The 288358-nt window shown below is 44.1% G+C and overlaps 1 protein-coding gene and 1 long non-coding RNA gene across 2 annotated transcripts; one reads left to right on the forward strand and one right to left on the reverse strand.

The window, feature by feature from the left end:
• The first annotated feature begins 383 nt into the window (after positions 1-383).
• mib1 (MIB E3 ubiquitin protein ligase 1) lies at positions 384-176449 on the forward strand. Its single transcript, XM_038809723.1, is given in 22 exon segments — positions 384-761; positions 25593-25764; positions 30657-30786; positions 38468-38537; positions 38540-38571; positions 45670-45736; positions 51100-51304; positions 51426-51609; positions 53192-53336; positions 56749-56882; positions 63839-63946; positions 67971-68168; positions 69206-69357; positions 135943-136075; positions 137691-137777; positions 138177-138338; positions 159541-159722; positions 161631-161823; positions 162491-162569; positions 164845-164958; positions 168919-169019; positions 172636-176449. Coding segments are annotated over 22 exon segments (3018 nt in total). The 5' UTR covers positions 384-532; the 3' UTR covers positions 172777-176449.
• LOC119972657 lies at positions 89365-97632 on the reverse strand. The gene is made up of 2 exons (XR_005462130.1): positions 96680-97632; positions 89365-91549 (listed from the first exon to the last, which is right to left on the reverse strand). It is a non-coding gene; the product is annotated as an uncharacterized LOC119972657 (long non-coding RNA).
• Positions 176450-288358: the final 111909 nt, after the last annotated feature.

The raw sequence follows: 288358 nt of genomic DNA on the forward strand, positions 1-288358 counted from the left end.
TTCCAAGAGCCGGTGTAGACTTGATGGGCCGAATGGCCCCCCTCCGCACTGTAAATTCTATAAGGAGGCCAGGTATCCATTGAAAAATAAATAAGAACAGATGAATGGAGAGATCTGAGGGGCATTGATACACTGATCACTAAAAGGAGCAATGCAGGTTAATAAGGTCATAAAAAAGCAAAGAAGGTACTGGAATTTATTTATAGAGGGATAGATTTGAAAAGCAGATGCATTATGTTAAACCTGTACAAAATATCGATTGGACAATGCTTGGTGCATTGTGAATGGTTCTGTCTGGTCTGTGACCAAGTGAACAGCTGCGTTTGCCCATATCAAAGATGGCGGCGTTGCACACTCAATGGGGCTCCGATTGCACATGCGCTGTACCGGTCCCTCCCCCGTTTCCTTCTGCTGAGTTCCCGGATTCCTCAACAACACACAAAAAAAACCCCGATTCCGCCAAATCATAGTGGCGCCCGGGGGCCTCCCTTCCCTGTGAACCGGCACCCGACTCGGGGTTGCGGGGGCCGATATGAGCGGCTCCAGGAATAACCGGGTGATGATGGAGGGGGTCGGGGCCCGAGTGGTGCGGGGCCCCGACTGGAAATGGGGCAAACAGGACGGGGGAGAGGGGCATGTGGGCACCGTGCGGAGCTTCGAGAGCCCCGAGGAGGTGGTGGTCGTGTGGGACAACGGCACGGCCGCCAACTACCGCTGCTCCGGGGCCTACGATCTGCGGATCCTGGACAGCGCACCGACAGGTGAGAGTAAAGTAACGGCGGGCGGGCGAAGGGTGGCCGGGCAGCTGCTTCATTGTGTTCAGCCTGTCTGCTGGTGCTGAGCTCCAGGCCCCACCCGCCGCCGGGGGGGAGGAGGAAACTAACTGATCAGAAATAAATCCTCAATTCAAATGCTCAGCAAATATATCCAAAATCATAATTCAAATCTGCATCACTTAAAACGAAAATGATTAGTTGAAGTAGTTGTTGGAGTAGAATTTGAGCTGAATAATTGACATTGAAGTGATTGCTATTGGGGAAAAAAATACTCGCACAACGACATTGTCCTGAATACTATGGTTAGTGGAATTGATTTCTTGAACGCAACTTCGTTATTAGTTTTGGAGATTAATGAATGACAAGTTTGTGACAAATTCCGTTCTTTGTGCAGCGACCCTCCCCCTCCCATCTCACGTCATTTCGATTCTAAGTTTTCATGACATTTTTGTTTTGTGTTGGGGCAGGGGTTCATTCAGCTGTGTAAATATATATGGCATGCTGCGGTTGGAGCTGACCTGTCCCCGACTGTTTCAGAATTAACCACAAGCTGTGATGGAGCAATCTTATTTATTGATAGAAAATTACATGAGTGGCTCCCCCCCCCCCCCCCCCCCCCCCCCCCCCCCCACTATTGCTATAGCTTGATAATTTTTTGAATGTAAAGCATGCATGATTTGCACATCTTGGGCATCTTTTAAGCTGCCATTCTGTTTTCTGGACCCAGCAATACTAAATGTTCATTCAGGCACATCATTTGATTAATATTTACTGGAATCTAACCTTTACTGAACTACTTTGATCAATTATGCAGTTCAATTTTAAATTGCCAGAAGGGGTTTATATGTTCTTTGGACTCTTTTGTGAATGGATGAGCAAGGATGGGTGAATAATTTTCCATATCTGTATCTGCTTTGTGATCCCCTAACACTGCTAGGTTATCTTAGATCAGATATGATGACTGTCCTGTGCAGAATGTAGTTGCTGAATCATGATCTTGACATAAATGCAATCTTGCAGATCCAGAAATTTAAAAGTCTATGTTTAGTCAATGTTACGAGTAGAATCTGATCCGGTAGAACTCTGTAACTAACTCATGATCATGTTTATGTTTGCTTCCTTACTTAATTGAAAATAACACCAGCTAGGTAATAAAATGTAGTCTATGCACAAATGCGTGTCTCGTGGCTGACTTTGTAAATTAATATTTCATTCTTGGATTGCAATTAAGACATCCCATTCCTCTGTGACGGCAACAATGTATTTTGGTCAATTCCTTAAATTTCTCTCAATGTAATTTGAAGTTTGGAAAAATATTAGCAGTTGATTTATTTTTAGTATTTATGCCTAAATAGAGACTTGTGTTTGAAAGTCACAGTTTTCTGCAGTGACCTTTGTACCATAATGACACCTTGTTTTAAATACGTAGGACAGGGGCTTTGCACATCATACTTTAAGGAAATGTCACCTCAAACCTATAATTTCCCAAATAAAATTGAATTTATCCTTTAATTCAAACATGAGAGACTCATGCTTGTGTGAGCTTAATTAGATAAATACATTTCAGTAAGAGGGTTAGCTAATAGCAGAATTCATGCTCAGGTAGTTGATGTCTTCTGAAAGTTTTGACATTAAGTTAAAATTAAACTGTCATCTGTGTACTGCTGCATACTGTTAACTTTGTTGCCTTGAATTTTGTTGCCACTGAAACAAGGAGTTGTCAAACTTTTAAAGCTGAACTTCAATTCAAGAAATTGGATACATCCAAGGTGTGTGCATAGCTTTTTATGTTCACATTTGGCTTTGCCAGTGATCTTAAGGTTTCGAAATGCAACTTGCATTATGAACAGTTCAGAATGAGCTGAGCACAGAAAGCATTCAGCTGAGTTTGGCACCATCAACAAGTAGCATTTATGCCACTAGGCATTGACTGTTTTTGAACAAAGAAAGCCCAGCCAATTTCACCTGCCCTTCAGCTTCACAATCGACCAGTCTACCCACTAGCAACATCCAGAAAGTTAAATGCCCCAACGATTTCAACATCAGCTGCAAGGCAAGGGCAGAGGAAAGGCTGGGTAGTCTCTCCCCCACCCTGAAGTCAAAAGCTGATGGCACTCGTGCCAGTTGCTTATATAGGTGCAGCTGGAACAGCACTCAACTGCTATTATGGATGCAGTTGAAATTTTCATGAGTGCCACTTATGTCATTGGACTTTATCCATTGCTGATGCACATTGGTTTACAATATATACAATCTATGGTTTTTGTAATAGCACCTTTCCCTCCAACAACCTTTTCAACTGACTAGAACAAGAACCATAAAGTCAGGGCAGCACCAAGTGGCATGTTGTCCTTCCCTGCGAAAGTATGATTCCATTGTTAGTGGACCAACATCCTCGAAGATTCTACCTCACATCTTTGTGGGAGTTCTAAAACCATAAGAACTGACAGCTCGAGGCTTATTAGAGAAATAAGGGCTGGGTGAAAGTTAGGCATTGCCAGTGTCACCTATCTTCTGAGAAAAAAGCGTGGAGGTGATGAATGGCAATGTGAATGGGAATAGTTCATGCAGTTAATACAAGGTGTCCTTGTTGTAACATTACAAATTATGTTGTGTTATTCTGGATTGGAGTGATACATAATTCAATGAAAATATGAGGTGTACAGAATGTGCAATAAACAAGGCATGTTGTCCATGACAAAATTCAAGGACACTTTTTTGAACATTTTTTTGGCCATGTTTTTCTGTGTCAGTGTTGCTTACACCATGTGATTCTTGCCATCCTTTATGAGCTAACTTTTCTCCCTTAAAGACTGGCAGTCTGGCTCCATAGAATCTCTGCAGTGCAGAAGGAGGCCATTTGGCCCATCTAGTCTGCACTGCAGCACCCTACCTAGGCCCACTCTTCCGCCTCAACCCCATAATCTCCACATTGATCGTGGATAATCCACCTCACCTGCACGTCTTTGGACTGTGAGAGAAAACTGGAGCCCCAGGAGGAAACCCACACTGACACAAGGGGAACGTGCCTACTCCACACAGACAGCCACCCAAAGCTGGAATCGAACAGTCCTTGATGTTTTAAGGCAGTAGTGCTAACCACTGTGCCAACGTGCAGCACAATTGGTATAAATTTTGCCACTCAGTTGGTGAGATCAACAGTGATATTTTAGTGTGGCACTGAGTGCTCCATTGTCAGAGCTAGTGGGCTGGATTCTCTGCTCCCTGACGGCAAAATTGCATTCGGTGACTGGGAGGAAAATCCGTTTTGTTGCTAAAAATCGGGAGCGGCGCCGGTTTATGAATTCTCTGGCTGCGCTGATTATCCACAGCTTCAGGCCATTGCCTGAGGCCTGCCCTGTGATGCTCCATCTCTGACTGGCAGAGTTCCTGACGGCGTGGGTTACGTGTGCTCACACCATTCGTGAACTCGGCATGGTGACTGCGGACTCAGTCCGCGGCTGCCACAGTCGGGGGAGAGCTGATCCGCGGGCAGGGGGGGCTTCATTTGGGGCTGGGAGCACTGTGGACGGGCGGTCCTGGCCGAAGTGGGGCACTACTTTGGCGGTCCAGGTCCATGGGCTGAGTCCACCATGGAGCACGGAGCGGCTGTTGCAGGCCGCCGATTTGGAACCGGAAGTGCTGAGGGCCATATTGGCAGCTGGAGCTGTGAGCTTTACGCTGCCTCCCTGCTAGCTCCCAGCAAAATGGTGCATCGGTGGCCGTTTTACGCCAGTTTTCCTGGCATAAAAGACCACCGTTTTCACGCCGGTGTGGGGACTTAGTCTCCAAAATGGAGAATCCAGCTCGGTTTCTTTTAGATGTGATGTTAAACTGATGTCCTGTCTGCAGTGGAATGTTTGAAGTTCCCATAATGCTTCTTGATGAGGGATTGTGGCAGAGTATCCTGGTCAAAATTCATCCCTTAACGACTCTACCAAAAATACATCAGTTGGATATTTAAGTTGTTTGCTGTTCCTGGTACAGTGGTGCTTGTAAATTGGCTGCTCTGTTTGTGTGGAAACAATAGCTACATTTCAAGAGTTATTAATTACATACAAGGGTGTGAAAGGCTTCATCTAAATGCAATTTTCTCACCTCTTACCGCACCCCCACAACAGTATACATCTCATCCAATTTCTAGTTCTCCACAGCTGTGACAAAGAGTCATCCAGATTTGAAGCTTGAGCTCCGTTCTCTCTCCACAGATGCTGTCAGACCTGCTGAGATTGTCCAGCATTTTCTGTTTTTTTTTTCTTCCCTCTTGTTCAGTTGTGATCCTTTGAGTTGACCCGATTAATAGTGATTTACTCACTACATGTTTGCACGTATAATTAAATTAATTGACTCCGGCCTGCCTTTAGGACTTCTTTTGGCTCATTTTATTTTGCGAAACTAAACATTAATACCTCGGAATAGTAAAACTGCTAATTGTGTGAACAGTTGTTCAGCATGAGCTAAAAATATTCAAATACTAATTTATTTTTGAAAGAAGTTGCTGGCATTAGTTTTGGTGCATATTTTCAATAATAATCTTTATTAGTGTCACGAGTAGGCTTACATTTACACTGTAATGAAGTTACTGTGAAAATCCCCTAGTTGCCACACTATGGCGCCTGTTCTGGTACACTGAGGGAGAATTCAGAATATCAAATTTACCTAACAGCACGTCTTTCAGGACTTGTGTGAGGAAACCAGAGCACCCGGAGAAAACCCTCGCAGACACGGGGAGAACGTGCAGACACCGCACAGACAATAACCCAAGCCAGGAATCAAACCCAGGTCCCTGGTGCTGTGAAGCAACAGTGCTAACCACTGGTTCCCAGCTTTGTGATCAACCGCAAAGCAATAGCTGTTACCAAGGTAAGACTGATCTCTGCGGCGTGGACTTCCCTTTCCTGATAATTTAAATCTGGCACCAAGCCCAGAGGATCGCCAGGTATGCCAGCACCAGTGGTGTCAGCAAATCACATGAATGATGTATATCTGGGTTTTTAAATGGCTTATGAAGCTCATAATTACTATTAAACACTTTCACTGATGCAGAGTTGCTCATGTTAAATGTCAAATTTGTCCACTATGATAAAAAAAAATCCATTATTTTTAAATTTTTATCTTAATGCAATGATTTATTTTTCTATCTAAAGTTTAAAATTAAAAAAATAATAGTGGTGTCAGTAGCCAATCACATTAACATGTTCTCACAGACGGAAAACCAGGAGGTTAAAATAAATAAAAACATAAAATGTTCTTACGTATTCAACAATTAAGACAGCAGCTGTGGAAAGAGTTCGCATTTTGGGTCGCTAAGACGTCATCAACCTGAAACATTAACTCTGTTCAATCTCCAAAGCTGCTGCCTGACCTGCTCAATGTTTCCAGCATTTTCAGTCTTTATTTTAAATGAAAATGGTGGGTTGCGAAGGTCGGCCGGCGTGGGTCCTGAAGGATGGCCGGTTGGTAAAAATGGGTCTCGGGCAAAAAAGTTTGAAAAATACTGACTATGCTTTCACCTAATTTTGCATATTTGTACAGGCCTAAAGTGTATCATTCTTGAGCCCATCTCTTGACATCTGGAGCATTCAGACATTTATCTCTGGTGTCAACACTCATCACGTGGTTATAATTTTAAAACTGAAAAGAAGAGGGTTGTGAGATGTAGGCCACCAAATAGTATAAAACAGGGAGTCATGAACAAGCCTTTTTTAAAAAATAAATGTTTTAATTGGTTTTCACATTTTATGTTCATACGTTAAATTACAAGTGTAATAACCGCCCATGATATCAAACAAAAGCCACCAGACGGAATTCAAATTATAAAGGGAGAGACAGGCAGCACGGTACACAAGTGGATAGCAGTGTGGCTTCACAGCGCCAGGGTCCCAGGTTCGATTCCCCGCTGGGTCACTGTCTGTGTGGAGTTTGCACGTTCTCCCCGTGTCTGCGTGGGTTTCCTCCGGGTGCTCCGGTTTCCTCCCATAGTCCAAAGACGTGCAAGTTAGGTGGATTGGCCATGCTAAATTGCCCTTTATGTCCAAAAAGGTTAGGAGGGGTTATTGGGTTATAGGGATAGGGTGGAAGTGAGGGCTTAATGTGGGTTGGTGCAGACTTGATGGGCCGAATGGCCTCCTTCTGCACTGTATGTTCTATGTAATTCTATGTCTATGTAATATACCAAAGAGTGAGGAAACAAACCCCCCCCCCCCCCCAAATCTGTGGCTGTGGGCCCCGTTTGGCCGATCTGCTTCGGTTGCCCTGCATAGTGTTGGCCCTAGTGTGTATTTCCCCATGTATTACTACTACCTTTGGTTCTTCGTTTGCTCTTGGGCTCTGCGACTGTGCCCCTTGTGTCCCGTGGTCTTTCTTATGGGCTTTTCTACCCCCAGCACCACCTCGCTCCCCTTCCCTCCACCCCCCCTTTCCTTTACGATCTGTGACTCGTCTGTGGCCCCCCCCCCCCCAACTACTCTATTGGCTACAAATAGATCCTGTAGCAAGTTGGTGAATGGCTTCCAACCCCCAGGTGGTGAATTTGATTTTCTCCAGTTGGAGAAATTTCAACAGGTTGGACAACCAGTTTGCAGATTTGGATGGTGCTGCTGATCACCGGCTGAGCAGGATTCTTTGACGGGCCATTAGGGAGGCAGAGGCAAGGGAGTTGGGGGCCCCCCTGCCCATGAAGAGTTCTGGCTGGTCTGATACTCTGAAGACAGCCACTTTCGGGCTTGGCTCCACCCTCATCCCCACAAACTTGGACATTACCTCAAAGAGAGCTGTCTAGAACATGTGGGTGTGGTTGGCCGGGCCACCCTGGCGCCGTTCACATTTGTCCTCCACCTTCGAGAAGAACCTGCCCATTTGGGTTCTGGTTCGGTGTGCTCTGTGCACCACTTTCAGCTGCATTAGGCTTAGCCTTGCGCATGCGGAGGTGGAGTTTGCTCTATTCAGCGCTTCCTCCAGAGTCCTCGCCCTATTTCTATCCCGAATTATTCCTCCCTGAACAAACCTTTTAACTATTATCTGGTAGTTGAATGAACTCAAACTTCTTCATCAAAAGTACCAAATGTCATATTAACTTGATAGATTCTGCTAATCACATTAGAAGAATGCTAGAGAAGATATGGCATTACTTATACACGCACCTAGTTGTGCCCTCAAATTCAAATTTGTGCAAAGAAACATTGTGCTACAATAGCCTTGAGTTGCATTGATATTTTAGGTTCATTCCTCAGCGTGCGAGATGAGGTGAGCAAGATTAGCATAACTACCATTCTAGAAGCTTTCATCCTCTTGCTATGATGACTCTTTGCCAGTCTTGCGACAAACGTTTGGATCAGACAATCGTGGGGCATATGGCAGTCAGAGCTTGAGATTTTCATATTTCCTCCAGAAATGGGAAATTTCTGGGTACCTACACCTGCGGTGAACGTCCAGAAAAGAATCCCTACACTGCATCTTGGAGAGAATAGATTAATGTTGATGGGAACACGTGCTACCATTGATTTTTCTAATTCAGTAGAAATTGATGCAAACTAAATTGGGTTTTCAAGAGGGACAGCTGCAGTAGAACAGAATTCAGCATTTCGCCTTGTGTGGCAGTCCCATTAAGACTAGCGAATACCATGTTTTCTCGCGACTGAAATTAGTACCTTTGTATTTGGAGGGGCAGAAATTACACTTGTTGGGATGGAGTTTCTGCAGAAGGTAATCTGTAATCTGGGTGAGAATTGCATCCAAAAATGCATGAGTTTCAAAACGTTTTTCTTCTCTAAATTTCCATTCAAATTCATTTGCATGAGCAAGTGTAGTTGAGCATTGTTTTAAATGTTCTTCTTTGGTGGAGAAGAATTTGTTTTTAATTTGTAATTAATGGCTAAAGTACCAAACTCATTCAACTAATGATGAGTGTTCAGAAGTACAACATTTTCGCCATCAACCTTCTACTTCTGTGTTTTTCAAACTTTTTCTCCTGGGACACGGTTTTACCAACTGGCCGACCTTCACGACCCCTGCCGACTGACCTTCGCAACATATGTCACGTTTGCTTACCTTTAATGTGAAAGGGGGAAGCCTGCTTGGTCTTCAGGATCTCACTTGAATTAGGTGAAAAGGGGTTGAAGACAAGGCGCATATCAGGTGCAGACGTCAGCCCTCTTCAGTCTTTATGCCGTCTTCATCTTTATGAAAACGAAAAATCCAACCGTGCACATGTAGGTCCTCATGAAGGACAAAACCATATCCCAGGAAATCATCTTTATACTATTTTGTTTCCGATTTAATTTTCTTCTTTGTAGGCTGTTAACCAGAGGCTCTGGAGTTGTGTGCAGATGAACAGTAGCACTGTTCTGACCTGCCCAGGACTCTTCTGCGCAGCTCTAACGAGCAGATTCTGTTGTGATATACTGTCCAATAGGTAAACTGCCTATACGTCTCTGGCCATCTCTTACTTTTAAGAAAACCATTCATCACAGTTCACTTGCCTCGCTTGCCAGCAGCTGGAAAATGGAAGCAAACACTGCTCCATGATTTGGCACCAAATTCACATACCTTGAGGGCGCTTAATGGCAAGTGTGTGTGCAGGGCGCGTGACCTGTTCTCAGCTGCTGCTTTTTTCTGGAAAATTTCACACAGCCTAATTTATTTTCATTTAAAAGGTGGCAGCGGCTGCCATTCTCTTTTTTCTTGTTTGTAATAACTATTTCAGTTTGGACTTGTAGTCACCAGAGATCACAACATAACAATAGTAAAGAGCATTATTTCTAGTAAGAGCATTATTTCAACTGATATCGCAATCTAGCTTTAAAAATCCATTATTTTTCCAGAATGCAATTTCAGAATAATTTACGTCAAAATGCAGAAATTTCTTCAAGATAGCTATTTCAAGTTGTGACACAGAAGTTTAATGATTGAGAAGGTACAACACTGAAGATTGCATTCTCTAAACATTATGCCATCCTACGCGAATACCAAAATAAGCTATACACTTTTCAGGGTTCATATCAGGGATGGAGCGGCCTCACCTCATCAGCAAGTGCCGGGTCTCACTCACCTCAAACGTCTCACAAAACCTCCCGGGGCCTTGGACACAAGCAGCTCCACACAGATTGGGGTGAGCCCCGAGCTGCGGACATTTAAGGTTCTCTCTCCACCCTGCTAACCATCCCCCCTTACTGACTGGCCCTCTCCACCAGAGCTGGGGACATTTTCAACCAGGCCACCATTCTCAAAGTACAAGATGGTCGTTCGCCCCGGGATGGGGACAGTGCAGGAACAGTGCATCCAATCATTCCACGACCCAGCCGCAGGTCATGACCCTAACTTTGAAAAAACCCTGTTCTACTTTATTTGAAGTCCTGAACCATATTAGCTTTAGTCCCATAGAGACCTGCTATTCTCAAGTAGTTTTCACAAATCAGTGTTCTTCATGTGCAGATCAAGACAATGAATGATGCGAGACATCCCAACCCTGTACTCCTCATTCTTTACATTCTAGCCAGACAATGCTGGAGCAGGAATCCTGGCTGATTTGAAAACAATCTTTCCCTCACAATGCCGTGACACTGGACGGCCAGTTGTATTGTTTCCACTGCCTTTCCAGCCAACGTGGCGCATAAAAGGGAATGAATGTGGGACCTCCTGCTTGGTAGAACTCAACGGGAATGCAGTGATGTTGGAGGATTTATTTAAGTATTGTAACTTCAAACAAAAAATTTTGCCAGTAAACCTGTTGGGGATTACTTAATGAAACTTTTGGGTTGTACTTTAGTGCTTATTTAAACATGGAATTGTATGCACTTTCCGAGCAGGATATATTTTTGATTGTAGCTGAGTGGAAACATAGAAATACAGTCTGACGTTTAACCCCTCAAAGCCTATTCCAGCGTTCTGATGGATCATGGCTGATCTGTATCATCTGTTCACCCATCTCCCTGCCATTGGGACCTCTCTTTCAAGGAGAGCATTTTCTCTCTCAGTAGACAAACTGGTTTGGTGTATGGTGGTATTTTTCCACACAACAGATACTTAACCAATCAAATGAAAAAGTGGTGCTTTCAGTACTGGTTACGCCTGCCAGTTAAGTGAGCCTAATAAATAACTTCAGCATAGAATAATAAATCTAGATGTAACACTGGTAAAAACATCAGAGTTAAATGGTTCTGTTATATAGCTGTGAAACCCTTCATGTTTCTACCATCTTTGTAAACTTCTGCAGTTTAGTTAGGGACAAACTGGAACTTTGTTTTGCAAAACATCTGCTGCACCTAAGTGCATGTCACTTGTGTTTGAAATATCTTTTCTTAGAAGCATGCAAGCTGCAAATGCAGTCTGCTTGCACAGGTTCCAACAAGATTTCTTCTTTTGTGGTATTTTAAATTATTAATCATACAACTTGAAAGACATCCGAATCCAGCAGCCCTTTATCCACGTAAATTTGAAGTCCACTTTGGAATTTGGCACCCTTTAAATATTTATAGGAAGACATTCAAATGCAATGATGTATACTTGACCAGCATCTGATATTCACCGCAGTTTTTTCATCTATATTCTTTGTACGTTTGTACAGAAAAAAACCTTGCATAGTTTCTTGCTGGTCTAAGTAAAAGACAAAACTGATAATTCATTGCTTATGTAAAAATTGTATTATTCAATTTATTAAATCATAGCAAAGTCCGAATTTAGTGCAAATGTAAAAAAGTAATCAGAAAATTTAAGTTGAACAACTTCAGATCAAGAGTAAACTATTTTCCATAACTATCTTTTAATATCTAGCATGGTTACAGTATGCAATGCACAGCTGTTGAAAACCAGTCTGATGTTGCACAAAGGATGTGATTATCAATAAATTTGATGACAACACAGTGTAAATGGGGAGATCATGGATAACTGGCTACCACAGTTTCAATTGGAGACGATTTTGCAGTATAGAGCAGCTTTGGAGAGAATTTCAGCGTGCCGATTTTCAAACCTAGATGGGAAGTACATTGGAGGCCCCATAGGTGCAGCACCAGAAGGTGGATGCTATTTATGTTAACTTTGGTGAATAGCTGATGTCCGCAATGATCCTGTGCAAAGCTACTGTACGGAGACCAATTGGTGTCTTGCAGGAAAGGAAATTGAAAGTGTGGTCGTGGGTTATTGTTCCACATCTCCCAGCAATCGGTCAGAAAATCAAATTATCATAGGCTAGAGAGCTTCTTATTTGTTTTATGTTTTTATATCCGTGGCTGGTCTGTGGTTCTACGGGGGGGGGGGGGGGGGGGGGGGGGATTGTTATTCTTGTGTAACTAATTTAAAAAGAATTTGATGGGGGCACTGGGGAGCTGGAGAAGTATTTGAGTCCAAAATCTTACTTAACACTCATTAGATTCCATTGTGGTCATTAACTACAGCTGCCCTAATGATGCAACTTCAATGTTAATTAGCTTTTGTTGAACTCGGCAATTGTCATACCCCTCACATTTCATCTCTTTCAAGTGCTGGAAAATGGGATTAGAATAGATAGGTGCTTGATGGCTGGCGCAGACATGATGGGCCGACAGGACCTCTTTCCGTGCTGTAAAACTCTATGACTCATTAAATGAGATATTTGGGAGGAACAAATCAAAATAGAAGATAGGCCACAAATGATTGAAGTTTGCAATTCTTCTGAAATTGCAGTTTCTTCCAGTTCAGATATATGGAGCTTTTTCTTGTTCAAATGTACTGTGATGGTCTTTTTGCTCTTGTACGTTCCCAGTATCTCTATATGTCATGCGTCAAGGTAACCTGTGCTGCAGCATGGTTCAGTAGTAGCCAATGACTGTGATTTTCCATGATGCTATTCAGCAATGGGGGAAAAGACATGGATCCTGCTTGTAACTGAAGCTAACATGTTTCTAACATTGGATATGGTATAGTTCTTTTTATTTCTTCCTCAGAACATCTGGATCTCTTTAATTTGGCACACATGTATTCAATTGCATGTCTGGCTTATGATCTGAAGAAATTAAGGCAAAGGCTTGCTAAGTCAGAGTTTTCAGTCAGTTCAGAGTTTCAATTGGTCAATCTGTCATAAGACTCAAAGTTAAACATTGAATGGGATCAGGCAAGTATAGAACCTTCTTCCTCAAAATGATAAGTTTAGTTTGCATTGTCATATACTATTTATTGATTCTTCAGCACAAGTCAATAACGTTGATTAAATTTGTAAGGTAACAATGTTGAAATTTCTCTACCATTTGATCCCCACAGGTAATTAATTGAAAAGTTCAGATCATTGAGCTAACATCACATTCTCCATTACTAAATCTTATTATATTTTCCCAAACTACAACATGTTCCACTTTTAACTATAGCTACTGATTATGACTTTCAATTCTGTAGATATTCATTAAGGGCCTTTTGTAAAGCAGTTCATTGTTGTGACATTAGGTGAGACATCAGTGTCTCCTGGAACAGTGTTCTTGCAGGTCAGGGTCGCAGAGAAACGGTCTGGGAACAGTGGTCCTGCCGTCAGTGTCACAGAGAAACAGTTTAGTAATGGTGTGTTCACAGTCAAGATTGCAGTGAAACCATCTGGGGAACGGTTGTCATCGCAGGTCAGCGTCCCAGTGAAGTAGGTTTGGGAACGGTTGTCCTTGCAGTCAGTGTGCAGTGAAGCAGTCATGATTTAAAAAAAAAAAAAAAATTCTTTGAGAAGAACGACAAATAAGTGAAAGTCAGGGTCAGTAAGTAATATACGTATGGGAAGTAAAGGTAGCATAAGAGAGGTCCGTTTAATCGCATTCTTGTATAAGCATAGTATTGGTTTAAACAAGGGAGTAAGCGGGGAGATCACATGTCATGGCAGGAGACCTGGAACCCGGGATATGCTCCTCCTGTGCAATGTGGCAACTCATGGAAGCTTCAGTTGTCCCTGGTGACCACGTGTGCAGGAAATGTGTTCACTGCAACTACTGGCCACATTTCAGAGCTGGGGCTGAGGGTGGATTCACTCTGAAGCAATTTTTGATGCTGAGCAGGTCATGGATAGCATGTTCAGTGAGGTGGTCACACCGCAGGTGAAGATTGAACAGATAGAAACCGCATGGGTAACCACCAAGCAGAGTAGAGGAAGGTGGGTAGTGCAGGAGTTTTCTGCACAAGAGGGGGGGAGGAAGAACAGCAGTGCTATAATTGTTGGGGGATTCAATTGTAAAAGGAACAAAGAGACATTTTGGTGGCCTCAAAAGATGTCATGTTGCCTCCCTAGTGCCAGGGTTAAGGTTGTCACTGAATGATTGCAGGACATCCTGAAGGAGGAGGGCAAACAGACAGATATTGTGGTACATATTGGTATCAATGATACAAGTAGAAAAAGGAATGTGGTCCTGTAAGCAGAATTTAGCGAGCTAAGAAGTAGATTAAAAAACAGGACCAAGAAGGTAGCAATCTCTGAATTACTTCCAGTGCCACGTGCTCATGAATATAGAAATGGGGGTTAGTTCAGATGAATGCGTGACAGGAGAGATGGTGCTGGAGGGAGGGCTTTAGATTTTTGAATTGGGAATGTTCTGTAGACTCCCTCACAGTCCGAGAGAAGAAGGAGAGCAGGTATGTAGGCAGATTTTAGAGAAGTATGATGGTAATAGGGTAGTGATAGTGGGGGATTTCCTCAACATTAACTGGCGAACTCATAGTGTGAAAGGTTTAGAGGGAGCGGAATTCTTAATGCATCCAGGCGAACGTTGTGAGCCAGTACAAGGAAAGTCTTCCAAGAGCGGGGGCGGTGCTGGACTTTTAGGTAACAAAGCCGAACCAGTGGTTGGAAGTATTTTGCAGATAGCGATCATAACTCTGTTAAATTCAAGATTGTTATGGAAAATGACAGGGATGGCTGGATATCAAAAGTTCGAAACTGGGGGAAGACCAAATATATATCAGATATGATTTGACCAGAGTGGACTGGGAGCAGACACTTTTAGGTAAATCTGTTATAGAACAGTGGGAAGCATTCAAGAAGGAAATAGGGAGAGTACAGGGCCAACATGTTACAATCAAAATCCGATCTATAGTTCTACAATTATAATTTAGCTTAAATAACTTTATGTTGACTTTATGTGACATTATAAAAATTTGGACCATTTTCTGTTTCTGATGTTTGGAACAACTGGGCTATCTTTGTGTGCATTGGCAACAAGCCCAGTTCACTGTCACCACATTTTAAAATTAATCAGATTGCGCAATTGACTTGTGCCTAGTTTGGTGTAATGGTAAAATTATTTTACTTAAATTTCTGCTTTTTCTACTTTGAATGATTTTTTGTCTGCTAAATCTCTGATGTGGAAGATAGTCTGGACCAAGCATCTGCTGGCATACATGACTTGCCATTCAGTTCTGACTCGCCAGTGGAGCAACTTGGATGAGAAATCCTGAGGGCTGATAGTCCCCACAGTCCCTTCTGTTTAATCCCAATTTAGACTGAGAAAGCAAAGGTGACAGTAAGTGACATCTCTTTCAGTCCAGACACCGCTTTTTAAAAAAGGTAAGAGAAATAAACTAGTCAATTTATAGGCCTATTTGACTGGAACCAGTTATGGGGAAGTTACTAAGATCTTTTTATTAGGGACAGGTGACTGAGCATTGGACAAATATGAGCTGATCAGAAAAAATCTACACTGATTTGTAAGGGCCAAGTTGTGTCCAACAGTCCTGGTTGAATTTTCTTTTTGAGCATGTTACATTTTAAAATAAATTTAGAGTATCCAATTCTTTTTTTTCCAATTAAAGGGTAATTTAGCGTGGAAAATCTACCTACCAGGCACATCTTTGGGTTGTGGGGTGAGACCCACGCAGACCAGGCAGAATAAGCAAACAGGGGCTTCCGGTGGCGGCGATGTTCGAGTGAGCCGCACATTCGGCGGGCTCTCACTCTGGCGGGACTTTAGGGGCTGATTCCCTGCGGATAGCGGGACCACGGAGCGGCAAAAAGGCAGCTGCGAAAGTGCTGGAGAGCGGGCTTCAACCTATGGAACCGCGGGAGTCCAGGAAGCAGAGGAAGAGAGAGAGAAAGGGACAGAAGCAAGGAGCAGGAGAAACTGACCTGGAAATTAAGATGGCGGACGCACGGACCTCGGACTCAGCAATCCAGCAGGCGCTGGATAACATGCTCCAGGTGATAGAACATAGAACATAGAACAGTACAGCACAGAACAGGCCCTTCGGCCCTCGATGTTGTGCTGAGCCATGATCACCCTGCTTAAACCCCGTAACCCGTATACCCGTAACCCAACAATCCCCCCATTAACCTTACACTACGGGCAATTTAGCATGGCCAATCCACCTAACCCGCACATCTTTGGACTGTGGGAGGAAACCGGAGCACCCGGAGGAAACCCATGCACACACGGGGAGGACGTGCAGACTCCACACAGACAGTGACCCAGCCGGGAATCGAACCTGGGACCCTGGAGCTGTGAAGCATTGATGCTAACCACCATGCTACCATGAGGCCCAAATGATGAAAAGCAGTTTTGAGTCGCTGAAGCGGGACAGCTTGGATCCACTCCAGAAAGCGGTGGATCAGCTGAACCAGAGGCTGGATGCTCAAGATGCAAAAGTTAAGGAGCTGGGAGAGGCGGTGGAGGAGCAGGCGGATGCGCAGACGGTTGCGGCGCTAGAAGTTGACGGGCTGAAGGAGCGGCAAAGAAGATTTTTGGACAGAGTGGAGGAGTTAGAGAATAGAGCCCGCAGGAACAATCTGAGGATAATCGGCCTCCCGGAGGGGCTGAGGGAATTGATGCTGCAGCGGGGCAGCAGGGTAGCATGGTGGTTAGCATAAATGCTTCACAGCTCCAGGGTCCCAGGTTCGATTCCCGGCTGGGTCTGTGTGGAGTCTGCACGTCCTCCCCCTGTGTGCGTGGGTTTCCTCCGGGTGCTCCGGTTTCCTCCCACAGTCCAAAGATGTGCGGGTTAGGTGGATTGGCCATGCTAAATTGCCCGTAGTGTCCTAATAAAAGTAAGGTTGGGGGGGGGGGTTGTTGGGTTACGGGTATAGGGTGGATATGTGGGTTTGAGTAGGGTGATCATGGCTCAGCACAACATTGAGGGCCGAAGGGCCTGTTCTGTGCTGTACTGTTCTATGTTCTATGTTTGTAGCAGACCTGTTGATGCAGCTGATGGGGGCTGAAGCCTTTCCGCGACCGCCGGAGCTGGAGGGGGCATACAGAGTGCAGGGGCGGCCGGGGGGACCCCCCGTGCGATGGTGATCAGGTTCCACAGGTTCGTGGACAAGGAGCGGGTGCTGCGGTGGGCGAAGGCGCCAGGAGCAGCACGTGGAACAACAGTGTTTCTCCGCATATACCAGGACCTAAGCCAGGAGGTGGCTCGGCGGCGAGCAGCCTTTAAACAAGTCAAGGAGTTCACGAAGCACGTGAAGTTTGGTCTGCTGTTCCCGGCCCGTCTTTGGGTCACGCATCAGGGTCAACACCACTACTTCTCCGAGCCTGAAGAAGCGATGGACCCTGCGAGGGATCAGGGGCTGGTCCCGAAAAGAGGTCCCATGGACGGGAATTGGGACCCGAGAACTACTGTGTGAAGGGACGCCGAATGTGCCTGGACCGCTGTTCAACGGTTTGCTGGTGCCAAGCGGGACATTTGGGACTCTTCCCTTTGTTTTTTGGTCTGGTTTTTTTCTTTCTTTGGTTTTGGTTTTCTTCCTCTTTTTTTCTGTTTTTTCCTTTTCGTGTGGGGTTTTTACTTTTTGTTGGGCTCGCTGAGCCCACCGGAGCTGGTATTGTAACTAAGGGTGGCCGGTCAGCAAGGGGGGGGTTAAGGATGTGGATTGGGGGTTTTTGTTTTACGGATGTTTATGCCTTCCTGTGCCAGTGAGCTTGCTCCAGTGGGTTGGAGAGGGGGATGGAGCGCCGGTGAGTGCGGAGGAGGACGGGGAAACAATGGAAATGAGACGGGGGGCGCCGGAGTGATGAGTCACCGAGCTAGCAGATTGGCTAGTCAAGGGAGTTAGGTGGGGGGAGAAGACAGCCAGTGGAGGGCAGGGGTGGGGTTACCGGGGGATGTTGGGAGGGGGGGTTGTTCTGCTGACGTGGGAGGGATTTGAAGTAGACAGTGGGAAGGAGGTCGAGGGTGGAGGCAGCCAAGAGGCGGGCCAATGGCGCGATGCGCGGGCCGGGGGCCGGCCCGAGAAAGGCTATGGCTGACCAGCCGTGGGGGGTTGTGCCCCCCCAGGCTGATCACCTGGAATGTCAGGGGACTGAATGGACCGGTTAAGAGGGTGCGGGTGTTTGCGGGCTTTAAGGGCGGAATTATGTTGCAGGAGACACATTTGAAAGTGTCTGACCAGACTAGGCTAAGGAAGGGCTGGATTAGCCAGGTCTTCCCCTCGGACTTGGACTCGAAGTCCAGGGGGTGGCAATCATGATCAACAAGCGGGTGCAATTTGAGGTGGAGGGCATAGCCGCAGACAGGGGGGGCAGATACCTGATGGGGGGGGGGGGGGGGGGAAGGGGAGGAGAAGAGGAGAGGAGAGGAGGAGGAGGGACTTTAACATGGTCCTTGATCCGGCGCTGGGTCTGTCGTGTCCCAGAACGGGTAGACTCCCGGCAATGGCAAGGGAGCTGAAAGGGTTTATGGAGCAAATGGGGGTAGTGGACCCCTGGAGAGCCAGACAGCCGACGGGAAGGGCTACTCGTTTTACTCGCACGTCCATAAAGTATATTTAGGATAGACTTCTTTATCCTAAGCAGGGACTGTATAGTGGAGGTAAAGAACACGGATATTCGGCAAACTATCTCGGACCGTGCCCCGCACTGGGTAGACCTGCAGGTCGGAGGGGCGAAGCACCAACGCCCACAATGGAGGCTAGACGTGGGACTGCTGTCGGAGGAGGGGATCTGTGAGAGGCTTCGGAGGTGTATGCAAAATTATTTGCAGGGGAATGATACGGGGGAGGTCTCAGCGGCGACCCTGTGGGAGGCGCTAAAGGCAGTAGTGCGGGGAGAGTTGATCTCAATTGGGGCCCACAGGGCCAAGGTGGACAGGGCAGAGATGGACAGATTGGTTAGGGAAATGTGTCGGATAGATGAGGAACACGCGGAGTCCCCGGGGGAGGTTGTACTTAGGGAGAGGCAGAGACTACAGGCGGACCTGGGGCGCTATCCACGAGTAGGGCAGTGGAACAGCTTAGGAAGGCGAGGGGCGTGGTGTACGATCATGGGAAAAGGCTAGCAGATTGTTAGCGCAGCAACTCGGGAAGAGGGAGGCGGCCAGGGAAATAAGTAGAGTGGGATGGGGGAGGGGTGCAGAGTGGAGGACCCGGCAGGATTGAATAAGGTATTCCGGGACTTCTATAGCAAGCTGTACACTTCGGAGCCTCTGGAAGAACAGGAGGAGACGAAAAGGTTTCTGGACGGGTTAACATTCCCAACAGTAGGTGGGGGGCGAGTGGATGAGCTGAGCTGGGGGCCCTGATTAGAGTAGAGGAGGTATTGGGGGGCCTAAAGGTCATGCAGTCGGGGAAAGCTCCGGGGCCGGATGGATACCCAGTAGAGTTTTATAGGAAGTTCTGAGTTAGTGGGCCCGGTCTTGGCGAGGGTTTTTAATGAGGCAAGGGCAGAGGGACCCTGCCGCCGACGATGTCGCAAGCCACTGTATCACTGATATTGAAGCGGGATAAAGACCCGAGGCGTGCGGGTCCTATAGGCCAATCTCCCTGATTAATGTTGACGCCAAGCTCCTGGCAAAGGTACTGGCGATCAGAATTGAGGACTGCGTACCGGTGGTGATTGGGGATGACCAAACTGGGTTCGTGAAAGGTAGGCAGCTGGCGGCCAACCTGAGAAGATTACTTAACGTGATAATGATGCCCCGACGGGCAGGGAGGTGGAGGAAGTGGCGGCGATGGATGCCGAGAAGGCCTTTGACCGGGTGGAGTGGGGCGATCTATGGGAGGTGCTTGGACGGTTTTGGGTTCGGGGAGGGATTGGTGAATTGGATCAGACTATTGTATCAGGCCCCAAAGGCCAGCGTCAGGACGAACAGTAGTGTCAGAGTATTTTGGACTATACCGCGGGACCAGACAGGGCTGTCCACTCTCCCTGCTGCTGTTTGCGCTGGCCTAGAGCCGCTGGCGATTGCGCTGAGAGCCGCAAAGGGATCGAAGGGGATGGTTAGGGGCGGGTGGAACATAGGGTCTCTCTTTATGCGGACGACCTGCTCCTGTACGTGTCGGACCCAGTGGCTGGGATGGGATGTATACTGGAAATGTTGAGGAAGTTCGGCAGGTTCTCAGGATACAAATTAAATATGGCCAAGAGTGAAATGTTTGTGGTACAGGCAAGGGGCCAGGAAACAGATTGAGAGGGGTACCATTTAGGCTGGTTGAGGAAAATTTCCGGTACTTGGGGATCCAGGTGGCGCGAGACTGGGCAGGCTGCACAAGTTAAATTTGGCCAGGGTGGTGGAGCAAATGAAGGGAGAGTTTCGGAGATGGGATGCACTCCCGCTGTCGCTGGCAGGGAGGGTGCAGACTGGAAAGATGACAATCCTCCCTAGATTCCTGTTTATTTTCAGTGCCTCCCGATCTTTATCCCACAGTCCTTCTTCAAAAGGTTAACAAGATGATCATGAGCTTTGTCTGGGCGGGAAAATCCCCGTGGGTGAAGAAGGTGATGCTGAGAGGAGCCGCAGCGAGGGAGGGCTGGCTTTGCCGAGTCTGATTAACTATTACTGGGCGGCTAATATCGCTATGATAAGGAAGTGGATGGTGGGTACGGGATCATTCTGGGAGCGGGTGGAGCGGCTTCGTGCAGGGGCTCCAGCTTGGCAGCCCTGGTCACGGCTCCTCTACCGCTGCTGCCGGCCAGGTACTCCACCAGCCCGGTAGTGGTGCGACCCTGCGGATATGGGGCCAGTAGAGGAGACATGTAGGGGAGATGGGGGCATCTGTCTGGACGCCAATCTGCGACAACCATCGGTTTTGCCGCCGGGAGTATGGATGGGGGGTTTCGGGCATGGCGGCGGGCGGGGGTGGGGAGGTGGGCGATATGTTCCTGAAGGGAGCTTTGCGAGTTTGAGGAGCTTGGAGGAGAAATTTGGTCTGGTAAGGGGAAATGATTTCAGGTACCTACAGTTGCGGGACTTTGTCCACAGACAGGTCCCATCCTTCCCACGCCTCCCGCCATTGGGGATCCAAGACAGAATAGTCTCTAGGGCGGAAGGAGGGAGGGTAGAGTCTCTGATATTTATAAGGTGCTCATGAAGGAGGAAGGGTCCCAGACGGAGGAACTGAAACTTGAATGGGAGGAGGAGCTAGGCGGGGAAATGGAGGACGGGATGTGGGTAGAAGCCCTGAGTAGGGTGAATTTGACCGCAACATGTGCCAGGCTCGGCCTGATTCAATTTCAGGTAGTTCACCGGGCCCACATGACAGTGGCTCAGATGAGCAAATTCTTTGGGGTAGTGGACAAATGCGCTAGGTGCGCAGGAGGACCAGCGAACCACGTACACATGTTTTGGGCATGCCCGATGCTTAGGCGGTACTGGGAGGGATTTGTGGGGATCATGTCCCGGGTGCTAAAAATAAGGGTGGCGATGGGTCCAGGGGTGGCAATTTGTGGTGTTTCGGAAGACCCGGGAGTCCAGGGTGAGAAAGAGGCCGATGTTTTGGCCTTTGCTTCCCTGATAGCCCGGCGACGAATATTATTGGCATGGAGGGACTCAAAGCCCCCGAAGACTGAGTTGTGGCTTACGGACATGTCGAGTTTCCTGGGTATGGAAAAAAAGTTCGCCCTGAGGGGATCTGTACAGGGGATCGCCCGAAGGTGGCAACCATTCAGCCGGTGGGAGAGGAGTGGGCTTGTGCAGTATGTTACGATTGAAGTATTGAATGTACGCGGATGTTTGCACATTTTTGCCTTTTTTGCTTGCTTTCGGTTGATGTCTGTAACTGTTTACAATGCCAAAAAACTACCTCAATAAAATTGTTTGTTTAAAAAAAAAGAATAAGCAAACAGGGCCGTGATCGAACCCGGGTCCTCAGTGCCGTGAGGCAGCAGTGCTAAATTTGAGCATGAAACTAACGTAAATAAGGAATTAGATAGATAGATGGATAGATAGAACATACAGTGCAGAAGAAGGCCATTTGGCCCATCAAGTCTGCACCGACCCACTTAAGCCCTCACTTCCACCCTATCCCCATAACCCAATAACCCCATCTAACCTTTTTGGACACTAAGAGCAATTTAGAATGGCCAATCCACCTCACCTGCACGTTTTTGGACTGTAGGAGGAAACTGGAGAACCCGGAGGAAACCCACGCAGACACTGGGAGAATGTGCAGACTCCGCACAGACAGTGACCCAGCAGGGAATTGAACCTGGGACCCTGGCGCTGTGAAGCCACAGTGCTTGCCACGTGTGCTACCGTGCTGCTACCAATTGTTGGTGGATACTATTTATCTGATTTTCCGGATGATGTTTGGCAATGTTCTGGCTGTTCACAAGAATCAGAGCACGTAGAATTGTTCTTGAGCCACAGATTTTCACTCTATTTGTAAATGACTTGGATGACTGAATAGAGAACCGCATGTTTAAGCTTGTTGACAACACTAAGTTAGATGGCACAGTTAATAGTGTACAAGAGTCAGAAAATTGCACAGGTTAAACTAATGGATACAACTGTGGCAGATAGAGTTCAGTGGAAAAGTGTATAAGCATCTACTTTGGACCCAAGATACATTGGTATTTTCTAGTGTGTATCATGGAGATTTAGGGGTTCAAATATGAAAGTAGTTAAAAGCTACCGGACTTCCGATAGCGGCCATGGGGTGAGTCGTACCCATTTGGCAGCTCCCGCTCAAGGCGGACTTTTGGACCTTTTCTCCATTCCTGGGGTGGAGGTTTGGATGAAAAAGGCTGCAGGAGTGATTGGAGAAGGCGAGACTCCACTGGTGTGGTTGGTGGATGGGTCCACGGACCAGAAGTGGGTGGAAAAGAAGGGAGCTATTGGAGCAGGAGAATCTTTGTGCGCCACAGGTCAAATGGCGGAGGGTAAAGGGCCTTAACTGCCCGCCCAGTGGTCGACTGAGCAACTGGTGGACTTCTTGAATGAGACATTCAGCCAGCATAAGAGGGAAGCCCATGAGGACTAGCCAGGGTGGTAGAGCCGCTGAAAGTGTGGATTGACCTCGTGGAGCAGAGGCTGGAGTCCCAGGGCCAGGTGATTTAGAAAGTGGAGGACGTGGTGGGGGAGCACCAGGAGCGGCTTGCCTTGTTGGTGGCCGAGATGGAGGTGATGGGAGAGATCCAAAAGCGGTTGAAGGAGAAGATGGAGGACCTGGAGAACCGCTCCAGAAGACCAAAACTACGGATCGTGGGGATGCCCGAAGGCATCGAAAGAGCAAACACCGTCAAGTATGTGGCCAAGATGCTGGAACGGTTGATGGGGGCATTCAATCTCCCCTGGAGGTTGACCGAGCGCACAGGGCGCTGATGAGGAGGCCGCAAGCAGGTGAGCCGCTGAGGACGATGCTGGTGCGGCTGCACAGTTTCCTGGACAACGAAAAGATTTTGCGATGGGCGAGGCAGACGAGGCGGTGCACCTGGGAAGGGAACAAGATGTGGGTCTACCAGGACCTGGGCGCAGAACTGGTGAAGAAGAGGGCCGGATTTAACCGGGTCAAGGCTGCCCTCTTAAGAAGGGGGTGAAGTTAGGAATGTTCCACCCTGTCCGCCTCTGGGTGACCTTCTAGAACCGGGAACATTATTTGGAACAACAGAGGAGCAACGGAATTTCTGAGGGACAATGGAGTGGCAGAAGAAGGGCATTGAACTTTGGAGGAGATGCGAGGAGGTGTTTGTTTTTTCTCTTGATGGTTGTTGGAGAACTTTTCCCCTTTTAAGATGTTTTGTGGGGCTTGACGGCGGGGTGTCAGGAGGCGAGTTATTCACTGCAGAATTTCCAACCTCTGACATGCTCTTGTAGCCATTGTATTTTTATACGGCTGGTCCAGTTCAGTTTTTTTAACAATAAGAACCTCTAGGATGTTGATAGTGGATGATTCAGCGATGGTAATGTTATTGATTTCAAAGGGAGATGGTTGGATTTTCTTTTACCCGGAACTTGTATGGCGCAAATGTTACTTTCCACTTATGAAATGAAAATCGCTTATTGTCACGAGTAGGCTTCAATGAAGTTACTGTGAAAAGCCCCTAGTCGCCACATTCCGGCGCCTGTCCGGGGAAGCTGTTACGGGAATTGAACCGTGCTGCTGGCCTGCCTTGGTCTGCTTTCAAAGCCAGCGATTTAGCCCAGTGTGCTAAACAGCCCAAGCCTGACTATTGTCAATATCTGGCTGCTTATGGACAAGAACTGCTTCAGTATCTGTGGAGTCACGAATGGTACTGAACATTGTGTAGTCATTAGTGAACATCCCCACATCTAATCTTATGATGGAGAGAAGGTCATTGATGAAGCAGCTGAGATGAATGGGCCTGAGTAACTCCTGCAGCAATATCCCAGGTTGATTGATCTTCAACCACAACCATTTTCCTTTGTACTCAGTATGACTCCAACCAGTGGCATATTCTCCCCCATTCTCATTTACTTCAATTTTGCTAGTGCCCCTTGATGGCACAGCCAGCCAAATGCTGTTTTGATGTACTTGGCGAGAAATTATTTCCTCTTTTTGGGAATTCTAGAACAAGGGAATATAACCTTACAATTGGGGCTAGGCTGTTTGGTGGTGATGTCTGGAAACACTTCTTCATACAGAATGTAGTGGAAATGTGGAACACTCATCTCACCTCCTATCCCCACTGAGAAAAGCTGCTCGGTTTAGATCAAATCAAAATTTCAAGACTGAGTGATAGATTTGAGTTATGGAGTAATAGATATAAGAACATAAGAATTAGGAGCAGGAGTAGGCCATCTGGCCCCTTGAGCTTGCTCCACCATTCAATGAGATCATGGCTGATCTTTTGTGGACTCAGCTCCACTTTCCGGCCCGAACACCATAACCCTTAATCCCTTTATTCTTCAAAAAAACTATCTATCTTTATCTTTAAAAACATTTAATGAAGGAGCCTCTACTGCTTCACTGGGCAAGGAATTCCATAGATTCACAACCCTTTGGGTGAAGACGTTCCTCCTAAACTCAGTCCTAAATCTATTTCCCCTTATTTTGAGGCTATGCCCCCTAGTTCTGCTTTCACCCACCAGTGGAAACAACCTGCCCGCATCTATCCTATCTATTCCCTTCATAATTTATATGTTTCTATAAGAATCCCCCTCATCCTTCTAAATTCCAAGAAGTACAGTCCCAGTCTACTCGACCTCTCCTCGTAATCCAACCCCTTCAGCTCTGGGATTAACCTAGTGAATCTCCTCTGCACACCCTCCAGTGCCAGTACGTCCTTTCTCAAGTAAGGAGACCAAAACTGAACACAATACTCCAGGTGTGGCCGCACTAACACCTTATACAATTGCAACATAACCTCCCTAGTCTTAAACTCCATCCCTCTAGCAATGAAGGACAAAATTCCATTCGCCTTCTTAATCACCTGTTGCACCTGTGAACCAACTTTTTGCGACTCATATTGATGGTTACAAAATCAAGGTCGATATCTGCTGTCGGGATCTGACCTGTCATGATTTAAATGAATGGTGTAACAGGCTTGAGGACTGAATGGCTTACTCCTATTCCCACCTTTCTATTCATGAGGAAAACCATCAAGGTTACCAAAGTAAGTCTAGATCTCTGGGTACATAAGTCAAAACTGTCTTAGTTTTAAACTTAGACCAGATCTTTGCTAATTTACTTATATTAATCTTTTCTTAAAGGAATCAAGCATGATGGGACAATGTGTGATACATGTCGTCAGCAACCGATTATTGGTATTCGTTGGAAGTGTGCGGAGTGTACTAATTATGATCTTTGCACAGTCTGCTACCATGGCGATAAGCACCATCTGAGGCACAGGTTCTACAGAATCACCATTCCTGGTAGTGAAAGGTAAGTGAAAGGAACCCTTATTTGGTCATCTTGTTTACTTGATCTTTATCTTTGATGCAACATTGCAGCATTCAAAAGCATACTTTAATTGGTTATATCATTTCATTATTTTCACATTAAAATGGGAGGGAATGGCTTCCGGATGGCTTGATTAGTTTATTCAAATGAGTAGCTGGGCTATATTGATCAGCAGGGTCCGAGGTTGACTTTGTTGAGTTGGCTGACCATAACCAGGTGGTGATGGGATCACGGCAATGTGTTTGTGATCTTTAATTGAGGAGAGGAAAATTAACCAAGAATTACTGCATGGCGTCATGATTTAGCTACTTTTGGTATGTCGGTGTTGCACAAAGATTGAGGTCAGCTGTGGTGCCATCTTCTATTTCAAGTCAAATAATCTGACAAACTCATGAATTATGCTTGCATGTAGATAATGTCTACTTTATTACCTGTGCAACTGTATCCCAGCAGGCCTGGTTTAGAGATGAAAGCTATGTATATAATTGGTCAGAACTAATTGGTTGTGCAGAAATTAACTTTTCACCCATGTGATAAATCAGATAACCTGAAATGGTGGCTGAAATTAATTTTTTTTAGTTTGTCCTAATCCAAATTTTTTTATTATAGAATCTATTGTAGAGCTTGGAATGCTACCATCCCATTGTGTGACACATCATAAACACATTGAGAAACTAGACTACATTTCATTCCTTCACTGAGACGTATTCATTCAGCAGTCTGTGGATTATTCAACTTAATCCTCGACCATCCATTCCACTATGGTTAGATTATTGGGCACAGTACACGGTGTTGCAAATCAATTCCATGTAATTTTCACAGATAACCTAACCATAGTGGAACTGGACCGTGGCTATGTGGAAATTCTAACTTTTCTTAAACCAAGTGGGAATCTGCTTTTTGTCACTTGGAAAAGATTAAAATTAACCTGTCTACCTGTTCTCTGCGCAACAGAATGGTGTACGGTCTGGGATTAAGTTGCCCAATCCGTAGTATATTGAATGAATATGCCCTAATTGAGAATGTTATAATTCAGGGTATCAGAGCCAGTCCATGTTTTTAAACAATTTTCAAGTTCTGAAATTATTCAAAGTGATAACTTTTTGGTGCCAGTAGTTATATTTATTTGCTATCATTAACACTTTACACAAACTAGTGTCAGAGCAGAAAAATGGCATTCATGTTGCACCCTGAGATTACGATCCCAGACCAGACCCCAACAGTGACTAGGATACTGGTCCGAAACTCCAACTTTTGAATTATTTTGTAAGACTGTGCGGAAAGACTACTTTGCTCCAGGAGGGATTGCACAAAGAAATAGGGATTTGATATTTTAAAACAAAACTATTATTAACAATAAATTAAATATTCAACTCTTTAACAACGCACCCAAAAATAGCTTACAATTATCCCTTAAACAGTACAACTCAATGCAGTGAATACCATAGCCTTAAGTACTATCTCTATTCCCAATTAAACCACAAGAAAAAAAAAACATACAGCTCTCAATCTATCCCAATGACACAGGGTAATACTTGCTTTCCCAAACAGATTTGGTTCCTCTTAGAGCCCCTGCAGACTCAGGCTGGATGAAGCTGTTTCGGTTGGTTTGTTTCAGCTTCTGCCTTGTCCTCACACAAGCCTGCTCTGCTTTACATAGTATTACTTTTTAAAAACTATCCTACTTGAGAGCAAAAGGACCTTGTGGTCGAAAAGGATAGCCAGATTCAAACTCAATTCAAAAAGCTTTCTCAAAATGTCTGAACACTTTAGCTCCACCCAGCAATTACATCATCTCCCCAAGCTGAAAAACAAATTAATTCTCCTGGCAAATTAGCTCCCATGGGATTTCCCCCATATTCAAACAACACTATATTATCCCAGGCTCTTTTTACTCCAGTCAATTTCACCTCTAGCTCCTAAAAGCATTTTGGTCTTGCAAAACAAGATTCTTTTAAAAACATGACTACTGCAGTGAAACACACACTCACCCCAGGCTTTGAACCCTTAAATTGCCAAATGTTTATAATCCAATATATCTAAAATTCTGCATTTGTGACACTGGGTAGAAGTAACTACTTCCAGGTCATACCCCAGGTGCAGTCTAGTCAGTCAGTACGATAGGGAATACAATTATTGTGTTCAGTACGATATGAAATACAATTATTGTGTTTGAGCAGTCTTCTCTCAACCTTTGTCGCGTGAGTAAAGTATATGAAAACTGATTTGACCCAGCTATTAACTTGCTATTAATTGAAAGGCCCAATTACAAATATATGATTGAACAATCTTCTTGCCCAAGCGAAGTCAAATTCTCAAAATCTCTGGTTTCTCATGCTCTTTCATCAGTTCATAAACATTTCAATGCTAGTGCCTGGCCAGATCAAGGAAACCATGGTGGCCTTGGCACCCAGTTATTTTGTCTCAACTCTAACTTACATCTGGGGTCCTGCAGAAATTTTTATCTCCTAGTTTCCACACAGCTGGCTGTTTTGACACTCTGCAAAATATTTGCTGAAGTTTACCTTTTTATGATTTGCATATCTTTCCAAACCTTTGGGGTTAAAAAAAACCCATCCAGTTAGTGAAAGTCCAAACCATAATTACCCATCACGTCATCTCTCAGCAACTGCTTTTATCCAGGATGCCTCCCCAGCAAGAATAACATAGTTCAGTATAAGATTAGGAACGCTGATGAAATTAAATAAAAGTACAACCACCCATCGTATTCAAGTTAGTTTTCATTAATTAGCAACAAAACACAATGGAGGATTTTGAAAGATTTTTGCAATTGGACCATTGTGGCTTTTGAAAGAGTTGCTGAGTTCCGACTTTGTTTCACATGAGAAGTTATCGGCGATTTGCCAGAAAGTAGAGAATTTGGACTGAAAATGAAGAGTGTTGTTAATTTTGTATTTTAATAATAATCTTTATTGTCACAAGTAGGCTTACATTAACATTGCAATGAAGTTACTGTGAAAAGGCCCTATTCGCCACAGTCCAGTGCCTGTTCGGGTACACTGAGGGAGAATTCAGAATGTCCAAATTATCTAACGGCATGTCTTGGTTTGCTGAGCCACAGCAAATCACATACTGCTGTCAAAGAGAAGGGTGTCTTTCTATATTAGTAGCCAAAATATCCAATGTGAGGACATTGGTTGTTGGGTGACTTTGGCATTGCTCAAGATGCCACAAAAACCTAAAATCAAGAGTTGGAGATGTAGATTAGTCTTGACTCTGCCTGACTGAAAAACAACTTGGCTTTCTTATCAGCTTATTAGTTGTGGCCCATTATCTCTGACTTTGGGAGACCAAGAGAAGATACTTGATTGACAATGAGTGGGGTTCATAAGATATAGGAGCAGAATTAGGCTATCAGGTATGCTGCACCATTCTATCATGTCTGATGTGTTCCTCTCCTGCCACCTACAATACTACAGACCAAGAGCTGGATTGGGAAATCAGCCAGAGCATCTCCTCCTTAGAACACATGACCTGGGAGCAGGAGTAGGCAATTTAACCTCCCAAACCTAAGCACCCTCAATTTAATCATGGCTGATCCCATCCTGGCCCCAACTCCACCGTCCTGCCCGTTCTCCATAACCCTTCACTCTATTATCAATTAAAAATCCTCCGAACGCCTTCAATTTACTCATTGTCCCTTCACCCACCGCACACTGGTGGTAAATTCCACAGATTCACAACCCTTTGGGAGAAGCCGTTTTTCATGAAATCTGTGTTAAATTTGCTACCTCTTATTCTAAGATTATGACCTCTCGTTTTAGAATGCCCCACAAAAGGAGCCATCAGCTCCACCTCTACTTTATCCATACCTTTTAGCATCTTGTACACGTCAATTAGATCTTCCCTCATTCTTCTAAACTCTAGAGAATATAGGCCCAAACTGTTCAATCTCTCCTCATACACATCTCTGGAATCAACCTAGTGAACCTCCTCTGAACTGCCACCAATGACACTACATCTTTCCTCAAATAAGGGGACCACAACAGTGCATAATACTTCAGGCGTGGTCTTGCCAATGCCTTGTATAGTTGCAAAAACACTTTGTTCAATTCCTTTTGCTATAAATGCCACATTCCATTTGCTTTCCTTATTATCTGCTGCACCTGCATGCTCGCTTTCTGTGACTCATGCACGAGGACACGCAAGATCCCTCTATATCGGAGCACCCCAAAGTCTCTCATTAGGATAATAAGTTGCCGTTCCATTTTTTTGACCAAAATGCATGACCTCACACTTACCCATGTTAAACTCCATCTGCCACGTTTTGGCCCACTCTCCTAACATATATCCATTTTTAAGTTTCTTATTTCCTCGTTGCAACTTACTGCCCCACCTATTTTTGTGTCATGTGCAAATTTGGCTATAGAACCTTATATACCTGTATCCAAGTCGTTAATATAGATTGTAACAAGCAAGGGCCAAGGACCGAACCTAGTGGCACCCCACTAGTTACATATTGTCATCCAGAAAATGACCCATTTCTTCCGACTCTGGTCTTCTGTCTGTCGCCAGTCTTCTATCCAAGTTAATAAATTACTCCAAATCCCATGTGATCTCATCTTGTGAATTAACCTTTGGTCCGGCACCTTATCAAACGCTTTCCGGAAATCCAGATATACTACAACTACAGGATCCCCATTATCCACTTTGCTTGTTACATCTTCGAACACCTCAATAAAATTAGTCAAACATCATTTGCCCTGCATAAAACCATGCTGACTCTGATGGATAGTGTTTGGTTTTACAAGTGATTAGGAGAAGGGAGGATGATGAGAATATGCCATTTTGGGTTGTCTTGAAGTCCAGATTTTGTTTCCTCAAGAGTCCAATTTTTCTTTTTCTTTGATTAGAGTTTTGCTGGAGTCTCGGCGGAAGTCAAAGAAGATAACTGCAAGAGGGATTTTTGCTGGTGCACGAGTGGTACGTGGAGTAGACTGGCAGTGGGAGGACCAAGATGGGGGCAATGGACGTAGGGGAAAGGTGAGCAGTCTGTTTATCTACTGTTGGAATTTAGTCAGTAGTCCAAGTATTGCTTGCTTATTTCAGCACTTTTGAAGGGCTGTTGTCAAAAAGTGGGCACAGCATGTTAGTGGATACAATGCAGTGGTGTGCTTTCTATTTTATGCAATTTAAAAAAATGTAAGAGTGTCCAATCTTTATTCTCCAATTAAGAGTCAATTAGCGTGGGTTGTGGGGATGAGACCCACGCAGACACTGGGAAACTCCACATGGACAGTGACCTGGGGCCAGGATCGAACTCGGGTCCTCGGCGCCATGAGGCAGCAGTGCTAACTACTGTGCTGCCTCTGTTTAATACATATTAAGTGCACTTTGCAGTCAGCTGCTATGTTACTGATGAAAGGCTGTTGAGACTGAAGAAAAAAACAAATCAATTTGACGACATGTTTCTTTGGAATTGATTCCACTTGTACTTGAAAACAGAAGATAAGATGTATTTCATGGTTTGTTGTGTACCTTTATTGTTTGAATTCCGGGAGGTGGAGATGGACTTTGTGAAGTTGAGAATTTCAAGAATTTATATTGGAAACTTTTCTTTACATTTTAAAGGAAAACCATCTTCTTAAAATTTGGCCAGAATATCTGTCATATGCCAATGAAAAGCAGTAGTTGAAAGCATCACACTCCAGGATGTTACAAGTCTAGGGCTGAAATGTTAACTGTTAAGGGATATCCATTTAATTAAATACACGTAAATCAAAATCATCCTTCAGATGATAAGAATCAATAAGCAGTGGAAATTGGAACAATGAAGTAGCTGATTGGTTGCTGGTTACAATTTGGCGGGGAGCATGAAGGCACCAATAAGGTGCTGCAAATGTATCAAATCACCAGAAATATTTTCAGTAGTTTGTGTTCTAGCCAGCTGCAAAATTATTGGAAATCTATTTAAATGAACCTGTATAAAATGTTCCTGTTACTCCTTTGTACCTACATATATGGTTTGTAAGTTTCTAAAAATTATTTCTCAGAAGCCGAATCTTGCTTCAGGGTGCCAGGCAATTAACTAGTGTATATGCTGAAGCTTTATCCTGCTGTATTGGCCTTTTCTCAAATTATTTTTCACTCTTCATTGCAGTTCAAGCCAGTTAAGATAATAGGATCTACTATTCCTTTGGCTGCAGCTGTCACCTCTGCTGGGTGACCTGACTTGACTCGGTTCCCATACTCTTGTCCTCAGCTGTTCTAGAGTTCTTTAGATGTGGCTAACCATGGTACCTCCCTGTGCTAACCTTCTGGTTGTGGTTTTGTCACCAGATATAGCAGAATACGTGAACCTGGAGTATTTGTGGTGGGGCTGAATGTGTAACGGCTGATGGCGATATTCTAGGTTTACAAAAGAAAAGACTTGGTTCGGAGCCAGTCACAAGATGGTTAGAGCACCCGGAGGAAATATGGGTACGGGCAGCACGGTAGCATTGTGGATAGCACAATCGCTTCACAGCTCCAGGGTCCCAGGTTCGATTCCGGCTTGGGTCACTGTCTGTGTGGAGTCTGCACATCCTCCCCGTGTGTGCGTGGGTTTCCTCCGGGTGCTCCGGTTTCCTCCACAGTCCAAAGATGTGCAGGTTAGGTGGATTGGCCATGATAAATTGCCCTTATTGTCCAAAATTGCTCTTAGTGTTGGGTGGGGTTACTGGGTTATGGGGATACGGTGGAGGTGTTAACCTTGGGTAGGGTGCTCTTTCCAGGAGCCGGTGCAGACTCGATGGGCTGAATGGCCTCCTTCTGTACTGTAAATTCTATGAAACCCACGCACACAAATGGAGGATGTGCAGACTCTGCACAGACAGTGACCCAAGCCGGAATTGAACTTGGGGCCCTGGAGCTGTGAAGCGATTGTGCTATCCACAATGCTACCATGCTGCCCATGGTATTAGTACCGGGGCTATTCCATGATACATAAGCTGAAGGGGTACGATAATGCAAACTTAGATTGCAAATAGACTGAAACAGCCTCGTCATGACCTGGGTGGGGGGTGGGGGCAAATTTGCATATTTTTCTCACTGAAGGGACCAATGAGCAAATTTCAGAAATATCAGGTTTGGCACATCAGTAAAGAAAGTTTTAAATAGAGAAACAATTGCTAAGCAAAAGTAATAATGTGATGGCAAGTAAGTAATAAAAATAGCCAGCGTGTGAGGTGGTCAGTGTATGTGGGCGAGTGAGTGAGTGGGCGTGGGAGTATGTTTTAGTATGTGATGGTAAGATTGAGTAAAAAACCTGAGCGTAAGGCAGACTCCCACTCACCCCCACACACGTACTTGTTCTCTAGCACCCACCAACCAACTCACGCACCCATCCCGCTCACACTCACTCGCGGACACAGTCTCAAATATTTTCTAAGTCATTGTAAAAGCGTTCCTTGGTCCCTGTGCTCCATCTTGTGCCAGGAAGATTGTGCTGATTAGCTGTGCGTTGCTACTTTATAACTGATTATATAAATGGCTAACTCCAAAACAGAATGGTCAATGGACCAATCTTCATTTCTAAGTGGTTTCTCACTCACTGGCTCTCGCTCACTTGCTTGCACCCATACAAACCTTTACTTGCTCGCTCGCTCCCACGCACCCTCACCCACTCGCTCCCATACACGCTCACTCATTTGTTCCCACCTGCACTCACCCACTTGCTCCCACACACCCTCACTCGCACGCTCCCACCTTCACGCACCCTCACTTGCTCCCACACACCTTCATCCACTCAGTTCTACTTGTATGTGCTCTCACTTACTCACTCGCTCCCACCCGTGCATGCCCTCACTCACTCGCTCCCACCCGCAATCACCCTCACTCACTCGCTCCCACCGCACACACCCTCACTCACTCGCTCCCACCGCACACACCCTCACTCACTCGCTCACACCCACACATACCCTCACTCACACGTTTCCACCTGCGCACACCCTCGCTCGCTGGCTCCCACCCGCCAGCGCATCCTCGCTTTCTTGCTCCCACCTGCCTATACGCTCGCTTGCTTCACCTGCATACACCCTCGCTCACTCGCTTCCACCCTCGCTCGCTTCCACCCTCGCTCGCTTCCATCCGCATCCACCCTCGCTCGCTTCCATCCACATACACCCTCGCTCACTCGCTTCCACCCTCGCTCGCTTCCACCCTCGCTCGCTTCCATCCGCATCCACCCTCGCTCGCTTCCATCTGCATACACCCTCGCTCGCTTCCATCCGCATTCACCCTCGCTCGCTTCCATCCGCATACACCCTCGCTCACTCGCTTCCACCCTCGCTTCCATCCACTTCCACCCTCGCTCGCTTCCATCCGCATACACCCTCGCTCACTCGCTTCCACCCTCGCTCGCTTCCATCCGCTTCCACCATCGCTTGCTTCCATCCGCATTCACCCTCGCTCGCTTCCATCAGCATACACCCTTGCTCGCTTCCATCCGCATACACCCTCGCTCCTCGCTTCCATCCACATACACCCTCGCTCGCTTCCATCCGCATACACCCTCGCTCCTCGCTTCCATCCACATACACCCTCGCTCGCTTCCATCCGCATACACCCTCGCTCGCTTCCATCCGCATACACCCTCGCATCCATCCACATACACCCTCGCTTCCATCGGCATACACCCTCGCTCGCTTCCATCGGCATACACCCTCGCTCGCTTCCATCGGCATACACCCTCGCTCGCTTCCATCCACATACACCCTCGCTTCCATCCGCATACACCCCCGCTCGCTTCCATCCGCATACACCCTCGCTCGCTTCCATCCGCATACACCCTCACTTCCATCCGCATACACCCTCGCTAGCTTCCATCCACATACACCCTCGCTTCCATCCACATACACCCTCGCTCGCTTCCATCCGCATACACCCTCGCTCGCTTCCATCCGCATACACCCTCACTTCCATCCGCATACACCCTCGCTCGCTTCCATCTGCATACACCCTCACTTCCATCCGCATACACCCTCGCTCGCTTCCATCCACATACACCCTCGCTCGCTTCCATCTGCATACACCATCGCTCGCATCCATCCACATACACCCTCGCTCGCTTCCATCCGCATACACCCTCGCTTCCATCCGCATACACCCTCGCTCGCTTCCATCCACATACACCCTCGCTCGCTTCCATCCACATACACCCTCGCTCGCTTCCATCCGCATACACCATCGCTCGCATCCATCCACATACACCCTCGCTCGCTTCCATCCGCATACACCCTCGCTTCCATCCGCATACACCCTCGCTCGCTTCCATCCACATACACCCTCGCTCGCTTCCATCCGCATACTCCCTCGCTTCCATCCGCATACACCCTCGCTCGCTTCCATCCGCATACACCCTCGCTTCCATCCGCATACACCCTCGCTCGCTTCCATTCGCATACACCCTCACTTCCATCCGCATACACCCTCGCTCGCTTCCATCCGCATACACCCTCACTTCCATCCGCATACACCCTCGCTCGCTTCCATCCGCATACACCCTCGCTTCCATCCGCATACACCCTCGCTCGCTTCCATTCGCATACACCCTCACTTCCATCCGCATACACCCTCGCTCGCTTCCATTCGCATACACCCTCACTTCCATCCGCATACACCCTCGCTCGCTTCCATCCACATACACCCTTGCTCGCTTCCATCCGCATACACCCTCGCTTCCATCCGCATACACCCTCGCTCGCTTCCATCCGCATACACCCTCGCTCGCTTCCATCCACATACACCCTCGCTCGCTTCCATCCGCATACACCCTCGCTCGCTTCCATCCGCATACACCCTCGCTCGCTTCCATCCGCATACACCCTCGCTCGCTTCCATCCGCATACACGCTCGCTCGCTTCACCCGCGTACACCCCCGCTCGCTTCCACCCTCGCTCACTCGCTTCCAACGCACACACATTCATTCGCTCACTTCCACCCGCGGATCCTGCGCCCACTCGCTGGCTTCCATCCACCTGCGCCTGCTGGCTCACTCTCCCACATATTCAACATTGCACTGTCTGTTCTCCAGACCTGCAACAACTTTGGCCTCACAGGCCCTGGCTTGGGTCCCAGCCTTCCTGCACCCCGGGCTCTGGCTTCGTTTTTGCCTTGCTTCCCTCGGCCTGGAAGCCCTCAGCCTACTCACCAATGCTGTGTTTGCTGCTCCTGCAGTCAGACATTTTCTCTCCCTCATTTGCTGCTGATAGGCTTATTGGACCAGCTATCAAAGGCGAAAGTGGGAGATAAATGACCCGAGATGGAAGCATTTTCCGTTGAAACTGACCTCTTTGATTGGGAATTTGAAACTGGGTGACAGTGGCTGTATAGAGGGACTTTGCAGTCACACCTTTGGGCAAACATGGACTAAAAGATATAATTGTGTTTGAAGCAGTTTAGAGAATGTTCACTCGACTCATTCCTGGGATGAGGAGCATATTTCATTAAGAAAGGTTGGGGCCTATACCCAATTGGAGCTCAGAAGAATGAGAGGTGATCTTACTGAAACATGTGGGATCCTGAGGGTACTTGATAGAGTGAATACCGGGAGGATGCTCCGCACTTGTGGGAGCAAGTAGAACCAGGTGGGCATAATTTCAGAGGCAGAGGTCTACTGTTTAAAACTGAGATGTGGAGAGAAATTTTCTCTGAGGTTCATTTGTATATGGAATTCTCTTCTCCAAGAAAGTAGGGTCTTGAATTTATTCTCAGCAGTGTAAACAGATTTGTGATAGTTAATGGAATCAAGGGATTATGAGGACAGATGGCAAGTGGAGTTGAACAATCAGCCATGATCTTATTGAATGGTGGAGCCGGCTCAAAGAACTGAATGGCCAACCCTTGCTCTTATGTCCCTTTGCCTCTAATATGAGAATGGAAGTTACAAAGCACAGTACATGTTCAGTAACTCTCTGGGCAATGTTTGACTACTACTCCACCTGAGCCCAACTAACACACCAGTATGGAGTACTGAGAGAGCTGGAAAGAATTGCATAAAAATCAAAGCTACTTTTAGCAATGTACACAGCAAGTGAACTCTTCACAGCTGACAGTAAGTGAGATGAGATATATTAATCTTCACTTGATACAGACAGTTTATGCAAGTATTGTAAATATTGAGGGTTTAGACAAATTATTTTGCCCAATGCTTAAACCAGTAGAAACAAAAGTTGGAAGTAAAAGCCACCTCACTTTCCGACAGGCCAGAACACCAACAAATGTGCAAAATGTAGTTTCAGTTTCTGGACGAGTGCAGGGATGGATTAAGAAATGAGGATTCTCAAATTTCACAAACAAAAACACTTGGACTGTTATCTGTTTTGTTTCTAACATTCTCAAACTGTTGTAAATTTTCCAGCACAATTCCCAAGAAAAGCCTGCTCAGTAAATGGAATGATTTTGTGATTTTCTGGTTTAAAAGATCATTCTGTTTATAAATGAAATTGCAGACTCCTCAACATCTCTGTGCAATTCGGCAGAGTAATCGAGATGGTGACCAGATCTGTGTGTGTCAGCCAAGGCTCAGTTGGTAGCACGCTCTCCTCTGAGTTAAAAGGTTGTGGGTTCAGGTCCCAACTCCAGAGACATGAGCATATGTTTCAAGGCTGACAGTCCAATGCAGTACTGAGGGAGAGCTGGTTCAGAGGTGCTTTGAGATGAATTATTCAGCTGAGGTTCTGTCTGCTGAAGTGGGTGTAAAATACGGCACTATTTTGAAAAAGCAGGAACAAATTAACCTTGGTGTCTTGGGCATTGCTTTCCCCTCCATGAACATCACAAAAACAGGTTGCCTGGTCATTATCACATTGCTGTTTGTTATATCTTGCGGTACACAAATTGGCTACTGCATTTCCGACATTGCATCAGTGACTATTTCGTAAGTACTTAATTTGCTATAAAGTGCTTTTGGTGTCCTCTGGTCATGGAATGCATTGTTTAAATGCAAACCTTTCTACAAGATAAACTTGCAGCTTCTCTGTTCGTGAACACCCCATTCGAAATACAACATAGCCATGGCTATTTCAAAACTAGAAGTGAAAGAACAATTGATTTTTGTCAAGTAAAGAACTGTTTTTAGGATGTTCTTGCACATTTTGAACTCCTCCTTCTCTCTGGCAGCCTTCAGTTAGGGTGTCTTGATGGTCATCCCCATTCCTCCTCCACAGCGTCAGTCTTCAATAGCAGACATTTGTGCTTCTGGAGTACTAGGTTTATTGTACTGTAAGCATGAATTTGACAACTCACCTGAGTTTGCATGACATTTACGTATTGAGCCAATAGAAAATGACATTTAAGGCTGTAAATCAGAGTTTGAGTGCTCTGCTATTGGAAACAAAAGGGCCTGAATGGCTTGTGACATATTAGCACACTCAATTCTGGCCTATGTTTTTCATTTGACACAAGGGCATAAATCATCCTATATTTTTATGGATAAACAGTGAGTGCAGCTAACACCTTCCCAGAGTGATTACAGCCCACTAACCCACTCAGTCACGTATCATGACTTTTCCCCACATTGACATGACATTGCTCTGGAAGGTGGTTCTCCTGTCCTTCATACTTCATTTGTCTTTGTTCTTGTAAACCCCTAATGCTGCCTGTACCCTTCCTTCCTCTCATTTATTTGTTGAACCTTCTTAATTATTTAAGCTCTCTGTATTGATGTGAATGTCTTATTATCTAGGTGACTGAAATCCAAGATTGGAGTGCCTCTAGCCCTCACAGTGCAGCATACGTTTTGTGGGACAATGGAGCCAAAACCTATATAGAGTGGGGTTTGAAGGCATGGTGAGTGGCATCAGCAAAATAATTATGTAGTATCTGGATGAAGGAATTGAATATAACAAAGAACAATACAGCACAGGAACAGGCCTTTCATCCCTCCAAGCCTGCGCCAATCACGTGTCCTATCTAGACCAAACTCTTGTATCCTTCTATACCTCGTTCGTTCATGTGTCTTTCCAGATAAGTTTTAAAGGTCGCTAATGTATCTCCCTCAACCACCTCACTTGGCAGTGCATTCCAGGCCACCATCACTCTGCAAACAAAAAAACTCCCCCCGCACATCTCCACTGAACCTATCCCCCCTCACCTTGAATTTGTGCCCCTTTGTAATTGTCATTTCTGCCCTGGGAAACGCCTCCAACTGTTCACCTTATCTCTACCCCTCATAATTTTATAAACTTCTATCAGGTCGCCCCTCAGCCTTCTTCTTTCTAAGGTGAACAATCCCAGTTTATTTAATTTCTCCTCATAGCTAATACCCTCCATACCTGACAACATCCTGGTAAACCTTTTCTGTACTCTCTCCAAAGCTTCCACGTCCTTCTGGTAGTGTGATGACCAGAATTGGACACAGTATTCCAAGTGTGGCCTAACCAACATTCTATATAACTGTAACATAATTTGCGAGCTTTTATACTCGATGAAGGCAAGCATGCCATATGCTGTCTTTACCATCATTCCCACCTGTGCTCTTTTTCAAAGTGCTGGACAAACTAATCATGACGTTCGTATGGGGGGGGGGAAATGTTAGGATCCCAAAGAAGGTCCTACAAAAAACAAAATCCAGGGGGGTGCTAACCCTCCCAAACCTACAATTCTACCACTGGGTGGCGACAGCCGAACGAATAAGGGGATGGATCAAGGAGCCAGAGGCCGAGTGGGTGCGCGCGGAGGAGGCCTCCTGCGTGGGGACCTCCCTCCGGGCCTTCGCCACGGCAGCACTCCCATCCCCACCCAAAAAACACTCCAGCAGCCCAGTGGTGATAGCCACCCTCCAATCCTGGAACCAACTGCGGCAGCAATTTGTCCTGACCAAAATGTCGGACAAAGCTCCCATCTGTAACAACCATAGGTTCACACCAGCACTGACTGATGCCACCTTCAAAAGGTGGGGGCAGGACGTAGGGACACTGACAGTCAGGGACCTATACACGGACGGCAGGACGTGTCCAGTTCGCAACACTGGACGAACTGACAGAGAAATTTCAGCTAGCCAGGGGGAACGAGCTAAGGTATCTGCAGCTTAAAAACATCCTACGAAAGGAGACAAGGAAGTACCCACAACAGTCACAACAGACACTACTGGAAGAACTACTGGACGCAAGCATACTAGACAAGGGAAACTGTAGTGACATGTATGACCGACTGACAGAAAGGGCCGACACCGTACTGGACGCAACAAGAATGAAATGGGTGGAGGACCTGGGGATTGAGATAGGGTCAACTCCACCACCCTGTGCGCAAGGCTCAGCCTGACGCAGCTAAACGTGGTACATAGAGCCCACTTAACAAGAACCCGTATGAGTAGATTCTTCCCGGAGGTGGAGGATAGATGTGAACGGTGCCAAAGAGGCCCGGCCAACCACGCCCACATGTTCTGGTCTTGCCCCAGACTTGTGGAGTACTGGACAGCCTTCTTTGAGGCAGTGTCCAAAGTGGTGGGGGTGAGGGTGGAGCCATCCCCGAAAGTGGCGGTCTTCGGGGTCTCTGACCAGCCAGATCTATTCCTGGGGAGGAGGGCAGACGCCCTTGCCTTTGCCGCCTCCTTGATCACCCGCCGTAGAATCCTGTTTGGTGGCAGTCAGCAGCACCACCCAGAGCTGCAGACTGGCTGTCCGACCTCTTGGAATCTCTCCAAATGGAGAAAATCAAATTCGCTATCCGAGGGTCAGACGACGGTTTCCACAGAACGTGGGAGCCATTCACGCAACTGTTCCGGGACCTGTTTGTGGCCAACGAACAAGAGGAAGAATAGCCAGGTAGCCAAGAATCAGGGGAAATTAGTCAAGAATCAGGGAAGGTAGCCAAGGCATGAAAGGGAGAGATAGGGAGGGAGGGAGGGGGGGGGGGGGGGGGGGGGGGGGGGGAAGACGTCAAAACCTGAGGAAAGAAAGGTGAACTACGGGGGGGTACCAGATTGTGCGTGACATCTCCAGGAGCGGGGAACGAGGAAAATAAAGATGGAGGATGGGTGGAGCAGCAGAAGTGGAGGCGAGCGCGGGACGGCAGCAAGATCCGTCCGGGGGAAGCAGGTGACAACAACACGGAACACAGCCAAGTACTGCACACTGTAAATATCCCCCCCCCCCCCCCCTGCAAACAGGCGCCAACTCACGTGATGTAAAACAATTTGCCAGGTGTACAGAGCTGCCGCTGTCGAGCTGGTGCGCAATACCAGTTATTCTATTTCATATTTTATTGTGTTTTTTTTTACTATGTACCATTTCCTTCCCCTTGGTTTGTTGGGGTGTGCCTTTCTCTTCTAGATATGTGTATATATAATATATTATATATGTTTCTTAATCTGTGTACATAACGGTAATTATACCATGTTCAAAAACCCAATAAAAAACATTTATAAAAAAAAAATTCCACCTGTGCTACCACTTTTAAGGATCTGTGTGTATATGCTCCTGATGGTTCTGCCATTTATTTTATAGCTCCCACCTGAATTGGATCTGCCAAAATGCATCACCTCGCATTTGTCCATGTTAAATTCCCTCTGCCATTTCTCCGCCCAATTTTGTATCTAATCTATATCCTGATGTATTTTCTGACAATCCTCATCACTATCCGCAACTCCTGCAATCTTAGTATCATCCACAAACCTGCTAATCAGACCAGCTACGTTTTCTTCTAAGTCATTCCTATACATTACAAACAGCAGAGGTCCCAGTACTGATCCCTGCAGAACACCACTAGTTACAGACCTCCATTTGGAAAAACACCCTTCCACTGCTACCCTCTGTCTTCTATGCCAAGTCAGTTCTGAATCCATCTAGCCCAGGGGTGGGCAAACTTTTCCGTGCAAGGGCCACATTCAGAAATTCACAATTTTAAAGGGCCGCATAGTATATTAAGTAAAATAATTACTTCACCCGGTTATGATTCTGGGCGCCTCATATAGAACATAGAACAGTACAGCACAGAACAGGCCCTTCGGCCCTCGACGTTGTGCCGAGCAATGATCACCCTACTCAAGTCAACGTATCCACCCTATACCAGTAAGTAACCCAACAGCCCCCCCCATTAACCTTAAAAAAATAATTAAAAATTTAAAAAAAAAATTAAAAATTTTTTTTTTTTTAATGACTTGGTGGGCCACATAAAGACCTTTGGCGGGCCGCATGCGGCCCGCGGGCCGTAGTTTGCCCACCCCTGATCTAGCCAGTTCACCCCTGACCCTGTGTGATTTAATCTTTTGCACCAGCCTGCCATGAGGGACCTTGTCAAACCATTTTTGTTATCTCCTCAAAAAACTCAATCAAATTGGTGAAACATGACCTCCCTCGTACAAAACCATGCTGTCTGTCACTAATAAGAAAGACCATTCACTTTCAAATATGCATAGATCCTATCTCTGAGTATCTTTTTCAAGGCCTTTCAGAATATTTTGCTATGAAATGGTTCATAAATGTGGGAATGGTATGAAATATACTCCTGAATAAATCTGCATTGGAAAACATAATGGTTGGACTCATAGTGAATGTAACAGTGCTCACCATTATAATAGAGAAAATATGACATTTGGAGTGTGCATGCACGCAGCTAAATGTGGAAATGCAGAAGTTGCTATTCAAGATGGTCCACTGCTCAATAGGATGCACTTTGGAGTACTTACTGATGGACTCAGCACTAAAATGACTGCAATGGCACAAATCTAGGGTATTAACCACCTGTTTGGCACTTAAACATGGCGTAAAATGTTAAGGCTGGTGAATTGGAAGGAAGTGAGTTTTGAACAGTTTTGTTAAATAGCAATTATTTCTGAACAACCTCTCTGACCTTAAACTTAAATTTAGAAGTGTGGAGTCTTGTTTCCCCAAAGGAAAAAGAGTGTCCAATTTTGAAGAATTTTTGCTTTACGTTTCCTCCCACAGTCCAAAGACGTGCACATTAGGTGGATTGGCCATGCTAAATTGCCCCTTAGTAGAGTTATTGCGTTACGGGTATAGGGTGGAGGCGTGGGCTTAAGTAGAGTGCTTTCCAAGGGCCAATGCAGACTCAATGGGCCAAATAGCCGCCTCCTGCACTGTATGATTCTACCATCAGTAGGTCAAATCCCAAGAACTCCCTGACAGTACCGTGGGTGTACGTACCTACACCATATGGACTGCAGCATTTCAAGAGGGCGGCTCATCACCAGCTGTTTGAAGGAAATTAGGGATGCTCACATCCCATGAATGAATAATAAAAAAAATTCTGCTTGTCTCACTGAGAATTGGAAAATTGCACATGTCGCTCCAATTTCTAAGAAGGGTGAAAGAGGGAAACCAGGGAATTACAGACAAGTTAGCCTGACATCTATGGTGGGGAAATTGCTGGAGTCTATAATTAGGGATGGGGTAAATGAATACCGTGAAAAATCAGGGAGAGCCAGTATGGATTCATGAAGGGGAGGTCATGTCTGACTAATCTAATTGAATTTTTTGAAGAGGTGACTAAGGTATTGGACAGGGGAATGTCTATGGATGTCGTGGACTTCCAGAAGGCATTTAATAAAGTCCCACACAAGTTACTGTTAACGAAGGTAGAAGCCCATGCAGTTGAGAGCAAATTATAGACATAGTTAGGAAATTGGGCCGGCAACAGAGAGTCAGGATAATGGGTCAGTACTCTAATTAGCAGGAGGTGACGAATCGTATACCACAGGATCTGTTTTGGGGCCACAGTTGTTCACATTATTCATTCATGACTTGGATGATGGCATAGAAAGTCACATATCCAAATTTGCTGATGATAGAAAGTTAAGTAGCATTGTAGACAGCCCAGATGATGGCATACGATTGCAAGGGGATACTGACAGACTAGGTGAATATGTAAAATTGTTGCAGATTGAATTTAATGTAAGCAAGTATGAGGTTATCTATTTCGGACCAAAAAAGTATAGCGCTGAGTACTTTCTAAATGGAATGAGGCTAGGTACAGTAGATGTCCAAGGAGACTTGGGGGTTCAGCTGCACAGATCCTTAAAATGCCAGGAGCAAGTGTAGAAGGTAATGTAAAAGGCTAATGGAATGCTCGCCTTTAGATCTCAAGGGTTGGAATATAAAGACACACGTTGTGCTGCAGCTATACAAAACCCTGTTAGTACTTGGAGTACTGTGAGCAGTTCTGGGCACCAAACCTTAGGAAGGATATTTTGGATTGGGGGGAGTGCAACATCGGTTTACAAAAATGATACCTGGATTACAGGGTTGAGTTGCAAGGAGAGATCACTCAAATTAGACCTGTTTTCGCTAAGGTTAAGGGATGATTTGAGTGATTTATTCAAGACATTAACAGGGAAAGACGGTAGATAAATATACACTATTTCCACTAGTTGGAGATTCTAAAACTAAGGGACAGTCTAAAAATTAGGGTCGACTGTTCAGGAGGGGTAGGAGGAAGAATACTTCACTCAAAGGGTGGGAGAGGTTTGGCACTCCCTTCCACAAACAGCAGTTGAAGCAAGAACAGTTCATTTTAAATCTGAGATAGGTAGGTTTTTGTTAAGCAAAGATATTATTGGATCTAGGTCAAATGCAGGTATATGGAGTTAGGTCACAGATCAGCCATGATCTCATTGAATGGAAGGACAGACTCGACGGGCTGAATGGCCTACTCCTGTTCCTATGTTCCTAGAATTCTTTTTTGAGAGCAGAACCAAAGCAAAATGATTTTTTTTTTTAAAGAGCAACAGCATTGAGAGTTTTAAAGCTGTTTGCAACACAACTTCAAGTTGAAGTGACATTCAGACCATTGCTTCACAAATCCTGGCTCTCATTCTGAAGAAATTTATTATGCTACATGAGATGAGGAATATTACATATTCTACACATTATTTTGGCTCTGGATTAATGTATTTCTGATTAATTATGCATGCGCTGTCAAAATTCATCTGTTTTATTTTGGTTACTGTATTTTGGGTCTCATTCCTTAGTTGTAGTTGCAAATTGTTGAACTCCGATATTGTTTACTTTCCCGTCTCCTTAGGCAAGAAGAAAGCTAAGCATCTGAATTTTTCTTATCACTTGCGTGTTTTGGTAGATTAGTGCATCAAAGAAGTCTGCAAGTGGTATTGAATTGTGGGTTTGTGCCAGTCTAGATTTTACATTTTTTCTGGTGATCAGCCCTTCACGACCTCCACCTCTGGGAGTTTGATGCAATAGGAAACCCTGAGTGATAATAATTCTAGATAGCATTATTGGAAATTGATGCTAAACTGGTGTCAAAATGTAAAAGACTGAGCTGATTTGCGCTTAGCAGGATTCAGAAGGGTTTTTTGTTGTTCCATTGTCCATGTTAGACCCATGGAAAAGTGGTTTTCCATTGTTGTCGCCTGTGTTGTTTGGTCCATTTATGATATAAATGTGAAGTCAGCCTGCACAATCTATAACAAATCCAGCCTACTAAATAAAGTGCCAAATAAAAAATATAATTCTTTTCAAAATTTCAAAGTAATATTGTGGGAATTACTTTTATTTCATATTTGGTTTTAAGTGAATTTGGGCTGCATTTTGCACTCTTGGCTACAAATTGGCTCGGTGGATATTTTGTATTTCCATAATCTTCCATGGAAACTGTGTGATCTTTGTCTGTTAAAATCATTGACCATGTTGAGAAAATTTGGCGATTACTTGTTTAGATGAGAAGTTTTTGTGTAGTCTGAGTCCATTTGCTACAGTGCCTGAGGTTAACTAAGTCAGCATTGAGCAGTGATCGGACGTGTGCCTTTATGCCGCATGGTAGTCAGTTCCAGAACCATCTTGAAAGTTCTGCCTCTTGCCTAGTAATGAGGATGAAAAAGTGAAACCTTTATACTTGACTGTTTATATGTGTCTGTGTGATATGGGTGTAGTTCAAGAGCATTAATATTATATTTTTCCCCCTTTTAACTAGTCTGACTTGAAATGCGTCCAGGATGCAAAGGGAGGTTCCTTTTACAGAGATCATTGTCCTGTGTTGGGTAGGTAACTACAGAAATGTTATTAAGGATTCAAAAACTGAAGTGAATTAGGTGAATATATATGTAGTTTAGCATACAAGCATTATCTTCTGCAAATAATTTGATTTCCTATGAATGCTCCACACCTCTTTCATCATGGATGATGACAAAGCTTGGCGTTAAGTTTCAGACTCTGGGTTTTTTTTCGTTGATGTTATGTACCACAGTTGTATCAAGGCTTGCAGGCTGTGGATGATGTTGGCTAATTCAAAGATTACCGTTTGATATTGAAATCGCCACCATCTTTCTAGACATTTCTCCACTTGGAGCCATTGTCCCTTTCTGGAGGCCAGGTATTCAACATGATATTGTGGTAATAATGGGCAGTATTGCCTGTGGCTGGTCACTGTTGATTGTCAGGCAGCAGTCAAGTAATTAATTATACTTCCTGAAAGTTAAAGCAGGTTTATTTCCAATGCAGATGAATTGGATGAAAACCTTGAATGATAATTTTCCCTACTTGACCTTGTCCTTCGCAAACTACTTGTCACTGATGCATCTCCCAGTAGCACAACTTGTCGGAGCAATCTTGATATTGTCTTTCTGGGGAACATATCCTGTCTTGACACTGAAAACATCTTCCAATGTGTTGTGTCACTACAACATTTAAAACAGGTAGTTGTTCACACATGAAGAACTGAAAACTACTAACTACATGAATGGAAAATTCCAAGTTATAATGTTTTAAAGTGCTCCTTTTATTGTTGGCAGAAACTGCTATGTTTACTGGTGCAATGAATGAAGAACATAAATAAATAACTTGCAATGAAACGATAATGCTGCAAATTTTGTAGAGAGAAAAACATATTTCTGGTCTGTGCCTTTCAACAGACTGGGAAAAGTTAGAAACGTAAGGGATTTTGAATAAGTGAGGGGGAGAGGATGAGAAGAAGAACAAAAGGGAAGGTCTGTGATTATCTGGAGGGGAGGTGAGATTAAATGAGAAATGGCAATCGTAATGGAACAATTAAAGATGTGTAGAGGAAGTGTGAATGACATGATCATGAATAGCTGCCAAAAGAATAACCAAAAGAAAAAGATAGAAACAAGAGGGGGGAAAAAATAAACAAGTAACAAAAATAGAAACCAAATGGGACATGGGTTAAGGTATAAAATTGTTCAATTCAGTGTGGAGTTCAGATGGCTGTAAAGTGCTCAGTTGAAAGATGATGTGCTGCCCATCAAGCTTGCGTTGAGTTTCATCGGAACATTATGGCAGGCCGAGGACAAAGGTCAGAGTTGGCAGCAAGGTAGAGAATGAATTGACAGGTGAATGAAAGCTTGGGACTGTGCTTGCGGACAGCAGAGGTATGTCTCAAAACGGTCACCCAGTTTGCATTTGGTCTCACCACTGTAGAGGAGACCATATCATTCAAAGAGAATGCAGTGCACTATATTGGAAGAAGTACAAGTAACTTGCTACTTCACCAACAAGGAATTTTTTGGGCCTAGCATAGTCAGAAGGGAAGAGATAAACAGGTATTTTATCCTTGCATGGAAAATTGTTGTGCGAAGAGGAGGATGTGTTACTGGGATGATTAAAGAATGGACCATGGTATTGCGGAGGGAATAGTCAGAATGGTGAAAGGAAAGGGCGAGGGAAGATGGGTTTAATGGTGGCATCTGCTAGAGGTAGCCAAAATGGTGAAGGATAATCTGTTGAAGAGGGAGACTGGTGGGATGGAAGGTGAGGACATAGAACATAGAACGATACAGCGCAGTACAGGCCCTTCGGCCCTCGATGTTGCACCGACATGGAAAAAAAACTAAAGGCCATCTAACCTACACTATGCCCTTATCATCCATATGCTTATCCAATAAACTTTTAAATGCCCTCAATGTTGGCGAGTTCACTACGGTTGCAGGTAGGGCATTCCACGGCCTCACCACTCTTTGTGTAAAAAACCTACCTCTGACGTCTGTCCTATATCTATTACCCCTCAATTTAAGGCTATGTCCCCTCGTGCCAGCCACCTCCATCCGCGGGAGAAGGCTCTCGCTGTCCACCCTATCTAACCCTCTGATCATTTTGTATGCCTCTATTAAGTCACCTCTTAACCTTCTTCTCTCTAACGAAAACAACTTCAAGTCCATCAGCCTTTCCTCATAAGATTTTCCCTCCATACCAGGCAACATCCTGGTAAATCTCCTCTGCACCCGTTCCAAAGCTTCCACGTCCTTCCTATAATGAGGCGACCAGAACTGTATGCAATACTCCAAATGCGGCTGTACTAGAGTTTTGTACAACTGCAACATGACCTCATGGCTCCGGAACTCAATCCCTCTACCAATAAAGGCCAACACACCATAGGCCTTCTTCACAACCCTATCAACCTGGGTGGTAACTTTCAGGGATCTATGTACATGGACACCGAGATCCCTCTGCTCATCCACACTACCAAGAATTTTACCATTAGCCAAATATTCCGCATTCCTGTTATTCTTTCCAAAGTGAATCACCTCACACTTCTCCACATTAAACTCCATTTGCCACCTCTCATCCCAGCTCTGCAGCTTATCTATGTCCCTCTGTAACCTGCAACATCCTTCCGCACTGTCTACAACTCCACCGACTTTAGTGTCGTCTGCAAATTTACTCACCCATCCTTCTGCGCCCTCCTCTAGGTCATTTATAAAAATGACAAACAGCAACGGCCCCAGAACAGATCCTTGTGGTACGCCACTCGTAACTGAATTCCATTCTGAACATTTCCCATCAACTACCACTCTCTGTCTTCTTTCAACTAGCCAATTTCTGATCCACATCTCTAAATCACAAGAGGACTATATTGTGGTTCTAGGAAGGAGGGGAGAATATAAATGCGTAAAGTGGCATGGACACTGTCGAGGTTCCTGGCAATCAAGGTGGGGGGAAATCCTCTTTTGAGAAAAGATGGCATCTTGGAAACACGCACTAGTATGCAAGATTGCATTGTCAGAACAGATGTGACAGGTATTGAGAAACTGGAAGAATTGCTTAAGTTTCCTCCCATAGTCCAAAGATGTGCAGGTTAGAATTGGCCATGTTAAATTTCCCCTTCGTGTCCAAAGTTTGGATGGGGTTGCTGGGATGGGGCGGGGATTGAGCCTAGGTTGGGTGCTCTGTTGGAGCAGGGCTGGTACAGACTCCATGGGGCGAATGGCCTCCTTCTGCACTGTAGGAATTCTTTGACTCTTTGAATTAAATAGAGTCCTTGAGGAAGTGAAATGTGAGAAAGTGTGGTTCTGCGAGGCAGTGGCTGTATCGTTGGTTGGTTGGTCACCTATCTCCAGAATTGGAGACCAATAAATCAAGGAAGGGAAATGAAGAGTCTGAGATAGACCATGTGAAGGCAAGAGAAGAGTGGAAATCAAATGCAAAATTGTTGAAATTTTCCAGTTCGGGGCAAGAGCAGAAAATTGCATTATACTGTCACTGGTATGCTGGAATAAAGAAGTGAGGGAGGGCCCTGAGTAAGTTTGGAACAGTGTTCCACATATCACACAAGTCAGATATAGCTGGGACGTATGTGGAAATCATTAGCAATATATTTTATTTGGAGTGGAATTGAAAGAAATTGCTTAAAGTCATAATAGCAGACAAGGAGTCCATTCCACCCATCTAGTCTGCCAGCCCACCGAAGAGCACTCCAGTCAGGTCTGTCCTCTGTTCTATTCTCATAGTCTTGCAAGTTTATTTTTCTTACATCTCATTTACTTTTTTGTTTGAAATAATTGATCTTCCTCAGATCCACCACCCGCTGTAGGCAGTGAGTTCCAATTTTAAAAAGTTATTTCTCCCAACCAATTGTCAGAAATCACTCAGAATATTTTACTAATGTATTTTGTCCACAATCTATTTAAGCAACTTTAGGAATGTTATTTTAATGTCAGATTGACATTTTGTGCAGCCGCATGTTCCTTTTGCCTTCAGGGAGCTATTACAGTGGGAAAGGATATTAATTGGCTTTTTTTTAAAAACAAACCGAACTCTCTGAAAAAATAACAAGTTACTTAATCTGTATTCAATAAGATATTCATCCTTTTAAAAAAATATTTAAAGAAAACTTTTTCTGAATGTGTTTTTAAAGTACCCAATTTTTTTCCAATTAAGGAGCAATTTAGCGTGGCCAATCCTGCACATGTTGGGGCTGTGGGGGTGAGACCCACTTAGACACGGGGAGAATGTGCAAACTCCACATGGATAGTGACCCGAGGCCAGGATCGCACCCGGGTCCTCGGTGCCGTGAGGCAGCAGTGCTAACCACTGCACCACCGTGCTGCCCGAACAAGATATTCACTTCTGATATTCATTCTGGTGGTGCATTTTCAGTTTGTTTTTCAAATGGGAGATGGTTTTAGACAAAAACCAAGAATCAAGGTACTGCGGCCCCAGGGAAAGCGGAGAATAGTTCTATATTTAGTGGGTAGAATTTCCTTTCTAGGTTTGAGTACCTGGTGGTCCAAAGCATTCGTTTCTATTTAAAATTAATGGAGCAGCTTTGAAATGAAATGAAATGAAATGAAAATCGCTTATTGTCACGAGTGGGCTTCAATGAAGTTACTGTGAAAAGCCCCTAGTCGCCACATTCCGGCGCCTGTCCGGGGAGGCTGGTACGGAGATGTGTATATAGCCAGTGTTAATAGACCAGTTTGGGAGATAGGAAATCTTAATGAGGTCTTTGAGACTGACAGGATGAGGATCTCTCTTTGTGGTAACCTTGACATCTTTGAAAAAATTGGGGAGCAAATTGAACGGTGAGCAGCTATTTTTCATGTTACTATTTTGTTGCATTGGGTTTTGGCACCTTGTAACAGTGTGCCACAACTGCAGCTTTTTCCATCAGTTTAAACCCTGTTATTAAATACTTGGGGAAAGAAAGCTATCCAAAATGTGTTATAGTTACTGATCTTTTCAACTCAATTTGAACTCAGTTTAGATCTACGTTTTGAGTTTGGCTTGATAAGATCACACTGTAAATTGTATGGGAGAGTCTCAGAAATAGGAGAGTAAAAACTAAGCTTGTCAACTGCTTAACCATGTTGCTCATGCTCCAGTTTTCTTTGTGCTTAATTAATGTAGTGCTTCCACATGAACTCCTAAGGTTGAGCAAATCTTTTACTAAAAACACATTAACTTGTGTGCAACTCTCTTCAGGACCATTTTGTACTATAAAATCTCTGTTACTTATGACCACTAGTTAACAACATTTTACACTTCATTGTTGAGACTATTTTCTATCACAATACAAGATTGAGTTTTATTTTGGGACATTTTCTGAATATATCTCCTTCAAGGCATTGGTATGCATTTTGATCAGTTTATTCTTTTAACATGATACTAGGTGAACAAAATGGGAGTCGGAATCCTGGTGGCCTACAGATTAGTGATCTTGTCAACATTGATCTGGATCTAGAGATTGTTCAGTCGTTGCAACATGGGCATGGTGGTTGGACTGATGGTATGTTTGAGACATTGACAACCACTGGCACAGTCTGTGGCATTGATGAAGATCATGACATTGTAGTACAGTATCCAAGTGGCAACAGGTATGTAGAGAAGAACAGAAGACAAAATTACACCATGATGAAATATGTCAAAAACAAGTCTATTTGGCTTGTGGCATTTTAATTCTTGAAGTCGAGCTTCTAAATGACTTTATGCCTACAGGTGGACATTCAATCCTGCAGTTCTTACTAAGGCTAATGTGGTTAGGAGTGGGGATGCAGTTCAAGGAGCAGAAGGTGGATCTTCGCAGTTCAGTGTTGGTGACCTGGTTCAAATTTGTTATGACTTGGAGAGAATCAAGCTTCTTCAACGAGGTCATGGAGAATGGGCTGAAGCAATGCTCCCTGTAAGTAGAAGTTAATTTTCATAGCTATGTTTGAAGAATACATTTACATTGAAATTTTGGTGTCTGTGGAGCAATTGCTATTTTGCACAAGTGCTAAACTGGGACTGTAAACCTGAAGTTAAGGCCTAACCTGGATTTGGAATGAAAAGGGGCTTCTTACAAGGAACACACTTGCAGAACTGCAGTTTGATACTACGTGGAGCGTAAATCTATTACGTTGTCAAGTAATAGGGACTGCTGACGTATTTGTGAATCCAGTGTGCTCCGCAGCTTTTTTTTTTATTCCTTTCAGTTTTTTGTCTTTTTTTCTATCACAAATGTTTTTTTTATTTGCACTCGGGACTCAGATTGCTGATCCAGAATGATGGATGCTCTGTTACATCTGAGAAATATGTGGCTGCAGCAGAAAAAGTTGAATTTCAGTTGAGCTTTTGAAATCAACCAAAATGTTGCAAGAAATTTATTGTTGCTGTCATCAGAATTGTAAGAAATGAGAGATATAACTGTTACATCTATAACTTCATGTTGAGATTTTAAAAATTGGGTTTCAGGATCTAGGTGCATCTGGCTAGGCCAGAATTCCTAATTTCCCTTTAGAAGGTGGTGGTGAGTCACCTTATTCAATCGTTGTAGTCCATGTGGTATAGTTAAACTCACAGTGCGGTAGGGAGTTCCAGGATTTTGACCCAGGGAATTCCCTAGGGAGTTCCAGGATTTTGGCCCTAGGCAGTTCCAGGATTTTGAATTGTGCCTTAAGTCCAAGTCAGGATTCTGTGTGACTTGGAGGGGGCCTTGCATGGTGATGTTTCTCATGCTGCCCTGTCGTAGGTGATGGAGGTTACAGGTTTGGAGGGTGCTGTCAAAGGAGACTGGGTGAATCCTTGTAGTGCTTCTTGCAGATAGTACACAACAGTGGTGCAGGGCATGAATGTTTGAGGTGATGGATGCAATGCTGATCAAGTGGGCAGCTTTGTCATGGGTGGTGTTGGAGCTGCACTCATTCAAGCAAGGGGGAGTATTGCATCACACTCCTGACCATGTGCCTTGTAGATTGTGGACAGGCTTTGGGGAGTCGAGAGATGAATTACTCGCTGCAGGATTCCCAGCCTCTGACGTACTCTTGCAACCACAGTATTTATTTGGCTGGTCGAGTTCAGTTTCTGGTCAATGGTAACCTCCCCAGAATGTTGATAGTGGGGATTCAGCGATGGTAATGCCATTGAATGTCAAGATGAACATCCATCAAACTGAAACATGAATTATTTTGCTCTCTTTATGGATGCTGCCTCTTCTATTCCTTTTATGTTGTGAATTTGTTACAAAATACAGCACAGAAATAACATGTGTACAACCTTATTGCTGCCTAAGCCAGTGGTAGTTTTAAAATATTGCCAAATGATTGGAAAATTTGGGTGAGAGAGCCAGAAAAGCAACAATCTGACCAGGGTACTTTGAAATTTAGCTACTACATGGTATAGGTGCAAATTGAAATATTGAATATAGTGAAATCTTTCCACAACACAATAATACTGAGAGTGCGACCATATTGTCCAAACTGTGAAATGTTTTTGTTTTAATACAGACTTTGGGGAAAGTTGGGCGTGTCCAACAGATTTACTCTGACAGTGACTTAAAAGTAGAGGTTTGTGGGACTTCTTGGACTTACAACCCTGCAGCTGTTACTAAAGTGGCATCAGCTGGATCTGCAGTGAGCAATGCATCTGGTGGTACGTATCAGCCTCTCTAACAAGTTTCTCTTTTTATTTTCTTCCTGTATACCATAGTTATATTAGGTGCTGTTGAAATGGCAGTATGTTCTGTCCATGCAGTTCAGCATCAGTGAAAAATAGGAACACTTTTGAGAATAGCTTTGCTTTAATTTTGTTGATGGTCACTGAAAATTTGACCAGTTGTTAAATGTTCGTCGGCAATTTTCCACCCATGCATTTCTATATGCACACGTAGAACTGATTCTACTGCTTTACTCCACAGCATTGAGGATGCATTAAAATTGCAGATCATAATTCACATAGCTCAAAATATTGTTGCAACATGACTCATGTTTTCTGTATTACACTGACAATCCCTTTTCTGCTGCAACACTTCCCTAATGTTTGACTTTGTTCCTTTTAGCTGCTCTTGTGTTATTGCCAACTTAAAATTCCACTCTATCCTTAATGTTGCCAGCCAACTAACAACCTCTTAATCTTCACTGTATGTAAATGATCGTGCATGTAGAATTACTAAAAGGTAGAAATTACTCGAGCTATGAAATGTAAGCCGTGGCCAAGTAAAAAAATAAAATAGTGGGACAGCAAAATGAGGGGCTCTACGTCTACTGTTGCTGACCTGTGTGGAGCAAGCTGATGACTACAAATGGCTAGTGAGCGACCAACTAGTTGGGTTGGCTATTGAGAATGCTCGAATGCTTTTGATAGTGGCAAAGAGTCATGCGATGCTGAGCAACCAGTAAGAACAAAGAATGGGTGAGAGGAACCTGGTGGAAAAATAAGAAAGATGCTAAAAGTTGGTAGGTTTGACTTGAGAACAGTCATGCGTTGGAACCTTGCTCCCCATATATCTAACCATGGAGGATACTGGCAAAATGTACATGGTAATTGCCAAATTCATTCGGCTGCTGAAAAATATTTCAATTAAGGGGTCTCCCCATAATATGTTTGGAGTTGAGTCTGTGTCTGTTGCATCAATTTTGTAATTTTCTTTGCCCTTTCAGACCAAACGTATTGAGCCAGTCACATAATGGGGAATAGAAATTGAGCTTTCCTTGCTGATTGATTTGATTCATTGCTTTCTAGGCAAATAAGATGATGAGTTCCCTTTCAGCTCGCAATACAAATTGTGCACATTCTGAAAATGAACAGGAAGTCTTAATTCATCTTTTAAGATATGCTCATGTCCCGAAGGCTACCAGTACTGCTTTCTACCTTTGCTTCTCAGTTTCTGGGGCACCGCTATAGAGTCATAGAGGTTTACAGCATGAAAACAGGTTCTTCGGCCTAACTTGCCACCCAGTTTTTGCCACTAAGCTTAGTCTTTCAATTCCGCAGTTTCTTTTAACTTTAGTCCCAATTGCCGGCATTTGGCCCATAATCCTGTATACCCAGCTTTCCCATAAAACTGTCAAAATGCTTTTTAAAAGACAAAATTGTACCCGACTCTACTTACTACTGATTCTGGCAGCTCGTTCCAGACACTCGCCACCCTCTGTGTGAAACATTTGCCCCTCTGGACCCTTTTGTATTTCTCCCCCCTCACCTTAAATCTATGCCCTCTAGTTTTAGACTCCCCTATCTTTTGGAAAAGATGTTGACTATCTACTTTATCTATGCACCTCATTATTTTATAGACCTCTATAAGATCACCCCAAAGCCTCCTATGCTCCAGGGAAAAAAGTCCCAGTCTATCCAGCCTCTCCTTATAACTCAAACCATCAAGTCCCAGTAGCATCCTTGTAAATCTTTTCTGCACTCTTTCTAGTTTAATAATATCCTTTCTATAACAGCGTGACAAGAACTTTACACAATATTCCAAGTGTGGCCGTACTAATGCCTTGTACTAATGCCTTCAGCAAGACGTCCCAACTCCTGTATTCAATGTTCTGACCAATGAAACCAAGTATGCCGAATGCTTTCTTCACCACCCTGTCCACCTGTGACTCCACTTTCAAGGAGCTATGAACCCTTACCCCATGATCTCTTTGTTCTATAACTATCCCCAACTCCCTGCCATTAACTGAGTAGGTTCTGCCCTGATTCAATCTACCATAATGCATCACCTCACATTTATCTAAATAAAACTCCTGCCATTCATAGGCCCACTGGCCCAATTGATCAAGATGGATGTTGCATGTTGCCACTTTATTTCCATCCAATGTTTGTCTTTGCTCCTCGTGGTTTCTTATTAGTCCAGGCAGGGGTCAACAACCTTATTAACAAGGACAACTAAGAAAAAATAGTGAAAACTGTCAAGTTACTGTAAGGTAACCACAATGCTGTTATACAAATGACAATAATAAGGAGCAAGATACATCTCTCCAACATTTTAAAGGTTTTTACAAAAACGTTAACTGAACGATACTTTATCGTAAGCACAGATTAATGAGAGTTTTTTTAAAACCCTGAAATATGCCATTTAATTACTATCAAAATGGGTTTGATCGATCAAGATCTGGAACCGCACGAGTCCTTAATGAGTCAGATGTGCCTCTAAAGCAGGGGTGGGCAAACTACGGCCCGCGGGCCGCATGCGGCCCGACAAAGGTTTTTATGCGGCCCGCCAATGAGGTGCCCGGAATCATAACCGGCATTTTTGAAAAGCCGCCGGGGAAAAGCCGCTGCTTTTCAGCGGCTTTTCAAAAATGCCGGTTATGATTCCGGGCACCTCGTTGGCGGGCCGCATAAAAACGCGCGTAGTGGGGTGGATGAGTGGGGCTGTCTCATTGGTCGGTTTAGTTGGGTGTGCGACCAACAGGAGTCCAGGTTACAAACAATAAGCCTTATTATTGTTTGTAACCTGGACTCCTATTGGTCGCACACCCAACTAAACCGACCAATAAGGCAGCCCCACTCATCCACCCCACTACGCGCGTTTTTATCGTTGACTCGGCTAGGCTGTGCTTCTCTCAGTGTTAAGGATCAGCACAAGCAACTTGACACCTGATTTCAACAAACTGGTAAATGACTGCAGTCAGATGCACCATTCTCATTGACATTGTTCTGTTACTTACTGAGTTACTTTGTTTTTCAAATAAATGTGCTTTTTTTTCTTTAAAGACCTTTTATTTTGGCTATTTAAAATATTAATTATTTTACTTAATATACTATGCGGCCCTTTAAAATTGTGAATTTCTGAATGTGGCCCTTGCATGGAAAAGTTTGCCCACCCCTGCTCTAAAGCCACAGGTTGTGGACCCCCTGGCATCGGCCCTTGGTTAAACATTCAAATCCTGCTCTGTCCTGATGTTACAGTCTCATCCTCACATGAGACTCTGCTGCTCAACTCGAGCAATATCATGGGGAAGTGAACAAGTAAGAATTAACAAAGTTACTTTTTTTTTGGAGGATTGAAGGCCTTGCACTGTAATCTTTTCTATTCTGTTTACAAATCTTTGTTTTGCAGAGCGTTTGTCCCAATTGTTGAAAAAATTATTTGAAACACAGGAATCTGGAGACATTAATGAAGAACTTGTTAAAGCTGCAGCCAATGGTGATGTTGCAAAAGTGGAAGAAATAATGGCACGACCAGATGTTGATGTGAGTCTTTCAAATGCACATATTATTCCTTTATTGCCAATGAATTAATAGACTTCAGTACAAACTGGAACATGGGGGGAGAAAAGTATGAGGCAAATTAATATAGCTTTAAAAAAGTCTGAAAGATAGCCATGGGAATTTTCAATTGGTATTTATCCGTTTGATTTTTTTCATAATAGTTTTCATAAGAAACATGTTGCCAATGATCTCGAGGATAATTAGTCTTTAGTGGGGTCACTTGACCAAGCCAACAGAAGACATTTGAGCAGCTTTGGTATTTACTATGACTTTGCAAGGCCACAGTCTACTGGTATGGAGAGGTGTCAGAGGGGTTAATTATCCTTCCCACGTATCGGAAAAGCGAGGGGATTTTAAATAAGTGCAGGTTGCTTCAAATTGCATTTCACTACAATAGGGCAGAGATTGTCAGATATCACATTGCTTTTGATGATATATCAATTTTCTATTATCACTTGAAAAGAGTAGAATGCATTAATATCGCTCTGTTTAAATGGAGGATGTGGATGTTGTCTTATTTCGATTTTTAAAAAAAAATTGAAGTTTCTACATTATGAAACTTAACATTATCATCTGCCATCAGTTTGACCTGTTTTCTCAGCTATTAACCATTCAGTCATTATAAATGCTTGGCTTTCACTTTTGTCAGCTTCAACAAAACACGCTTAAAAACTTTATAGTTTACAGTAGGTATTGGGTGCAATTCTGTCACCTTGTGGCACATTAAAGCCATTACAACTGTAGAATATTTTAATTTTTTTCAACTATAGCCTTTAACTTCACTTTAAATTATTCTGAAATAACTTTGTGTAAACATTTGCATGGTCCCTAGCATGGAATTCCTTTCTGCCACCCACAACTTTACTTAAATGACATTGCAATATGCCACTTATAATTTGAAGCTACTAGGCATAAATTTGTTTTGAAATTATTTCAAGGAGCAAAATGGATCCTGTGTTTTATTTTAAATTTTAAATAATTAAATTCAAAGAATCTACTTTGAATTAGCAATATGCATCACAAATGGCTCTGTTAAACCAATGCTGTTTTTAATTAGTATAAGATGCTTAGTTTTGTTTGTCAACTGATGTAGAATACACCACTCAAAAGTATGGTAATTTGCTTTGAATGAGTTGTGCAAGAATGTGATGAGAGACAGCACATCTATTTTAAGCGTAAGAATTTACAATCACTTCTTTAGAATTATGAATTATTTTTGTACTCATCAAGGTGAGAGATATCGGGCGGGATTCTCCCCTGCCTGGCGTGATAGGGGGTCCCGGCGTAGGGGAGTGGCGCCAACCACTCCGGGGTCGGGCCTCCCCAAAGGTGGGGAATTCTCCGCACCTTTGGGGGCCAGCCCCGCGCTGGAGCGGTTGGCACCAGAAGACTGGCGCAAAAAACCGGCGCCCCCGGCCCGAAAGGCTTTCGCCGGTCAGCGCATGCGCCGGCGGTGACGTCAGCTGCAGCTGACGTCACCACCGGCGCATGCGTGATGTGGGTTTCTCTTCCGCTTCCGCCATGGCGGAGGCCGTGGTGCCGCGGAAGAGAAAGAGTGCACCCAGGGCACTGGCCCGGAGTCTGAGCGGGGGGCCCCGATCGCGGGCCTGGCCCCCAGGACCCCGTGGGCCCGCTCGTGCCGCCATGAGAGGTGGTTCAAACCTCAGCGGCGGGAGAGGCCTCCCAGCGGCGGGACTTCGGCCCATCGCAGGCTGGAGAATCGCCGCAGGGGCCTTGCCGATCGGAGTGGCATGATTCCCACCGCCGCCACTTCCCGGGTGGCGGAGAATCTCTGCCACGGCAGGGGCCGGATTTACGGTGGCCCCAGGCGATTCTCTGACCCTGCTGGGGGTCGGAGAATTTCGCCCATTATTTGCAAAGAATGGACCACCTTCATTTTCACCAAGTGTCAAGATACAGTGTTTTGCCAGCTGTAGTTCAATTGAATGCAGAATAAAGTTGCTCTTCTCTGCCCTATTGGCATGACTTAGAACCATGACTTGCGCCATTGTTCCAGTTTCCATTTCCAACATCAGCCACTTGAGTGGTGTTGGCAGTGAATCTCATGTTCGTGCAATCTCTGTGGGACCCATGTACAATAAGTAATGGAGTAAGACTGTTGAAACCAATGTCATGTGGGGTTCTTGCAGCCAAAAAAGCAAACAGACTTCAACTGTCAGTTTCCCCCTCCTCCTTCCTTTTAAAGTTTCTTTTGTCTGTTTTAGATCCCTTATGCACCCTATTAATTATAGAATTTACAGTGCTGAAAGAAGCCATTTGGCCCATCGAGTATGCACCAGTCCTTGGAAAGAGCACCCAACATAGGCCCACACCTCCAGCCTATCCCTGTAACGCAACCTAACCTTTTGGACACTAAGGGGCAATATAGTATGACCAATCCACCTAACTAGCACAACCGTGGACTGTGGGAAGTGAGGTGAGCGGGCAAAAACTTGGCAGATGGAATATAATGTAGGAAAATATGAAATTATGCACTTTGGTAGGAAGACTAAAGGAGCAGGATATTATTTAAATGGAGAGAAACTACAAAATATTTGCAGCACAGAAAGATTTGAGGGTCCTCATGCATAAATCACAAAAGGCAAGCATGCAAGTTCAAATAACTGGGAAGGTAATGGAATATTTGGCCTTTATTTTAAAGGGAATGGAGTATACAAATAAGGAAGTCTTACTAAAACTATATTGAGTACTAGTTAGACCACACCTGGAATACTGTGAACAGTTTAGGTACCTTTACACAAGGAAAGATATACTGGCATTGGAGGCAATCCAGACAACTGTTACGGTACCGAACCAGACCCCAATTTATATTGAGAAACTGGATGAGAAACCCCAACAATTTTTTTCAATTTGTAAAACTATGCAGTGGTGGCACAGTGGTTATCACTGCTGCCTCACGATGCCGAGGACTTGGGTTAGATCCCGGTCCCCCTGGTCACTGTCCGTGTGGAGGTTGTGCACTCTTGTCCCAGTCTGCGTGGTTCTCACGCCCACAACCCAGGGTAGATGGATTGGCCACGCCAAATTGCCCCTTAATAAAATATATATTAAATGAGGAGCAGACTTGACAGGCTGTATGACCTTCGTCTGCTCCAAAAAACCCACTAATTTGTAAAACTGTGCAGAAAGGATACTTCATGCCAGTAGTGATCCACCGACAAATCTTTTTATATTAAACTAGTCTTTATTATTAACACCGGAGTAGCCACATTAACATGAACCAGTGGCAGCATGTAGGAGAAGGCCGTATACTAGGTAGCTCCCGCCAGGGTACTTGTGTTTTTGGTCCTTTTTGCCCAATTCCTGGGGTATTTGGGTGAACAAACTCCTCCTAGCTAAAGGTTTAGTGAACCCGTCGTCAAAATAATGTTGAAAATTTCCAAAAGGCTGGTGGAAAGGAAATTCCAAGTGGAAACCCTTCGATAGATTTGGGGAGTCCAGTAGGGAAGATGGCAGACTTGTCTCTACCCGGGTGCAGCCGTTCCTATCGCGGCGGATATGTTGGCGAGGGCACTTGCCTGGGAGCTTGAGAAGTAGTTTGGGAACCACTTCGACAAACAAGGGCAGGTGATAATGGAAAACCTCAAAAAATCGTTTGAGGAGATGCTTGGTCCGATTCGGAGCAAGGTGGGGAAAATCTCGGGGGCTGTGGAAAAAGCAAGGTAAAGTGGTGAAGGAAGTGGAGGAAATCTTGTCGAGGCACAGCGAGCAAATCACCTTGTTGGAGGCTGAGACCTCGGTGGGGGCAAGAAACAAGATCCTGAAGGCGGAAGGGGGTGACCTGGAGACCAGGTCAAGAAGACAAAACCTTAGAATCGTGGGGTTGCCGGAGAGGATGAAGGGCCTGAATCCCACTGAGTATTTTTCCTCAGATGTTCGAAGAGCTGGTAGGGATAGACGGACAGGTGACCCCTCCAGAGTTGGATAGGGCCACCGAACTCTCGGACAGAAGCTCTGGGCGGACGAGCCACTGGGGGCAATGGTGGTAAGATTCCACAGCTTCCGAGAGGGCTCGGATGGGAGGGGTGTATCATTTGGATTTATCAGGACATCAGAGCTGAGCTGGTGAAGAGGCAGGCAGCCTTCAAGGCGAAAGCAGCGTTGTACCAGAGTGGAGCGAGTTTGGGGTCGTGTACCCAGCGAGGCTTTGGATCATGTATGGGCCGAAGGCCCACTATTTTGATAGGTTGGAGGAGGTGGTGGTCTTTGTTAAAGAACATGGTCATGGATTCAGTTAAAAGGGTCCTTGGGAAACTGTTATGGTTATTGATAGGATGGATTTGTTTGGGATTTTGTGTATACTGTATATATTTATTGTTATTCAGAGGGGGGTTGATGGGACATCCATAGTGGTAGGGGGTAACTGTTAAGGTAATAGCAATAGAAATACATGGTCCCTGGTGGGAATTTGATTTTGGATTTTGTTTTTATATGTGTAACGGGGACAACTGTGGGAGTTTTTTTTCTCTTTATTCCTTAATATGTACCCTGAGTGGGGCTACCTAGCAGCAAGGTTTTTTAGCTGGTGAACGGGAGTGTGGTGGTGGGGGGATTGGGATGGTGAGGAGAGAACATTGTTCTCTGAAGGGTGGTCAGCAGAGTCGAGGGGATGGAGGATGGTTGGGGAGATGAGAGTGGAAGGGCATTTCTCTGACTGTGGCTAGTGGTTGTTTCTTTGTTTTGGATGGGTTTGACGACCGTCTTGGGTGGTCCTTGGGCCTAGATATTTTGTGTGGGATAATCCTTCATGGTGTGAATGGTTGATTACGGGTCAAGAGGGGAGGGTGAGACCCCCGGTAAGGTTGGTCACAGTGGAAAGTGCGGGGGTTAGGGAATCTAGTGAAGAGGTTGAGAGTTTTCTTTCACCTGAAGAATTTATAGGCCGATGTGGTGCTTCTGCAGGAGACTCGCTTGCGGGAGAGGGACCAGACCCGACTCTGGAAGGGGTGGAAGAGCCAGGTATTTCACTCTAGCTTTGATAGAAGGGACGGAGGTGGGGGGGAGGCAATTTTAATCAACAAGCGGATCTCTTATCAGTGGATAAGGTAGTAACAGATGTGGTTGGTAGGATTGTGATTGTTACTAGGGCATTGGTGGGTAAGTTGATAGTATTGGTGAACGTATATGCCCTAAACTAGGATGGTGTGACATTTATAAGGAAGCTGTTGGTCTCCATCCTGGATTTGGACACATGCAGCACCCGAGTTACTGTCAGCCAGCTACCCCCTTACCAGAAATCTCTCAGCCACTTTCTCTTGAAACCACTTCTCTGCATACTCCACATTCCTCCCCTCTCTCTTCTCCCCCCCCCCAATACACACACACACATTCACACCTCCCATGTCTATCAAAATCTGTCCACAGGTCTTTCTTGAAACCACTTCTACATACCCACTCTCTTCCTTCCCCACCCCCCACCTTGCTCCTGATCACTAGCCAACTTGCGTTTGCTCGCGAGATGGCCCCTGCCGGAGCCCCCTCCCCTCACATGCCCAATACAAAAGAAAAACAACATAAAGGCCCCGCAATACCCAGTCCTTCCAAACAACCCAACAAAATAGACCCCAAACAAAGGGAAATAAATCCCAACGTATTACCCCAAATGTCCCAAAACGCACCATGAAGAAAAGCAAAGTCCAAACTCAGTTCAGTCCCATTCCTTCAGCCTTCACGATCGCCTCCGCCATCTCAAAGTAATAGTAATAATTCTTAACAGGTAAACCACCCCAAACTGCACATTGCTCCAGAACAATGCTGCCTTCCTACCAAAGGCCACCCGCTCTCTTGCCAGCTCTGCCGTGAGATGAAGAAGTTGTTTTTTGAGGAAACGTTTATTGGACATAAACTCATTGGAGTTTAAAAGAATGAGAGGTGATCTTACTTAAACAGATAAGATTCTGAGGAGACGCAAAAGGTTGGATGTTATAAGGATGTATCCTCTCGTAAGGAATCTAGAATTGGGTTGCACAGTTTAAAAATAAGATTTCTCCCATTTAAGACTGAGATGTCGAGGAATTTCTACTGAAGATCCTTCGTCTTTGAAATTCTCTTCCCCATGGGGGATAGTGATGACTGGGCCATTGAATATATTCAAGGCCGCTTCGACAGTTTTTTGATCTCTACAAGGAATTTGGACCTTATGGGGGCAGGCATGAAAATTGAGTTAAGGCTACTACCATTGGGCATGATCTTATTGAATGCCGGCGCACGCTCAAGCGGCCAAATGGCCCACTCCTATTTCATATGATATGAATTTCAGGCCTTAGATTTGGGATTTTTTGTTGGAAATCATAGAAATTTTCATGTCCTATGTTAAAATTTCTTATTAGAGAAGACATGGTGACGTTTTCTGTTGATGCCAGCTTGGCTTAGTTCTTTGTACTCTCTCCTCTGGAACATACATTTGTGTGCTTTGTTGCCTCGATCAGGGTCTGATTTCATAAACTAGACCTGACAGTGCAGCGCAGTACTGAAGACAGATTATCTGCATTGTTGGACATGCCATTACTTGGGTGAGATATTGATTCAAATTCAGACCATCCAGTGATGTTGAAGATCCCATGGCACTACTTGACGAGTAACAGGTCTTCAATGGTCAATATAAATCTGTCAAGCAAGAGCACAAAACAAAATAACTGGCCATTTGCTTCATTGCAGTTTGTATAAAACTGCTTTTTAACATGATTCTGCACCAAAAGGAACTGCTTTCAAGTATTTGTTTTATAGCTTGTTCCTGATTTCAAGGTAACAAATATGACACTCCAAAAATGACTTTAAGGCAGTTATTATTGCTCTTCATTCCACTGTTTCAAGTTCTTTCAAATTGGAAGTGTTATTTTTGAGTTTGTGATGGAATTGTATTTATGGACTTTAATGATGACGATTGATGATTTGTTTTTATTGTGTTTAACCTGCAGGTGAATGGTCAGTGTGCAGGACACACTGCAATGCAGGCAGCCAGCCAGAATGGACATGTGGATGTTCTGAAGCTGCTTCTCAAGCACAGTGTTGACTTAGAAGCTGAGGTAGGTTCTTTAGATTCTTGACATTTATATAAAACAGCTTCTGGGACCATTTTGATAGTAATTAAATGGCTTATTTTGTTTTTTACACATTTTTTTTCTCACAAATGCGGTGTTAATACATCATTAATTAACAATTTTGTAAAAATGTTAAGTATTATTAAAATGCATCTTGTTTTTCATTATTATTGGCATTTGAGTTGTGGCAATGCAACACTTCAATTGCATTTTTGACTAAATTTAAAAAAAAATGGTTTTTACTGTTAGCAGTATCGACCCTGGGTTAGTGTCTCCTGCCCAAAGTTGTATATGCTAATGCATGAAGTATAAGAATGAAATGCTATTGCATGGAATATAGGAAATAAATTTGATTGGATGGAATGCAAGAAATAAACTAAATAACTTTGAGGTCCAAATACATCTTGGCGGGAATGACATGGTCGTCATTGTTGAGACATGGCTGCAAACTGCCCATGATTGTGAGCTGGGGGCAGTATGTGGCGCAGTGGATAGCACTGCTGCCTCATGGCGTCGAGGTCCCAGGTTCGATCCCAGCTCTGGGTCATTGTCCGTGCAGAGTTTGCACATTCTTCCCGTGTTTGCGTGGGTTTTGCCCCCACAACCCAAAGATGTGCAGGGTAGATGGATTGGCCACACTAAATTGCCCCTTAATTGGAAAAAATGAATTGGGCACTCTAAATTTATAAAAAACAAAACAAAAAAAAATGATTGCTAGCTGAATATTCCAGATGTATCGGTCCAGATTTTGTGGTCAGTGTTGAATGGTACTTACCATTGATAATGCTTCCAGCTGCCTGTAGAGTTTTTGTGGACTGTTTGGCAACGTAGGGTCATCGGGTGTCTGAAGCAATGTGGTTCTCTTTATAGAGTTCAGGGATCTGTGTGAACAAAGGAAGGAACGCCGTCTTTCTCCTCAACCAATCAGATTGAAGAATCCCCATTGGAGAATTTATAAGTTGGAATATTTAACGCAACGCAAAATCAGCGATATAAGTTAAATTGGGGGGGGGGGGGTGAAGGAATGAGATTTGCACATTTATAAAAGTTAATTTTGACTCGTATGGAGGTTGTTTGGCAGGAATCAAGACTTATCTAGCCATTCAAAATTCACTTGTACTTAAATGAACAAGCCCTAAATTATTCTGGCATGTCTGGTGGCTCTCTAGTAGGCAGGGAAAAGAACCTGGGCGCAATTCTCCTAACGGGAGACTATGTGCCGACGCCGGAGTGGAAACTGGAGTGTTTCACTCCGGCGCCGGAGGCCGCTCCTCGCCCCCTATTCTCCCACCCCCAGGGGGCTAGGAGCGGCGCCTCGTCAATTAAGCGCGCATGGGCCTTGGTGCCCACGTCAAAGCGGCGCCGCGTAGATGACGCGGCCGACGGCGCTTAAATTACGTCACCTGCGCATGCGCAGGTTGGCCGGCGCCAACCCGCGCATGCGAGGTTACCGTCCTCCCCGCGGGTGCCCCGCAAGACATGGAGGATTGATCTTGCGGGGCGGCGGAGGGGAAAGAGTGCGTCCTTTAGAGATGCCGGCCCGCTGATTGGTGGGCACTGATCGCGGGCCAGACCCCACTGAGCACCCCCCCTGGTGCTCGATTCCCCCCCCCTCCCCAAACCATCACCACCACTACCACAGGCCGCACACGTAGCGTTCGCAGGCTGTTCACGCCGGCAGCGACCAGGTCTGGTTGGCGCTGGAGTGAACCGGTCGTATTGGGCAGGCCGCTAGGCCCATGCGGGCCGGGGAATCGACGCTCGGCCGTTAGAAGCGGCGATTCTCCGAGCGGCCTGTCGTAAAACACGGCACGCCGTTTTGGGGGCGGTGGGAGAATCTATTTTAATTCATCTGTAGTTTGTTCTTTTCTAAGCAATCTGCTATTTTTCCATTTTCTATTTTGCTTTATTTTTACTTTAAAGCTGCTTAAAAGCTCAAGTTAATCACTCGTCCTTATGTAGTCTTCTAATTCATGTTATTGACAGATTTTTTTTCAGTTAATTACTCGGAGACAATTCGTGTTTTTGTTTCATGCTGATTCAGAAAAGATTTTTTAATGCATTCCATAAATTCCTCATTTTATCTCCCTGTCAATCTATCTTATAGAGTTGGTAATGGATTTTATGGTTACTTGGGCTGGTTTAGCTCAGTGGGCTTGGCAGCTGGTTTGTGATGCAGACCAAGGCCAGCAGCGTAGGTTTAATTCACGTACCAGCTGAGAATTCTGAATTCTCCCTCTGTGTACCGGAACAGGTGCCAGAATATGCCGACTAGGGACTTTTTGCAGTAACTTCATTGCAGTGTTAATGTAAGCCTACTTGTGACAATAAAGATTATTTTTTTTTTACTAGTGAAGTGGTGCAGGAATCAGTGCAAGGGCTTCAGCTATCCATCTATATTTATGATTTCGAGGAAGGGATCGAGTGTAATCTATCTAGGTTGCTCATGGTACAAAGCTAGGTGGGAAATTAAACTATGAGGAGGATACAGGGTGTGTAAAATAATATCAATAGGTTAGGTGATGGGCAGAAAGGTAGCAGATGGAGTACATTATTGGGAAATGTGAAGTTAATCACTTCGGTAGTTAGGATAGAAAAATAGAATACCTTGTAAGTAGTGAGAAATTAATACATGTTGGTGTTTGGATGGATTTGGGTGTCCTTGTCCAAAATGCAAACATAATAATGTTTATTGGTGTCACAAGTAGGCTTACATTAACACTGCAATGAAGTTACTGTGAAAATCTCCTCGACGCCACACTCAGACGGGTACACTGGGGGAGGATTCAGAATGTCCAATTCACCTAACAAGCACTTATTTCGGGACTTGTGGGAGGAAACCCATGCAGACATGGGGAGAACGTGCAGACTGCACAGACAATGACCTGAATAGCAAGAAATTAGTAAGGCAAATTGTTGGCCTTTATTGCAAGGAGGTTGGAGTATAAGAGTAGGAAGTCTTACTGCATTTACACAGAAGCATACCTGGAGAACCTTGGAAAAGGTTATTCTTGCCATAGAGAGTTTATCATAGTTTCAATGGATTTGTTCCTGGGGTGAGAACGTTGTCCTCTGAAGAGAGATTGAATAGAATGGCTGTGTACACTCAGGAATTTAGAAAAATGAGAGGTGACCTCATAGGAATGTTCAAGATTCTGAGTGGGCTTGATGAGGTAGATGCCAAAAGGCTGTTTCTCCTGCTGGAGAATGTGGAACTCGGGCACAGTTTTGGGATAAGAGGATAGCCATTTAGGACTGGGATGAGGACAAATTTTTTTAGAGGTTTGTGTATCTCTGACATTCTCTATCCCAGATGCCTATGGATGGTCAGTTGAGCTGGGCAAAAAGGGAATCAGGAGGTGTGAGGTATCAGCAGGAAAGTGGAGTTAATCTTATTAAATGGCAGAACAGCCTTGAGGGTTGGTATGATCTACTCCTGCTCCCGTTTCTTCCTGTACTCTTCCAACAAGGCCTACTTGCTTTTGAAATATTGTTTGATCCGTTTCTGTAATTACATTCCTCATTTCTGTTTGGTTGTACTGAACTAATTGGAGTGTGAGAAAGATACATGCTTTAGTGTTCCACTTATTTCGAAGAATAAAGGGATTAAGGGTTATGGTGTTCGGGCCGGAAAGTGGAGCTGAGTCCACAAAAGATCAGCCATGATCTCACTGAATGGTGGAGCAGGCTTGAGGGGCCAGATGGCCTACTCTTGCTCCTAGTTCTTATGTTCTTAACTTCAGTTGACCATAAAAACATCAATAGGAGCAGGATTTGAATTTATTAAGGAAAATCTTGAGTAAATTTTCATTTTGGTCACAGTGAAAATATGAGTTTGTTACTGTGGCAAACATTGAAAGGTCACTGAGTAGATGAAGCTAATTTAAGATATAATGTGCAATGGTTGAAGCAGATGAAATACTGATTTCCAATGTGTTAAAAGCAATTTTGCAGTATTGTACATGTTTTTTTTTGTCATTTTCCTGTTACTGAACTTCTTTCATTAAAGGATAAAGATGGCGATCGGGCTGTTCACCATGCTTCATTTGGGGATGAAGGTGCTGTTATTGATGTTTTACACCGAGGAGGTGCAGATTTAAATGCTCGGAATAAGCGAAGGCAGACACCGTTGCACATTGCTGTCAACAAAGGTCATTTGCAAGTTGTTAAGACTTTGCTTGATCTTGGATGTCATCCCAGTCTCCAGGTAAGAAATGGATCATTTAACCGTTGTTCAAATTGAAGTGTAAAAGATTAGAATTTATTAATTTATCCTTTTTGGGTTACTCCTCTTGGCATTTATAAATTTAATTTTTAATAATTCTCAATCTTAGTGCATTTTTATGTAATAAAGTGAAGTAAAATTCATTTTTGATGGCTTTTTTTTGCTGAAAAGTGTTGAATTGAGACTGATTAAATGAATATAAAAAAAACAAAAATGCTTAAAAGCGCAAGTGTAATGTTGACATGAAAAATGTAATGAAAGTAAAAAATAACGGTAATGATAAAATAATATTTATTTAAACCTCAGCTGCACTTTTATTAATCCTAATTTATGCACGAACAATTGTAGATATATTTCTATAATTAGTTTCACTTTATGACACCAACAATAATTAAAATATATTTTCTGAAGCTTATGCTACATTATTCACTTTAGTAATCTCAGCATAAATTTTTTTTAAATGTTAGAGAAAATCTCAGCCAGTTTTGACAGCTTTTCTTTTTGAGAAAATAAACCTTTTGGCCTAATGAGCCTACCTTTGGACATAGAATAGTCTTCATAATATTCTGAAAGAAATGTTCTATGATTTGTTAAATCTAAACTTTATTCATAACTGTCAATTATGAATGATAATGTAATTTAGCATTAGAATCAGAGAATTGGTGTTCACTTCATTATCCAAATCAAACTAAAAGCTCATTCATTGGTAACATTCTGCTGCCATGTGAAATGACATAAATCCCAAAGAGATCAGTTTCGTGAACAATTTTGTGTTGAGCTTTCATTCATATCATTTTCTTAAAGTAACCTATATTTTTCGATAAATGTAAATATTGTTTAATGTCTAGATTATTATTTGACGAGCCTACTGTAGCTTGACGATGTAGTTTTTGACGGAGCTTAAATCTTTAAAGAGAATGAAACTTATTTGAATATTTTTCTTCAAGCTTGTAAGCTGCTTAGTCATCAGAGCACGTCCTCCCCTCTAAGCAGGAACATGTGTTTTGTTATCGCTGCAGGACTCTGAAGGTGACACTCCCCTTCATGATGCAATAAGCAAAAAACGTGATGATATGCTCTCTGTGCTGCTAGAAGCTGGTGCAGATGTAACAATCACTAACAACAATGGTTTCAATGCTCTTCACCATGCTGCACTGCGAGGAAATCCCAGGTATTATTGGGTATCTATTAATGTGGAAATTCTGTTAAAGATAATCAGTGGTCGTAACTTTTCATGACTTGATATTTTAACTCTTTATGACTTGATGCTTTAGTAATGTTTTAAAATCTATAAGAATTATAGATACTTTTGTAGAACTCCATTCAGCAACATACAGTGGAATTATTTTATAGCTGTTTCGACAAACTAATTGCATGTAGATCAAATTATATCTGTCTGTACAACTATGTCATTCAACTTCTCCATTGCACTGTTGCATATATTTGAATGTTGCTAAGAATTTTTCAAGATTTTATATAAGGATTGCATGTGCCGCAGTGAATAGCACTGGGACTGCGGCGCTGAGGACCTGGTTTTGAATCCCGGCCCTGGGTCACTGTCCGTGTGGAGTTTGCACATCCTCCCCATGTCTGCGTGGTTTCACCCCCACAACCCAAAGATGTTCAGGTTAGATGGATGAGCCATCCTAAATTGCCCCTTAATTGGAAAAAAGTAATAATTGGGTACTCTAAATTTATTTTTAAAAAGATTTACAATGTTGATGAGATCCACACCGGTTGGTGAAACCAAAACCAAGTTCAGAGCTTTTCCTTACTGAGAGAGTTTATTGACCTTTTCAGTGTCAACACTCCTCAAATGCACCCAGTGTCCCAGCTATTTCATATTTGTGTTCAAATACCTATCACCCGTTTCCCTTAATCATGTAATTGACATTAACAAATATAATTGACTATTATCAAACCATAACAATATAATTTTTTTCTTTTATATAAATTTAGAGTACCCAATTCATTTTTTCCATTTAAAGGGCAATTTAGCATGTTCAATTCCACCTACCTTGCACATCTTTGTGTTGCGGGGGCGAAACCCACGCTAACACGGGGAGAATGTGCAAACTCCACACGGACAGTGACCCAGAGCCGGGAATGAACCTGGGACCTCGGCGCTGTGAGACTGTAGTGCTAACCCCTGCGCCACCGTGCTGCCCTGGAACAATGTAATTGATAAAACATTGACATTACACTGTTCAGAATCAGTTGATAAGTTGGCAGTGCCTGACGTGGGTTCAAACTGTGATCTTAGTACAATGTAAGATATGAGTTCAGTGCAATTCTGAGGCAATGCTGCATTTTTCAAGCTGACTTTGAAGTAAGATGTTAATCCGACACTAGATCCCTGATACTGTCTTTAGCCTCAAAGTTGTAGCTTAAAGTTTATCAGTGTAGTGCACTATCCGGGCCTGCAGACGGTAGTTCAGACTCTGTGGAAGTAATTATGAATAATTATTCCCCTGAAACTGATGGCAGTTTCTGGAGTCCACACATGAACAAGTAAATCTGGAAATCCAGAAGTTGTGTTTCTGAGTCCGTTTCTCCAGCGGATACACTGCTGAGGTTTCCTCAGATTACAGTCAAGTGGAAATCATTGAACTGATGAGAGCTTTTACTTTTATCTCACTAATTTTAATATGTTTGTGTGATATTTTAGCTTCTCTTTTAATCTAAGATGTATGCCTCAATCAGTTATTAGCAGTAAAGGCATTCAGCTTCTTTTATTTAAACTTCCTGGCTTTTACTCTGTGAGAATACCTTGGTGTGGGCGGCAGGGTGGCACAGTGCCTTGCGCTGCAACCTACGGAGCTGAGGACCCAGGTTCGATCCCGGCCCTGGGTCACTGTGTGGAGTTTGTGCATGTTCTCCGTGTCTGCGAGGATCTCACCCCAACAACCCAAAGATGTGCAGGTTAGGTGGATTGTCCATGCTAAATTATCCCTTAATTAGAAAAAAATAATTGGGTACTCTAAATTTATTTTTAAAAAAAAAGAATGCCTCAGTATGATTGGCTGCGTGATGATTTTGATGTTGCCGACTTGACTTGGCGGTATTGGAAAATATGAAATCGACATGTTGCTCGTTCTGGGTGAGTGTGCTTAGCACTCAATTGGCTCTGTTTTATTCCTTAGCTCTAGAGTCGCCAGGTATCTTTATGATACCACCACGAGGTTCAAGTTCAAGTTCAGATCAATGACCCAATATACCAGTTAGTAAGGTTCAATCAAACACATTTATTAATACACAGTAAATCGATACTCATGCAACTAATACTAATGGACTAAACTATTCCTACCACTGTAAGCCAATACTTATCTTCGATAAGTAGGCTTCCCAGTTGGTACGGGCTAAGGGGTCAGGAGTGTCTATTCTCATAGTGTGCGTTGGTTGACACTTACTTGTCGGTGTAGCTGTTCGTCAGGCCTCTCCTTCTCATGTTCAAGTTCTTAGAGAGCTGCTGCAAAGGTGTTCTGCTGGGAGGGCCGGCTAAGAGAGAGAGCTGGACTTGGGATCTGTCCTTTATAGGTCACAGGGGCTTCGCGCCCATCTGGGCGGACCCTATACCTGCTTGCAATCGATTGGACCTCATACCAATCGATTGGTTTGAATTCCCCAATACTGGGGCTGTTTCCCGATCGCTGGGCGGTTCTTGGGGCTGTTTGTAACTTATTGTCCGGGACTCCTGCTGGCGCCTAAGAGTCTAGCTTGACCTTTGTTATTCGCGATTGTGTCCATTGTGCCTGGGAATCACCGGGAATCGCTCAATTAATATGCGCAACTGTTAGTTTCAGTGCAGTCTGGTTTCTCTGCAGACAGAATACACAGAGAGATTCTGCAGCCTGCTTGTCTTTCTGACATTGTCCAATTTTCCCTGCATGCATTTTAATTCTCCATTTTATGTCGGCAAGTGGCCAATTTCGGTGGCTACAGACACCACAGAGATCTCTGGCTCCTGTGGACAACTGTGTTTCACTGACTGTAATATAAGGACCTGTGACTTAGTTTCAGGACTGCATGTGGAGATGTAAATTACTTTAGTTTCCAAAGAGAGTATTCCATGGCGTTGCTCACCGTCAATTGGATGATATGTTTTATAACAACAGGAGCACTAAATAATGCAGTTGAATAAGTACTATTGTGCTGTGCTCAGATTGAGAAAAATCTAATTGCAGTAAACAAAACACGCACCGAAGAATAGAGATTAGTTGCTGTTGGAAGGTTTAACAATTGTAGTTCCACTTTAGAGGGAAATAATGAGAATCAACTGTCTTTTCATGTACCATAAACGTGAACTTAACTAACTCAACTGCCCATGTCATAACTCATCCTGTTCATCTGTTCATCCAGGACAAAGCAGCCCACTTGATTGCTCCCCCTTCCATAAACATTTAACCCCTTCACACTGACTAACAGTGGCGGCCGTGTGTACCATCTACAAGATGCACTGCAGTAACTCGCCATAGTTTCTTAGACAACGCTTTCCAAACCCACGCCTGCTACCATCTAGAAGGACAAGAGCAGCAGATACCTGGGAACCCCATCACCTGGAGGTTCCCTTCCAAGTCACTCAACACTCTGATTTGGAAATATATCGCTGTTCCTTCACTGACACTGGGGCGAAATCCTGGAGCTCTCTTCCTCGTGGGTGTACCTACACCTCCGGGAATGCAGTGGATCAACAAGGTGACTCACCATCACCTTCTGAAGGGAAACTAGGGATGGACAATAAATGCTGGCCTGACCAGTGACGCAAACGTCCCATAAATGATTTTTTTTAAAATCTGTCACTCCTGTGCTTGGCACACATAGGAGGTGTTAAGCCACTGCAAGCCATTTTAAAAACTATCATTCTTGTGTTTACAATTTATTGCTTTTATCCTTTGCTTCTTCTCAATTCTCCAGGCCTGCTCTCTGACAAAGAGTAAAGAGAACAAAGAAAAGTACAGCACAGGGACAGGCCCTTCAACCCTCCAAGCCTGTGCCGATCATTATGCCCTAACAGAAAATAAAACATCCGCACTTACTCGGTCCATACTCCTCTATTTCCCCCATATACATGGATCCATCCAGATGCCTCTTAAATGGTGCTCATGTGCCTGTTTCCACAACATCCTCTGGTAGCGCATTCCAGGCACCCACTACTCTCTGCATTTATAAACGCACCCTGCACATCTCCCTTAAATCTTCCCCCTCTCACCTTGAAACTGTGCCCCCTTGTAATTGACACTTCTATCCTTGGAAAAAGCCTCTGACTATCCACCCTGCCTGTGTCTCTCATAATTTTGTAGACCTCTATCAGGTCTCTCTCCAAAGCTTCCATGTCCTTCTGATAATGTGGTGACCAGAACTGCACGCAATACTCCAAATGTGGCCTAAGCAATGTTTTATATATCTGCAACATGATTTCCCAACTCTTGTACTCAATGCCCTGGCTGACGAAGGCCTTCTTAATTACCGTGGCCACCTTGGTTGCCACATTTAGGGAACTGTGGACCTGCATGCCCAGATCCCTCTGTATGTTAAGAATTGACATTTACAGTATAATTCATGCCTAGATTTGATCCTCTAAAATGCATCATCTCGCATTTGTCCGGATGAAACTCCATCTGCCATTTCTGCGCCCAAGTCTCCAATCTATCTATATCCTGTTGTATCCTCAGCACTATCAGCAACTCTCCCAAACTTCGTGTCACCCCCAAACTTACTAACCAGACCACCCACATTTTCCTCCAGATCATTTCTATATACTAACAACACCAGAGGTCCCAGCACTGATTCCTGCGGAACACCACTAGCTACATATCTCCATTCAGAAAAGCGCCCGTCCACCACTACTCTGTCTTCTGCAACCAACTCATATGTTCCTCCAAATCTGGCGTGTGCATCCCAATATCCTTCACCCCATCCTGGGTATCTGTACCTTCAGCTGTCCAGACCTGTTATGCAGTTTGTCTTTAAACCTGGGCACTCACTGCTCCTCTCAGACGCTCCTTAAAACCTTGTTGACCAAGCTTTTGGTGATCTGTCATAATGTGATTCTTTTGGCTTAATGTTGATTTTTAAAAAAAAGTCTGTTGGCACTCCTGTGAAGCCATTTTTGATACATTTTATTTATTTCATTTTATTTATGCATCAGGAGGGACCTTTTGCTCATGAGTACTGTGCACAATTTTGACTTCTATACCTCAGCTAGTCCCTCTACACAGCTGCTTGTTTTGGGAAATGACTATATGGCACATTGAGTGCAATAAGAGGTGTTATGACCCCATCGATATTGATAACTTGTAAAAAGAGATAAGAATTTTCAAATGACGGAAAGAATCACACAAGATTTCACGTTTTAAGGCTTGCTGTAACAAACAAATTAAAATCAACCGATTAAACATTATTTAGTAAGCAAATGATGTACTAAACCACAGAAAAGGTACTTCCCCAGTAACTGTAAACCTTATACTACACTCAACAGCTCTGTAACCTTGTAGATAAAGTCCCAAACTCCTCCCAACTTTTCAACAGGTTCGCTTCTCTCTTCCACATCAGAGCGAGTTTTCCTGCATCCCCTTGGAAAGTCTCCTCACTCAATCTCCTGAGCATCATCACACTGACTTCCAGCAAAAAGGTACTTTCTGTAAATCCTTAATCATTGAAGAGATGGAACTTAAAAGTTTAATGCCACATAATTGGAGCCAAAACAGGCTGGGGCTGGGGCAGGTGGGTCAACCGAGGCATCACCCGTCACTTGCATAGGTGGTTAGGTGGCGGGAAAGCCATCAGCAAAATTTTACAGGCCATCTTTGCCTGCAAATCCACCCGGACTTGTTAAAGGTGCCAGATAAATGCAAGTTGTTATTTATATATTAATTTCACAGTGGGTTTCCACTTTAACTAAAACTTCCATGTCCAGGTTGGGCAGCACGGTAGCATTGTGGATAGCACAACTGCTTCACAGCTCCAGGGTCCCAGGTTCGATTCTGGCTTGGGTCACTGTCTGTGCGGAGTCTGCACATCCTCCCCGTGTGTGCGTGGGTTTCCTCCGGGTGCTCCGGTTTCCTCCCACAGTCCAAAGATGTGCAGGTTAGGTGGATTGGCCATGGTAAATTGCCCTAAGTGTCCAAAATTGCCCTTCGTGTTGGGTGGGGTTACTGGGTTATGGGGATGGGGTGGAGGTGTTGACCTTGGGTAGGGTGCTCTTTCTAAGAGCTGGTGCAGACTCGATGGGCCGAATGGCCTCCTTCTGCACTGTAAATTCTATGAAACTGCATCTCATGAGAAATTCCATGATAAAAATGTCCCGATTTACATGATATGGTGGTGCTCTGGAAGTTATTTTCAAATGTGTAACATCCTAGCTGTCACTTGCTGTATTTTGTCCTGTGTCACACAAATACCTGCTATTTAATGACCAGGATGGTAGAAAAAGTGAGTGCACGCAGCCTCTTTGTAGAACTGTACTTTCTGAAGCTTCCTCTAGCTAAGCCAACAGCTGTGAGTTACAGTATTTAACATTGTAATCAATTTTGTTTTGGTACCAAGAGCTTTTTCTCATCCAACAGGTGTTCTTTCCTCATTCTTCGACAGTTCTTATCTTGATTTATGTTTTCTGACTTTGTGAATCTTTGATCCCGTAGAGTCCCAGTTTTCAACACTTTATGTCTGATATGTTTGTGTAATTTCTGAGCATTTAATGTTAAATTGGTGGGGATGGGCCTTTAGTTACCAGGTTTATCTCTTCCCTCCCTTTTTACATTTGGAAGCAGCAGTGCAATTTTCTAAATCTGTAGGCACAATTCCTGATTCTAGCAAACTATGTATCTCTATTGTATTGTATGTCTACAAGGTGGGATGCAGTATTGGATTTGGCTTTAAGTAAGAAGAAATGGCAAAATAAATTACATGGACACAGGACTATATTTGGGAAATAGTGACCGTGCTGTGAAAATGCAGCAAAGGTTGCAGCAAATTGCTGGAAACATAGAAAATAGAAGCCGCATTTTTTAAATAGAAAACAGGAGCAGCAGAGACCTTCGATTGATGATATGTCGGGGGTGGCCGCAAATTTGGTGGCTCCCGTCGACGTCCTCAATCCTCACTCTTCTTTCTCCCTTTTTAAAAAAAAAATTGCTGGAAATTGGTCTCCTCCCCTTTAGGGCAAGAAATCTGCCATCCTTACCTGGTCTGGCCTACATGTGACTCCAGACCCGCAGCACTGTAGTTGACTCTTAACTGCCCCCTCAGAGGTAATTGGGGATGGGCAGCCTGTGATGGCCACATCCCATGAACAAAACAAAAATCTTGAACTCATGCTCTTCTTTCTCCTTTTTTTTGAGAGAAAAAAAATTTGCCAGAGATTGTTCCCATCGACGTTTTCGATTCTCGTGCTTCCTTGGTTTTAAAAAAAATAAAAGAATTTGTTGAAGATTGGTCCCGGTGACACTCAAATTTAAAAGATGTGTCGAGCCCAGCGAAAACTGTCCAATCAAAATAAATAAGTATTTCTTCACCAATGGTGACGAATGAAGGCCTGAACCCCGAGGGAGGTAGGATGGGGTGATAATGCTGTCAGAAAGTGTGGTCAAAATGGTGGGAGTAAGTTTATCAGGTGCTGCTGTTGATATTACTACTGGTGCAATTGCAACGATTATAACAAGGAATCCTTCAAATACTGCTACTGAAATTACTAATGTAGTTAAAAGGACCCCCTCCCCTAAAACTGCTGCTGCATTTACCACAGTAGTTAAAAGGAAACCCCAAGTGCTGCTGTTGCACTTCCCACAGTAGTACAACATAAAGGGACAAGTACAATCAAAGTGGCAGAAATAAAATTGGCGGATGGTGCTGCTATACTTATCACAGTAGATATCCTCTTTGAAGCCATGGATGCTGAACTTGAAAAAGTATTCACTAAACACTTTGAAAGGTAAAGAAATTATGAAAAACCTGAAACAATCGGTGGAAGATACGTTGGCTCCAATATAGGAGGCTTTGAGCAAGACACCAATGACAGTGCAAGAACATGGAAGTTTTGAAAGGGATGGAAGAAGCACTATAAATATATAACGACCACCTAGAATTGCTGAAAATAGAGGTAGCAAAAGTTCATGCCGTCAACAAAGACATGAAGACAAAGATGGAAGATTTAGAGAACCGGTCAAGATGGAATCTTTTTTATTTATCTATTTTGGACAGTCGGTCTGCCAGAGGGGCTAGAAGGCCAGAGACCAACAGAATACTTTGGCAGAATGTTTACGAAGCTGTTAGGTGAAGAAGAGGAGGTTACCCCTTTCGAGCTAGACAGGACCTACCGATCACTTCACCTGAAACCATAGGCGAACCAATCACTACGAGCAGTGATCATTTGCTTCAGCAGATATCAATCTAAGGAACGAGTATTGCGATGGGCGAAGCTGAAACGTGAGGTGAGATGGGAAGATAATGCCATTCACATCCATCAAGATGTGACAAATGAGGTAGTGAAAAAAAGGTATTTTGTTCAACAGGGCGAAAGCAGCACTTTATAAGAAGGTTATATAATTCGGAATGTTTTTTCCGGTGAGGTTACGAGTGACATACAACTCCAAGGTACTTTCTTTTTTGATTCTGCAGACAGAAGAGGCTTTAATAAGGGCAGAACACCTAGGTCTGGATTAAGTCTTGCATTGAGGCTTTGATATTATTGATAGGTTGGATTGGTTTGATGTGATGTTCTGTTGTAGTTACCTCCATTTTATATGGTTTTGATGTTTATTGTTAATATATTTGGCTGTTTGTATTATATTAGGATTGTGTAATAAACGTTTCGGAAAGAACCGGAAGTAAATAATTTGTATGTTTAAGGAGGGGGGGGGGGGGGGGGGTGGGGAGAAGGAAAAAGGAAAATCATGTATAATATTTGGGGGGGGAAATAGATAAATAAAAAATATTTTGAAAAAGAAAGAAGTAGAGGAGAAGGGCAACTTGAAGTCCCTTATATTTGAGCCATTAATGTAAAGGGCTTCAACAAGAACTACCTCACTGGTAAGCTGGAGCTAGCTAGGGGACGGAAGCGTGGTGAGGGAGTAGCTGTGGCAGATTGAACCTGCTAAAACAGGATTTGGTTAGCCTTGGAGGTGTAAATGAATCGGGAATAGGGGTAAAGATAAAGAAAGTAGTTTGAGGAGTAAATATTTGGGGGATTTATGAGATAGGGTGGGGGAAGCTGGCTGACAGGAGTTATGGAATAATGGTCGGGCCCACCTGGTGGTGAGGCCAAAGGTTAGAAACATGAGGTGAGTAATTGAAAATACAGGTGAGTGGTCAGACATACACCTTGGAAGAGCAATGGTTGAACAGGTAGAAAGGAGAGGTGAGAAACCTCCAGTCCAATTTGTGACTTGGAACGTAGGGAGACTGGGAGGTCCGGTGAAGAGAACAAGAGTCCTCTCGTATCTGAAGAGTTTGAAAGCTGACAGGATGCTGCTACAGGAGACTCATTTGCGGGTAAAACATCCGTTATGGCTCCAAAAGGGATGGGTGAGGCAGATGTTCCACTTTTATTGGCAGGGCCCGAGGGGTGACAATATTGGTAAGCAAAAGATAAATTTCTGATGGTGCAAGTAATAATTGATCAAGGGGGCAGTTATGTCATCATCAAAGGTATATTGGAGGGAAGATTAGTGGTCAGTGTATATGCCCTGAACTGGGACGATCTAGGATTTATGAGAAGGCTGGTGGCAGCCATTCGAAGTCTAGATTAGATATAAATCAGTTGGTTTTAGGTGGAGATTTGAACACTTGTACTGAACCCGAAGTTATATCGTACAATTACTCCTTCAGGTGGGGCGAAAGTATTAACAGCATTTATGAAGGAGATGAAGTAGACCCATGGTGCTCTTTGCACCTCTCCAGTTCACGATGTATATTCAAGGATTGATTTTTCCACCATAGGGAGGGCGCTTTACTGGGGATGAGGAAAGCGGATTATTCGGCCATTGTTATTTCAGACCATACCGCACACTTGGTAGACGTAATCGTGGAGAAGGGGCCGATTCAAAGACCGCCATGGCGGATGGATGTGGGATTGTTGGCAGATTCGGGCTTTTGTGAAAGGATGAGTGGAGTTATTGATTAAAATATTATGCATGATAATGGGGATAGTTTGGGAAGCTCTAAAGGCAATAGTGCGGGGGAAATTATTTCATACAAGGCACAGATGGATAAAGAACTAAGGGAGGAACACCAGTGACCAGTGGATGAAATTTTGAAGGTGGATGGGAAGTGTGCGGAGAAACCCACAGTAGAGTTATTGATCAGCAGGAAGGAACTTCAAATTAACGCCTAGCCCTGCTGAACCTTAGGCACTATTACTGGGCAGCGAATGGTGAGAAGGTTTGGTGCTGGGGTGGGGAACCAGATACCTTATGGGTGAAAATGGTGGAAGGGGCATATGAAGGTTCAGGGCTGTGGGCACTGGCTACAGTGCTACTCCCATTGATGCCACAGAAATACCCAAAGAGCCCGGTTGTAGCGTCAACACTGAAGATATGGAAGCTGTTTCACAAACAATTTAAATTAGGGGTACAAAGAACAAAGAAAATTACAGCACAGGAACAGGCCCTTCGGCCCTCCCAGCCTGCGCCGATCCAGATCCTTTATCTAAACCTGTCTCCTATTTTCCAAGGTCTACTTCCCTCTGTTGCCACCCGTTCATATACCTGTCTAGATGCCTCTTAAATGATGCTATCGTGCCCGCCTCTACCACCTTCGCTGGTAAAGCGTTCCAGGCACCCACCTTCCACGCACATCTCCCTTAAACTTTCCCCCTCTCACCTTGAAATCGTGACCCCTTGTAACTGACATCCCCACTCTTGGAAAAAGCTTGTTGCTATCCACCCTGTCCATACCTCTCATAATTTTGTATACCTCAATCAGGTCCCCCCTCAACCTCCGTCTTTCCAAAGAAAACAATCCTAATTTACTCAACCTTTCTTCATAGCTAGCACCCTCCATACCAGGCAACATCTTGGTGAACCTCCTCTGCACCCTCTCCAAAGCATCCACATCCTTCTGGTAATGTGGCGACCAGAACTGCACGCAGTATTCCAAATGTGGTAGGGTCGAAACTAATGGCAGTCCCAAGAAAACCATCTATTTAAACTTGCAAGAATGGACACTGGGTTTCAAGACTGGGAACAAAAAGATGTGATTACGTTGAAAGACTTGTTTCTTGAGGGTCATTTTGCAAGTTGAAGAATTGAGGGAGGAATATGATCTCCTAAGGAGGGAGGCCTTTAAATATATTCAGATACGTGCTTTCATAAAGGAGATCTTCCTTGTGTTCCCAATGTTACCTCCATTTTTGCTGGAGGAGGTGTTGATGATGTGGGGAATAGAAGGAGAGTTACCTCTGCTATTTATAGAAAATTTATGGGAGCAGGATCAGAATCCCTGGATATGGTTAAGGCCAGATGGGAGGAGGAATTTGGGAGACATTGGAAGAAGGGCTTTGATGCAAAATTTTACGGAGGATAAATGCATTGATCTTGTGCCCGAGGTTGACACTAATACAATTGAAGATGGTTCACAGAACACATTTGACGAGGTCGAGAATGAGCCGCATATTTGAAGGGAGTTGAGGACATTTTTGACAGATGTGGGAGAGGGCCGGCCAATCATGTACACATGTTTTGGTTGTGTCTGAAACTGAGGCAATTCCGCAACACCTTCATTAGCACCACGTTGACAGTTAGACCTTGAACCCAGTTCCCTGGGAGCCATATTCGGGTTGTTGGACTTAGCGGAGCTCCAGGCAGGAGCAGGGGCAGATGTCTTAGCCTTTGACTTGATGGTGGCGAGGAGGCTTATTGGGTTGGAGATCATTTTCTCCACCCTGTGCCTCAATATGGCTGGGAGATTTAGTGGAGTTTCTTAGCCTAGAGAAGGTTAAATTTAGTTTAAGAGGGAATGAAGCGGGATTTCATAAAAAATGGCGGCCGTTCATATCTCACTTTAAGGAATTGAGCTCAGTCAGCAGCTAAAAGTGAGGGGGAGTAGTTAGTTAATTAATTGTTCTTGGGTTAAGGAAGGGATTGTTAAATGTTAGTTAAATATGTGCAATGTAATTTATGTATAAGAAAAATTTTGAAAAAGCTAATAAAATATTTATTAAAAAAAATAGGAGCAGCAACAGGTCATTTGGCCCTTCCAGCCTGCTCCGCTATTCAATATGATCATGGCAGATCCACTATCTCAAAGCAATATTCCAGTGTTCTCCCTGTACCCCTTGATTCCTTTAAACTCTAGAAATCCCTCTATTTCTTCCTTCAATATATTCACTGACTTGACCTCCACAGCTTTCTGTGGTAGAGAATTCTGCAGGTTAACCACTCTCTGAGTGAAGGTTAACCACCCTCTACTCATCTCAGTACTAAATGGCCTACCCTATACCCTGAGATTGTGACACCTTGTTTTAGACCCCCCCCCCCCCCCCCCCCCCCCCCCACAGAGGAAACATGCCTGCATGCAATCTGTTCATCCTTGTCAGAATGTTATACTTTTCAATGGGATTCCCCTCTCATTTATCTAAACTCCAGCGAATACAGGCCAAGTCGACCCAATTTCCTTTCGAACAACAATCCCGTCATTTCCGGAATCAGTCTGGTGAACCTTCGCTGCACTTCTTTGCCAAGTATATCCCTTCTTAGATAAGGAGACAATATTCCACAATACTCCAGGTGTGGTCTCACCAAGGCTATATACAGGTGCAGTCAGACATTCTTGCTCCTGTACTGAGGTTCTCTTGCAATGAAGGCCAACAGACCATTTTCTTCTTAACTCCTTGCTGTACTTACATGCTTGCTTTCAGTGACTGTTGTGCAAGGACACCCAGGCAGGCCCCTTGTCTGTCAACGATTCCTAATCTATCGCTATTTAAATGATACTCTGCCATTGTGTTTTTTCTACTGAAGTGGATAACTTCACACTTATCCAAGTTATACTGCATTTGTCATGTATTTGCTCCCTCATTCAACTTGTTTAAATCACCTTGAAACTTCTTAACATCCTCTTCACTACTCACATTTTCACCATGTTTCATGTTGTTAGCAAACTTGGAAATATTACATTTGATTTCCCCCCCCCCCCCCCCCCCCCCAAATAATTGAAATGTATTTTGAATAGCTGGAGCCCAAGCATTAATTCCTGTGATACCTCACTAGTCACCCACTGCCTACCACATCAAAAAAATACTCATGTACTCCTAGTCTCTGTTTCCTGTCTACTAACCAATTCTAAATCTATGCCAATATGTTGCCTCCAATTCAATGTGCTTTAATTTTGTACACTCATCTCTTGTGTGGCACTTCAGCAAAAGCTTTCTGAATATCCAAGTAAGCCGTGACCACTGGTTCTCCCTTATCTATTCTGCTAGTTACATCATTGAATTCCAGTAGTTTGTCAAACACTATTTCCCTTTCGGAAATCCATCTTGACTTTATCTAATTCTGTTGATGTTTTTTAAGTGTTCTGTTATCACATCCTTCACAATAGACAATGGCATTTTCCACACTACTGATGTTAGATTAACTGTAATTCACTATTTTCTTCCTCCCTCCTTTTTCAAATAGTGGGTTACATTTTCCCCCTCCAATCTTCTGAGATTATTGCAGAATTTACAGAATTTTGGAAGATGACAATCAACACTTCCATTATTTCCGAGGCCAACTCCTTTAGCACCCTGAGATATAAGACCCTGGAATTTATCGGCTTTCAGTCCCATTGATTCCTCCAGCACTTGTTTTTCTAATACTAATTTTTTTCAATTCCCTCTTCTCACTTGACCCTTGGTTCCCTAGCATTTCTGGGAAGTAATTTGTGTCTTCCTCTGTTAGGTGGATTGGCCATGCTAAATTGCCCTTCAGTATCCCAAGGTTAGGTGGGGTTACAGGGATCGGGCAGGGGAATGGGCCCAGGTAAAGTGCTTTTTCGGAAGGTCTGTGCAGACTCGATGGGCCAAATGGCTTCCTTCTGCACTCTAGGGATTCAATGATCAGGGAGTAAAGTCCAGAATAACAGCTGAGAAACAAGGCAGTTACGAGGATAAAGACTGCTCCATTGGTGCAGGAAGAAAGTAGACATCCAGGATAAAGGACAATCCGAAACAGAGAGCACTGTTCAAGATCTTCCAAAGGTTCCAACGATTGGAGTACGAATCTCATTAGTTTTAACATGTGCTCCATCGAATCCAAGCTGCCCGACATTCTGATTGAGACTCCCAAGACATGGCAGCCAGTATCCAAACTCAGCTGGAAACATCTCTGGACATGACTGAGCTCATGCTGGCTCCCCCTCGTCCTTACCCAAATTCCTCAGTAAGAATGATCGACCATGCAGCAGGAACTCAACCATCAGGAGGTGGACTGCCAGCAGAGATGGTGCTCTCTCTGCAAGCAGAATCTTCTTGTGCACCACCACCATAAAGATACCTCACAACTCTTAAAATTGGGCTCTTAACGTCCTGCACTTCAGAGCCAAGACAACCAGCCAGATCACCTTAATTGCAAACAGCCAGCATCTGTCAGTGTGCACCATGTCATCAGGGTGGGAAACCTCTCAAAGGCAGCTGCGTCACCAAAAGCTAGGCCACACCCCAACTCCCTCCAGCCACCAAGAAACAACAAAGATATAAAGCATATTATCTTGACTCAAAGGTACTGAAACATTGACCAGCAAATCACGGTACATAGTAAAAGCCATGTAAATTGAAAAAATACATAAAAGATATGTGCACGAGGATAAAAAGAAAGATTGAAAGATGAGCAGATCCAGAGCTCGTGAAATGGCTGCTGCTTTCGCGCTCACATCCAGTGATAGCCCGTTCCTTGCAAGTTTACTTGTGTACTCTATTTTCCCCCCTTTAATCAATCTCTTGGTCATCCTTTGATTTCTAAATTACTCGCAGTCCTCAGGCCTGCTGCTTTTTCCAGCAACCTTTAGATCTATTACTTTTGTGTTGTTAGCCATGATTGGGCTGTATTTCATGTTCTTTTACACCAGAAAGGATATATAATTATTGTAATGCACATATTTGATTATTAAATATTAGCCAAATTCATGAAGCCTACTCGTGACAATAAGCGATTTTCATTTTTCATATTCACATGTTTCAGCAGTGTATAAATTGATTTTGGGGGGGGGGGGGGGAAATGGCAATTCAAACCATTATCCAGCAGTAGAAGATATTTTAAATTAGGTTAAATGCAGCCCAATCAGGAGTAGAAGGGGGTATAGTATCAAGCAGGGGCTGCAACAAAAAATCGAGATTACAGCAAAAATTTGATTCCTCAAAGAAATAGTGATCGCAAAATACTTGAGAAAGGAAGTGTAAGAAGATTGCCTGAAAAAAAATGTGAACGTGAGGTGATGGAAGAGCATTCTTCATTTGAGTGAAGGAGCAAGAGGAAAGCTGAATGAACTTTATGCCCCAATGCTATAGCATGTGTTACCTTCATATTAGTTTGCCAAGCTGGTTGAAATCCATTTTTTAACTTGAACTAGCTGTCCATTAGCTGCGACTTTGTTGTCGATTTGATGTTGAGAGAAAATGGAGTTCAAGATAAGTTATGGGAGTGTATTTTTTTTTGTGTCCCCTCGCCCGATCCCCTGCCCTCCGCCCGCCTTCTGCATGGTCTATCTTTTTTGGCGCCTGTCTCGATTCATAACCAAAAACGTTCCTTTTGATTTGAGAGAAAGTGATATTTTTGTTTCTTTTGTAATGTCGTCCATCATTTCTCCTCTGCACTAGTTGAAAGGCTGTCATTGGTTATCATTCTTGTCCAACCGAGTTATTCATTATTCAAGATTCAGTTTCTTGGTCTGTGCAGTGTTGTTAATTTCCCAGGATAATCATGAGTGTGAGAGGCCATTCAGTCCATCTGGGCGTGTCCATCTAGAAAATTACTAAATTCTCTTTATTGTAACATTCAATTGTTTCTTGAATGGTAATTGAGTGTCTTGTCATTCTTCTACCCCAGGGGAGGACATTCCAGGTGTTCATCACTTTTTCTTGATACAGTTCTTAGATTTGTCATTTATTAGTTTAAACCGATGATCCCCTTAATGTACACCATTGAAAAAATGCTGGAAAATCTCAGCAGGTCTGGCAGCATCTATAGGGAGAGAAAAGAGCTAACGTTTTGAATCCAGATGACCCTTTGTCAAAGCTAAAAGACAGAGAAAGTGGGAAATATTTCTCTCTCTTTCTCTGTCTTTTAGCTTTGACAGTCATCTGGACTCGAAATGTCAGCTCTTTGCTCTCCCTTCAGGTGCTGCCAGACCTGCTGAGATTTTCCAGCATTTTCTCTTTGGTTTCAGATTCCAGCATCCGCAGTAATTTGCTTTTACCCTTAATATACACACTCTGTCATTCCTAAAATGTAAATTATGCGACAGTTTATCTGCACGACTTTCTGTACCACTTTACTCTGTTAGTTACAATTAGAACTTAATACTGAACATAACATTGGTATTATTTATTTGAAACCGATTGTGCACCGATGCTGGTATTGACGGGTTCATACCACAATCTTGAGGATTCGTTTTGCTGCCTGCACCCTCTATTCCTGCTGTTTGTGGTATTCCAATTCCAGTGATCATAGGGTAATGGATTGAGATGAATGTTGTGTAATTCCAACAAATGGCTCTTGAATTGTACGAAGGAAACCAAATCAATTGAAAGAACATAGTAAAAGTTCACAATGAGGAAAGACTATTTGATTTATTTATAGTCTACCTCCTGAGTGCCATTATAGTATCCAGGATTGCAGCTAGCAGTTAGACGTTTTAAACACATCAGCTGCTGTCCTATGCTTGACTTAAGTTCTTTTTATTGTTCAATATTCTCCTTGATTTTGATGATTACTGTTTTATATTGGTTGGACATATTCAGCCCTGCATCTTGTGAAGCTTAACTTTGATCTTGACTATTTCAACATCGTTCATGCTATTTTTCATCATTCTTCATGCCATCAGGATCTCTCCAGTCAAAGCCAATCCCATTTTTTTGGGGATGTTCTGTCTTGCATGTGCATATCCCCAACGTTCCCATTAAAATTTATCTGTCGTGCACATCCCGCTTTTTTCAGTGCACAGTTCCTTTGAATTTTTTGCCAGCTCTGGGCACATGTAATTTATCACAGAGCAAGGCCTGTGTAGTTCCTTGCAGGCTGTTGCATTGCTATGGGAACATGTGTATGAATTTCTGTTATGCTGTTAGTGCTCTTTTATAGAAGTTATCCGTTGCTCAGTGATACCTCTATATAGTCAGAAGGTCAAAGGTTTAAGCCCCACTCCAGAGATGAGCTCCGCGTTTAGGTCCATACTTCAGTCCACCTTTCAGATCTGATGTTAAACAGAACCCCAGTCTGCCTTCTCTGGTCGACCGATAAAAGATTGCATGGCACTATTTGAAGAACGGGGCAATTCTCTGTGTCTTGTTCAACATTTATCTTCCGATGAATATCAGTAATACAGTTTATTTGGTTGTAAATCTGTGCAAGCTGACTGCTGTTTGCCTACATTATAACTGTGACTACACATAAAAAATACTAGTTGACTATGATGTGCTTTTGGACATCCTGAATTTGTGAAAAGCACTACACAAATGTAATTTCCTTTTTTTTTCTGTTTAGTCTTTTACATATTGTGGTTTGATGTTATTTGCCATTGGACTGTTCATTTTATTTTGATGGACTCATTCTGTAATTTTTGAACTTCCTTCTTCAATTCCACTGGTCCTCCTAGGTTGGCATTGTTCTCAAAATTAACCAATGTGCATTGACCTTCTGAAACTAAAACACTTGAAGCAAAAATGATCCTAACACTGATTCCTGGGGAACCGTACTTTACTGCCAAACAAATATGCAAGTTCAAATGTCTGTTGTTTTCTATCTTGTGCCAATTTCTTAATAACCTGAATTCCCAAAATTGAGAGATTCACTCTTGTCTGCACCTGTGTCAGACACCTTTAGGAAATCTTGCTGTACCAGATCATAGAACTTGCCGCAGTTGACTCATTTTATCTAGGAGATTGGTAGGCATGATCTTCCCCTTCAAAATCCATATTGGTTGCTGTTTAATTGAGTTAGTATTATATGGTGATCTTCAGATGCATACCTGATAATGATTCCATTATTTTACATAGGATTGACTAATAGTGTATCGTTGGTACATATCACACCTTTTGAATATCTATAATGCTATTAAAATTCTTCATCAAATTGATCTTATAGTTAATTGTACAGAAACTTTATTATATTGCTAAATGTTTTCTTTTTAATTGCTATCATCTGTTTAGCTTGTCACTTCATCCTTTGCATGTATATTATGTACATGTGGAATGTACTAATTGAGCCAGTCAGTCAATTTAATGATGACTGGAATAGGTTGTACAAACCTTATAAACACTTTATTGGTGTACTATGAAAATGCAATGCCTTCAAAGCAGAATAAGTCTCCCCATATATGTAAGCTTTAAAATTGTATATAACTATTGTAGCTACTTAATGGATGAAATTATGCTGGAAGGAGGCATCTTACAGTTTATGAATTTGTTACACTCTTTCCAGCACCAATCGGCACAAACACATTTTTGTCCTTTTTTAGTTATTGGAAGTGTGAGCTAATAATGGCATGGTGAGGGCATGGGGGCATCTGGGACCTTAGTGAAAGATTGGAAAAATTGCCTTTCTTTTGTCAATGAGATTTATAGATTGAAAGAAATAGAGGGATGACCGAAGAAGGTGCATTAGAGAAGCAAACCAAGTGCAGAAAGATAGAGACAGAAAAAAGTAATGATTGAAAACCAGCTCTCAAAAAACCAGCACAAATTGCTTTTCTGGGCCTTAGAAGTTCATTAATATTTAATGAATAATTGAATCATTAATATGGTAACTATGCTATTTTATGCCAGCCGTAACTTTCTGCGGTGATAATTTGAGTTTAATGTACAAATCCAGAAAATTTGCAAAAGTTAAGGGGAGGTTGAGGGCTAGTGGTTGCTTGTGAGATGCAAAGAGCTGAGCGTCATAAATTGACCAGCAAGTTTATGTGATTTATAGCTCAGTGTATTTCTTCTTCGCCTGAACTTGCAGACTAATTTGTGCAATAATGAGCTCAACGTTATTTTTCCTTTTTAGTTGAAATCTTGGATAACATTAATTCTCAAACCCACTATTTTCCCTCCTACCTACTTGCAATTGCTACTTATCTAATTCTCTGATGTGCTGAATTTAGTTCCTATCCTGAGTAATGACTGCACTGTTCAACTCGTGTCAGTCAGTAGCTGTAACTGCATTGCAGATATGAGAGTACCTCTATGAAGGTGACAAAAGGATGTTCAAGGGTACTGCTGTAGAATCACTAATAAATTTGCCAGAGTACATTTGAGCTACCATCTCCGATTCCAGACTTGTGAACTAAACAATTTGTCTTTGTTTTTTTTTACTCTGCCTGAATACACTGTTTCAAGATTTGAAATCTGGAGAAAAGAGTAGCATTTTAAATTTAATGCATTGTATATTTTTGGGAAGAGGAGATTACAGGACGATTGAATATGACAATAATGGGACCATGATTTCAAATTGATTTTGAAGCTCTATAACATTTATGTACGTCATATGTATAATTTTTAAAATGAAAGGCAAATTTTCTAAATCAGAATCTGTAGTTAGTCCTGAATGCCGTCTTAAATGCATGAATATTTTAGTGCTGATATTTAAATATACTTGGAATCAAATATGTTATCAACGGATTTTTTTCCTGAATCCAGTCAGATGTTTTTTGCAAACTGTGTGGCTATATTCATAAAGCCGAAGAGCTATTGGAGCAATCAAAAGGTTATATGCCCGATGCATTGTTTCCAAGTTACTGTGCCAGCAGTTTTCTTTTGATCTAAAATGTGGCATACTGCATAAAAGATGTTTCAGCTCCCCTGTGTTCTTGAATTTGTCTGTTATTTTGTTGCACACCCTCTCAGCATGTGTTAATTCTCAGTCACTCACCACGTCAAACAGCCATTATAGCCTTCTCTCTTGGGTTTAATCTTTCAGAAGCAGTGTCATGATTTACATAGTGCTCAATAACAGCGATAAATATCCCAGTGCCTTTTTAATTGTGCATTCTAAACACCTAAAGATGAGGTTTTAGTTTCCTTTTTTATTTAATGGAATGCAGCAAAAATGGTTGAATTGTTCACACAATAGCATTTCATGAAATCATTTTACATCATTAACTTTTAACTCCATTGTTCATTTCAGTTAAAATACAATGCTGCTGTAGTGTGTTTTCAGGATAACAGATATATATATATACAGGTACCAATTCCAGTGAAATTCATGGACATAGCATTGGATTTGGAGTTATCTGTTGTACAAGTGGTTTGATTTGTATCTTTCTTTGAAAATGATGTCCATGATATAATGCATTAGCTAACCAAGGCATTTCGGTTGATGAACTGGTATTGTACCAATGGTAATGGCAGTGAACGGATATTGCTTTCTCTCCTCCTCCTAGTTGTGATCAATGCATAGCTACAGCTGGTTGAAGGGGACCAAATCCATTGAAAAGTTGATTTGGTTCCATTTTACCAGCTTTAGCAAAGCATTGGCTAGTGAGATGTTGGCCGAGAAAAGCATAAAATCTCTCCTGAAAAGCAACAGTTCTATTCAGCTTTTTTCTATTTGATGTTTCTTGCATTTCCACCCATTTCACTAAAAATGTGAAATCTTTTCACAGCAGCTTGGTAATAATGAACACTGCTGAATCTTCTAATTTTCTTACTTTTGAATGTTGGTTTCTCTGGATTTGTTTTCAAATATTTTAATTTGTCTTTTAAAGGAGTTTGTTTTTCTGAAAATGCACATTATTTGTTTCCCTAATTCTACGTAGGATGGAAATTGAAACATAAAAGCAACAAGCATCACTGTTTTAACATTTTAGCCTCCAAATGTGCTCTAAAAGAGATAAAAGTTACACAGAAGAAAAAATCTTGAGCTCCATTGTTTTTAACATTCTTGCAGCATTCAAAATTTATGTTTGAAAAAGCTAGATGACACATATTGTGAAAAATAATTAAAATCAAATGTTCAAAATTGTGTCTAACGAATTTGAAATATAAGATGGGTAGGCAGAGGAAACTCTGAAGTCTTCTAATAGGTAAAGTCTTCTGCAGTGCAAGAATTTAGACATTCTTAAACTTTGTGGTGCAGTTACGACAACTTCATTGGAATACAAGATGGTAATGGGGACCACCAACAGTGAAAGGAGAAATTTTAAGACTTGTTTGGAGGGACAGGAGTAACAAGACAGTGGTTTTGAAGAATTGGCAAAATGCCTGAAACATTTCCAATGTAGGAGCAGAGGTGGCAGTGGTTTTAATGGTCCATTTCCAATAATGAACACTGCTGAATCTTCTAATTTTCTTACTTTTGATTGCTGGTTTCTCGGGATTTGTTTTCAAATATTTTAATTTGCCTTTTAAAGAAGTTTTTTTTCTGAAAATGCACATTATTTATTTCCCTTTCAATTCCATTTCAATGTCCATATAATCCAGTTCCACATTTTGTGTTCATGTAATTAATGGATGTTCCTGAAAATTATAATAACTATTTCAACTATTGTACATGATTAACACTACTGCAGTCTAAAGGCGAATATTCCATTTGAAGAACATAAGACATAGAAGTAGAAGTAGACCATGCAGTTGATTGAAGCTGCTCTGCCATTCAACACAGTCATGGCTGAACTTTGGCTTCAACTCCACTTTCTGTTTTCAATTGTTTTTCCTGTTCCCTTCTGACCCTACTCCCTTTAGTGGAACTGTTTGTGGGGCTAAACATAACCGTATCCTCAAATTCCGTCTTCCTTGAGCAGTCTTATTCTTGGTGGTACTTTGGCTCACTTTAGCAGGTGTTTTAAAGGATAAATAAAGATGTCACATCCTTTGTGGATCATACTATCTGATATATTTTGGAGTGTTTTTCTGTTCTGATGAAATGAACATATTTTAAAATTCAGTCTTTGGCATGCTATCATTGCCAGTTGATACAGGTGCATTATAGTTGGAACAGCAGTGACACAGTCAGCTGTAAATTGGTGCTATTAATATCCACTGTGGTAGTGTTCTTGGGCAGCTTAGACTGCTGTGGATGCCTGTTTGAAGAGCAGAGCACTTTAATGCAATGGCCATATCTGGGCATGAAGAGACATTGGAACATGCAATATAATACTTCAATGTCAACATCTGTTCACCATGTCAGTCAGACGTCTGAAAATCCTTTGAGTAGCAAAACCGTCAGCAAATGTTCAGACTGCTGCTGTATCTGTTGAATGAATCAAGCTGGTCAGGTTGAGAGATGTTACATTTTGGATTCTTGATTGAAACAATGCTATTAAAGAAGTAATTGTCCCCAAAATAGGCATGTTCAGTCGTTCAAAAATCGTTGACTTTGAAACTTTTGTAATTCAGTGGTCTTTCAAATTCTATTCTGTAGTTATAACTATGTTTGGGATTATATATCTTAAAAAAGGATATTTGTAGGCCATTTTGAGTTGAATTCTGCCACAGGTCACTTTGTGCACTAGAAAGCACTTTGGAGATACTGAAAATATTTTTCAACCAAAGTGGTCAAAGGCACTCCACATAGAAGAATATCAGTTTCTCGTACACTGGCAAAAAAGGAAATCCAATTTTGCACTGTTTTCTGATGCAATGTGGAAACTGTTGCATATTTCTTCATCAAATATAAACAGTTTTTTGGTCAACATCAGACTAGCGGTATTCCTAGTTATTTTGCATTGATAGATTAAATAAGCTCCTCCAAATAATACTTTTATTTATTAAATCTGTGAAGCTCTACAGTATGTCAAACTTGCCATTAAGTAGAAGGATCTGAACAGATGTAGAAAGATGAACGATAAATATCTTAGCACAAAATTCTGTCGCGTTTAATGTTTTGGAACTAGTTTGCAAAAATATTATTTTGCTTTATATTTGGTATACATATTTTATCCAGTATGCACATCATCTTGCACAATTAAGCAACTGTTAGGGAAACTTTTGGGATAAATCTCTTACTTTAAATGTTCTTAAAATTTGTGTTTTAGAGACTTTAAATTTTACTGAATTTTTCTTACAGTACTTGCATAGATATGTTGAATAGTATCGTGCCCTTGTTTATTCCATTTTACCCAGTGTGCTTAGGTTTTCACACCTGTAGTGGCTAAACTATTTGAGAGAAGTTGGCTTGTGACACTGCTCTGTTTATTCTTGACATATTTTTGCAGTGTTATGTTATGCAGGTTGATCTGACAAACTTAAAGTAATACTTAATGTGGATATGTTAGTGAAGAGCCTGCGTAAATGAATGTACAGTTGGATTATGAAATATCTACCATGTTGACAGCCTAGTGTTTTCTGTTCACCGTTGATTGTACTGTAACAGTGGTATTTAGACATTTGGTTCAAATGGTGTCAATTGCAGCAGTTGGTGTCCAAATAGAGGTTCATTCTCTTTTTGGTAATCTGTGAAGCTATGAACAATCAAATTAGTTGGCAGGCAGACCTGGCCTGGAAAAGTCCACATTGTCCGTTCAAAAAAGGTGGTGGGGGAGGGAGGTAGGACAAAAAGCTAGATGTGCAGTTCTTTTTTGTTAATGGAGCTTAACCATTGAAACATTCAGTGAGGATTAGCAAAAGTTGGTGAATAACAGCTTTGAAAACCATGAATAGGAACAATATAATGTTCAAAGAATTTGGAGAATCTTCTGCAGCTGAACTAAATTGCTACTAAAATGAAATTAAATATAATTTGGTTTATTGCAAAATTTACCATTTTTAAAACTTTTGGTTTAAAGACTGTATAGCACTTAGGATTTTAATGGATTTGGCATTAACGCTCAACAATTCCAAATGTTTCTTGTGAAAATGCAAAACTGCATTTTCAGCTTCAGGAAAGGACAAAATGTGACCTTGGCAGGGCAGTGAAGGCTTGTGGAATTACATATATTTGAATCCCCTAAATTGTTAACAGTAGTAAACTCATTCGTAAGTTATAAACTTCTTCAGAGAAGCATGGATAGTGATTTTAATTTGTTAAATTGGGAAATATTGACTATATATACATACATACTGTCAATCTTTTGCAACATTTAACCAACCTTCAAAAAATTAGGATTGCAGATATTCTAAATCTTAATTGCAGTGTAAAAGTTGAGAAAAAGTGCTGTGTTATCTATGTTATATTAAGGCTATGACTTTCCTCGCAGCTTAAATATTGTTTTGCATTTTGGAATTTTTTGGGCTCGTCCTTTTTTGATAAATTCATGAGCTCTGGAAAACGAAATATTAGTAATTAATCTTTTAAAATGCTGAATGTTATCTGCAGATGCTATGATGAGCATTTGAGAAACCTTCCATTTTAGTTTGAAACATTTACCAGGCTTGTAGAATATTACACAACAGTATGTGTTTTTAAGAACTATCAATCTTTCATGACTTTTAACTTGAGCACAAGCATTGTTAAATCTACTATACCAATGGAATACTAATCTTTGACATATCATAGTATATTAGAAGTAAATTGAAAGTTAAACCGATTTCTATAGTCCTTGATTGTAATTTAACTTGAAAATAATTAAATTTTATCCACTGAGGATTATTGGTCACCTTTTTGTGATTATATTCTACATCCTTTGAAATTATGCTTTTCCGTGTGGACTGGAAGTGAATGGACAGAATCCTTGGTTGTACTGAACAAACAAGAAATAAACCAATTTAAGAGGCTCAGAGGACTAATGAGTACTGAGTCCATACATTCAAGGTGCTCAAGTTAATGTGAATGCCCAATATGTGTGTTTGTCAGCTGGCTAATAGTACAAGCTCTGTTTTACCCTCTTTCTCATTGCATTGAATATTCTACGGAAGTCTGGTGATGGTACTGAAACTGCATATTTTGTTTCGGCTCAATTCCTGCTCGAATTAAAAGTTCATGGCTCTTTTGTTTCACATGCAGTAGCTAAATCAACTTTAAATGAGACTGCACATTGCACTCAATGTTTTCTGTTTGGTATTACTGCTTTTCATGCTGAAACATTTAATTTTTAATATTTTTGGATATTTCATTTTGTATGATTTTATGCAATAAAATACATTTTTATATCTTGTAATTTTAGCTCGTCTTAATTATTTGTCCAATTTGTACTTTTTGTACTGGGTACAAAATAATGGACAGCCGGTTTAAAGCGTGGTGCTTAGATGCACATTTTCCGATTGTGCTTTGGATGAGTGATGTTGGATAAAACCAAAGGTAGTGAGTGATCTGTGGCTTTTATTCCTTTTCAACCAAGTTTGTTTACATGTAAATTGTGTTTTGAATTTGGAAGAAAAACAAACATTGGAGTAGATCTTTACACAATAGCCATGCAAGTGCCTTGTATGTTTTCCATTGAATGTTTTGGTCCACTTTAAATGCCTTTGTGTTCTTCATAGTTGTTCATTGCCCACCAGAAATACATACTTCTTTACATTCCATAGTTGTTTAGGTTCATATGGGCATATAAAGAAGTATGTGTTCCAGGCAGGGAAGACACTTGCAGGTCATCTGTCTTGAGTACTGATGCTTAAAAGCAATGCACCTTGTTATGAGATTCACCTGTTTGCTGAAGCACAATTAAGTCACTTGTTTAATATTATTGATCGATCTTGAGGAATAAAGAGCTACACTTAACATGGCAGAAATAGCACAGAAAGGATGGTTTAAAAGATATAACTTGCCCCAAAGGAATTTTATAAATTACCTGAAACATTTGCAGGTGTAGGAGTTAGACTTTCAGAACTCAAAATCAAATGTCAGCAGCCAAAGTTCATTTTCAGTCGTTTATCCAAACTTTGAGTGCCATTTGCTGCAGAAATTAGGTTGTTCCTTTGTAATACACTTCAAAATACCATTTATGACATGTGGCCTGTGTTTGTGGACACAGAAGCTTCTTTTGATCATTATTGTTGACTTGTTTTTCTTCTTTCGGTTTATTTTTGCCATATTTTTGTTTGAATGCAGAACTTAAATTCTAAAAGGAAATAATTTTTTAAATCTTCAGGTACCTGACTTTGAACTTTTGGTGCTGATATGAGTAACTGAATTAGTCAGTTCCTGATTTATCTTTCTGCTTACCATAGTCTTGATGCTATGCTTTAGACACTAGCTGGTGATATTTGAAGCAATAACATGGAATAAGAAGTTAATTATATTTGGGACTTATGCTACAAGCAAGATATGTGGAGATTTGATGCTTACTCTGAATTTCTTTAATATTGCACTTTTTTTCTCCATTCACTTCTTTGGGACTGGAGAGAGACCTAAATCTATTCGAGGCTGTCCATGTCAATGCATAAAAATGTGAAGTGAACAGATTGTTCCTAAAGATTTTTTTCCCTTTCTCCGATTCCACAACCAAATTCTCCCTCCGAGGTAAAGCTCTTCTTTTAAATAATCATGTGAAAAGCATAAAAATGTAAGTTGAAGCTGGATTTCAAATGTGCAGCACAGGCATACTTGACATTTATCAACCATGAAACTGTTAAGAGTGCTTTTCCTGTAGCTGTACTTTCAGCTGGATTTTTCCCCTAAATGTCTTCAACTTGTCTGGACAATGCCATCGTATTCAAGATATTTTACAAAAGGCAGGGTAAGCATTGAAACTAAATTCATGCAGCATGGTGGGTTTTTTTAAAGTTGAGGTTGAGCAAATCCAAATTGTAGTTAGCAGGGAAGTCAAAACCACTGCAGCATTGGGAAAAAAAATCCAGTAGGCAGTCTGCGTATTTAAAATAGCTTGTTCTTGTCATAGCCATATCTGTTTGTTTCATGCAGTTAAACTCCGATATTTTAAAACTACAACAAATTATTGCTCAAAACCTAAAGGCAGGCATGAACCCATAATCTTCTGTTGAAAGTAAAAATTTGTTTAAGATTACAATTACAGTGGACGTTGAAACTCATTTTTAAAAGTGTCTTAAACGGACTTCATCTGGTACAATTAAATTTACAGTTTTACATTTGTACTTAAACAGGGAGAACATTTGCAGGGCACATGCATATAGCGAACTGCCACTGACAGCACCATATCAACTTCCTCCCCATATAACGACTTTATGACCCTAAATTGCAAAATAAGTTTGTTAGAAACATGCAGCATTTTGTAGCTGATCAAATTAACAAGGAGGGACGCACGCATTCATCCAAAACTAGTTGCTGCTGTCAAATCACCCATCTTTTGCTGGGGAAAGGTAGAAATCAGTTAGACACTGATGTAAAAAAAATACAGAATGATTCCATTATTAATGCACCTAGAAAAAAGTAAATGGACAATTTGCACAAGCTTTAACAGCTTTCCTTTTTTTTTTAAAAAAAAAGAACTACACAGCTCTGCCTGCATTATTGGGAAACAAATACCTTTTGCTTGCCCTGTCAGAAGTTGAACACTGCAGGGTGGTTGTTCAGGTGATTAGCAGAGGCTGAGAAGTAGATATAAAGACAGGGAGAGAGAAAGAGATGCTGAGAAGGGTTCGGCACATTAGTTGGAAAGATGGATCTTCTGTCTGCTTCGACGCTGCACTGCGTCACTTCTCACTTCTGGCTTTACGTATGGATTGAACATCTGTTCAAGACTACTGTGGTCCTTCAGAGGTCAGGTCTGCTGCTGAGGTCAGAGCTTCCATACACGCAATGCTGCTGGACACATTTTACACTCGGAAAAAAAAATGAAACTGCTCTTGCTTTATAGCCAGCTAAGCATTTGAAACATGCACTGCCAGGCAACCAAGCTCTCCAGTATCGCTCCCTCCCTGACCATATTTAGTCAACCATAGCAAAAAATAGCCTTTCAGCTGTCGATTGTCGATCCAAGAACTGGGGTAGTTCTATCGTGTGTTCAGCCTCTCGATTGCTTATCCTGCAGATCCCTGGCAAGGCTGTGCCATTTGGTTCTATTTTTAGTTGAGCCAAATAAAGCAGTCTCTCATGTTTCTACTAATAATTTCCTTGCTTTTCAGTGTTCCTCTGCTGCACATGGTAGAGTCTGATGCAATCTGCACTATAGTTAGAAGCACTGCAGAGGATATGAATGCTAGAACTGAGGGAAAGTGTCAACTGGGAGAAAGTGGGAAAAAAATCTATCACCAAAAGAACAGATTGTGTAACTTTATTTTTTTTTAAAATAAAAAAAATATTTTGATGTAATAAAGAACTGTGGAAAAATGTACTTGGTGCAGAGGTACTATTGCAGGGATTGTAAAAAAAAATGTATTGTCATTTGTTTGCTATGGCGAGTTTTTAAAAAAAAAATTGGTAATTGTAGCATGCATTTATTATTGTTTAAAAATTTCATGCAGCTTGCTAGTTTCAAAATGCTGAAAATCTTCTAAGAGAAACATGTTTCATAAACCATTTAGTCTCATTATTTTACATTTAAATCATAACAATGTCTCATTATTTTGAATCAGTTACAGATTTTATCATATCTTTATCAGAGATTTGATGCTCCTGAAGATATGTGCAATATGTTACTGTAGACGGAAAAAAAAAATCTGTGCTGAAGGTCATATTTACCCTGAGTGCCAATGTATCTATCGACTGCTGTCTCCCTGATAGAATCAAGTCAAGCCCAATATTATAAAGGGTCCTTCAGACTAAATTTGAACACTGGAGATACCATAGGACTAATTTAATTTTACCCAGACCAGTCCAAAATATCTTATCCCTTCGTATTTTGAAGAATTTAAAAAATCTAGCTGAAGGAAGACACTAAGCAGGAGGGACGTTTTTCTGGATTTGCATTATAGCCAATCTAATTTTAGGGTAAGGAAGATAAACTAACTATGCCAATCTTGAACTAAATGAAGGCATGATGTAATTGTACAGCACAAGTCTGTTGCCGTAAACGTTAGTTTTTGTTTTACTTTTGAACAAAAGGTTCATCATTAGGGACATGGACAATATCCCTGAAATGTAGAATAAATTATTATTTGCAGTGACAATGTTGAGTGATGTTCTGTCTCAGGATTTGGACCAAATTATCTATTTTTAAATAAAATTCTATTTCACAGGGGCAGAACTTTGTCTGTTGAGAGGTTTGCAGGCAGGAGGAGGGTGAGGGTGTGAATTCCATGAGTGGCCTTGCATGTCTTCACCCTGTTGAGGAAAAGAACCTTGCGCAGTCTCAATTTTGCATTGTTCTCAAGGGCCCCCTTTCCACATTGAACGCCCCTTGGAAACCCTACTATTCGCAAAGTTTCGCACAAAGATGAGAATTAAACAAAGCTCCGACATCTGGCTTTCTTTTTGCTTCTATTCTTATTCAATTCATTCTGGTTTATTTTCCCATAGACCTCTTCATCCCACCAATGGTGTAGTCCCTTCAAGTGTCTCTATTTTACTCGACACAACCCTTTGTCTAGACCTCTGCTTTTCCTTTCTCATTTCTTCCATATATAAAAATTCTCAAAATTTATCCGCAGATCTGTTTTTCATCTTTCATCCAGTTCAGTGCCAATCTGGATCCCAGTTAGAAAGTGACTAAACATTTTAGAACGGTTAAAAAAAAGAATGACTTGCATTTATATAGCACCTTCATGCCCTCAGGACATCCCAAAGCCGTTTACAGGTTTTATTGTAATGCAGTGCAACCAATCTGTGCACAGCAAAATCCCAAAAGAATGACAAATGATCAAAAAATCTGTTTAATGTGCTGACTGAAGGATAAGTATTGGTCAGAACAACTCTCATTCTATTCTTCAAATAGCACTAGGGGATCTTTTACATCCACTTGAAGGCATGCAGTGTCAGTTTAATGTCTCATCTTAAGATACCACCTCCAGCAGTGCAGCACACTCTATGCACTGAGGTGTCAGCCTAGATTTTGTGATCAAGTCTCTGATGTAGCACTTGAACCCACAAACTTATGTTTCAGAGAAAAATTCTGAGCTATGGCTGAGACTTGTATATTTAAGATGCAGGTGAAATTCAAGTAATCGTGCAAAAATCAAGTACAACCGTTGGTATTTTAAAACAGAACATAGAAACTGAATGAGTATTTATTCATGTTGATTACTTCTGTGTCAAGTACAGATGGGAAGTGTCACTCTAGAGGGTAACAACTGAATTATTCCTGATTATAACACAAAAGCAGGAGTCATCTGGTCCATCAAGCCTGCTCCACTATTTAATATGATTGTGGATGAACTGTTACACTGACTCTACTTTTCCATTCTGTCCCCATATCCCTTGATAGTGTCCAAAAATCTATTGATCTCGATCTTGAATTTACTTAGAAACTGATTATATACCGTTCTCTGGAATTCTCCCAAAGATTCCCAGCTCTCTGAATTAAGAAATTACTCTTCCTAAATGTTGGCTCCTTATTCTGAGTGTTTTATTTACTTGTTCATGCGATGTGTGCATCGCTGGCAGTGCCAGCATTTGTTGCCCATCCCTTGAGAACTTAGTGGCGAGTTGCCCTCTTGAACCGCCACAGTCCACATGATGTACACTCACAGTGCTGCAGGGAAGGAATCCCAGGATTTTGATCCAGTGACAGTGCAGGAATAGCAACATATGATGATGGGAGTGAATGTTTGTGGATGGGCGCCCATCAAGTGGGCTGTTTTATCCTGGATGATGGCAAGCTGCTACTGGAGCTTCACTCATCCAGGCAAGTGGAGAGTATTCCATCATACTCCTAACTTACACCTTGTAGATGGTGGACAGACTTTGGGGAATCAGGTGGAGTTACTCGCTGTATGATTCCTACCTCTAACCTACTCATGTTGCCACAGTATATGGCTAGTCCAGTTCAGTTTTTGGTCAATGGTTAAACCCCCGGGATGTTGATAATGGGGGATTCATGGCTGGTTAAGACATTGAAAGTCAAGGGGTGATGGTTAGATTCTCTCTTGTAGGTCATTGTCTGGCGCTTGTGTGGTGCGAATGTTGCTTGCCACTTGTCAGCCCAAGCCTAGGTATTGTCCAGGTCTTGCTGCATTTGGTCATGAATTGCTTCAGTATGAGGAGTAGCAAATGGTGCTGAACATGTGCAAACATCCCTACTTTTATAATGGAAGGAATATCGTTGATGTCGCAGCTGAAGATGGTTAGATCTAGGACACTACCCTGAGAACTTGTGCAATGATGTGCTGGAATTGAGATGATTAACCTCGAACAACTACATCCATCTTGCTTTGTACTAAGTGTGACTCCAACCAGTGGAGAGTTGTGCTCCTGATTCCCATTGACTCCAGTTTTGCAAAAGCTCCTTGATATTATAATTGCTCGAATGCAACCTTGATATTATAATTGCTCGAATACAACCTTGATATTATAATTGCTTGAATGCAACCTTGATATTATAATTGCTCGAATGCGACCTTGATATTATAATTGCTCGAATGCAACCTTGATATTATAATTGCTCGAATACAACCTTGATATTATAATTGCTCGAATGCAACCTTGATATTATAATTGCTCGAATGCAACCTTGATATAAAGGTCAATCACTCCCTTCGCCTCTGCACTATGGTCCCATGTTGGAACCAAGGCTGTAATGAGGTCATGACCTGAGTGACCCTGGCAGAACTTGAGCTGATTGTGAGCAGGTTATTGCCAACCAAATGCCACTCTAGTTCTGTTGATGACCCCTTCCATCACTTGGCTGATGATCGAGAGTAGGCTGATGAGACGGAAATTAGCTGAATGGGATTTGTTCTGTTTTTGTGTGGGCAATTTTCCAAATTGCTGAGGTAGATTACTGTAGTTGTACTTGAACAGCTTTGCTAGGGACACGGCACGATCTGAAGCACAAGTCTTCAGTCCTGTTGCCGGAATATTGTCAGGGCTCATAGCTTTTGCACTGTCCAGTGCCTTCAGCCGTTTCTTGATATCGTGTGGAGTGAATCGAATTGGCTGAATACTGGCATTGTGATGCTGAGGACCTCTGTAGGAGACCTCGATGGATCATCCACTGGGCACTTCTGGCTGAAGATTGGTGCAAATGCTTCCGTCTGAACTTTTGCACTGATGTGCTGGACTTCCCATTAATTGAGGATGGGATGTTTGCAGAACTGTCATAGCTCTACAGAGCTCAGATCTGATAATATGGTTGTGGAATTTCTTATCTCTGCCGTTACTTGCTGCTTCTGATGCTTGGGCACAAGTAGTCATGTATCGTAGCTTCACCAGATTGACGCCTCATTTTTAGATATGCTTGGACTGCTCCTGGCATGTCCTCCTGAACTCTTCATTGCACTAGGGTTGATACACTGCATTGGTGACAATGGTAGGGATGGGTATATTGCCAGCAATGAAGATACAGATTGTGGTTGAGTATGATTCTGCTGCTTTTGATGGCCTGCAGTTTCTCATGATGCCCAATCTCGGAGTTGCTATACCTGTCTGAAATCTAGCCCATTTAGCATGGTGGCAGTGCCACCCAACATGATGGAGGGTATTCTCAATGTGAAGATGAGACTTCATCTCCACCTCCAGGACTCTACAGTGGTCATACCTACCAATGCATCTGCGGCAGGCATGTTAGTGAGGATAAGGCCAAGCATAATCTACCCTCTTGTTGGTGTTCTCATCATCTGCTGCAGACTAGTCTTGCAGCTATGTCCTTTAGGACTCTGCCATCTTACTCTGTAGTAGTGCGACTGAGTCTCTCTTGGTGATGGGCATTGATGTCCCCCACCCAGAATACATTTTTCATCCTTGCAGTCCTCATACTTCCGCCAAATGTGTTCAACATGGAGAGGTACTAATCCATCAACTATGAGAAGAGGCAGTAGGAGGTACGTGGTAATAACACCAGGTTTCCGTGCCCATGTTTGATCACCGGACTCCCAAGGCAACTCGCTCCTGATTGTATACCATTGTGCTGCCACCTCTGCTGGGGTTTTCCTATTGATGGGACAGGATGTATCCAAGGATGGTGACGGTGATGTCTGGGATTGTGTCGCAGATATGATTCCCTGAATATGACTATGTCGGGCTGTTACTTGACTAGTCTGTGAGACAGCTCTCAATTTTGGCACAATCCCCCAGATGTTAGTAAGGAGGACTTTTTCAGGGTCGATAGGATTGGGTTTTCTGTTATCGTTTCCAGTGCCTAGGACAATGTGAGGTGGACCGTCCGGTTTCTTTCCTTTTAGACTTTGTAGACTCCTGAGTGTGACCCTGTGTTCTAGATTCCCCAGTTGAGGGAAACAGCCTTGCTAAATGTACGCTGTCAAGCCTTCGAAGAATTTTAAACATTTCAATTAGATCGCCTCTTATTCTAAACTGCAGAGAACATAGATCCTTTCTAATCAGAGGCCCAGCTTTTCCTGCTCTAAGATCAGTAAAGACCCTGTAAATCTAAGGGGCTGGTTTAGCACAGTGGGCTAAACAGCTGGCTTGTAATGCAGAAGAAGGCCAGCAGCGCGGGTTCAATTCCCATATCGGCCTCCCCAAACCAGTCGCTGGAATGTGGCAACTAGGGGCTTTTCACAGTAACTTCATTGAAGTCTACTTGTGACAATAAACATTTATTACTGTTATTATTATCCAGCATGCTGTGCAATTTCCTCCATATTTTCCTACATTTCTGATTTGTTTCCACCATTTTGAGGATGGTGGTGAATCAGAAATGGTATGGCCATTGTTTCTCAGCAATTCAACAAATATATAAAGTGGGTTGCAAAGTAAACTCTTAAAACCAGCTTTTGTGCGAAACTGAAGAGTGACACTTGTCAAGCGCGCTGTTCCCATTGCACCACTCTGTTCGGTGCAATTGGTTGGTCTGTGTCGGTTGAGACCACAATGTTAATGTGAGAATAGATGGCCCGACCTCTGTCCTCATGATTAATCATTGCAAGTAATTAGTTGTAAATAATGCAGCAGGCTGCAACAGGCTGCAAGCACCATTATGTTTGTCTGTCTCCACTGTCTGTGTGGAGTCTGCACGCTCTCACTGTGTCTGCGTGGGTTTCCTCCGGGTGCTCCGGTTTCCTCCCACATGTCCTGAAAGACGTGCATTTAGGTAATTTGGTCATTCTGAATTCTCCCTCCGTGTGCCCGACCAGGCACCGGAATGTGGCGATTAGGGGCTTTTCACAGTAACTTCATGCAATATGAGCCTACTTGTGACAATAAAGATTATTATTATTATAAGTCTTAACTGGCAGGAATCCAGCAAAACCATGATTACCATTATTTTTCAGTGTGGAGGTGGGGCTATGAAAATTAACTTCCAACTTTTTTCAGCAAGGATTAACTGGCACAAAAGGCCAAGAAAAACATTTGACTGCCCACTTGTCCAATAATCTCCTGTTTCTTTTGTACCACTGATGTAGGATGCATCATTAAAACGGTGTTAGTACCCAGGAAAATCTGAGCCATTGTTTACTGCAGTGTTTTTCAAACCTTTTTGCCCGGGACCCATTTTTACCAATTGGCCATCCTCCAGGACCAATGCTGGCCGACCTTCGCGACCCACACCGCCCACGTTTCGCAACCCGCGCCAGCTGAACTTCACAACCTTCCATTTTCGCTTAGCTTGAATGTGACAGGTGAGCCTGCTTAGTCCTATGATCTCACTTGCTTTGTCATTCAATATTGCATTTCTGCTAAGGTCTTCAGCTGATGATGTAAGATCTTACTACATCAGTTGAAAAAAATCAAGAGGTTGTCCTCGAACTCACCATGCTTAGTCTTCAAATGCCTTTCCGGTTTTGAGCGTTTTAATCTTTCATTTGCTAGTAATGCCCTGCATAAAACACACATGAACTTTGCGTCCTGTTTTGCAGTGGCACAATTAATAAGCCTATGCCTCAAGAAATCGTCTTTATACTGCTTTGTTCCTGTTTTCAACTTCTTCATGGGTTGTTCACCAGAGGCCATGGGGTCGCGACCCTGAGTTTGAAAATTACTGGTTTACTGTATAGTTACTGGCAGCATATCTCCTGATCAATTTTTTGTCTTCCCAGCCTAGGAACACTGGCTAGTTGCAGTCCACCCAATGCTGTCTTCATTTGTTATTTTGTTTGCTATTTTAATAAGCATAATTAGAATGATAACAAAAATTGTTCGGTTTTTAGTTGATAGCATTTTCATCTTCACGATGTTTGTGGGTTGGGGCCTCTAGGATTTGAGTATATAATGTAGGTTAATAATTCAGTGCAGTTATAGAATGAGGACTGGATTGTGAAAGCAAGGTCTCATCTGCTTGTTCAAGTGGATCCAAAGGGTCTTATGCTATTTGAAGAGCCAAAAGGTTCTTTCTCAATCAAGACCACCAGAAACCAGATTAATTGAGTCATGTTGTTTGCTATTTGTGGATCCTTGCTGTGTACAGTTGGCTGTCTTATTTGCGTACGGAAGTGATCATACTTGAGGCATCAATCAAATCACAACCAGTGAATTAAAACATCCTGAACACATGAAAGGTGCTGTGTAAAGTGCAGGTTCAAGCTTTTCTGCCCAGCGTCTGATTGTGCACTACATTTAATCTTGAGTCAAAGTTTCATTACTAAAGAAGCACTCTATTAATGGCATGGGCAGTTTCATTATGGGTTGCAAAATTCAACTTTTATTAATTAAAAAGGCACTTTCCAGTTTTGCTGATTTAACAGCAGAAAATATATAAACATTAAGTCAAAAGTTGTACTTCAGTCTTATTTCTTTGCTTGGACATCATGCATGCTTTCCAATGTGATGAGGTGGTCACTGAGCTGAGGTGATAAAAGTGAGCGTTATTGGTGCATAAGCAAGACATAAAGATCTTTTAGAGACTTTTAAAATGAGAAAGGCTGAATAAAACAGTTGGAGCAAGGAGCACAAGGTATGCTGGTGTCGAACGAACTGAAAGCAAGCATTGGAGAAGTATGACTGATCAGATTTAGGCATGAAACTTGGCACTTTAGCTTTCAGTTCAGGTCATGGATTTAAGTCCAATCCAGGAAGCTCCAAACACAACCTGGGATGGAACTTCACTCTTGTACAAAGCAAGTGCTTACTTTTGAATGTGATGTTGAGCTAAGGCCCACTACTCTCCCAGGTGAATTGAAAGATTTCATTGCACATTTGAAGATGAGCAGGGGAATTCTCTCCCATGGCCTTGCCATTATTATACCTTGGCCAGCATTACGAAGACACATTATCTGATTATTATATCTTTACTGTTTGTGGGACCTGGAAGTACACAAATTGGTTGCTGCATCTCTCCAACACTAACTTTAAAAAAAAAGTGTACTTAATTGTCAAATGCTTTGGGACATCTTTGAAAGGATGTTTTATAAATGCAAATTCTTTTTATGGGGTTAATTTATTAAAAGTGTAACTTAAGCTAACAGCTGAATTGTGCAACTTAAGTCAGTACAGCCAGGAATGACAGCAGATGCAATCTGAAAGATGATAAGCTCCAATAGTATTATCCAGTGTAAGGCTTTTGTATTTTTTTACTCTGCAGTTGCTGGGGGTTTAATTCTTGGAGGAGTAAATGAAAAGTGCTGAGGCACACTACATGCTTTGCATTATCTTATTTTTCATTCTGCCATAATGTAGCTTCCACCTGGCATATGGGCCCCATATGTCTCTCTCAAAGCATAAGCACAAATTGCTGCCTTAACTTGAGTTGGTTGCATTATCCTCTCTGTAGCCTGCTCATCAAAATCTATAAACGGAGGTAACGGCAACAGTTAATCTTGATTTCTTATTTTCATACATCCACATTAATTATATGGTGACTTGTGGCTTCATGCTGTTCAGAATTCTCATAAAAGCATGATTTAGCAAATGATTTTTTAAAAATATGCAATTACTTTTAAGGGGAGGGGGAGGAGGGGAAAAAGATTATCCTTCCATCCAAGTCTAGCTCTTGAAACTATCTCCTTTCCTGGATACCTGTTCCGGTTCAATCCAACTGCAAGCAGCTTTGGTGTCATTCCAAATCCTGAGCTGGGTTTCAAACACCACATTTGATTCATCAAGTTGGCCGCATCTACATGGACTTCACTTCCACTGCAATCCTCCTCCACTACTTTGTTACCATTGGACTCTTATGATCTCCTGCACTTGCAGATATACACTGGTGACACTTTATTGCTCTGTCAGTGTTCTCTATCACTGTCTCTGTGCTATCAGATTGTCCATTTGACATTATGCTGAATAAGATATAGTGTCCTGCAATTGAACAGCTGAATGTCTTAAGACCATAGTAAGTTTTTCCTTTTAACAGAAGTTCTACCTCCTTGCCACCCAGTCACCACCTGCTTCCATTACTAACCTCTGCTGCAACCTGTTCCTAATGTCGATAAAACTCAGATATGCCCTGACTCTCTCGACCCAATTTCACCAGTGCTCATCCTTTCTGACTTCCTCATTCCATAAACTTCTTATTGTCCAAAACTCCAACGCACATATCCTGTCCTGAGCTCCATTTGAATGTTACTGTTCTTATCGGTTAATTTTGAATCCCTGTTTATTAGATTAAATTTAAACAGAAGCTTTCGTCTACAAATCTTTATTTGGACCTACCTACTCTACAACTGTTACCTGCATCCCCAGTTGCGTCCTCTGAATCTGACCACCAGTACACCTCACCTCTTCTGCTCCATCTTTGGTGATTTCAACTGCAATCAAATCCACGCTTTGGAACTTCCTGCATAAACACTTCTCTTTCAGCCATTAGAGCCCTTCTGGAAACACATCATCTTCACTGATCTACTCGGTCATCTCTCCTAATGTTCAGTACCTGTTCCTTTTACTTTGTGATGTGCCGTGGAGCATTTTCCTATATTAATTGCACTGTATAAAATTGTTCTTAGAATATAATTTCTAACATTCTGGAAGGGGACATGCTGTAACCTTACTTTTTATTTATTTATTTATTCATTCAAAAGATGAGAGTTCACTGGCTAGGCCAGCATTTATTGCTTATTCCTAAAAGCCCTTATGGATTCTCTGAATTTATGACCTTAACTTTGAGAAATAATAGGTACTATATGAATGTTATTTGTACTTGTGAATTAGGTTCCATGTTTGATTTAACTGTTTGTACTGTGGATTGCAGAATAGAGCTTGCTTTGTGATTATAACTTTTCCACGATTTCAAGGAAAGGACTAATTAAGCCTGATTAGTTAACTTCAAATGGATAAATTCTCATTAGTGAGCAAAAATAATGTTCAACAAACTAAGTGGGGCGGCATGGTAGCACAGTGGTCAGCACTGTTGCTTCACAGCTCCAAGGTCCAGGTTCAATTCCCGGCTTGGGTCATTGTGCGGAGTCTGCATGTTCTCCCCGTGTCTGCGTGGATTTCTTCCGGGGGCTCCGGTTTCCTCCCACAGTCCAAAGATGTGCAGGTTAGGTGGATTGGCCTTGCTAGATTGCCCTTCGGTAGGTGGGGTTACTAGGTTACGGGGATTGGGTGGAGGTATAGCCTTAAGTGGGATGCTCTTTCCAAGGGCTGGTGCAGACTCAATGGGCCGAATGGCTTCCTTCTGCACTGTAAATTCAATGATTCTATGATAAGTAGTAGTGCCATTGGGATGAATTGGATGTCATACTCCCAAGGTATGAGACTTTGTTCCATTTTTAAAATGAAACCTGCTTCTGTTGGGACGTGTACTAAGAGTTGATAGTATTTTTGCCATCATTTATAGCATGATGAAATATCAGTCTTTTTATTTAACTTGTGCTAAGTCTTCACAGGCCAGGCGACAGACTTGCTATTTGTGGTGAAAGAATAATTGGAGCCATTTTAAAATAATGATGTAGTTATGTGCAACATTAGGTCCCTGGGCACTTTAGTGAACTCTTACAGAAATGTTTAAACTCTTGTGAAAATGAAATCAACAGAACTCTGCATATACATGAAAGAATGCATATTTTAGGTTTTCTGGGCTAAGTGAAATTAACAGAGTCACACACGTAGGAATACAGGCACTGTGGCTAGCACTGCTGCTTTTGGAGCATGAGCTATTTTATTAGTTGCCAAGAACTTTATAATTTTCTCTTAAAGTTAAATAAAGATGCACTGGAGGAATGTTCTCCGTTCTCAATCTTAAGTATTTTGCTGAAAAACTACATTGTTAATTGTTCAGAATTTTAATTTTGAAACAGGGTGAAGAGTCACCTAACAGTTATGGATAAAGTGCTGTTAGAAGTTGGGTGCTTATCAATGACTTGAAGGTAGCAATTAATCTGAGATTCTGAATCTGAATACTTGGGATTTAGGAAGACCATGCTGTGATGGTCAACTTTGGGCAACATCTATCATTATGCTTGACCAAAATCCTGATAACCCTACTATGCTACTCTCTTTGTAGCACCAGTGGCAGTTCAGATTACTTTGATTTTCATTGTGCGAGCTCTAGAATTGTAACCTCCCTTACCTGAAATCAGATCTTGACCCCTTAAATCAATGGATGACTTTGACCTGTTTTATCTCTTTTCAATTAATTCTATGTATTTTTACGAAGAGAAGTTTACTAAATGTAAATGTTACAGAGAGAGAGCTAGAGTGTAGATTGCATGTGTAGCACCATTAATGGAAAACAGCACGTCAAGGTGTTTGACTCCTTTAGTGGGGAAAATGGTATGTTGATTCAGAAATGGATTTTAAGGAGGCTCTTGAAGGAGGAGAGGCAAGTGAAGTGGTTCATGTATGGATTGTGTTTGGTCAAAGCAATTTAAGACCTAGCTGACAACAGTGGGTAAAGTGTGCATCAGGAGCCAGTGTCGGAATTGGACTGTTTGGTTTTGGGTGAATTTGTAGAGCTGGAGAAGGTTATGGATAAGGAGAGGAAAGGCTATGAAGGTACATCAAGTTGAGAATTTTAGATGCAAGTTATTGGGAGTTCAGGAACAAAAGTAATAGGTGGTGGATAGGAGGCCAGCCAGGAGCTTTTTAAAAAATTAATTTACGAGATGTGGGCGTCACTCGTTAGGCCAGCATTTATTGGCCATCCTTAGTTGTCCTTCAGAAGATGGTGGTGAGTTGCTTTCTTGAACTGCTGCAGTCCTTGAGGTGTAGGTACACCCACTGTGCAGTTAGGGAGGGAGTTCCAGGATGTTGCCCCAGTGACAGTAAAGGAACGGCGATATATTTCCAAGACTGGATGGTGAGTGACTTGGAGGGGAAGTGGTGGGGTTCACAGGTATCTGCTGCTCTTGTCCTTCTAGAATCTAGATGGTAGTGGTCATGGGTTTGGATGGTGTTATCTAAGGAACTTTGGTGAGTTACTGCAGTGCATCTTGTAGATGGTATACATGGCTGCCACTGTTCGCAGGTGGTGGAGGGTTTGAATGTTTGTGGAAGGCGAGCAATCAAGCGGGCTGCTTTGTCCTGGATGGTGTCGAGCTTCTTGAGTGGTGTTGGCGCTGCACTCATCCAGGTGAGTGGAGACTATTCCATTACACTCCTGACTTGTGCCTTGTAGATGGTGCACATGCTTTGAAGTGTTTGGAGGTGAATTACTTGCCGTAGGATTCCTAGCCTTTGACCAGCCCTGGTAGCCAGAGTATTAATGTGGCTAGTCCAGTTCAGGTTCTGATCAGTGATAACCCCCAGGATGTTGATTGTGGAGGATTCAGCGATGGTAATGCCATTGAATGTCAAGGGGCGCTGGTTAGATCCTCTCTTGTAGGAGGTGGTCATTGGCTGGCACTTGTGTGGCTTCAAATATAACTTGCCACTTGTCAGCCCAAGCCTGGATATCGTCCAGGTCTTGCTGCATTTGGACATGGACTGCTTCATTATCTGAGGAGTCATGAATGGTGCTGAACTTTGTGCAGTCATCTGCAAACATCCCCATTTCTGACCTTGTGATGGAAAGGAGGTCATTGATGAAGCAGCTGAAGACAGTTCGGCTTAGGACACTAAACTGAGGAACTCCTGCAGTGATACTCTGGAGTTGAGATGACTGACCTCCAACCCCCACAACCATCTTTCTTTGAGCCAGGTATGACTCCAACCAGCGGAGAATTTTCCCCGATTCCCATCGACTCAATTTAGAAGGCTCCATGATGCCATACTCAGTCAAATGCTGCCTTGATGTCAAGGGCAGTCACTCTCACCTCACCTCTGGCATTCCGCTCTTTTGTCCATATTTGAACTAAGGCTGTAATGAGGTCAGGAGCTGAGTGACCCTGACGGAACCCAAACTCAGCGTCCGTTAGTAGGCTATTGCTGAGTAAGTGCCGTTTGATAGCACTGTTGATGACTCCTTTCATCACTTTGCCGATGATGGAGAGTAGGCTGATAGGGCGGTAATTGGCTGGGTTGGATTTGTACAGGACACACCTGGGCAATTTTCCACATTGTGGGCAGATGCCAGTGTTGTAGCTGTGCTGGAACAACTTGGTTAGGGGTGCAACAAGTTCTGGACCACACGTTGTCAGGGCCCATAGTCTTTTCAGTATCCAGTGCCTTCAGCTGTTTCTTGATATCACATGGAGTGAATTGAATTGGCTGAAGTCTGACATCCGTGATGCTAGGACGTTCGGTGGAGACTCAGATGGATCATCCACTTGGCACTTCTGGCTGAAGATTGTTGCGAATGCCTCAACCTTGTCTTTTGCCCATTTCAGCTGGGCTCCTCCATCATTGAGGATGGGGATGTTTGTGGAGCCTCTTCTCCAGTAAGTTTGTTTAATTGTCCACTACCATTCACGGCTGGATGTGACAGGACTACAGAGCTTGGATCTGATGCGCCCATTGCGGAATTGCTTAGCTCTATCTATTACTTGCTGCTTTTACTGTTTGGCACACAAGTAGTCCTGTGTTGTCGCTTCAACAGGTCGACACTTCATTTTTCGGTATGCCTGATGTTGCTCCTGGTATGTACTCCTGCACTCTTCATTGAACCAGGGTTGACTCCCTGACTTGGTGGTAATGGTAGAGTGGTGGATATGCCGGGCCATGAGGTTGCAGATTGTGGTTGAATACAATTCTGCTGCAGCTGATGGTCCACAAATGAAACCGGAGCACCCGGAGGAAACCCACACAGACACTGGGAGATCATGCAGACTCCACACAGACAGTGACCGATGCCAGGGATCAAACCTGGGAACCTGGAGCTGTGAAGCAACAGTGCTAACCACTGTGCTACCGTGCCGCCACACAACACGATGGAAGGTATCCTCAGTGTGAAGACGGGACTTTGTCTCCACAAGGACTGTGTGGTGGTCACTTCTATTGATTCTGTCATGAACAGATATATCTGCAGCAGGCATGTTGGTGAAGATGAGGTCAAGTATGTTTTTCCTTCTTGCTGATTCCCCCATCATCTGCTACAGTCCCAGTGTAGCAGCTATGTCCTTTAGGAACCGGCCAGCTCAGTATGTGGCGGTACTACCGAGCCGTTCTTGGGTGATGGACATTGAGGACCCCACATAGAGCATATTCAGCACCCTTGCCACCCTTCTGCTTCCTCCAAGTGGTGTTCAACATGGAGGAGTACTGATTCCTGAGCTTATGGTGGTCGGTATGTGGTAATCAGTAGGAGGTTTCCTTGCCCATGTTTAACCTGAAGCCATGAGACTCATGGGGTCCAGAGTCAATGTTGAGGACTCCCAGGGCAACTCCCTCCCAACTGTTTACCACTGTGCCACCACCTCTGCTGGGACTGTCCTGGCGGTGAGACAGGACATACCCAGAAATTGTGATAGCGGTGTCTGTGATATTGTCTGTCAGGTATGATTCTGTGAGTCTGTCTATGTCAGGCTGTTGCTTAACTAGTATATGAGACAGCAACTTGTGGCACAAGCCCCCAGATGTTAGTAAGGAGGACTTTGTAGGGTCGGCAGGGTTGGATTTGCCATTGTCGATTCCGGTGCCTGGTTCAATGCTGGGTGGTTTGCTAGGCCATTTCAGAGGGCATTTAAGAGTCAACCACTAGGTCTGGGGCCACATGTAAGCCAGACCAGGATGGCAGATTTCCTTCCCTCAAGGACATTAGTGAACCAGATGGGTTTTTACAACAATCGACAATGGCTTCATGGTCATCTTTAGACTTTTAATTCCAGATATTTTATTGAGTTTAAATTCCATCACCTGCCGTGGTGGGATTCGAACCTGGGTCCCCAGATCATTATCCTGGGTCTCTGGATTACTAGTCCAGCGACAGTACCACTATGCCACCGCCTCCATCACAAAGATTTCCTGCTTCCCCCTCTGTATCACCGCCTGACTCAGCTATCAGGTGAGATCCTCATCCATACCTTGCTTGGTTCTGGATCTGACTATTCCAGTGCAATCTTGGTCGGCCTGCCGTCTTCCCCCTTCCATAAGCTTTAGCTGTCCAAACTCTGCTGCCTGTTCACCCATCACCCCATATCATCCAGGCCTATATTGGCTCTCAGTTTGACACTACTTCAATATTAACACTTTTTCTCCTTGTTTTCAAATCACTCCATACTTTGTGGCTCTCTAACTCTATAAACTCTGAAAGCTCTGTGTTCCTCCACTTCAAGGCTCTTGGGCATTCTTGCCTCTTCACTGGTAGCTGAGCCTTCAGCTCAGGAACTCCCTCACTTATTCCCTCTCTTTTCTGCTCTGACATACGATTTAAAACCAACCTTTTTCATCAAGCTTTTCACCGTGTGACTCCTATGACTCATGGCAGGTTTTCTTTGGTTACTATCCTGTGAACTCTTTTATTGTGTCTTTGGTTGTACAGGTAAACAGCTGAAATAATCGACATCAAGTGACAGATAAACGCCCTCCTTTTTTTCCCTCCAATAAGATTTCCCTAAGATAATTTTATCATTTGTTCGAAATTAAATTTAATAGCCAATGGCTCATAACCTCCTGGCTCCCCAGTGTCAAATTTGGGGGGTATCCTGAAGAAGGGCTAGGGAATCCCTCCCAGAGACTCCCGGGTAAGCATTTGCACTGCAATTGTGCAGAAACTCCAACGTCCCCTGGACAATTGCGCTGGCTGGGAACCATCCGACAAAGCAATTTAAATCACTAACTTTGGATCCTTTTGTCAGTGTGTTAAGCTGATAGTTACTCTGAAAGAGTCAGAAGAAAGGTGTCGTCTCGTCTTCTTCCCCCCCCCCCCACCCCCCCCCCCCCCCCCCCCCCCCGGGCTATACTGGATTCCCCAAGAACCTCCCTCACTGTTGTGAACCAATCCAGTTAAGACCCCCCCCTCCCTCAACGAGCTGACACCCACCCACCTCCCAAATGCCATCCAATTACCGTATGCCCTTAGCTTCTCCCTGGTCTGATATTTTCAATGGGCCCTTTAAACCGCCCTGCTCTACTGCAGATAGTGCCGTAAAAAAGGGAGCGTATCCTTCTTCGCTCCAATTCTTTTAGACTCTGGTGTGAGACCCGGGGACGCACTGAGCTGCCTGGACCTCGTCCGTCCTGAGCCCGAAAAGCCAGAGAAGACATCCACAGACAACATTTGCCACAAGTGGATTCACGGTGGCAATTATTTTTACTGAATTTCCCTTCCATTGAATTGGTTTAATGGTGGCTTATTTGTTTGTCAGTCAACTCTGAGTAGGAATTGAGGATTAGCCAGCTTGCTTGACTTATGGTAAATTTTGCCAAGTATGCAAGGCAGCTGTCAAGAGGATCCTTGCGTGCTGTGCAACTGAAGCCTTAACTGGAATAATAACCGTAGGCATTTTCAGTTGTGTAAGGTAAGTGTCCTGGAGTATCTAGGATCCATCATCTGCCACCACAAATGATACTGGTATGTATTTCATTCAAGCAGCTGTGACAACCATGCACATTACTCCAGGGATTGACAAATGGGTGGTAGACAACCCCATTGCTGTTCATTTTTGCCACTAAAAGGTTTCAGCTGTAGCAAAGAGCTCCATCTGTTGGATTATCTGGGAACTACTTGAGTCTGAATGTCTGGTGGGAAATCCGACTCTAAATGCTCTCCAAATGTCGTGCCCAACTGCTGACTTGTCAAATGAGCCTTGAGGTAATGCAAACCTTTTATTCAGGATACAGTCATAATACGACATAATCAGTTCACTCATAAGATTACTAAGGTGGAAATGTTGTCATGTGATTTGCAGTAGGTACATGCACGGACTGCTTTTTAATAAAATTGGAAAGAATGTTTAATTGTACTGTAATATTTGTTTCTTTTGTACAAGTATTGTACAAGTCATGAACAACATGGTAGGTAGGAAATAATATCCAATATGAGAATGTTCTCTGGCAGAATGTCTTTGCCAGGGAATCTGCACTAGGATCTCGGCTTTTTGCCATGAACAATATGGACGAGAGACTTGTAAGTTGTATGTTCAAGTTTGCAGATGGCATTAATTTAAGGGGAAGAGCTGTGTGGATGGGCAGAGGAAGTTGCCAGGTGATATAGTTCGAGGTCATTCACTTCAGATCCAAGAAAGGCAAATTAGAATATTTTCTTAACGGTGAGAGCTGCAAAGAAACCGAAGGATTTTAGATCCAAGTATACCTCACGAAAGGTTTATGTTCAGGTACACAGAGTTATCAAGAGACCACATAACCACAAGCACTCCAATCCTCTTTGCATTTTTTTTCTAGCACCCACTGTTCTTCCTCATCTTCTGTTGCTGTCAGTGGTCTTCTAGTATTTTGCCATTTTTCGTCTTTGTTTTTGTTTAGAATCAGATCTGTCCTTATCTGTCTTGGAAAAGACAGTATTGTACCTCCTGTACTATTGCCTTTTGAATATAAATCCACTGGGCTGTATGCTTCAAAAAGGTACAATATTTTGATAGTTGTGTTGATAGGGTTCTCCGATTATTTAGCATTGGTCGTTAAAGTGTGTACTTCTCTGACATTGAAATAACCTGTTTCCATGAGTTGGCTTCTGTTTATTATACCCAGATCCCTAGCTGACTCGGCAGACAGCCGATTCCTATTTTAATGTGTGACAATGACTTCTGCACTTATCTTGTGTGGCTCACATGAGATGTGCTGAAGATTCATGGTCTACTCAGTGTCAAATTATTTCCTGCCGTTCTGAAGTATCTTTATAATGTGGATGCTTGTTGTATTGCTATTAATTTAAGTACTCTAGTTGTGCAATTTTGTTTTATGCTACAAATATATATTTCAAGAAGAAAGCAGCTGTGACCATGCACTATTAAAAAAATATTCTTGAAGTTAGTTGTTAGATGTAACCATACAATACCACTGCAGGAGTTTTAAGTATTTTGGTGTACTCTGTCAAATACTGCAGTTTCACTTCACAATCAAGACTGCTATAAAAGAGCTGAGTTTACTCTTTGCTGATGTTCAGTGTATTCATATTGGAACAATTATTAGGTGAGTGACTGCTACTTAGTTCTGAAGAAACTGACCTTGATCGGTACATATATTGTTTTCTACTTATTTTTCCAGTCAAAGAAACGATGATAGATAGATACAGGATTAAATGCATTTAGCTGAGAGAGCAGGAGAAATGTTTCTTACATACACAGTTGATAGGGCTATGGAATTTGTGATTGAATAGAAATAATATCAGCATTTGAAAACAGGTTAGAGGGGTGAAGGAAAATAAATGAACAATTGTATGAACAGTGCGGGCACATGGAATTGGAATTCTGGCACATGTATCCTGATTGGGCTGAGTAACCTGTTATAATGCATAATGTAATTTTGCAAACATTTTCAAATGTTAAATGTTTAATACAGAATGCTCCTAGTGGAATTTTAATTTTTGATTGATTTGAGGAATATCAATTTGAGAAGAACGTCTGGATCCAAGTTTGACAGCTTTTTAGATCCGAATTCTCTTGTTTTTAATTGGTTAGTTTTGTGGAGAAGGAATAAGACACAAACTTTGGTGAATTTGGTCATTTTTCTAAGGATTCTACTCTTTTGTTTTAAAAACGTATTTTATTACAAACTTGTATCAAAGCAGGTTACAGCAAGTAAACACCCTGCGAAACATACTTCCCAATAATCAACTATAGTCTGTACAGATTTTCCCTCTTTTCACCCCCCCCCCCCCACCCATCTCCCCATCACTCACAACCCCCTGCGACGAATAGCTCCTCAAACATCCCCCACCTTTTCTCAAACTCCCCTGCTGAGCCCCTTACTCACACTTTTTTTTAAAAAATAATTTTTATTGAGAAATTTTGATTTTATACAACAATAACGCACCTTAGTAAAATACCGAAAATAACAATATTAACAATCATATACATTTGCCCCATCCCCATGAACAACCCAGCATTTTAACAACAACGCAAATTAACACACTATAAAGTTACAGAATAAACACTACAATAATGCACCCCCCCCCCCCCCCCCCCCCCCCGGGTTGCTGCTGCTATTGACCAAGTTACCTATCTCTGAGCCAGGAAGTCCAGAAAAGGCTGCCACCGTCTATAGAACCCTTGTGTTGATCCTCTCAGGGCAAATTTGACCTTTTCCAATTTTATAAATCCCGCCATGTCACTGATCCAGGTCTCCACGCTTGGGGGCCTCGCATCCTTCCACTGTAGCAGAATCCTTCGACGGGCTACTAGGGACGCAAAGGCCAGGACCCTGGCCTCTTTCGCCTCCTGCACTCCCGGCTCCACCCCAACCCCAAAAATCGCGAGTCCCCACCCTGGCTTGACCCTGGATCCAACCACCCTCGACACCGTCCCCGCCACCCCTTTCCAGAATTCTTCCAGTGCTGGGCATGCCCAGAACATATGGGCGTGGTTCGCAGGACTCCCCGAACATCTGGTGCACCTGTCCTCACCCCCGAAGAACCTACTCATCCTAGTCCCGGACATGTGGGCCCGGTGCAGCACCTTAAATTGGATGAGACTAAGCCTCGCACATGAGGAGGAAGAGTTGACTCTCTCCAAGGCCTCCGCCCAAGTCCCGTCCTCTATCTGCTCCCCGAGTTCCTCCTCCCATTTAGCCTTCAGCTCCTCCACTGACGACTCCTCCACCTCCTGCATTACCTTATAGATGTCAGACACCTTCCCCTCTCCTACCCACACCCCCGAAAGCACTCTGTCCATCGTCCCCTGCGAGGGCAGCAAAGGGAATCCCTCTACCTGTCGCCTAGCAAACGCCTTTACCTGCAGGTATCTGAACATGTTCCCCTGGGGAAGGCCAAATTTATCTTCCAGTTCCCCCAGGCCCGCAAACCTCCCGCCAATAAACAGGTCCCTCAATTTGCTGATGCCCGCCCTTTGCCATCCCCTGAATCCCCCATCCGTGTTCCCCGGGATGAACCGATGGTTGCCACCCAGTGGAGCCTCCATCGAGCCCCCTGTTTCCCCCCGATGCCGTCTCCACTGTCCCCAGATTCTTAGGGTCGCCGCCACCACCGGGCTCGTGGTAACCCTCTTGGGGGAGAGCGGCAACGGTGCCGTTACCATGGCACCCAGGCTCGTACCTCTACATGACGCCATCTCCATTCTTTTCCACGCCGCCCCTCCCCCCCTCCATCACCCATTTACGCACCATTGACACATTGGCTGCCCAATAGTACCCCAGAAGGTTGGGCAGCGCCAGCCCGCCTCTATCCCTTCCTCGCTCCAGGAACACCCTCCTCACTCTCGGAGTCCCATGTGCCCACACAAAGCTCAGAATACTGCCGGTCACTCTCCTAAAGAAGGCCCTGGGGATAAATATGGGCAGGCACTGAAAAAGGAACAAGAACCTCGGAAGCACTGTCATTTTGACGGACTGCACCCTCCCCGCCAACGACAATGGCAGCATGTCCCACCTCCTGAACTCCTCCTCCATCTGATCTACCAGTCTGGTAAAGTTATGCTTGTGGAGAGTCCCCCAGTCCCTGGCCACTTGCACCCCCAGGTACCTAAAGCTCTCCCCTGCCCTCCTAAGCGGGAGCCTACCAATTCCTTCCTCCTGGTCTCCAGGGTGCACCACAAACACCTCGCTCTTGCCTAAGTTTAATTTATAACCTGAGAAGGTCCCAAACTCGGCTAGTAACTCCATCACTCCCGGCATCCCTCCCACCGGGTCCGCCACATACAGTAACAGGTCGTCGGCATACAACGACACCCTATGTTCCTCTCCACCTCGCACCAAGCCTCTCCACCTCTCTGAATCTCTCAATGCCATCGCCAGCGGCTCGATTGCCAGTGCAAACAACAAGGGGGACAAGGGGCAACCCTGCCTGGTCCCTCGGTAAAGCCGGAAGTACTCCGACCTCCTCCTATTTGTGGCCACGCATGCCATCGGGGCCTCATATAGCAGCCTTACCCATCTAATGAACCCTTCACCAAATCCAAACCTCCCCAACACCTCCCATAGGTACCCCCACTCCACTCTATCGAAGGCCTTCTCCACATCCAGCGCCACCACTATCTCTGCCTCCCCCTCAATCGCCGGCATCATAATGACATTCAGCAATCTCCGCACATTCGTGTTCAGCTGCCTTCCCTTCACAAAACCTGTCTGGTCCTCATGCACAACCCCTGGCACACAGTCCTCTATCCTGGTGGCCAGGATTTTTGCCAGCACCTTAGCATCCACGTTGAGGAGAGATATGGGCCTGTATGAACCACACTGCTGGGGGTCCTTGTCCTTCTTTAAAATTAACGAGATCAGTGCCCGTGACATAGTCGGGGGCAAAGTCCCCCCTTCCCACGCTTCGTTGAGTGTCCGCACCAGCAAGGGGCCCACTAGGTCCACGAATTTTTTATAAAATTCCACCGGGAACCCATCCGGCCCCGGTACCTTCCCTGACTGCATCTGCCCGATCCCCTTAACTAGCTCCTCCAGCTCAATCGGCGCACCCAGCCCCTCCACCTTCTCCTCCTGCACCTTCGGGAAAGAAAGCCCGTCGAGGAACCTCTTCATTCCCCTCCTCTCCCCCGTTGGCTCCGACCGGTACAGTTCCCCGTAAAAGTCCTTGAAGACCTCATTCACCTCTACCTCCTTCCGCACCACATTCCCACTCTTGTCTCTCACTCCAGCAATCTCCTTAGCCGCATCCCGCTTACGGAGTTGATGAGCCAGCATCCTACTTGCCTTTTCACCATGTTCGTACACTGCCCCTTGTGCCTTCCTCCACTGTGCCTCCGCCTTTCTAGTGGTCAGCAAATCAAATTTAGCCTGCAGGCTGCGCCTCTCCCCCAACAGTCCCTCCTCTGGTGCCTCTGCATACCTCCTGTCCACCTTCAGCATCTTTCCCACCAGTCTATCCCTCTCACTCCTCTCGCTCCTCTCCCTGTGTGCCCGGATGGATATCAGCTCCCCACGAATTACTGCCTTCAGGGCTTCCCAGACCATCCCCACCTGAACCTCCCCCGTATCATTCACCTCAAGGTACCCCTCAATACTTGCCCGGACCCTCCTACACACCACCTCCTCCGCCAACAACCCCACATCCAACCGCCACAACGGACGTTGGTCTCGCACCTCTCCCATCTCCAACTCTATCCAATGCGGAGCGTGGTCGGAGATTGCAATGGCCGAATACTCGGCCTCCTCCACTCTCGGAATCAGTCCCCTACTCACCACGAAGAAATCTATCCGAGAGTAGACCCTATGTACGTGGGAGAAGAAAGAGTACTCACGTGCCCTCGGCCTTTCAAACCTCCATGGATTCACCCCACCCATCTGGTCCATAAACCCTCTCAGTACCTTGGCAGCCGCCGGCCTCCTACCCGTCCTAGAGCTGGACCGATCCAGTGAAGGATCCAACACCGTATTAAAGTCCCCCCCTATGATCAGACCTCTTGCCTCCAGATCCGGGATCCGTCCCAACATACGCCTCATAAAGCCCGCATCGTCCCAATTTGGGGCATACACACTAGCCAGTATCACCTTCTCTCCTTGTAGCCTGCCCCTAACCATCACATACCTACCCCCCTTATCCGCCACCACCTCCGATGCCTCAAACAACACGTTTTTCCCCACCAGAATCGCCACTCCCCGGTTCCTCACATCCAACCCCGAGTGGAAAACCTGCCCCACCCATCCCTTCCTCAGGCGGACCTGGTCCGCCACCCTCAGGTGGGTCTCCTGAAGCATTGCCACATCCGCCTTTAGCCCCTTCAGGTGAGCCAGTACCCTCGACTGCTTCACCGGCCCATTCAACCCTCTCACATTCCAGGTGACCAACCGGATTAGAGGGCGTCCCGCCCCCCTCCCCCGTCGGCTAGCCATAGCCCGTTGACTGCCCGCCCCAGGCCAGCACCCCCTGCTCGACCCCGTCCCCATAGCGACAACCCCTCACCTCTGTCCCCCCAGCCCCCACCAGCTCCTTCTTGACCCTACCAGCAGCAACCCGGTATTCCCCTTTCCCCCCTCCCTTCCCCCCCAGGCTAGGAACCCTCCCAGCCGCGAACCGTCCTCCATTGTACTTCCGTGGGTCAGCTAACTTCTGCTGACCCCGGAAACTCCCGCCAATAGCCCGACCCCTCCCGAAGTGGGATCATCCCCCAATCTATCCCCCCTCCTGGCACCGCTCCAGCGCGGGGAAGAACCAGTTAAGGCCCCGCCTCCCCCGTCACCATCTCCACCCCCCAGCCCCGCAGCACGGGAAACCAGAGGAAAGCCCGCGCTTTTGCACTGCCCCACCACACCCTTCTGACGCAGCTCCCAAATATCAGCCCCACTCCATACCCCCACTCCGGCATAGAATACAACATACCCCCCCCCGACCCTCCCCTCAAGATACACAGCCCAGACAATGTCCCACAGCACAAAAACATAGCAGAACAACCCCTCCGTAAATAACCATATCAAAATTGCAAAAGTACTAAAACAAGAAGAAAACAACAGAAGAAAAAGAGAACACAGCAACAGCAGAATCCAGCACTAATATCTTACAGCCGACCTCGCAACCCCCAACCCCTAGTTCAAGTCCAGTTTCTCCGTCCGCACGAAGGCCCACGCCTCCTCCGGGGAATCGAAATAATAATGCCGGTCCGAATAAGTTACCCACAGGCGCGCGGGCGGCAACATTCCGAACTTTATCTTTTTTCTATAAAGCACGTCTTTCGTCCGATTAAATCCGGACCGCCGCTTAGCCACCCCCGCACTCCAGTCCTGGTAGATCCGCACTACCCCATTCTCCCAATTGCTGCTCTTCACCTTCTTGGCCCAGCGCAGCACGCACTCCCGATCACTGAACCGGTGGAACCTCACCAGCACCGCACGCGGGGGTTCATCTTCCTTGGGCCTCCTGGCCAGCACCCTGTGCGCTCCCTCCAGCTCCAAGGGCAGATGGAGAGATCCGGCCCCCACTAGCGAATTCAGCATTACAGCCACATAGGCTGTCAGGTCCGATACCTCCAGCCCCTCTGCAAGGCCCAAGATCCGCAGGTTTTTCCGCCTCATGCGGTGATCCAGCTCCTCAAAGCGTTCCTGCCACTTCTTGTGCTTCGTGCCCCTCCACCTTACTCACGAGGACCACGGCCTCCTCCTCTCGTTCAATGGCTTGCGTCTGCCACTCCTTGATGGCAGCACCCTGGGTGGACTGAATCTCTGACAGCCTTCTGTTTGTTTCCTGCAGAGAGCTCAGTACTTCATCCTTGAATTCTTTAAAGCAGCGCAGGAGATCAGTTTGTTGTTTCTGGGCCCAGAGTCTCCACTCCTCTGGAGCTTTGTCGGTGGCCATCTTGGATCCCTTCCCCCGTTTTTTCTGAGGAGCTGCTGCTGTTTTTTCCACCTTTCCACTCCGAGTTCGAGTCATGGACTGCAGGGAAAGTCGTTCAGCACACCTTCCCCCACCGGGAGACGTCGAAAAATTTCCGTTTTGGGCTCTCAAAAGAGCCGAAAAATCTCTTTAAAACGGGAGCTCCCACATGTGTGGCTTACTGCTGCATAACTGCCACTGGAAGTGGCCCTTTACTCACGCTTTATCATCTCTAACTGCAGGAAGCCGTACAGGTCACCCAACCATGCTGCTACCCCCGATGGCGATGCTGACTGCCACTCCAGCAAAATTCGTCGGCGTGCAATCAGAGAGGCGAAGGCCACGACATCGGCCTTCCTCCTATCCATGAGCTCCGGCTTCTCTGAAACCCCAAAGAGTCCAGATCCACCTCCTCCTCCCCTATCCTTCCTAAGACCGCAAACACTCCCGCCCAGAATCTTCCCAATTTTTCGCAACCCCAAAACATGCACGCGTGATTCACTGGCCTCCGCCCACACCTCACACTCATCTGCTATCCCCTGAAAGAACCCACTCATTCTCGCCCGAGTCATAGGCACCCTGTGCAGCACCTTAAACTGTATCAGGCTCATCCTTGCACAAGAGGAGGTCCCGTTTACCCTTCGCAGTGCCTCACTCCGTACTCCCCAATTGATCTCCATTCCCAACTCCGCTTTCCATTTCTTCTTCATCTTCGCCACCCGCTCACTTCCCTGCTCCCCTAGCCATTTATATATATCCCCAATTTTTCCCTCCCCTTCCACATCCGGAAGCAGCAGTTGCTGCAGCAGGATGTATCCCGGAAACGTAAGGAACCCCCTCCAGATCTTTAGTGCAAAGCCCCTAACCTGCATATACCTGAACTCACTATCCCTCGGCAGCTCTACCCTTTCCCTTAGCTCCTCCAGACTGGCGAACTCTTCCTCCAAATACATATCCCTCACCTTGACCAGTTCCACTTCCCTCTACCTCCTATATACACTATCCACCTCCCCCTGGCTCAAACCCATGATTCTCGCACAGCGGCGTTAGCACTGACATCCCTTCCATCCTAAAATGCCTCCTCAGCTGATTCCATATCTTCACCATAGACTGCACCACTGGGTTCCTTGAATACCTACTCCGAGCCATTGGCAATGCTGACGTCACCATAGCCCTCAAACTGGACCACTTACAAGATTCCTCCTCCACCCTAACCCACTCTATCCCTTCTCCTTCCCACCACCGCCGCACATTGTCCACATTCATCGCCCAATAATAATGAAGCAAGTTCGGCAATACCAACCCCCCTGCTGCCTCTGCCTCTGTAGCAGGGTCCTCCCCATCCTCGGCACCTTCCCTGCCCATACAAAGTCTGAGATGATCGTGTCCACTTTCCGAAAAAAGGCCGTTGGTATAAAGATCAGGGGAGGCTGATAAACAAGAACCTCAGCAGAATATTCATTTTCACCACTTGGACACTTCCGCCTATGCTTAGTGCAGTGTATCCCACCTCCTAAGATATGACTAACAAATGACTAAAAAGAAAATTGACTAATTCAGGTCGTAGACAACATACTCTTTAAACAACAGTAAAGAGATTCCTCTTTAACTTTGGCACATCGGGAAATCTCCCTTTACAGTTATATATAGTGTCCCTAAAATGGACACGTCATTCTCCAAGAACCAGGCACAAACTATTCTCCATTTCCAATACCTTGCTTCCCTTTTATTTTCCGAACCAGATAACATCTAATCCAAGAACTGCTTTCACTGTGAGTGTTATGCTGCAGATTCCTTTCTCTAGCTCCAAGCTAGATGAATCTTCCAGCCTCCTTTAAATTGTCATGAACACAGTCATTCAATCCGAGTGTCAGCGTTTTCTCTGCTTAGGGTGCAGACCTGGCTCCTTCTAACCCTTGTCCTCTACCTCACATAAGCCAAAATGTCTGTCTGTGATATGGTGTTATTGGGAACTTGATTTCAAAATAGTTTCCTCTATCTTTCGCCCCATGACAACAAGAAGCACATTAGCTAAGCAGGAACACTAATTAATTACTCTTGATCCCAATTCCCATTCATCTTAGAAATAATGGAAAGTTTACAGTACACTGTTTACAGCCCTACCTTAACACCTTTCTGGGACTTGGGGAGACTCAGGGTCTAGTCATGGTACACTCAGAGATTATAGTCATTGCAGTTTTCACCTTTGTCTCAGTAAAACAATTTGAATCTTTCTTTGATCTGTAACAGTCAACTACCCACGCTCACTGTCGGGCAGAATGCAGAATAAGTCACATGAACCTCTTCGTTTACACTGAATTTAAGGCAGTCATAATGATCTTGAACCTCATTGTGTTGCCTCCCCCAAGAAAATGAAAACTCATCACAATTATAATGAGTTTTCATAGATATTAGGCAAAAAATAACAACGTATAACATTCTGTATAATATTGAGCAGCTAATGTACAATTAACTTACTACATGGATCAGTTGAACCAGGAGCACTCCTCGTCACAATGGACATCTCGGCACTCTACACCAGTATCCCCACGATGACAGTGTTGCTGTAATAGCTTCAGTATTTAACCCTGACAACTGCCAATCTCCAGATCAGTCTTACAACTCATCCGCTTTTTCTGGACCACAACGTCTTCACCTTCAACAAACAGTTCTTCATCCAGACCCCCGGAACAGCCATGGGGACCAAGTTCGCACCTCAATATGCCAACATCTTCATGCACAAGGTCAAGCAAGACCTCTTCGCCGCATGGGACCTTCAACCGATGCTATACACTAGATACATCAACAACATTTTCTTCCTTTGGATTCACGGCGAAGAATCACTGAAACTACTACATGATGACATCAACAAGTTCCATCCCATCATCAGACTCACCGTGAACTACTCTCCAGAATCGGTTGCATTCTTGGACAAGCATCTCTATCAAGGACGGACACCATAGCACTTCACTCTACCGCAAGCCCACGGATAACCTCACGATGCTACACTTCTCCAGCTTCCACCCTAACACATTGAAGAAGCCATCCCCTATGGTCAAGCCCTCCATATACACAGGATCTGCTTGGACAAGGAAGAAAATGACAGACACCTACAGATGCTGAAAGACATCCTCGTAAGAATGGGATATGGCCCTCGACTCATCGATCGACAGTTCCGATGCGCCACAGTGAAAAACCGCATTGACTTCCTAAGACAACCATAGGACCCAACCGACAGAGTACCCTCCGTCGTCCAGTACTTCACCAGTGCAGAGAGACTACAACATCTTCTTCGGAGCCTTCAACATGTCATCGATAACGCCGAACATCTCGCCAAGGCCATCCCCACGCCTCCACTACTTGCCTTCAAACAACCACCTAACCTCAAACAGAGCATTATTCGCAGCACACTACCTATCTTCAGGAGAACAGCGACCACGCCACCGTACAACCCTGTCACACCAGCCTCTGCAAGACATGCCGGATCATCAACATGGAAACTACCATCACACGTGAGTACGCCACCCACCAGGTACACGGTACATACTCTTGCAACTCTGTCAGCGTTGTCTACCTCATAGGCTGCAGGAAAGGGTGTCATGAAACGTGGTACATCGACAAAATCAGGCAGACGCAACAGCAACGGATGAATGGACACCGCACAACAATCGCCAGGCAGGAGTGTTCTCTTCCAGGCGGGGAACACTTCAGCAGTCAAGGTCATTCAGCCTTCGATCCTCAGGCCAACATTCTCCAAGACGGTTTTCATTACACATGGCGAAACAAAATTGCCGAGGAGAAACTGGTTGCCAGGTTTCACACACATGAGGACGGCCTCAGCCGGGATCTCTGGTTCATGTCACATTACATGTAACCCCCACCATACTGTCGGCTTTGCAGAATCCGACGAACTGTCCTGGCTTGAGATAATTCACACCTCGATTACCTGTGATTATCACTCACTCCCTCACACAGTCTGTTCCTGTAAAGACTTCCATTCCAACCATTCTTCACATTCTAATCTGTAATTATCTTGCAATTGTGCCTCTCCTCTCTCTGCTGTGTTTGTGGACCTGCCTCCACTTCACCTGACGAAGGAGCAGAGCTCCGAAAGCTTGTGATTTCAAATAAACCTGTTGGACTTTAACCTGGTGTTGTGAGACTTTTTCTGTACATCTGATAGAAGTAATATTCTCCTCCCATGTTATTCCATTGTCCAATAAATAGTCCATCGAGGCAGCATCACAAAGTATCAAATGTATCAATGAAATACGTGTAACAGCTGAAATGTGAAGTATTCTTCCTTTCAAATGACATAGAAGTGGTTTTGTTGCTCTTTCCTCATGACTATCAAAGTCCACTTTGTTTTCATGTTCTTGGTTAAAAGGTGCTCTAGGTGTAGCATAAGCGGCTTCCTTGTGGTGCACTTGACAAAGGAAGGATCAGACGTGGAGATAACTTCAACACATTTATTAAACTATATACACTTCTATAACTTGGGTTTGACGCTACTGCTAATCCTACTATAGCTACTCAGACTGACTAACCAGACTACTACAATCCACGTGGTGGGAGTGATATCAAGTCATCCCTGTGTCTCTACTCACTGACTGTCTCCACTGGAAAGAGGCAGATCATGTGTGTGGTGTCCTTTATATATGAGTTGGTGTAATGCCCTCCTGTGGTCGTGTCAGCTCTGTGTGTATCGTGAATGCCCATTGGTCATGTCCTATATAACTGATCTATTGGTTGAATGTGTGTGATGCCTTTAGTGTCTAGCTAGTCTACAAGTATTTACATTAACCCCTTGAGTATTTAGTGATGCACATCACCACATCCCCCCCTTTTTTATATGTTGCATATTTTCTGTACACTAAGAAAATTGAACAAGAACAGGTAGATAAGTGATGCTATGTACAAGTTATGAGAACAGTGATTAAACAATAAGTCTAAATCATATGTGTGAGTCCAAAACCCATTATCATGGTTGAATGTCATTCTTGTTTGGTTGGTTAGTTTGACGGTGGCATGTCCTTGTGAACGCCATCAGTGTCCCTGTGCATAAGGAACCAAGAAGTGGTCAAATCACTTTGTTGTCTGATTTGGAGTCTTTTTCTCTTCCGATGCTTGTGATACGGATGTTGGATGGCATCTGTCCTGAAAGCCAGGTTGCCTGTTGGTAGTGCAGCACACGTGAATTGGGAAGATGCATCTTCCAGCCATGGTATGTGTGAGCTGAGCAGTAACAGTGTCCCTCATGGGCAGAGTTGTACCATGTCGTACCAGTCGTAGTTCCATTGGTGTAGTCTTTGTCGTTGGTACGCGTCGTGTCGTTGTCTTTGATGTGGTATTCAGATGTCGTGATGTTGTGTTCGCTGCACTCAAGGACCACACTCTGTGGATAATACGAGTCCGTCGCACAGTTACTCATGTCAGTGTGTGTTGTGGCATCTGCTGTCACCTTGAGCATGCCGTCACTGAGGTTGCGGCACTCCCTGTCTGGAGTCAAGTCCAGCTTACTCGAATCAGCGTTGGCATTTGGTTGCTTCCCATCTGGAGTCAAAACATTCAGGAATGCATTTGCTTGTGGAGAGGCTCGAGCGAGTGAGGTTGGAAGCATCGTGGTGTCACCGGAGTCACCAGTGGTGTCATAGTGATCGTCTCTGTGCACACTAGCTGAGGTCTGTCACTTTGCACATCTGGCATGGGAAGTGAGATGCTGTTGTCACTCGTCTCACATACCGTGGGTAGAGCCTCAGTAGCTGCTTGCTGTTCACTTGGGTTGGGTAAATTGTCAGAGTCTTCATCTGGTGGCGCAAACAATGTGGGTGGACCGTCATTGTTGTGCTGTTTGCTTGAGCATGGCAGACTTGCATTGTCTGCTGCTAGTTGCTGGTTGTCACTGCTTGCTGAGTTGTAACTATATGGATTGAAACAGTCACTCCTGTGGTACCATGTCTTGTTATGCTCTAGGTGTAGCATAAGCGGCTTCCTTGTGGTGCACTTGACAAAGGAAGGATCAGAAGTGGAGATAACTTCAACACGTTTATTAAACTATATACACTTCTATAACTTGGGTTTGACGCTACTGTTAATCCTACTATAGCTACTCAGACTGACTAACCAGACTGCTACAATCCATGAGGTGGGAGTGATAGCAAATCAACCCTGTGTCTCTACTCACTGACTGTCTCCACTGGAAAGAGGCAGATCATGTGTGTGGTGTCCTTTATATATGGGTTGGTGTAATGCCCTCCTGTGGTCGTGTCACCTCTGTGTGTATCGTGAATGCCCATTGGTCGTGTCCTATCTAACTGATCTATTGGTTCAGTGTGTGTGTGTGATGTCTCTGGTGCTCCCTCTAGTGTCTAGCTAGTCTACATGTATTTACATTAACCCTTGTGTATTTACAGTGATGCACTTTACCACAACACAGTTGATTCAGTCTGGGAAACTTGGTCAAGGCTGTTGCTTGCAGGCAATCCTTGGGATTTTCAAAGTCAACTAGGTATACACTGTATCTCGAGACAAAATCCTTTTATCATACTTCTATAACATAGTTTCATCATCCTTTCATGTTCTTTAGAATCAGTGAATGCAAACTCCAGACAGAGAATTAGCAATCACATTACTTTTTCCTGTAACATGTATAATCTTTAGGATAAATGGTTGTAGCATTAAATTCCAGTGGAAGAATCTGACGTTTTTTTTATCAGAATTTCCTCTTAAAAACCTCAAAGGTATGGTCAGTATAAATTACTATTTCCCATTTATTGTTAGTAGCATATACCTCAAACCTTTGGAAAGCCAATGCAAGACTCAAAAACCTTATTCTCATTTTTAAAACAAAATTCCAATTAAGGGGCAATTTAGTGTGGCCAATCCATCTACCCTGCACATCTTTGGGTTGTGCGGTGAGACCCACCCAGACACTGGGAGAATGTGTAAACTCCACACGGACGGTGACTCGGGGCTGGGATCAGACCTGGGGTCCTTGGCACCAGTGCTAACCACTGTGCCACTGGGCCACTCTCCTCTTCTCAGTTGTTGAGGACTTCTTTGGTACTTAAGTAGTCTGGAGAAAGTGACCAATTGTTCTTTGAGTAATATCGCTCCTACCCCCAGCTTACTAGCGTCAGTCGTCTCTTTGAATTACCTATTGAAATTTGGTGCAGCCAACCTGGGCCCATTTACTAATACAGCCGATCACCCCTCAAAGGCTATCTGACAGACCTCTGTCCAGTTGATTTTCACATTTTTCCACAATAAATGTGTCAATGGAGTAACTACTGTAGTGAGGTTAGGAACAAACGTCCAAAAGAACTTAAACATTCTGAGAAATTGTAGTATTTGCTTTTACATCTTGGGGATAGGAAAGTATATTATTGCCTGGACTTTAGCTTCCCTTAACAACATTCACTCCTGATCTATAACATGTCCCAGATAAGTGACTTTGGCAAAATCACTCTTCACAAAGTATATCACGAGATCAGCCTTTTTTAGCCTGCCAAACAAAGCTCTTAAATGTTTAATATGATCTTCCCAAGTGCCACTGTACACCAATAGGTCAGCAGTATACACAACACGTTTGCTTAATCCTTTGTGATTGGCAATCATGTTAGTGAACGTCTGAAATATAGATGGTGAATTCTTTAGACCAAAGACTTGGCTTAACATTGGAACAGGTCACCTGCGGTTGCAAAACCAGAGATCTCCTTGGCCTGATCTGTCAAAGGAACCTGCCAATAACCTTTAAGTAAATTCATCTTATAGCAATGGCTGGGTCCCAAACTCTCTGAATATAATCCTCAAGTTGTGGGGTTGATAGGAATTAATCTTAGTTACTGCATTAAGTTTTCCATAATCAGAACCATTGCATTTTGTACCAGCATGACTGGAGAACTTTGATTTGGTTGAATGATATCTTTGTCTAACATAAATTAAATTTCCTTCCTGATTTGAGCCAGTTTACCAGGATTGAGTTTATAAAGGTTCTGTTTAATGGGCATAGCATCCCCTACATTAACTTCCTGAACAGACAGACCAATCTGATTTGATTTACACTGACTCATTCTTTTAACAACACTGCTTTGTCCTCCTTCTGTTTCTCAGGAAGATAGTGTACGAGTTTATCTAAGCTCTTCAACACCTCTGCATTTGCTAATTTTATCAGGGGGGCCTTGATTTGAGAACACATGGTCTCTGACGCATCCTCCAGATCATCAGATTTATCTCTTTCGTCATCTCCATCCCTTGCCACTTGGTACACACTTATTCACATTGATGTTTCCTGTTATCTAGGGAACTGATTGCATAGTTTTTTAGAATATAATAAAGTCCACTAAACCTAACCTGCGGTGGTTCGCCAGGCAAAGAGAGCAAAACTAGTACCTTCCTCCCAAGTTTAAAATATGGGTCTCTGCTGTTCTATTCACTCGGTTCTTCATCACTTGCTGGAACTACCCGCATTTTTAAAAGTCTGTCTTGGAACTTGAACACCTAATCTAAAGATGGTAATTTCCTCTCCTTGCATCAGAAATCTTCCCTTAATTAGTTTAAGGGGTCCTCTACTTCATTTCCATGGACTAGCTCAAAGGGACAATAACTAGTTGACTCATTTGGTGCAAATAATAAAAATGATATATCTTTATCCCCAATTCTGGGGATACCCAAGGCAATAGGCTTGGATCATGGTCTTTAGTGTTTGGTTAAATCTTTCCAGACCACACTGGGACTGTGGATAATAAGCAGACAATTTAAGCTACTTGACTCCTAGGTTACATAGGATTTCCTGGATAACATGAGACATGAAATCTGACCTGGCCAGATTAAACTTTTCTTGGCAACTCATACTTAATAAAGATTTGGATCAACCCCTCAATTACAACCTTTCTAATGGAAAGCCTCTAGGAATGGAGATGACAAATCCATGAAAGTTGAGAGATATTTATACCTTGATTTGAGTTTGAGCAAAGGTTCAACACAGTCCACCAATCATTGAAGCAGGTATCAATGGGACTGGTTTGTTTGAAGCAGGTGTCAATGGGACTGGTTTGTTTGATGGCTGTGGCTTCTCGGACGAGTCATCAATGGCATATCCTACAAAATTCAACTACATCCCATACAACCCTGGTCAAGCGAAGTGCCTCATTGCATGAGTGTTTTGAGCACCCAAACAGCCTGCCTTCTGAATTTCATGAACAATCCTTTTGGACAATCCTTTTTTATATGTCTCATTTTGTTTCTTTTTAGAAGCTGGAACCTCTGTGCATTCCTTGAGGTTTGCTATTCTGTCGTCTGTGTACATGTCTCGAACCATCAGTGTCCCCTCATCCTGTCTCCAACTTTTGACGGTGACGTCCATTGTTGCAGGCGTGAACCTGTGGTTGGTACAGATGGGAGCCATAGTGGACTTTTCAGTTAGACCAAAGTGCTGTCTTATCTGGTAGCACATTCAGAGCGTGGCTACTACCACTGGGCCTCTTGAGTACTTGGTCAGAACAGTGGGGGTGCGATCGTGATTAGGGGTCGGAGAGATGTCCCAATGCAGGAATTCACCTCGCTCCTCACCCATTCTGCTCCCGGTTCCTTCACTTATCCCCTTACTCTCTGCTGTGGCCGCTCAGTGGTAGAACTGCAGGGTTTGGGAGGGCCAGCCTCGCGTATTTCTTCTCCTTTGTATGATTTTTTTTTGATCCTCAGGTAGTCGTGTCCCCCCCCCCCGCCGCAAACACGCACACACAAACGCAATGATTAGTTTGTCTTCTGTGCTGAAGAAGGCCATGTGGGTGTAGATCATGAGGAATATGAAGAGGAACTTGGGCAGTACTTCATTTTGATTATCTACACTCTCCCCGCTTGTGGGAGTGGGACCCATCGCTGCAGACTCATCAGGTTCCATTTGTGGATCCGTGTCCAGTCGTGGACTATTTGGATTCCAAGGTAGTGGAATTTGGTGGTCATGGGAGCACTGCACAGTAGTTTCACCCAAGAGATGAACCCTGGCCCATGCCCAAACCGCCCCAGTACCTCCATGAGGTGCTTTCACTCAACTCTGTCGAAGGCCTTTTCAGCATCCAGGGAAATGTTCACTCTGGTGTTCTCTCCCTGGATGGGGCCATTGTCACGTTCAGCAAGCGCCTGATGTTCAATATTAGTTGCCTGCCCTTGACAAAGCCTGTCTGGTCCTCCGCAACCACCTCTGGTATGCAGCTCCCCAGCCGCTTAGCCAGGGGTTTTTGCCAGGATTTTTGCGTCTACATTGAGCAGGAAGATGGGCCTGTAGGACCTGCACTCAGTCGGGCCTTTGTCCTTTTTGGGTATCAGTAATATTGAGACTTGTGCTAGTGTTGTGGCAGGGAGCCCTTTACCAACAAGTCTGCAAATATCTTCTGCATGTGTGGAGCCAATGCTGTCACAAATTTGTTGTAAAGGTCCTCCGGGAATCCATCTGGCCCTGGAGCCATCCCTGCCTGCATGGAGTTGATACTCTCAATGGCCTCTCCCAGTTCGAATGGTGCTTCCATGCCCCGTCTCCTATCTTCTCCCACAACCGGCATGGGGTATCTGGTTCAGTGCTTATTACGTTGTTTCTTCCCAGCCCATGTTTGTGGACAAAGTCATCTGCCTCCGCCGGTGCGGTGATACAGAGCTTGGCTGGGTACAGCATTCCAAACTGCACATTGTTTTTATAAAGGGCCTCCTAGGCTTTGTTAAATTTTGCCCAGCGCTCGGTCGGATCCGTCCTGATGTCCTGAAACACCTGGATCGAGTGACCCTTCCAGTTGCAGGACCTGGTGTGCCTCGCCCAATTTAAGATCCTTTCCTGGTCTTGGTACCGGTGCAGCTTTGCGATAATGAACTGTCTGTTCCCTGGCCTTGTGCTTTGGCTGGAGTGACCTGTGACCTCTGTCTACTTCTGAAGGTTTCTGGAAGATTTCCCTTCCCATCAGTTTGCCTAACATCTGTAGGGTTCCTGCCTGGCTATGTATTCCGTAGGGTTTCTGCCCTCGGTTCCCTCCAGTAGGCCCACTATGCATAGGTTCTGCCGGTACAACCAGTTTTTTTGATCCTGGACCTTCCCCTTTAGTGTCCCTTGCGTCACCACCAACCTTGCCATTTCCGTCCTTCGTACGGCGATCCGGTTGCTCTGGTCAGTCGAGGCCTTCTCCAGCTTCCTGATCATCGCTTCCTGAGTCTCCAGCCGCCTTTCTGCATTTTTCAGTGCCACCTGCAGGGTGACCAGTGCCTCCACCACTTCAACCTTCGCCATCATCTCTAGCTTAATGGCTTCTATGAGTTCCTGAAGTTCCTGCTTTAGGAACTCCCTCCATTCATTCATTTTTTGGGGGTGAGGGGAAGAAACCTTGCCTGTGGTCTGGTGGTCCTTCCCGTTCAGGTTTGGCCAGGATCTTGGCCATTACATCAGTCCTTCTGTCCAGGCTTTTGCTACTGTTGCTGTCTTTTGGGCCCCTGGAGCTGCTGCTTGGCATGTCTTGTCCTGCTAGTGTTGAAGGAGGGTGAGAGGTTTTTCTCCCTGCTTTAGTGGGATAATTTGGGTTTAAAGTGCCAAAATTCAAGTTTCCAGGAGGAGAGCCACCATTCGTGCGTCTGGTCAACACATCCCCGTCACCGGAAATCACACTTCACTCTCAGGGAACCTGGGCACTGCTCAGCACTCTGTTGGGGGTGGGCTCAGCCTTCAGGGTGACCGATCTGTTGTTATTGCCATCATTCTAGCAGAAACAAGAACAAATGAGAATTATTCAGCATCCGTAAAATAAAGTTTAAAATATATTATTGTGTTAACATAAAGTATGTGTGCATTCCCAAATTCTGTAACATTTGAAAATATGTGAAGAGCTAAATAATAATTTTGAACTATACTTAACATAAGTAACAGCAGGTCAGACAGATTTGCAAATTTCTAGTTTCTATCGTGTGATGATGAAATGCCAATATAACAAAAAACCCAGTTGCCCATTTATAAGTTTATAAAATTCCATCACCCTAATAAACCTATCGAAAATCATTTTCTCTGCCTATATTGTCCTTTTAGGTTGTTCTGACTCCTTTTTAGTTTGCTTTTCAAACTTTGGATTTGCTTCTTTGTAATGCAAACTATATTTTCCATTCCTTACTTTGAATACATTTTAATCTGTAATTGCATAACTCACATTTTATTTTGGAGGTGGAAGTCTTTTTTTTTCAAACAAGAGCTGAAAGTTAGCTTTCTAAGCTAATGAAATCCAAAGGACTGCTAACTGAAATTGCGAATAGTACTATTGAGAAACCAACGCTTGAAGCATGGAGCAAAAATATGCCGGCATGAATGAACTTGTCTGTAGAGCGCATTGCATAAATTTTAAATCAAGTTATAATAGTTACTGATCCAGAGGTGTGTGTACTAAAATCCTGAAAAAAAGCAAAGTATTTAATTTAAACTGAATAAATCGAGCTACAGTTCAGATTTATTTATGACTAATGAATTAAGCGAAACAGTATTGAAAATTGGCAAGTAACGACCTTTCAGAAATGTATTCATACTGCATTTTCAATTAGTCATTAGTTTAAATAGCTGTATTTTGTACAATGATTTGAGGGGGGGGGGGGGAAATAGTGCGGACTCCACACACACACACACACAGTCACCTGAGGCCGGAATTGAACCCGGGACTCTGGAGTTGTGAGGTAGCTGTGCTAGCCACCGTGCCGCCTATCTATTGATTAAGTTTTTGTGTTATTTTCATCCCTTTGCATATTTTGTAAAATAGTAATGATTCTATGAAAATGATAAACTTAACAAATTTTTGTTAAGTCCATTTCTGTGACAGATGACCGACCAACTCAGCGTTGGTCCCATGCTGTAGATGGCACATTAGAGAATTTTGTCTTTTTCGGGAAGGATGTGTTTAAGTAATTCTGATTAAGTAAGAAATGCAAATGAGTAACCAGATTTATATATATATATGTTGTTAGGTTCTGCAGTATCTGGAAAGTGAATTTTCTCTTGTTTTTACTTTGGTCACTTTTTCTCTGTCACCGTCTATTTTTCCACTTGGACTGTGTGTGATAGCAGACTGTGCAGTCATAGAAAGTGTAATGATATGTATATTAACTGGTATGTAAAGAGTTAACAAGTTAATGATAATGCTTCTTACCACTAGAGTGAACCACCGAACAGTCATATATATATATATATATATATATATATATAATGTGACTGGGGATTCTGGAAGTTACAAGTTAAGAGAGAGCTGGATAAGATAGTGAGGCATGAGAGAGAGAGCAGTTGTACTTGAGAAAGTCTTCATAGTTTCATAGAAAAACCTTCTGCTTGAGGAATGTGAATGAATCTTAGTTAGTAGTGTAATAAATTTATTGTTTTATTTGTTAACAAAGCTTTGTGTTTATTCAACACTACGCATCTGAGCCATCCAGGTAAAGCAAAATAGAGAACACAACAGAAAGGTGTCACAGATGAGCCAAAATTTGTTCTTATAACACTGACATGCACATCCTAGGCAAGTTTATAGAACCATAGGAGTTGACAGCCCTAAAGGAGGCATTTGACTACCTGTGTCAATTCTTTGTTCCAGCTGCCTCCCACTTTTTTGTTTTCCTCCTGGAGGCCAGTACATTTGTCTACTTCAAATGTCTATCCTCTTTTCCTTCAAAATATGCAGTGGTCTCTGCACCAGTTGTTCTCCATGGTAAAGTATTCTATCCTTCAACAACTTTGGCTGAAAGATCCATGAGTTCTGATGCCGATTGTAGCTCGCGAACTGCTTAGATCAGCTAATTCAGTGCGTACTGGAAATCTAGAATTTTCCTCATCTGTATACTGCTCAATGGATAAACTCATTGAATTATCAAGCGACTGAAGTTGAATCTAATTCTTTATTGAATTATCAAGTGACTGAAGTTGAATACAATTCTTTATTGATGTCCTCACTTGGGCTTGCTGAGTTTTGGCTTTTTCACAAATTGGAAAATGGCAAGTGGTTGAAAATACATTGAGATTTTATGGCAATAGAATGCAAGGAGAAAAAGGACGACTGGAATTTTACACTTCATTTGATTTTCTTTTTTACTTCAGTGCCATGCGTGTGCTGCTTTCCAAACTCCCACGGCCGTGGATTGTGGATGAGAAAAAGGATGATGGATATACTGCTCTGCATTTAGCAGCACTTAACAATCACGTTGAAGTGGCAGAATTACTTGTGCATCAGGTATGAACTTGCCTTAGAATTTGTGGGAAAGGCCACAACAACTTAATGAGGGCAAATGTATTACCTGTAGATTCCGAAAGTTATTGAAGCAGTAGATTAGAAAACAGTTGAGAGCCTTATGGCATCAGGGTAGGGTGAAATGTTAATCTGTGGAAAATATTACAAATTATCAAGCCTGGTGCAGGTTCATCTGTTCAGTGGCAGATGGTGTTTGTGCAAATGGTAGTTAGAGTCTGGGGGAGCTTCTTGAAATGTGGGGCTGAAGATGAGTTGTTGACGGATTGTTACTGCACGAGTCAGGTGAAAGGGTTAGTTTAGATCTTTTTGCAGAAATATTGGTCTGTGATGCTGCTTGCTGTGTTGACCTTGCAGCAGCTTCTCTGGAGTCCTAATAAAAGCAAATTACTGCAGATGCTGGAATCTGAAATGAAAGAGAAAATGCTGGAAAATCTCAGCAGGTCTGGCAGCATCTGTCGGGAGAGAAAAGAGCTAACGTTTCGAGTCCGATGACTCTTTGTCAAAGCTGAGTCAACTTTGACAAAGAGTCATTGAACTTGAAACGTTAGCTCTTTTCTCTCCCTACAGATGCTGCCAGACCTGCTGAGATTTTCCAGCATTTTCTCTTTCGTTTCTCTTGAGTCCTCTTGTTCTCAGGACTGTTCTACCAATAATGGCCTCTTTACTGCTGCTTGTTTCGTGTCTTTTTCCTTTTGCAATAACAGATTTTGCAGAATGCAGTAGATAACTTTGATAAGACTTGATGTGGTTGATGTGGAGGAATTGAATTTTATCCAGGTATCTGAATCAGTCGCCCCAGTATTACTGTACAGATGGGCAGGAAATAAGGGGACAGTGTGGTCCATTTGAGGGGGGCAGGTTAAAATTGCCCCCACTATTCATCAAAGCAAGTGGCTTTCTCTATTTCTACCTTGATGCTCCAATGGCCATTATTACTTTCCAATTAGGACTTGTGGCTGTCATCAATCATGACAGTCATGGGTAGCACCTGTACCCTACTAGCCATCCTTGTACATGCTGCTCTTGGTCAAAATGTGTGAGGATGTGGAGTGACTCTGAATGAACAAATTCTGACAGCTACCATGGCATCATATGTAATTCATAGAGGATGGTTACATACCAGCCACCCATTGATTGGTACCCCTTCCTGTTCAGAAAAAGTGCTGGTTGTTCTAGCAGTGCTCTTTAGCGTTAAAAACCTGGCAATTGTTGCAAATCACATTCCTCTGTTTTGTTGGCTGGTGATTTCTAAGGTTACCATAATGTCTTGGTTATTTATAGATCTAGTGATTAGAAAAGTTTATTGAAAATTTACTGCTGCACATGTAGTGATCAATAAAAAACATCAGATGGATGTTGCATTAGAAGCTTACAATATTCCATGATCTGTAAAACGTTAAACATATATTCAAGAAATAAGAGTAACATTTGGTTACTTTAGTATAAATTAGAAAATTGGGATTATCACCAAATAATTATTTACTTTTGCTACATCAATAACAACTCAAAATATGTAAATATGAATGGGACAATTGGATATCAGGGAATTGGCTGAAACGCCACAAACGTTTAAATATTTGATGCATTTGTATCTTAGGGCAGTGCTAACCTGGATATCCAGAACGTAAACCAACAAACTGCATTGCATCTCGCTGTTGAACGCCAACACACTCAAATTGTTCGGGTAAGATGATCTAAATAAATGTAAAATTATCCATCTAAAATGTGAGAGATGGAGAGTTAATGGAAAGTGACTGTTGAGGGAAATGATCAGTATTTTGAAAAACAAAAGACAAGTTAAGAGGCCCAGTGTGCCCTGCTGCTGCTGCTTTCCTGGCTCTAACCGTGTCATTGCACTATAATCTGCCACACAGGTCAGCTGCAATACAATTTCTAGGGAATTTTTACTTGTCTGACTGCTTTATACCTTGCAGCAATTTGTTAATTCAATTATAATATGACTAAAAGCTGGGTTTAAAAAATCAATGAGTTTTGATTATCAGAACTAATATTCATCCATTTGAAAACAAGCTGTCCATCATGAGGAAAGGCTATAATCACTTGAACTCTAATCTTTTTTAAGCTACTGGTTCGTGCTGGTGCAAAATTGGACATCCAGGATAAAGATGGAGATACACCTCTCCATGAAGCCCTGCGACACCACACCTTATGTCAGCTTCGTCAACTACAAGATATGCAGGATGTGGGAAAAGTAGATAGTGGCTGGGAGCCCTCCAAGAACACAGTAAGTACATTATTTTCCGTAGTTCATAGTTGCATAATACAATGTTGCATCTCAATTGTCTATTTATTTATGTATATATATCTATATGTATATATGGTATTTGTAGCAGTCAATTCTTTAAAATAAGGCAAGTTCCAACAGATTGAATATTAAGAAAAGAACATGGCCATTTTTAGTTATATTAGCACAGTGGGCTAAACCGCTGGCTTGTAATGCAGAACAATGCCAGCAGCGCGGGTTCAATTCCCATATCAGCCTCCCCGAACAGGTGCCGGAATGTGGCGACTGGGGTCTTTTCACAGTAACTTCATTGAAGCCTACTTGTGGCAATAAGCGATTATTGTTATATAAAATATGTCCAGTTTACTTGCTCTTTCAAAATATTGTGCTAAAGAATATCTTGATGTAATCACATTTGAATATGATGTGATTTAGTACCTATTACATTCTTGATACCATGGGGCAGCAGGGTAGCATGGTGGTTAGCGTCAATGCTTCACAGCTCCAGGGTCCCAGGTTCGATTCCCGGCTGGGTCACTGTCTGTGTGGAGTCTGCACGTCTTCCCCGTGTGTGCGTGGGTTTCCTCCGGGTGCTCCGGTTTCCTCCCACAGTCCAAAGATGTGCGGGTTAGGTGGATTGGCCATGCTAAATGGCCCGTAGTGTCCTAAAAAGTAAGGTTAAGGGGGGGTTGTTGGGTTAGGGGTATAGGGTGGATACGTGGGTTTGAGTAGGGTGATCATTGCTCGGCACAACATTGAGGGCCGAAGGGCCTGTTCTGTGCTGTACTGTTCTATGTTCTATGTTCTATTACTATTTGGAAACGGTGGCTAGAGTTGTTTGCTCTTGATTTGTCTTTTATTTCCCCCCTCATGCCTCCAAAATATGCTGATAAACTTGTCTGGTTAGTAGATTACATTAAAATAGATATTCGGAGAACTTGTGAAGGAACTAATCTGGCATCACTTGTTGCGTTCACTGGAGGCATGTCGTATCCATAAGTTTAAAACAAAGGCTGTAATTGGTTTGGCATCTTCAGGAACCTTTTTTTTAATGAATATTAACAGGTTGCTAAAATGGCTACTGATGGTCAGGTGACTTTTGCAACTTCTTCCCCAAGTCTCTGGATAATGCCTGATTGAATAACCATGGGTGGGGACCACCTCCTTTCATGGATATACTAAGACAAAACCCATCTGTGGAATTTACACCTATTGTTTGTGGACTCATCCGAAACTCAAAATCTATAGACCTTGAGAGTCCTTGGCTCCAAACGTGATGCTCAACAAAATTAAGATGCAGAAGCCAGTTTATCATAAGTGGGTTTGAACAGACACCACTGCTCTCTCCCCCTCCTCTCTCTCTGCAGTCCCACCCTATCCACCCTCCATTGCATAGCAGGGACTTTTAGCTTCAAACCATTTTGGGTGGGCACAAACTTTTCACGTAACAAATTTAAAAAAAAAAAAATTATTTAATGGGATGTGGGCGCCATTGGTTAGGCCAGCAGTTTTGTTGGCCATCCCTAATTGCCTTCGAGAAGGTGGCGGTGAGCCACTACCTTGAATTGCTGCAATCCATGTGGTGTACACCCACAGTGCAGTTTGGGAGGGAATTCCACGAATTTGACCCAGCAAAGGAACTATTATCCCAAGAACCAGGGAGAAGCTCATCTGTAGATACTAACACCGGCTGCAAACCAGCAGTGGAACAAGGCAGTAATATATATGTCGTTAAAACCTGGAGACTGCAGTGTCTTTTTCAAGTCTTACCATGGTAGGATCCTGACCCCATGGTAAGAAAACTAAAAGTAGCCAAATTGTCACCTGCTGAAATATCCATCTCTTTGAGGGAATCACCAACAATGCTGATATATCACTCCAGCTGTGAAGCCACCTGGACCCTTTTGGAGTGAAAATGCCTTTGACAACCCTGTAACGATTGCTGCTTTGTCAGACGAGCCAAACATGTGACTTATGAACTTGTTTGTAATTGTTAAAAGTGCACTATCTTTGAACAGTATCTTTCTCGACTGAGTGTGTGTGAATGAGGGATGAATAAATGATCATCTTTAATTTAACCCATGAAAAACTGCAGCTGATATTCAAAATTAAACACTTACTTGAGGGTTGTGAAACACGCATACCTTGTCTCAAACACACAGGGATTATGGACAGTGAAGGAAAGGAGCAAGGATTTGTTTCTCTCTCATCTCTGACCGTAACAGACTGCTATTATGAAAAAGATAGATTCACCTCTATGAATGTTCCATAAATATACATGCCATTTTGAGAGCAGAAGAGAACAAAACTGTTTTGTGGAAGCTAATCAAATGAACATGATTGGGCCTTGAATGTATGAGGGCATACAAGTGGACTACGTGCTGTGCATTGGAGGGATGGATCAAACGAGAAAGAAGGAGCTTAATTCATACAAAGCTTTGCTCAGACCACCACTGGAATACTATGTTCGCTCTGGTCACTACTCTGCAGAAAATGTATATTAACTTGGAGTACGGATTCATCCAGGACTTAATAGGGTTCAAATATAAGGACAGGTTGCATAAAGATGGTTTTTGTTCCTTTGAATAAGAATGGACAATGCTGGAAATACTCAGTATATCAAACATCATCCATGGAGTTCATGTTTCAGGCGCTGATGACCTTTCATCAGATTTGGGAAAATGTTACAAATGATGTAGGTTTTAAGCAAATGAAGGGTGGGTGTAAAGAGAACAAAAAGTGAAGGTCTCTGATGGGGTGGAAGACAGGACAGTTTAAACGACAAAAGAGTTGATGGTGCAGGCCAACAGGAGGGATACTGAAACAAGTGAAGAAACAAAAGATGTGTCTGGATAGAACATAGAACATACAATGCAGAAGGAGGCCATTCTGCACCGACCCACTTAAGCCCTCACTTCCACCCTATCCCCGTAATCCAATAACCCCTCCTAACCCTTTTGGTCACTAAGGGCAATTTATCATGGCCAATCCACCTAACCTGCACGTCTTTGAACAGATCATGCACCCTGCACGTACATTTGAAAAAGGTGTGAATGACAGAATGGTGAACAGCTGATGTTCAAAGGAAAAACCAGAGTAAAACAGAAACTTGCAAAGGGAAAGGAAACAAAATGGGAGCAGAGATTAAGGTATGAAATTGTTGAATTCAGTGAGCCCTGCAGGCTGTAGTAATCCAAATCGAAAGTTGGGCGTGCTGTCAAGGGTATGAATGCAATGTATGCTTTCTGTTGAGTTATCAGAAGTCGTATTAGAAAGTTCCATAAAGAAGACTTGGGAATCTGTATATAATTTCAAATAACATCCACCACCAAGATTTTGAGTTCTCTATTGCTTCCTATCCTTTGGCACCATTCCTACTTGCAATGGCATTTGGTAGATTATTATGAATACTTCTATTGTCTCTGCTTATGACAATGCTGTAGTCTAAGTATGGTTTTTCAAAGTGTGGGTTGCGGGCGAGTGTCAGGAGGGTCACTGAACAGTTGGTCATGACATTCCTCCAGTGGTCCCAATCATGGAAGGAGCACCGTCACTTAAAGTGAGAATGGCGGCCTCTACAGGCTTTTAAATGAGAATGAAATGAGGATGTGTGCAGTCTTTCCATCATAAGCAGCAGCAGTGAACAGATCACGGGCCCTGCACGTACATTTGATGTCAAACACTCTGTACATGCTTTTGCCGCCAAATCATGGAAGAGAGCTACTTCCATTTTCTAGCTGCCGGCAAGCAAGGCAGGACTGTGAAGATGGATCATTTTGTTACAAGGAAGAGACAGCCAGAGACAAAAATAGGCAGTGTATCTACTGACCAGGTTCTCACATCTGAATCTCCAGGAGAATCCATGGCAGGACAGAGTAGTGCTAGTGTTAGCTCTGTACAGAGCTCCAGGGCCTCTGGTCTCAGTTAGCCTACAAAGAAGAAACTTGGTTAACCGCCTACAGAGAAGAAACTTAATAAGGAACAAAACAGTATAAAGATGATTTCTTGAGATATTTTTTCATTTGTGCCAATGCAAATAAGAATGCAAAGCCCGTGTATGTTATATGCAGGGAAATACTGGCAAATGAGAGAAGTTTTAGATTTTGAAAGAGAAGTCGTGGATGAAAAATTATTTTTGATCTGATTTTGATTTGATTTATTGTCACATGTATTAGTATACAATGAAAAGTATTGTTTCTTGCATGCTGTACAAACAATACATATCATACATAGGGAAGGAAGGAGGGACTACAGAATATAATGTTATAGTTATAGCAAGGTGTATAGAAAAGATCAACTTAATATGAGGTAGGTCCATTCAAAATCTGATGGTAGTAGGGACGAAGCTGTTCTTGAGTCGGTTGGTACGTGACCTGAAACTTTGGTATCTTTTCCTGACGGAAGAAGATGGAAGAGAGTATGTCCGGGGTGCGTGGGGTCCTTAATTATGCTGGCTACCTTTCCGAGGCAGCGGGAATTGTAGACAGAGTCGATGGATGGTAGGCTGGTTTGCATGATGGATTGGGCTACATTTACAATCTTTTGTAATTTCCTGCGGTCTTGGGCAGAGCAGGCTCCATACCAAGCTGACATGCCAAATTTCCTTAGTCTTCTGAGAAAGTAGAGTCGTTGGTGAGCTTTCTTCACTATAGTGTCGGCATGGGGGGACCAGGACAGGTTGTTGGTGATCTGGACACCTAAAAACTTGAAGCTCTCGAGCCTTTGTACTTCGTTCCAATTGCTGTAGACAGGGGCATGTTCTCCACTACGCTTCCTGAAGTCAATGACAATGTCCTTTGTTTTGTTGACATTGAGGAAGAGATTATTGTTGTCGCACCAGTTCACCAGATTCTCTATCTCATTCCTGTACTCTATCTCATCATTGTTTGAAATCTGACCCACTATTGTGGTGTCATGAGCAAATTTGAAAATCGAGTTGGAGGAGAATTTGGCACAGTCATAGGTGTACAAGGAGTATAGTAGGTGGCTGAGGACACAGCCTTGTGGGTCACCGGAGTTGAGGATGATTGTGGAGGAGGTGTTGTTTCCTATCCTTCCTGATTGTGGCCTGTGGGTTAGAAAGTTCAGGATCCAGTTGCAGAGGGAGGGGGCCTAGGCCAAGGCCACGGAGTTTGGAGATGAGTTTCGTCGGAATGATGGTGTTGAAGGCTGAGCTGTAGTCGATAAATAGGAGTCTGACATAGGTGTCTTTGTTATCTTGGTGTTCCAGGGTAGAGTGCAGGGTCATGGAGATGGCATCTGCTGTGGACCTGTTGCAGCGGTCGGCGAACTGTAGTGGATCATGGCAATCGGGAGGCTGGAGTTGATTCGTGCCATGACAATGGACGATACTCATTAAGGCACACTGCTTGGCTTTTATTTGGTACAGGGATGATGGTCATCTTCTTGAAGCAGATAGGGACCTCAGATTGTTGTAAAGAGAGGTTGAAGATGTCTGCAAATACCCCTGCCAGCTGATCCGTGCAAGACCTGAGTGCCCATCTGGGTACCCCATCCGGGCCAGTGGCTTTCCGAGGGTTGACCTTCAAGAAGGCTGCTCTAACGTCTGCAACGGTGATCTCAGATAGAAGTTCATCCGAGGCTTCTGGGGTGAAGGGCTTGCTCTCGCTGACCTCTTGTTCAAAGCATGCATAGAATGTGTTGAGCTCAACAGGGAGGGGTGCGTTGGAGCCGTTGATTTTACATGCCTTCATCTTGTAGCCCGTTATATCTTGCAGACCTTGTCATAGTTGGTGGCGGTCCATGTGGGACTCGAGCTTGGTCCGGTACTGTCTTTTGGCAACTTTGATTGGTCTCCTTAGATCATATCTGGCTTTCCTGTATAGGTCTGGGTCGCCTGACTTGAACGTCTCAGACCTAGACTTCAGCAAGCAGTGGATATCCCTGTTCATCCAGGGTTTCCGGTTGGGAAACACGCGGATTTGTTTCTTTGGCACACAGTCTTCTACACACTTAGTAATGAAGTCAGTTACTGTAGTGGCGTACTCGTTCAGGCTGGTCGCAGAATTTTTAAATACTGACCAGTCCACTAACTCTAAGCAGTGAGTTTTGAGTTTGAGACCCCAGAGTCAGTTATTAACTTACACATGTCTCCAAATGAAAAGACTAAGCTGCTGTACCTGACCTGTGATCGCACATTAAAAGCACACCAACAGCCCATGAGGCTGTCAGCATTCTGGTGTAGTACCTCCCAGGCGTATCCAGTGCTGAGTTAAATTAGCATTTTGTTGCTACTGCCCTTCACAATCACGTACATGTGCGAGTTTGGATTTTCCCGTCTCACAAAAATGAAGACAGCACAAAGGAACTGGCTGAAGTCTGCAACTGATATGTACATTGCTATCACCTCCTGTGAACCTGAGTGGAGTGAGAACGTGAGGACCAAGCAGGCTCCACTTTTGCATTAAAGGTAAGCGAATGTGGCATGGATCACGAAGGGTGGCCAGTGTGGGCCGCAAAGGTGACCGGTTGGCAAAAGTGTGTCGGGGAAGGGAAGAAGTTTTAAAAGCTGGTCTTAACCCATGGAAATTAGAATTTTCCTCGACCTTCTGACAGTCTTGGAGGCAAAATGAGAGAAACATATGTTAAGAATTTTCTGATTTTAAATGACTTTATTCCTCTGGTAAAGCATTGTGGAAATCTTATTGCACGCTTTTTCTTTTGGATTCAGAATGTTACCATGAATGTTTAAAGTTGTAATTGCTCGATTTGGTGCAGGAAACTCGAGAAGCTTGTTACTTGTCATTGTTCATTATGTTTTCTATTGCCGTTTTGTTGGAATTCAGACAGTCATGAAACAAACCAATGTAAATAAAACTTGCATCTCAGTTTTGATAATGAGTCTGTTGTGATTGACCCAGACTGTGCATCCACAGAACAGTGGTGGAACAAGGATCAGGATGGTGGGTGAGAAAGCACACAGCTGCTGCATCTCCATGTTGGCATAAATCCAAAATAGCAGGCGCAGTGAAGGAGGATTATAGAGTCTCCTAAATTATGTTTAAAGGCCTAAAATGATAAAAAGCTTTGATAAGTACATTTCCTCTTTGTAATGTACTTATTAGTGAATGAATTACATCACTAGGAAAAATAGTTTTTGGAGCCATTTGCCAAAATGTACATGTGTTTGAAGAAAATCATAGTTTCACAATGATGTCAACTTTCTAAAGAGTTTTAATATTACTGAAAAAATGACTCCATTTTTGTTTCATTGAAATTTTACATTTTTATTTCTGATTTCTTACTTTTTTTCTTTTGTTACCATCTTCAAGAAACACAATTTTTCAGTTTCTTTGCAATCATAACAACTGCAAACTAAATAATTTTTCAAGAGGTTTGAACTCTCAATGTTTCAGCAACTGATTGTAAGTGCGACACATATTACAGATTCTCCAGTCGCTTTGATGAATTGACTTCAGCAAGGAGACCAATTGTGCACCACCCTGGTTTGTGTCGTCTCATATGTGAGAACTCAGAGGGTTGAATGAAGATGTGTTTGCTTGTCCTTTAGGGAGCTGACTGTTCTCGATACTTGTCCACTTGGATCTTTCTAGGTTCCCCCCATGTTGTAGTGTCCAACTTACAGCTTCTAAGATTGGTTTTCAAAATACTTTGTATTTGAGTGTGGGACATCCTGTGGTGTGGGTTCCTGTGCTCAGCTGGCTGTAGAATACCACCTTTGGTAAGTATGAATTCTCTATGCGAACCACATAGCCAACCCAGTGAAACTGAGCTCTGGTGAATATGCTGTCAATATCTGGTATGCAGCACCTTGCAAGAACTTTGTTTGAGATTTTGTCCTGCCACTCTGTCGCAGGTTGATCTGAAGCAATGGAGGTGGGATGAATCCAATTGCTTTATGTGATGCTGGTAGGTTAACTGCACCTCATAGCCATAGGGAATGATCTGACAACCATTGACTGATGGACTGTGATCTTTATTTTGAATCAAGCTCCATGTTGTCTCCAAATGCTGTGGGTGAGCGTGCCAAATACTGAGCTAGCTTTTGTCAAGTGATGGACAATTTCATTGTTGGTAGGATACTCTCAAGATAGCAGAATTTATGAACTGTGCTGAGGGGTGTATTTTATGTTTGGTGTCTTGAAATCTTTGATCAAGAGCAGCTTGGTACAAGATCTCCATCTCTTGCAGATTTATTGTGGAGCTCTACTGTTCTGAGGCTTGGGCAAAGCAGAGAACAAGTAGGTTGTCTTCTGGAGTGTGTGCTACAAAAGCACAGCATTGGCAAACTGGAGTTCATTTAGCTGTTCTGTGACCTATAAGTGAGGCCTTTGCAGATTGAAGAAGTTGCTGTCTGTCCTGAACTGAATATTTACTTCGATGCCAAGATGTTTTAGTGCATATGTGAGAATGGCTTAAAAGTAGAAGCATAACTGGAATGATTACGCAGCCTTTATTCGTGCTGTTGGAGACAGGAAAGGCATCTGATATGGTACACTGACCATCTTGAAATGTGCAGATGATCCAAATCATCTTTTCAGGGCAACCATATTTGTGCAACACTTTCCACCGCCCTTCATGGTTTTCTGTGTTGAAGGCCATGGTCAGGTAGACTATATAGAGGCTCTTGTTCTGTTTGTGGGACTTTTCTTGAATTTGATGCGACTGGATGTGGCAGGACTGCAAAGCTTGAATCTGATTCTTTGGTTGTGGATTTGCTTAGCTCTGCTTCTCGCATGGTGTTTACTCTTGTTTGGCACACAGGTAGTCCTGAGTTGCAGGTTCATCAGGTTAACATCTTTTTTTGTTCCATTTTTCGGTATGCTTGGGGCTGCTCATAGCATCTCCACCTGCCCACTTAATTGAAGCAAGGTTGATCCCTTGGCTTGCAGGTAATGGCAATGTGGGCATATGCCAGCCCATGAGGTTATGGATTGTGGTTAAGTAAAATTCTGCTGCTGCTGATGGCCCACAATGCCTCATGGATGCCTAGTCTTGAGGTGCTAGATCTGTTCGAAATCTATCCCATTTAACACGGTGGCAGTGACATACAACACAAGATGAGGTATCCTCAATGCAAAGATGGTACTTTGTCTCTACCAGGGCTGTGCTGTGGTCAGTCCTACCAATACTGTCATAGACAGATGCATCTGCAGCAGACAGATTGGTACGGGTGAGGTCAAGTAGGTTTTTCTCTCTTGTTGGGCATAGTTATTGCAGGAGGGCAGCATGGTGGCACAGTGATTAGCACTACTGCCTCATAGCACCAGGGACCCAGGTTCATTTCCGGCCTTGGGTAATTGTGTAGAGTTTGCACATTCTCTCAGTGTCTGCGTGGGTGTCCTCCGGGTGCTCCGATTTCCTCCCACAGTCCAGAGGAGGGCCATGCTAAATTGGCCCTTAGTGGGCGGCACGGTGGCGCAGTGGTTAGCACTGCTGCCTCACAGCTCTGAGGATCAGGGGTGTTCGCTCCGAGTCACTGTCCATGTGGAGTTTGCACATTCTCCCCATGTCTGCTTGAGTCTCACTCCCACAACCCAAAGATGTGTAGGGTAGGCAAATTGGCCATGCTAAATTGCCCCTTCATTAGAAAAAAATGAATTGGGCATTCTAAATTAAGAAAAAAAATATTTTTTTTTTAAATGAAAAAATACCCCTTAGTGTGCAGAAGTTTAGGTGGGTTTCTTGGGGATAGATGGGGAAGTGGGCCGAGGTAGGGTGCTCTTTCAGAGTGCAGACTCAATGGGCCAAATGGCCGCCTCCTGTTATGTAGGGATTCTATGATTGCTGCTTAAGTACCACATGCTAGCACGGTTGATAACACCATCCACCACTTTTCTGATGATAGGGAATAGACTGATGGCAGTGATTGGCTGTGTTGGCTTGGCCCTGCTTTTTGTAGATAGGACATACACGGTCCTATCGGGCAGCATGGTAGCACAAGTGGATAGCACTGTAGCTTCACAGCGCCAGGGTCCCAGGTTTGATTACCGCTGGGTCACTGTCTGTGTGGAGTCTGCACGTTCTCCCCGTGTCTGTGAGTTTCCTCCGGATGCTCCAGTTCCTCCCACAGTCCAAAGACGTGCAGGTTCAGTGGATTGGCCATGCTAAATTGCCCTTAGTGTCCAAAAAGGTTAGGAGGGGTTATTAGGTTACGGGGATAGGGTGGAAGTGAGGGCTTTAGTGGGTCGCCCAGACTCGATGGGCCGAATGGCCTCCTTCTGCACTGTATGTTCTATACCTGGGCATTTTTGCAAATTGTCAGGTAGTTGCCAGCATTGTAGTTGCACTGGAACAGTTTGGCTAGGAGTGTGGCTTGTTCTGGAGCACAGGTCTTGAATAATAAAGCTGGGATATAATCAGTTGGATAGTTTCTGTTGCACCCATTACACTCAGCCATTTCTTGCTATCACAAAGAGTGAATCAAATTAGCTGAAGGCCATGATGCTGTGGACCTTGGAAGGAGGCCGGAATGAACCATTCATTTGGTACTTGTGTCGGGAGGTGTTTGCAAATGCTTCGGGCTTGTTTTTTTGCACTGATGTGCTGGGCTCTGCCATGGAATCATATTGGGAGATGTTTATTGAGCTTCTTCTTACCATTATTTGTTTCCAACCACCATTCATAACTGTATATGACAAGACATAAGATCTTATTTGGCCATTGTGGGATTGCTTCACTCTGCCTATAGCATGCTACATCCACTATTTAGCATGTTTGTAGTTCTGTCTTACAGTTTCACTAGATTTGGTACTTCAGAGCTTTATGGATGTCCAACTTTGAGCTGCTAGATCTGTTCTAAATAAATCCCATTTAGCATTGTGGTAGTGCCATGGAATACCATGGCAGCTGTCTTCAGTATGAAGACTGGAATCTGTCTCCTCAAGCATTGTGTGGTGATAACTCCAACCAATTATCATGGAAAGATACATTTGTGACAGGCGGATTGATGAGAACCAGGTTGAGTATGTTTCGCCCTTTTGTCGATCCTCTTGACATCTACCAACTCAGTAACCGATATGTTCATCAAAACTCGGCCAGCTCTGTCAATAATGGTACTACTGAGTTACTCTTTGTGATAGGCATTAAAGTTCCATGCAGAATATCTTCTGTGTCCTTGCCAGAGCCCCTCCAAATGGCAGTCATGATTGGGAAGTATTAATTTAGTAGCTGAGGGAGGGTTATCAACAGGTAATCAATAGGAGGTTTCCTTGCCTGTGTTTGACCTAAGGCCAAGAGACTTGATGGGAACCAGAAATAATGTCGAAGACTCGTAGTAATACTCTGTCCCAACTGGATCATTGTCTTGCCACTTCTGGTGGGTCTGTCACCATCTAGACAGGACTTGCCGAAGGTTGGTGATGGAGGGGCCTGGAATGTTGGCTGTGTGGCTTAATTTGACGAGTATGTCATACATAGCGATTCAGATTCTTAAGGCACTGGGACCGGTTCTGGGGAAGGTGGAACCTGTACAAACTGATGGGTTGCACCCAGGCAAAGGTGGGGCCAATGTTCTTGGGGGCGTTTGCTAATTCTCTTTTGGGGGGGGGAGGGGGGGGGCATTTAAACTAGTGTGACGGGGGGAATGGGATCCTCGGAGTAGGATCAGATAGGTCAGATTCAGATCAGGAAAATGGAGGTCGAACATTAGCTAGTGATGTAGAAGATGTAGTGATAGACATGCAATTACAGGAGAACCAAAGTTTAAAAAGTGTTCAGCAAGGGAAATTGACAGGGTTAAACTATTTATACTTCAATGCAGTAATATTACAAACAATGAACATAGAACGATACAGCGCAGTACAGGCCCTTCGGCCCACGATGTTGCACCGACATGGGAAGTCAAAACTAAAGGCCATCTAACCTACACTATGCCCTTATCATCCATATGCTTATCCAATAAACTTTTAAATGCCCTCAATATTGGCGATTTCACTACTGTTGCAGGTAGGGCATTCCACGGCCTCACCACTCTTTGCGTAAAAAAACCTACCTCTGTAGATGTGTTAAGCGGCAGGCAGACACACGGTAGCAGGATGTCATTGCTATAATGGCAACCTGGCTAAAGGAGGGACAAAATTGGCAGCTCAATATCCCTGGTTATGGAGTTTTCAGAAAGGATAGAGTGGGTGATAAAAAGGAGGGGGATTCGCAGTAATGGTGAAATAATGAATTCCAGTTGTGAGAAGGGATGCTGGACTAAACAGCTCAATAAACGAGGCTTTATGGGTTGAGCTTAGAAATAAAAAGGGGCAGTCACAGTATTGGGAGTATATTAAGGACCCCCAAATAATGTCTGGGAGATGGAAGACTAAATGCATCAGCAAATTTTTGTCTGTAAGTACAAGAAGGCAATGATAGTAGGAGATTTTAACTATCCCAATACCAACTGTGAATCAAGCAATATATAGGGCACTAAGAGAAAAAATATTCATGCAGTGTGTCCAGGAAAATGTTTTTAACGAATTAGTGACAATCCCCAAGAGGAGATATAATCGTGGACCTAGTCTTGAGGAACAAAGAAGGGCAAGTGGGTGAAATGACAGTTGACGACCATATCAGGTATAGTGATCACAATTCAGTTCAATTTAGTATTACTATGGAAAGGGACAGAGATGAAGCAAGAGTAAAAGTTTTGAAATGCAGTGTAATGACTTAGACCAGGCTTTGAGATTGGCCAATTGGAATGTGAGTTCCCTGATTAGTGAGCCAATCAGGGAACCTCTTCTTTGGGCTGATTTAGCTCAGTGGGCCAGACAGCTGGTTTGTGATGCAGAACAAGATCAGCAGCGTGGGTTAAATTCCCGTACTAGCTTACCCGAACAGGCGCCGGAATGTGGCGACTAGGGGCTTTTCACAGTAACTTCATACTTGTGACAACAAAAGGTTATTATTATTTGTATATTACGGAGCGTCAGATCCTCTGCACTTCCAGTGAATGCAGTGGTTGTACTGCTGTTGGTTTTGTGAATAAAAGGGATTCTGGTGAAGGGACTTCTGTCTCCGTGGACTTATTACATGGGAGAAGGCAACTTTTGCAGGAATGAGAAGGGTCTTGGCTCAGGTGGACTGGGCAGCATTGCTGGAGGATACATCACTGGGAAATCAGTGGGAATAACTAACAAGTGAGATCCTAAATGTATACAGTAGACATGCCCACTCCAAATATAAGAGTCGTACTGCCAAATCTTGACCCCCCACCCCAGTTGTTTGGAAGAATACAGGTGAAGATCAACACAGAAAAATAAAGTGTACGATGGGCACTAAGAACTAAGCATCGTTGATAGTCTAGATGAGCATAGGAAGTGCAGGGACAAAGTAAATAAGGAATTCAAAGAGAGGGCATAAAAAAGGTGAGCAAATAAATGTTAAAGAAAACCCAAAGATGCTTTACCAATATATTAATGGAGGCGGTTGGGGGTGGGGGGCCATACCTGCTATGGGGAACTGCAACTCTGCGGGGTCTCACTTGCCCGATGCCAACCTCTACCTCGGTGACTGCCCTGTCTCCAGGCCCACCGATCAGGTCCAGTGCTCGTTGTTCTGCTGTGGTGAGGGACCACAGATCCGGCGGGCTCCCTCTGGTCTTTACCCTCTCCCGGCGGTTGTGGGCCGCCTTCTCGTGCAGGGGTCAGGGTACCGTGTTTTGACAGTCAGACGCATGCAACGCGGGGTGGGTAGCTTGTGTCCTTTGTAGCCAGGGCACCCAGCCATGGTATGAGTGCTGGCAGGTGGTGCAGGGTGGGAGCTCGGTTGCCCGCCTCTCCTCCACTGCGTCCAGCAGGGTCTCCCATTCAGCATCAGTGAATCAGAAAGCCGCTCCTCTTGCTGCCATCTTGTTGGCTGGAATGAGTGTGTATGGGGAGTGGTGTGCTAATGTGCGGCTGCTGCCTCTTGAGTGCCAATCCCAACCCCGTCGAAGCGGACACCGTTTTTCATTGGAATCTATCGTGTTCCACATAGCGCTGGTGCCAGCCCGGTAGATGAATTGCTTTGGAAATGGTGCCAATTTTGTTCTCGTGTAAATCCACTGATTCAATCCCAGTATCAACAGTTTGTTTCTGAAACGGAGAATCCCACCGCCTGTCTCTGGAGTATTATTACATTCTTCTGGATTGCAACTTCAGTAACACAATATGATACCTGCTGGTGAAATTGTGTTCCCTTGTGTAAACATTGTCATTTTCTTTTGATTTTTGAGACGTGTGTATTGCAGATTACCCAATGGGGCGAGTCTTCTGGAGTTGCTTAGAAGGAAGGGTAAGCTTGAAAATCTTGTACTGTGGCCAATGTCATTTGTGCACCAAGAGCTGTCTCTGGCCCATATGATTAATGCAGGTCACTGTGCAGCAACTGAATAAAATGTTGTAGCTGTTTTGGTAACTGAAGGAGGCAAAGTCAGATCTCTGAAATGGCCAGACACTTGAAGGGGTTTCTGAACATAGGCCCTTCGATCGTTTGGGTGCATCTGCATTTATTTGTCAATTGTGAAGTCACTTGTGTTTGAAATCCAGAAAGGAATACTCATCCTGATGGTGCAATATCAGGAGGGGCATGCAAAAATAGGAACTGTACAGCAAAACCAGCTAATTATACAGTACAAAATGTAGCAAGTTCACTGAATGTGTTTATAAAAAATCGAACTTATTTTCTTTGAAGAAACTGGTCTTGTCAGAGTCAGACAACTTAGTGTAGGAGTCTTTTTGTTGGTATTTAAATATTCAAATGGAGATGTGCAACTGGTTCCTGGGTGTTCCTGTTTGCCAACAAATCATTCACATGACATCCAATGCTATGAATCAGTCAGATGAGAAACATTTTTTTTCCAATCAACACCATTTGTGAGTCTTTACAGAATCGTGATTCAAATATCTGCCCTGAAACCTTCCAAGGCAACAGAAGTTTATTAATGGATTGGAGTGGATTTGTTTATTGTCAAGTATACTGAGGTACAGGGAAAAGTATTTTTCTGCAAGCAGCTCAACAGATCATTAAGTACATGAAAAGAAAATGAAATAAAAGAAAATACATAATAGGGCAACACAAGATACATCATGTAGATACATAAACACCGGCATCGGGTGAAGCATGCAGGGGTGTAGTGTTAATGAGGTCAGTCCATAAGAGGGTCGTTTAGGAGTCTGGTAAGATTGGGGAAGAAGCTGTCTTTGAGTCTGTTCGTGCGTATTCTCAGACTTTTGTATCTCCTGCCCGATGGAAGAAGTTGGAAGAGTGATAATCCGGGTGGGTGGCGTCTTTGATTATGAAGCCCGCTTTCGCCAGGCAGGGGGAGATGTAGATGGAGTCAATCGATGGGAGGCAGGTTCGTGTGATGGACTGGGCTGTGTTCACGACTCTCTGAAGTTTCTTGCGGTCTTGGGCCGAGCAGTTGCCATACCAAGCTGTGATGCAGCCAGATGGGATGCTTTCTATAGTGCATCTGTAAAAGTTGGTAAGAGTTAATGTGGGCATGCTGAATTTCCTTAGTTTCCTGAGGAAGTATAGGCGCTGTTGTGCTTCCTTGGTGGTAGTGTTGACGTGAGTGGATCAGGACAGATTTTTGGAGATGTGTACCCCGAGGAATTGCTAACCATCTCCAATGTTTAGATTGCCAAGTGTGAATGTATGACAAAAACAGTTGCTTCTTGTTTTGAACTAACTGTCATCAGGAGATATAAAAGCGTGCTCAATGTATGCTTGCAACGCTCATAAATCATTACATGTTCTTGATGCTTATGTGAATATAATCAGAAATGTGTGGTAGAATTAATCTGCCTCATAGAACAACCTCCAAAGCCAGAAAATATATTGGAAATACTCAGCAGACCTGGCAGCATCTGTGGAGAAAGAAACAGTTAACTCCATAAATGTATTTGCAAATGCTGATCTCTTTTCAAAACTGCGTGGGTTCATTTGTCTCTAAACAGTACCTTGGTGAATCATATTGATCAAAAAGCCCATGATACTATTTAAACAAGAGCAAAGAATCCTGGATTAGCTGACATTTCACAGTACCACCAAGAATAGATGAACTGTTTATTCATATTATTCATGTGATTGTTGTGTTTGAAAAATGACTTTTTGCCCCTATAAATTACTAGATATCAAATTAATTTGTCATAAGTGAAGAATTTTTAGAATATTTCTGAGACAAGTGATGAGATTCTACATAATTACAATCCTTGTCTTTGTTTCATTACTTTACATATGTACTAGTTGATCTCCTGAGGTGTTGACTGAGACACCAAAAACCAAGTGCAATTTGTAGGTCCAATCGGATTATAAGGTAGGGTATGTATTTACATCAGATGAAGATGAAAAGGAAAGAGAAGTGGTCCGGGGAAGATTGTGGGTGGGGAAAATTCTGTTGGTGGGGAGGAAGAATGGAAAAAGTACCTCCGTGAAATGTTTTCTACTTCTCTACTTTTCTGCTTTTTGCAAAAACAACTTTCCTTTGAAAAACAAAGAGGTCCTAAGTTTAAAAACAGTACATATGATCCAATATTTCAACTTTGAAGAGGTTTTTCTGTATTGCAAAATCAAATACAAAGTATTGTACTGACAAGCTTTCTCCATGACTGAATAGACACAAATTTATGCAAGTTTGTACCTGGATTACAATGCTATGGTCCAAAACATTATGATATTAATGTTAAGAAAACTTCTATCAGTTATAGATATACGAACATTTTCATGATGGCATTTTTGCCAGCACCAAGTTAATATTAGGAAGTATGTAAAGCATTTTAAAATGAAATATTGTGACCTACTTACTGTTTTTAATATACGATAGCTGTTTCATTAACAAGGCTGCAAATTTCTGATCCACTTTCTTTGTCTCTGCTTTGGGGTGGGATCAACTCTTGTTTTCATAGATTCATATCCAGCTAGTCCCACTCCCTTGCCTTTTCCGTATAGCTGTGTAAAATTTTTCCGTCAGATAATTATCCAATTCCCTTTTGAAAGCCAACATTGAATGTGCCTCCATGACTCGCTGCATAAAAATATTTTTCTACTTCTGGTGGCGGCGATGTGCTGAGCGAATGCACATCAGGTGGCTCTCCTCCCAATTGGACCCAATAGAGCGAATTTCTTTGGGTTTTGGCCCAAAAAGCCACCTAAAACGCCCCCAAACTTAAAAGGCACAAACAACAATGAGGAGGAAGGAAGATGCTGGCAAACAGCAGTTCAAAGAGTTGACGAGAAGGCAGAAGCGGAGGAAAGGGGCAGGGGCAACGGGTGGGTGGACCAGTGGCCCCACGAGGCGAAGTGGAGGCCCAAACGAACCAGGTGAGGGGAAGATTAGCGACCTGAATGGCAGAGCCGGAATGGACGACATCCCCCCATCCCCCTACACGGGAACGGATGGAAGAGCGTCTTACAAAATGAACTGACCGCCATGAAGGAAATGATAAAAATCTAATTCCAGATGGTGGTGAAGGAGGTGGTGACTGAACCGATGGCCACCCTTCAGCGCACGATAGACGGCCTGGGACGGACTGTACACCAAGTCAGATGGCGGCAGACTGTATATAGAAAAATTCAAGGGAAGAAAAGGACATCCATTTATGTATCATACAGTAAATGAACACAAACAGCAATGTATATAATTTTTGAAAATACCAATAAAAGATTTAATTTTTAAAAATGTATATTTTTCTTCAAAGTTGTTTTGCCAATACTGTATTCTTGACTCTTCCACCATTGGAAACAGTTCCCTCCTAAATACTCTGTCCGGACTACTGTGATTTTGAATGCCTCTAACAAACTTCCCCTCGACCTCCAAGGTTCGCTCATCTATCTTCATAATTGAGGTGTCTTAGCACAGGAACCATTTTTGTGAAATCTTTTCTGAACACTTGCCAATGGGGTGAGACCAATGCCTTCATATCCTATGTTAAGAATTGTGTAAAATTAAGATAAATGAAATTGAAATAAAATAAAATAAAATAGAGATGCCTGAAGAGAGATCAGCACGTTGGCGCAGTGGATAGCACTGTTACCTCAACGCCGAGGACCCGGGCTCGATCCAGGCCCTGGGTCAAAGTCCGTGTGGAATTTGTACATTCCCCCCGTGTCTGCATGGGTCTCACTCCCACAACCCAAAAAGATCTGCAGGGTAGGTGAATTGGCCATGCTGAATTGCCCCTTAATTGGAAAAAAGGAATTGGGTACTCCAAATTTATTTTAAAAATTTTTAACAAGAGATGTCTGAAGAGATGTTGAGATGCAAATTAGCATATCCATGATAAAAATAAGTGTTTACCGTGGTAACTAGAGGAAAAATGGGAGGGGGGTATCTTAAAGATAACTTCAAAGTGGAGAGATCAGGAAATTAACACACACATGTAAGTCGACTTCACAGGGTGGATAACATCAAAGGGAAAAATGGCATATCCATAGCACAATGACTGGGGAAAAAGGGAGACAGAGACCAGCATAGACACAGCTGCAATCAACCATACCCAGCTGTAGAAAGAGTCACCTGAAACAAGATTATTGCTAAACAGGCAGCTGGTTAAGATCAGAACTTGAACCAAGCAGATTTCACCTTCACTGAAACTGAAGAGGGCTTTCCTAAATGTGACCACATAACCTATGCGTGGTCATTATTTGCTGGATTTAGCTCAGAGTTATGTAATATTTGTTGTTGTTTGGCAGCATTCTCAGTTTCAGGGAACCTAGGTAGTATGTATAGCCATCAGTGTGCTTGCGAGTTGTAGTCTATTATAGTCCCCTCAATAAATATCCTTTATTATTGTTCACACAACGACTGGGCTATTCGTTCCTGGTTCACATATTTTTAAATAAATAATCTTTATTGCCACAAGTAGGCTTACATTAACACTGCACTGAAGTTACTGTGAAAAGCCCCTAGTTGCCACATTCTGGCGCCTGTTCGGATACACGGAGAATTCCGAATTCTCAGCTGGTACGGGAATTGAACCCGCGCTGCTGGCCTTGTTCTCATCACAAACCAGCTGTCTAACCCACTGAGCTAAACCAGCCCCTCTCAGGATACCAAGTTGAAAACATACAACATTAAGAACCAGGGTTCCAAGTTGCACTTCCGATTTTGTGGTTCTCTTATATTGATCATCAGTGGGGTTCTTAACATCTTTCTAAAGCATGGTATCCAGAGTTGGACATCGTACTCGTGTTGAGACCAGCCAATGTTTTATAAAGCTTCACATAACTTCCTTGCATTTGTACTCTCTCTGCTCATTAAGCCCAGTAATTCATCTGCCTTCTAAACTTTTTTCTCAACCAGACCTGCACATATTCATCTCCAAATCCCTCTGTTCCTGCACCTGTTTTAGGATTGTGGTTTATATATTTTGGTTTATATTGCCTTTCCTTATTCTTCCTACCAAAATGTATAACTTCATATTCCTCTGGATTTAAGCTTCACCTGCCACGTGTCCCCTAATTCCACCAGCCCCTTTGTCATCTTGGAGTCTATCACTCTCCTCCTCACAGTTCACAATACTTCCAAGTTTTGTATTGTCTGCTGACTTTGAAATTGTGCTTTCGACACCCAAATCCAGATTGTTAATTTGTTAATTTAATGGTGCCTTGGAATCGACTCTGAGGAATTCTGCAATATATCCTCTTGCAGTCTGAGCAACAACTTGTTCACCCCATGTGTTTTTTTTATCATTTAAGCCAACTTTGCATCCATGGTGCCATGGTTCCTTTTGGTCCATGGTTTAACCTTTGCTAGTGAACCTGTTAAGTGGCATTTTATCCAGCACCCTTTGGAAGTCCACGTACATCACATTAACCGCATTATGCTTATGAAGCCCCTCATTTCAACAATAAACGCAATGAGATTGCTTAAACCTGATTTGCCTTTAACCAGTCCATGCTGGCTTAATTATCCACATTTGTCCAAGGAAATTAATTTTGATTTGGATGATAATTTCTAAAAACTTTCCCAGCATTGATGTTAAACTGACAGGCTGTGTTTATCCTTGCAACCTTTTTGATAAAAGAGGTAACATTTGCAATTCTCTAGCCCTCTGACACCACCCCCAAATCTCAGGAGGATTAGAAGATTATGACCGTAGCCTCTACAATTGCCACCCTTATTTTAGTATCCTTCTATGCATCTGATCACGGTGCTGGTAACGAATCAAGGCAGTCGTTTTAATACTTCCTCATTATCAATATTCAGCCATCAGTGTCGGCTACCTTCATCAATTGCAACTATAGCAGAATCTTCTTCCTTGGTAAAGATACAAAGTAGTTATTTAGAACTGCAGCCAATCCCTCTGCCTCGAGGTGTAAATCCCCAATTTGGTCCCTAATTAACCGTTTCCCATTTACCATTGTTTTATTATTTCGACGGCTATTGATGATTTTAGAATTCCCTTTCACGTTGACTGACAGTCCTTCCTCATGGTCTCTTTGCCTTTCTGATTTCCTTTTTGCTTCCCCTGTGAACTTTCTATTTTCGGCCTGCTTCTCATTTGGATTATCAACCTAACAGCTGTCATATACAATTTCTTCTGCTTAATCTTTAACCTAATCAAGGACACAATAGTCTATCCAATTGGCAGATTAACTTTGTTCCTATTTTAACTGGGTGTGATATTTGCAAAGTTTTATGTGGCAGTTTTAAATTCCTAAAAGTATATTTTGCCCACATTAATGGGGATAGTGGTGTGACTTGTTTTACATTGCAGATTTTCTTATCTGAATTGGGTATACAAATCATACTGAAATACAATTCTAACTGCTTTCAGTAGTGAAGAATCTTGATGTACAATTATTTGGGTGATAGAACAATAACACTGCCGAATATGAATGCACATTATTTCACACGAAAGCCCACGCCAAACTTTTATCTGTACAATGGATTTTTTTCAAATTTAAACCTGAGATTGTGCCAATGATGCCGTATTTTGAATTTTAATTGAGATTTCTCTTAACATGAACCCACACACTTGGCAAATGAGAAATTGGTGGCATAATACTCTTCAAATGTACCATGATTGTTACAACTGAGTCGATAACTAAAGCGCTAGGAAATTATTATAATTTATCTTGTAATGCAATGCAAAATTGGATGCATCTTCAATGTACTATTTTTCAAATAATTCTGCATATGGTCTGTGAAAAGATTTTTTTGTCTGCAGCTTTTTTAAGATGTCTCCAAACATTTAGCACTTTGATCTTACAGGTATGCTTTGTGAAAACTTGTAATCTCTTTCTTTAGTTACTGATGGGCCTCGGGACACAAGGAGCTGATAAAAAGAGCGCTGCTTCTATTGCTTGTTTCCTAGCAGCAAATGGAGCAGATCTTGCTATTCGCAACAAGAAGGGACAGTCACCACTTGATCTTTGCCCTGATCCAAACCTCTGTAAGGTCCTTGCAAAATGCCACAAGGAGAAAGTCAGGTTCGTATACCAATATTATTTAGACATAGTTGATGTCGCAGGGTTAATTAATTTTGTCAACTTAACTGTAGTAGTTTTAAATATTTGCGAAGCTTAATTATTTTTGTAAAAGAAAATCAACTATTTTTGTTGTTGTGGCAAACTTATAGTGCATGTAATGATTTGGACAAGCCATTAAGCTTATTGGATGGTAGTGGGTTAAGTACTCCGTAATAAAGATAAAAACTTGTATTGTACAAGTACTGCAAGGTTGTAACCCTTGTGCACAAATCAAATTTGATTTGCTTTTTGTGTGGACACATCCATATATTGCATATAATGAAACCTACAAAAGAATCTTCTTGGTATAAAGAATTAATGTACCTGTGGGCTTTGTCATGGATGAGTGATGGGGCATTCATTACATAGGAAGGTTCTAATTTTGTCCAGGTCATTTTGGGAGAGACTATACGTTGACAAGCAATTAGGAAGGCAAATGCTATGCTGGCCTTCTTTGCAGGACGATTTGTGTACAGGAGCAAGGATCTCGTGCTGCAGCTGTACAGGCCCTTGGTGAGATCACACCTGAGTATTGTGTGCAGTTTTTGTCTCCTACGAAAGGATGTACTCGCCATAGACTGAGTGAAGCGAAGGTTAACTAGGCTGTTACCTGGAATGCAGGTTTGTAGTACAAGGAAAAATTGTTTCCACTAGGAAAACTAGATCTCATTGAAACATAAAGATTCTGACAGGGTTGGACTGACTGAATGCAGGGACATTGTTTCCTCTGGCCGTGGTGGGACGATCTAGAACAAGGGGTCACAGTCTCAGGATGCAGGGTAGGCCATTTAAGCTTGAGATGAGGAGTAGCTTCTTCAGTCAAGAGTGTGGTGAACCTGTGGAATTCTTTGCTACAGAAGGCTGTGGAAGCAAGTCACTGAATATATTTAAGAAGGAAATAGATTTCTCGACTCAAGCCAAATTAAGGTTAAGGGGTATGAGGAGAGCGTGGGAGTATGAGATGCAGGATCAGCTGTGCTCATGTTGAATGGCAGAGCAGACTCAAAGGGCTGAATAGCCTAGTTCTATATTGTGTAGGGTATTTTTTCTTGTAAGTATGTTTGCTGTATAAGTAGGGTAAATATGGGTGAGCCCCAGTGTTAAATGCCATAACAGCATAAGTTGCAGATCGCATTTCAAATGCTTAAATTCCTAACATGTAGCATTTTCTGAAATCTCGGTGACAATTAGTACATGCTTTAGAGAGACTAAGATAAGAAAATAGTGACTTTGTGTATACTTAATATTTTTGAAAGAAGTCGGCTCAATGGGCTGATGCGGTGATTTGCTGAATTATGCAGACCATAAAGGTCTCATATTTGATCTCTGCTGTATGTTTAATTAGCTAATCTCAGGAGGCAACGGAAGTGCTGCAGTTGCTGTTTTTTCCCCTCAGATGGGGAGTGGGAAATTCGGCATCTGCAAGTTTTCCCACTAACTTCGGTTTGCTGCTGGCTGGCCTGTTGCACTGCAAGTTTCCTTTAAGATCAAAGTGCAGCTGCGCATGTACGCAGCATAAAGAGAAATGTTGCTTGTGCTTGGCCTGTATGTGCTATACAAGGAACATCCTCCTGGCCAGCAAAGAGGGAACACTGCAGATTGCTATCCATTGGAAGTGTACATGTCAAGGTTCATAAATAAATAAAAATCACTGGACAAAGTACGTGAGAACAAATCTGATCTAATGGCCAGTATCTTCAGAAGAGTCGGGGCCGAGAGGTGGACAATTAAAGGATTGCTAAGAAGCACCAAGCATACTTTTCTACTTAATTTGGCTTGAATTTTAGGATTTGATTTTCACATTTGATCTCAACAGAGAGCTGATTCAATTATAATTGGTATGTTAAATTGATGTTTTCCTTATTCCAGTGGACAGGTGGGATCACGAAGCCCTTCTATGATTAACAATGACACAGAAACTTTGGAAGAATGCATGGTTTGTTCAGACATGAAACGTGACACTTTGTTTGGACCTTGTGGACACATTGCGACTTGTTCTCTCTGTTCACCACGTGTTAAAAAATGCCTCATCTGTAAAGACCAGGTTCAGTCTCGAACAAAGGTAAAAAAATATATACACTTGTCCTTTTTTTCAATCCCCTCACTTTCTCAATTTCCCTGGACCCTCTACTTTTGTGAGGGAATGAGAGTTATGAAGTCCCACCAGTTTGCTGCTCTGAGTTGAACCTTGGTGGAAGATGCATTGGGGGATCTGGTATGTGAGGATGAATTGATATCTGTCCATCCTTTCCTAAATATGTATTCACTTTGCTACTTTCTGTCTCCCCTCTTCTTCTCCCCAAAACATATTTTCGCCTCAATCTGATTTTGCCATTTTCTACCCTCCCCCTCCATTTTGCCATTCCACATTTTCTGTCCCTTAATGTGAATCAAGTTGAAATTTGGTTGTATTGAGTATACAGGGACAACTCAATTTTTGTTGTTAAGGACAACTTAATGTCCTGTTTAACTTTATTTTTTTATTTTTTGTTACTGACATACATTTAGTAGGTGTATGCACTTTTGCACCTAATTGTGCTATTAATTGTTTATTGCATTATGTTGTTCCAAACTATCATATTTTACATTCTTTTCCTGGCCCAACTTTGATGCAAACATTAACTCTATGACAATCTGATTCGAAGTTGCAGGGCTTTAGAAACTATGTTGCTTGAGCTAGTTTGTAAAAAAGGAATTATTGGTTATTTTTTTATTTTCATTACCCACAGATTGAGGAATGTGTAGTATGTTCTGACAAGAAGGCAGCAGTGCTTTTTCAGCCTTGTGGTCATATGTGCGCCTGTGATAGTGAGTGCAATTAATTTAATTCTTCATGGTTTGAATTGACATTTTCTGATATTTGCTTCTATGAATGTAAACTAAGCAATGGCTGGAATATTTTGCCTTTTCACTGAAGTTTCAAAATCTGATGTGATCATGGCACACGATTAACCTCTGGAACGGTTATGTGCATGCAGATCCTTATATTGCTACTTCAGTTTATATTAGTGGAATAATGTAAATATTGCATGAACACAGGCCAAATTTTGTCTCTTCATGGACGATTCAAATAAAATGCTTTATTGATAATATTGATATGAATTTATTTAAAAGTTTTGTTTGAATAAATTTGATGGAAGTGCCATTGGGTGCAACCATGATTATATTGAATGGTGGAGCAGTCTTGAAGGGACGAATGGCCTACTTCGGCTCCTATTTACTATGTACGCATGTATGTTTGTTCATTCTAAATTAAAGTGCCACTGTCACTAAACATTTAAAGCTGGTTATTGAAGAGTGCCTGATGTGCCCAAGTGTAATTCATGTCTAAGTTGATATGCAGCCTAAAATTGTGTTAATAACTTGGTATTTCTATGAAGTTTGGTCTGTTTGACTTACTCTCTGAATTGAGGCTGCCAGTAATCTGATTCACAAAATCCAGCCACTCTGTTTTATTTGTTTTATTCATTCTCCTTCACCTGAATATTGTGGGCTTAGAATTTCCTTAGTTTTATTGGTGAGGAAATCCTGAAGCAGAACAATAAAATCTCCCAAGAGCCACATGTAATTAATTGGAACATGGATTTAAATATTGTGTAGCCCCAAGATTCCATGTTAAGTGCTCAAGTTGTCCAATCCGAGCAGCTTTGATTCAGCTGGTTTAAACCTTTAAACTCCTTTTACTCCCTTTTGGTTCCTCACTTGCACAGCCCACACCCAGTGCGCACTGGCGTTCCATTAAATTTGACGAGCCTAATGTTCAGGCCTCACAAGCATCCTATGAAGTATTCATTTGGGCCCTAACATCTGTTTAAGGAGCACTTGGGAATCTGTGCTGGGCCTGATTTGCTCTGCTGCCAAGATTTGTTTGAAACATTATTTTTAAAATTTTGCAAAAGCAAGGAACCGTGGATGCTGAAAATATGAAATAAAAAAAGAAATAGAACGCCTGATGAAATATCATTGACCTGGAACGGTAAGCCTGTTTCTGCCCCATGTATGATGCCAGTTTGAGTTTTCCAACAAATTCTGTTTGCATTTAAAATAAACCTTCCTGTGGAGCTAGAGTGCTTCCCTGACTCTACATCTGTCATGATAGCCATCCTCTCCCACTTTCCCCCCACCAGTCCAGCCTTTCATAGATAAATCCCTTGAAAATAATGTTAGTATTTATTGGCAGAAGTTCATTTGTGAAGGCACTTCAGAAAATACTGCTGAAATACAAGTGGTATTTTGGATTAATATTCAACTGAATTCAGAAATTGAAATTGTAAATTGTTTTTGATCATTTGTAAAATTTATTATTTGTTGTAATGCAGTTTTAAATATAACAATGTATTGATCCACTTAATTCAATTTTCTTTCCCCAAGATCAATATATTTCCGTCAGGTGAAACTAAGCTTTCAATAGCACAAACACTGGGAATTGTTCTTTTCATAATTTATAATGGTCAGAGACTGGGAATTCTGAGGCTGGTAACTCACCTCCTGACTTATTACTTGCCTGGATTAATGCCACCGTCCAGGACAAAGCAGCTGGCTTGATTGACACCCCATCCACCACCTTCAACATCCACTCCCTCCACCATTGATGCACATTGTCAGCTGTGCGTGCTATTTACAAGATGCACTGCAGCAATTCACCAAGGCTCATTCAACTGCATCCTCCATACCCTCAAAGTCTACCACCTTGAAGAACAAAGGTAGCAGATGTATACAAGATCCCCTCCAGACCACCCTGAATTGGAACTATATCGCCATTCCTTGAATGTGGCAGAGGCACAATCATGGAACTACCTGAGGAGAACTGTACGATTAGAAGTGTCATATTTGGATGAGTTGCTAAACCTCGGCTCCACATGCTCTCTCAGGTGAACGTAAAAGATCCCATGGCAATATCTTGAAAAAGAGCTCGGGAGTTATCCCCACTGTCTTGGTCAAAATTTATCCTTCAGTCAGCATCACAAAAGCAAATCATTAAAATATTACTATTTGCTGGCCAGAAGCACTTTGGGGCATCCGGTGATTGTCTAAAGCTCAATGTAAACATAAGTCTTTTTTTATTATTTTTAAACATTCTCAGATTGTGCAAGCCTAATGAAAAAGTGTGTTCAGTGCCGGGCTATAGTGGAGCGAAGAGTGCCTTTTATCATGTGTTGTGGTGGGAAAGGTACGGAAGATTCCAGTGATGACTTTAGTGAGTGACTTCTTATCATCCATCTTTTAAATTTTCTTATGATTTTCATTACATTTAATTCTAGATTTTTTTTCAACCTATTGTATGCATGAGACTTAATTTGTACAATTAATCCCATTTTCACTTGTGTGGCATCCTGTTTTAATGTGTAAGTGAGACCAACTTGGTTACTATGTTATCAAATGGTGAAAATAGTCAAGTCCAATCTAGAAGAGCAAAATCAGTATTTTTTGTGACAGCAGGAATACAAGGCTGGAATTGGCTGATTTAAACACACAATGCATCACGGAATCCCAACAGTGAAGAAGGAGGCCATACTGCTTTTATCCTCTGAAAGAACACCCTACCTAAGCCCGCTTCCCCAACCTATCCCTGTAACCCTACCTAACCTTTTGGACATTTAGGGGTGTTTGGCATGGCCAATCCACCTAACCTGCACATCTTTAGACTGTGGGAAACCGGTGCACCTGGAGTAAACCACGCAGACACTGGGAGAATGTGCAGACTCCACACAGTCACCCAAGGCCAGAATTGAACCCTGGTCCCTGGAGCTGTGAGACAGCAGTGCTATCAACTTTGCCATCATGTAGTCATGTGAAAGGGTTGACTAAATAATTTAAAAAAAAGATTTCTGCAAAGTTTTATAACTGACATGGGTACCAAGTGACTATGATAGAATTCTACTTTTAAATGCAGAATCTTGAGTTATTCAGTTCTAGTGGCATCAGAACTAAGTTTAACTTGTACTTATCCATCACCTGAAAATGTACATGACCTGTGGAGGTCTGTTGTTGGCAAGCAAAAATGGGAACCAGGGCTTTTTTTTTTTTTTTTTCCCCTTCCTCTCTCAGCCTTGATTCTGTGTTGTAATTTTATAGCTGCAAGTCAAATCTTGAATCTACTCACAATGAGCAAAATATGATATAACCTTTTTGATGGAAGTATCAAAGATGAGGGATAATTTTCTGCTCAAGCTATAGTACAGTGCATGCCAGATATGCCCACCAGAATGTGGGATCTGGAGAATGGTATGCTCTTGAATGGAAATTAGACAGGCTGTGTAATGTGTAGGGTTACCTGAAAGAGTGGGTTTGAGAAAGGTTTGTAGTACTACCTATCACAACCACTAGATGTCATTTAATCATTTAGAAATATATATTTTAAAATGTATCTTTATCTGCACATTAGTAGGGTTTGAATCATAATGGAACCTATATATCAAAATTGATTATCAACCATGTACTCCACTATACGCCTGACAACCTAAAATAATTTTATACCACATAGGCATATTTCATGATTATAAGTAAATAATGTTCAATAATAATGATTGTTTAGCATCATAATCTGCATACAGTTCTGTGGCATTCCTTGTGAAAATTGCACTTGTGCTTTCTCTTGTCTCGTAAAGTGCTGCTCCCTTCCCCTGCAGCCAATCTCATTGTGGCTTCTCCTTGACCACATTGCCCAGTACAGTCTTAATACAGTTATTGCCACGAATTACAAATGAGTGCTATTTTTATAATGAACTAGATGATGTACTATGTAGTGTCTCATACAGATTAACCTAGTTTTCCAGGTTTTTCATTGTTCCTGGATTCATTCCCCATAGTTTTTATCTAACCACTGATTGGCCAGACGCCATTATGTAGTTATGCTTCTCTGAAATGCTTCAATAAGTGCAAGTTGTTGGCATCTCTTCACTCCAGTGTCACCATTGATTCAACAACATTAACCACACCTTGCATTTATATAGCACCTTTAACGTAGTAAAATGTCTCAATGAACAGTCAGTTTTCTATTCTGACCTGAGATTTATTTCCTCTCTCCAGCTGAGTTCCTGTTGTGTGGCAGGGTTCTTTTTTTTAAATTTTCCATCAGTCTCCACTAAAAATAATCATCCATCCCTCTGATGTCGCCCCCATCTCATGCATAAAAGTGTGCTTCAAAATTAATCAACAGTTTTTTTTATAGAATGCTGTCCAACTGCTGTCGCTAGTTACGTATGATGTGGTCACAACTTGTCTTGAATCTTTCAGTCACCACCTTACAGAAGAAAATCTAGCAGTTTAGCATGGAAATGATTTTGGCAGATGAAAATTTAAATCACTCAATTCTATTAAATCACAATTCTATTAAATTTGTTTTGGACAACATCTTTCATTATTTTACCAGATGACAAATATGTTAGCTGTCAAAAATGTAGTGTATTTTATAATGTTATTCTGGAGACCTGCATATTAGATGCTTCCACCCCAGAACCTGAATTTATGCCCAGTCTAAATTAATTTCTACTCAACAGTAAATGACTTTGGGAAATTCAAGCTGTTTACAGTGAGCACATTACATAAACCTATCTACAATTTAACTGATTGAAAATTGTCCTTTGAGCCTAACTTTGAGCTGCAGCCTACTACTAAATCAGGATGGGATAAAGGCACATCAGCCCAAGCAGCCCTGCAGAACCTCTCTGACTAATAATCTGGTGCTATCTCTAAATTGGGTGAGCTGCCCTGCAGACTTGTCAAGTGACAACATGACTTATTAATTCTCTCCAAATCATACTTAGTAGTCAATGTCCAAGACTCCTTTGATACCATCCCTGGGTCTGTCTTATTTTACTGGCAGAACAAACCCCCTGGAGCTAATGCACAGAATTATACAGCCAGGTTTGTGGTGAGGTCGGTTTAAGTGTCCTTGGAAGACTCAGCATTGGAACATAGGAATTAGGAGCAGAAGTAGGCAATTCAGCCTTCGAGACTGCTCTGCCAGAGACCCTCTGAAAGAGTACTCTACCTTGGCCCATCCCTCCTTGATTCCATAATCCCACCTAACCTTTGTACACTAAGGGGCAATTTAGCATGGTCAAACAACCTAATCTGTGCATTTTTGGAATGTGGCAGGAAACCCACGCAGACACGGGGAGAAAGTGCACACTTCACCCAGACTGTCACCCAAGGCTGGAATTGAACCTGGGTTCCTGGTGCTGTGAGGCAGCAGAGCTAACCACCGTGCCACCCAGAAGAATGGTTTGCAGGGCTCGTCTGGGATTTGAACCCGGGACCTGTCGTATTTTATTGCAATGGAAACCCCTAAGCGAGAATCATATCCCTCGGCCAACCGCTCTAGTTGGTCTCGGCCACCAGATACGGCTTGCATGTGGTGCGAGAACCGATACAAGGGTACACCCTACTTGAACTCGTCCTCACCAATCTACCTTTGCAGATGTGCCTGTCCATGACAGCATTGTTGGCCTGACCTCTGTAACAGTTCTTGTGGGATCCCCACACTTGCCTACCTCTGAGACACTGTCCACCGCATCATTTGATATTACCACTACCTGCAGTTGGATAGGCACTGAAGGCACTTGCTTTAAGCAGCATTCTGTTGGAAGAGTTGGGTGCCAACCAACGGATGCAAAGGGGACACATGGAGTCGATGAAGGATTTTTGTAATCCTGCATTGGAGATAATGCAGATTTATTTGGGACACTAGGGAATAAATGGGAAGAAAATAATCTTTAAGGGCAATGAGAGGAAGCTTTTGTCGATCAATACTGGACTGGCAGGACCATTATCGTGTTAATGCACAGGTGTTAAGGAATGAGTTGAAGCAGTAGAAAGGCTTTAATTTGAGTACCGGGAGATGAGTGGAGACAGTGAGCACATTTAAGCCCATGAAAACCTTTATAAAAACAGCACGAAGATGAAAATGAATAGCAGTGTATACTTTTAAAAGGGAAATCTATATAAACACAGTTGGATGAAGTCCAGGCATTAATACAGTGAAATTATAGATAACTAAGTGAAGAAGGGTCATTTCAGTATTTATCTTGTTACCAAATTTAATTTTTGTAGATGCTATTTGATTTGATCATTGGCAGTCATATATTTCCTTGGGGGTTAAACTATTGAAAAGCCATCTTGAAAATCTTAGAGCAAAAGTTTCCTTCTATTGCAGGTAGTGGAAACATTACTCCTCTTCAACGAGACAAGGACAATACTAACGTCAATGCAGATGTACAGAAACTCCAGCAACAGTTACAGGATATCAAGGAACAGGTAAAATGCTGCTCAAATTGAAATAATGATTTCAATCCACTTTCCGCTTGGAGAACTGAACAGAAACCAAACACTTGAGATGGATGCTTACTAAGAGCATCCTTTACTGACTAAAAATGTACTTTTATTATGCTCATATTTTGTAAAATATATAAATAAAGTGGTTGAGGAGCTGCTTACTTTACCAACTATTTATTCTGAGTTCAGCTTCAGTCCTTATCGTTTTGCAGGTACGCCATTCTTCTAAATAGATAGTTTTGGCAGAAACAGCAGTATTTTAATTCATTACCTATAATTTAAAGAACAGAAATAAACAATTTGGCCCAGTTAGTTAGAATACTGAAGTGTTATTGCAGGACATGGGCTTATACTTAATTATTCATGTGGAATATAATAACTTTTCTCCGTCTCTTGCTCCTCACTCATGTGCATCCACTCTCGCCACTTGTGCTCAGGTAAACACACTCTTGCACATAGTCACTCTCATGCGCAGTCTCTCACGCACAGTCTCACGGGCGCGCTCTCCCCCTCTCACGGGCGCGCTCTCCCCCTCTCACGGGCGCGCTCTCCCCCTCTCACGGGCGCGCTCTCCCCCTCTCACGGGCGCGCTCTCCCCCTCTCACTGGCGCGCTCTCCCCCTCTCACGGGCGTGCTCTCCCCCTCTCACGGGCGCGCTCTCCCCCTCTCACGGGCGCGCTCTCCCCCTCTCACGGGCGCGCTCTCCCCCTCTCACGGGCGCGCTCTCCCCCTCTCACGGGCGCGCTCTCCCCCTCTCACGGGCGCGCTCTCCCCCTCTCACGGGCGCGCTCTCCCCCTCTCACGGGCGCGCTCACCCCCCCTCACGGGCGAGCTCTCCCACTCTCACGGGCGCGCTCTCCCCCTCTCACGGGCGCGCTCACCCCCCCTCACGGGCGAGCTCTCCCACTCTCACGGGCGCGCTCTCCCCCCCTCACGGGCGCGCTCTCCCCCCCTCACGGGCGCGCTCTCCCCCTCTCACGGGCGCGCTCTCCCCCTCTCACGGACGCGCTCTCCCCCTCTCACGGGCGCGCTCTCCCCCTCTCACGGGCGCGCTCTCCCCCTCTCACGGGCGCGCTCACCCCCCCTCACGGGCGAGCTCTCCCACTCTCACGGGCGCGCTCTCCCCCTCTCACGGGCGTGCTCACCCCCCCTCACGGGCGAGCTCTCCCACTCTCTCGGGCGCGCTCTCCCCCTCTCACAGGCGCGCTCTCCCCCTCTCACGGGCGCGCTCTCCCCCTCTCACGGGCACGCTCTCCCCCTCTCACGGGCGCGCTGTCACCCCCTCACGGGCGCGTTCCCCCCTCTCACGGGCGCGCTCTCCCCCTCTCATGGGCGCGCTCTCCCCCTCTCACGGGCCCGCTCTCCCCCTCACGGGTGCGCTGTCACCCCCTTACGGGCGCGTTCTCCCCCTCTCACGGGTACACTCTTCCTCCCTCCTCCTCGCCTGCGCCCCACCTCCTCACCCGCACACCCCCTCATCCATGCCCACGCTCCCACCTTCTCGCGAACATGAGGATCTGCAGTTCCAACTGTGGAAACACCAGTGTTCATGTAGTGGTCATGTGACACAATATATTATACCATGTATTTTGTGGTGAACTTGGATTGTTTTGCTGATGCTCATGAGGACTTTCTTGTAACTGCTGTTTCCCTCTCAAATACTGAACCCTGTGGTCACTTATTATATGTTATAAAACCAAGGACTTTACATATGAAGGAGGGGACAATAATTGAAGTCTCTGGCTCCAAGATGGCACTTTTGGCAATAGAAGTTTATATTTGGGTCAATACCCCTGTGTATATGCAGTCATTCATTAACTGAACTTGGCATACTAACAACACCAGGACACTTGATGATTGATCCACCCAGCACATCTTTAGACAGCTCAGAAAAAAGGTGTGGATAGCAATAGTTTTGTAACAGACAACCCTGCAAGCCAGGTAACATAGTCTGAACTGGTTAAGCAGTGGGCCTCACCATCCTGACTTGGAAATATATTGCCATTCCTTCACTGTCGCCGAGTCAAAATCCTGGAATTCCCTCCCTAATAGCACTGTGTGCGTATCTACACCACATGGACTACAGCGGTTCAAGAAGGTAGCTCACCACCACCTTCTCGATGACAATTAAGAGTGAGCAATCTATGAATGAATAAAAAAGATAGCTTACCAGTGTGAGATAATGTGTCATGTTAGCTTGCTAAATTCTAACAGTGTGAGAAGTCTCTACAATATAGATATTGCTGTCCTGCACCTGAAATGAATGTCTGTAACTAACAAGACTGTGCTCGGAATTACATATTCCAATTCGGACAAACAGAAGCTTCACCTGTGTGGATTTCTCTGTAACTTAGTTGGGAGATTCTTAAATAAATGTAGAATTGAAGCTTTTGCTGGCCTTATATGTAGTAAAAGGTCACTAGTAGCCATATGTGCTTCAGCATTTTTCCAAAATATTTTTACTGCAATCATATAACAGATTAGAATTAAAATCACCACCACGGTATGGACAGAGATACGCATTTCTGAGAAAACCTGGACGTGATATGATTGCTGCATGCCCCTGTTTTATTAAGGCTCTTTAGTGTAAAGTTATATTGTCACTTTTGATTATAATAGCATTGTTGAGTAAGTTATTTTTAAATTTAAAGTTTCCAATTCTTTTCTTTCCAATTAAGGGACAATTTAGCGTGGCCAATCCATCTACCCTGCACATCTTTGGGTTGTGAGGGTGAGACCCACGCAGACACAGGGAGATTGCAAACTCCGCACGGACAGTGACTCGGGGCCAGAATCGAATCCGTTTCCTCGGCACACGAGGCGGCAGTGCTAACCACTGTGCCATCATGCCGCCCACATTGCCCAAATGTTTGTGGCAGACATTCAGTTGGTTTGTCTAAAGATGGCCTGGGGTTAGCTTGGTTTACTGCTCACACCGCGCCTCTGAGAAGCACTTTCATAGAACATACAGTGCAGAAGGAGGCCATTCGGCCCATCGAGTCTGCACCGACCCACTTAAGCCCTCACTTCCACCCTATCCCCGTAACCCAATAACCCCATCTAACCTTTTTGGACACTATGGGCAATTTAGCATAGCCAATCCACCTAACCTGCACATCTTTGGACTGTGGGAGGAAACCGGAGCACCCGGAGGAAACCCACGCAGACACTGGGAGAACATGCAGACTCCAGACAGACAGTTACCCAGCAGGGAATCGAACCTGGGACCCTGGCGCTGTGAAGCCACAGTGCTATCCACTTGTGCTACCGTGTTGACCTATGCTTTTGAAGCAATTTGAATGCAGCAAACAATAGAATGTACATTTCTGTAACACGATAAAGAACTACATAGTAGTTCAAACTGAGCTAATTTAATATGTCTTGGGAAAATACCTCATTCAGCTTTCATAGTTCTAACTTTTTTAAATGCAACAGAATTCCTGTTGTGCACAATCACTTTGGTATAACCCTAATAGATATCAATAAATATGATATTGTACAAGACCGAGCTGCAATGTAATGTGTCAAAATGCTCACAGGGTATTTCATATTCTGAAGTAGCGATAGTCATTGGTAATTCCGGTGTTTTCTGTTTCAGACCATGTGTCCTGTATGTTTGGATCGCTTAAAGAATATGATCTTCCTCTGCGGACATGGGACATGTCAGCTTTGTGGTGATCGAATGAGTGAATGCCCTATCTGCCGCAAAGCCATAGAACGCAGGATTCTCCTGTATTAAACAAAATATTGTGTGAATACAAAGCAGAGCACTACAACAGCCACACCTGTATCATATTTACAAATAAATTATTTTGGGTAGTTCTTTTCTGTTTTGGGCTTTGATAGTTGGATTCTGAATTCTGTAGTCTTTTTCCTGTCATAATGCTACAAAAATGGTAGATCTTAAATTTATATGCATATTTCTCTATCAGCAATCATCAGAAACCTTTATTGATAAGATCTGCTTTGGAGAGTTTGTACCAGCTCTAAGCTTAGCTGTGGATGCCCCTGATTGTATTCCTCTGGTAGATGGAGGCCACTTTGGCTTAAAACAAAAAAACAGTAAATAAGGTCTTGCTATCTACCAATGACTTCTTAAAATTTCACTTCAGTTTTCAAAAACATTTTCCTTCAGCGTTATTTGGTTATTTTTCTGTAGTTAATCGGCTTAGCACATGTGTATTACAATTTAGACCTCGTCAGCTAAGACTAATTTTCTGCTGTTAATCACTTAAGCACACATGTATATAAAAGCAAATTACCGTGGATGCTGGAATCTGAAACAAAAACAGAAAAAACTGGACAATCTCAGCAGGTCTGACAGCACCTGTGGAGAGAAAAGAGAGACAACGTTTCAAGTCTGGATGACTCTTTGTCAACGATGAGCTTTGACAGATGCTGCCAGACCTGCTGAGATTGTCCAGTATTTTCTGTTTTTGTTACACACACATGTAACCAGTTTCTTCTAAAGTTCAGCATCTTGGGTGTAAAACATATTAAGTTAAGTTGGATTTATAATTCAGAATTCACCGATATACACCGCAACAGAAGGTCAATATCAATAACAGCCCTCGAGGAATTTCAAATAAAAAAATCAATAACTAATTCAGATGTATTGTTTAAGCTGAATAATACTTCAGAAAATTAACTGGGTGCTATCCTGTATAGTGTGGAAAATTTTAAACCGTTAGACTGGACTTTGTACGTGCTATGGAATTTTAATACTAATGTATTCTCATCAATTTTACTACAAAAAACTGTCATCCATTATAAGAATACCTTTATTTGTAATACAAAACATTTTGTAGAGTGTCCTCCAAAGGAATGTGATCGGCTGTGTCTAGAATACCTAGATTTGGTAGCCTCTTGGCATTTATCAAAATTTGGGACAGATGTTAAAGTAGTGGTTCTTTAGATTGAATTTCAAATCAGTAAATGTAAGAGAACATGCAACAGTGTGTGCTGCAAAATTAAGAAAATAGATTTGAGGTTTATTGTAATTCAAATTGAAAGGGGTTGAAAATTTTGCTAGTCAAAATTTAAGATGCTTGGTTGGTTGTGGGGGTGGGAGTCAACACTCTGAACTGACAGGAAATAGTTTGAAATCTATAAATCCATATGCTAAATTATACTGTTAATTTCTGGAGGTATTTAATTCCATATATTTTTGCATATTCAGGTGCATTAACGTACTTTCAATTCTAATCATGCATACATTGATCATCATAGAGCTATTGGTGTTTGACTTATCTACAGGTTTTAGGTACATGCCTGTGCCAAACAGCACCTCTACATAACCTGACTAAAATCAGGAGCTCAATGTAGAATTATAGTTAGTAGTCCAAATCCCACCTAGCAATGCTGTAATGCATCATGCACCAATACATTTGCACCACTGGGCTGTTCAGTGATGAATTTTAATCACAAACTAACTTACCTGTGTAGTCAGTTCCCTGTGGTTCTATGACTTTTAAGGAAGAAACTTTTTTTAAACATTTAGGAATATGCTTATGAAATTTAGTTGGGATGGATAATTCAGGACCACACTTTTGACTTGTTTTGTATGTGGTTTCCTAATGCTGTCTGTACATTTTGGTTCCAAACTAACTGAATTCTATCCTTTGACAATGCATTGTTGGGATAATCACGTTGTGGGCGTTGATTTTTTAGATTCATGCAGCTTGGTTATTACTTATCTGCTGAAATGGAAAATTCCATCTTTGGATCCCCACAGTAGGCTTCTAGGCTTCATCCATATGGAATGGAGTAATTGTGAATCAAAATGGCAACTGGTAGGATAAGTTATGCATATTGAAGAAAGTGATTAGGAAAAAATTCTGAAACAGAATTGGAAGCTATTGACAATTAAATAAGCTGGCATTTATATATAAAATTGCTAAATTGTTTCTATTTTTAAGTCTCTGGCGTTGCAAACTTTCTTAGTTTCACTCTCGCAGACCATGACATAGAGCTCACATTGAGAACATTGGTAGTATTATTTTCTTGAATTTATTTTGAAATCAAAAGCTTTTTCCAACTGAAATGCTTAGCATTAGATTGCAAAGCTTATCAATGTTGTGATTTGTGAAATGCAAGATGAAGCTTTGTCCACTTAAAGCCTGGATACATCTTCTTGTCTTACTAATGTTTAAGCTTTTATATTTTGGTATCTGCTAATTTAGAAACTTGCATGTTACTGATTTTTCTTAAGTTTTAAATTAATTAAATTTTTCGATAGTACTTTAATGTAACCTCTTAATTGTTTTACAGTAGCACAATAAAATGGTTGAATATCTTATTAATTGCAATGTAAAATAGTTGCAAATTTAATTGGTAGTTACAAGAAAATTTGTACAATAACATTTCTTGTCATATTTCATTTCATAATTAAAATTAATGATTTCAGATACCCGTTCTAAACTCTTGGCTCTGCTTGGTAACCTGAAGTCAAGGAAACCTCAACTTTTTAATAGTCTGTGATCGCCATAAATGCCTCTTATTAGCTGATTACTATTGTTGAAAGATTGGCAGCATTTCAGCTATTATCCATGGTATTTGGATGTGTTCTTTCGAATGCTGGAGTGGGAAAATAGCCCATCATCCATAGCTCTGTTGAGCCTAAAAGTATGTCTGCAGTCACGGCAAGGAGGAAAAGGACAAGGAGAGAGCAAAGAAGGAAATCCCAGTGTTTACTGTGTCTCTTTTACTTACAATAGGATTCTGTCACATGATTGGTGAAAATTGAGATAAATTACATTTTGTAAACTATAAGCTTTGTATTAATTTTGAGTTTGCTTTGCTTTTTGTGTGGATGATTCATCAACAGTGAAACTGGCTGTGGAACAAGATTAGCTGCCTTGTATCTATCTTATTTATTTAGTACTTTGCTTTAATAGCCAGTGACATAGTACTTTTTCTGTTGGGTGCTTATTTTCCGACAGTAAGTCTCTTGCACTAATGACAACTTACATTACTTTACTCTTATGATAGAATAAGCCTGTGTGTAAAGTTGGTAAGTCATTTTTAGCTTACTGGCTATTCGTTATAATGTAGTAGGTAGAGTTGCTTATAATTATATAATGAGGTTTTTGTAATGTTTTCATATTTTGTCATTAAAATGCTGGTTACTAATGGATAAGTGGACATTTCCGTTTACCCCCTACCTATTGAGATGAATGTTTTTGTTGCCTTTGTCTTTTGTTTTAAATGGAAAATTATCCCCTTTTAACTCTTAGTATGCCTTAGTTTCTGAGGCAAAGTCTGAGAACTTGCTCATTAAAGGGGCTGACCAAATTGTCTGCACTCATCTTTTGTTATGCTGTATATTGTCTGAATGCAACATTATTGTGCTTTGTCATTGAAAGTTACTCAACCACGTCAAAGCTTTAGAAATAAAGACTCATTTATATTTCTTGGTTAACTTGCCTGAAATGATTTAAAGTTTAAGAAGAAAGTGAACCTTTCAAAACTAAACACAGACGTGACCAGCGCTGCTCCATCATCACTGGTGCAGAAACTAAGTAGTCTTGATGTTCCGCTAAACCCACAGGAAGAATGTGGGTTTTAAAATATGCCATTGAGGATTGGTGATGCCCCTCTTTGTATGGGATGTACTTGGGTATAATATGGATAAAGGTTGTTTGAATCAAAACAGGATTTAAAAAAAAAAAATTATGTAGTGCACCATGCTTGAATTTTATATGATTTCAATTATTCCCCTGTGCGATTCCTTGTATTTAAGAACATTGCTTTAAATTACTTTCTTATACATCAAGCAAACGTGCATGTCCTTGTTTTAATTATGCCTCCCATCATAATATATTATGTTAGGAGATTAGAGCATGTCCAAAAAAGGAAACCACTACATATTAATATAAAGTTGTGACATTTTACATATCTGTGGCCTTTTGATTACTTACTATAGTCTGAATTTTCTGAGAGATCCACTTTACACCTTATCTTTTGTTCACCCTCTGCATATCAGTTTGTTAACATAATGCTAAATTATTTGCATGTTAAGTGGATTAACTGGATACTTCGATGTAGTTATGGCAAAGTATGATTTTGCTTTTGAAGTACTTAATTTGGAACAAAGTTTTAAATTCATGAAATTCGGAACGTAGTTTGTTATAGGTTAGTGTGAATTTGATTACTATTGTTTGCAATAAGACCACATTATTGGGATGTAATCTATTTACTTTAACAGCTGTGAAGGTCCCACACAATTAATTTGACCAGTCAGCTCATTTCTTCTGGCACAGTTCCACAGCACAACAGTTTCTGCAGTCAGAACCAGTTACAAGGTCATATTGACGAGTAATGTGGGAAAACTTAGACTGATGGAATAGTATATAATTTTTCATTGTGTTAAAAGACCATGGGCGTAATTACCAAAACCCCGCCAGTGGATTCAATGGTGCAGGGGTGGGGGATTTGGCAGGAGGCCCCAAAATCGGTTTCACAGCGGGATCTTCCGCTTGTGCCCACCATGGTGGATTGGGAAATCTGCTGGCAGCTGGCATGAAATCTATTTGCATCCGACTAATGAATGCAGGTAAAGGTCAAATCACCTGTGCCAATTCCCGCAGTGCCACTAGGAAAACATGGCAGTGCCAAAGTCCCTGTGGATGTTGGGACTCATTGGACCAATGCTTGTGGCTGCCTCTGGAATTCAAAGTGGAGGCGAACGGCAACCCTGGATCCAGGAGCAGCACAGCAGTGGATGGGGGAGGAGCATCTGCAGGTGGACATTCCAGATTTTTTGTCCTGGAGGGGTCCATCTTCCAGCGTCAGAATATTCTTAGAGGTCCATCTTCTTTCTCAGGTCTCTCTTTTTCAATAGTGGGTTAGTAATGTTGTGCCTGAGTAGGAGGCAGACTACATCCCAACAGGCCCAAGCTGCCAGGGAGGATGGTAGAAAATATCCATTTGCATAATTAATGAGGTCAAGGCTGGAAGATTTGGCGTATTTTCCTTGGAAAATAGAAAATCTCCAGATTCTCAACCTGTCCACAGACCTTAGTCCTCAGATGGGAGAATTCCCCTCTCTCCCTCAACTGGCAGTATTTGGGGCAGCACGGTAGCACTGTGGTTAACACTGTTTGGTTTGATTCCCGGCTTGGGTCACTGCGGATTCTGCACGTTCTCCCCGTTTCTGTGTGGGTTTCGTCCAGGTGCTCCGGTTTCCTTCCACAAGTCCCGAAAGATGTGCTTGTAAGGTGAATTGGACATTCTGAATTCTCCCTCGTGTACCCGACCAGGCAACATAGTGTGGCGACTAGGAGATTTTCACAGTAACTTCATTGCAGTGTTAATAATGTACGCCTACTTGTGATACTAATAAAGATTATTATAATGTTGATATTATGATACCTTTGGGGGAACCAGAAGCAAATTTAAGGAATGACTTCCAAATCAAGAAATCACCAAGATTTCACTTTTGTAACTTTTACATAATATGAATCTGAACCAAAATATATTAACATGAATTAACAGGAAAGCTATACTTCTAGTAAAAAGGTAAATTTCATATATAATTATTGATGCTATGAAGATGCATCTTTTGCAACCACAAGCACCTGCATCACTTCCCATGGAGACGTGGCACTATATAGTTACATAGTTGTAAATACGCCTTTCATTATTCACGGAGGATAGGTGATGATTCCTACCCGGCAGCTTTCACTTCAGAGATTCATGGGTGCAATTATCATCAGCAAGCACACTTTTATGAACCCAGGTCATGACAAATCAAAAGATCATCAGAAAGAGAAGCAGGAGGCATTGAATTGGCTCACTAAGCCTGTTCCACCATTTAATAGGATCATGGCTGATCTTATTGTAGCCTTAACAACTGTCTGTCTAACTCGGCCTTGAATATATTCAATGACCCAGCTCCCACTGCTCTCTGGGAATGAGACGTACAACATTCTGAGAGATGAAATTACACCTAGCTTTAAATGGGAGGCCCTCTGGGCAGGAGTCACAACAAGATCACCCCTCAGTCTTCTAAACTCCATTGTGTATTGGCCAAAATTGCTCAACCTTTTCTCATATGCTGACCACTTGATACTCTGAATCAACCTACTGAACCAAACACTTGCATTAAAGAATGGAAATGGCCTGGCCTCATCACAGTGCTATCACCCAGTTTACAGCCACGCTCAATTTGGGACTGACCCATCAAATTCATCCACTGATCCCATGACCCACAGTGGACCTCTGAACTGCCTCCAATGCAAACTTCTCCTTTCTTAAGGAGACCAAAACTACACGCACTACTCCAGGTGTAACCTCACCAATACAGTTGTAATAAGACTTCCCTACTTTAAAACCTCCATCTCCCTTGCAATAGAGACAGTCATGATGGTGTATGTAGCTTTCCAGAGTTCCTTAATAACCAGCCAACCAGTTGCATGTGGTTCATAATTTGGTCACTAATGGTAAGTCATCAGCTTGTTAGCATCTCTGAGATATTCAGTCTTCCAGGTTTTACACTTTCTTATCGACAGCCGCAGGAGAGGTGCCTGAAGATTGGAGGGTAGCAAATGTACCAATGTTTAAGAAGGGCTGTAGGGATAAGCTCAGGAACTACCGACTGGTGTGTCTTCCTTCTGTAGTGTGTAAATTGTTAGAAGGTATTCTGAGGGACAGGATCTACAGGCATTTAGACAGGCAAAGGCTAATTAGGGAAAGTCAGCATGGCTTTGTACCCTCCAATCTTCAGGCACCTCTCCGGTTAGCTTAGTAATAGAAACTGGGCGACATGGATAAGCTGGGCTAGGGCGGCACGGTGGTACAGTGCTTAGCATTTACATAGAATTTACAGTGCAGAAGGAGGCCACTCGGCCCATCGAGTCTGCACCGGCTCTTGGAAAGAGCAACCTACCCGAGGTCAACACCTCCACCCTATCCCCATAACCCAGTAACCCTACCCAACACTAAGGGCAATTTACATGGCCAATCCACCTAACCTGCACATCTTTGGACTGTGGGAGGAAACCGGAGCACCCGGAGGAAACCCACGCACACACGGGGAGGACGTGCAGACTCCGCACAGACAGTGACCCAAGCCGGAATCAAACCTGGGACCCTGGAGCTGTGAAGCAATTGTGCTATCCACAATGCTACCGTGCTGCCCCTTGTTGCCTACGGCGCTGAGGACCCGGGATCGAATCCCGGCCCTGGGTCACTGTCTGTGTGGAGTTTGCACATTCTCCCCGTGTTTGCGTGGGTTTCGCCCCCACAACCCAAAGATTTGCAGGATAGGTAGATTGGCCATGCTAAATTGTCCCATAATTGGAAAAAATGTATTGGGTACTCTTTTTTAAAAAAAAAAAAAAATTTTTTAAATGGATAAGCTGGGCTGATGGGCCTGTTTCCATGCTGTAAACATCTATGGCTCTAATGCCTCCAAGAGCTCCTGATTTTGTTTTGATACTGCCTCCATGTCGAAGGTATTATTCAAGCAACTTACAATTTATTCCTTTATAAATATATATATATATATATATAGAAGAGAAAAAAACTGGTAGGATATTGTACACTAGCTCAAAAATAGCAACTCTGTACCTTTGGCAATATTATGTTTAACAAATAAGTAGGCAAATAAGTAAATTGGGGGGGCGTGGGGGAGGACATTTGGGTGCTGGAGAAGCAATTACAGTAGTTATGTCCAATACAGAGAAGGCCATACGAGAATGGATCTGGTGTTGTTACTTGCTTCTGGATGGTTTTCGCTGCCGTTGTCGTTGCGCGTTCACTTCCGCTTCGGCCGTTCGTCCCGTCTTTCGCCCATATTTTCCTTGCTGTTGTAAACTGTATTTACTGGGTTTGTTGTTGTTTCCCGTGCTCTCCTTCCAGCTATCATTCCCTCCCCTCTCTGATTCCCCTCTATTGTTCCCTGTCTCTTCCCTCTTCTCTCCCCCTCTTCTCTTGTGGTTCCCCTTTCTTTTAGGTCTAGCTGTCTTCCCCCAGTCTGCAGCTTTGGGTGGTGCTACTGACCGCCAGCCGAACAGGATTCTATGGCAGGTGATCAGGGAGGCAAAGGCAAGGGCGTCTGCCCTCCTCCCCAGAAATAGATTTTTTTAAATTTAGAGTATCCAATTAAGGGGCAATTTAGCGCAGCCAATTCACCTAGCCTACACATCTTTTGTGTTGTGGGGGCGAAACCCATGCAAACACGGGGAGAATGTGTAAACTCCACATGGACAGTGACCCAGAGCCGGGATCGAACCTGGGACCTCAGCGCCGTGAGGCCACAGTGCTAACCCACTGCGCCACTGTGCTGCCCTCCCAGAAATAATCTGACTGGTCTGATACCTCAAAAACAACTACTTTCGGGCATGGCTCCACCCTCATTCCCACCACTTTGACATTGCCTTATCCCTTTATAATTGATGCAAACTCTTAAAAGTTCTTTTCAAACATTCTTTAAAAAAATTATCGATTCCAGACATTATAAATTACTAATTTTTCTGACTACTGCTTCCAGGTCAAAGGTTGCCACAGTATCAAAAGCTCAATGATTGCCCATCACCCTACCTTATTCAAGTACTGTGGTGATATAACCACTGTAGTGATGTGTACTTGCAGTAGGGGGATGTATGCCTGTACCTGTAATACAGGTTCCTCCGCTAAGCCCCTGCCGGCTAGCTCCGCCCACAGGGAGCTTGTGTATAAATATACATGTGAGTCACTCAGACCCTAGTCTACAGTTGCAGATGGAGGAATAGCATCGCACAGCAATAAAGCCTCTATTGTACCTGTCTCTCGTCTTTGAGTATAATTGTTAGCGCCACAGTTTATTGCTGTGTGATTTTCCGTTCACCATGGACATCAGAATCAAGCCTGACCATCTGCAGCTGGATCCGCAGTCACCTCATGCCAGAAAAGACTTTGTTCACTGGCTGGCAGTCTTCGAGGCCTACATCTCTTCAGCGGACCCTCCCCCGACGGAGGCTCAGAAAAAGCAACTCCTGTACTCCAGACTTAGCTCCAGTGTCTTTCCGCTAATTCGAGATGCAGCTGACTGCACCACAGCTATGGAACTGCTCAAGGAAAACTATGCACAGTCGGCGAACACCCTGTTTGCGAGGCATCAACTCTCTACTCGCGTCCAGCAGCCGGGTGAGTCGATTGAGGACTTCTGGAGGGCCCTTATACCTCTGGTACGAGACTGGGACTGCCGGGCCCTCACAGCCACGGAACACTCTGACTTACTCATGCGCGATGCCTTTGTTACAGGCATTGCATCGGACCCCATCCGGCAACGACTGCTGGAAGGGGCCGCCCCCGACCTCGCGGCCGCAAAGGCTCTGCCGCTTTCCATGACGGCCGCCTCCCGTTGTGCGCTATCTTACTCCACTAGCCACTCGGCCCACCCATCCTACCCCGCAAACGGCCCCCAAGGCCCACCCGTCCTACCCCTCGTGGATCCCGCAAATGGCCCCCCCAGCAGCCGCCCCCACGCACTACGCCTGCGCTGCTCGCCGCATCGCACTCCCTGGGGGTCCCCACTGTTGCTTCTGCGGTCAGCAGAAGCACCCCCGCCAGCACTGCCCGGCCCGCACCACGACCTGCAAAGCTTGTGGCAAGAAAGGCCACTTTGCAGCGGTGAGTCAGTCCCGGACGGTTGCCGCTATCGCGCCCCTGGTCCCCTTGCCTCAGCCGCTCGTGCAATGGGCCCCGCCATCCACTTCCCCTGACCCCACGTGCGATCAGTGGGCGCTGCCACCTCTCGCAGCCCCTTCCACGTGCGCTTCATGGGCGCCACCATCTTCATCCACCACTGCCATGTGTGTTCCATGGGCGCTGCCATTTTGTCCCGACCCCACAACGTGCGCTCCATGGGTGCCGCCATTTTATCCACAGGTAAACCAGACGACGCCATTTTGTCCTCCCCCCGGGACGGGGCCACGGGACATGGGTCGCACCGCTCCTTGTCGGACTCCTCTGACTCGACCGCCGATCACCCGCTACTCGCCTCCGTTACGCTTGACCAGTTGCGTCCTCGCAACCTGGCACCCTCTTCCACATCGGTGCTGGTCAACGGCCCCGTGACCTCCTGCCCCATCGACTCCGGGAGCACCGAGGGCTTCGTCCACCCGGACACGGTAAGGCGCTATTCCCTTGCGGTCCATCCCACCAACCGGCAGATCTCTCTCGCCTCCGGATCCCACTCTGTCCTGATCCGGGGTTCCTGCCTGGTTAAACTTACTGTACAGGGCATGGAATTCGACCGTTTCCATCTGTACATTCTCCTCAACCTCTGCGCATCACTCTTACTAGGCCTGGATTTCCAGTGCAATCTCCAGAGCCTCACCCTCAAATTCGGCGGACCTCTATCTCCCCTCACCGTTTGTGGCCTCACGACCCTCAAGGTCGAGCCTCCCTCACTCTTTGCCAGTCTGACCGCAGACTGCAAGCCCGTCGCCACCAGGAGCAGACGGTACAGCACCCAGGACAAGGCCTTCATCAGGTCCGAAGTCCAGCGGCTGCTTCGGGAGGGTATCATCGAGGCCAGCAACAGCCCTTGGAGAGCCCAGGTGGTAGTGGTTAAGACCGGGGAGGAACACAGGATGGTCGTGGACTACAGCCAGACCATCAACCGGTACACGCAGCCCGACGCGTACCCCCTCCCCCGCATTTCTGATATGGTCAATCAGATTACACAGTACCGGGTCTTCTCTACTATTGACCTGAAATCCGCCTACCACCAGCTCCCTATCCGTAAATCGGACCGTCCCTACACTACCTTCGAGGCAGACGGTCATCTGTACCAATTTCTTAGGGTTCCCTTCGGCGTCACGAATGGAGTCTCGGTATTTCAACGAGAAATGGACCGAATGGTTGACCGGTACGGACTGCAGGCCACCTTCCTGTACCTTGACAATGTCACCATCTGCGGCCATGACCAGCAGGACCATGATGCCAACCTTTCTAAATTCCTCCACACTGCATCTCTCCTTAATCTCACGTACAACAAGGAGAAGTGCATGTTCCGCACAGACCGCTTAGCCATCCTCGGCTACGTAGTCCAAAACGGACTACTGGGGCCCGACCCCGACCGCATGCGCCCCCTCATGGTGCTCCCCCTCCCCCCCTGCCCCAAGGCCCTCAAACGCTGCCTTGGGTTCTTTTCTTATTACGCCCAGTGGGTCCCACAATACGCGGACAAGGCCCGCCCACACATTTTCCCCTCTCGGCCGAGGCACAACAGGCCTTCGCCCGCATTCGATCTGACATAGCCAGGGCCGGGATGCACGCAGTAGACAAGACACTGCCTTTCCAAGTAGAAAGCGACGCTTCGGATGTCGCACTTGCCGCCACGCTGAATCAGACAGGCAGACCCGTGGCATTGTTTTCATGCACCGTCCACGCCTCCGAAATTCGGCATTCCTCTGTTGAAAAGGAGGCCCAGGCAATCGTTGAAGCGGTGCAGCACTGGAGGCATTACCTGGCTGGCAGGAGATTCACTCTCCTCATTGACCAACGGTTGGTAGCCTTCATGTTCGATAACACACAGCGGGGCAAGATCAAGAATGACAAAATCTTGCGGTGGAGAATCGAGCTCTCCACCTTTAACTATGAAATCTTGTATCGCCCCGGCAAGCTCAATGAGCCCCAGACGCCCTATCCCGAGGTACATGTGCCAGCGCACAAGTGAACCAGCTCCGTGCCTTGCACAAGAGCCTTTGCCATCCGGGGGTCACTCGCTTGTACTATCTAATCAAAGCCTGCAATCTGCCCTACTCCGTCGAGGAAGTACGGACAGTCACCAGAGACTGCCAGGTCTGTGCTGAGTGCAAGCCGCACTTCTACCGGCCAGATCGCGCGTGCCTGGTGAAAGCGTCCCGCCCCTTTGAAAGCCTCAACGTGGACTTCAAAGGGCCCCTCCCCTCCACCGACCGCAACACCTACATCCTTAGTATGGTCGATGAATTTTCTAGGTTTCCCTTCGCCATCCCATGCCTGGATATGACGTCTGCCACCGTCATCAAGGCCCTCGACTCCATATTCGCTCTGTTCGGTTTCCCCGACTATATCCACAGTGACAGGGGATCCTCATTCATGAGCGATGAGCTGCGTCAGTTCCTGCTCAGCAGAGGTATCGCCTCCAGCAGGACGACCAGCTACAACCCCCGGGGAAACGGGCAGGTAGAGAGGGAGAACGGGACGGTATGGAGGGCCGTCCAGCTGGCCCTACGGTCCAGGAACCTCCCAGCCGCTCGCTGGCAGCAGGTCCTCCCTGATGCGCTCCATTCCATTCGGTCGCTACTGTGCACCGCAACTAACAGTACACCCCATGAACCGTGTTTTTGCCTTCCCTTGGAAGTCTACATCCGGGGTGTCGCTCCCGATGTGGCTCACGACTCCGGGCCCAGTCCTTCTCCGTAGGCATGTCCGGCACCACAAGGTGGAACCCCTGGTGGACAAAGTATGCCTTCTCCACGCCAACCCTCCGTATGCCTACGTGGAGTTCCCTGACGGCCGCCAGGACACAGCCTCGCTCCGGGACCTGGCTCCCTCAGGTGCCGATCCCATGCCCACGCCCCTTTTCCCCCCGCGCCACCCTCCTTTTCCCCGGCGCCCCCCTATTCGTCCCCACCAGGTCCATCCCTCGTCCCCCTGCCCACACTGGAGGACACGGAATATTTTGGCTCGCTCTCGGAGTCATCGCGCCAACAGCCACCACCGGCAGCACCTGCACCATTGTTGCCATCACCGCCTGTGCCGACGTCGCCACCACAGCTATGCCAATCACAGCGGAACGTTCGACCGCCGATTCGGCTCAACCTGAAACCTGCTAACCGGATGGACTCTTGGTTTTCTTTGTTTGGACCCTCTTGTAAATAGCTCATCCTTTGTATTATAGTTACACGTCGCCCCCTTCGGACTCTTTTTTTTTACAGGGGGTGAAGGTGATGATATAACCACTGTAGTGATGTGTACTTGCAGTAGGGGGAATGTATGCCTGTAGCTGTAATACAGGTTCCTCCGGTAAGCCCTTGCCGGCTAGCTCCGCCCACAGGGAGCCTATGTATAAATATGCATGTGAGTAACACAGACCCTAGTCTACAGTTGCAGATGGAAGAATGGCATCTCACAGCAATAAAGCCTCTATTGTACTTGTCTCTCGTCTTTGAGTATAATTGTTAGCGCCACATGTACTTCGGCTTCTCATCACCTCAAATTCCTTCCTTATGTTTAAATTCATCAATGACTTACTCATCTGTGACCTTTTGACTTCCAACCGCTTCCTCCAACTTATTCTCCCTTTGTCTTGGCATGAGAAATTATGCCTTCAGATGCCTGGTTTGCACTCTCTTGAATTTTGACTGAGTATTCTTTTATTCCCAGCACCACTATGATGTATTCTGGAGTGTTGTCTACATTAAAGTTCTCGCATGAATCAGAAGTTGTTGAATTGACTCGAGGTGAGGTAAATTCCTGGAATAGGCAGTTTATAATAATCTTTATTATTGTCACAAGTAGGCTTATGTTAACACTGCAATAAGGTTACTGTGAAATTCCCCTAGTCGCCACATTCCGGCACCTTTTTAGGAACATAGAGGGAGAATTCAGAATGTCCAATTCACCTAACAAGCGCGTCTTTCAGGACTTGTGGGAGGAAACCGGAGCACCAGGAGGAAACCCACACAGACACGGGAAGAAAGTGCAGACTCCACACAGACAGTGACCCAAGCGGGAATCGAACCTGGGACCATGGTGCTGTGAAGCAACATTGCTAACCATTGTACAGATGATTGACAAGATTGAGTGCTGTATAATCACTTAAACTAAAGTTACAAGACTTAACTGATCGAGCAATATGTAAAAATACTCAAATTAATTGGCAGGATCAAGAGGTTGATAACTTGTAGAAATGGGAGCAGGGAGAAAAGTATGAATTATTTGCACATATTGCAGCGTGCTTCACATCAGAAAGACTTTATGCTGGAGAAGAAAAATGTGGAAGCAATGTTTTTTGAAATATGCTGTAACATCCTTCCAGTGGTAAAACATTTGGCCTAAAATTTTGGCCCAACGTGTTTAGTGATCAGGAAGAACATGCACATTTCTAGCTGGAATTGAATGCACAGGCCTCAGTAGCACATGCTGAGAATTATTTTGCCAATCAGCATTTAAAGTGATCATCTTGGGCTTGAACTTTACCAACTGGTTTATCATTTCATGCTGCTGGTTAACTTCTGGATATTTTTTCCGGTGTTTCACCAATCTGGAAAGTTCACTTTATCCAGACAGAGGAATAATTTGTGGATCTTGCACTTTTTTGTGCGCTGTCTCAGACAATTTGGCTGAAGCCACAGTATCATAGAATTTACAGTGCAGAAGTAGGCCATTCGGCCCATCGAGTCTGGAAATAGTACTCTATTTGAGCCCACACCTTCACCCTATCCCTGTAACCCAGAAACCCCACCTAAACTTTTTTGGACACAAAGGTCAATTTTGCATAGCCAGTCCACCTAACCTGGGCTGTGGAGGAAACCGGAGCACCTGGAAGAAACCCACGTGGACACAGGGAGAACGTGCAGCCTCTGCACAAACAGTGACCCAAGCCGAGAATTGAACCTGGGAATCTGGAGCTGTGAAGCTACAGTGCTAACCACTGTGCTACCATGCCAGCCAGGAGTGGCTTGTGCTGGGGAATGGCAAGAAAGACACCAGAGAGCAGATTTTCTTTTTGCTGAAATATACATTATTCAAAAAATACCTGAAAGAACATCACAAAACATTTGAAACAGGCCATCATAAAGAGTGCAATAATATTCAAGTTTTCTACACACATTATACTGCACTCTAAGGTGCTTCAATAGAATAAAAGGAACAAATTACAGACATTTCAAAATCGTCATTGCAGAAAATGCAGTGATATTTAAGTTATCTACATCAGTGTTTTTGCAACTTTTTTCCGGGGACCCATTTTTACCAACCAGCCAAGCTTCGGGACCCAACCCGGCCGACCTTTGCAACCCACGCCGGCTGACCTTTGCGACCCACGCTGGCCGACCTTTGCGACCCACGCTGGCCGACCTTTGCGACCCACGCTGGCCGACCTTTGCGACCCACGCTGGCTGACCTTTGCGACCCACGCTGGCTGACCTTCGCGACCCACGCCGGCCAACCTTCACGACCCACCATTTTCTCTTACCTTGTTTGCTGCTAACAAAATGGAGGAAATGGTTTTGGGTCCCTTTGGCCCTCGTACATGCTCCTCCAATGGAACCTGTTGGATGAAGGTGAAGCCTTCCATTGTCAGAAAATATAGAGTCTCCATCTGTCCAAAGTTAAGCTCCACAGCACAATTGTGGCACAGAACATGCAGAAATAAGGCTCAGTTAGCGAGACTGTCTTAATGCGACGCCCAGATCCTGACCATTCTTGGAGTAAGAGACTTCCACTTCATCAGCAGCAAAGTTCAGAAAGCAATCAATCACATAATTCTCCCCGAACATTTTGCAGCGTCTTTTAACAATGCCGGATGCGACGGTCTTCAAAAAGGCTGGGAGCATATAAAAACAAAACGCAGCCGCACTGCGCATGCGTGCCTGCTCATCGGTGCGCATGCATTTTTTATATGCTCCCAGCCTTTTTGAAGGCCGCCGCAGCCGGCATTGTTACGAGCCGGCTGCTGCAGCTGTTGCGTGCGAATTTGCGCAATCGGGAGTGCCACAACGGACGACTCCGTGACATTCCCGACACCCGCCCGCAACCCACCCGTGGGTTGCGCCCCCTACTTTGAAAATGCCTAATCTACATCAAAGCAGGCACAGCTGCCAGAAAGGGAAAAGGAGCAGAAGTATTTTCTGTTTCTCTGGCAGCGCAGTGCAACTCCCCTTTAAGAGTTCTGTGGACTCGAAATCTTAACTCTGTTTCCCTCTCCACAGATTCTGCTGGACCATTTTATGTTTTTATTCCCCTTTAAGGGCTGCTGATTGTCTTAACTGGTGTCATGGACGTTAAATACCCCCTCCCACCCCCTTATTCATTGGCTTTAAAGCTCTTTGTACCATCTGGTGATCATGAAAAGTACAAGGTAAGTACAAGACTTTCTTTTTGCAGGCATGTGGCCAATGAACAGTGTATGTAACTGATGGAACCATCAATTCACCAGACACGTGTTTCCGATGTGAATCTAGGCTTTAATCGACTTACTTCAGAGCCAGCCTGTTACCTGTTGATGAACTCGTAGTGACCCAGGCTGACTCTGGACACGGGTACTTATACAGCTGCACTAGGGGGAGGAGTCGTGGGCGGAACCAAGGGTGGAGCCCAGTACAAGTTCCTAGGTGCTCCCAGCGCTACTCCCCCTAGTGGTAGGACAGCGCTACTGCGCTTACAACAACAGTGTGAATTAATGTATATATTAACATATATTACATTCACCACATTCACCCTCTTCAAAAAAATCAAGTCCGGCAGGGGTGGTGGTCTAGTCTATAAAGTCAGTCTGTCCGGCGGTTGAATTGTCCGCTGAGATCTGCGGAGCACCGGGGTTGCAGCCTCTTGCGGTAGCTGGATGGGTGTGGTGTGCTGGGGTACGATGGGGGACTCCAGGGAGGGTTGTAACCAACTTTCATACTCCCCTGGTTCGATTGGGGGCGCGGAACTGGTGGAGCGAGCTCGGGAGCGCAAGGGGGCGGCAGCATGGGGTGTAGGGTGAGAGATCTTTCTGTGGGGGTAGGGGGGGCGCTGGATCCAGCGGGTGCCAGATCCCGGAGGGATACTGTGTCCTGATGGCCGTCAGGGAACCCGACGAATGTGTACTGGGTTGGAGTGGAGCAGGCGCACCTTTTCATCAAGGGGTTCGGTTTTGTGCGCCCTGACATGTTTCCTCAGGAGTACGGGGCCCGGTGTCCTCAGCCATGCCGGAAGTGAGACCCCCGTGGTAGTGCCCCTGGAAAAAAATGAAGAGCCTCTTGTGAGGGGTCTGGTTGGTCACCGTACACAAAAGGGACCTAATAGCGTGGAGCGCGTCTGGGAGAACTTCCTGCCACTGGGAGACTTGGAGCTTTCTAGACCGGAGGGTCAGTAGGACGGTCTTCCAGACCGTCGCGTTCTCCCTTTCCACCTGCCCATTCCCCCTGGGGTTGTAGCTGGTAGTCCTGCTCGAGGCAATGCCCTTTTCGAGCAGGTACTGACGCAGCTCGTCGCTCATGGAGGACGAACCCCGGTTGCTGTGTACGTAGCTGGGGAAACCAAACAGGGTGAAGATGCTATGCAGGACCCTAATAACTGTGTGGGAGGTCATGTCGGGGCACGGGATAGCAAATGGGAAACGGGAGAACTCGTCTACGATGTTTAAGAAGTAAACGTTCTTGTTAGGTGAGGGGAGTGGCCCTTTGAAATCAATCGCGAGGCGTTCAAAGGGCCTAGAAGCCTTGATCAGGTGGGCCCTGTCTGGTCTATAGAAGTGCGGTTTGCACTCCGCACAGATCGGGCAGTCCCTGGTGACCGCATTTACCTCCTCGTTGGAGAAAAGCAGGTTTCGGGCCCTAATGTAGTGGGCGAGCCGGGTGACCCCTGGGTGGCAGAGGTCATTCTGGATGCTTTTTAATCGGTTCATCTGCGCGCTGGCGCATGTCCCGCGGGATAGGGCATCCGGAGGCTCGTTGAGCTTCCCGGGTTGATATTTGATATCGTAATTGTAGGTGGAGAGTTCGATCCTCCACCTCAGAATTTTATCGTTTTTTATTTTGCCCCTTTGCGAGTTGTCGAACATGAAGGCAACCGATCTTTGGTCGGTGATGAGGGTGAACCTCCTTCCTGCGAGGTAGTGCCTCCAGTGACGGATAGCCTCCACAATGGCTTGTGCTTCTTTCTCGACTGAAGAGTGTCGGAGTTCTGAAGTGGAGAGGGTACGGGAGAAAAATGCAACTGGTCTCCCTGCCTGATTTAACGTGGCTGCAAGAGCTACCTCTGAGGCGTCGCTCTCTACCTGGAATGGAGTGGATTCATCCACCGCCCTCATGGCCGCTTTGGCGATGTCCTCCTTGATGTCGTCGAAGGCCTGGCGTGCCTCGGCTGACAGGGGAAATCGTGTGGCCCTAAAGAGTGGGCGGGCTTTGTCCGCATATTGAGGGACCCACTGGGCGTAGTAGGAAAAAAATCCCAAGCACCGTTTGAGGGCCTTGGGACAATGAGGGAGAGGGAGTTCTAAGAGGGGGCGCATACGGTCCGGGTCGGGGCCCAGGACTCCATTTTCCACGACATAGCCGAGGATGGCTAGTCTGGATGAGCGGAAAACGCATTTCTCCTTGTTGTACGTGAGATTCAGTTTCTGTGCCGTCTGGAGAAAACGGTGGAGGTTGGCGTCGTGGTCCTGCTGGTCATAGCCGCAGATGGTGACATTGTCCAAGTACGGAAACATGGCCCGCAGCCCGTACTGGTCCACCCTTCGGTCCATTGCTCGTTGGAACACCGAGAACCCATTAGTGACGCCGAAAGGGACTTGGAGGAAATGGAAGAGGCGGCCATCGGCCTCGAATGCCGTGTAGTGGTGGTCCTCCGGGCGGATTGGGAGCTGGTGGTATGCAGACTTCAGATCCACCATGGAAAAGAGCCGGTACTGGGCGATCTGGTTTACCGTGTCTGCAATCCTGGGGAGGGGATACGCGTCGAGGCGCATAAATCTATTTATGGTCTGACTGTAGTCGACCACCATACGGAATTTTTCCCCGGTTTTAACGACCACCACCTGAGCTCTCCAGGGATTATTGCTGGCCTCTATAACCCCCTCAATGAGTAGCCTTCGGACCTCTGCTCTGACAAATACCCTATCCTGCAGGCTGTATCGCCTGCTACGAGTGGCTACGGGTTTACAGTCCTTAGTGAGATTGGCAAAGAGAGGAGGAGGGGGGAATTCGCAGCGTAGTGAGGCTGCAGATCGTGAGTGGGGGCAGGGGCCCTCTGAAGCTGAGGGTGAGGCTCTTGAGGTTGCATTGGAAGTCTAGGCCTAATAAGAGTGGCGCGCAGAGTTCGGGCAAAACGTAGAGTTTGAACTTCGAGTAACTAGCGCCTCGGATTGTGAGTGTAGCGGCGGTGCGCCCCTGGATCTAGACCGAGTGGGAGCCTGAAGCGAGCGCGATAGTTTGCTGCGCGGGGAAAACGGGGAGCGAACAGCGTCTTACCAGGGCTGGATGTATGAAGCTCTCTGTGCTCCTGGAGTCGAAGAGGCATGGCGTTTTGCACCCGTTGATATGGTCCTCTGCCATCGAGTTTCGTAGATTCTTTGGTCGTGACTGGTCCAGGGTGACCGCGCTGAGTTGCGGGTAGTTGGCGGCTCGATCAGCTGTGCTAGAGTGGCCCCGTGATGACTGCCCTCTGAGTTCATAGTTTAGTTCGAATTCCTCCGCTGAGTTGTCCGAGCGCGGAGATGCCGATCGGGCCCGTGGATCGCACGTGGCGGGCGGCGAGGAAGATGGCATCCAAGATGGTGGCCCCCATGAGTCGCACGTGGCCAGTCGCGTGGTGGAGGTTTTCCAAGACGGCGGCCCCCATGGATCGCACGTGGCTGGATGGGGCGGAGTCGGGGCATAGACCGCAGCGTTTCGGGCCCTGCGGGGCTGCGCGTGAGGGGAGCGGTTACTGCGAGTCGCTAGGGAGTTGGACGCTGGGGCCCTTTTAGCGAGGCACACTCTTGGGTAATGCCCTTTTCGCCCGCAGTTGCTGCAGGTCGCGTTGCGGGCCGGGCAGTGCTGCCGCGGATGCTGGCCGCAGAAATGGCAGGCTGGAGCAGCATAGTGGCTGGCTGGGGCAGCATGGTGGCTGGGCAGCCGCGTAGCACAGGCCTGGGGGAGTCGCTGGTCGGGGGCCCATGATTGGGTCGCAGGGGTCCGCGGGGAACGAGTTAAGGCTGTGGAAGGAGACCTCCATCGTGGTCGCAGCTTCCACGTTCGTTTCTAGGTCCTGGGCCCCCTTTTCCAGCAGTCGTTGGCGCATATAGTTAGACCTGAGGCCCGCTACAAAAATATTGCGTACCGCCAATTCCCTGTGTTCAGCCGCAGTAACCGCTTGGTAATTACAGTCATTGGACAAATTATTGAGTTCCCTTAGAAATTCGGCGAGTGATTCCGTAGGCCACTGACGGCGAGTCGTAAACACATGGCGAGCGTAAACTTCATTAATGGGCCTTACATACATTTTTTGGAGAACTGCTAGCGCTGCAGTATATGAACTGGCCGAGTTTAGTTGCGTTGAGATTCTATGGCTCACCCTCGCATGCAGTAGACTCAGCTTCTGATCCTCTGTAGTTTCGGCTGTGCTGGCTTCGGCCAGGTAGGCCTTACCGGATCCAATGGGAGAAGATTTCTTTAGCCTCTGCATCCTGCGGGTTGAGTTCCAGGCGTCCAGGCTTGAGGGCCGATTACATAATCGATCTTTACTGTTCTTAAGTCGATTAAATTGATGGAACCATCAATTCACCAGACACGTGTTTCTGATGTGAATCTAGGCTTTAATCGACTTACTTCAGAGCCAGCCTGTTACCTGTTGATGAACTCGTAGTGACCCAGGCTGACACTGGACACGGGTACTTATGCAGCTGCACTAGGGGGAGGAGTCGTGGGCAGAACCAAGGGTGGAGCCCAGTACAAGTTCCTAGGTGCTCCCTGCGCTACTCCCCCTAGTGGTAGGACAGCGCTACCGCGCTTACAACAACAGTGTGAATTAACGTATATATTAACATATATTACATTCACCACAGTAACAATAACAATTGTATGCTCCCCTCCAAAGAGAAGAGATGTTTTCATATCACAAAATGGTGAAGGAGGCAGCAGGGTAGCATAGTGGTTAGCATAAATGCTTCACAGCTCCAGGGTCCCAGGTTCGATTCCCGGCTGGGTCACTGTCTGTGTGGAGTCTGCACGTCCTCCCCCTGTGTGCGTGGGTTTCCTCCGGGTGCTCCGGTTTCCTCCCACAGTCCAAAGATGTGCGGGTTAGGTGGATTGGCCATGCTAAATTGCCCGTAGTGTCCTAATAAAAGTAAGGTTAAGGGGGGGGTTGTTGGGTTACGGGTATAGGGTGGATACGTGGGTTTGAGTAGGGTGATCATGGCTCGGCACAACATTGAGGGCCGAAGGGCCTGTTCTGTGCTGTACTGTTCTATGTTCTATGATATTTTGAGAAGAAAATGTGTGAAAATAGCTAATCTTCTGTATACGATTGACATGGATGATTTGAGACGTTACCCAAGTCGCCTGAGATAATATGTGTTGGTGTGTATATTTCTTACTCTTGGGGTGAGAAATTCAAGTTAAATAACTTTACAGCAAAGCCTTTCTACTTGTAAGGAAAAGTTAGCTTATTTCACACGATTGCTTTGGAAGTTACTTAATAGATAAAATTACTATCACACATATAAAGATTAATTACTGTTGAAGATCAAAATCAATACTTACAAAACATGAATCCAGTTTATACTGTATTGTTCGGTGCATGCCTGATAGTTTTGAAGTCAGGATGTTGCATTGTCTGAAGTGAAAATTTGAAATCGTAGGATTGTCTCCACGGCTGCAATGGGGGCTCTTGAATTGCCAGGGATTACTTTAACAGCTGAGCTGTGTAGATAGAATCAATTTGCAGGGAGGAGAGAAAGCTCCTTCTGTTCTGCGTGCATGGCACTTTTGGCTATTCCGGTACTACAGCAAAAACATATGTTTCTGGATGCCTTTCTCTGTCCCTGTTGCAGGCAGTTTTTCTTCTGCTGCACTGAAGCTGGTGCAAGGTGACTCTCTGTTGTGGATTACTTGCCCTGCCCTATGCCTATTGCAGGTAAACCAAGATGGCCACTGTCTCAAAATGTAAAGTCACATTCCAAATAAGGCAAATACTAATTCCATTACAGTTTTGAATTCTGTTTTACCATTTCCATGTTTTAAAAAGGCCAAGGCTATTTACACCTTAGAGTGTTTCATCAAGTAGTGTGTTTTGGTTTGAAGGAAAGCCATCAAGTTGATGAGTTTTCTATTTGCTCTTTTGAAACACTCATTGAATTTCAAAAGTCTTTTGTGAATCCTCTTGAGATAAACATTGTCTGGTCCACGTCTGGGTGGTGGTGGTTGAATCCACGAGAGAAATTGTGTGACCATTAGAATCTATTTTGTTTCAATCTTTTTAAATCAATTCAAGGTTTTTTAAAGTTAACCTTAAAAATACAGTTTCTTTTTGCAATACATAACACTCATGAAAACACTGCTGTGGTCAACTGAGTAGATTGATGGAAGGTTTATTGCTACATTGGTAATTTGTATTACACGATTTCCCAAATACACACCGAGTCAACCCTTATTTTTTAGATTTCTCCGATTCTGTATTATTTTGCTGTCATAAACCACAATTTTGTATGCCTTGGCAGGTTTCAGGTAGCATTTTTCATGTGTATGTGAGAGTAAATGCTGTTTAATGATCAGCACAGTAGCACATTGGTTATCACAGTTGCTTCACAGCTCCAGGGTCCCAGGTTCGTTTCCCGGCTTGGGTCACTGCAGAGTCTGCACGTTCTCCCCCTGTCTGCGTGGGTTTCCCCCGGGTGCTCCGGTTTCCTCTTGCAGTCCAAAGATGTGCAGGTTAGGTGGATTGGCCATGCTAAATTGCCCTTAGTGTCCAAAAAGGTTAGGTGGGGTTACTGGCTTACGGGGATGGGTTGGAAGTGTGGGCTTAAATGGGGTGCTCTTTCCAACGGCCGGTGCCGACTCGATTGGCCGAATGGCCTCCTTCTGCACTGTAAGTTCTAAGATCTCAGCTAACCCTCTCCGTGCCCAGCATCCAGGTTGGGGGATGTGGGGGGTGGTGGTGGAGGCGACGGGAGAGGAGGTCTTTTTTGTCTTATGGGCAATGAAGCTTTTTAAAAAATTAATTCATGGGATTTGGGCTCCGCTGACTCGGCCAGCATTTATTGCTCATCCCTGTTGCTCTTAAGAAGGTGGTGGTGAGCTTCCTTCTGAAACTGCTGCAGTCCCTGAGTAGTAGGTACACACAACATGCTGTTCGGGAGGAAGTTTCAGGATTTTGATCCAGCGACAGTGAAGGAACGGCGATATCTTTTCAAGTCAGGATGTTGAATAACTTGGAAAAGAATCTCCAGGTGCTGGTATTCTCAGATATCTGCTGCCCTGTTCATCAACTTATTAGTGATCGTGTGTTTGGAAGGTGCTGCCTAAAGAACGTTGCTGAGTTCCTGCGGCATATCTTGTAGATAGTGCACACTGCTGCTACTGTGCATCGGCGGTGGAGAGGGTGAATGCTTGTGGAACGGGTACCAATCAAGCGGGCTGCTTTGTTCCAGATGGTGTCGAGCTGCTTGAGTGTTGTTGGAGCTGCACTTACCAGGCAGTAAGCAGTAAACTGTTAAGTTGGACCCAGCCTTTTGCCCTGAATTTATACAGTTCACGTGTAAAAGAATAGCGCATAAGCATGCATTCCAGTTTTGTTACCTTGTCCTTTTTTTCTGCATGACTGTGTCCATCCCGTTAGACTCGTGAGTTCACAAACTCTCCATGTGGGGAATTAAGGACATGGACCACTTGCTATGAATTTGATATTGTTGTACCATGCTGTGGGATAGTGTGAGGTTGTCTAACTGTCAACAGTACCATAAAACTGAAGTATTGTATGTGTCCACAAATCATGATTAAACTGTATTGTATTCACTAAATTGTGTGAGACGTAATGGAGACAGGTTTCATGGATATCGCATCCAATTCTCTTTCTCTCTCTCTTCCCTCTTCCCCTCTCTCTCCCTCTCCGGAGGCCGGTTTAGCTCAGTTGGCAAACAGCTGGTTCATGATACAGAGCAAGGCCAGCAGCACCAGTTCAATTCCTGTACCGACTGAGGTTATTCATGAAGGCCCCGCCCTCTCAACCTTGCCCCTCGCCTGAGGTGTGGTGATCCTCAGGTTAAATCACCACCAGTCAGCTTTCCCCCTCAAAGGGAACAGCAGCCTATGGCCATCTGGGACTATGGTGACACTTATTAATCCTTCTACCCTATTTTGGAAATTAGAGGTTGAACTCCGTTCTGAGGAAGTTATTGGAATCTGTTATTCTGGACAGAATACCCGAACGTTTGGACATATATAAGAAAATCAGAATGAGCCAGCAATGATGTTCAAGGGTCAGTCATGGCTCAGGAACCCAGCAGAATGTTTTGAAGTTTCTGGTTAACCGAGTGCCTTTGAATGTTGTTTATATAAATGTCTAAAAATATTTGACAAATTTCTGATTGAGAGCACCTGGAATTGGAAGTAACTTTTGGTTGAATAAGGAATTGATTCTGAGGTATCAGGCAGAATAATGAGTATGTACTCAAATTAGTATGGTGTGACTGGTGATGCTACCCAGGAAGCTGCATTGTGAGATAGTCATCAGCTCCTCCGCTGTTTCACTCTGAGTCATCAATCTGTTCAACATCAGAGTTGCTATCATCATAAGCATCATCAATTTTTTAAAAACCATATTTTAATTCTCCTTTTTCATATTTTCATCCATTTTACACCCACCAACAAATAATCAACAATAATAGATACAATGGCAATCCCCTGGCCAAAAATCCCTTCATCCCACCCCTCCCCAAACAGCCCCAAACATTTTAAGTACAAAACACCAAAGAAAAAGAATCAGGAATCCACCATCAAACCCTGTATCAGCCCCAACCTCACCCACAAAGTTGAGGTATTCACCCTCCGGAGCACCTCGCACCATGACCCTTCCTCCTACCCGCCCCAACTCTTCCTCCGCTTTGTCTTAATCCCCTCCAGCAATACCTTATCTTTCCCCAGAATCGCCCCATAAATCACCGACACCACCCCCTTCTCTATTCTCCCTGTTGTCAGTACCTCTTTCAACAGTGGGGACCTGGCGGCACCAGAAAGCTCCCTCTTAGCAAAATCTCGGACCTGTATATACCTAAACATCTCCCCCTGCCTCAACCCATATTTCTCCCCCAGTTCCTCCAGCCTCGCAAACTGGCCCCCCAGAAACAAATCCTTTAATATCCTAACTCCCCTCTCCTCCCATCTCCGAAAACTGCCATCCCACTTCCCTGGCTCAAATCTATGATTCCCTTGAATCAGCATTTGTGTTGACCCCGCCCACAGCCTGAAGTGCTGGCACCATTGCCTCTAGATCTTCAATGCCACCACCACCACCGGACTGCCCGAATATTTCCCCGGGGCTATCTGGAGCAGCGCTGTTACCAACGCCCTCTACCCCGACCCCTTGCACAGACTCCTCCATTTTAACCCACTGGGAGTATGCAACATCAATGTCTTCCCATTCATCCTCCGTATCCTCGAGGATCAGGGAGTTGACTCCAGGATTTATTTCAGAGGCCTGAAACGATTCACCACGTACCTCTGGAGCATGTTTCTCTAAGATTGGGGCGATGTTGTCTGTTTATAGCTTGGTCAGTGGCTTGTCCTCCGTGCTATCAGCAACTTTGATCTCAGTTTATACTTTGGAGTGCGCCATCTCGGAGCTTCTGCTCTTCTCAATGTCCAGCGCAGTCTGGGCGTCCCCTGTGACCACCTCTTCATTCCTTCCAAACCACCGAAGTGTGCTTCTTGGGCGTTGTCATAAAGCACGCCCTTGCTGTAAAAAAAGATCGACGAGTAGTTCATACTGTTCTTCATCTGTCTCACTTTCCACGCCATTACTTTCTGCATCCTCTTCAAATTCTTCAAACATATATTCGTAGTACTCATCATCGGATTCATCATCATCTGCAATGATTTCACTTGTAAAATACAACATTGCACACGGAATTATGTGTTCACGCAGTAGGCTACCAAGATCAAACACACCATTAAGTTTGGCATGCCGAACCTTTGCTTAACATTCCACGTTGTGGAACTTCAGGAGGACTGAAGAAGTTAAAGAACAGTTCATCTGGTACAGTTCTTGTACTGTTCAGCTTGTGCTTCGAATTTGTGCTTTGGTTTAGTTTGAATTGTTTTCAACATGATGTTTTTGTCCTCCCTCCAGTCGATCTTACATCCTGTGCAGCCCGTGATTTCTGGTTCATCAAGGAATGAGTCAAGAGGCCGCAAATCTATCTGATATACTTTTGTGATCACCTCGTTTGTGAAATACTCATTGGGCTCGAACTTAAACGCCAAAGTGAAGTTCCACGGCTTCTCATGCTCTGTCCATTTAGCATTCACATCTTGTAGATGCTTTAATACGGGCTCATCACGCTCCTGTATCATGTCACTGAGCACGTGGACGTTCTTGAAGACTGTTATCCCGAATTGCAGAATGCTCGCTGGCTGTTCCGTCCTTTATGTCTGATTTGTCGTCCATCGCCTGGATTTCTTCTGAATCCTCATCAACCGTGCACACTCTGATATCTTGTAGCGATCTGTAGTATTCAGCTGGCCAGCCATCTGAGCCACACAATCGCTCAACTACGTTCAGGGATTCACAGTCCGCTCCTATGATGCACTCAATGTCCATGTCTACAATATAAAACAGTAACATGTACCTCATGTCGTCCACGGAGAGCTCAAGTACGCATGCACCGAAAGTCTCCATCGTTTTTGTCCCATAATATACCAGCTATCCTGGCCGATCAGCGACTTTCAGCTGTGCGATCAGCTTGTGCAAAGCGGACCGATTTAAGAGGTTGGTTCGCGTTTTATTGTCAAAGTCGCATCGTAATAGTGAGTTATTCAGCAATACCATTGATTTTCATCTGGTTTCGATGGTTTCCGGAGAGTTCTTACTAGCTTCGGTCTTTTTAGAAATTGTATCTTCATATTTTTTGTTCAGGTTCTTCTGGTCCTTGGTTGCAATGAGATCGATGAAGAACTGTTTGTCGGTATTTATCTCATCGACCACATTTACTGATCTTATATGGTCCATGGACGGACGTGCAAAACACTGTTTTGCAAAATGCCCAACAAGGTCGCACCTGGAACAGATTTTTCCAAAGGCTGGACATTGCCGTGGGCCATGTTGAGTGCCACACTTTTGACAAGGTAGTGGCTCCTGTCAGTTGCTTAGATGGCTGCCCGCACTGAGACCACGTTTCTTCATGACGTGTGTCACAGCACTAATGGTGCTGGTGTTTTACTCTGAGTTGGCGCCAAACTTTCGAGCAGAGTGTGCTGATTTGCTGTGCAGCTACCTTGCTCGCCAGGTAAATCTTTATTGCTTGTTCCACTAACAAATCTTCCCGCAGCATCCTCTCACGTAGCTTATCATTAGCTGCGCCAAAGACAATTTGGTCACGGATGACTGGGCCTTCAACCACAAGTCCGTGATAAATCTGTCGAATTATTCACCAGGTTTCTGGGTACATGTACGGAACATGTATCTCTCAAATGTCTCATTCTTTTTGGGGGAGAAATGCTGATCAAAGTGCCCAATGAGTTTGTTGTATCTCTTGCTGTCCTCTTTGTCAAATACAAGTGTATTATACAGTTCAATTGCTTGTGGACCTGCCACCGTTAGCAGCAACGCTTTTCTCCTTTCATTCGGCCAAAACATAGAGTTTGAACTGCTGCTTGAAGAGCCACCAGTTTTTAACTACATTACCGGATATCTGAAGCTGGTCGGGGCCTTCCAGTCCTCCCACCTCGTGCTTCAGCGTCTTCTAGTGCAGGTCACCAGGTCAGTCTTTCTGCTGAATTCTTAACTTTTTTTTGTCACTGCTGCCGATACCTTCAAATGTTCATCACTCTGGTACCATGTTGTGTTTGGTGTTCTATGTCCTGCAAGGAATCTACCAAACGACTTGTGACTTGTCCAAACCAGGATCTTTATTAAATCACACGTGGTAGGATATCGATCTGTTACAGAGCAAATCTTCAGGGAGTTTCTTTGTACTCCCCTGGCACTACCCCTGTGCACGACTGTCCTCATGTACATAGAATCATATAATCATAGAATTTACAGTGCAGAAAGAGGCCATTCGGCCCATCGGGTCTGCACCGGCCGTTGGAAAGAGCATTTTGGACATTAAGGGCAATTTAAATTGGCCAATCCACCTAAGCTGCACATCTTTGGACCGTGGGAGGAAACCAGAGCACCCGGAGGAAACACACACAGACACGAGGAGAACATGCAGACTCTGCACTGACAGTGACCTAAGCTGGGAATCGAACCTGGGACCCTGGCGCTGTGAAGCAACAGTGCTAGCTACTGTGCCGCCCCTATAAGTGTACGTCTTATAACCATCTGCCGATCACTATCTGAGTGCCTTGTCGCATGATCCCTGTTTGGAGGCCGTATTGTGGGTCTGTACCGTCTGCCATCAACAATATTGCTTACAGACGTATCACCACAGCACCTTTGAGACATATCCCGTGGCACTCGTGCCTTCCACACCTTCAGGCAAGCCAACAATACCCAGGTTCTGCCTTCTAGATCTATTCTCCTACTTCTCTACCTTTGCACTTAATGATTTGCAAAGGTCCCCCGGAGCCGCACATCTGATTCCAACGCCACCAGCCGATCACTGTGGTCGGACATCACCTTCTCCATCTCCTGGATCTGCGACCCTAATGCCTCTAATCACTTCTCAACTCTCTTCATCAAGCCTTTCAAAGCTGCTACCATTCCTTCAATGGCCTTCAATTGATCTTCCTGCATCTCCTTTCGTTGCGGGTGGAGCTCCTCTCTGATGAACTGCCATCAACTGCTCCAGCTGGGGTTTTCCAAATTGTGACAACCCTTCCCCCTCCGCCATCTTTCCAATTGTTGCTGTGCCACAGGTCTCTTCCAGTTCTTGGCCAGGTCCTTAACCTTCTGCCAGGTCTGATAACCAGCAGACATGCCACTCCCATAGGGATTTCTCCTCCACGCCTTCAGCTACACTTTCCTGTCCAAATCCCCAGTTTTCAGGTTAAAAGAAACCTCAAGTCAGCACTTTTGAGCCGGAGCTGCCCTCTATGCGACCACTCACTCTATGGCCACCACTGGTCTCCCTCCAGTTCTGCCTACCCCTTACATTTTGCGCTTAGAAAAACAGAACTGAGAGTAAAATGAGGGATTTGGATTTGTTAGTCACGTGTACCCAGCTTTGGTGAAAAGCATTGTTCTGCATGCAGTCCAGACAGGTGATCCCATTCATGAAGAACAGAGGACATACGATAAATATACAAGCTAAATACATAGACGTAGACATCGGGTGAAGCATACAGAGTATAGTGCTACTCAGGAGAGAAGATGCATGGAGAGATCAGTTCGCTCCATAAGACGGTCATTCAGGAGTCTAGTAACAGCGTGGAAGAAGCTGTTTCTGACTCTGTTAGTACGTGCTCTCAGATTTGTGTACCTCCTGCCCAATGGAAGAGGTTGGAAGAGGGAATAACCCGTGTGGGAAGGGTCAGATGAATTGACCCAACAAATGCAGTGAATGCTGAGGTTGACTGAAAAAGCTGCATTACAATGCTTATGCTGAGGTATATGGATGGGGAAGTAATGTTCTTTCCTTTTTTTATACATTTAGAGTACCCAATTCTTTTTTTTCCCCAATTAAGGGGCAATTTAGCGTGGCCAATCCACCTGCCCTGCACATCTTTGGGTTGTGGGGGTGAAACCCACGCAGACATGGGGAGAAAGTGCAAACTCCACACTGCCGTCACCATAGCCCTCAAACTGGACCCCTTACAAGATTCCTCCTCCAACTATCCCCCATTATTTCTTCTTCTGCGCCCTGTCTGACAGTGTCGCTACTGTTTGAGGGCCTATCAGTATTCACACAAGTGACTTCTTATCTTTGCTATTATCTCTATACCAACTGATTCTACAACTTGATCTTAATAAAAAGAGGTCATCTCTCACCACTGTACTAATGCTTCCTTAATTAACTTCCTTTGCCTAGCTCTTTGTACTTCCAAAATGAAAAATTGCCTTGAATTATTAAAACCCAATCGTGGTCACTTGGCAACCACATCTCTGAAATAGTTATCTGTATTTATTGGTCGTATGTATTTATTTCCATTTGAGCTATCAATTAACCTGTTTTGTTACAAATGCTGCATGCATTCAGATACAGAGCCTTTAGTTCTGATGTATGATTATTTTTACAAACTTTGGCCCAATCTGCTGGTATATTCTAATGTTTGTATGCTCTGATCCTTCCTTCCACATTCTAGCTCTCATTACCTATGTTGTTACCCTGCTCTACTGCCTTGCCCTTTCACTTAATTTTACCACAACTCCCCTCAGGTGACCTCTCATTCCAACAATTTAGTTTAAAGCCACCTCTTCCGCCCTAGTTGCACAACTCACCAGAACACTGGTCCCAGCAGAGTTTAGGTGAAGACCATCCCAATGGTAGAGCTCCACCTTTTCCCAATACTGGTGCCAGTGCCCCTTGAGTCAAAACCCTCTTCTTCTACACTGATGGATGTCTGTGTCTATTCGGAACCCTGGATATCCGGTATCCCTTCTCAGTTCCCAAATAATAGAGCTTTATGGCAAAGTCCACTTGTACTTTATTTGTCAGCTGTGCCACTGCTAAACTTATTTTCAATACAAAATTTAGGAAGTTTCCAACTAGCCCTGCAGCAAGCTAGTCAGATTGATTGTCTTTAGCGACTATAGTAGTTGAGTTTTCATTCAATTACAGATCATAGTAATTCTTCAAATCATAATACACAGGATAAAATAACTAAGTAATTTAAACAAAAGAAAGATGGTGGTCAGCGAAAGCAAGCAGCAAAGGAAATAGGTTCCAGAAATAAAGATGGGGTGATCCTGGGATGAGTTTTTCCATCCCAGTAAGTGATTCTTAAGGAGATTATTATCTTAAGGTCTAGCCTTATTTTTACTTCTGATTGGCTTTAACTAATTTATAATTTACTCAATTCAGCCAAAATGTCTGTCCATCAATTTAAGATGTATTTAAACATATTGATGCAAATTTCCCATTCCATCGCTTGCCAATTTTCCAAATTATCCACACCTGCATCTAACATTAATTAGAGAAACACAGTTTTCATTAAGGCATTATCACCCGCGACTGGCTGTTACTATAGAAACGGGACTATTCGTACTGTACAACAATGGGGCCTTTTAGCTAGTTGACGTCACTGACCTTGTGGCCTCAAGCAACTTGCTAATGTGAAACGTAAGAAATTACAGAAATTAAAGTGTATGATCTGGATGAACCCTTAGTGATTCCCAGCTATTGTTACACTCACGTAATGCTTAATATGATTATAGTTAATTATTCTTAATTAATTCTCATTTAACCCTTTTACCTCTATCTTCTCTCCTTACTCTCATGGTTTATAGCTGACTAGAAAAGTCAATTTCTATCACACACCATCCTTTAAGCCACACATTCAACTTCCCAGTCTTATTCAATTTGCTTGTGGCTCAGGTAATAATACAGAAATGATTACCTTTTGAGGTTCTGCATTTTAATTTAGCCCCTTGCTCCTCATGATTCTTAAGCAGAACCTCTTTCCTGGTCTTACCTATGTCTATGTGGACCAGAAAAACTGGATCCTCTTCTTCCCACCCGCAAGTTCCTCTCCAGCCCTAAACAGTTGCTCTGACCATAGGCATCACAGCCTTCAGCACTCATGCTATCGACTGTAGAGAATTGCATCTAACTTCCTGGCGATAGTGTCCCCTATTACCCCAACTCATCTATTTCCTTCCCCCAATTGCATCACAGCATCATGGTGCTTTGCCAGTTCACTCATCCACATTGAAACCCTGCTCTTGTCCATAAAAGCTGCAAGAACTTCAAACCTGTTGGACAATTGTTAGGGCTGAAGATCCTCCATTGCTAGCTTTTGGATGCCTATATCTGCCTCACTCGGAGTCACGCCCTTTTGTCTCTGATCATGAACAAATAACAGCACATAGCCTAAGGGTGTGATTGGCTTCTAGAACAAAGTGCCCAGATAACATGTCTCCTCCCAAATGCGTTGCAGTGCCTGAAGTCTCCAGCTCATGAACTCTGAACTAGCGATCCTCCAGCCACAGACACTTCCTACAGATATGGTTGCCGTGTATCACACTGGCATCCTCCAGCACCCACATGGATACTAACGGACAATTTAGCATGGCCAACCCACCTAACATGCATATGTATGGACCATGGGAGGAAACCGGAGGAAACCCACGCAGACATGGGGAGAATGTGCAAACTCCATACAGACAGTAAACCAAGGCCTTAATTGAACATGGGTCCCTGGCATTGTGTGGTAGTAGTGCTAACCACTGTGGCACCGTGCTGCCCATAACTTCGAGGTGGTACGGGAATTGAACCGTGCTATTGGCCTCGCTCTGCAACAGAAACCACCCGTCGTGCCAACTGAGCTAAACCCTATGACGTATGTAGGTTTCTGTTTGAACTCTGGCTGATGTATTTACTGTGTTGGGAATCTACAATATGCCATTGCACAAGTATTTTAAAAGATAACACAGATGTTGAAGGTTTAATTTCCCTCTCTGGCAAAGCCCGTATGTGTTTCCGAAGTCTTTTGTCTGTTTATAATATATCTAAATAATGAATGGTCACACATTCAGGTTAAAGAGCCAGTCTCGACATTAGCAATCTCTCTTAAGAATTAGCCTGTTACATCATTTTTTTTCTCATTCGTCTTGATTTTTCGAATAGTTTGATTTAAGCAATGAATAATGACAGCACGGGAAATCTTTGGCTCTGAAGAGTTATTGAGCCTAATGATATGAGAAGGCTGAGTCAACAGAGATAGTTTCATTAAGCTGGAATGCTTAACTATGTGTTCAACCCACTCATACTGTCCAAGGTAGGCCATCTGCCGCCAACACTTACTGGTACAGATATTTCAAAACATCAAAAGAATGGGAAGGGAGGGTGTGGTGTTCTGGTGGAATATGACTTAATTCATCATAAAGTAAGCAACGTTAAAATGCTCCTTTAAAATGAACTCACAACTAAAATACAAAAGTGAAAATGTTCACGCTGTATTGCCCACTCTTTGATGTTTTTCCTGAAATGTACTTTGCACTGGTAGCTAGTATTAAAATAATTATTTTAGTGTGCCAGAATGATCAGAAAAGTTTGTTTAATTCAGTAAGCTCTTGCTTGATTTACATGATATATTAGTGTAGGAAATGCATTTGGAGGAACAGTGGCCCTTCCCATATTCTCCATACTTGTTAAGCATAGCAACAATTCTGAGTCTTGAGGTGCAGATTTATTTTATTCACAAAATTTGTGTAACAATCATACTGTCCAAGTAGGACTTGCATTTGCGATTTTAGCTTAATTTGTTACTCAATTTCACGTTAATAGCAATTAATGTGTGTATTTATACATATTTAAAAGCAGACCCAGAAAATAATATGATAAGTTACACTGTGTAAAAAAAAAGAAATATAGACAGAAAATGTTGGAGATACACAAGTCACATAGTAAAGATCAAAGGCAGGTTAAGCATTTGGGATGTGGATCATTCATCAGATTTTCGGCGTTTACTACTTTGCCTTTTTATTTCTTTGAGAAAGCAAAAGCTGATTGTTCCCAGGATTGTTTTTTTTAATGTGCCTACTTCTAATGTGCAGAGCTCCAAAGGTGAATGAACTCAGGGTTAGGTACATTATGAACGACAGTGTAACTGGCCATGTCAATGAAATTATTACACTTGGATTCAGTTCAACTACAGGGAGATTTATCACTTCTTATAGTCTATAATGAATTGAAGTTGTAAACTATTGTTTGAATCCAAAATCAGGTAGGATGTTGAAAACCTTAGAGACCTTTTATAATATAACCAACTCAAATAGCAGCAATTTTACTTTGACCAGCTGCCAGATCTTAGATTCGGCATCATTTATATTGCGGATGCCAATAACGCAAAAACAACTATGACTTTCATTTCCTAGCTTCCGTTTCTGCAATAGTTGGGAAAGTGGCCCTGTACCATGAAACCCTCTCTGCGCAGAAATACATAATGATCAGTGCCAACAGCTTTCTTTTTTTAAAAACAAATTTAGAGTACTCAATTCTTTTTTTTTCCAATTCAGGGGTAATTTAGCCTGGCCAATCCACCTACCCTGCACATCTTTGGGTTGTGGGGGCGAAACCCACGCAGACACTGGGAGAATGTGCAAACTCCACATGGACAGTGACCTGGGGCCAGATCGAACCCGGGTCCTCAGCACCGTAGGCAGCTGTCCTAACCACTACCCCACCGTGCCGTCCAAACAGCTTTCCAAGTGGGGCTCTGATCCAGCTCAATTAGAGGCTGGGTAGTTAAGTATGTTCAAGGTTGAGATAGACAGATTGGTAATCAGTGAGAAAATCAAGGGTTATAGGGACAAGGCGGGAAGTTGAGGATTATCATTTCAGATCAGTCATGACCTCATTTAATGGCTGAGCAGATCCGATGGGCTGAATGGACTGCTACTGCTCTTACGTCTTCTGGTCAGGTGAAGAAAGCCCATCTTTTATGATGGCCATCGACATTATGACTGGTGTTCGGGCTACTTCTAGTGATAGCAATGTAGGGTGAATGCAGCATTTTTGCAAATACTATTTGTGTCTTTTGTTATTTTACTCATTCTGATCACAACATATTGTCGCCTCCACTTCCCTATTCTGAAGAAAGCAGTTCTTTTGTTATTTTTCGAGTTCAAAATGTCAACATGTTGGAGATAGAAGTAACAAATAGTTTGATCAGGGTTCATGCTGACTTGCAGGAAAGGGACTTGTACTTCAGATAACAACTAGCAGAAATAAAATGGAAATTATATCCTCCCGAACACGAGGAGTTTCACCAATCGAGAACAGAAAAACAAGATTGAGATTAAATAGTGCTTTCTCTCTCTCCGATGATGTCTCTTCATGTTTAATGAGCTATTTTGAAATCAGGGGCTGGATTCTTCACTTTGTGACGAATGAGATATGAGTTTGTGCTTGGCACCGATTCTTGCGCCATAGTCTGGCCCTTCCCTGGCAGTGAAATCAAGGTTTGCGCCCCACACCAACAGGGCCATGCAAAACAGTCATTTGCATGCATTTAAATCTATTTAGTGGTTTGGACACCGTATGCTCTGCTATTCCGTGATGCTCCACCCCTCTCAGGAAGCAGGCATGTGGAGCTTATTAGTGCAATTATTGTCAAATGGGGCCTGGGTGCCAGAGCTGTGGATGGGGAGCGGGGGGGCTAAAAGACTGTAAAAAATCCTCAAAAACTGTCAGAGCAGTAGCAGGGAGTGACTTGGTGACAACAGGTCCATGGACTCTGCTGAGTGCTGCCTGTGTTCTTTGAATCCTCATGGAGACTGGTCATTTGGGAGCCTCCCAGCCTCTTCGCCCACCCCCTCCCCTGGCGGCAGCTGCTGAGGGAGAGAGATGTTTATTTTAGAAAAGCATGACATTGATGTGATCAACAATGGAGGAGTTCTTGCCTCATTCCAGGTGCTCCAAACAAATGATCACACATTCGGGGATCCTGTTTGATGTTTGCAGGTAGACAGTTTTGGGTGTCGTAGCAGGTGCTCGCCAATCTTTGAGATGGGACAGATCAGAAACCAAACGCCCAACTTCCTGTGGGAAAATAAATGAGTGGGGTTGAGGGTAGCTGGAAGTAGCCTGCTTGGTAGCAAGGAACTTGAAAAGGAAAAACACTGGAAGATAAGATCACTTATTAAAGCCTCGTAAGGATACCCAGTGATGTGGGAAAGCGTATTCTTTATTTTGTGTAATTTCTGGCCAGCGAAGGATCTTGCTACAATGGAAGGATGCGAGGCCCCCAAGCGTGGAGACCTGGATCAATGACATGGCGGGTTTAATTAAGCTTGAGAAGGTCAAATTCGCCCTGAGAGGGTCGGTACAAGGGTTCTTTAGGCGGTGGCAACCTTTTCCTCGACTTTCTGGCTCAATAGGGTACGGGTACAGTAGCAGCAGCAACCCGGGGGGGGGGGGGGAAGGGGGAGGAAAAGGGGGGGGGAGGGAAAAGGTGGGGGGTAGGAAAAGGTGGGGGGAGGGAAAAGGTGGTGGAGGGAGGGGGGGAGGGAAAAGGTGGGGGGGGAGGGAAAAGGTGGGGGGAGTGGGCAAAAGGGTGGGGGGGGGGGAAGGTGGGGGGGGGGGAGAAAGGGGGAGGGAAAAGGTGGGGAGGGAAAGGGTGCGGGTGGTTGGCAGGGGGAGGGGAAAAGGTGGGGGTTTGGGGAGGGAAGGGGGGGGAAAGGTGGGGGAGGGAAAAGGTGGGGGGGGAAGGGGGAGGGAAAAGGTGGGGGGGGGGGAAGGGGGAGGGAAAAGGTGGGGGGGGGCGGACGATGACTATGTTTGTTTATTTAATTTAAATTTATTTTGAAGTTCTTTTGTTGTTCATTGGGTTTGGGGGGGTGGGGGATGGGATACATGCGTCGATACGGTCTGGGGGTGGTACGGTTACTATGGGTTATTTTGTTGCATTTCATTGTTTGTCGTTATGTTTTATATTTTCTGTAAAAAATTCCAATAAAAATTATATTTAAAAAATAAAATAAAATAAATTGTACCAATTCAACCAAGTGAATATGATCATATCAGTTGCTCTGTATGTACATGTTACTGCAAAGTAAAATAGTTTATTGTGTAGTTTTTCTCATCTAATGTTAATTCCGCGCTTAAATTGAGAAAGTATGTGAAAGACATGGGTGGGATTCTCCGTTTCTGAGACGAAGGGCGGAATTCTCCTTTGTGTTGGCTGGTCAATGGGGTTTCCCATTGTGGGGCAGCCTCACACCCTCGGGGAAACCCCCAGGCTGCCGGCAAAATGGAGCATCCCGACGGCGGAGAATTCAGCCCTAAGGGTTGATGCCAGAATAAGTGGACAGAAAAACTGGTGCCATACCTGGACTGATTCTGCTACTAATAAGGGACTAGCACCGGTAGAACACAATCGATTCCAATGAAAAATGGTGCGGGATTCGCTGGTTCCGTGATTGACTCGTGGGAGGCTGACAAGCTGAGCTGCATATAGACGTTACACTCCGCACTCACACTCGGCACAGGCAATAGATTTAACTAGCTGTGCTGGAGCAGGCCCATACAGCTGATGGGTCGGCTGGGGCTAGAGGGCACCTAGGGGGGTGACCTGGGGGGGAGGGGGATCTAACCCAGTGTTCTTCAAACTCAGGGGCATGACCAGCAGGTGGGTCATGGGCGGGAGTCGGGAGGGTCGCAGAGCTGTCCTTCGCGGCACTCCCGATCACGCAAATCCCCGCGCAGCTGCCGGCTTTTAATAATGCCGGATGCAAGCGGCCTTTAAAATAGCCGCGAACATGTTAACAAAAATTTGGCCGCATTGTGCATGCGCACATGATCATCGGCAAAACTATGCGCATGCGGGCCCTTTCGCGCATGTGCGGCGATGATCGTGTGCACATGAGCAGTGTGGCCGCTATTTTGGTGGGGATATCAGTGTGAGAATCTCTCCCTTCCTTCCCCGTGGAAGCTGTTGGCTGGGTTTGTTTGAAGCGGTGACGCTGCAGCGGGCTGTGTGAGGCGTGGTTTGGAGCGGGGAAGCTGCCTGGGGAGTGGGGCTGAGGCTCCAGCTGCAGTTTGTGGTGAGCGAAGACTCGGTGCTGAATTGTGTTGGGTTTAGCCTGGGCCCGGGGGCGCCTCATCCCGGGACCGCGCTGCCGAGCGACAGGCGGCCCTGCAGCTCCCCCACCCCCGCCCCAAACACTGCTCCCCCTCTCTGCCCGGATCAGCCGCCCAGCCCGGGTGGAATTAAGTACCCCCCAGCCCCTGTGTGCCCTCTCTCCCCCCCACCCCCAGTGTGCCCCCCACCCTCAGTGTGCCCCCTCCCCCAGTGCGCCCCCTCCCCCCAGTGTGCCCCCTCCCCCCAGTGTGCCCCCATCCTGCCCACTCCCCCAACCCCCATCCTGCCCTCTCCCCCAGCCCCATTGTGTCCCTCCCCCCCCCCCCCCCCCCCCAGCCCCAGTGTGCCCCTCCCCCTGTGTGCCCTGTCCCCCCCACTCCTATCCTGCCTCTCCTCCATCCCCATCCTGCTCTCTTTCCCCCCCGGGGTGCCCATTCCAGTGCCCAGCTCCCTCCCTTTCTCTGCCCCTGCCGCGCCCCTATTTTTTTTTAAATGGTCACAGCTTTTTGTTTTCAAGTTCGAGGGGGTTTTATTCATTTATTTTATTCATTTAATTTTTATTCTTTTCATTTACTTTATTCATACAACGGCATCTGATGAAGCATACAGGGTGCCGTGTTCATAATTAGGGGGGGGGGGCGTTATTTGATAAAGTTTTACAGGAAGAAAATGTAGAACTTTGGACAGGTGGAGACTCCATACTTTCCGACACTGGAGGGCTTCACCTTCATCCAACAGGTTCCATTGGAGGAGTGTGTACGAGGGCCAAAGGGACCCAAAACCATTTCCTCCATTTTTATCAGCAGCAAACAAGGTGAGAGAAAATGGTCCGTTGCGAAGGTCGGCCGGCGTGGGTCTCGAAGGTCGGCCGGCGTGCGAAGGTCGGCTGGCGTGGGTCGTGATGGTTGGCTGGGTTGGGTCCCGAAGGTTGGCAGGTGGGTAAAAATGGGTCCCTGGAAAAAAAGTTTGAAGAACACTGATCTAACTGACCCGTGGCAGGTTCATAGTGGGCTGTCAGCGGCGTGCGCAGCTGCAAGGCTGCCTTTCTGGCTGTGGCAATGGTGTTCCGTGCCCATCCACTCCAACCCCACTGCCCACCTCCTGACCACCCCCGCTACTTCCCCGGCCCTGGCAGAAGCACCCCGGCCAGCAGCACAACTATCAAACTATGGCGATGTTGGACACTCTCTCTCTCCCTCAGCAGCTGCCACGCCTGTTTCACGATTTTTAAAAACCCAAGTGAGCCGTGCCGTTGGGAACTCTGACCATCAGAGGTGGAGCATCGTGGAGACCCTGGAGAATACTGGGCTGGGCCCGCTAATGACATGCAAACAGTGTCTACTGTACGTGCGTTGCGGAACGCATTTGTGCTGCTGTTGCGGTGATGGAGAATTGCAATTTGTCGTCAAATCGGCGCCTGCTGCAATTTTGGCGTCAAACCGATGCTCCACCCAGTCGCCTTTCCCGATTTCGGCATCACCTGACAGAGAATCTATGATTCAGGTGACAAGGAATTATTGTTGCAACTCCAGTTACATTATCATATGAGCTCATATCGGGCAAGTCGATTCCCACAACAGGTAAGATGGCAGACCACTTAAAGGAATGCCTGAGGCCGCTGTATTTGAGAAAGTATTTTCAGAAGGCCTGAATTAGAAATACCAAACTTGCTAAGATTGACAGACTGCTGGCAGAACAAAATTTGGATCTGACACATTTCTTGGTCTATATGTCCAATGTCTCATCACATGGTACATTTATCAACCAGTACAGTCCCTCCCTCTTCTCACAGCATTTATACTTGATACATAACTTCTTACATGAGGAATTCATTGGAGCCGACCAGGTATGGACTTGATTTCAAAAAATGCAGATAGTCATACATAAACTCACGTGTGAACTTGTAACTGTTTCTATGTTTATTTATTTGGCTTTTTGAGGAAAGTGCCATGTTTCACATTATTATGAACTTTTCGTCAATGCTTTAAAATTTTGAACACAGACTATTAAATGGCCAGTGTAAACCATATGACCATTAGATTTACTCCAGACGGTCCTGAGTTTCAAGTAAATACCTAATTAAACGTGGGCATTCACAGCCATCCAGGGAATTCATGCTTTTCTTTGTTTAAGGATGGACACCAATAAAACAGGATCACGTTCCAGTCAGCTCATCTTTCTGTTTCACCACTGACAAAAGAAAGATTGAAACTTGATGTGTGTTAGATAAATGTGAATGGATCATATCAACCTTCGATTGTATTATGATCATCCTCCATCCAAACTAGACTGAATAAACTTCAAGGTGTCAAATACCAGCACAGGATATGTGACAAAAAGTCAGACAGATCCAAAAGTTAGCTCTCTTCTCTCTCCACAGATACTGTCAGACCTGCTGAGATTGTTCAGTATTTTCTGTTTTTGTTTCAGAATCCAGCATCTGCAGTAATTTGCTTTTAGCACAGGATATGTAATCAACAGAACTTGTATTAATAACAATAATAATTGTTATTATTGTCATAAGTATGCTTACATTAACACTGCAATGAAGTTACTTGTGGTAGGAAACCGGAGCACCCGGAGGAAACCCACGCAGACATGGGGAGAAGGTGCAGACTCCCCAGACAGTGACCCAAACCGAAAAGCGAACCTGGGACACTGGCGCTGTGAAGCAACAATGCTAACCACTGTGCTACCTGTACAAGTCACATGGTGAGGAAATAATTTTAATGTATTTTAAAGTAAGAGCAAGAAGCTGTTCAGCAGAGAGAGTTCCATCATCAACAAGCCGTGAGTCATTTAAGAAGACAAGGTAATAAATTGCAATATCCTGAAAGTGGAAGAACAATTCCCCCAATCTGTAACAACTTTGAATTCTCCTAAGAAACAACTGGAAAGCCATGAAGCTTACTGAGAATCCTCTGCTTTATAAGATTTTCACTTCGATTGAAGTATCAACTTATCTAAGAAACTACAGGCCTGTCACAACAGATTTGAGACAATCCTAAATTTTAATATTATTTTGCCTTCATCTGTATATATGCTTTGTGTAGATGTTGGTCAAAGAATCACAGTATCATTACACTATGGAAAGAGGCCATTTGGCCATCGAGTCTGCACAGGCTCTCTGAAAGAGTGTTCCAAGTAGTCCCACTCCCCCACCTTATCTACATAACCTTGCACATTATTTCTTTTCAGGTAGCAATCCAATTTTATTTTGAATATCTCCATAGAAACTCAGCCACACTCTCAGGAAGCTCATTTCAGAATCCAACCACACTTTGAGTGGAAAGCATTTTCTTCACATCACTTTTATGAGTTAGTTTGAATCTGTGTCCTCTAGGTCTTGGTGCTCTCTTGAAAGGGAACAATTTCTCACTATTTGCACCTTGTCCATAATCCTCAGGATCTTGAATACCTCTATTAAATCTCCACTCAGCCTTCTTTTCTCCCAGGAAAATAATCCCAACCTCTCCAATCTATCCTCATAGCTAAGTTCTTTGTCCTTGCAACCATTCTTGTGAATCCCCTCTGTACTGTCTCAAATGCCTTCAGAACATTGCTTACGTATGCACCCAGAAATAGATGCAATACTCCAAATGAAGCCCAACTAGTGTCTTATACAAGTTCAATATGACCTCCTTACTCCTGTGTCTATTAACAAAGCCAAAGTTGCTATATGTTTTATAACTGCTCCATCAGCATACTCCACCATCTTCAATGACTTATGTGCATATATACCAAGGTCCAGCTGTTTCTGCACCTCCTTTAGAGTTTATCCCTTTATTTTATACTGTGTCTCCATATTGTTCCTGCCAAAATGAATCACTTCACACTCCTCTACATTGAACTTCATCTGCCAGATGTCTGTCCAATTCGCCAACATGTCTATGTGCTTTTGAAGTTCAAGACCATCCTCATTATAGTTGACAACATCTCCAATGTTTGTTATCATCTGTAACTTTTGAAATCATGCCCTGAACATGACAGTCCTAAGTGCCTACTATCCTTTTATTCCATGAACGAGAATTCTGCTCAGAGGTTTGCTGTGTGGCACTGTATCTAATGCCTATTGAAAATCCATATACACCACAGTGCTACCGTTATCAACCTTCTCCATTACCTGCTCAACACCCGCAGCTTTGTTAAACATGATTTTCCCCTAATGAGTCCATGCTGGCTTTCCTTAATTATCCTGCATTTGTCTAAGTGACAATTGATTTTGTTCTGAACTATAGTTTCCAGAGGTTTTCCTATCGCTGAAGTCATACTGACCGGCCTGTAGTTGCTGGCATTATTCTTTATCCTTTTTTGAACAAGGGCTAACATTTTTAATTCTACAGTCATCTGGCACTACTCTTGTGTCTAAGGAAGACTGGAATATTATCAATAGTGCCTGTGCAATTTCCATTCGCGCTTCCCTCATTACCTTATCAATTTTAAGTACAAATAGTCTTCCTAACACCACCTCCTCAATTGTGAATTCTCCTAGTGTACCAGTTAACCCCTCTCTCATCTAAACCCGAGTAGCATCTTCTGCCTTTGTAAAGACAGATGGAAAGTCCTCGTTTAATACGTCCTCTATTTCTCCTGTCTCCACGAGCAAGCAAGTCCTCTCTTGTATTCCTAATTTGCCCTACTCTTTCGTTTATCACCCTTTTATTATTTATATACTTATAGAAAACATTGGGATTGCCTTTATATTAGATGGCAGTGTCTTTCCTTGCTTTTCTTATCAGTTTTTTCACTCCCCCGCCCCCGGTCCTTCTATATTCAGCTTAATTCTCCATTGTATTTTCTACCAGACATCTGTCGTCCTTGCACTTCTTCCTTTTCATCTTCACCTCTGTGTCTTGTCATCCAGGGTATTTGAATTTAATAGTCCTATCTTTCTCTTTTAAGGAAATATACCTTGACATTTTCTGCAACACTTTCTTTGAAGGAGGCCCATGGTTCAGGCACCATCTTTTCTGCCCACATTTGATTCCAATTCACTCACCTCAGATGCATTCCCATCCCATCAAAGTTGGTTTTCCCCCAATTAATTATCCTTGCTCTGGGTTGTTCCTTGTCCTTTTCTGTGGTCAACCTAAACCTTATGATATCATGGTCACTGTCCCCTAAATGTTCTCCCACTGATACGTGATCTAACTCATTCCCCAGAATAAAGTCCATCATTGCCTGTCCTTTCATCGGACTGGAAACATACTGCAGCAGAAACTGATCTTAAACAGTGTGTGAGTCAACTGAGTGAGACCTCACATTTTAAACATTTGAGGCGAGTGTGCGATGATCAATAACTGTTTCTAAAACGCACAAAAACGTGCCACGGGATAATTTAAATTGGGAGATTCACTCTGAGGGTAAGAAAATGCATACCTTTTACAAGCAACCATATTAATCAAGGGCAATACAATGGAGCACCCAAATGATGTCCATGATGAGCGCTGTTTCACTACAGGAAGACAAGAAACCTTTACACAGTTACAAGTTCCATGTTCCTGATAATGACATGCAGATTTAGATCACCAGAGATTTGGGGACACCTTCTCTGTTTTTCTCCATGACCTGAGACATTGTGTAGAGTGAGAGGAATGACCTAAAAGGTGAACATTTTTAAGTGTTATCGTGCATCTTTTAATGTTATTATAGACCTATTTAAATGTTTAATATTTTAGAAGATGATTCAAATTTAATTTGAGGATAATCTTTTTCATGAGATGTTATTCCTAATCCAACTGTTTTAGCAATAACTAATTCAATTTTTAAATCAATACTTAATCATTCTTCAAGAAAACAAACGGCCTTGAAGTGCTGAATACCAAGTGGCTCCCATATGCTTGATTCACATGTATTCTATGCAGGCTCTTTGCTGTGCATTCCACATGATGGCAGTATAGCCAACCCAGCTGGGTCTTTAAAGCAGTTGCACCTTTATGTTCTGTTACATTGAAATTACAATTAAAATCTGGATAGGATTTAAACATCTTTATCTAAAAATGTGTTTGGTTGAAATTAATATAGCTTACGCAAGTTTAGATTTAATTTGCTACCATTGGAGTTTGAACCTTTGACAGTTGGCACCTGTACTTCATTTTAAGGCTCCCACGATTCTGTGCACTCATTGCATAGGGCAGAATTCCAAAGAACTAATTGCTATTGGCTCCAAAAAGCTACCAGCTAACTGATGATAAGGGAGTCGGGGGAAAGGGAGGCGTAAATTTGTTTTTCCATATCCTTTACAGATACAATTTTAAAATAAGCACAGATAAGTGTCTTTGACCTAGGTCAAAGGCAAATGTAAGCCACTCAGGTTTTGAGTTGAAAGCAATTATCTGAATGATTTTTAAAAATGCATTAACTCTCGGAATGATGAAGGTAAAATCAAATTAACTTTTTTTTTAAACTCTGGGAGGAGAAAGTTCATAATATACAGGAAAGATGCATCACAGTTTCAGAATGCATTATAAATCCTCCTTTATGAATATTTTATAGGCAATGGATGTGTTAATGGTTTACCAGAGGTTGATATGTATCAAACATAGTTGCAAGATCCATTGACACTAGCTAGCTTACTGAGAAGAGGGAGCCAAGTACTTAAGTCTTGCCTGCCAGTAGAGAGCCCCTGCATCATCAAGACCCCTATACTATTCCCTTGTGTTAAGACCTGGCAACTTGAATGCAACGTAAACGGAGTGGAAAAACTAGAAGTTTGGTGAGTGAGGGAGTTTGGTGAGGTGGGAAGGAGGTGTACCTTGCTTTTGCTAATTTTTTCACCCTCCAGTATTTGATTCCTACATTGGCGCATCGTAAGAGGTTGATTGGTGCATCAGTGAGACAGAGAACTACCTGGATAGTCTATTAAGGAAGATGTGACGGGCCGAGAAGGAACGGGTGAATGCCAGACGTCTAAGACAGCCAGGCAGGTAGTGCAGGAGTCCATTTTGTCAATCTCGCTTGTTAACTGGATTACCATTTTGGAGAAAGGTGAGGGTAATGATTCCAGAGAAGAGAGCAGCACCAATCATGTCCGTGGCACCATGAGTGACTCAACTAAACAGAAGGAGAGAAAGATGAGTGGAAAGTCAATAGTGGTGAGTATTCATTAGTTAGGGTAACAGATAGGCATTTCTGCGACCATAGACGTGACTCCAGGGTGATGTGTTGCCTCCTTGGTGATGGGTCAAAGATGTCACAGAATAACTGCAGGGCATTCTTCTATGAGAGGGTGAACAGCCAGAGGTTGTTGTCCACATTGGTACTAACGACATAGTAGGAAGAAGGATCAGATTGCGAAAGAAGCGTTTAGGGAGTTTAGAAAGAAATTAAAAAGCAGGACCGCAAAAGTGCCTATATCAGGATGACTCCAAGTTCCACATGGTAGTGAGCATGGGAATAGGAGCATTGAATGATTGAGAATTGCTAAAGGAGGGAGGGCATCACATTTCTGAGATATTGGGCTGGTGGGACATGTACAACATGGATGGGTGGTATCTGAGCAGAACCAGGACTATCACCCTAGAAGGGTGATTTGCTTGTACTGTTGGGGACTGTTTATACTAGATTAGCAGGGCATTGGGAACGTCTGGGGGAGCTCACATTGGAGGGAAGCAAAACTGGTCTCGGGAAGTAGAAAAGTAGCAACTGAAGTTAGAAGGCAGTTGAAACAAAGGCAAACATCAAATCTGATGCCCAAATATGGCTGCCACGGTGGCACAATAGTTAGCACTGTTGCTTCACGGTGCCAGGGACCCAGGTTCAATTCCGGCCTTAGGTGACTGTGTGGAGATTGCGCATTCTCTCCATGTGTGCGTGGGTTTTCTCCGGGTGTTCCGGTTTCCTCCCACAGTCCAAAGATGTGCAGGTTATGTGGATTTGCCATGGCAAATTGCCCTTTAGTGCCCAAACATATGTAAGTTAGGTTACAGGGATGGGGCAGGGGGAGTGGGCTTGGGTGGAGTGCTCTACTGGGGATCACGTGCACTCAATGGGCTGAATGACCTGCTTCTGCATTATAGGGATTCTATGTTCAGAATGTGGAATAATGTTAAACAGACAAAGTTAAATACAATCTATCTGAATGCATGCAGCATTTAAACAAGATAGGTTTGAAGATGCAAATGGAAATAAATGGGTGTGCCATTGCAGAGACATGCTGACAGTGTGACCAGGACTGGGAACTGAATATTCAGGGATATCATCATTTAGGAAGGAAAGGTGGAGGGTTAAATAAGTGGGTAGCACTGTTAATAAAGGCCAAGATCAGTACATTAGTGAGAGAGGATCTTCGATTGAAGGATGAAGATATGGAATCAGTTTGGATGGAGCTAAGAAATAGCAAGGGGCAGCAAACATTTGTGAGAGTTGTTTACAGGCCAGCTGACAGTAATGGTAATGCTGGGAATGGTATAAATCAGGAAATTAGAGCTGCATGTAAAATGGGTAACACAGTAATATTTACACAGAGACTGGGTAAATCTAATTAACGCTAATACCATAGAGCATGAGCTCCTGGAACGTGTAAAAGATGGAGCAGTACACTGAGGAACCAACATGCGATCAGGATGTTTTCAATTTACTATTATATAATGAGAAAGAGCTAATCAATAACTTTGCTGTAAAGGAACCATTAGGAAACAGCGAACATGATATGATAGTTTTACATTGAGTTTGAAATTGATGTGGTTCACTCTGAAATTAGGGTCCTAAATCTGAGCAGGAGAAATTAAGAAGGTATGAGGGGCAAGTTGGCTACAAGAAATATACATTCCACCAAGACACAAAAACGTAACAGAAAGGGTGAGCCAACCCCTGTTAATATGAAAATGAATGAAAATCGCTTATTGTCACGAGTAGGCTTCAATGAAGTTACTGTGAAACTTTTACTGTGAAAAGCCCCTAGTCGCCACATTCCGGCGCCTGTCCGGGGAGGCTGGTACGGGAATCGAACCGTGCTGCTGGCCTGCTTGGTCTGCTTTATAAGCCAGCGATTTAGCCTTGTGAACTAAACCAGCCCCTGGTTTAGCTTAGTATAAGAAATTAAATCGAATCAAGGGAAGTGGCATATAAAGTTTCCAGAAAAAATGATGAGCCTGAGGATTGGGAGCAATTGAGAATACAGAAAAGGATGGCCAAGAAACTCATTAAGGGAGAAAATAATATGAATCCAAGCTTGCGAGTAACATAAAATGTCTTTATGTATGTGAAAGGATAAGATTATCAAGGACAAATGTGGGTCCAATATTAGAATCATGAGAATTTATAATGGAGAACTATTATGGGCCAGGGTTTAGAGAACCCCAAAGCGTATCATGGAGTTCACCTGACCCACAACGTTTAATAGATTTTGGTTATGGGGAGCACACAGACCTACTCTACAGGTGTGATGCAACAGAGATCTAAAATACTTTTAAAACAAAACAATGTTTATTATATGAATCCAGTTAACATTTCATAAACACACAGTAAACATCTTAGCAACTATCAACTCAAATACTCCCCCCAAAGAATACAGTACTCGATAAGTAAACTTTAATCTTTCCTAGCAACATCCATAAGACAAATACCCTCTTTAACAAAGACAGCAGATTTAAATTCTCTACTGAGAGCAGTTATCACTTTTAAATTAGCAAGTGATCTGAAGACATTCTTTTCATGCAGAGAAAGATCAAAATTACACCTTGTTTGGCTGGATGGAGCTCCAACTCTGAAAACGAAACCAAACACACACTGTAGCTGCGAGCTCAAAAAACGAAACTAAAAATAGACAGCCCAGCTCCAACCACACTCTGACATCACTGCAGCTATTTGATAAACACCCATTTCTTAAAGGTACTCTCACATGACAGAGGAGAGAAAATGTGAGCAGGATTCCCCGTACAGCAACGCCGGAATCGTTAAGCGCGATTGGACGGCGAGCGCGTTAGCTGAAAATCGGGGCTAGCTCCGATGCCTTGACAGCGGCGTGAATGTGCTCCACACTGCATGATGGGGTTGGGGTGGATGGGCATGGACTATCACTGCCATAGCCTGCAAGGCAGCCATGCAGCTGCGCACACTGCTGACTGCTCACTATGAACTTAGTGCCACTGCTTGTATGTGTGCCTCCCAGGCCAGCCCCCTAGGCGCCCTCTGTCTCCAGCTGACCCATCAATGGGATGGGCATGCTCCAGTGCCACCAGTGTCATCTTCTTGGCTGGAATGAGGGTGGTGGGGAGTAGAGTGCTAATGCAGCTCCTGCTTGTCAGGCTCTCTCGTGCCAATCCTGACCCCGGCGAATCATACGCCAGTGTTCGTTGGAATTGCACTAGATCCACATGCCGCCAGTGCTAACCCATTAGGATGTCCTGAATCACTCCGGGACTGGCACCGCTTTCGGGGCCATAGAACGCATGTGATTCAGTCCCCGCATTTAATCTCTGAAATGGAGAATTCTGTTTTGTGTCTGTCTTCATGCAGGAAGATATCGAAAATCTCCCAGGAATACTAGGCAATCAGGGGATGAATGAAATGAGGAACTGAAAGAAATGAATATTAGTAATGAGTTAGTGCTCAAAATTAATTGGAATAAAGGGTGATAAATCCCCTGGGCCAGATGAGCTGCATTCCGGAGTGTTGAAGGAGGTGGCTATAGAGATAATGGATGCATAGGTGGTTACCTTTCAAAATTCTAAAGATTCTGGAAAGGTTCCTGAAGACTGGAAAGTAGCAAGCATAACCCCACAATTTTAAGAGGGGTGGGGGGGAGAAAGCATAGAATTACAGACCTGTTCATGTGACATCAATAGTAAGGAAAATATTAGAATCTGTTATAAAATAAGTAACAACTAGACACTTGGCAAATGATTGGGCAGATTCACCATGAATATTTGAGAGGGAAATCATGTTTGACAAACCTGTTGGAGTTTTTTGAGGATGTTACTTGTAGCAGAGATAAAGGGGAACCAGTAGATGTGACGTATTAGGATTTTCAGTTGGCTTTCAATTAGGTCCCACACAGGAGGTTAATAAACACAATTAGAACACATGTATTTGGTAGTAACATACCGCTATGGATTGGGAATTGGTTAACAAACAGAAAATAGAGGTGAGGATTAAAAATGTCTCATTCTCAGGATGGCTGGCTGTTACTAGTGAGGTACTGCAAGGATCAGTTCTTCGACCACAGCTGTTCACAATCTGTATAAATAATTTGTACGTGGGGACCAAATGTAATGTTTCCAAGTTTGCTGCTGGCACAATTAGGTGGGAATGTGCATTGTGAAGAGGATGCAAGGAGGCTTCAAGGGAATTTGGTTAGGCTAAGTGAATGGACAAGAACATGGCAGATGGAATGTAATGTGAATAGTTGGGAAGTTATCCACTTGGTTGAAAAAACAGAAAGGCATTTCAAAGCATTTCTTAAACTGCGAGAAGCTAGGAAGTGTCGGTGTGTAAAGGGACCTAGGTGTCCATGTTCATGGTCATTGAAAGCTAGCATGTAGGCACAGCAAGTAAATAGTATATTGGCCTTCTTCACAAGGGGATTTGAATACAGGAAAAAAGATATCTTGCTGCAATTGTATAGAGCATGCCTTGATTAGACTACAGCAGGAGTATTGTGCGCAGTTTTGGACTCCTTATCCGTGAAATGACCTATTTGTCACAGGGGGAGTGCAACAAAGGATCACCCGCCTAATGCCTGGGATGGCAGGGGAGATCTTGTGGAAACTGGGCCTGTATTCTCAAGGGTTTTGAGGAATGAGAGGCGATTTCATTGCAACTTACAAAATTCTTACAGGGTTGTTGAGAGTAGATGTAGATAGGATGTTTTCCCTGGCTGGTGAGACTAGAACCAGGGGACACAGTCTCAGAATTAGGAAGGAGGCCATTTGAGACTGAGATGAGAAGAAATGTCTTCACTGAGGGTGGTGAATCGTTGGAAATTTCTACCCCAGAGGGCTGTGGAAGCTCAATCATTAAGAAAACAATAGATTCCTGGATACTAATCACATCAAGGGATATGGGGATTGTAAGAAAATTGAGTCGAAGATCTGTTTGAGTGGCAGAGCCGATTTGACGGGTCAAATAGCCTACCCCTGCTCTATTTCCTATGTTCCTTTATAACTAGGTGCCCTATGGCCCTTGACTGAGCTGCAAATCTTGGACGAACCTTGGCCCCCATATGTGATATGTAGGCCCACTCGTGTGTGGATATGCCCTAACACCTGTTAGCCTGGTCCCAGCTTTTGGTCAAATAGTATCCAATGTCTTGTGGATTCAGCTCAGGTGAATCATAGGCATTATTGTGGCTCCCTATAGGCAGCTGGTTATCCCTTTAAGAAAGCACTTTCCGGCAACTTCTGCATACCAGTGGGATCCAGATGTAGGGGTTCCTGGTCTTCCTTTGGATTCTGCGTGTAAAGCCAAGAGGGAGACACAGATTATGTGCTAGTCTGTGCCTCCAAACCCTGGCCAGGCTATGCTGTTAAAAAAACAAATGGAGAGAATACTTCCTCTTGCTCTTAACAGTGAAGGAACCAATATTGGGAGGTGGCAGTTTATGGGTTATAAGCCCAGCTTGATAGGTATAAGGGCAGGGTACCACAGGTTGCCTCCAACACTGGGAAGGATCATTACATTCTATAGGTCATTCACTGCTTGCCTCAAGCTGGGCAGCCCCAGCACCCACACCGCTCACAGTGAAGACTGTGATACTGATCACCCACTTGTGAGTTTTGTTTCATTCGTTTGTGGGTGTGGGCACCGCAAGCTGTGCCAGTATTTATTGCCCATCTCTAATTGTGCTTGAGGGGACAGTTAAGCGTCAACCACTCTGGGTCTGGAGTCACATGTAGGCCAGACCAGGGAAGGACGACAGATTTCCTTCCATAAAGGACTTCAGTGAACCAGATGGGTTTTTACAACTATCGACAATGGTTTCATGGTCATCATTAGACTTTTAATTCCAGATTTATTTTAAATTGGATTTAAATTTCACCATCTGCAAGTGGCAGGATTTGAACCTAGGTCCCCAGAGGACTACTCTGGGTCTCTGGTTTATTAGTCCAGTGACAATCCACTATGCCACTGCCTGTGATTGAAGGTGCAATCACAGAAAATACACATGTCCAAATACAATGGTATGCCATGCATCAACTTTCCATGTGAAAGGAACTTCTGGTGGCATAATGTAGGAGGAAGGGGCCCACGAGGTGGCTCCCACTGGAGTACTGCACTACTTGCTCCTTTTCTTTGCTCTACCAATTGGTTATTCTCAGAACCCACATAGTTATTATAATAAAGGTCTTGGATGCCTGAAATCTCCAAAAATATCAGAGAAAAGAAGGCTGGGAGCAGAAACATGGCGACAGAGTCTGAGGCATCTCAGAGCTGATCAGCAAGTAAACTGGTTTCTGGTGCTCCGTCGGCTGAGGTGCTTTCTAATACGTTGGTGAAAGAATTCACAAAACACCGATGAATTTTGTCGGAAGACCTCAACTTAACTTTCCTTGGCCCCCATTCAAGCGGCTTTAAGGAAAACTAATCAGACCGTTGAAGCCCAGCGAACCACGATCAAAGGAATGGAGGTGACCTTGTTGGGCCACAGTGATCAGATTGCCTCGCTGGAATTGGAACCGTCTTCGGTGATTGCGACGAATAGATCGTTGAGCGTTCAGATGAATGACCTAGAGAACAGGTCCAGGAGACAAAATATTCGGATTGTGGGGCTGCCGGAGGGCCTAACGCCCATGGAGTACATCCTGAGCATGTTCAGCAAGGTGGTGGGTGAGAGTGGATTCACGTCCCCACCTGAATTGGACCGGGCCCATCGTACACTTCAGCCGATGCCTCGTCCTGAGGATCCACCATGCGTGGTGATAGTGAGGTTCCGCAGCTTCAAGGGAACGGAAGGGATTTTGCGGTGGTCAAAGGAACACTGTGACTTTAAATGGGAAGGCCACTCCATAAGGTTATTTCAGACATGGGTGCAGAGCTAGCATAGAAGACGGCTGCTTTCAAAGGAGTCAAGGTCGCCCTGTATAAGAATGGAGTTTGGTTTGGTTTTATCTATCCAGCTCAGCTCAGAGTAACTTTTGAAGGAAAATACTATTTCTTTGATGTGCCGGAGAGGCAAATTATTTCCTTAAAAGACACAAGTTGTGCGTATTGTAATTGGGTTTTTGGTTCTGTCAACAGGGGTGTTGAATTGTTACATTGTTGGGGTTTCATGGTGTTCTTGTTTATTCTTATTCTTGTTGGGGTTGAGTTCTTCTAGTTCTTGTTTAGATTTGGGGTTTTACATTATGTCGAGTTCTATTTGTTATGATAGTGTATAGCTTCCTTTTGGTGTGCAAGGTATATAGGATTTTAGTATTTTGTTGTTTCTTTTTCTCCAGTCAGGGGCCTCACTGCTAAGTAAAGAGGTCGCTGCAGCTCATTATAGTTTTATAGATAATGAGCTTAGAGTCCTTGTTTTGTTTGGGTTTGTTAAATTTAGGCTTCAGTAGTTTTTGTTTACCTCATTTCTATTTTATTTATACTTGGGTGTGGTTATATTCAAGGGCAGTGGGGAGAGGGGATAGTTTGCTGACAGTGTCTGTAGATTTTTCTTTGTCCAGTCTTTTGACTTGGTTTCTTGGCCACCTTGGGTGGATCTGTTTGCTTTACCTTTTAAGTATCCCTTGGGGATTTGTTTGAATCTTTTGAGCATGTAACCAAGTGTATAGATGAGAGTAGTGCAGTTGATGTAGTTTATTTCAGCAAAGCCTTTGACAAGGTCTCACATGGGAGACATATTAAGAAGGCAAATAACAAGGGATCCAGGGTGATTTGATAAGGTGGATTCATAATTGGTTTAGTGGTAGGAGACAGAGGGTAATGATAGACGGCTGCTTTAATGTCTGGAAGCCAGTGACAAGTGGCGTGCCACAGGCATCCGTGCTGGGCCCGCTATTGTTTGCATTTATATAAATGACATTGATGACTGTGGGGGGTAGGATCAGTAAGTTTACAGATGACACAAAGATTGGCCGGGTGGTGAACAGTGAGGTTGAGTGTATTGAGTTACAGGAAGATATAGACGGGATGGGCAAATGGGCGGACAAGTGGCAGATGGAATTTAACCCTGAAAAGTGTGAGTTGATACACTTTGGAAGGAGTCATTTAACAAGGAAGTGTACTACGAAAGGTCTGACACCGAGAAGTTCCGAAGAACAAAAGAACCTTGGCGTGTTTGTTCATAGATCTCTAAAGGCAGAAGGACAGATTAATAGGGTGGTGAAAAAGGCATATGGGACATTCGCTTTTATCAATCGGGGCATAGATTACAAAAGTAGGGAGGTCATGATAGAGCTGTGTAGAACTTTGGTGACTCCACAGCTGGAGTACTGTGTAAATTCTGGTCACCACATTATAGGAAGGATGTAATTGCACTGGAGGGGGTGCAGAGAAGATTCACCAGAATGCTGCCTGGGATGGAACACTTAAATTATAAAGAGTGGTTGGATAGGCTTGGATTGTTTTCTCTGGAGGAGAGAAGACTGAGGGATGACCTGATTGGGGTGTACAAGATTATGAGGGACATTGACAGGATGGATAGGAAGCAGCTTAGTTGATGGGCCAGTTACAAGGGGACACAAGTTCAAAGTGAGGGGTGGGAGGTTAGGGGAGATTTGAGGAAAATCTTTTTACCCAGAAAGTGGTGACGGTCTGGAATGTACTGCCTGGGAGGGGTATAGAGGCGGGATGCCTCACATTCTTCAAAAGTACCAGAATGAGGACTTGGCACACCATAACATTCAAGGCTATGGGCCAAGTGCTGGCAAGTGGGATTAAGTGGGCAGGTCACAGCCTGTCATGCGTCGGTGCAGACTCGATGGGCCAAAGGGCCTCTTCTGCACTGTAGCATTCTGTGATTCTGTGGTGGAAATGGCCGAGTCCGGATTGAGGGGGGATGGGAGACCTCCAATTCATTTGGTCACCTGGAACATTAGTGGTTTGAATGGCCCAGAGATCGAAGGCATTTGCTAACCTGAAGAGTTTAAACTCCGATGTGGTGGTTTTGCAAGAGACCCGTTTGCAGGTCAGAGACCAAACTAGGCTGCACAAGGGATAGGTCTTTCTTTCAGGTTTCTATGGCAGGGCAAGGGCTGCGGCGATTTTAATTCATAAAAGGATTCAGTTTTCTGCCTCTAAGATTCTGACCGACCCCAAAGGTTATTGCCTGTGGCTTCCTGGTGAGCACCCCGGTTGTCATGGTTAACAATTACGCCCACAACTGGGATGACACGTATTTTGTTAATTCCTTGCTGGCCTCTCTCCCTAATTTAGATTCACATCAGCTTATTTTAGGTGGGATCTGAATTGTGTCTTGGACCCTTAGATTGGATCATTCCAAGCTTAAATCTTTGCTCCATCGGGGATGGTCAGGGCTTTATCGTCTTTCGTGACACGTTTGGGGCGCGGCTATTGGTCCTTCGTGAACCCAATCGATAAAGACTTCAGCAATTGTTATTTTGGACCATGCCCCGCACTTAGTTGATTTGTCGCTAAAGTTTGGCCCCACCCAAAGTCTACAATGGAGATTAGACTCCGAATTATTAGTGGATAAAACATTTTGTTCGTGTACGTCCACTGCCATAAAGGGCTATATAAAATTTAACAAAACTGAATTAGTCTCACTTTCCACTCTGTAAGAATCCCTTAAGGTGGTCCTTAAGGGGGAAATTACCTCCTATAAAGCATATTTGGTGAGGATAGTGAGGGTGGAGCAGGAGAGGCTGGTGGACTCCATTCTTGAGGTGGACAATCAGTACTCGCTTGATCCTACCCTGGAGATGCTGGTAGTAGGAAAACACTGCAAACACAGTTCAAACTATTGTCAAGTAGCAGAGCAGTAAGCTAATTGCGTTTTTCAAGGGGTATATTGTATGAATACAGGGAGAAGGCCAGTCATCTTTTGGCTCACCAGCTTAAACGGCAAACAGCCTCCCAGGAGATTACACAGATACTCATTCGAGCGTAACCTCTTTCTTGCCCCTCCTCAGGTCAATATGGCTTTTGAATCTTTTTAACGCGATCTTTATAGATCGGAGCCTCCTGCGGATGGGGTCGGTCATGTCTGACTTTTGAATGGCTTGTCCATCTCAACTGTTGAGGTTGTTAGGAGCAGTGAGTTGGAATCCCCATTACATCCTGATGAGATTTTTAAATGAATTGGGTTGATGCAATCTGGCAAGGCCTCTGGTCTGGATGGCTTTTTGATTGAATTCTGCAAGACGTTTTTGGAGCATCTTGTGTCTTTTAATATTGGAAAGTTCAATGATTCGTTGCCCCCCCCCCCCCCACTCACACCTTTATTTCCCTGTTTCTGAAGTGGGGCAAAGACTCCACAGAATGTGGTTCGTACCGTCCTATTTCACTTTTGAATGTGGACATCAAGCTACTCGCCAAGGTGCTTCAGCTGGAGCCTTGCCTTCCAAATATAATCTCTTATCAGATTATCAGAGGATCAGACAGGCTTCGTGAAGGGTTAACAATTGTCGACCAATATATGTTGCCTGTTAAATGTTGTCCTTTTCCCCTCCTCAGTGCCCAAACCTGAGGTGATTGTATCTCTTGATGCTGAAAAGACATTTGATAGAGTGGAATGGGAGTAATTATTTGAGATTCTTGGGAAGTTTGGTTTTGACCACAAATTTATTTCTTGGATTCGTCGGTTGTATAAGGCCCCCACTGCCAGTGATCATAAGAATGCCCTCATCTGAGTTTTTTTCTTTGAATAGGGGCACAAGGCAGGGCTGTCCACTGTCCCCACTCCTGTTTGCTCTGGCAATAAAGTCGCTTGCTATAGTGCTGAGGTCCTCTGTTAAGTGGAGGGGGATTAATCGGGGAGGGGTGGAGCATCAGGTGAACCTTTACGCGGATGACCTACTTCGCTATATTACGGACCCTGCACCATCCATAGACACCATAATGAGGTTGCTTCGCACTTTTGGCTCCTTCTCTTGGGCACAGGTTGAACTTAGGAAAGAGTGAATGTTGCCTGGTCAACCCTCCTGGGAGGAGAGCCCAACTGGGGATGTTACCTTTTTGCCTTGCCAAGACAAGCTTTCACTATCTGAGGGTCCAGGTGGCCCACAACTGGGCTTCACTACATAAATTAAATTACACCAGTCTGGTTAGTGGTATTAAAGCAGACATGCTGAGGTGGAAAAACCTTCCTCTATCCTTTTTTGGGTAGGGTTTAGATGATTAGATGAGCTCCCAAGATTTCTATTTTGCTTTCAGTGCCTCCCCATCTTTTCCCCAAATCCATTTTTAAAATTAAGGTTAACAAATTAGGACAGCACGGTAGCATAGTGGTGAGCACAATTGCTTCACAGCTCCAGGGTTCCAGGTTCCATTCCCGACTTGGGTCACTGTCTCTGCGGAGTCTGCACATCCTCCCCGTGTGTGCGTGGGTTTCCTCCGGGTGCTCCAGTTTCCTCCTACAGTCCAAAGATGTGCAGGTTAGGTAGATTGGCCATGCTAAATTGCCCTTGGTATCCAAAATTGACCTTAGTGTTGGGTGGGGTTACTGGGTTATGGGGATAGGGTGCAGGTGTGGGCTTGGGTATGGTGCTCTTTCAAAGAGCCGGTGCAGATGCAATGGCTGAATGACCTCCTTCTGCACTGTAAATTCTATGAAATTTATATCTTCTTTTATTTGGGTGAGTAGGACTTCCAGGATTCATGGTGTTTTATTATTGGGCAGCCAATTTTCAGAAAATATTGTTGTGATTTAGCGATCCCGGATCCATATGAGGACAAATGGAAGCGTGCTCCTGCTCTACTTCTGGTCTGCGTGCAATAGTTACTGCACCGTTGCCTTTTCCCCAGTTAGATTTTCCTTGAATCCAGTGGTGGTTTCCTCCCAATTCCAGTCTTTATTTATATTTCCAAATTCACGATTTTTCACAAAAAAGCTTTTCCCTCCTTTCCTTTGTCGCCACCCTCTTCCCTGATGAAGAGGATTCTGTCCCTGGCTAGGCCTGACTAGGGGTCTATGTCAAACCTATATGGTCATATCCTTTCAACGGATTCTGCTCCATTGAAATGAAAATCGCTTATTGTCACAAGTAGGCTTCAATGAAGTTACTGCAAAAAGCCCCTAGTCGCCACATTCCGGCGCCTGTTCGGGGAGGATGGTATGGGAATTGAACTGTGCTGCTGGCCTGCCTTGGTTTGCTTTAAAAGCAAGCTCTTTAGCCCTGTTCTAAACCAGCCCCTGAATGGTGTGAGGGTGAATAGGGAGGGTGAATTGGATCCCATTCTTAATGGTGAGGTGTGGAGTGAGAGCTTCATAGGGTCAGCTCCATGTCTTCATGTGTTTGGCTAAGTCTGATTCAGTTTAAGGTTTTGCATAGAACGCCCTTGACTAGGGCAAGGATGAGCAGGTTCTTCCCTGGGATTGAGGATAAGTGTGAGCGTTGTTCTCATGGGCTGACTAATCATACACATATGTTTTGGTCCTGTCCCAAGTTGATAGGTTTCTGGACTTCTTTCCTTAATACAATGTTGGAGATACTCCATGTAAATTTGGATCCGTGTCTGCTGGTGGCCATATTCGGGGTGTTAGATTTGCTGATGATACAGTCTGGAGTGAAGGCAGATGTCCTTACCTTTACCTTATTGATAGCCCAGAGGCAAATTTTGCTTAGGTGGCCTCCCTCTCTGCCTCGTACCTCTTCTTGGCTGGGTGACCTAATTCATTTCTGTATTTGGAGAAGATCACGTTTACCATCAGGAGGCCTGTGGAGAGGTTTTACTTCAGGTGGCATTTCCTTTTTTAAAGAATTAGCCACTGTCAGCTATTAGGGGCGTAGGTATTCAAGGACCTGTATTCAAGTTAATTAGGTAATATGGGTGTTTTTACCTTTTTGTTCTCTTTCTGTTTGATAGTTTTGGGTTATTCTATTATTATGAAATATTTCTCATGAACATTTAAAAAAAAACATTCCATACGCAAGGGAGGATGACAAATGTCAGATTCTCAGGCTGTAGTTACCATGTTTGGCAAAAGAACAAACTGGAATGAAGATTGGTTTGAGACCTGCTTTGTAGAAATGATTCCTGTCATTGAAGCCAAGAGCACAGTTCACCTTGATTAGAACCTGTTTCCTAACCCTGAAGCATGTGACAATCTCACAATGTGCCAAGGCAGCTACACAGAAGGCAGCAATGCACTGTGCTAACAGGTATTGGATCAATCTATGCAAACATATGCAAACATAGAACAGTACAGCACAGAACAGGCCCTTCGGCCCTCGATGTTGTGCCGAGCAATGATCACCCTACATGGCCGGGCCTCCCCTGGTACTGTTCACATTTTACTTCCACCTTGGGGAAAAACTTGATCATTCGGGTTCTTGTCAGGTGTGCTGTGTGCACCACTTCCAGCTGCATGAGGCTTAGCCTTGCGCATGAGAATGTGGAGTTGGCCCTCCTCAGTGCTTCGCTCTAGTGTCCCCACCCTATTTCTGTCCCTAACTCTTCTTCCATTTTTCCTGTGTTTAATCCAGTGGGGAGTGCGTCCTTTCTTATACGCGTTCATACAGGTCACCACAGTTTCCCTTCCGCAGACTCTCTGCATCCAGTACCTCCTCTAGCATTGTGCTTCTCTGCATCCGTGGGTAAGCTGTCGTCTCCTTGCGGAGAAAATTTGTGATCTGTGGATGTCGGAGCTTGTTTCTGTTTGGCAGTTCGTCTCTCTGCCAGTTCCTCTAGGGTCGCTAATCTGTCCTCAGTGTAAAAGTCTCTAACTGTCAATGTTCCCCCTGTCCTGTCTCCACTCTTTAAAGGTGGCATCAAGCATGGCTGGTGTGAACCTCTGGTTGCCGCAGATGTGGACCATGGTGGACATTTTGGTCAGACTGAAGTGTTGCCTCATCTCATTGAATCATGAAAAATGAAATGAAATGAAAATTGCTTATTGTCACGAGTAGGCTTCAATGAAGTTACTGTGAAAAGCCCCTAGTCGCCACATTCCGGCGCCTGTCCGGGGAGGCTGGTACGGGAATCGAACCGTGCTGCTGGCCTGCTTGATCTGCTTTAAAAGCCAGCGATTTAGCTGAGTGAGCTAAACCAGCCCCTCCATGGTTCCAGGTTCTCAGCGTCGCTACCATCACTGGGCTTGTTGAGTGTTTTGTTGGTGGGGATGGGGGCGCTGCCTTGGCAAGGGCCCAAAGGGTCATTCCTGTACAGGAGGTCTTCTCCATCATCACCCATTCTGTGTCTAGCTCCATCACCCATCCCCTCATTCTTTCCGCTGTGGCTGCCCAGTGGTGGTATTGTAGGTTTAGGAGGCCCAGGCCCTCCATGTTACTTCTCCTTTGTAAGACTTTTTGGGGGATTCTTGGACTCCCCCCCCCCCCCCCCCCCAACCAATGTACACAGATTTCATGCATAACATGGGTTACAAATATATCTTACGCTGTAATGGTTTCTGCAAACACACAGTTCCTTTCAGCCCATAGGCTGACTGTGGTCAGGCAAACTCTACTCTGAAACCAAGTGAACTTCTCTTTAAATCCCTCTGATGAATCTTGCATTGTGAGCCAAGTTTTCTCACTGGACTCCGGCTTCCACATTGGTGATTCCCAATTCTACTCTTAAGAAGACATGCTTTTGAATATTCTTTCAAACGGTGCTTACTCTCATCTGTTCAATCAAAGATCCGCTTCCAGGTTTTACAACTCTCCTTTCAGTTTTCCTTTTTCTTGAATACTTTCAACTTTTACACCAACTCTGAGATCCGGCCACAAATTGATTCACAGTTGCTTCACAGGCTGCAGTAAGATCTCACAAACCTGAGAATTACTTGAGACATCTCTGGCTTCTCACTAGCCAACCTCTTCTCAGCTTCGTCTGTAACTTCAATAAGCAAACTGGCTTTCCTTCTCGCAAAACTGTGAGAGATGTTCCCTTTCTCGCTGCGAAGTTTGTTCTCCCCAGGTTTAATTAAAAACACAAGGTCTCTTCCTCGAAAAGTGATCCCTGGTTGTTAAACAATATTCTCATTCTTTCTCCAACCTCTTATTTACTTTCCATGTCATAAACTCTCTCAGCACAATGTAGCCACAGTTTAAACTGAAACCTAAAATCCCCATACACGCAAATGCTTTTGTTTAACATGAATCCAACTATAGGTTTATCCTTCCTACACTGAAACACTAAATTAACTCACGTAAGTCTATGTCTTATTCCTAATATCAAGCAATATAATCATATTATCATTTTAAACTACCCATGCTTCCTGGCAGCTGGAAAAGCTTAGGTTGCAGCTAGAATTTCAAGCGAGAGAAACAGACAGAGACAAAGGGAAAGAGAAAATATGGTTACAAGAAAGAAAAAGAGGGTCAGGAGAGCGAATAAGAATGGAAAAGAGAATTCCAGCTCTGAAAATTGTAAATTAAGTTACCAGCTCAAAGAGGCAGACCAGGCAGCTGGAGGCTGTCAGGCAAAATTCCTGTACACCTGGTAGCACCCACTATCTCCATCACCCCAAATCACCCTAAGGCCCTCAAGTGCGCTAGATGTATTTGCACATTTGAAGTGAGTGACATGAGATATGTTCAGACATTTTTGAAAAAGTAGTAGAACAGATAAAATGGCCATCAGAGATCTGGATATTTTAATTCAGGGAGAGCCCAAGAGGTCTACTCCATGTTGCGTCCTGATCTGTCCCTGAATTATGAACAGACCAAGGCTACCTTCCTAATTGCCTACGAGGCATATCGCCAGGAATTCCAGAACACCCGTAAGAAATCCACACAGCCCTACATCAAGTTTGAACAGCTGAAGAGAATCTGGTTTAACCAATAGAAAAGCTCCCTCAGACTATCATGCGCCTATGAGGAGCTGTGTGAGTTGGTATTGTTGGAGACATTCAAAATTTGTCCACCCTCCAGCCGGTGAATACATTTAGAGAATCGTCACAGCCAGGGGAGGAGCAGTCACCACAGACAGTTATGAGGTCACTAAATGAATGCACAAAAGTTGGGGGGGTGGGGGGGCAACATTATGATCCTCCTTTCCACATTTTGAGTGTGTGTAAAATAAATTAACCCTCTAAGCCTATCGTATCTCACGTTAGCTGTGGAGTTATTAATTTCATAGAATTTACAGTGCAGAAGGAGGCCATTCAGCCCATCGAGTCTGCACCGGCTCTTGGAAAGAGCACCTTACCCAAGCCCATACCTCCACCCTATCCCCATAACCCAGTAACCCCACCTAACACTAAGGGCAATTTGGACCCTAAGGGCAATTTAGCATGGCCAATCCACCTAACCTGCACATGTTTGGACAATAGAACATCAGATAACACCAAAACCGAGGGGGTTGGGTAATACTCTCCTGTTTATAAAGGGGCAAATCAAAACACATTTCTGTTCATGGATCGGTGGTGGGCAGAGAAATCAGGACAGCTTGAATTAAGCCCCCTCCTATCTATAACAGGAGTTCGAATGGAAATAGACAACAAGAGAGATTTAGAGAGGAAATTTGAGAGCTTAGGCCCTGGGCAACTCAAAGATAGGCAACAATGTTCGAGCAAAAAAAGAAAAAATCAGAGATGGACAAGAGGTCAGAATTGGAGGCGTGCAGAGAACTTGGATGATTGTCAGGCTGGAGGTAAAGAGGGACAAGACCATGGAGGGATTTGAAAAATAATGATTTTAAATTCTAAGTATGTGGACTGGGAGTCAATGTAAGTAATGTATGAACAAGACTTGCTGCGAGCTAGGGTATAGGGGGCAGAGTTTTGTATGAGCTCGGGGGTTTTGGAGAGTGGAAAACCTACTAAAAGCATTGGAATATTTGAATCTAGGTGGAGATGGGGGTCAGAAACTGAGCTCAAATAACACATTTTTGGAATGTCAAAACAACATAGCTTTTTTAAAAAACTAAACAAGTGAAAGCAATTTCTGTGAGAAATTAATCCTGTCTGAATGCTCAAATTACAAATACGGCAGCAAAAATGATTTTTATATGACACAATGCTACTTTCTTTGTTCCAAGATGCGGTTGCTTAGTGAATATACTCCCCCCACACCTCCCATCCCCCCTCCCATTTCACTGTGCAATATTTTAATGAAGACTTTTCAATATCTTTTAATTTAGCATAGATCATTTGACACTTAAGCACACAGCATACGTTGACTAATAGTAAAAATTGATCATTACAACCCATTTGATTATATCAGGTGAGGTAAGATGAGCAAGCCAATTTGCTGTCAGAACACTTCCATGACGGGCGGCACGGTGGCACAGTGGTTAGCATTGCTGCCTACGGCGCTGAGGACCCGGGTTCGAATCCCGGCCCTGGGTCACTGTCTGTGAGGAGTTTGCACATTCTCCTACAACCCCCACAACCCAAAGATGTTTCACCCCCACAACCCAAAGATGTGCAGGTTAGGTGGATTGGCAACACTAAATTGCCCCTTAATTGGAAAAAAATGAATTGGATATTCTAAATTTATTTAAAAAAAAAACACTTCCATGACACAATTTGTGAACCAATTTCTCTCTTGTATAAATCAGTGTACTCATAAACCTTTCTTTATCTGTCTTCCACCCTTTGCCCAGCATGGTCCTGTTTAACTGTTTCCAGCTTTACCAACTTATGCAAGTGTGCCAGATGAGAGAAACTGTATTCTGTGCTTATAGATGCATCAAAAATGTATCCAGAAGGGCAGCACGGTGGCCTAGTGGTTAGCACAACCGCCTCACAGCGCCGAGGTCCCAGGTTCGATCCCGGCTCTGGGTCACTGTCCGTGTGGAGTTTGCACATTCTCCCCGTGTCTGCGTGGGTTTCGCCCCCACAACCCAAAAATGTGCAGAGTAGGTGGATTGGACACGCTAAAATTGCCCCTTAATTGGAAAAAATAATTGGGTAATTTAAATTTATTTAAAAAAAAATGTATCCAGAGATTCCACTAGAATTTCATTAAAGAACTTGACAAAATCAAACTTTTAAAAACATTTGAAATTCAGATTATATCGTGTGTCCTCAGTATTAACACTTAATTTTGGTTGTAATCAGGCTTTAAAAACTGGTTTCATTGATGTATTGTAAATTATTAAACATTTTTGAAAATGTATAATTTTATAGGCTAATTGCCTTTTAATTTTTGCATTTTCTCCTTCCCTTCTTTTCTCTTTGTGGCAGGTACTAACCTCAAATGGAGCTGAACACTGCAATCAGCTGCAAACATGTCCATTTCTGACCTAATGATGGAGGGAACGTGGCTGGGCCTGGGGCACTACCTTGAACTCCTACAGTGATGCCCTGGGACTGAGCAGATTGGCCTCCAGCATTCACAACCATCTTCCTTTGTGCTAGATATGATTTGAGCTAGTGAAGAGTTTAGACTTCAATTTTGCTGGGGCTCCTTGATGGCACACTTGGTCAAATGCTGCCTTGATGTTGAGGGCAGTCACTCACTGCCCCTCTAGGTTTCTGCCCTATTGTCTGTTTTTGGATGAATGCTGCAATGTGTTCTGGAGCTGGGTGGTCCTGTTGGAACACAAACTGAACATGAGTGAGCAGGTTATTGGTAAGTGCTGATTGATAACATTGTTGATGGCATCTTCATCACTTTGATGATCGAGAGTAAACTGATAAGGTAATTGGCCGGGTTCAATTTGTCCTGCTTTTTGCTTGGACAGTTTTCCACTTCGTCAGGTGCAGCTGTCCGCTTTGTAGAGCAGCTGTACTGGAACACATAGCTAATAGGCTCAGACAGATCAGCAGCACAAGTCTCTCGATCTACAGTCGGGACTTTGTTGGATGTTGATGGTAAGTATTGTCTGGCTATTTTACTGTGAGGGCAACAGAACACAGTCCAGTCCTGTGTTACTGAATATCCACATTTACACAGAAAGAATGTCTATTTTTAAATAAATATCTTTATTCAAAATGTTTTGCAATGGAAATGACAACTAGAAGAAAGGAATGATTGGGTAAATGGGTTTATAACTATTTCATTTAACGTTGAAATTGTGTTTATGTTCCCTTCATATCAGTGATATTACGGTAACAGGTTGTGTTGTCATTTTTTTAAATTATAGAATTTGCAGTGCAGAAGGAGGCCATTTGGCCCATCGAATCTGCACCAGCCATTGGAAACAGAACCCTACTTAAGCCCACGCCTCCACCCTATCCACGTAACCCAGTAACCCCACCTAATCTTTTGGACACTAAGGGCAATTCAGCATGGCTAATCTACCTAACCTGCACATCTTTGGACTGTGGGAGGAAACCGGAGCACCCGGAGGAAAACTAACGCAGACTCTGGGAGAAAACGCAGACTTCACACAGTCACCCGAGGCTGGAATTGAACCCGGGACCCTGGAGCAGTGCTAATCGCAGTCTGAGTGCTGTAGTTTTATTGCTGGAATTGTTGGTAGTCTGAGGGTTAAAAAATGTTTGAAAATTTTGAAACTCTGCACTCTACAAAAACTGACATTGATGACAATGGGTGTGCTCCTTGCTTGAAGCAGTAACTACAGTTTTACTGTGTCTCCGCTGGGGCGCTCTCACCTCTAAGTCAGAGACCTGAGCACAGAAATCTTGGCAGACCCTCGAGTACATTACTGAGAGAGTGATGCACTGTCAGAGGTGATGTTTTTTTTAATATAAAACATTTTATTGAGGTAATTGTGATTTTGTAGCAATAACAGAAGAAACAGTGTACATACAAATATAAACATAGTGCAAAGGCCTCCTCCCTCACAGGTCCCACCTTTCTTACACACTAATCTAAGCTAACTCCCCGCCCCCCCCCCCCCCCCCCCCCCCCCCCCCCCGCCCCGCACCTCTCAGCTGACAGTTAATTTTCTCTAAAGAAGTTGATGAATGGCTGCCACCTCCGGACAAACCCTGACTTTGACCCTCTCATGGCGAACTTGATTTTCCCCAGATAGAGAAAGCGAGCCATGTCAGTAGGCCAGGTCTCTGACTTTGGGGCTTTGAGTCCCTCCAAGCTAATAGTATCCGCCTCCGAGCTACCAGGGAGGCAAAGGCCAGAACGTCTGCCTCTTTCTCCTCCTGGATTCCCGGATCTTCTGACATTCCAAAAATTGCCACCTCTGGACTCAGTGCCACCCTTGTTTTTAACACCGCGGACATGACATCCGCAAACTCCTGCCAGAATCCCCTAAGCTTCGGACATGCCCAGAACATGTGAAAATGGTACCCTGGACCTCCCGCACACCTTGCGCACCTGTCTTCTATCCCAAACAACCTGCTCATCCGGGCCACTGTCAAGTGAGCCTGGTGAACGACCTTAAACTGTACCAGACTGAGCCTGGCACATGCTGTGGATGCGTTGACTCTACTCAATACATCTGCCCAGAGACTGTCCTCTATCTCTCCTCCTAACTCCTCTTCTCATTTGTGTTTCAGCTCCTCGGTTTGCGTTTCCTCTGACCTCATGAGTTCTTTATAGAGTCCGAAACCCTCCCCTCTACCCCCGTCAGTAAAGCCCTGTTCAAGATGAAAAAGTCAATCCGGGAGTACAGTTTATGTACGTATGAGTCGAAAGAGAACTCCTTCACTCTTTGCCCCCCCAAACCTCCATGGGTCCACTCCCCCCATTTGCTCCATAAATCCCTTTAGCTCCTTTGCCATTGCTGGCACCCTGCCTGTCCTTGAGCTCGACCGGTCTATCCTTGGGTCAATGACTGTATTGAAGTCCCTCCTCCATGACCATGTTATGCGAGTCCAGGTCCAGGATCTTCCCCAACATCCTCCTTATGAACTCCACATCATCCCAGTTTGGCCAGTAAACATTCACGAGTACTACCGGCAGCCCTTCCAGCTTCCCACTAACCATGATATAACGGCCTCCAACATCCGCAACTATTCTTCCCGCCTCAAATTACACTCGCTTATTAATCAGGATTGCGAACCCTCTCGTCTTAGAGTCCAACCCCGAGTGAAATACCTGCATGACCCATCCCTTCCTTAATCTAGTCTGATCGGTTACCCTAAAATGCGTCTCCTGTAACATTGCCACGTCCGCCTTCAATCCCCTCAAATGCGCGAGCACGCGTGCCCTCTTAACCAGCCCATATAGCCCTCTACGTTCCAACTGATCAACCTGGTTGGGAGCTTCTTGCCCCCCCCCCGCCGATCAGCCATCACATTTCTACAGCTCGCACCCTGCGTACCCGCAAGCCCACCCCCAGGCAGCCCCCATCCCCGATCTCCCTTCAGTCCCCCAGCAACAGTCCCTCCCCCATCAGCAGAGCAATTCCCCCCTCCCCCCCCAATAACAGCACAGTAACAACAGCCCCCTTCAACGATCATAACATCTGCTCACCTCCCACTGTGCTTCCTTGAGCCAGCCCGCCCAGTTAGCTTGGTAGCCCCCGCCCATTTCGCCAAACATTTTCCCACCTATTGTCCCACCCACTCCTGCTCGGACACACGTATGCAAGAGAAAACATTCTCAGCCCAGTTGACCGAAAGAAACAAAAAGAAAAGAAAACGCCCCCCACATCGAAAATTCACACCTCCATCCCCCACCAGCACAAATGCAAACTTTAACTTACACAAATACGCGGCAGCCCTCGGATCGATACAGAAGGCATTACAAATATAGTCCAAAAACAAAAACATTTTTAACGTTTTAACGTGAACACTGCAGCAAAGTTCAAACACCTCAGTCCCCTGCCAGCCCTTTCCTTCTGGCGAGGTCCATTGCTTCCTCGGGCGACACAAAATAGAAATGTTGCTCCTCACAGGTGACCCAAAGACGGGCCGGATACAGCAATCCAAACTTCACCTTCTTCTTGAAAAGAGTCAACTTTACTTGGTTGAACCCCGCTCTTCAAGCGTGATTTAACGCGGGGCGGGGGGGGGGGGGGGGGGGGGGGGGGGGCGGGGGGGGCCGGGGGGGGGCGGACCCGAGAGGGGGGCGGACGCGGGGGGCGGACCCGAAGGGGGGGCGGACCCGAAGGGGGGGCGGACCCGAGGCCGGTGCGGGGGGGTGTATCCCATCTGCCATACACGTTAGTACAACCCTAAAATGTGTCTTTTCATGCCCTGCAGTTTTGATAAAAATACTTTTCTCGCCGACTTTATTAACGGTTGAGTTTGATGGCATATCAAAATTCACGGGTGTCTCATCCATGTTTCCAATGCACGATAACTTATAGCTGTTAGCTTTGCGATGTTTGATTACAAATGTTTGAAAACTAGTCACTTTTTCTTCTAATTCTTTTGGGAGTTTCTGTGCAATTTTTGTTTTTCTTCTTAACACAAAGTCATGTCTTTTCATGAACCGCGTACACCATCCGGGACTTGCAGTAAACACGCAAATGCCCATTTTTCTTGCTTCTCGTAAAGCATAAAGTCTTATTTTAGATTGTGTTATAATATAACCATTTTCTCAATTTTTGGACACCCACTTTGAAACTTTATCTTCTAACTGTGGCCAATGACATTTCGACCCGCGATTTGCGCATTTATAGGAAGGAGTTTCCTTCAATTTTTCTTTTTGTTTTCTCCAGTTTCGGACACAGCTTTCTCCGACACCAAACAGCTTTGCAGCTTTAATGTTGTTGCTTTGTTCCGCTTCGGCAACAACTTGCAGCTTCAATTTGGCAGTATATTTCTTCGCAGATCTTTTCTCCATAGTGGCTAAGGGCAGAATGTATTCGATCGTTGTTATGTGTTACGGTACTTGTTACGTGTTAGGTAACTGTTTATTATCGTGATTAGAAACAGCAAAACAGCTGTTTCTCATTCGGTTGTTTACGGCGGAAAGCCTAGCCTAGTGTCATCTGGTATCTCAAAAAAGTGACTCGCATGATACATAAGATATATGATAAAATCATGTTTTGGGGACGAAAATTTAGGGGTTGCATGATACGCGAGATCGCAGGATACGCGAGTATATACGGTAATTTACTTAAATACAAAACTAACCTAAACCCCTGAACAACTAATGGTGACTAAATCCTGAAAAAAGGAAATAAATGGTTGCCATCGTAAATAGAACCTCTCCAACCCCCGCCTGGTGGTGAACTTGACTTTCTTCAAATGCAGTCAAGCGTGATTTAACGCAAACATTTCTAAATGGCATTTTGGGAGGGTTGCCATGGCGCTTTGGTGCCAGAAGGAGAGCCAGGGTGCCATCCTGCCATGTGGCTGACCACCCAGGGGTCTCCAATGGTGACTCTCCCAGGTGCCATCATGCGTTTGTGTGGAGTAGTGCTAAACAGCACCTGGGTGATCTCTCACTGGGGAGCTGGTTAGTTAGGTTGGATTTGCATTCCACTAATGAGATGGAGATTGGTCTTAATTGGTGTCAATTAGTGTCTTGCCACGTTTGGGCAGGATCCGGAACCCACCATCAGGAGCAGACCGGTTAGATTGTGAACTGATTTGCGCCCGGCGTGGATCCCGATTTTGGCCTCTCCCGCTATTTAACTGGTGCGCCGGTGGTTATGTAACCATGCTGGGTACAACGTGGCCATTAAATCGCACCCAACATTAAGTCACCCAGCCAAGCAGAGGCACTACGTGGAGTGGGAGACTTCCAAGCAAGCAATATATGCCTCCGGGCTATCAACAAGGCAAAGGCAAGACCAAGGTTAGGAAGGTCCGCCTCCTCGGTTTTCCATGTGTGGGAGGGGTCTGTGTCCCACTGGCGAACCCAGTCTCTCATCTGCTGTACGCGAGCTCCTTTTCATCCCAGCAGTACTCGCTGCAGATCCCACTCCGTGCCCTCCCTCCCCCCCCCCCTTCCTATCCGTGCCCCCCCTTCCTATCTGCCTCTTCCCACCCACCCCACCCCCCCCCCCCCCCCCCTCCCCCGCCTATTTAGTTGCTGGTTGTGAACAGGTCCTCAAAGAGGTTGGCACAGGGTAGCACAAGTGGATAGTACTGTGGCTTCACTGCACCAGGGTCCCAGGTTCGATTCCCTGCTGGGTCACTGTCTGTGTGGAGTCTGCATGTTCTCCCCGTGTCTGTGTGGGTTTCCTCCGGTTGCTCCGGTTTCCTCCCACAGTCAAAAGATGTACAGGTTAGGTGGATTGGCCGTGCTAAATTGCCCTTTGTTACCAAAAAAAGGTTAGGGGGGTTCTTGGGTTACGGGGATAGGGTGGAAGTGAGGGCTTAAGTGGGTCGGTTCAGACTCGATGGGCCGAATGGCCTCCTTCTTCACTGTATGTTCTATGTCTGTTCTTCTACGTGTTATGGAATCACTCCTTGGACTCTCTTACTGAGAATTTTATTTTCTCTAGCCTCTAGTCTCAGGAATTCAGCAAGGTCTGTGAGCCACTCTGAAGCTCTGGGTGATGCTGCTTACTTCCAACTTAGCAGAAGTTTCCACTTAGTGATCAGTGAGGTGAAGGCCAGGGTGTCCGATCCAGTGCCTCGATCCAGAATCCTCTCCCTATCTCCACGCCCAGCTCCTCCCCCCATTTCAGTCTGGATTCGTCCAGTGGGGTCCTGACCTTTTCTATGACATGTCCCTAAATGTTGCCACATTTGTCGTCCCCTAACCTGTCCATCCCTACCATTGTGTCCAAATGTGTGTGTCTGGGTCTCTGGGGGAACGTTTTGTCTCCTTGCGGAGAAAGTCGCACAGCTGCAAGTATCCAGCTCATTCCCTTTCGGGAGTTAGAGCTTCCCCGAGAGTCCTTCCAAGATCACCAGTCTACCATCCATGTACATGTCCTTTACTCTCAATATCCCTCTGTTTTTCCTCCACTTCCCAAATGTGGCGACTATCTTCACCGGTGTGAACCTATGGTTATTGCAGATGGGGGCCTCTGTTGACATACCACAAAGCTTGAAGTGGCGCCTGACCTTGTTCCAGGTCTTTAGTGTGGCCATTACCTCTGGACTCCTGGTGTGAATGTGTGTGTGTGTGGGGGGCGGGGGGGAGGGGGGGGGGGGGGGGCCTGGAAGTGGGGTGGAGGTGGGGGGGGCTGGGAGTGGGGGGGATGGAGAGGGGGCTGGGAGTGGGGGGGATATCAGGGGGGGCTAGGAATTTGGGGGCTGGGAGTGGTCTGGGTGAGTGTGTGTGTGCGCGTGTGAGTGGGGGGGGGGGGGCTGGGAGTGGGGTGGGGGGTGGGGGTGCTGGAAGTGGTCCGGGGTGTGTGTGTGCGGGGGCTGGTGGAGTGGTCCGGGACTGTGTGTGTTTGTGTGTGTGTGTGTGCGCGTGCGGGGGTGCTGCGAATGGTCCGGGAGTGTGTGTGTGTGTGTGTGTGTGTGTGTGTGCGGAGGGGCTGGGAGTGGTCCGGGAGTGTGTGTGTGTGTGTGTGTGTGTGTGTGCGGAGGGGCTGGGAGTGGTCCGCTCAGAGAGACTTCCTTGGACAGGAGGCTTCTTACATTCAGACCAAGTCTGCCACCGTTTCCCTCAGCCACCCCTCACCCTCTCCACGTTTGCCCCCCAGTGTTAGAATAGGAAGTTCGGTAGGGCAGGGCCTCCCATGTGTTGCCGTCCTGCAAGGTGGTCTTACATATCCTCAGGAGTCGTCGAATATCTCCCGCAAGTGCTGCAAATGTTTTGTACAAGTCTATCGGAACCCAACCAGTCCCGGCGCTTTCCCTAACTGCATGGAATTAATGCATTCCACAATTTTGCCCAGCCCTAGTGGTGCTTCCAGTACTTTTTTATTGTCTTCCCTGACCACCGGTATATCCAGTCTGTTGAGGAACTGCTTCATATCTGAGTGCCCCTCTGGGGGTTCGGAGGTATACAGAGCTTGGAAGAAGTTTGCAAAGGCCTCGTTAACCTCCTGTGGGTCTGCTACTAACCTACCATTTCTGTCCCTAACTTGTGCTATCTCTTTCGTGGCTGCTTACTTTCTTAGCTGGTATGTCGGCACAAGACATAGGAGCAGAATTATGTGTTCGGCCCATCTAGTCTGTTCCGCCATTCGATCATGGCTGATATGTTTCTCAACCCCATTCTCCTGCCTTATCCCCATAATCCCTGATCCCCTTATTAATCAAGAACCACTCTGCCTCTGTCTTAAAGACACAGTGATTTGGCCTTCTTAGCCTTCTGCGGCTAAGAGTGCCACAGATTCACCACCTTCCGGCTGAAGAAATTCCTCCTCTGGTTTAAAGGATCATCTCTTTAGTCTGAGATTGTGTCCGCTGGTTCTAGTTTTTCCGACAAGTGGAAACATCCTCTCCATGTTCACTCTATCCAGGCTTCACATTATCCATAAGATGCCGCCTCATCCTTCTAAACTCCAACAATCATTCAACCGTTCCTCATACGACAAGCTCTTCATTCCAGGGATCATTCTTGTGAACCTCTTCTGGAGCCTTTCCAAGGCCAGCACATCCTTCCTCAGATACGGGGCTCAAAACTGCTCACAATACTCCAAATGGAGTCTGACCAGAGCCTTGTATAGCCTAGAAGAACATCCTTGGTCTTGTATTCCAGCCCTCTCGACATGAATGCTAACATTGCATTTGCCTTCCCAACTGCCAACTGAACCTGCATGCTACCTTAAGAGAATCGTGAACAAAGACTCCCAAGCCCCTTTGTGCTTCTGATTTCCTAAGTATTTCCCCATTTACAAAATAGTCTATGCCTCCATTTCTCCTTCCAAAGTGCATAACCTCACACTTTTCCACATTGTATTCCATCTGCCACTTTTTTGCCCACTCTCCTAGCCTGTCCAAGTCCTTCTGCAGCCTCCCTGCTTTCTCTACAGATCTTTGTATTACCTGCAAACTTAGCAACAGTGCCTTCAGTTCCTTCTTCCAGATCAGCATGCGGCTGGACTTGTCTCCATGTTCATACAAGGCTCCCCCTTGTCTGTCGGAGCTGGTGGTCTGCCTTCCTTCTGGAAAGCAGATCAAATTCCACCTACAGCTTTTTCCTCTCCGCCAGCAGTTCCACAGTTGGAGCCATGGAGTGCCGCCGTCCAGTATGGAGTTGATCATCGCGAGTAGGCCCTGTGCTCAGGTAATTGAGCCTCCACGAGTCCACCCCCCCCCCCCCCCCCCCATGTGCTCCATCTCATGCCATACCTGACACAGTTCCATTGTTGGATCCTGTAAGTGGTGATAAATGAACTTGAAGGCGAAAGGAATAGGAGATACTTTTGATAGGATTAGGTGAGAGGCGTCATGCGGAATATAAATGCAAGTATGTATTTGTTGGGCCAATGGTCTGTTTTTGTGTTGTTAATATTATGTAACACTGTAAATACCTGCAAGATATAACATAATATTCTGGTATCGACCAATAGTGAGTGAGGGACACTTGCATAGTCGCAGATGTGTTTACCCTCATGCCTGCTGCCTCTGATTTAGTTTGATTGTATTTGTTTTTCTATTGAGCTGCAGTATGTATTATATTGACTGCCTTTAGGTCATTTATACTTCTGTTACAAGTATAGAGAAATACAGCACAGAACAGGCCCTTCGGCCCACGATGTTGCGCCGAACTTTTGTCCTAGGTTAATCATAGAATTTTGGACACTAAGGGCAATTTTTCATGGCCAATCGACCCAACCTGCACATCTTTGGACTGTGGGAGGAAACCGGAGCACCCGGAGGAAACCCACGCACACACGGGGAGGATGTGCAGACTCCACACAGTGACCCAAGTCGAAATCGAACTTGGGACCCTGGAGCTGTGAAGTAATTGTGCTATCCACAATGCTACCGTGTTTAGAAGATTCAGTGTGACAATTTACAAGATGGACTTCAATGGATCTTGTGTGAATTCCTAAACGCATCATGGAGTTTCCATGGTAAATGTTAAATTTAACTTAAGTGGGGCGCCTTTAAAATTATTTTGGTCAGCTTCTAACTTGCCCTTGACAATGTCACCAGGCTATGACCTCTATTATTCCCTGCTGATAGTAAACAGCCAGCAATGGCGGCAACTATTTTCTTCACAGACGAGTTCTTCAGTGTCTCTGTCTTGACATTTAATTCCAATTGAAAAACAATTCATTGCGCAAATTTCAACTACCGGCTATTCAATAGAAATTTAGGTAAGATAAGGATTCTGGAAAAGAATGTGTGTTTCCTGTTTCCTCGTCACGACCAGTTCCTCCAGACCTCCTGGTCGTCTTTCCTGAAATACTACGAATAACAGAAGGGACCCTAGTCCAGCCAGAATTCTTACGCTTTCTTGGGAACATGAGGATGAACAAGTTCAAGAGTTTTTATAATGGGCACAACTCATCTCTTCACCCCGCCCACCCCCCTCACACCGCACCTCACCCCAAGAGTTAGCAATTCTGTTTATATTCCGTGACATTCTGGCTCTTGCTATCACTTGGGAATTTCTACTTCCAGGAAATGAGAGCAATTTGTTTCTTGCCCTCAGTGAACCTAATTCTAGGGATTACTGTGGCTTCTCCAGCCTCTGGCCAGGCAGTCTCTAGCCAAGGGTTCTTTTCAGAAAACACACGTACTCTCAATTGAGCATCTTTGTGATTCCACCTTTAAATTGTATTATCAAAAACGGTTAATGCTAATTTAACGAGAAAAGCTTACGAACAAAACATGTTTTTCTCACTAAAGTTCAGTTTTCAGTCTCTTATTCCCAGAACTTCAGTCATGACTGTTTAGTAGGAATTATTTGATAGACTGGAAAATACATTTCTAACACAGGTTACAGGAGTTAAGATTGAAAAGTCATACCAACTGGATACAAGCAGATATGAATGTGCCACATAGATATATCAACAACGCCAACTTTTATTTATATAGCACCTTTAATTTAGCAGAATGCCACAAAGCGCTTCAAAAGAGCATTCTTCAAACAAAACCGGACACCCAGTCACATAAACTGAATAAAAGCTTGGTCAAAGAGCTAAGTTTTAAGGAGCAGCAGGACTTTGGAGAGTTGAAGATGAGAGGCCAGCAGGAATGTATAGGATAGTCAAGTTTAAAGGTGGGAAGCATGGATGAGGGTTTCAGTAGCAGATGAACTGACGTAGGAAAGTGTTATGTGATGTTACGAAGGTCAGAATGTTGGTGCAGATATGTGGTCAACAGCTCTTGTCAGAATCAGTTTCAGCACCAACGTTGCAAGCAGACAGTTGCCTGGGCGAATGATGGAATCTGTTGGTAAGGAAATGTCAGGGACTGAAGACGATGGCTTTGGTCTTCCCAATATTTAATTGGAGGGAATTTCTGCTCATCCTGTACTGGATGGCAGGCAAGCGGCCTGACCAATTAGAGATAATGGAGGACTTGGAAGAGATGGTGGTGAGGTAGAGCTGGTTGTTGTCAATGTACTTGAGGAACCTGGTGTATTTTTGGTGATGCTGCTGAAGAACAGCATGTAGATGAGAAATGGGAAGAGACCAACGATAGATCCTTGAGGTACTCCAAAGGTACAGTGTGGGGAGTGAGAAGAGAGGCCATCGCAGGTGAATCTCTGAATATGACTGGATAGATGAGAATGAAACCAGCCAAATGCTGTCCAACTGAACTGAATGACAGAAGAGAGGCTTTGGAGGATGATGATGTGGTCAACCATGCCAAAGGCTTCTGAAGGGGCAAGAGGGATGAAGAAGGACAGTTGACCTTTGTCACAGTCACAATTACACAGGATGTCATTTGTAACTTGGCTAAGAGTCATTTCATTTCAACGGGAGTGTTTGGTTGAAGGGAGATTAAGAAACCCAAAGCGAAAGGCCAAGGTATTGGAACAGTATAGTGATGTGGCTAAAAACGAGTAGAGTAGGATAGGACGGGACAAGGAGTTTAAACAAAAAATAACAGCGAATAAGACCACTGAGGGAATAGAAGTAAAACATGGAAATGAAGGGTTTTTAAAATCCAAATACAGGTATCAGCAATAAGATAGATGAATTAGCAACATAAATAGAGGTTGATGATTTAGATCTAATTGCCATTCCAGAAACGTGATTACAAGGTGATCAAGTTTCAAAAATATTCCAGGTACCATTATTTCGGAAAGACAGATAGAATGGCCAAAGAGGAGGGGTAGCTCCTGTAGTAAAGGATGACAAAAGGATATAGTTAGAATGGACCTGAAGATCATGAAGTAGAATCAGTTTGGGTAGAAATTAGGAATAGCAGGAGTCAGAAAACACTGGTGAAAGTAATCCATAAGCCCCCTGACAGTAGTTATACCTTTGGATAGAGCATTTATCAAGGGTATGAGTGGGCAGCACGGTAGCGTAGTGGTTTCACAGTTGCTTCACAGCTCCAGGGTCCCAGGTTTGATTCTCGGCTTGGGTCACTGGCTGTGCGGAGTCTGCACGTTCTCCCCGTGTCTGCGTGGGTTTCCTCCGTGTGCTCCAGTTTCCTCCCACAGTCCAAAGATGTGGATTAGCCATGCTAAATTGCCCTTAGTGCCCAAAAAATGTTAAGTGGGGGTTACTGGGCTATGGGGATAGGGTAGATACGTGGGCTTCAGTAGGGTGCTCTTTGTAAGGGCCGTGCAGACTCGATCGGCCGAATGGCCTCCTTCTGCACTATGAATTCTATGATTCTATGAAATATTGGAGCCTGTAACAAAGGAAATGTAGTAATTATGGGAGACTTTAATCTTCATAAGACTGGGGCAATCAAATTGGCAAAAATAGAAGATTAGTTTATCGGATGTTTTGTTGGAGCAGTTTCTTGGAGCAGTATGTAGTGGAACCAACAAGGAAACAAAATATTTTAGATCTAGTATTGCATAATGAAGTGATGGTGGAGGTGAGGGTATGATTGAGCAGATTGATTGCTGCAGTAGATGTTGTGGTGAGTGAAGAGCTCAAGACTAGACAGTTGGGATTTTGAAAGTGGAGTTATAAGTGAATTGAGAGTGAGGAATTTAGGAAGTAGGGTTGGAATTAGGAAGGGGTATGTGGATGGAGAATGATCTTGTCTATGATTGACATGATGTGAGTAGTGAGGACGCATGAGATGGCAATGCCAAGGGGGTTGCCGTGAATATGGGTAGGGAAGTTTCACATGGCATTAGAGGTGAAGAGTGGATATGAGAGCAGTGAACTCAGAAGAGAGAGAGAGAGCATGATAAATTGAAATTAGTTTCACTGAGCTGTGGGCAGTGTGTTGAATGTAGGATTTTAGATATATTGGTTCATAAGTATTTGGTGAAGTAAGGATTACAAGCCTGGGTTACAGTGTGTTTGACTGCTGCAGTCCTGTTTTTGACAGAACCTTGATTTGAAAGACAACAAAACCTTTAGGAGCCTGAGGTGCAATTAACCATCATAAAATCTTGGGCTAATGCAATTTTGTTTTGATTAAGAGGATTCCCCGGGGAGTTGATTCGTTTTCAGCTTGTTGAGATTAAATCATTCTGGGTGGAGCTCAGGCTTCTGGGGAAAGCATTTTTCAGTTTCAATTCTGATCTGGCTGAAGACGTGCACAGTGATTAACTGTATTTAAAGCCGTGTAGACTTGTCTGAGGACAAGAAGAGCAGAAACACATCTTTTGAAGCAGCTTTTGAAGATATTCAGCCAGAGTTTCTGCAGTTTTGGACCGGAGTCAGAGCTGTTCTGTAAAATAGTGTCAAGAGATCTCTTTTTCAAAGAATAACTCTTCTGTGCCTTTGGTATTTTAGGTGGATTGACAGCTGAGATGGCCAGTTAATAGGGAATAAAGATAGTAATTAAGGGCATTGTATTCATTGCACTGTTTAAGGGGTAATTGTAAGCTATTTTCTGTTATGAGGATAAAGATTTGAATACAGTGTTAGTAATAATGTTTTGTTTTAAAATAGCATGTTCATATTTCTTTGTGCAATCATTCCTGGAGCGAAGTATCCTTTTCGCAGTCTTATAAAATTAAAACAAAATATTGGGGTTTCTGTCCAGTATCCTAGCCTAGCCACTGTTGTGGTCTGGTCTGGGATCGCAATAACAGTTGTGACTTAGATCATTTGGTATGGGCAGAGCTACCCAGGAACAGAGAATCCAAGTGAAATATTCTTATTAGTTTTTCCAGATAAATAAAAAATATACATTTTAATTTCAAATAATTTACAGAACACCAAAGACATCCACAAACCATGGTCCTTGTACAAAACCCCTCCATGTCCTAACCCAATCCACTTTTAAATTATTATAATAACATTACAAAATGAACATAAAGTCCTCCTCCCACTTCTGCTTTATATAATCCACCAAGGACCTCTCCCTTTCCATCAACTCCCCATATATGTCCGAGATCCTATCTTCCCCTATCTTGTCCTCAGTCATAATTGTTTCCTGCAATGACTGTAAAGATATGCAGTAACAGTGTATATAACAAGTGTGTATAGCCTCCGACTACTAGATGTCATGCAAGAGGAACAGGACATTGGAACCGGACAAAAGTAGTCTTGCTCAGAGTTACAGAAGCTGATCCACTAATATCCACTACAAGCCCACTGACTCCCACAGCTATCTGGACTACAGTTCTTTGCACCCTACACCCTGTAAGGACTCCACCCCTTTCTTTCAACTCCTTGGCCTCCCTCGCATTTGTTCCGATGGTGCCACTTTCCAAAATGGCGCTTCGAAAATGTGCTCCTTCTTCCTCGACCGTCATTTCCCACCTACAGTTGTGGACAGGGCCCTCAACAGAGTGCAGTCCATCTCCCCCACTCCCATCCAGAACAAGGATAGAGTCCTCCTCATTTTCACATTTCATCCCACCAGCCTCCGTATGCAAAGCATAATCCTCCGCCATTCTCGCCAACTCCAGTGTGATCTAGCCACCAAACACATCTTCCCTTCACTCCCTCTGTCAGCATTCCGCAGAGACCATTCCCTCCGAGACAATCTAGTCCACTCCTCCACCATACCCAATACCTCTCCCATCACCCATGACACCTTCCCATGCAATCGCGGAAGGTGTAACACCTGCCCCTTTACCTCTTCCATGTTTAACATCCCAGGCCCAAAACACTCATTCCAGGTTAAGCAGCGTTTCACTTGCATCTTTTACAATTTGGTCTACTGCATTTGCTGCTCCCAATGTGGTCTCCTCTATATCGGAGAGACCAAACACAGACTGGGTGATCGCTTTGCTGAGAGGTCTGTGCGCATTCAGGACTCTGACCTTCCCTTTGCTTGCCATTTTAACAAAAGACCCTGCTCCCATGCCCACATGTCTGTTCTTGGCCTGCTGCAATGTTCCAGTGAAGCTCAACGTAAACTGGAGGAACAACATCTCATCTTCCGGTTAGGCGCATACAGCCTTCCGGTCTCAACAACTTCAGATGATCAGCTCTACCCCAACTCAACCCACTTGTTTTCAGCACATTTCATTTTAACTGTCTTTTACCATTTCTTTCTTTCTTAATATATATTTAACCCCCCCAAATCTTATCCACCTTTCCTTAACCTTTCTCCTCTTTGCTTGTCCCTTCCCCTCCCCCCACATCTACAGTTCATCCTCTGATGTTGGTTTCTCTGCTGTTTGGCCTTTCACATCGTTTGTTCTCTCTGGGGACTGCCATTAGCACTCTTACTCCTTGGTTTCTCTGGCCATTAGCAGCCGGTTTCCCTGGGTTTCTGTGGCTATGACTCATCTTCCATTCTCACTCCACAGTATAAATATTTCCCACTTTCTCTGTTAGCTTTGACAAAGAGTCATCGGACTCGAAACGTTAGCTCTTTTCTCTCCCTACAGATGCTGCCAGACCTGCTGAGATTTTCCAGCATTTTCTCTTTTGTTTCAGATTCCAGCATCTGCAGTAATTTGCTTTTCAGCTCCTCGGCAAGTTGTGTGATAATGCATACGAAATCGACATTTGCAAAAATGGGATACCTAAAACTGTGGTGAGTGATAATGGTCTATGTTTTAATGCAAAGAATGGCAAGAGTTTGCGATGCAATATGATTTTGAACACATTACATCGAGTCCATTATACCCACAATCGAATGGTAAAGCGGAGAAGGGAGTTCAAATAATAAAGCAGCTATTTAAAAAGACTGTGGACAGCAAAACTGATCCGTATCTAATTCTACTGAGTTATAGAACTTCACCTTTAAGTTCTGGTTTGTCACCTACAGAGTTACTGATGAATCAAAGTAGTATTGCAGGTGGACCAAGCATACCAAGGTTGAAAAGATTGACAAAGAAGCTAAAGAAACTACAGCGGCTGAATCTGTGATTGGACAATAACATTTGTGAATTGTGTAAAGTACATTGTTACTCATATCATGTGTATTGTTTACAGAAATGATGAGTGGTATGTTTTTAAAATCTCAAGGAAAGGGGATGTAATGATTTTCACTAGTAACTGTGTATTTCACAGTGTTTATAACAAGTGTGTATAGCCTCTGACCACTAGGTGTCATGCAAGAGGAACAGGACACTAGAACCAAGCAAAAGCAGTCTTGCTCTGAGTTATGGAAGCTGTTAGAAGCATGGATAAAAGATCCACAGTTTGGTCAGCAATAGGTTAGTTTACCCACAGTTTATTCAACATTAAATAACTAGTCTTGAACTAGATGTTCTGTCGTACACTGATTCATTTATTATCATAGTGCACAAACATAACAACGACAGGGGCAGCAACCTCGGGGACATGGCCAACTCCTTCCTCACAAAATCCCTGACTTGCAAGTACCAAAATACATTACCCCTTGGTAACTCCCCCTCCAACTGTCTCAGCTTCGCAAACCTACACCTCACAAACAGGTCCTTAAAACGCTTTGCCTTCATCCGCTCCCGCACCCACACCCAGAACGTAGAATCTAACCCTGCCGGGGTAAACCTATGATTGCCACAGATTGGTGCTCACAATGACGTACCCAAATCCTATCAATATCTCTATAATCTTATCAATACAGACACCGGATCTGTGATGTACAATAACAGGTCGTCCACATACAAGGAGATCTGGTGCTCCATCCCCTGTCTCTCAATACCTCTTCACACCCCCCAAAATCCTAAGCCCCATCGCCAAAAGCAAAAGCAACCGCAACAATGGACATCCCTGACTCTTTCCCCGGTGCAGACGGATATACCCAAAGCTAATATTATTCATGTGAACACTCGCCGCGGGGATCCTTTACAACAACCTAACCCAATGCACAAATGCCAGCACAAATCCAAACCGTCCCAAAACCTTTAACAAACGATCCCACTCAACCCAGTCAAACGCCTTCTCCGCATCTATAGATAATTTCACCTCCATTTCCTAACTCCCCCCCCCTGGGCATCATAATCACAACTGCCACCCCTTCACAAACCCCATTTGGTCCTCAACTATCACCCCAGGCACACAGTCCCCCATGTGCGCCGCCAACACCTTCAACCAACCCGTTGACATCTCCACTAAAAGGGTCTCCAATTCAGTAGTATGTTTTTTATAGAATTCTGCTGGAAATCCATCCGCATCCGGGGCCTTCCCAGACTGCATCACTTCCCCCAGCCCAATCAGGGCACCCAACCTCTGCACCTTCCCCTTCTCCACCACTGCAAAGTCCAGGCCATCCAAGAACCGCCTCATACCCGAGTTGTTCCCCCCCCCCACCCCACCGCCCCCCCCTCCCCCCCTCCTGCCTGGGGCTCCGACCTATACAGTCCCCGAAAGAAGAATTCAAAGACCCCATTCACCTTCCCTGACTTAGTGACCACCCTACCCCCCCCGAATCCTTCATTCAACCAATCTCCCTCACCGCCACCTGCCACGCCATCTGGCGTGCAAACAGCCAGCTTTCTTTCTCCCATGCTTGCACAATCCCCCTAGCCCAATACAACTGCCCAATTGCCTTCCTCGTAGACATAAGCTCGAACTATATCTGGAGCTTTTTCCTCTCCTTCAACAGCCCCTCCTTAGGGGCAGCCGTGTACCTCCGATCCACCTCCAGAATGGCCTCTATCAATCTCTGTCATTCCATCCGTTCCGCTATATCCCTATGTGACCGATTGAAATAAACACCCCTAATTATTGCCATCGGTGGTTCCCACATCGCGGAGACAGGAGACATCCTCACTTTTATTGAGCTCAATGTAAGTGTGTATAGCCACCCCTATCTTTTCACAACTCTCCTTATCGACCAACAACCCTAATCCAACCACCACTGCGACTGCTGGGAATCTCTCTTTTCCATATACAAGTCCACAAGATGCGGCGCATGATCCAATACCACGATTGTCGAATACTCCGTTCCAACCACCCCGCCAACAGCGTCTTGTCCATGACAAAAAAAGTCAATCTGGAAATACACCCGATGTACATGAGAAAAGACTGAAAATTCCTTTGCTCTCAGCCTGCCAAACTGCCACGGGTCCACACTCCCCATCCGCTCTGTAAACCCCAACAATTCTCTCACCATCACCAACACTTTCAAGGACTTGTGACACGGGCAATCAAGCCAAGGATCAAGAACAGTATTAACACTCCCATAATGAACAAGTGCGTGTCGAGATCCGGAAACTACACCAGCACCCTCTTCATAAAATCGAGATCATCTCAGTTGTGCCCACAAATACCAGGGGTGCACCCTCCAGCCTCCCACTCACCATCACACAACTACCCCCTGGGATCCCAGTATGCTGCAAGCCAAAAAAGGCACCTTTACTAATCAGCAACGCAACCTCCCTCACCTCCATATCTAACCCCAAATGAAAAATCTGCCCCACCCAACCTTTCCTCAACTCGCCTGATCCACAATCCTTAGATGCGTCTCTTGTATATACACCACATCTGCCTTCAAGCTCTTTTAAGTGGGTGAAACACGGGACCTCTTGATTGGCCCATTCAGTCCCTTAACGTTCCAAGCGACCAGTCTGGTTGGAGGCTCCAAGCACGCCGCCCCCACCCTGATCAACTATATCCATGGTTCAATGGAATCCTCCAGGCCCATTTCCGCCACCCCCACCCCAGCCAACTGCTCCACAACAACACCTTCAACATCAGCAACTCCCCCCATCCCCTGGCCCACCCCAAAAGCAAAAGGTCCCACATCCCCAGGCCCACCATAACCTCCCGCCACCTCAAGCCACAAACAAAGTAGACCAGCACAACCCAAAAACCCAACTCCCCTTACTCCTCCATGCCCCCCCCCCCCCCACTTCACTTCCATTAACTAGCCTACCTACTAAAAGAATGGTTCCCACCTGAGAGGAAAGACCAACTTCCTGTGAATCAAAGCACCCTTCCTCCCACCTCGCCCCACCCAACCCCTTCACCTCACCAAGCCCCTCCATCCCCACCTTTATCAAATGGTTTATCAAAAAAAACATAAGCATCAAACTTCTCAAGAGATGACATATAAACTTCTACTCTAACTTAATCTCAAATTGTATTACAAAAGCTTGTACTTTTACAGATTAAATAAGGTTTGCAAATAACAAATAATAAACATGGACAATAGTCCTGTCCGGCATCATTCTGCAGGTTGGTAAAAACACTGCTGCAATATTCTCAGCACTGTCACTATCCCAGTCACTAGAATATACATTCATGACCCAGACTTGGTGTACAGAGCATCATTTCAAAATTTACTGATAATACAAAGCTCGGAAGAATTGTGAACGGTGAAAAGGATAGACTCCAAGATGACATAAACAGACTGGTGGAACGGATGGACACATGCAAGGTGAAATGTAATGCAGCAAAGTGGGAGTGACGCATTTTAATAGGAAGAACAAGGAGAGTCAATATAAAGAAAGGGTTCGATTTTAAAGAGGGTGCGAGAACAGAGGAACTTGGGCTATATGTGCATAAATCATTGAAGGTGGAAGGGCAGTGGGAAAGTAGTTAAAATGACATATGGGATCCTGGGCTTTATAGTGATAATAGAGTACAAAAGCAAGACATTATGGTGTATTTATAAACCTCTATTTTAGCCTCGACTGGAGAACTGTGTCAAATTCTGGGCATTACACTTTGGGAAGGCTATAGAGAATATGCAGAAAAGATTTACACAAATGCTTCCAGAGACGGAGATCTTCATTTATGTGACAGATTGGAGAAGTTTGTGTTGACCTCCTTAAGAAAGAGATGTTTGCGAAGAGATTTAATAGAAGTGTTCAAAATCAAGATGGATCTAGTCAGAGTAGAGAGAGAGAAACTGTTCCCATTGGTGGAAAGGTTAAAAATCAGGTAATTGGCAAAAGAACAAATGGTGACATGAGGATAGACCTTTACACACAGCGAATGGTGAGGATCTGGAATGCACTGCCTGAGACAGATTCAATCAGGGTTTTCAAAAGGGAGTTGGAATTTGCTAGGTGATGGAGAAAGGGCGGGGGGAGGGTAGGAGGTGGACGAGCGGAGTTGCTGTCACAGGGAGCTAACACAGACATATTGGGCTGAATGGTCTACTTCTGTGCTGTGGCCATTCTATGAAATATTGAGATGAGATAAGAAATTGGCTTATGGTTTTAAAAAAATCAAGCAAATATTTTTTGTTAGATTTATGTTGGAATGGGCTGGGCGAAGTAAACACTGGTGCTCCAGGCCTTGGCATTGGAATTATTGCTGCTTCCAACTTTTAGATTAATGATTTGCATTGAGAAATTTGCAGATGATACCAAACTAAAAGAGACAATGGAATCAGAATAGATCGATCAGATGTTAATATAGAATGAGCTGGATAAAATATGCATGTATGTTGAACCATGTCAGATCGTGAAATGTGAAGCCCTGCAGGTAAGAAGGACAAAACATGAATGAATGATCTGTGTGCTTTATGAATGGTGAAAGAGCGAAGTAGGAAGATGAGAATGACCTAGGTGTCTTTGTAGACTTGACATTCAACATGTTCAATCAATGTAGAGCAGTAATCAAAAAAACAAATATACGGTTGAACTACATAGCTAAAACAATAGACTATAAATTAGGGGAAAACTGTACAAAGCTTTAGTCGGACCACACCTGAAGTGTTGTGTTCCGTTCTGATCACCAAGAGAATTATTCAAATACTCTTCACTGGAAACAGTGAAGAGCCACAAGGCTGATCCTTGTCATATCGTATTGCATCTTTGACTTTGTCTATATATATGTTTCTGGAACATACCTCTTCATTCACCTGAGGAAGGAGCAGTGCTCCGAAAGCTAGTGATTTGAAACAAATTTGTTGGACTTTAACCTAGTGTTGTAAGACTTCTTACTGTGCTCACTGCAGTCCAACGCCAGCATCTCCACAACATTTTGAGGTAAAGAGGGCAGCACGGTGGCACAGTGGGTTAGCCCTGCTGCCTCACTGCGCCGAGGTCCCAGGTGCAACCATGGCTCTGGGTCACTGTCCGTGTGGAGTTTGCACATTCTCCTCATGTTTGCGTGGGTTTCACCCCCACAACACAAAGATGTGCAGGCTCGATGGATTGGCCACTCTAAATTGTCCCTTAATTGGAAAAAATGAATTGGGTACTCTAAATTTATAAAAAAAAGACATTGTGAGGTAAGAAACCAAAGAAAACAGTTTTTCAACCTGACAAGACAATGTTATCTTCTAGATACATATAAGGTAGTCCCAAAAATTGGAAACATAAATCTGTAGTGTTTGCTTGAAATTAAATGATGGGAGCTGAACAAAGAAACATGGTTTCAAATTAGTGAAAAGTAAATTTAGGACTGATATCATGAAGATCTTCCTCCCACAAAGAGTGAATAGATTTTCACATTGAGTAACGGAGGCAAAGAACTGTGGGATCTCCAGGAAAAGTGAGATTGTGCGGGAGAACTGCAATATATTTCTGGATGCATTAACTAATATGGAGAGAAAGGTCTTCCTCATGCATAACTATCTTGTGGATCCAAATGGATCTGAACTAATGTAACCTGATTACCTTCAAACACGAGTCTTGTCAGTTCTTAATCTGACTGCTAGATGGGGCACTGCAATAACAGTGCATTCCTCCTGAGGAAAGGGTATGAATAAAGTGCTGCTCAGTGTCTGCTCCTATATTATGGATATACAGCTCTTCATGATTAATTACAGAATGAGCAGTGATTGTGGTTGTGCAAAAGGCAGAGAGCTGTGTTGATAGGCTTCTTTTAGATTTGATCAGGATTAACCAGATCAGGATTGTTGAGATTCGAGGTGGTGCTTCTCGTATCGTTATTGAAAAATTGATGTTTTTATAAAATCCTTTCAAGCACCAGCTCATGTTGATCAGTGTAAGTGGGGCTGCTGGAGAGAAATAGAAGCGATATTCTGCATGGAGGTACGAAATGCCTGTCAGAGAGAGGCAAAAGCAACTCATGGTTTGTGGAAGTGACGGCATAAAATAGAAAAAAAGCTTTTATAGAATATAGAACAGTACAGCACAGAACAAGCCCTTCGGCCCTCGATGTTGTGCCGAGCAATGATCACCCTACTCAAACCCACGTATCCACCCTATACCCGTAACCCAACAACCCCCCCCCCCTTAACCTTACTGTTTAGGACACTACGGGCAGTTTAGCATGGCCAATCCACCTAACCCGCACATCTTTGGACTGTGGGAGGAAACCGGAGCACCCGGAGGAAACCCACGCACACACGGGGAGGACGTGCAGACTCCGCACAGACAGTGACCCAGCCGGGAATCGAACCTGGTACCCTGGAGCTGTGAAGCATTTATGCTAACCACCATGCTACCATGCTGCCCCTAAGGATTGGATTTTATACTTGATCATATTTCCAAAATATTTTTCTCCAGGTCCTCTTGACTTCCTGATGGTGGGCTGTATAACAGAAGCCCAAGATATTGGGCTATTTGCATAAACTAGTGGGGTTTATCTAGCTATCATGTAGCCTTTTCCTGGCAGTTGACAACTGCGAAAGGGTCTGCAAAATTTAATAAAACTTTATTACCAGATGTGTAATTAACTAATGGTTTATTTCATGTTGGCAAGATGTGGGTTCAAAGTTTGCATAGAATATTCAACATAATATAGAAATAGATCTTCAAACTTATCTTTGTTACATCATTTAATATATTAATGAATGGGATTGCACACGAATGAGCCAAATGGCAAGTACTGAAAATATTCTTTTCATGGTGCCAAATTCAGTAGTGTGAGTTTGACACCCTTTCCCTCCTTAACAATGGATCCAATCCTTATACATTCACAATAATGCACAAACGTGGATTGGGGGTGGGGGAAGCTATTGAGTGCATAAGCAGCCTTTCAAAAGGTTAAAGCAGGTTGCGTAGATCTTAATGCTGACAATGCAGTTTTCGTTAACAGCACTTTTAGCTGCTTTCCTTCAACGAAGGACCATTTTTAAACACTCACCAGTTTTATAAAGGAGAACATGGAAAGTAATATATTTATATTATATATATATATATAGAACAAAAGATGTATGTACCATAAAAAAAATAAAGGGCATGAGTAATGTCAATACAATGGGTGCAAATTTAAATATAAAACATTCTTATCAGTTCTGTTTTATTTTCTTATTTTTAGAAAAAGCAGCTTTACTGATCCTTCCACAGTTTTAAACCTACAGCACTCGGGTATTTGTAGAATGACTATTGATTTGGGTACAACCCCATGGCTATAAAATTTGATAAATGTGTTACTTATTAACTTTTCTGGAGGTCATTTGTTTGTTTCTCATAGGTTATGTTAAAAGCTCCCACAAATCCTTAAATCAGCATTATTGATTTTTTTCTGTTGGAACTCTAATCATGATGTGTCAACCTTAAAGTGGGCACGCCAAGGTTAATAGTTCATTTATGCACTGCATTCTGGGAATGTAAAGATTTAAGCTTTTTTGTGTGTTCAGGGTATATGTATTTTCTGTGTTCAAAGGTAAAAATGCGATTGTATTACTCCATCCTGGCTGCTGTCACAATGAGCTTTCTGTGTAAATTTATTTTTGCTATCATTTTTTTCAGGAGTATGACTTTTAGCCATGTAGTAGGCTTCTGTGAGCGTAGCTATTTCTGTGTCCTTCTCTCACACTTGCTAAGTGTTAACACAAAATGTCAGGGCAGTGGCACAATCCACAAACAAAGTTTGTTCAATATGGCTACATAACACAATATTAGATTTCTTTTTCAGCCTGATAGCTATCAGAAAACTGTCTATCTCTGCTATCTAAGAATAGAACAGTTATTGACTTGTTCTATTATGTGTAATTAATAAAATCCAATGAAGAGATGGAGGAAAATGTTATTGAATCCGCAACGAGCAATAAAACATTTTATTGAAATGGGAACAAACAAAGACTGAAATTTAACAGGTTTATGAAATAATAGTAAATCTTGGACAAGTCAGTCAACATCTGCAACAAGGAAAGACAGGTTAACCTTTATGATGTGTAACCCTCATTAGAACCAAAAACCTAAATGATGAACAAATATTTTAGTTCAGCAGTAGTCAAATAAAAATGGACAGAAGACAGAAACAGATGATATTCAATGAGGGCGCGAATCACAGAATAGGAAGCCATTTGGCCCATTGAGTCTGTGCTAACTTTGTCAAAGAGCAATCGATCTCGCTCCACTGCCCTGCTCATCCCCCATATTAGGGAAAATCTTTCTCCTTGAAGTTTTTAATCCAATTTCATTCTGAAGTCTCTTGAATGAATTCTAGAACAGATTGAGAACAAACATTTTAAATAAGACTTGGAAGGAGGTGGGAGAATATGAGATGTTCAAGAAGGAGAAGGTGCCAAAGGAGTAGGAAGGCCAGCCAAGGTGTGACTTGAGGAGAGCCATACAATCATTGCAGTGCTTTGGGCGGGGCAAGTGTTGAAATGTGTGGCCTAGAGGGAGACATCACCAAGGCAGGGCAGAAGTGGGTTAATGCAATTGATTTCCTTGCATTAATAGTACTATCTGAGTTTTAACTGGGGGAGGTCATGAAGAATATCAACTCCAAACAGGTGGGGAAGGCGCCGGCACCAGATGGATTCCCAGTGGACTTCTACAAAGAATTTGCATCTGCACTGGCCCTGCACCTGAGGGAGATGTTCGCAAACTCGATAGAAAGGGACACCCTGTCACCAACACTAACCCAAGCCTCACATTTGCTGATCCCCAAAAATGACAAAGACCCAACTGAGTGCGGGTCCTACAGGCCCATATCACTTCTAAATGCGGATGCAAAGATCCTGGCGAAGGCCCTGGAGAGGCGGCTGAAGAGCTGCATGCCAGAGGTAGTCGCGGAGGACCAGACGGGCTTTGACAAGGCAGGCAGCTAATATCGAATATTAGGTGCCTGCTGCCTTCTGGGGAGAGAACACCAGAAGTGATCATCTCCCTGGATGCAGAAAAGACCTTCAACAAAGGTACTGGAACAGTTTGAGTTTGGGCCAGGCTTCACCTCCTGGTTGAAACTGCTGTACGATGTTCCTATGGCAAGCATACGGCCAACTCCACCTGCTCTGGATACTTCCGGCTGCACAGAGGCACGTAGCAGCTATGGCCACTATCCCTGCTATTGTTTGCTCTGGCAATCGAACCACTGGTGATCGCATTCAGAGTGGTGAAGGGGTGGAGAGTTATCTAAAGGGGAGACAGAGAGCATAGAATCCCGCTTCATGCGGATGACCTGCTCCTCGACATCCTGAACCCCCGGACCACCATGAAAGGTATAATGAAACTCTAAAAGAGTTCAAAACCTTCTCAGGCTACAAGCTTAACCTGTGTAAGAGCGAGATCTTCCCTGTGAATCCAGAGGGTGGAGGGGCAGAGCTGGAGGGACTGCCACTTAAACTGATCCAGACAAAATTCCACTCCCTGGGGATCCAAATATCTGGTGGAGGAAGTTAAAAAGGACCTGCAGAGGTGGGGTTCACTCTCAATGTCCCTTGCAGGGAGAGTGCAGTTGATCCAAATGAACGTGGTGCCCAGGTTCCTCTTCCTGTTCAGATCCCTCATGATCTATACCCCAAGGCCCTTTTCAACATAGTTGACAAGCTAATCATGACGTTTGTGTGTGTGTGGTGGGGGGGAGGGGGGGGGTGCGGGCAGGGGGAGTGCTCGAGGATACAAAATACAAAAGAAGGTCCGACAAAGGATGAAAACTTTGAGAGGTCTGACCCTTCCAAACCGACAGTTCCAACATTGGACAGCCACTGCAGAAAGAGTACGGGGATGGTGCAGGGACCAGAAGCAGAGTGGGTGAGGATAGAAGGAGCGTTCGTGCACAGGGGCATCCCTTTGAGCTCTCATCACAACCGCACTCCACTCCCCCCAGCCAAATACAGGAGGAGCCCAGTGGTAGTAGCCACGCTCTGAACACGGTACCAAATGAGGCAACACTTCAGCTCATCCAAATTGCTACCATATGCCCATGCGCAACACCATAGGTTCACTCCCGCAACAATGGACACAAGCTTCAAAAGATGGACACAGGAAGAGGGGACTCTGATGGTTAGGGACATGTACACGAACGATAGAGTAGAGACCCTGGTGGAATCCACGGAGAGGTTCCAGCTACCTAGAGGGAACAAGTCAACAATTTCCTCCGCAAAGAAAAGACGACATACTTCCAGATAGCTGGGCACTCATTCGTAGAAAGACTGCTGAATGTGGGTAACCTAGCGGAGAGGAACTGTGCAGACATGTTGGGCGCCAGCTGGAGGAGGTATGCCACCCCCGGATGAGACAACGGAAAATGGGAGGAGGAATCAGGCACAGAGATAGAGGGAGGAATCTAGACTGAAGCTCTGCACAGGGCGAACTTCACCTCCACGTGCTCAGGGCTGAGCCTAACGCAGCTAAAGGTGGTGCACAGGGTGCACCTAACCAGAACTTGAATGAGCAGTTCTTCCTGGAGGTGGAGGACAAATGCGAAGGGTGCCAGGGAGGCCCGCCTACCAAATGTTCTGCGCTCGTCCCAGGCTTGTCGGCTATGGGACATCCTTCTGCGAGGCCATGTTCAGGGTTATCGGACTGAGAGAGGAGCCGTGCCCAAAAGTGGTGGTCTTCCGGGTTTCAGGTCAACCAGAGCTCTTCATGGGCGGGCCAATACCCTTGCCTTTGCCTCCTGCCGGAGAACCCTGCTCGGTTGGCGATTGGCAGTACCACCCAAGACTACAAACTGGCTGTCTGACCTTGCGGAATTTCTCGGGTTGGAGAAAATAAAATTCGCCATCCACGGATCGGAAGAAGGCTTCCATAGGACGTGGAAGCTAGTCACCAACTTGTTTCAAGACCTGTTCATAGCCAGCAACCAGTAGAGGGAGGGAGGGGGTGAAGGCTAATAAAATGGAACTCGAGGTATGAGCAGAAGAGACAAAGCTGCAAGGGACCAGTCCGAAGGCGAGCTAAGGCCCGAACCAAATTGTATGTAAATTCCTGTAAATATGTGACTCTTACATTGGGGAATGTAAAATATGCGTGCCGGTTAAAGGGGGGGGGGGGGGGGGGGGGGGGGGGGGGGGGGTCACGGCCACAGTTGTTGTTATTAAGATGCTCACTTGTAAATATACTTGTTAGTTTTTGCGTGTTTTTTTCTGACAGTGTATGATTTATAATTTGCTGGATATAAAATATGAAAATTCAATTAAAAACATTTCCAAAAAAAAAGGTACTGTCTGAGTTTGATGTGTAATCCAATTTCCATTTGACGTCTCTTATTGAATGAAGCTGTATCTAGAACAGATCGAGAACAAGCATTTTAAATGGGACTTGAAAGGAGGTAGGAGGATATGAGATATTCAGGAAGGAGGAGGTGCCAGTGGTAAAAAGATATGGTAAAGGCACCAGAAGTGGCAAAAGGCACCAACTGGCATCTCAGTTATCTATAACCAAAGGAAACTGAGAGGAGAAAGAAGAAATTGTGGGACAGTTTCTCATTTACAAATCTTAATTGATTTCACCTATTTATCTCAAAGGTTGTTAATAAAATTCAGGGGTGGGATTCTCCGTCTCCCCAGCCGGCCAATGGGATTTACCATTGTAGGCAATCTCACGCGGTTGGGAAATTCCCGGGCTGCCAACGTGACAGAGAATTCCGACAGCGGAGAATCCAGCCCCATGTGTTCTCATAGTTTAACCATGTTAAGTTCCCGGTACCATTTTGGTGAATCTGTGTTGGATCCCCTTGAATCCCAACATATTTTTCATCAAGGTCAGTTTCCCAAGGCTGCACTCCTGACATAGTCTGACTAAGGTTCTGTACAACCAAGCATCAATTCCTTACCTTTGAATTTCAATCTTTCTGATTTAAAGGCTGATATTCAATTAGTGTGCTTGGTCACGTCTTGTAACTGTGCAGTTGCATTTGGTCATTTGTATGCATAGCCATCCAGATCCTGTTGCTCTGCTTCAGCAACTAGTCTTTCCCGAATAAGGAAATATTCAAAATTGTCTTTCAAAGTGGATGATCTCACATTGAATTCTATCTGCCTTAGATCTGGCCACTAACCTATTTTAAAAAATAAATTTAGAGTACCCAATTCATCTTTTTCAATTAAGGGGCAATTTAGCGAGGCCAGTCCACCTACCCTGTACATCTTTGGGTTGTGGGGGCGAAACCCACGCAAACACGGGGAGAATGTGCAAACTCTACATGGACAGTGACCCAGAGCTGGGATTGAACCTGAGACCTCGGCGCCATGAGCCAGCAATGCTAACCACTGCGCCACTGAGCTTCCCTGATCTGGCCACTCACCTAGTCCATCTATGTTCCTTTTTAACTTCCTGGGGCCATCCACACACCTTACTGGGATTCCTAACTGGGTGACAATGGTAACTTGAATGTACAACTCTCTTTTGTCCAAATCATTAATCTGTAACAGTGGAAAACTGCGGCACCAGTACCCATCCCTATGGAACACCACTTGTCACGTTTTGACCATTTGAGCCCTTCATGCGTACTCTTTATCTCCTATCTCCCAACTTATGTCACATAGTTTGAATCCTGTGCACTTTTATTTCTGCTAATATCTTGTGTGTGGAACCTTATCAAATGTATTTTACAAACTGACATAGACAACATCCAAGGATCCCCTATCCACCAATGCTGGCAATATCCTCAATGTTCACAGAAATTAGCCCAATATTTTTTCCCTATTTTAAAATTTTTTTAGAGTATCCAATTAGTTTTTTTCCAAATATGGGGCAATTTAGGGCCAATCCACCTACCTTGCACATCTTTGGGTTGTGGGAGTTCTTGGGGCCCAGTGGCGTATTCCTGATTTTCTTTACCCTTTTCCTATTACTCTCTTTAATCGACCCACACTTTGCCAAGTTTTCAGTTATTCTATTTTTGATGTGCTCTCCAGTAATTTCCCACAACTGATGCTAAACCGATCAATCTGCAATCACCTAACATTTTACTCCCTCCCTTCTTTTTTTAAAATAAATTTAGAGTACCCAATTCATTTATTTCCAATTAAGGGGCAATTTAGCGTGTTCAATCCACCTACCCTGCACATCTTTGGGTTGTGGGGGCGAAACCCACGCAAACACAGGGAGAATGTGCAAACTCCACATGGATAGTGACCCAGAGTCGGGATCGAACCTGGGACCTCAGCGCCGTGAGGCAGCAGGGCTAACCCACTGCGCCACTGTGCTGCCCTACCTCCCTTCTTAAATAATAGAATTACATTTACAACATTCCAACCAAAATCTAGGGAGCTTTTGGAAAACTAACAGAGCTGTGATTTCTTCACCTGTTTCTATTAGCACCATTGGGTGCAAGCCAACAGATCTTGCAGATTTATCCACAAAACTCAATATTTTATTGATTATCATTTATTTTATGTATTGAATCCACTGAATTCCTCCCCTAGGCTTATATTTACATTCCTGTGTACCACTAGCATTTTGTCCTCTTCCTCCACTTGTGAAAGCAGATGCAAATTATTCATTTAATAAGCCTTCCATTTTCTTATTTTCCATCAGAGATTAACCTGCATCTGTCCTGTCGACTCACATTTCACTTTACCACTCTCTTTCTCTTCATATACTTCGAAACAAAATTTTACTGTTGGCTTTTGGCACCTCTTAATATTTTATTTGTATCCTTTTTTGGTATTCTCCAAGTTTGCTGGTTTTCCACTTTTCATTGCATTTGAGTAAGGCTTTTCTTTGAGTTTGATACTGTTACGGGTGCCTGGTCAGCCCTCAACAATGGCTAAGACATGTAACATTTTTTAAATTTTAAGGCTGCAGAAAGATCGATTCATTCTGGGAGTGATAATATAAAATATAAGGCTTTGTTATTTTATAAACAATTTTATTAAAACAAAGGAAAAGAAACAATATTTAAACTTTTACTTCACAGTTCTAACATTAACAGGTTACATGCAGCTTCTTAACCTTAATACTAATTCCCATTTAAACAACACTTTGCATGAAAGTACAACTCTCATTCCACTTAAATATACAGGCAAAGGCAACACTTGCATTTAGGAAGCAATCTCTCTTCAGTTCGGGACATTCATTCAGGATCCTTTCCAAAACTTGCTCTCTGTTGCTTTTCTTCATGATCTCTTTCATGGCTGCTTACATCCTTCTCTCTCTCTCTCTTTCTCTCTCTCTCTCACACTTTCATACCCTCTCTCTCACACTCTCTCATTCTCTCTCTATTTGGATTGCTTGATTGCCCACTCCCGCTTACACAAAAGACCAGAGCTATGCCATTCATATGCAACTAAATTTACATTGCCGGACAAATTGGTCATCAGACTCTGTAATAGATAATGGCTTGTCAAATAAGGTTGTCCTGAATGACAATGGATCTTGAGTAGATCATCCTGGCTTAACCGGGGCATTCTGTTAATGAGGTTAAGTCTGAATGGGACAAGGTAATTCAGGCTGTGGGTATGTCCTATGAGTCTGCTGAAAGCAGTCTTATTTGAGTCTGGTATCCTCTAAATTGCCTGCTACATTCCGGACCCCATTTCTGGACCAAAGTTCCAAATATCTCCTTTTACCTTATTTGTTGATTATAGTTGCTTAAACAAGTTGATTTGTTCCATTTTATGGCTTACACGGCTCACATGATCTCCTGGTCGAGTTTGCTGAATCAGTCTGAGGATTAATGTCTGAGGAGACTGTGCTACTCCAGGAAGGTTGTTCCTAATCACTGCAATCTCAGGCATTAGGACCTATTTGACAATGTACTCCTCTTGAAGCTCATGCTGCTGAGATGAACCTCGAGGAAAAAGAAAAAGTTAGTGGCAGGCTGGACAGTCCTAGATGGCTGGTTCCACAATGCAAATTGAAGTTGTCAAGCTCGCTGAATATTTGATCTATTTCATATGTGCTTTGCCTGTGAGTGCCACCAATTTTCAGAGCATCCTGTTCTGTCTAGGTGAGGGTTATGATACTGAGTGAGCCTCCCCAGTCTCACTCCTCTCTTTTGGGCACCAACCTGGTCTGTGGAAAGGAATGTTGAGAGAATTAATGGCTACTGGAAATGAGAATGCGCTGAGACTTCTGTCTATATGAAGTACCTATTCTGAGAGGAAAAATGATAAAGTTGCCAGCAGAATGAGGAAACTTGGATTGAAAGTTTGTAGTTGGAGTATGAAGTGAAGGAGAGAACAAGGAAGCTACTGCAATTGTTACCTTGAGAAAACAGAATACTGTTGGTGGTGTTTGTAGAGGTTGCATATGAGATGCTGTGATTTTGTGTTGGTATAATATACCCTTGTGATTGACAATGATGGATGTAGTGCAGGTGAGGGGAGGAATGGATGCCAGGTGTTATCGAGAGATTTATAGATATAGAGATCTTAATGTTATTGTCCAGATATTGTAGTTTCCTAAATTTCATCCAGTTTATGGGATGATGCACCTGGAATAGACCATCCCTATCACCTCTCTCCATGTATTACCGAAGTAGATCTTGGCAATCTTCACTTTTGAGAACCAGAATGCCCTTCCTGGCCTTCCCCTCTGAGACAAAGACCCCAGGTTATCAGAAAACTTATGGGGTGTCCTGGGTGAACTTGGTGATTCATTTTTCAACAGTATTAATATCCAATTTGGCATCAGTGAAATCTGCCACTGACGGATGCATTCACACTTAAATAGACCTTTGGACACCCACTGGTAATTCTGAATGGAGAATGGGTGCACTGCCCATTTGAGGTGCAATCTTATTGACAGTCCACCAATGAAATGCAAATAAGTCCTTGAAGATGAAATAGTCCAGGCCTCAAATGTTTGACACCAAACAGGTTTACCATCCAGCCCACCCCTGCTGCTTGCTCACCTGAAGCCAGTCACCAGTTAGAATTCCCTCAATAAAGTTGGATCACAGATTAAAAAGTGATTCTGATTAGTACTATCACATAACAGCGCCTGTAATTTTCAAGCAACCATCTTCTGCAGGATTGAATCTCCCTGAATGGCAGCATTTAGAATGTCTCTGTGATGGGTGACACCACACTGAAATGAAAAAAAAAATGAAAATTGCTTATTGTCACGAGTAGGCTTCAATGAAGTTATTGTGAAAAGCCCCTAGTTGCCACATTCCGGTGCCTGTTCGGGGAGGCTGGTACGGGAATTGAACCGTGCTGCTGGCCTGCCTTGGTCTGTTTTAAAAGCCAGTGATTTAGCCCAGTGTGCTAAACCAGCCCCTGCTTAGATAATAGCCCAAACCAACATCACACTCACCTCTTCACTATCAGTAAAATATCAAGGAAAGCAGGCAAAACATTTAATATGGAAGAGAAAAATTGGACGTATTTTCAAATAGAAGAAATGCCTAATTTTCACCTTCAAATAATTCCAACTGGATGGAAATGCTACGCATATAATTAGGCTTGGACTGTTCAACAACAATTAAAAATGCCACAGTTTTTACATGTATTCGCTTAAATGGCAGTGTGAGTACTTCGAAAATTATTTCATTGCAAATGTTGAAGTTGATTGTTCTTTTAATTCCGAGGAACTTCCCAGCCTATCTTTCGTTGCACACCTTGGAGTAATAAATCAGGTTCATTTAAAAATGTGCAGCTCTCCAAAGCCCTGATGTACTGTAGCTTGTGAATCATTTGATTTTTTAAAAAAAATGCAAGTACCAATTAAGGGGCAATTTAGCGTGGCCAAACCGCCTATCCTGCACATCTTTGGGTTGTGGGGGTGAAACCCACGCAGACACGGGGAGAATATGCAAACTCCACACGGACAGTGTCCCTAAGCTGGGATCGAACCCAGGTCCTCAGTGCCATGGGCAGCAATGCTAACCACTGTGTGCCCTTCATCCTTCCCTATAAAGCTCAGGTTAGCTTTGGGTGGGAATTCAATCCATTTGGTCTCAAGACCATGCTGCTTGGCCTGCTTGTATGATTGGCATGTCATTATAAGTTAATGATCATGCTGAACTGTCACCACGGTTGCTTTGACAAGGTGACAGTGATGAATTAGGCTGCAGGGAGGAGGGTGCAATCACTATATCTAAAACAAAGTTTATTTAAGGCTTTTACACCCAGCTCCTAATTGTTTTTTAAATTTAAACTTTGGTGTTGCCAGCCGGTGAATTGTACCGAAACACCCCTTTTCGTTGAGTGAGAATTGTTAAGAATGAGTAATTCCAGGTGTCCTGCTCTGGGATCAATTACTTCTTAAACTGGGAGTACTGCATCCATCACTTTATGGAAAATGTCTTTTGAAATGATTAATCTGGACACATTTTCAGGTACGTGCTGAGCATTCTCATGAAATAAAAAAGGTGTATCTGTCAGAGCAGGTTTCCTGCACATAGAAAGTTCCCATCATAACAATGTGCAGAGGCCAGGCAAAAACAAGACAGAGAAGTTGTCCTTGGCTGTTGCTGCACAGTGACTGGCTTTCTTTGGTGGATGTCTTTGAGCATCTCTGTGACTTTATGTTTTTAGCTAAGAAAGTGCATCTGGCAATGGGAGGTAATGGAGTCTATTCTGAATAATTCAAACTTTTAAAACAATTGTCCATTTTTTTTCTCAAATTAAGTGAGTTTAATGGCAAAACATGAAGCTAAGAAATAGACTATTACTATAATAAATCAAAGGTACAATGAAAATGATAAAAAAAAGCTTCAAAATCACTTTAATGCATAAATAAAATGAACTCTGGCCATAATGATGTGGTTTGGAGGGGGAAATAATAAGCATGAGACAAAAAGTGTTATGTATTATAACTGTAAATTATGTGAAATTAAGTGGGGCGGCATTGTGGCTCAGTGGTTAGCACTGCTGCCTCATGGCATTGAGGACCCGGGATTGATCCTGACCCCAGGTCACTGTCCGTGTGGAGTTTGCACATTCTCCCCGTGTCTGAGTGGGTCTCACCCCCACAACCCTAAAAGATGTACAGGGTAGGTGAATTGGCCACACTAAATTGCTGCTTAATTGGGAAAAAAAGAATTGGGCACTCTAAATTTATTTTTAAAACATTTAAAAATGAATTATTAAGTGGCTTGAATGTCAATTTTTATATGATTAAGAATTTCTATTTCCAGTTTGATCAGCCCAGATCCCTGTCAACACCTTAGCCCATGGTAATAATGTGATGATGTGATACCATTAGCCTTTTTTTTCAGTTCACACGTGCCACATATTATTTCCCTCAGCCTGAGGGTAAACATGCAATCTGTTTCTCGTCTTCATCCAAGAAATACACAAAAATGATGAGTTATTCCTTGTGTCTGAATAAAGCTTGTAGTCTTACAGTTGAAATAGATGCTTTATTTTGAGTTTGTTCTCTCTCCAGCGCTTATACTTTAAAAAAAATAAATTTAGTGTACCCAATTCATTTTTTCCAATTAAGGGGCAATTTAGCATGTTCAATCCACCTACCTTGCACATCTTTGGGCTGTGGGGGAGAAACCCACGCAAACACGGGGAGAATGTGCAAACTCCACACGGACAGTGACCCAGAGCCGGGATCGAACCTGGGACCTCGGTGCCGTGGGACTGCAGTGCTACCACTCCGCCACCGTGCTGCCTTCCAGCGCTTATACTATGTTATATCTGAGCTGCCTGTCTGTGTCCTGCTCACCAGCTGCTGTTCCTGTGAAGTGTCCCTGACTTCCTCTTTGTCTATATTTATACATCTCCCGTGCTCCCTCTAGTGATTGCTTAGTTGTAGTGCATCTACATTGACCTCTGGTATATATATACTACATCCCCCTTTTTTCTTTAACATATTTTCTGTACAATGTTAAAAAAAATTGTACAAAACAGTGAGATTAATTATTATATATATATCTGTACAAGTGGTGATTATATTGGTTATTATACAAAGCCAATTGATAGTTATGAGTCCAATATTTTTTTTTAAATGATGAGTCCGTGTGGATAATTTGAGTCATTCTTTAAGTTATTGGTGTCAGTGTCCTCTATGATATTTGCTGTTTCATTGAGCGTTTCTTCTTGAGGATTGTGAGAATGATCTGATGTTGCATTGATCTTGGTGACATCAGTCATCGGTGGTGGATTTGATTCCTCTTCTTTGCTTCCTTGGCGCTCCTCTTCTGGAGTCATTTGTGGTACATTTGAATCATCATTGGTTTCTTGGTGCTCCTCTTCTGAAGTCAAAATCTTCAAGATTTCATTTTCTTGTGGGTAGTTTAGAGTAGATGAGGTTTCAATTGACGTGGTCTCTCTGGACTCATGAGTAGCCCTACTTTGATTGTTGAGTGCTTCTGTACAGACGAGCTGAGATCTGTCAGTCTTGCTGTGATCCTGCACATCCTGTATGTCGATTGTGATCACATTGTCATTGTTTTCGCATACAGTGGGTAGACTTACATTGTCGTCTTGCTGATTATGTGAGCTGGGTAGACTTTCATAGTCTGCTTGTGGTTGCTCAGATACAGTGGGTAGACCTTCATGGTCTCGATCATGCATGGCATTCGCTATGGAGTGCTTAATTGCTTCCATTTTGGAGTCTGTGAGCGCACTCTCTGTGGAGGCTTGCGTCGCTCTCTCTGTGGAGTCTTTCATCGCTCTCTCTGTGGAGTCGTGCAGTGTTCTCTCTGTGGAGTCGATCTGTGCTCTCAACGGAGTCGGTCAGTACTCGCTGTGTGGCGTTGTTTTCTTCTTGGGTATTTGACAGGTTGCTGTCATCCAATGTATCGACGATCTTCCATTGCATCACGGTATTGGATTCATCTGCCATGAGTAGAGTCGTGTTGAGCTTTACAACCGTGTTGCTGATGCTATGATCAGCATATCTGAATAACTCAGCCATATCTGAGTCCTATTTTTTGATAAACAAATTATCTCTTTTTGTTTCGGAGTTGTTATCCTTCTCTTCATGTTCAATGAACAAATCATCTTCTTTGGTTTCGGATTTGTCAATGTGCTCTTCACTTTCGGTGGTGCAAACTGCTTGTTCCAGGGTGCTGAGAAAGTTATTTTCAACTTCTGGTAGAAGTTCAGGCATTGTTCTGCCTTTTGAGGATAAATTTGTTGGCTTTGTCCCTTTAAATGTCTTGTTTGTGATTTTTGGACATTTCCCCTTTAATTGGGCGTGGTCTGAATTGTTTGATGTCATGACGCTCGTGACGTAAAGCGCAGGAATCGATTGCGCATGCACACATCAATTTTCCTTTACTGTGCGCTTTTTATTTAAAAAAAGCTTGCGCATGCGCAGATCCATTGGCAAATGGTGCTCGATCTTCTGCTGACTGCATATGCGCTGCTTGCGCATGCGCAGAACAATCTGTGGCCAACACTTCTTTTTTCAACTGCACGGTTGCGGTTTCCTGTGCATGCGCATCCCAGATTTGTGCTCAGATGCCATTTTAACTTCTTCAGACCTGTGGAAAAGAATTTTTATTTTTCTTGCGATCTATACTTGTCAATCGCGATTTCCAGCGTTACATCTTTCTGTTCTGGTAATGATTGTTTGAGTTTTGTATGACTCATTCCCTGTGCAATTTGGTCTCCTAGCATTGAATGTCTTAAAGCAGAATTGTTACTGGTGTTACAATGCTTGATACTCACTGCTGCTTACCAGTCTGAAGTTAGGGTAGACCTCTGGACTCATCATTCAGGCTTGGGGATTGCCTTCATTGGACGGGGTACTGAGTACAAGAGTCGGCAGGTCATGTTACAGTTGTATAGGACTTTGGTTAGGCCACATTTGGAATACTGCGTGCAGTTCTGGTCGCCACATTACCAGAAGGATGTGAATACTTTAGAGAGAGTGCAGAGCAGGTTCACCAGGATGTTGCCTGGTATGGATGGCGCTAGCTATGAAGAAAGGTTGAGTAGATTAGGATTGTTTTCATTAGAAAGACGGAGGTTGAGGGGGGGACCTGATTGAGGTCTACAAAATTATGAGAGGTATGAACAGGGTGGATAGCAACAAGTTTTTTCCAAGAGTGGGGGTGTCAATTACAAGGGGTCACGATTTCAAGGTGAGAGGGGGAAAGTTTAAGGGAGATGTGCATGGAAAGTTTTTTACGCAGAAGGTGGTGGGTGCCAGGATCGCTTTGCCAGCGGAGGTGGTAGAGGTGGGCACGATAGCATCATTTAAGATGCATCTGGACAGATATATGAACGGACGGGAACAGAGATCCTTGGAAAATAGGCGACAGGTTTAGATAAAGGATCTGGATCGGCGCAGGTTGGGAGGGCCGAAGGGCCTGTTCCTGTGCTGTAAATTTCTTTGTTCTTTGTTCCAGCAGAGATTAAAAATGATGTGGTTTAAAAGCTATGTAAAACTTTTGGCATCACAAGATAAATGTTAGAAACATAATTTGTTAAAATGTTGACTTTGAAGTGCTGTTCTCTTGATGTTTGAAATGAACTAAGGTATGGAGAAGCCTTGTAGAAATTGTTTCTTAAATTAAAAAAAAAATAATTTCGAGTACCCAATTTTGTTTTCTCCAATTAAGGGTCAATTTAGCATGGCCAATCCACCTACCTTGCACAACTTTTTTTTGGGGGTGTATGGGTAAGAACCATGCAGACACGGGGAGAATGTGCAAACTCCACACGGACAGTGACCTGGGGCTGGGATCGAACATGGGTTCTCAGCGCCGTGAGGCAGTAGTACAAACCACTTTGTCACCATGCCGCCCCTAGTCATGTAGGAATTGTTGAAGGACAGGCAACAGGGCACTTTTCTGAAGCCTGCATCAAATTTGAGCTTCACAAGTAATCCTGTTCTCAGTATCTGCTTACTTTACAGCTGGAGACTGGCTGGCAGTACCTCAGTGAGATGATTTTAGGATGTGTAAATGCAAGGCTCGGGGATTCAGAGGCCTTAGATCCAGCCCAAAGATTAAAACAACAGTTGATGGTGAGAGTAGCTGATATGCACTGTCCTGCGTCTGAGGTCAGCTCTAGGTCAACCTGAAGTGAATATGTGTATTGTGCTCATCTGGCAAAAGTAGGAGTGGGGGTGGGAGGGTGTGTGGCGGGGAGTTGATGTTGGTGACGGTGGTTAAAGGTACAGGAGAGACCTCCTCTGCTTCTTGAGCAGTGAAGGTGTTTATCAAGGACAAATCATGTATAGGTCATGAACCAAACAATTGCAGAACTACAAAGACGCTTAGATACAAGGGTGGATTACTCTTGACCAGTGTAAACAAACACAGAGGAGTACAAAAACTACTGTTCAAAACATCTGAAGACATTGTGTGCTGGGTTACAATATTCTGTGTTAACTTAATACTGGCTGTTGTCCTAGCAAATGAATATATCACAAGTGCAAGCAGAAGAGTGCTCATGCTCTGAATGGTGCTTTAGTTTATCTGACCAACTTGAATATAATTGGAGCCATTCAATTGGCAAGGGTCTGTAACAGAGATAAAGTAGACAGATTATGTGGCAGTAGACTGGGGGAGGGGAGTTTTTCATTGGTTTATTTAGCTTAGCTTTGTGTTTTTAAAAAAAACCTGCAACTATCTTGGCAAACAATTTGATGAACTGTATTTTGAAGTTTCTGAAGTAAATTAAACTGTATAATATTTTGGTGTTTTACCCATTTTCCACAGAAACTGTAGAATGGCCCAATAAAAAAGGGCTTGAGCACTTAGCCTCTCAATCAGCAGATAATGAGTCAAAGCTATCGCAGGGCTATCTGATTCTTGACTTCGCCAATGTCACTTTTGGATGAATTTTGTCCATTTGTGATAGGATATTAGGCAGCATCACACAGGAACATAGGAATTAGGAGCAGAGGTAGTCAATTCAGCCCTTCGAGTCTGCTCCGTCATTCAATCAGATCAAGTAGAAAGGTATTTCTCTTGGAAAGGTGGGGATGATACTTATTTCCCAGATTTCTTATGTTGAAGCACATCATTATTTAGCTGATCACTGAATATAATTCACTGCAACAGTGAATCTGCTCTTCTGGATCTTCACATCATCATGGCAGCGTGAAGTTTCTGAAGACTTCTGAAAGAAGAATATTATTTGAATATACGATAGGATGATAAGGTTATGTTCACCATCAACCTACCCCAAAAAAGCAAGATCCTGGAATAAGCAAAGTAAGGGGGATAATAGACTAATTTGGTTGAAAGACTCCTCTGAGAAATTTCTTTCTGAGCACCGAAGATAATTTTATGATATACTAATCATTCTAACTCCACATAACTTCTATAATTGAAGGTGCCTTCAGTTTTCAAGAAGAAATTAGATATTCAATTTCAAGAAGGAATTAGATATAGCTCTTGTGGCTAAAGGGATCAAGGGATATGGGGGGAAGGTGGGAACAGGGTATTGAACGCGACGATCAGCCATGATTATAATAAATGGCAGAGCAGGCTTGAAGGGCCGAATCCCTGCCTCCTGCTTCTATTTTTAATGTATGTTTCTATGTATGTCTTCCACTTGCAGGAACTTATCCAGCTCCATTTTGAGGGCAAGTAGTGAAACTATACTTCCAAAGGTATAGATTCTGTTCCAAAAATCTCTTTGATTATGCGAGCCAAACTCTACATAGGTCTGAATGTTATCACCCCCTGGCTGTGGGAATGGATTGGCAAGGACCTGATAAAATATTGGGGAGTCATATTGGGATGGCATCCTGTTAAAGCTTCACCACTGCAGAAGTTTCAGAGTGGTGTGCTGCAAGTTGCTCATTCAACTGAGGTAGGCAGCCAATTTGCATAATTAAGGCCCCAATTGGCAGCTGCTATATTGGCTGCTGGCATTTTACTGTATGGGGTACCTGCCACCTGCATGCAAGGTCTCTCTATGGCAGGGTGGGGGCATTAGAGTCTGATACTCAAAGTGGTGACCATTTGTAGGACCCAAAGGTGTGTCTTTCTCTGTGATCAGCATAGTTTACCACCCTGGGCCATCCTGAATTTTTAATTTTAATTATCCTTGTCTGAATGTGGCTCCAGTTTGAGGTCTCAGTCGTGCCTACCTCTCTGTGTGGAGCTGCTGCTGGCAAGTACAGGCACAGTCCTAGGATCCGCATTTCAGCCCAACATCAAGGTCCCAAAAAAGTGTAATTCAGCTCTTCCCTGCTCATAATTCCCTCTGTGGGGCATGGAGTCTCTTCATCCGATGGGGCCCTGGCGGCCACAGGGTGGCCTTTCTCCAAGAAACCTCTTTATACAACATGGGGGCAATCCCACTTTTGGCAAAATGCCACCCTTAAAATGGCCCCTAATTGAGACCACAATTATGCAAATAAGCTAGCTGCCTCTGTGTAGTGAATAACCAATCCGCCCTGCTGCCCATTGCTGGGAAACCTCCCTGGTGGTGGAACAGTGATGTGGGGGGGTGGAGTGGGGGGAGAGGGTCCCGGTCCCCCCGGTATTTCCCAGCCTCCATTCCAGTCACACACAGACTGGTCAAAATCAGCCCTATATTTCACTCGCTTCGCTATACATTGCAAATGCCCTTTTCACTTCCTGTATCACCTTGCATCATTGATAATCGGACTGCAATGTTTCTTGACCGTTAGCCTTCAAATCTCACCCCTGCTCCACATTGATCTACAACTGCCATACCTTGGTCCAAAACCCTAGCATCTAGATCAGCCTACATTCTATTTACTTCATCAAATGTTTCAACTCCTGCACACAGCTTAGTTCCATGAGCAAATAGAAGGAATAGGACTTAATGACCAAAATCAATGGTAATGATTACTGAAGCGTAATGAGCTTAACAAAGTTGCAATTCAGTTTTAAATGGTAATGTCAATCCAACAACTCAACCTTGCCAATCAATCCTTGATGCAACATTGGATTTTGGAATCCCCATTGCCAACCATTGCTGATCTACCTTTTTGACCTCCTCAGAAAATTAGGACAAGATAGTAAGATAGGATAACCATTTGCAAAAGCTAGATAGAGAATTCCTGAAAATCTCTTCTCTTCCCAGCTGGATCTTACAGCACACCTCCTCTAATAATGCTAGCCTATAACTAATGCCAAGTTATTAGTTATTAGCCAAGCTAACTGGTTTATAGACTCTGACTTGCCCTTCCTTTTAAATATTGGCACCATATGGCTTCTGTCCAGTCCTAGATTCCAATGAACTGATAAGTATTATGAGCAAGAAGCTGACAATGTATGCCCCATTTTGTTAGGTATTTAAGGGTCAGAAACCCACTCTATGTTAAGACCTAATCCTCGTGTGGGCTCATTTACCAGTATCAATACTATTAAAACCAGGTGAGGAGTCTGGCTCCCTTCATTGCCCACCCTTTGTTTTACCGCAGACAGGTATTTTTTAGAAAAGGATATATTTTCTAATCCAGTGAGAACTTACGTTTATGCTCTGTGATTGTAAAAATACAATAAGACAGGTTTTCTTGAACTGAACAAAGAAAGAGGTACCTTTATTATGCTTAAACCGTTCTAAGTAAAATAATGAAATATGCACCAGCTTTCGGACATCTACGCACACGCACATACACATTATTTTTTCTTTATTTGTTCATGGGATGTGGGTGTCACTGGTTGGGCCAGCATTTATTGCCCATCCCTGAGGGCATTTAAGAGTTAACCACATTGCTGTGGATCTGGAGTCACATGTAGGCCAGACCAGGTAAGGCTGACAGATTTCCTTCCGTAAAAGACATTAGTGAACCAGATGGGTTTTTACAGCAATTAACAATGGTTTCATGGCCATTTTTGGATTTTTAATTCCAAATTTTTAAAAATTAATTTCAAATTTCACCATTTGGGATGGTAAGATTCGAACCCAGGTCCGCAGAGAATGACTCGGGGTTTTTGAATTACTAGTCAAGCAACAATACCACGACACCACTGCATCCACATGCGCACGCACACATCCATCCATTCACACACACACAGACACACACACACACACACACATCCATCCATTCACACACACAGACACACACACATCCATCCATTCACACACACACATCCATCCATTCACACACACACACACACACACACAGACACACACACACACAGACACACACACATCCATCCATTCACACACACACAGACACACACAGGCACACACACATCCATCCATTCACACACACACATCCATCCATTCACACACACATACAGTCACACACACATCCATCCATTCTCACACACACATCCATCCATTCACACACACACACACACACAGACACACACACATCCATCCCTTCACACACACACAGACACACACACACACATCCATCCATTCACACACACACACACACAGACACACACACATCCATCCATTCACACACACACATCCATCCATTCACACACACACACACACACACAGACACACACACATCCATCCATTCACACACACATCCATCCATTCACACACACACACACACACACCCATCCATTCACACACACACATCCATCCATTCACAGACACACACACACAGACACACACACACACAGACACACACACATCCATCCATTCACACACACACATCCATCCATTCACACACACACACACACACACAGACACACACACATCCATCCATTCACACACACACATCCATCCATTCACACACACACACACACACAGACACACACACATCCATCCATTCACACACACACATCCATCCATTCACACACACACACACACAGACACACACACATCCATCCATTCACACACACACATCCATCCATTCAAACACACACACACACACATCCATCCATTCACACACACACATCCATCCATTCACACACACACATCCATCCATTCACACACACACATCCATCCATTCAAACACACACATCCATCCATTCAAACACACACACACACACATCCATCCATTCACACACACACATCCATCCATTCAAACACACACACACACATCCATCCATTCACACACACACATCCATCCATTCACACACACACACATTTACACGCACACAGACATTTACACGCAAACACATTCACATGCACATATTCATACACACAGACACACTCTCGAAGATTGCACACTTACATACAAATGCAGGTTATAGAGTGAGGAAGGAATTGTTGGTCAAATTAGAGTCCATAAAATGGAAGTTATGGTTTGTAGTTTGGTGACGAGGCTGTCTTCAGGCTGAATCTAATGGTCTTGCTGCTTTCACTCTGTGGTCTTGTCCTTGTTGAGGCAGTTTCTCTCCTTAAAATCTCCGTCTGCTTTTCTCCTTTTCTTCTCTGGGAGACTCTGGCGGTTTAATTATAATCTGAACATGTTGCTGCCGATCCTCTCTTTACATTGTCTAGAATGATTCTGGTTCTGCTGAGGGCCTGGATTAGGGTATAGTTGCGTTGTGTGGCATGAATGTAACTCCCCTTAGAACTGGGGTTTTTGTTCATTTTGTTTTTGTAAGGATAAATCTGCTCTTAGCTTCCACATGGATGCAGATGGGTCTGGTATTCGAAGAGAGGAGGCCTCGATCGGTCAGTGGTGTATTTAGTGCTACTGGAGTCGCGCGGAGTGTACATTAATGTGCACCCAACACTGGAGCAGAAAACTCATGATTTTCCTTGGTGATTATGGGCCTCTGGGGTGTGGGAGGGGTTTTTCATGTTTGTATGACTTTATCCTGTTTATCCATGGTCTCCAATGGGGCTGCATGAGTATCTAATCTTGTCTAATGATTGTACTGAGCTGATTGTGATACCATTCTCATGTTCCACTCTGTACTCATGGATATTAAGTTGGTTCCTACTCATGGGGATGTATTATTTTGCCATTTTGTTAAGTTATTCCCTAAAATGTAAATTCTCAATAAATATACCTTGAAAACAATCTGTCTGCTGCACATGGAGAGGACATTAAACAATAGCAGACAGGGCTTGCAAATTGGGTGGCAAATAACTCAAATGATCATGTATTCCAATTGTAACTTGATTAGGGCAGGTCTGGCAATTCCTCCCCTCAGCCAAGGTCCCATTGTTCAAGTGATTAGGTTTGATGCTTTGTCTCCATCCAGTATCTGGACATTATGCTCACGGAATAGAAAAGATGATTCATTTGCATTCCTCTGAGGTTATTGTCTTTGATGAATGTTTTGCAGATATGCCATCTCAATTTTTTTAGGTGTTGAGTGTAGAATGTAGAGTAATTCAAATTATGTAGCCACCTTGGCCACGTGTGTGTGTTTGTGTTTTAAAAAGGTCTGTTTTAAAAAGTTCACTTCAGCTTTCTAGCTGGTGGATTAAATATAATTATTTGAGATAATTGAGAGAGAATTGGATGGTTTAACACAGTGGGCTAAACAGCTGTCTTGTAATGCAGAACAAGGCCAGCAGCGCGGGTTCAATTCCCGTACAGGCCTCCCTGAACAGGCGTCGGAATGTGGCGATTAGGGGCTTTTCACAGTAACTTCATTGAAGCTTACTTGTGACAATAAGTGATTATTATTATTATTATTATTATTATGGGGGTGGTGAGCATGGACTTTAGTGGAAAATATAATGAAATGCAGTATAAAATGTGGTTAATTGGCTATGAGCTTAAGGGATTTATATTTTAATTGGTAAACATTAGAAATAAGGTGCAGTTTTAGGTGGGTTTAATTTAATGTTTCTGTGCCCGGAAGGATAATACCTATAGTTAAATTCATGCTGGACAAAGATGTTTATATGTGTAGGGCTTAGTTAAGTTACAATTGTGATTCTATTGTGCGTAGAGAGTTACGACGTGAAGAGTAAATAAACTACCAGTGATTGCTTAGTAATTGGAGGCATTGTAAGACTTTTAAGTTTTAGTTTTAGCTGGGTATATTGCAGTTGATGAAGGACACCAAGGAGTGAACATCTCTAAACTCTATCAAAAGAATAACGGTACAGGAAAGGAGCTTCAAAAACGCAGGCTTCCCAAGAACTAGTTACAGTCCAGATAACCAGGGAATTAGAACAAAAAGGCGGTGCGATTCAGCGCACTGAAAGCAAAGTCTGCTCTCGGGCATCTTTGGTGGCGTGCTTCTCGGCGGCTGCAGTGCCGAGAATCACCCCACTATTCAATGACAGTTTGCAGTTATTTTTGGCCTTGGGAGTTTCCCCCCGCATGTAAAGAGATTTCCTTCTGGTGAATTTATAATGCCAACAGGAACGGCTGCTTGCAGATCGGGGTGCCATTTTGATTGGCAGCCCCGATCTTCCTCCTCCACCCCCCATCCCTTTCAGGCCCCCTCTGTTTTCTGCGCCCCACACCCCCCAACCTTGTCGAGGCTCCTGGAGACCCCCCTCACCCCCTCTGCAATTGCAAAGGCCCCCTGGGTCCTACCACTGGCAGTGCCAACCTGGCACTTGGGGACCCTGACACTGCCAGCATGGAAATGCTAAGGTGCCAGGGGGAGTGCGAAGATAACACCCAGGGGTCTCTAATGCCCTGCAAAACCCCCTGAGGCACCATACTGCCTGGTCCACGTTAGTGTGGACCATTACTAAACGGCACCCCGGTGAAGTCTCGCAATCGGGACCATTGAGTCCCAGGTGCCAAGTTAATCCGGCATCTGAGTATTTAGATGAACCATTAGGATCTGGATCTCACCCAGCGAAGTCGATGCGAGTCAGATGACCTGTTATTGGTCCGGCCCGGCGCGGAACCCGATTTGGGGCTCTCGCACGATTCACTTGTTGAGCCAATTAAAATTAAGTTTATTTTTCAAAAAGGTTGAATTTTGAAAGATGAAAAGAATACATTTCTAGATATGGAAGGAAGACTAAAGAAAAGAAAGAGAGAGCGCCAAAGACAAGGGAGCCAATCATAAAACACGTTTACAAACTTGCCGCAGAGTCACAACCTGCTGCTACACATTTGGGTTTCCTTCTCCCTCCAAAATAAAGCTGTGATGCTTGTGCCCTGCCCCTCCCTCCCTGCTGACAAGAATCAAGAATCCATCAGTGAGTTAGGCCTCACTGTTATGTCCTAGTTCTGAAAAGCTCACAGGTTCACCTTCCCCTTCCACAAGGACGCCAGATCAAAGGATTATCTGTTATACCAAATCCTAGAAGGCCCAGTACTATCAAACCACACCACAAGCCCCCACTGACACCCAAACTGAGATTGGAAGAAACATTGCTAAATCGAATTCACCTCCGAAGTGCCAGGACCCTAAATGTCTTCAGACATATTTCTACCCTTGCCCTGTAAATTCTGTGGGAGATCTGTGGAACTTAAAGAAATGGTGCAATTGTTGGAAACAGCGATTATTCGCACTGTTTCTCGGAGGGCAGAAAAGCTCCAGTTGTTGCATCTTGCAGATTGTCAACATAAAGATTTTCAGCTTTAAAAATGGTAAGTGTAGACAGAGTCTACCCGACCACCCAGTCTGTAGTAAGGGGTAAAGCTAAGCACACAGGTAAATGAATATTTGAAATAACTAAAGGCCACTTATTTACAGTTTTCACAGAGCAATGAACAGCATTGTGAAATACCCAACGGTAAAAGAAAATCCTATAATATATTTTAAAAGAATATAATTTAACTGTTTGTCATTGTAAATCATTGGCTCTGATGTTATGGTTGACATGACTCTCTCTAATCAATGCTAAGAAGGGGCAGCATGGTGGCACAGTGGTTAGCATTGCTGCCTATGGCGCTGAGGACCCGGGTTCGAATCCCGGCCCTGGGTCACTGTCTGTATGGAGTTTGCACATTCTCCCCGTGTCTGCGTGGGTTTCACCCCCACAACCCAAAAGATGTGCAGGCTAGGTGGATTGGCCATGCTAAATTGCCCCTTAATTGGATAAAATAATTGGGTACTCTAAATTTTTTTTTAAAAAATCAATGCTAAGGAAATGTATGGGTATAAACAATTATCAGGTTGGATTGTTGCCCTTTCATTCTTTCTACTCTGGCGCGTAGCTCTGCAAGCACTGTTCACCCGTGGGTCCTTGATAAATAACCATTTTCATGCTTGAAATTAGACAGTATAATTTAGCTACAGCTTCATTGGGACATCCTTGCTGGGTCTGATCCAGTCTTCATCTGATATCGTAACAATTGCCTTCAAGGAAGAGCAACTGTATTAATCAGGATTCAGAACTTCCCTCTACTCCATTCTCAGGACAATGAAGCCAATTGTGGTACCCTGCAGCGACCTCGTGAGACTGGAATATTCAGGTCACAGCAGAATATTACAGGGTGGCCGCAGCTCCATTGGTAGCGGCAAATAGTTAGTGGGTGCGGCTGGGACAGGCACATGGGAGAAGAAGGTGGCCCAATGGACCCTGAAGACAGGTAAGTCCAGGGTCTTGGGCAAGGAGGATTCAAGCAGGTTAGGGAGAGGTGGTGGTGGGAAAGGGGGGCGGGGGGTTAGGAGTGATGAGAGTGTATGGGTTCTGGGCGTAATGCAGCAGGCTGGCAGGAAGAAAGGAGGGGGTTCTATTTTAGTATGTCAGCCCCCCAATCTGCAATGGGCAGCCTGCAAAGATAGTATCCACCTCCTTCTCACCGTCTGAATTTTTAAAAAAATTGGCTGCTCCCTCCCACCCGACTGCCCACACCAACCATTTTATGGTGTCCGGAGCATCGTGGTTAATTGGCTTGATAACAAGCTCAGTTAACCCTTGATTATCTATTAAATTATGCCCAATGGAGGCACATAAAATGCAATCCCAGTCATCTATATCTCATTCCTGGTTGTTCTGTATGGCTAAATACTACATCTCGAGGTGATTGCAGTACAGGAGTAATCTTAAATCGGAAAGAAATAAACCTGTGAGAATTTAGTGTTTTCAGCAATGATTATTTTAAATTAGATCAATGGAGCATAAATTTGACCTTATTGTGCACGTATTCCAGACATGTGGGGCGCGATTCTCCGCTGCCCAGGCCGGGTTGGAGAATAGCGAGAGGGCCGCTCTGTCCCCCCACCGCCCCGCGATTCCCCCCCCCCCAAAATTTTTCACGCCGACCCGTGATTCTCCGGACCGGATGGGCCAAGCGGCCTGCCGTTCCCGACCTGTTCACGCCGGCGGCAACCACACCTGGTCGCTGCCGGCGTGAACATGGTGCCAAAGGTGAGTTTGTGGCTTGTGGGGGGCAGAGAGGGGATTGAGCACCACGGCTGTGCTTGGGAGGGTACTGGCCCGCGATCGGATCGTCGGGCCGGCGTCTCCAAGGGACGCACTCTTTCCCCTCCTCCGACCTGCAAGATCAAGCCGCCACGTCTTGCGGGGCAGCGGAGGGGAAGACGGCAACCGCGCATGCGCGGCTGACGTCATTATGCGCCGCCGGCCGCGTCATTCTCGGCACGACGGGCCTTGACGTGCCCAGGGGGGAGAATAGGGGGCGAGGAGCAGCCTCCGACGCCGTCGTGAAACACTCCGGGCGTTGTGGAGAATTCCGCCCGTGGGGTTCGACCTTCTTTTTCAGATGGTCCTGACATCCATCTAAAATAGGCCTTCGGCCTATAGTAAAAGAAAAGCCTAATGCCTGTTTTAGTCCTTTGGATATCCCAGAATGGAGCTGTAAAAGTATTGCTGTGAAGAGAGGAGGAACAGAGTACTGCCACAATCCTGCAGTGAACGGACCTAAAGAAACTCAACCCTGTAACCGCTGATGTTTTTCATATAGCTTGAATTGACTTTTTGTTAGTTTAAAAGTACATAATTTAATTGTGTGGAAGCAACCACAGAATTATGTCATCTGATTATAGCTGAGTTATTAAGCCTGATTCAGTTCTATTTCTGACTCTTAATTTAACTACCAAAAGAGCACCATAAGTAATCTAAAACAGACTTTGTACCATGACATTATTTGAACTAGATAAAATCTACTGCTGCTTATGGGCTTTAGAATGAATGGCACCCTGAATGCCCTTTCGTAAAATCCAGTTTACAAATAATTAGGATTAACATGCTTTTCGGAAGAGTTTTATTTAAGCATAATGACATTACAAAGAAAACTAGCTTGAAGAAATTAGTGAGACCAGGAATATGAAACAGCAGAGCTAATACAGAGACCAGAAATTTCCTCGAGATTTTCCTCCTGGAATAAGAATCTATCCATATCATGGAGTTCATTTTTCAGAGCAAAATGTCGAAGAGATTATGGCAGAGGTGAGTTATGCCACTCTTCACGCTGTACTATGATTTCCTCAGCCTGCTGCACAGAAAACCCAGGCAAAACCCTTTAAATTGGCCAAAATGAAGTCAATAACCTCCCTACAAAAAAACCACAGAAAGACCTGAGGGCAAGATTCACACCCCACAGGACCCCCTCAATCAAAATGAAGGAGACCACAAACCTCAAATGTTTTGGCTCTGATTCCTTCCAGTCATCCATGGAAATTTCTAAAGCATGCGTGCATTCGACAAGTGGTGGATGTTTTTTTCCTGCAGGGCGCCTGATTCCATCAAAATCGACATGTTGCTTGTGAAGCAAAGGGGCCGAGCCATCAACTTCCAAAAGCTTTCTGGTTTCCGTAGGAGGCAGGCAGCTGCTGATGGGACCCATGAGCGACTGTAGACCCTGTTCAAGTATCATGTCACATTTATCACCAGGAAGGGGTAGCACTTGTTAAATGTGCAAATTGTCTGCATCCTCAACAATGGATCCTGCATATCAGCTTTGAGATTTAGGGAAGCTCTCAAAACATCTTTTGTTTGTAGGTGACAAAATAGATAAAGCATATTCAGCTGGAAGGGGCAAAAGCAGTGGTTAATGACCTCTTCTTGCATTATAAATAATACAGTGCAACAAAGATACAAGGTGATGGAGAGAACCAGAAGGGTGTGAAAGCTCATGTCAGATGTCTGGACAGATTGCAAGGGTAGAGTAATGCTCCAATACATTCTGCTGGAGTGGCAAAGATTGTAGCGATGTCTTTTTCAGCGCGCAGATTCCCACTTTGGAAGGCCTCAATCTGGACACGGCACACAATATGCCTATAGAATTGGAGAAATCTGAGAGAAATCCATGCCAACAGCCCCCAGGGTGGCAAAAGAGCAAATGAGGGTACAAGGATTTGGGGAGGCGGTGGTGTAGTGGTATTGTCACTGAGCTAGTAAAGCAGAAACCCAGAGTAATACTCTGGAGACCTAGGTTCAAATCCAGCCACTGCAGATGGTGAAATATCCTTTTGGGCAGCACGGCAGCATAGTGGTTAGCACAATTGCTTCACAGCTCCAGGGTCCCAGGTTCGATTCCCGGCTTGGGTCACTGTCTGTGCGGAGTCTGCACGTTCTTCCCGTGTGTGCGTGGGTTTCCTCCGGGTGCTCCGGTTTCCTCCCACAATCTAAAGATGTGCAGGTTAGGTGGATTGGCCATGCTAAATTGCCCTTAGTGTCCAAAATTTCCCTTAGTGTTGGGTGGGATTGCTAGGTAATGGAGATAGATGAGGTGTGGACTTGGGTAGGGTGCTCTTTCCAAAAGCCGGTGCAGACTTGATGGGCTGAATGGCCTCCTTCTGCACTGTAAATTCTATGATTCAACCGATCACCCCCCCCAACCATTATCACCCACCCTCCCTCGACTTCAAACCTGGCAAAATCAGGTCGTTTTAGGAAGTTTGAAACAATTAGATTGTAACATAATTCCTGTAGGGAGGTCTGAGTGGCGCAAGAAGCCCTGGGTTCAAGCTCCTCCCTAGGACTTGATGGCCAAGGAAGGTGCGTTCATGACACAGCCAATTGGTTGAGTATCAACCTGTAAAATAATCCAACAGATCAATGGCAGGTGGGAGGAGCGGGATAGACTCCTGGCCAGCCATGCTTGGTGTAGAACAATGCCCCTCAGGCTGTAAGCCTCTGATGACAGGCTAGTGACCTGTTCCAGGAAAAACCCGCCATGGAAACAGATGACAGTTTGCCTTATGCACCACTTGGTGCGGGAAGAGAGACAATAATGATAATCCCTGTAGATCTGTGGAATCAAAGAACCAATAAGCAAGATACTATACCAAACAATAGAACACTTATTCAGTTAAAAAATTATACTTAGAATGCTTATCAATCTTATGAAGCAAACATCGATGAAAATTATGTCTAAGATGAAGCCTTATTAATAATAATGATCTTTATTATTGTCACAAGGTAGGCTTACATTAACACTGCAATTAAGTTATTGTGAAAATCCCTGAGTTGCCACACTCCGGCGCATGTTCTTTCAAATTTATTTATTTCGTTATTTTTTTTAATAAACATTTTATTGTGGTATTTTTGGCACTGTAACAACAATAAAAAAAACGATGTACATGAAACTATAAACATAATGCAAAAGCCGTCTCCTTCCCTTACAGGTCCCACCTTTATTAACCCCCTACTCGAAGCTAAACTAACACCCCCCCCACCTTCTGCTGACGATTAATTTTCCGCTAAGAAGTCGACGAACGGTTGCCACCTCTGGGAGAACTCTAACAGTGACCCTCTCAAGGCAAACTTGATTTTCCCCAAACAGAGAAAGCGAGCCATGTCCGATAGCCAGGTCTCCGACTTCGGGGGTTTTGAGTCCCTCCAAGCTAATAGTATCTGTCTCCGGGCTACCAGGGAAGCAAAGGTCAGAACGTCTGCCTCTTTCTCCTCCTGGATTCCCGGGTCTTCCGACACCCCGAAAATCACCACCTCTGGACTCAGCGCCATCCTTGTTTTTAACAAAGTTGTCATGACATCTGCAAACCCCTGCCAAAATCCCCTAAGCTTCGGACATGACCAGAACATGTGAACATGGCTCGCTGGACCTCCCGCACATTTTGCACACCTGTCTTCCACCCCAAAGAACCTGCTCATCTGGGCCACTGTCATGGGGGCCCGGTGAACGACCTTGAATTGTATCAGGCTGAGCCTGGCACATGTTGCGGACACATTGACTCTACTCAATGCGTCCGCCCATAGACCATCCTCTATCTCTCCTCCCAGCTCCTCCTACCACTTGTGCTTCAGCTCCTCGGTCTGCGTCTCCTCTGACCCCATAAGTTCCTTGTAAATATCCGAGACGCTCCTTTCTCCTGCCCACCCTCTGGAAACTACCCTGTCCTGAATCCCCCTTAGCGATAGGAGCGGGAAGGTTGACACCTGTTTATGTAGGAAGTCCCGCACCTGCAGATACCTGAATTTGTTTCCCCTCACAAACCAAAACTTCTCCTCCAGTGCCCTCATACTCGGAAAGCTCCCCTCCATAAACTTATCCCCCATCCTCTCAATCCCTGCTCTCCGCCATATCCGGAACCCCCCATCCATACTTCCCGGGCAAACCGGTGATTATTACAGATTGGGAACCAGACCGATACTCCCTCTGCCCCCACATGTCTCCTCCATTGCCTCCAGACTCTCAGGGCCGCCACCACCACGGGGCTGGTGGAATACCATGCCGGCGGGAACGGCAGAGGCGCAGTTACCAACGCCCCCAGACTGGTGCCCTTGCATGAAGCCGCCTCCATAAGCTCCCATGCCGACCCCTCTCCAACCACCCACTTCCCGATCATGGCTATATTCGACACCCAGTAATAGTTACTAAAATTTTGCAGCGCCAACCTGCCCTCTCCCCGACTCCACTCAAGCATTACCTTCCTTATTCGCGGGGTCTTGCCCGCCCAAACGAAGCCAGTGATCACTTTGTTGACCCGTTT

This window comes from Scyliorhinus canicula, chromosome 10 (assembly GCF_902713615.1).
Source record: "Scyliorhinus canicula chromosome 10, sScyCan1.1, whole genome shotgun sequence".
Taxonomy (NCBI): domain Eukaryota; kingdom Metazoa; phylum Chordata; class Chondrichthyes; order Carcharhiniformes; family Scyliorhinidae; genus Scyliorhinus; species Scyliorhinus canicula.